The sequence below is a fragment of the Carex rostrata genome, chromosome 20, assembly GCF_964058835.1.
Source record: "Carex rostrata chromosome 20, lpCarRost1.2, whole genome shotgun sequence".
NCBI lineage: Eukaryota > Viridiplantae > Streptophyta > Magnoliopsida > Poales > Cyperaceae > Carex > Carex rostrata.
The window spans coordinates 3,809,420-4,087,687 of NC_135937.1; the positions used below are offsets into that span (position 1 = coordinate 3,809,420).

At 33.7% G+C, this 278,268-nt stretch overlaps 17 protein-coding genes, 1 long non-coding RNA gene and 2 other non-coding genes across 30 annotated transcripts; 8 read left to right on the forward strand and 12 right to left on the reverse strand.

Annotated features, from left to right (window-relative positions):
* Positions 1-16,628: 16,628 nt before the first annotated feature.
* Positions 16,629-16,734, forward strand: LOC144572903 (small nucleolar RNA R71). The gene has a single exon (XR_013517829.1). It is a non-coding gene; the product is annotated as a small nucleolar RNA R71 (small nucleolar RNA).
* A 4,426-nt stretch (positions 16,735-21,160) lies between these two features.
* On the reverse strand, positions 21,161-23,141 carry LOC144572747 (uncharacterized). Of its 3 annotated transcripts, none has more exons than XR_013517799.1 (3): positions 22,876-23,141; positions 21,840-21,912; positions 21,161-21,545 (listed from the first exon to the last, which is right to left on the reverse strand). It is a non-coding gene; the product is annotated as an uncharacterized LOC144572747 (long non-coding RNA). The 3 variants fall into 3 exon arrangements; XR_013517801.1 differs by having other exon boundaries at positions 21,161-21,583; XR_013517800.1 differs by having other exon boundaries at positions 22,861-23,141.
* A 7,558-nt stretch (positions 23,142-30,699) lies between these two features.
* LOC144572811 (uncharacterized) lies at positions 30,700-32,395 on the forward strand. The gene is made up of 5 exons (XM_078322485.1): positions 30,700-31,248; positions 31,341-31,562; positions 31,713-31,778; positions 31,891-31,956; positions 32,103-32,395. Exons 1-5 carry the CDS (start codon positions 30,700-30,702, stop codon positions 32,184-32,186), a joined length of 987 nt encoding a protein of 328 aa, XP_078178611.1. The 3' UTR covers positions 32,187-32,395.
* Positions 32,396-43,555: 11,160 nt separating this feature from the next.
* LOC144572812 (uncharacterized) lies at positions 43,556-45,035 on the reverse strand. The gene is made up of 5 exons (XM_078322486.1): positions 44,466-45,035; positions 44,153-44,374; positions 43,943-44,008; positions 43,754-43,819; positions 43,556-43,636 (listed from the first exon to the last, which is right to left on the reverse strand). Exons 1-5 carry the CDS (start codon positions 45,012-45,014, stop codon positions 43,556-43,558), a joined length of 984 nt encoding a protein of 327 aa, XP_078178612.1. The 5' UTR covers positions 45,015-45,035.
* An 18,664-nt stretch (positions 45,036-63,699) lies between these two features.
* Positions 63,700-63,771, forward strand: TRNAM-CAU (transfer RNA methionine (anticodon CAU)). Its single transcript has one exon. It is a non-coding gene; the product is annotated as a tRNA-Met (tRNA).
* Positions 63,772-79,606: 15,835 nt separating this feature from the next.
* Positions 79,607-82,938, reverse strand: LOC144572579 (uncharacterized protein At4g04980-like). The gene is made up of 4 exons (XM_078322206.1): positions 82,592-82,938; positions 82,205-82,370; positions 80,116-80,295; positions 79,607-80,044 (listed from the first exon to the last, which is right to left on the reverse strand). Exons 1-4 carry the CDS (start codon positions 82,846-82,848, stop codon positions 79,709-79,711), a joined length of 939 nt encoding a protein of 312 aa, XP_078178332.1. The 5' UTR covers positions 82,849-82,938; the 3' UTR covers positions 79,607-79,708.
* Positions 82,939-87,608: 4,670 nt separating this feature from the next.
* Positions 87,609-91,402, reverse strand: LOC144572867 (uncharacterized protein At4g04980-like). The gene is made up of 4 exons (XM_078322547.1): positions 91,146-91,402; positions 90,037-90,202; positions 88,206-88,385; positions 87,609-88,134 (listed from the first exon to the last, which is right to left on the reverse strand). The coding sequence occupies exons 1-4, from the start codon at positions 91,376-91,378 to the stop codon at positions 87,799-87,801; spliced, it is 915 nt and encodes a 304-aa protein (XP_078178673.1). The 5' UTR covers positions 91,379-91,402; the 3' UTR covers positions 87,609-87,798.
* Positions 91,403-94,686: 3,284 nt separating this feature from the next.
* On the forward strand, positions 94,687-98,040 carry LOC144572582 (Adenine nucleotide alpha hydrolases-like superfamily protein). Its single transcript, XM_078322209.1, has 8 exons — positions 94,687-95,000; positions 95,386-95,701; positions 95,773-95,859; positions 95,941-96,062; positions 96,128-96,206; positions 96,791-97,173; positions 97,634-97,684; positions 97,799-98,040. The coding sequence occupies exons 1-7, from the start codon at positions 94,720-94,722 to the stop codon at positions 97,668-97,670; spliced, it is 1,305 nt and encodes a 434-aa protein (XP_078178335.1). The 5' UTR covers positions 94,687-94,719; the 3' UTR covers positions 97,671-97,684; positions 97,799-98,040.
* Positions 98,041-106,792: 8,752 nt separating this feature from the next.
* On the forward strand, positions 106,793-109,207 carry LOC144572437 (cyclin-D5-2-like). Its single transcript, XM_078322020.1, has 5 exons — positions 106,793-107,238; positions 107,364-107,450; positions 107,559-107,850; positions 108,176-108,309; positions 108,406-109,207. The coding sequence occupies exons 1-5, from the start codon at positions 106,918-106,920 to the stop codon at positions 108,595-108,597; spliced, it is 1,026 nt and encodes a 341-aa protein (XP_078178146.1). The 5' UTR covers positions 106,793-106,917; the 3' UTR covers positions 108,598-109,207.
* Positions 109,208-122,362: 13,155 nt separating this feature from the next.
* On the forward strand, positions 122,363-127,663 carry HEB1 (ARM repeat superfamily protein). 2 transcript variants are annotated; one of them, XM_078321941.1, is made up of 5 exons: positions 122,363-123,648; positions 124,125-124,589; positions 124,931-125,950; positions 126,312-126,456; positions 126,728-127,663. In XM_078321941.1, the coding sequence occupies exons 1-5, from the start codon at positions 122,599-122,601 to the stop codon at positions 127,600-127,602; spliced, it is 3,555 nt and encodes a 1,184-aa protein (XP_078178067.1). In that variant the 5' UTR covers positions 122,363-122,598; the 3' UTR covers positions 127,603-127,663. The 2 variants fall into 2 exon arrangements, with proteins under 2 accessions (XP_078178067.1, XP_078178068.1); XM_078321942.1 differs by having other exon boundaries at positions 126,315-126,456.
* A 296-nt stretch (positions 127,664-127,959) lies between these two features.
* On the reverse strand, positions 127,960-134,695 carry LOC144572386 (calcium-transporting ATPase 10, plasma membrane-type-like). The gene is made up of 7 exons (XM_078321943.1): positions 134,433-134,695; positions 133,470-133,524; positions 131,225-133,176; positions 129,823-129,981; positions 129,535-129,706; positions 128,918-129,216; positions 127,960-128,654 (listed from the first exon to the last, which is right to left on the reverse strand). The coding sequence occupies exons 1-7, from the start codon at positions 134,607-134,609 to the stop codon at positions 128,406-128,408; spliced, it is 3,063 nt and encodes a 1,020-aa protein (XP_078178069.1). The 5' UTR covers positions 134,610-134,695; the 3' UTR covers positions 127,960-128,405.
* An 11,132-nt stretch (positions 134,696-145,827) lies between these two features.
* Positions 145,828-152,396, reverse strand: LOC144572387 (DNA/RNA polymerases superfamily protein). Of its 2 annotated transcripts, none has more exons than XM_078321945.1 (14): positions 152,225-152,396; positions 151,861-152,033; positions 151,441-151,614; positions 151,046-151,169; positions 150,643-150,743; positions 150,275-150,361; positions 149,798-149,893; positions 149,292-149,412; positions 148,607-148,720; positions 148,400-148,491; positions 148,014-148,125; positions 146,933-147,156; positions 146,277-146,509; positions 145,828-146,062 (listed from the first exon to the last, which is right to left on the reverse strand). In XM_078321945.1, the coding sequence occupies exons 1-14, from the start codon at positions 152,295-152,297 to the stop codon at positions 145,942-145,944; spliced, it is 1,845 nt and encodes a 614-aa protein (XP_078178071.1). In that variant the 5' UTR covers positions 152,298-152,396; the 3' UTR covers positions 145,828-145,941. The 2 variants fall into 2 exon arrangements, with proteins under 2 accessions (XP_078178071.1, XP_078178070.1); XM_078321944.1 differs by having other exon boundaries at positions 148,607-148,735; positions 152,225-152,395.
* Positions 152,397-154,883: 2,487 nt separating this feature from the next.
* On the reverse strand, positions 154,884-160,685 carry LOC144572732 (mitogen-activated protein kinase kinase kinase 5-like). 3 transcript variants are annotated; one of them, XM_078322406.1, is made up of 11 exons: positions 159,863-160,685; positions 159,060-159,413; positions 158,709-158,796; positions 158,428-158,490; positions 157,903-158,066; positions 157,724-157,799; positions 157,548-157,607; positions 157,295-157,414; positions 156,127-156,336; positions 155,628-155,704; positions 154,884-155,340 (listed from the first exon to the last, which is right to left on the reverse strand). In XM_078322406.1, the coding sequence occupies exons 1-11, from the start codon at positions 160,207-160,209 to the stop codon at positions 155,199-155,201; spliced, it is 1,701 nt and encodes a 566-aa protein (XP_078178532.1). In that variant the 5' UTR covers positions 160,210-160,685; the 3' UTR covers positions 154,884-155,198. The 3 variants fall into 3 exon arrangements, with proteins under 3 accessions (XP_078178532.1, XP_078178531.1, XP_078178533.1); XM_078322405.1 differs by having other exon boundaries at positions 154,884-155,343; XM_078322407.1 differs by lacking the exon at positions 155,628-155,704 and having other exon boundaries at positions 155,222-155,340; positions 159,863-160,683.
* A 268-nt stretch (positions 160,686-160,953) lies between these two features.
* On the reverse strand, positions 160,954-164,069 carry LOC144572734 (Ribosomal protein L25/Gln-tRNA synthetase, anti-codon-binding domain-containing protein). The gene is made up of 3 exons (XM_078322408.1): positions 163,628-164,069; positions 163,157-163,286; positions 160,954-161,437 (listed from the first exon to the last, which is right to left on the reverse strand). Exons 1-3 carry the CDS (start codon positions 164,000-164,002, stop codon positions 161,217-161,219), a joined length of 726 nt encoding a protein of 241 aa, XP_078178534.1. The 5' UTR covers positions 164,003-164,069; the 3' UTR covers positions 160,954-161,216.
* Positions 164,070-187,034: 22,965 nt separating this feature from the next.
* Positions 187,035-189,102, reverse strand: LOC144572388 (uncharacterized). Of its 2 annotated transcripts, none has more exons than XM_078321947.1 (2): positions 188,857-189,102; positions 187,035-188,324 (listed from the first exon to the last, which is right to left on the reverse strand). In XM_078321947.1, exon 2 carries the CDS (start codon positions 188,280-188,282, stop codon positions 187,338-187,340), a length of 945 nt encoding a protein of 314 aa, XP_078178073.1. In that variant the 5' UTR covers positions 188,283-188,324; positions 188,857-189,102; the 3' UTR covers positions 187,035-187,337. The 2 variants fall into 2 exon arrangements, with proteins under 2 accessions (XP_078178073.1, XP_078178072.1); XM_078321946.1 differs by lacking the exon at positions 188,857-189,102 and adding an exon at positions 188,489-188,792.
* Positions 189,103-195,370: 6,268 nt separating this feature from the next.
* LOC144572390 (protein OSB1, mitochondrial-like) lies at positions 195,371-197,905 on the forward strand. Its single transcript, XM_078321948.1, has 4 exons — positions 195,371-195,696; positions 196,607-196,745; positions 197,051-197,162; positions 197,456-197,905. Exons 1-4 carry the CDS (start codon positions 195,383-195,385, stop codon positions 197,755-197,757), a joined length of 867 nt encoding a protein of 288 aa, XP_078178074.1. The 5' UTR covers positions 195,371-195,382; the 3' UTR covers positions 197,758-197,905.
* Positions 197,906-199,316: 1,411 nt separating this feature from the next.
* On the reverse strand, positions 199,317-204,777 carry LOC144572213 (plasma membrane, autoregulation-binding site, misato segment II, myosin-like, tubulin/FtsZ protein). 4 transcript variants are annotated; one of them, XM_078321680.1, is made up of 10 exons: positions 204,570-204,777; positions 204,100-204,200; positions 203,658-203,759; positions 203,452-203,497; positions 203,295-203,373; positions 202,792-203,113; positions 201,441-201,684; positions 200,704-200,946; positions 200,108-200,227; positions 199,317-199,917 (listed from the first exon to the last, which is right to left on the reverse strand). In XM_078321680.1, the coding sequence occupies exons 2-10, from the start codon at positions 204,169-204,171 to the stop codon at positions 199,466-199,468; spliced, it is 1,680 nt and encodes a 559-aa protein (XP_078177806.1). In that variant the 5' UTR covers positions 204,172-204,200; positions 204,570-204,777; the 3' UTR covers positions 199,317-199,465. The 4 variants fall into 4 exon arrangements, with proteins under 4 accessions (XP_078177806.1, XP_078177808.1, XP_078177804.1 ...); XM_078321682.1 differs by having other exon boundaries at positions 200,108-200,221; positions 204,570-204,757; XM_078321678.1 differs by having other exon boundaries at positions 204,100-204,209; positions 204,570-204,743.
* An 8,994-nt stretch (positions 204,778-213,771) lies between these two features.
* LOC144572214 (Homeodomain-like superfamily protein) lies at positions 213,772-216,054 on the reverse strand. Its single transcript, XM_078321683.1, has 5 exons — positions 215,661-216,054; positions 215,358-215,569; positions 215,020-215,272; positions 214,523-214,599; positions 213,772-214,278 (listed from the first exon to the last, which is right to left on the reverse strand). The coding sequence occupies exons 1-5, from the start codon at positions 215,881-215,883 to the stop codon at positions 214,081-214,083; spliced, it is 963 nt and encodes a 320-aa protein (XP_078177809.1). The 5' UTR covers positions 215,884-216,054; the 3' UTR covers positions 213,772-214,080.
* A 46,620-nt stretch (positions 216,055-262,674) lies between these two features.
* On the forward strand, positions 262,675-264,851 carry LOC144572839 (putative E3 ubiquitin-protein ligase RHY1A). Its single transcript, XM_078322513.1, has 3 exons — positions 262,675-263,006; positions 264,099-264,229; positions 264,354-264,851. Exons 1-3 carry the CDS (start codon positions 262,815-262,817, stop codon positions 264,676-264,678), a joined length of 648 nt encoding a protein of 215 aa, XP_078178639.1. The 5' UTR covers positions 262,675-262,814; the 3' UTR covers positions 264,679-264,851.
* A 928-nt stretch (positions 264,852-265,779) lies between these two features.
* LOC144572840 (uncharacterized) lies at positions 265,780-267,537 on the reverse strand. The gene is made up of 2 exons (XM_078322514.1): positions 266,763-267,537; positions 265,780-266,138 (listed from the first exon to the last, which is right to left on the reverse strand). The coding sequence occupies exons 1-2, from the start codon at positions 267,429-267,431 to the stop codon at positions 266,058-266,060; spliced, it is 750 nt and encodes a 249-aa protein (XP_078178640.1). The 5' UTR covers positions 267,432-267,537; the 3' UTR covers positions 265,780-266,057.
* Between the last annotated feature and the right edge of the window lie 10,731 nt (positions 267,538-278,268).

Here is a 278,268-nt window from a genome sequence, read left to right on the forward strand (position 1 = left end):
GAGAAGATGGTAGTTGCAACCCCAATAGAACACTCGAATTAAAGGTTTTTGAAACTCTCTAGTAGTGTCCTTGTATGGAGAGAGAAGAGGAAGTTGCAACCATAATACGACACTCTAAATAAAGGTCTTTGCAGCACACTAATAGTGTCTCTAGATGGCAAGAGAAGATGGTAGTTGCAACTCTAATACAACACTCCAATTGAATGCCTTTGCACCACTCTAGTAGTGTATCAAGAGGGCAACAAAAGAGTGTTGTTGCAACCCTATCACAACACTCCAATTGAAGGTCTTTGTAGGACTCTAGTATTGTTTCCAGATGGCAATATAAGACGGTAGTTGCAACGATAATACAACACTCCAAATGAAGGTTTTTGCAGCTCACTAATAGTGTCTCTAGATGACAAAAGTAGAGGGCAATTTCAATCCTTATACAACACTCCAATTGAACGTCTTTGTAGTACTCTAGTAGTGTCTCTATATGTAAAATGAAGAGGGTAGTTGCAACACTAAGACAACACTCAAATTGAAGTTTTTTGCAGTACTCTAGCAGTGTCCCCATAGGGTAAGAGAAGATGGTAGTAGCAACCTTAATACAGCACTCCAATTGAAGGTGTTTGTAGCAAACTAGTAGTGTCTCAAGATGGCAAATGAAGAGGGTAGTTGCAACTCTAATACAATACTCCAAATGAAGGTTTTTGCATCTCACTCATAGGGTCTCTAGATGGCAATAGAAGAGGGTAGTTTCAACCCTTATACAACACTCCAATTGATGGTCTCTGCAGTACTCTAGTACTGTTTCTAGATGTAAAAAGAAGAGGGTAGTTGCAACTCTAATACAACACTCCAATTGAAGGTCTTTGCCGTACTCTAGTAGTGTCTCCATATGACAAGAGAAGAGGGTAGTTGCAACCCTAATACAACACTTCAATTAAAGGTCTTTGCAGCATACTAGTATTGTCGCCGGATGTCAAGAGAAGTGGGTAGTTGCACCCCTAATAGAACATTCCAATTGAAGTTGTTTGCAGCACACTTGTGTGTCTCCAGATGGAAAGAGCTATAGTTGTAACTCTAATACAACATTCTAATTGATGGTCTTTATCGCACTCTAGTAGTGTCTCCATATAGCAAGAGAAGAGGGTAGTTGCAAACCTAATACAACACTCTAATTGAAGGTCATTGCAGCATACTAGTATAATTGGGCATTTACAACCCTAATACAACAGTCCTATTGAAGGTGTTTGTTGCACTCTTTTAGTGTCTCTATATTACTAGATAATTGGGCATTTTCATCCCTACTACAACACTACAATTGAAGATGTTTGAAGTACTCTAGTAGTGTCTCTATATGGAAGGATAACAGGGCATTTCCCACCCTAATACAACACTCTAATTAAATGTATTTGGAGCACACTAGCAGTGTCTCTATATGGCAAGATAATAGGGCATTTACAACCCTAATACAACACTCATATTGAAGGAGTTTGTTGCACTTTTTTACTGTCTCTATATTACCAGATAATTGGGCATTTACATCCCTACTACAACACTACAATTGAAGATGTTTGAAGTACTCTAGTAGTGTCTCTATATGGAAGGATAACAGGACATTTTCAACCCTAATACAACACTCTAATTGAATGTATTTGGAGCACACTAGCAGTGTCTCTATATGGCAAGATAATAGAGCATTTACAACCCTAATACAACAGTCCTATTGAAGGTGTTTGTTGCACTCTTTTAGTGTCTCTATATTACTAGATAATTGGGCATTTACATCCCTACTACAACACTACAATTGAAGATGTTTGAAGTACTCTAGTAGTGTCTCTATATGGAATGATAACAGGGCATTTCCCACCCTAATACAACACCCTAATTAAATGTATTTGGAGCACACTAGCAGTGTCTCTATATGGCAAGATAATAGGGCATTTACAACCCTAATACAACACCCATATTGAAGGATTTTGTTGCACTCTTTTAGTGTCTCTATATTACTAGATAATTGGGCATTTACATCCCTACTACAACACTACAATTGAAGATGTTTGAAGTACTCTAGTAGTGTCTCTATATGGAATGATAACAGGGCATTTCCCACCCTAATACAACACCCTAATTAAATGTATTTGGAGCACACTAGCAGTGTCTCTATATGGCAAGATAATAGGGCATTTACAACCCTAATACAACACTCATATTGAAGGATTTTGTTGCACTCTTTTAGTGTCTCTATATTACTAGATAATTGGGCATTTACATCCCTACTACAACACTACAATTGAAGATGTTTGAAGTACTCTAGTAGTGTCTCTATATGGAAGGATAACAGGACATTTTCAACCCTAATACAACACTCTAATTGAATGTATTTGGAGCACACTAGCAGTGTCTCTATATGGCAAGATAGTAGAGCATTTACAACCCTAATACAACAGTCCTATTGAAGGTGTTTGTTGCACTCTTTTAGTGTCTCTAATTACTAGATAATTGGGCATTTACATCCCTACTACAACACTACAATTGAAGATGTTTGAAGTACTCTAGTAGTGTCTCTATATGGAAGGATAACAGGGCATTTCCCACCCTAATACAACACTCTAATTAAATGTATTTGGAGCACACTAGCAGTGTCTCTATATGGCAAGATAATAGGGCATTTACAACCCTAATACAACACTCATATTGAAGGAGTTTGTTGCACTCTTTTAGTGTCTCTATATTACTAGATAATTGGGTATTTACATCCCTACTACAACACTACAATTGAAGATGTTTGAAGTACTCTAGTAGTGTCTCTATATGGAAGGATAACAGGACATTTTCAACCCTAATACAACACTCTAATTGAATGTATTTGGAGCACACTAGCAGTGTCTCTATATGGCAAGATAATAGGGCATTTACAACCCTAATACAACACTCATATTGAAGGAGTTTGTTGCACTCTTTTAGTGTCTCTATATTACTAGATAATTGGGCATTTACATCCCTACTACAACACTACAATTGAAGATGTTTGAAGTACTCTAGTAGTGTCTCTATATGGAATGATAACAGGGCATTTCCCACCCTAATACAACACCCTAATTAAATGTATTTGGAGCACACTAGCAGTGTCTCTATATGGCAAGATAATAGGGCATTTACAACCCTAATACAACACCCATATTGAAGGATTTTGTTGCACTCTTTTAGTGTCTCTATATTACTAGATAATTGGGCATTTACATCCCTACTACAACACTACAATTGAAGATGTTTGAAGTACTCTAGTAGTGTCTCTATATGGAATGATAACAGGGCATTTCCCACCCTAATACAACACCCTAATTAAATGTATTTGGAGCACACTAGCAGTGTCTCTATATGGCAAGATAATAGGGCATTTACAACCCTAATACAACACCCATATTGAAGGATTTTGTTGCACTCTTTTAGTGTCTCTATATTACTAGATAATTGGGCATTTACATCCCTACTACAACACTACAATTGAAGATGTTTGAAGTACTCTAGTAGTGTCTCTATATGGAAGGATAACAGGACATTTTCAACCCTAATACAACACTCTAATTGAATGTATTTGGAGCACACTAGCAGTGTCTCTATATGGCAAGATAGTAGAGCATTTACAACCCTAATACAACAGTCCTATTGAAGGTGTTTGTTGCACTCTTTTAGTGTCTCTAATTACTAGATAATTGGGCATTTACATCCCTACTACAACACTACAATTGAAGATGTTTGAAGTACTCTAGTAGTGTCTCTATATGGAATGATAACAGGGCATTTCCCACCCTAATACAACACCCTAATTAAATGTATTTGGAGCACACAAGCAGTGTCTCTATATGGCAAGATAATAGGGCATTTACAACCCTAATACAACACTCATATTGAAGGAGTTTGTTGCACTCTTTTAGTGTCTCTATATTACTAGATAATTGGGTATTTACATCCCTACTACAACACTACAATTGAAGATGTTTGAAGTACTCTAGTAGTGTCTCTATATGGAAGGATAACAGGACATTTTCAACCCTAATACAACACTCTAATTGAATGTATTTGGAGCACACTAGCAGTGTCTCTATATGGCAAGATAATAGGGCATTTACAACCCTAATACAACACTCATATTGAAGGAGTTTGTTGCACTCTTTTAGTGTCTCTATATTACTAGATAATTGGGCATTTTCATCCCTACTACAACACTACAATTGAAGATGTTTGAAGTACTCTAGTAGTGTCTCTATATGGAAGGATAACAGGGCATTTCCCACCCTAATACAACACTCTAATTAAATGTATTTGGAGCACACTAGCAGTGTCTCTATATGGCAAGATAATAGGGCATTTACAACCCTAATACAACACTCATATTGAAGGAGTTTGTTGCACTTTTTTACTGTCTCTATATTACCAGATAATTGGGCATTTACATCCCTACTACAACACTACAATTGAAGATGTTTGAAGTACTCTAGTAGTGTCTCTATATGGAAGGATAACAGGACATTTTCAACCCTAATACAACACTCTAATTGAATGTATTTGGAGCACACTAGCAGTGTCTCTATATGGCAAGATAATAGAGCATTTACAACCCTAATACAACAGTCCTATTGAAGGTGTTTGTTGCACTCTTTTAGTGTCTCTATATTACTAGATAATTGGGCATTTACATCCCTACTACAACACTACAATTGAAGATGTTTGAAGTACTCTAGTAGTGTCTCTATATGGAATGATAACAGGGCATTTCCCACCCTAATACAACACCCTAATTAAATGTATTTGGAGCACACTAGCAGTGTCTCTATATGGCAAGATAATAGGGCATTTACAACCCTAATACAACACCCATATTGAAGGATTTTGTTGCACTCTTTTAGTGTCTCTATATTACTAGATAATTGGGCATTTACATCCCTACTACAACACTACAATTGAAGATGTTTGAAGTACTCTAGTAGTGTCTCTATATGGAATGATAACAGGGCATTTCCCACCCTAATACAACACCCTAATTAAATGTATTTGGAGCACACTAGCAGTGTCTCTATATGGCAAGATAATAGGGCATTTACAACCCTAATACAACACTCATATTGAAGGATTTTGTTGCACTCTTTTAGTGTCTCTATATTACTAGATAATTGGGCATTTACATCCCTACTACAACACTACAATTGAAGATGTTTGAAGTACTCTAGTAGTGTCTCTATATGGAAGGATAACAGGACATTTTCAACCCTAATACAACACTCTAATTGAATGTATTTGGAGCACACTAGCAGTGTCTCTATATGGCAAGATAGTAGAGCATTTACAACCCTAATACAACAGTCCTATTGAAGGTGTTTGTTGCACTCTTTTAGTGTCTCTAATTACTAGATAATTGGGCATTTACATCCCTACTACAACACTACAATTGAAGATGTTTGAAGTACTCTAGTAGTGTCTCTATATGGAAGGATAACAGGGCATTTCCCACCCTAATACAACACTCTAATTAAATGTATTTGGAGCACACTAGCAGTGTCTCTATATGGCAAGATAATAGGGCATTTACAACCCTAATACAACACTCATATTGAAGGAGTTTGTTGCACTCTTTTAGTGTCTCTATATTACTAGATAATTGGGTATTTACATCCCTACTACAACACTACAATTGAAGATGTTTGAAGTACTCTAGTAGTGTCTCTATATGGAAGGATAACAGGACATTTTCAACCCTAATACAACACTCTAATTGAATGTATTTGGAGCACACTAGCAGTGTCTCTATATGGCAAGATAATAGGGCATTTACAACCCTAATACAACACTCATATTGAAGGAGTTTGTTGCACTCTTTTAGTGTCTCTATATTACTAGATAATTGGGCATTTACATCCCTACTACAACACTACAATTGAAGATGTTTGAAGTACTCTAGTAGTGTCTCTATATGGAATGATAACAGGGCATTTCCCACCCTAATACAACACCCTAATTAAATGTATTTGGAGCACACTAGCAGTGTCTCTATATGGCAAGATAATAGGGCATTTACAACCCAAATACAACACCCATATTGAAGGATTTTGTTGCACTCTTTTAGTGTCTCTATATTACTAGATAATTGGGCATTTACATCCCTACTACAACACTACAATTGAAGATGTTTGAAGTACTCTAGTAGTGTCTCTATATGGAATGATAACAGGGCATTTCCCACCCTAATACAACACCCTAATTAAATGTATTTGGAGCACACTAGCAGTGTCTCTATATGGCAAGATAATAGGGCATTTACAACCCTAATACAACACCCATATTGAAGGATTTTGTTGCACTCTTTTAGTGTCTCTATATTACTAGATAATTGGGCATTTACATCCCTACTACAACACTACAATTGAAGATGTTTGAAGTACTCTAGTAGTGTCTCTATATGGAAGGATAACAGAACATTTTCAACCCTAATACAACACTCTAATTGAATGTATTTGGAGCACACTAGCAGTGTCTCTATATGGCAAGATAGTAGAGCATTTACAACCCTAATACAACAGTCCTATTGAAGGTGTTTGTTGCACTCTTTTAGTGTCTCTAATTACTAGATAATTGGGCATTTACATCCCTACTACAACACTACAATTGAAGATGTTTGAAGTACTCTAGTAGTGTCTCTATATGGAATGATAACAGGGCATTTCCCACCCTAATACAACACCCTAATTAAATGTATTTGGAGCACACAAGCAGTGTCTCTATATGGCAAGATAATAGGGCATTTACAACCCTAATACAACACTCATATTGAAGGAGTTTGTTGCACTCTTTTAGTGTCTCTATATTACTAGATAATTGGGTATTTACATCCCTACTACAACACTACAATTGAAGATGTTTGAAGTACTCTAGTAGTGTCTCTATATGGAAGGATAACAGGACATTTTCAACCCTAATACAACACTCTAATTGAATGTATTTGGAGCACACTAGCAGTGTCTCTATATGGCAAGATAATAGGGCATTTACAACCCTAATACAACACTCATATTGAAGGAGTTTGTTGCACTCTTTTAGTGTCTCTAATTACTAGATAATTGGGTATTTACATCCCTACTACAACACTACAATTGAAGATGTTTGAAGTACTCTAGTAGTGTCTCTATATGGAAGGATAACAGGACATTTTCAACCCTAATACAACACTCTAATTGAATGTATTTGGAGCACACTAGCAGTGTCTCTATATGGCAAGATAATAGGGCATTTACAACCCTAATACAACACTCATATTGAAGGAGTTTGTTGCACTCTTTTAGTGTCTCTATATTACTAGATAATTGGGTATTTACATCCCTACTACAACACTACAATTGAAGATGTTTGAAGTACTCTAGTAGTGTCTCTATATGGAAGGATAACAGGGCATTTCCCACCCTAATACAACACTCTAATTAAATGTATTTGGAGCACACTAGCAGTGTCTCTATATGGCAAGATAATAGGGCATTTACAACCCTAATACAACACTCATATTGAAGGAGTTTGTTGCACTCTTTTAGTGTCTCTATATTACTAGATAATTGGGTATTTACATCCCTACTACAACACTACAATTGAAGATGTTTGAAGTACTCTAGTAGTGTCTCTATATGGAAGGATAACAGGACATTTTCAACCCTAATACAACACTCTAATTGAATGTATTTGGAGCACACTAGCAGTGTCTCTATATGGCAAGATAATAGGGCATTTACAACCCTAATACAACAGTCCTATTGAAGGTGTTTGTTGCACTCTTTTAGTGTCTCTATATTACTAGATAATTGGGCATTTACATCCCTACTACAACACTACAATTGAAGATGTTTGAAGTACTCTAGTAGTGTCTCTATATGGAATGATAACAGGGCATTTCCCACCCTAATACAACACCCTAATTAAATGTATTTGGAGCACACTAGCAGTGTCTCTATATGGCAAGATAATAGGGCATTTACAACCCTAATACAACACCCATATTGAAGGATTTTGTTGCACTCTTTTAGTGTCTCTATATTACTAGATAATTGGGCATTTACATCCCTACTACAACACTACAATTGAAGATGTTTGAAGTACTCTAGTAGTGTCTCTATATGGAATGATAACAGGGCATTTCCCACCCTAATACAACACCCTAATTAAATGTATTTGGAGCACACTAGCAGTGTCTCTATATGGCAAGATAATAGGGCATTTACAACCCTAATACAACACTCATATTGAAGGATTTTGTTGCACTCTTTTAGTGTCTCTATATTACTAGATAATTGGGCATTTACATCCCTACTACAACACTACAATTGAAGATGTTTGAAGTACTCTAGTAGTGTCTCTATATGGAAGGATAACAGGACATTTTCAACCCTAATACAACACTCTAATTGAATGTATTTGGAGCACACTAGCAGTGTCTCTATATGGCAAGATAGTAGAGCATTTACAACCCTAATACAACAGTCCTATTGAAGGTGTTTGTTGCACTCTTTTAGTGTCTCTAATTACTAGATAATTGGGCATTTACATCCCTACTACAACACTACAATTGAAGATGTTTGAAGTACTCTAGTAGTGTCTCTATATGGAAGGATAACAGGGCATTTCCCACCCTAATACAACACTCTAATTAAATGTATTTGGAGCACACTAGCAGTGTCTCTATATGGCAAGATAATAGGGCATTTACAACCCTAATACAACACTCATATTGAAGGAGTTTGTTGCACTCTTTTAGTGTCTCTATATTACTAGATAATTGGGTATTTACATCCCTACTACAACACTACAATTGAAGATGTTTGAAGTACTCTAGTAGTGTCTCTATATGGAAGGATAACAGGACATTTTCAACCCTAATACAACACTCTAATTGAATGTATTTGGAGCACACTAGCAGTGTCTCTATATGGCAAGATAATAGGGCATTTACAACCCTAATACAACACTCATATTGAAGGAGTTTGTTGCACTCTTTTAGTGTCTCTATATTACTAGATAATTGGGCATTTACATCCCTACTACAACACTACAATTGAAGATGTTTGAAGTACTCTAGTAGTGTCTCTATATGGAATGATAACAGGGCATTTCCCACCCTAATACAACACCCTAATTAAATGTATTTGGAGCACACTAGCAGTGTCTCTATATGGCAAGATAATAGGGCATTTACAACCCAAATACAACACCCATATTGAAGGATTTTGTTGCACTCTTTTAGTGTCTCTATATTACTAGATAATTGGGCATTTACATCCCTACTACAACACTACAATTGAAGATGTTTGAAGTACTCTAGTAGTGTCTCTATATGGAATGATAACAGGGCATTTCCCACCCTAATACAACACCCTAATTAAATGTATTTGGAGCACACTAGCAGTGTCTCTATATGGCAAGATAATAGGGCATTTACAACCCTAATACAACACCCATATTGAAGGATTTTGTTGCACTCTTTTAGTGTCTCTATATTACTAGATAATTGGGCATTTACATCCCTACTACAACACTACAATTGAAGATGTTTGAAGTACTCTAGTAGTGTCTCTATATGGAAGGATAACAGAACATTTTCAACCCTAATACAACACTCTAATTGAATGTATTTGGAGCACACTAGCAGTGTCTCTATATGGCAAGATAGTAGAGCATTTACAACCCTAATACAACAGTCCTATTGAAGGTGTTTGTTGCACTCTTTTAGTGTCTCTAATTACTAGATAATTGGGCATTTACATCCCTACTACAACACTACAATTGAAGATGTTTGAAGTACTCTAGTAGTGTCTCTATATGGAATGATAACAGGGCATTTCCCACCCTAATACAACACCCTAATTAAATGTATTTGGAGCACACAAGCAGTGTCTCTATATGGCAAGATAATAGGGCATTTACAACCCTAATACAACACTCATATTGAAGGAGTTTGTTGCACTCTTTTAGTGTCTCTATATTACTAGATAATTGGGTATTTACATCCCTACTACAACACTACAATTGAAGATGTTTGAAGTACTCTAGTAGTGTCTCTATATGGAAGGATAACAGGACATTTTCAACCCTAATACAACACTCTAATTGAATGTATTTGGAGCACACTAGCAGTGTCTCTATATGGCAAGATAATAGGGCATTTACAACCCTAATACAACACTCATATTGAAGGAGTTTGTTGCACTCTTTTAGTGTCTCTAATTACTAGATAATTGGGTATTTACATCCCTACTACAACACTACAATTGAAGATGTTTGAAGTACTCTAGTAGTGTCTCTATATGGAAGGATAACAGGACATTTTCAACCCTAATACAACACTCTAATTGAATGTATTTGGAGCACACTAGCAGTGTCTCTATATGGCAAGATAATAGGGCATTTACAACCCTAATACAACACTCATATTGAAGGAGTTTGTTGCACTCTTTTAGTGTCTCTATATTACTAGATAATTGGGTATTTACATCCCTACTACAACACTACAATTGAAGATGTTTGAAGTACTCTAGTAGTGTCTCTATATGGAAGGATAACAGGGCATTTCCCACCCTAATACAACACTCTAATTAAATGTATTTGGAGCACACTAGCAGTGTCTCTATATGGCAAGATAATAGGGCATTTACAACCCTAATACAACACTCATATTGAAGGAGTTTGTTGCACTCTTTTAGTGTCTCTATATTACTAGATAATTGGGTATTTACATCCCTACTACAACACTACAATTGAAGATGTTTGAAGTACTCTAGTAGTGTCTCTATATGGAAGGATAACAGGACATTTTCAACCCTAATACAACACTCTAATTGAATGTATTTGGAGCACACTAGCAGTGTCTCTATATGGCAAGATAATAGGGCATTTACAACCCTAATACAACACTCATATTGAAGGAGTTTGTTGCACTCTTTTAGTGTCTCTATATTACTAGATAATTGGGCATTTACATCCCTACTACAACACTACAATTGAAGATGTTTGAAGTACTCTAGTAGTGTCTCTATATGGAAGGATAACAGGGCATTTCCAACCCTAATACAACACTCTAATTGAATGTATTTGGAGCACACTAGCAGTGTCTCTATATGGCAAGATAATAGGGCATTTACAACCCTAATACAACACTCCTATTGAAGGTCTTTGTTGTACTACTTTAGTGTTTCTATATTACTAGAAAATTGGGCATTTACATCCCTAATACAACACTCCAATTGAAGACGTTTGAAGCACTCTAGTAGAGTCTCTCTATGGAAGGATAACAGGGGATGTCCAACCCTATTACTACACTCTAATTGAATGTATTTGGAGCACTATAGTAATGTTCCTATATGGCAAGATTATTGCGCATTTACATCCCTAATACAAATCTCCAATTCAAGATGTTTGCAGCACTCTTTTAGTGTCTCTATATTACTAGATAATTGGGCATTTACATCCCTAATACAACACTCCTATTAATGGTGTTTGAATTACACGAGTAGTGTCTCTATATTTGAGGCACTCTAGTAGTGTCTCTATATGGATTGATAACAGGGCATTTCCAACCCTGATACAACACTCGAATTGAAAATGTATTTGGAGTACTATAGTAGTTTCCATATATGGCAAGATAATAGGACATTTACAACTCTAATACAACACTCTGATTGAATATGTTTGGAGCACTCTAGTAGTGTCTTGAGGTGGCAAGATTACAGGGCATTTACAACCTTAATACAACACTCCAATTGATGGGGTTTGGAGCACACTAGTAGTGTCTCTATATTTGAAGCACTCTAGTAGTGTCTATATGGAAGTATAACTGGGCATTTCCAACCCTAATACAACACTCTAATTGAATGTATTTGGAGCACTATAGTAACGTTTCCTATGTGGCGAGATTGTTGCGCATTTACATCCCTAATAAAAATCTCCAATTGAAGATGTTTGGAGCACTCTTTTAGTGTCTCTATATTACTAAATAATTGGGCATTTACATCCCTAATACAACACAAAAATTGAAAATGTTTGAAACACTCTAGTAGTGTCTCTATACGGAAGGATAATAGGGCATTTACAACCCTAATACAACACTCCAATTAATGGTGTTTGGAGGACCCTAGTAGTGTATCTATTTGGCAAGATGATAGGGAATTTACAACCCTAATACAACACTCCAATTGAACGTGTTTGTAGCACTCTTTTAGTGTGTCTATATTACTAGATAATTGGGCATTTACATCCCTAATACAACACTCCAATTGAAGTTGTTTGAAGCACTCTAGTAGTGTCATATGGAAGGATAACATGGCATTTCCAACCCTATTACAACACTCTAATTGAATGTATTTGGAGCACTATAGTAATGTCCCTATATGGCAAGATAATAGGACATTTACATCTCTAATAAAGCACTCCAAATGGCAACATGAAAGGGTATTTATAACTCTAATAAAGCACTCCAAATTATTGCGTTTGGTGTGCTCTAGTAGTGTCTTTAGATAGCAAGATAATAGCGCATTTACAACCCTAATACAACACTCCAATTAACCGTGTTTGGAGCATTCTAGTTGTGTCTCTATATGGAAAGATAATTGGACATTTACTTCCCTAATACAACACTCAAATTGAATGTGTTTGGAGCTCTCTAGTAGTGTCACCAGATGGCAAGATAATAGGGTGTTTAGAACCCTAATACAACACTCCTATTGAAGGTGTTAGGAGCACTCTAGTAGTGTCTCCAAATGGCAAGAAAACATGGCATTTACAGCCCTAATATAGCACTCCAATTGATGGTGTTTGGAGCACTCTAGTAGTTTCTCTAGAAGGCAAGATAACAACACTCCAATTGATGGTGTTTGGAGCACTCTAGTAGTTTCTCTAGAAGGCAAGATAACAACACTCAAATTGATGGTGTTTGGAGCACTCTTGTAGTGTTTATATAAGACAAGATATTTGCGCATTTACATGCTTCATACATCACTCCAATTGAAGAAATTTGGAACACTCTAGTAGTGTCTCTATATGAAAGATAATAGGACATTTCCAACCCTAATACAACACTCCAATTAATGGTGTTTGGAGCACACTAGTAGTGTCTCTATATGGCAAGATAATAGGACATTTACAACTCTAATACAACACTCCAATTGAATATGTTTGGAGCACTCTATTAGTGTCTCGAGATGGCATGATTACAGCACTCCAATTGATGGTGTTTGGAGCACTCTTGTAGTGTCTCTATAAGGCAAGATATTTGCGTATTTACATGCCTCATACATCACTCCAATTGAAGATATTTGGAACACTCTAGTAGTGTCTCTATATGGGAAGATAATGGGGCATTTCCAACCCTAATACAACACTCCAATTAATGGTGTTTGGAGCACAATAGTAGCGTCTCTATATGGCAAGATAATAGGACATTTACAACTCTAATACAACACTCCAATTGAATATGTTAGGAGCACTCTAGTAGTGTCTCGAGATGGCATGATTACAGCACTCCAATTGATGGTGTTTGGAGCACTCTTGTAGTGTCTCTATAAGGCAAGATATTTGTGCATTTACATGCCTCATACAACACTCCAATTGAAGATGTTTGAAGCACTCTAGTAGTGTCTCCATATGGAAAGATAACATGGCATTTCCAACCCTAATGCAACACTCTAATTGAATGTATTTGGAGCACTCTAGTAATGTCTATATATCGGAAGAGAAGAGGGTAGTTGCAACGCTAATACAACACTACAACTTAAGGTGTTTGTTGCACTCTACTAATGTCTCCAGATGGCAACATAAGAGGGTAGTTGTAACACTAATAAAACACTCAAAATGAATGCGTTTGGAGCGCTCTAGGTGTGTCTCTAGATAGCAAGATAATAGGGCATTTACAACCCTAATATAACACTCCAATTAATAGTGTTTGGAGCAATCTAGAAGTGTCTCTATATTGCAAGATAATAGGACATTTACAATCCTAATACAGCACTCCAATTGAACGTGTTTGTAGCACTCTTTTAGTGTCTCTATATTACTAGATAATTGGACATTTACATCCCTAATACAACACTCCAATTGAAGTTGTTTGAAGCACTCTAGTAGTGTCTCTATATGGAAGGATAACAGAGCATTTGCGACCCTAATACAACACTCTAATTTATTGTATTTGGAGCACTCTAGTAATGTCCCTCTATGGCAAGATAATAGGACATTTACAACTCTAATACAACACTCTGATTGATGGTGTTTGGAGCACTCTTCTAGTGTTTCTATATGGTAATGTAATTGCGCATTTACATCCCTAATACAAATCTCCAATTGAAGATGGCAAGATTACAGGGCAAGATAATAAGACATTTACAACTCTAATACAACACTCTAAATGAATATGTTTGGAGCACTCTAGTAGTGTCTCGAGATGACAAGATTACAGGGCATTTACAACCCTAATACAACACTCGAATTGATGGTGTTTGGAGCACTCTTGTAATGTCTCTATATGGTAGGATAATTGCGCATTTACATCCCTAATACAAATCTCCAATTGAAGATGGCAAGATTACAGGGCAAGATAATAGGACATTTACAACTCTAATACAACACTCCAATTGAATATGTTTGGAGCACTCTTGTAGTGTGTATCGATGGCAAGATAACAGAGCATTTACAACCCTAATACAACACACCAATTGGAGGTACTTGGAGAACTCTTGTAGTGTCTCTATATGGCAAGATAATAGGATATTTACAACCCTAATGCAACACTCCAATTGAAGGTGTTTGAAAATTCAGTATTGTCTACAGATGGCAAGATATTGGGGCATTTATAATCCAAATGCAACATTCCAATGGAAGGTGTTTGGAGCACTATAGTAGTGTCTCTATATGGCAATAAAATAAGGCATTTACCGCCCTAATACAACACTCCAATTGAAGGAGTTTGGAGCATTCTAGTTGTGTTTCTATATGGCAAGATAAATGGATATTTACTACCCTAGTACGACACTCTAGTTGAATGTGTTTGGACACTCTAGTAGTGTATCTAGATGGCAAGATAACAAGAGATTGACAACCCTAATACAACACTCCAATTGAAGGTATTTGAATCACTATAGTAGTCTCTCTAGATGGCAAGATAATAGAGCATTTTACAACCTACTACCCTAGTACAACACTCTAATTGAATGTGTTTGGAGCACTCCAGTAGTGTCTCTAGATGGCAAGATAACATGACATTTCCAACCCTAGTACAACACTCCAATTGAAGGTGTTTGGAGGGCTCTTGTAGTGTCTCTAATGGCAAGATAATAAGGCATTTGCAACCCTAATACAAAACTCCAATTGAAAGTGTTTGGAACACTCTAGTATTGTCTCTAGATGGCAAGATAATAGGGCATTTACAATCCAAATGCAGCACTCCAATTGAAGATGTTTGAAGCACTCTAGTATTGTCTATATGGCATGCAAATATGGCATTTACAATCCTAATACAACACTCCAATTGAAGGTGTTTGGAGCGCTCTAGTAGTGCCCTTGTTTGGAGAAAGAGGTGGGTACTTAAAACCATAATACGACACTCCAAATTATGGTCTTTACAGCATACTAATAGTGTCTATAGATGGTAAGAGAAGAGGGTACTTGCAACCCTAATACAACACTCCATTTAAAGGCCGTTGCACTCTAGTAGTGTATCTAGATTGTATCAAGAGAGTGTTGTTGCAACCCTATCATAACACTCTAATTGAAGGTATTTGTAGGACTCTAGTGCTGTATCTAGATGGAAATATAAGATGGTATATGCAACCATTATACGACAACTCCCATTATGTCCTTGTCAGTTATGGTTAGTAAATTCTATCCTAGACATAAACAAAACAATAAAAGTAAAGATAACGCTTGGATCACCTCCATGCAGCACTTCTTTCAGGTCATTAGCTTGACCTTTCCTCGCTTAATTGGTTGAAGGTGGAAAGGGCACTCCTTCGGCTGAGGAGTGTAATTCGCAGTGTTGATCATTCTTGGTCACTATGCAATGGGCAGAATCTCACGGGTTGATCTCCTGTTGACCTGGAAGCTTGCCTCTTCCGCGTGAGAAGTTTGAAAAATTATTCGTTAGTTGGGCCACTTGGTTTTCCTGAACTCTCGTGCGTTCTCCTATTGAAAGGACATTTGTGTTGATTTCGTCCACTGTCTTCCCTTTCCTTTCAAATAATTTATCCATAACATACTCGATGTATGACTTACGAGGTGGATGATCAAATTGCCTTGCTTGGTATGGTTGTTGTGGCCGACCCTGCTGATAATTCGGTTGATACCCTTGTGGATGCATGAGGTTATATGCGTTAGCATTCTAGTTTCCTTGCATGAGGTTTATGGCCTTGATATTGGTACTTCCTTCAGGTTTGCCGTTCATTGTGCTTTTGGGGCTCCTGGTAGCCGTCAAATAGTTTTGACTTTGATATACATCATTGATTGTCTTTTTCGCGTCATCGGCAGTTTGGTTGATCAAAAATCCTCCGGCAGTCGAGTTTATTGCTTGTCTTGCATAGGGCTCTAGTCCATCATAGAATGATTGAAGCTTAAGCCATTTCTCCAATCCATGGTGTGGACACTCTCTCTCCAGACTCTTGAAGCGTTCCCATGCATCGCTAAGGCTCTCTCCGTCTTTCTGCGCAAACGAAGTTATACGACTCCGGTATTGTGCAGTCTTGGTCGATGGGAAATACTTAGTGAGGAAGACCTTAGTCATTTTCTCCCAACTCGTGATTGAGCTGGGATCCAATGATTCAAGCCAAGATTGCGGTCGTTCTCCTAAGGAGAATAGGAACAGGCAGAGATAGAGGTTCTCTCTCAAGACTCCATTCACCTTGATCGCATTGCATGCATTCTTGAATCTGTTAAGGTGGATCTGCGGGTTCTCGTTAGGACAACCTTCAAAAATCATCCTAGACACTAAGTTGAGGTAGGTATTCTTGACGTCGAAGTTGTTCACCTCTATGTCAGGCATTATGATGCTAGTTTGATCCTGCAGGTCATGGGGAAGGGCATAGTCCCTTAGCACTAGTGGCGCGTTGTTGTCGGTATTCACTGCTCCTCCTACCTGGGCCGATTGGTTGACCATCCCAGCAGGGTGTGCCGTATTCTGTAGATCAATATCGACTATAGGAACGCTGTCTTGACTCATGTTTATGATTTTACGTGAGGTCGGCACGTCTGTAATGATAACTTCCTTTAGCGGGTGAGAATCCTTCGTTGGTCGAGGACGTTTCGCCCTGGGGTTAGGAGTTGGTGTAACAAAGTCCTTGTTGGAATTTCTGGTGGTCCGGGGCCTCGAGGTCCCAGCCAACGCAACAAAGCTACAAGAAAGATTGTTAAGAATCTCTGTCCTAATAGTAAAAAAATAAATAGATAATATATAGTTGATTTTTTTGGTGTTTTGGGTATAAGTTGATTCTTTTGGTATTTTGTATACAATACGATCAAAAAAGAAAATTAAATATGCAAATTAATTTTTATGGGATTTTATGCAAATAAGATGCAGAAAAAAAAAGTAAAGATACAGGTTTTTGACCTAGACCCAGTTATTATTAAACTTCTAAAGATAGTGCAAATACTCTCTATGATTGGAGAATATATACTCTATCCCCGGCAACGGCGCCAAAAAGCTTGATGACTTTAAATGAGTACTACTAACTTTTAGTATATATAAATATATATTCTTAGTTACCCTAATGCTACTTTGTCGGATTACAAGCGCATAATTCTACCGTGTAGTAGTGTCGGGTGTCGATCCACAGGGATAAATCTTAGTAGTTTAACAACAATAATACTAGTCTAGGTTCTTCGGATTTGTTTGGGTTAAGTGAATACTAATTAAATAATATGTGCAGTTTGATTTTACAGTTTACTCTGGCGAATTTATAGGTGGAGATGCTAATTGCTGTAAACAAAGTTTATGGAGCCTCTGGGGATTTGGACGAATTCCTTTTAATTAACTCAATACAATATTTATGGTACTCATGTTTACCCATATACGACACTGTCACTGCCACATACGGCCTTGCCTACGGCCTTCTGTCACTGCCGTATGCGATATAGACCACCCCGCAGAGCAAAGCCACATACCGGTACTATAATTCCCCACGGATTACTTGGGTTCGATTCTATGCGTATTTGAAAGGTTCTCCGACTCTAAGATCGACTTGTGGGGGACAATTCTGATTATCACATGATATAATGTAATTAAACCACTCACACCAATCTAATTAATTATATTCCCCTATTACTCGCTAAGTAATAACCCTAAACCCTATTCATTACAAGTAATAAATAAATTCCTAATTAAACCTTGAAATGCTATCTAATCTATGTCCTGCCAAGGGAGCTCACTGGGTTCGAACCCTAGCCTTTGAACCGCGGCCAGACCTCGTTAGTCGAAGTGTTTATAGTACTTACATGTATCCCCTCTCACACCGAGGTACAACGATTTATAACACCTATTGGTATGTGGAGGACACTAGACCATCTGTAGACATAACTATGTATGCAAGTCCATATTTCAATAGCATTCTAAGTATAACGAAATCTCAAATAGACATAAAAGAAAAATAAATATTATAGTAAAGAGCAATTATAATTCATTACATCCATCCCTAGAGAGGAGGAGCTTAGCTACTCAAAGCCATGACAAAATAAAAGAAAGACATAACCTAGAACCTAGACACCTCTTCCTTAGAAGATTCCTTCTTCTTCTGCCTTGGACTTCGAGCACCTCTTCTTCTCCACGACTCCAAATATTTTACGCAATATTCTGCTCTAAACTATGGACTTACACAACTAAAACATGCACACTAATTCCTATTACAATAGGGATTTATATAGCCTAGCCTAGGGGTGAGGAGTCATGGAGAACATGGAGATCATGGGTGCCAAATATAGCATAAAATGTTATATTTGGAGCGCTAAACTTAGACTTCAAGGCGAGGCAAGGCCTACCACATCTAGAAACACGTCATTTTAGAAGGTTGTTGTCCAACGGCTAAGATTTAATCCAAACTAGACAGTCCACGGATTCAATCTGTGTGCCCCGATGGCATAGGCATTTATGCCGCATGCGACATACCCGAGGCCGTAGGGCTCTGTACTTAGTCGAATTTTAGTGAATTTCACCGTGTTGCATGTTATGCACTTTGTGTGAGGTGTTTTCATACTCCATGTGTTGCCCTATTTTGACACCTTCTTCAGAATCAGCCTAAATATGACATTTTTGCTCCGTTTTTGGCCTAAATTCACAACTTTATCCTAAACCTGTCAAAATAGCCTAAAAACACGTTTGAGGTGAATAATTCGGGAAAATGGGTACTTTTGCATAAGCATTTTCACCATTTTCCGTACTAAAAAGTAGTGATTTTCGCTATATGTTTTGGCGTTATCATTGCATGCATAATACGACACTCCAAATAAAGGTCTTTACAACATACTAATAGTGTCTCCAGATTATAAGATAAGAGGGTAGTTGTAATCCTAATACAACACTCCAATTGAAGGCCTTTATAGCACTCTAGTAGTGTATCCAAATGGCAACAGAAGAGTGTTGTTGCAATCTTATCACAACACTCTAATTGAAAGTTTTTGCAGCACTATAGTATTGTCTCTAGATGGCAATAGAAGAGGGTAGTTGCAACCATAATACGACACTCCAAATGAAGGTTTTTGTAGGTCACTAATAGTGTCTTCATATGGCAAGAGAAGAGAGTAGTTGCAACCCTAATACAACACTCCAATTGAAAGCCTTTGTATCACTATAATATTGTCTCCATATGGCAAGAGAAGACGGTAGTTGCGACCCTAATACAACACTCCAATTAAGGTCTTTGTATCCCTCTAGTAGTGTTTCTATACGGCAAGAAAATATGGTAGTTGCAACCCAGTAGGACACTCGAATTAAATGTTTTTGAAACTCTCTAGTAGTGTCCATGTATGTAGAGAGAAGATGGTGGTTGCTACCATAATATGACACTCCAAGCAAAAGCCTTTATTGTATGCTAATAGTGTCTCTAGATGGCAAGAGAATAGAGTAGTTGCAACACTAATATAACACTCCAATTAAATATTTTTACAACACTCTAGTAGTATCTCCATATGGCAAGAGAAGATGGTAGTTGCAACCCTAATACAACACTCCAATTGAAGGTGTTTGCAGCACACTAGTAGTGTCTCAAGATGGCAAGTGAAGATGGTAGTTGCAACCCTAATACAACACTACAATTGAAGTTATTTGCAATACACTAGTAGTATCTCAAGATGCACTAGTGGAGAACTTGGAATTAGTGTCAGCTGATTATGGGTATTAGTGTCGGACATTGGGCGACACTAATCGGGCTGATACTAATACTTTGTAAATAGCCGACACTAAAAGTAAAACATTAGTATTAGTGTCGGCTAATTATTAAATGGCCGACACTAATGCTTTACTTTTAGTGTGGGCTATTTAATAAATAGCCCACACTAAATTTTTTTTTTTTAAATAAATTTCAAAAATTCACTATAAATCATAGAAATTTCCAAAAATGGAAATTTTTGTTCTGGGATGCTGATTGGAGTGTTGTCTATATGCATGTATAATGGCTTGGCTTATTTCAACTTGGAACCATAATTTCTATCTCAAAAAAATTTACAACTTACAAATAAGCCCCACTTTACTCGAACTTACAAATTTTACACTCAAGTCACTTTACCCCAACTTACAAATTTCTATCCCATGCCAGCTGATAACAGAACAATGAAAAAATTATAAAAACAATATAGTCTCACTGCTGAGAACTGTTTACCCCAATCTAAAATTCAGTCCACAAGCAATCGAGCAATTAACTAGTTCAATCCTCATTTATAGGGGACTAGTAATTCAATTTATGTACCTTGCAGCTTTTAGCTTATCATAAGCTTATTGGATGGAGCTCTTGATCAACGAAATTGGATCAGATGGAACCTGTCATGGAAAAATAGAGATTCAGCAAGAACAATGTAGTAAAATTAGGTAATGAGAAAAAAAATATAATTTTAAGGAGAATTAATGATCATATTACTGGTAGAAAAATGAAAAAATAATTAGAAAACTAACCTTTTGTTGAATATGGACACCAATATCACTAAGCACGGGATTTCTTGAAGCATCAGTTGCATTTGACTTTTGCAACCAGTCCTGAAAAGAAGGAAAAAAAACACCAACAAAGTTTTGTGGATTAACATGTAATTAGCACATTTGCACAGTTAATTTGCAAAATTACATACCTGTCCAGCACCTTCAGCAATGCAAATCATAGCAAAGCCTTTGTCCTGAATCAATCATTCGAGGTGTTCTACAAGACCATTTGGCCCATCTAATTTGAAAGGCACCTGCATTACAAATTACAATCTAGTAAGAACAAATGGAAAAATACCTCATGCAAGAAAGAAAATGGAAACATACCTCAATCTTTGTAGGAGGTGCGATTTGCTGATTCCCCTAATCCCTTTAGAAAAGCAACGAAGTATAATATATCTAATTTCCCTTAAAAAAAATTCAGAAGTTCCACTATCAAGGTATATCAATTACTTGTAAGAACATAATTTTTGTAAAAATATAAATTACTTAGTGCCTTTATTCGGAAAAACAAGTTCGAACAAGACATATCAAACAATTCAATTCAGACAATTTGCAAATTATAGTCTACAAATAAAATGACCTTTTACAATTCAATTCAGGTTTGGCCTACTTCTTTTTCATGCAAACCACATTGAGCATTTCAATCTAGAAAAGAAAGTACCTGAATTGCACATTCATTTGGGTACCAAGTGAGATGTGGATATTATGTGTGCTTCTCACGCAACAGATCCAATCTGAAAAAGAAATGTTATTTAATAGGATTGGTTATACAAATAAACATGCAGTACATGCATAGGGCACTGGTACCGACTGTTATTCGCAAGAGTACCATAACCCTTCTCAGACCAATAAAATTCAAGAGGGGACATGCAATAATTAGATTTTACAAATCAATAAAATGCATCACTAAATTACAAATCTAAGCAAGGTACTGTTTTCATCCATGAATAAAATCTACTAAGAGAATTACCAGTACATGTTTTCATCCATGAATAAAATTTACCAAGAGAATTACTAATGTTTATCGATTTTTTTTTCTGTTGAACTAATTTGAGTGGTATTATGAAGTATAGTATCCATGAAAAGCCATGATTCGTCGTCGTCATAAAGATGTAATAGGTCATTGAATGTAAATCCATCCATAGTATATGATCTACAATTTCTTTTCATAAAAAGTATATTCAAATACATATACATACAACCTAACTTAGTATAGTTGTACAAACTGTTCGGTTTCAAGTATGAATCTTAATTGAACTTCGATCAAATAATATTGATTCAGAAAATTTCTGAGTTCGATTTCAGGTATACAACCCAACTTAGTACTTGCTTACCAGTAGGTTGCAACATGTAAAACCACACTTAGGTGCAATCTGAAAATTTAATATAAATTTCAGTAATCGAAAATTCCACCTACAAAATTGACCTTTCAATTGTGCTATTGAGCACAAATATAGTTCCTGACCCAAGGCAGGAAGCAATTCAAGCAAGAATAATGAGTCAATCGGATCAATAAGTTCAAGGCATTACATAGCCAAGTGAGACACACATTTCAATTCTCAAGTAACACAATAAGTCAAAGGTGCTCAATTCAATAATCAATGTCAGAAACAAAAGAGTCAAAACAAGCACAAAGAAAAAATCAGCACATGTTATCAAAAGCGACACAGATTGAAACAAACCTCTAGCTTTCTTACCGATTTATGAGTAGAAACCACACAAAATCCACAAAAATTCACTTGTCAATCTCTTGCGAGAGACAGAGAGAGCCAGAGAGGGAGAGAGTTCACTCGCTCCAGCCAGCCGCGAGGTGAGAAAGAACTGAGCGAGAGAGCGAGAGACGGAGAGAGCCAGAAAGGGAGAGCAACGGGATGAACGGCAGAGGGTTCGGCGGCGGGAGGGATGAGCGGCAGGAGAGAGGCGCGGTTTTGAAAAACCCTAGAGATGCGCGAGAGAGAGAGAGAGAGATGCGTAGGTTTTGATGAGAGGTGGGACTGAAAATGAAAATGGTGCGCGGGTATATTTTTCAGTTTTAGTGTCATTAGTGTCGGTTGTTAATACTTAGTGTCAGCTTTTAATAAAAGGCCGACACTAAAGTATTAGTGTCGGCTATATATAAAAATCCGACACTAATTCTTATTATTAGTGTCAGTTAATTATAAACAGCTGATACTAATTTTATTAGTGTCAGCTTTTTGTAATCAACCGATACTAACATATTAGTGTCAGCTTTTTGAGGTGACACTAATTGTACATTCTCCACTAGTGATGGAAAGAGAATTGGGTAGTTGCAACTCTAATACAACACTCCAATTCAAGGTCTTTGTAGCACTCTAATAGTGTCTTCATATGGCAAGATAATATGGTAGTTGCAACCCTAATACAACACTCCAATTGAATGTCTTTGCATCACTCTAGTTAGGGGCTGATGCAGGATTTCTGCCAGGGAGGGGCAGAAATTGAGTTCAAATCCATTAGCTATTCGGTACTATATAAAAAAATATCTTAATCAAAACCATTTAACTAAAGAAGAGTTGCTCTAGTCATTGTGCCATGTAAATCTCAAATTGAAATTTTCTTAACAGCTCTCATAAGATAATAACTATGTAGTGCAAAATGGTCTCTGATGAATTGTATATTTTTAACTTCTAAGCAAATCCATTTATTTAGTATGATATATAATCTTTCATATTTAATTTCTAGATAAATATTGAAGGAAAGGAAAGTTGCTTTTATTTTCATGAAAGTTATATATAAAATGGAAAGTTAATCAAATATTTTTGAGGAAAGTTAATCAACTTTTCTTTTTTTTTCAGAGAAATTAAATATAAAAAGTTATATATGAAATGGTTCCAGAAAAATGACAAGTTTCCTTCTAAGCAACTTTTTTCTTCATTTCTTCAATTATCTTCCACTAGTAACAATGGTTCCAGAAAGGGGCAAGTTCATTTTTAGAGGGAGGCAAAATAGAATCAGACCCATTTTTTTCTATTAAATTTTAAAATTTAGGGAGGGGTAGTTGTCCCCTCCCCTGGAACAAGCTAGGTCCACCCCTGACTCTAGTAGTGTCTCCATACAGTAAGAGAATATGGTAGTTGCAACTCCAATGGGACACTCGAATTAAAGGTTTTTGAAACTCTCTAGTAGTGTCCTTGTATGGAGAGAGAAAATGGTAGTTGCAAACATAATACGACACTCCAAATAAAGGTCTTTACAACACACTAATAGTGTCTTTAGATGACTAGAGAAGATGGTAGTTGCAACCCTAATACAACACTTCAATTGAAAACCTTTGCGGAGGCCTCTAGACTGAGACCACGGGACCAATTGGTAGCCTTCAGTCTTTGAGGCCGCAGAGACGTTTGACGGTCTGGGTAGATTTGAAATTCTCCAAAAAAAAAAAAAAGAGCATTTTTTTTTTTTATTATTGCATAAATAAAAATTTCGGAACTAAACAAGTATCAAAATTTCGGGACTAATTTTTATTGTCTTTTGTTTAATGTGAATTTTCGTTAAGGGATGTCAAAATATTGTATATTAATGCAGACAAAACAATTAAGATCACATTTAATTATTTACTTTTTTTAAGCTTCATATTGATACAATATCTAAAGAAAATATAGAGACATGAAATACCAAAGGATGATACTACTTGAATTGTTTTCTCGTTATTTATTACATTTATTAGACAGAGAATCAAAACATGTTTTCATGTGCAAAATTGGGGGACACTCTCTTGTTTAATTATATATCTTACAAATTAACATAAAATAAGAATTGTTGTTTTGTATTCTGATAAGAAAGGAGATCAAATCATTCAACTTATAAAATATTCACAAATATTCACAAGAAATCATTTATCCAATATGAAATCTGTGACATGTCGGTATCTCAATTCTTTGCTTAACTGTTATTATCTTTCTTTTTTAGTTTTCCTAACCAGGTGTCAAGGAGAAAAGATCTATGTAATCTTTTATAGAATATAAATTTGCACAAAGTACAGCTGCATGGTGCTCATGCTATATATCTGTTTGTACTGTAAATCATTATCCATGTGCATTTGGTGAGTAACTAGCTAGTGCTTTTATTTTTTTATTTTAGGATAAGATACAATGTTCATAACCAAACTGACATACATGAATACATGCTTGCAGTAGTGTAATAAAATTAATATGTTTCCGGCAAATGCTGTTGACATGTGAGTTAATTGGTGATTGAAAATGTGAAACAAGGTTTGGAAAATTCTAATGTTGCACTCAAAGTTAATTATCTACAACAAAATGTGAACTAGTTGCTTCAATTTTTTGGAGTAAAATTGGCTAACCTAATTAATTAAGAGTTGCTAATGCTCAATTAGGTGATTAGGTAAAACCGACACATATCATAATTAAGATTTACTTCCCTTCCATGGTCTCCCTTCCTCCGCAAAAGAATTGTAGGTTTTTATAATTATCTTTGCGTAATGCTTACTACAAACAATAATTAAAAAAAAAAATCTGAATTATTTTGTTGCATGATTCAAGGATTAAAGAGGTTTTAAACCATCTTTAATAAAATGTACTGGATTTCAAATTCACTCTTCTGATTTTTTATTAAGAGAAAAGGTTTCCATCCACACTGTTTTGTCCACCATCTGTCCACAGCGTTATCTAGTCCCAGTTTCAACTATTTTTAACTGCCTTCGGTCCGCACCCATACGTCTCCTATTTAAACTTGCCATCGCACTTTCCTTTTTTGAATTTCATTTACAAAACTTCCCATTCCGATCAAATTTGCTCCGTAATTTCTGCGATTTCCTTCTGATTTCTGAGAGAGGCGATAACCTTCAGGAGATTTCCTTCCTCTTTCCACGATTTCCTTCCTCTTTTCACGATTTCCTTCCTCTTTCGTCTCGAGGGAACATTCAAAAATGATCTGAGAGAGGCGATAACCTTCAGGAGATTTCCTTCCTCTTTCCACGATTTCCTTCCTCTTTCGTTTCTCTTTCTCAACGGAACCTTCAGGAGTGGATTTCGATCGAATAGAAGTTGTCAAGGTTGAAGAACATGGCGAAATTTAAATCTAGTGAGTTATTTCTTTATTTCTATTGAATTTGTTGTTTGATTTGATGCAGTAACAGATCTAGCATTGTTTTGAACTTTTATTTGAATTTGTTATTTGATTTGATACAGTAAGGGATCTCGTAATTATTTCTTTATTTCTGTTGAATTTCGATATGGAGGAGATATGAGGAGATGATATGAGAGAGGCGACATGGATGAGAGATGATAGAGAGGCGATATGGATTATTGATATGTTAATTTTACAGTATTTTCTCGTTAATTTACAGTATTTATCTTGTAATTTTACAGCATTCATCTTGTGAAAATCTAAAGAAAAGAGATGATAGAGAGGCGATATGGAGTATTGATATGTTAATTTTATAGTATTTCCCCTGTTAATTTTACAGTATTCATCTTGTAATTTTACAGTATTCATCTTGTGAAAATCTGGAGGAAAGAGATGATAGAGAGGCGATATGGAGTATTGATCTGTTAATTTTACAGTATTCATCTTGTAATTTTACAGTATTCATCTTGTGGAAATATGAAGAAAAGAGATGATAGAGAGGTGATATGGAATATTGATCTTGTAAATTTACAGGATATGACACATTAAATTTGTACTGGTAGTTTCAAAGTTTCCGAATGTTTGAAAATTTTAATTACATTTTTTTTGTAAGATGTGTTATATAAGTTACAACATTGAGTTAGTAATTTTACAGGATTGACGCAAGTCAAATGAAAGTTTTCTTGGATGTTTGAAAATGATAATTACGTTTTTATATTATTTGTTACATAAGTTACATCATGGAGTTAGTAATTTTACAGGATTGACACAAGTCTAATGACTTGAAATGTTCTTTAAATTTTTGTGGAATGTTCTAGAAGTTTTTGTAAAATTGTCATTGACCGCAAATAACTAGCATTAACCGCAAATAACTTCCATTAACTGTTAGTAAGAAAAATATAATTAGTTTGCCAAGTGGTCCCGCACGAAGTACAGTTAGTTTGTCAAGTTGGCCAAGTTGCAAACCGTTAATGAAAGTTTCTGGATGTTTGAAATTTTTTATTACATTTTTTATAAGATTGTTTTTATAAGTTACAGCATTGAATTATTAAATTTACAGGATTCGCACAGGTCAAATGACAGTTTTTCTGTGGACAAATGGTGGACAAATGTCTGTGGACAATTAGACGCTTCCTTTTATTAATGACCTCCACATTTCTTCTTCTAAAAATAAAAAAGGTACTGGGTTTTCAAATTTATCTTTTCTATATGAAATGTTAGATGAAATAAAAAAAATTCTCAAATTGAAAGAGAAAGAAGTTTAAAACAGAGTAAGTGAGTAAACCCTCTTTGGAAATATATTTCCTGATCGGAGGAGACTTGTATTTTCATCAGACAAAATTAAATATACATGCCTGTTTCTTCCTTGTGTTTATCTCTTTTTTCTTTAATAAAGAATGTCAGAGCCCTCACTGGATCGTGCAGGCCTTAATCAATCTTTAATAATCCTTAAAGAGTACGAAATGGTTGTCATCTCCAATATCATGCCCCATCCCATTTTGATAAGGATTAAGGAGTGACATATACGGATACCTTCACTAAAATAATTGCTACCATATTTAATAATATTCAGCTTATAAAATTATGATTTATTTCAATGACTTAAAAAAAATCATTTTATCTGAATAGTTCTTAATCTAGCGCTCAGTTAGGAAAAAGGATAATAACATAAAATTCAAAAATTAAAAATTAATGACCAATAGGTCCGAGCAAACAATATATGTGCTTTCATCAGTTAAATAACTTAAGCAATCGACTTATTTGAATTATTTTTATCATTTTGTATGGATCAATTTGATGCAATAGATAGTGATTATGGTTGTAATGAAGGTAGCATATTGCTTTTATACGTTTTCCTTTTGAAAAAAAAATAGATAGTGATCGAAGGTAGCATATTGCTTTTATATTTTGTATGGATCCATTTGATTCAATAGATAGTGATTATGGTTGTAATGGAAAAAAAAAAATATAGATAGTGATTATGGTAGCATATTGCTTTTGTTATTTTGTATGGATCAATTTGATTTAACAGGTAGCATATTGCTTTTAAACATTTTCCTTTTGAAATTCTTTTATGTTATATACGTTATTTTTATTTTAAATTAAGTTAATGAAGGGTTGAAATCTATGTTGCATGGATACGGGTACGGGTGTCGTGTCGGATACGACACAGGTACGGCGACACGGCAATTCTCAAAAATAGAGGACACGACACGTCTATTATATATTTATTATTTTTAATTATTTTATATATTGTATTTAAGATAATCATAATATAAAATAAATTTGTATAAATGATTAAAGACTTAACCAAAGAATATAGTAAATATTATAACTACTAGAAGAAAACACAAAAGAAGCTCTAGTGGAGTGGTAAAACATTTTGACACTCACCCTAGGAACGCCAGTTCGATTCACGCAAGGGAGAAAAAAAATTCAATTTCGCTGGTGGTGTATGCACAGTGCACGGGTGCAGGAGTGGTTCACGGTCGCGGTCCACAGGCACGGGCGCGGCTCACGGTCACATGTGCGTATCCCGCCGTGTCCCAGTCGTATCGGATGTTTCGGGCCGTATCGGCACGTTTCAACGCGATGTCAGAGACCGTATCAACATGGTTGGGACGCGCCAGCTGGCGTGTCTGATACGTATTGTGGCCATATCAGAGGCGTGTTGATGTCGGATACGTGTTGGACACGGGTACGATGAGTTTCTAGGAGTGTCAGGGTAACATAGGTTGAGATCGACCAACCTTTGTTTTCATAAATCCTAGCTAGTGCTGAGTTTCGAACATATAATCTCCTACACAAAATTCAATTGTAGGTATCCTATCCGGAATCCTGGATATATACGCGGATGTAGGGCTGGCAAAAAAATTCGTGATTCGATTCGAGTTTGATTCGGGTTTGATTCGAGTTTAATTTGATTCGAAATGGGTTCGAATTGAAACGAACCAAACCAGGTTCGGTTCGAAATTAATTCAAACCAAACTCAAACCTAGCCTGGTTCGATCGAAATGGGTTCGGTTACTTTTATGGTTCGAATCTCATAATAACATCGGCCGTCCATTTACCTGATCAAATTAAAATCCAAGATAGAGAGTCCTAATTTAACTTAGCCGACACTCTCTCACTCTCAAATCTCAATAACCTAGTTCTCTCTCCACCTCTCCCTAACTCACTCTCCCTCTAGCTCTAAAATCTAGCCGACGCTCTCAGCGACTGGCTGTCTCTCCGGCTGTCACTCCTCTCTCCGACCTAGATGACTGTCTCTCCTCTCTCTTCGGTGGTCTCTCATAGTTCATACCAGGAAAGCCGTCTCTGATGTATTTTTTCATGAACAATTTTTCAACTTAAAAACACTCATTTCATAGTTCATACCGGTAAAAGGAAGCCATGTGAATTTTGTCCTGCGAGAAAAAATTAATGTATAAACTACCGGTATAACTAGGGCTGCTAAAAAATACTTTAGTTCGTGATTCGATTCGGGTTCGATTCAAAAAATGTGTAGTTCGCAATTAATTCAATTCGAAATGGGTTCGGTTCGAAACGAATCAAACCAGGTTCGGTTCGAAATTAATTCAAACCAAACTCAAACTTAGAATAAGTTCGGTTCAGTTCGATTCGTTGCCACCCCTACGCGGATGCGTATTATACCTATTATATATATCTTCCCCTATACCCAACATTTGTAATTTATATTATTTATTTGTTTCTTCTTATATATCCCAATTAAGGAAGCAGCTAACAGTCCCCCAACTCTAGTCCCCCAAAAATCTCCGGATATTTTCAACTAATTATGTAAACATCCATACTAAATCCTGTAAACTAATTCAACAAATTCTGTAAACATAAAAACACGTGAAAGCTGTTAAAAACGCGTGACAGCTGTTGAAAACGCGTGACAGCTGTTGGGGACCACCTTCTATGAACATACACATAATATCCTGTAAACATATACATATTATCCTGTAAACATACACATATTATCCTATAAACATACACATATAATTCTTTAAACATACATATTGTACTTGAAATTATAGCAGTTGAAATTATGACAGTTGTGGCAGTTAAAAACGTATCAGAACTAAGCTAAAAAGGGAAGGCTTTTATACACGGAGATTTTTGAGGAACTGTAGCCCGGGAGACATTACTTTTTCTCCCCAATTAAACTTCTACTTACAACACTTAATTATTTAGTCATGTCAATATATTACTTAATTGGAAAGTCAAATGCCTTAATTAAATGTCTATGTTGTCTTTTCTAGCTACGATCAACATCTTAACACTAGAGAGATAGTATAAATATAAGTGCAAACTCAGACTTGCATCTCACCAAACCACCTCTTTTGAAGTCACAACCCTCCTTCCACTCCAAACCTTAAATTCCATTCATGTCTCATTGCAGCAGGATGGAGTGTGGAGGAGTCATTTCAGAGGTGAATTGTGTCTCTTACCATGCATCCAACCAAACTGATGAATGCGAGATGATGTCCCAATTTTTCTGCTCAGAATTGAATTTCGATGCACAACCCTTCTTCTTGGCTGATCAAGCGGCAAATGTGAATTATTTTGAACATCTTTTTGGGCACGCAAATTCAACCGATAGCAATGATCTTAACAATGTTTCCTTCATTGCACCCCCTGTTAGTGAGTATGAGAGCTATTACCAAAATGGCTCCAATGAAGCCCTTGGTATAAACATCAATTCAAATCCTCCATCTGTGGACTTGAGCTTGTTCCATGAGCAAACTGCAAATACATACCTAAATTTGACCCCAAATCCTACAAATAAGGAAACTTTCTACCCCAATTCGGATGACGATGAGAGCAACGGGAAAAAATGTGATTCGGGTATGTATTTATTGCAGTCAGTTGGCCTTCCAGAAAATACAGCACAAGCAAAGAGAAAATTCGATGAATTAGATTGCCCCATTGGGAGTCCTGAAAAGAAGTCTCCGGTAAGAGATAGTCCCCTCTCTTATCTTTTAGCACATATACATACAATAAATTTTTAGACTTAACAAGCTTTTATTTGTATTGTTGAATACAGGTGAAAAGATCCGCAAAGAAGGGAAAGGCAAAAGAAGCACAAAGCAATGATGAAGAGCAGAGCAATGGCTCTATTGTAGAAGGGATGAGTTCTATTGGTTATAATTCTGACGATGATTCGAAAGGTTCTGGAAATTATAGCTTAAGATCAAAAAGGTCTCCTGCTGCCAAAACACGAGCAGGTCGTGGTTCTACAACAGACCCTCAGAGCCTCTATGCAAGGGTACTTCATTAAAACTTTTGGATGTACATTTTTTTTTTTTTCCAATTTATAGTATAATTCTCATGTTACAAATTATGTGCCAACTCGAACTTGATCTGTAAAACTTGATGTTATTATTATTGACCTTCTTCGTCTATTTTCTTCATGCAGAAAAGGAGAGAAAGAATCAATGAGAGGCTTAGAATCTTACAAAACCTTGTACCCAATGGTACCAAAGTAAGTTTGGAGATTAAACTATATTTTGGTCTCTTACTAATTTTTTATGAAACCTGAATTTATCACGTCGGAATATGGATAACTAAAGGAGAATGATTTACAATTGCTTTAGGTGGACATGAGCACAATGCTAGAGGAAGCAGTCCAGTATGTCAATTTCCTTCAGCTCCAAATCAAGGTAAGAGAAAGAGAACTTGTTTTCATACATATAAACATTCCTTTATAACAGTTCAATACAAATTTTGACTTTTGACCTAACTATTTTAAATATGCAAGTAGTCAAATTATGTCTAAATATTGTTGGTCTATCATCATGATATATAGATGTTGAGCTCGGATGAACATTGGATGTACGCACCTATTGCTTACAATGGCATGAACATTGGACTTGATCTGAAGATTGTTTGACCCCCTAAAAAAAAAAAGGAAGAAGAAAGAAAGAAAGAAAGAAAAAACAAAAACAATAACAATAACAAAATTGGACTGGATAACTACAGTTTGTCGGAAACAGAGGAGGAAAGAAGAAGAAACAACAAAAAAAAAAAGAGTAAGTTGTAGTTGGTTGGGCCGAAGAAGAAAAAAGAAAAAAATGGGCCGTGAAAAATAAATAGTCGAATGGGCTAAAGGAAATAAATGGACAGAGGAGATGGGCTAAACAGAAAGGAAAAAGGATGAATCTAAAAATGGACGAGTCCGGTCTTGAGGGAAACCGAGAACAAAGGTTGAAGCAACGGAGAGGAAAAAGAGGAGCGGAAATGGAAAAAGGAATTTATCCGCCGGAAAAAAGGCCGAATTTATTTATTTAGCATTTAAAAAAAAAATAATTAGCATGACATTGGATAAATTTCCGAACTTAACAGATCTGCATACCGCTTAGAGCAGATGGATGCGCAAAACTAGTCTTCGTACCATTAGTTTAAACTAATTAATATTTTGAAATTGTGTATGTTTTGACTAAGTTTGTTGAAATAATAATGTTCGTTAATATTCACGTAATTTTGTTTGTTGTTATTCTGAGTCACTAATGAATCGCAAAATAAATATTTAAAATATAGAAAAATAAAATAACAAACTAATGATAAAATGTACAATTAATAGTAATGGCCTACAAAATAACAAATCTCAAGGATAAACAACAAATAAAAAAAGATATATGCAACCATCTAGATGACGGATGTACTTCTGAGTAGGCCTTCGGTGCCTCTGTGGCTGCACACTCTCAGAGACTGGGGAATCCTCCTGCTCCGACGACGAGGTATCATCCTCTCGTGACCCCTGATCTGGCAGCTCTTTAGTACTAATCGGCACACCTCACAAACAACTGACGTCTTACAAGGTCATCATCATCAGCCCACCGGCAAATGAAACATGCGAGTCTTAGGCCTCCAGCGTTCAATCAGATCCAAAATCAGGCCCGCGTTGATAATGATGAGTGTCATATGCGACATCTGATACAACCCGAGCCTCCTCAATGTGAGACCTGCCAGTTCGCGGGTGACACAAGGCTCCAATTGTGTCGCATTGTCGTAACATATGAAGAATGCATTTATTACAAATACATTAATGAGAAATTTGTATATATCCCATCAAAACTACTCTTTTTAGATATATCCTCATCACAACTCTAAATTTAGTTATATCCCATCAAAACTTAATTGTTTTATTTATATCCCCATTTCTTCATTTGACCTCTTAAAATTTAAAATAAATATGAATAAAATATTTAAAAGACTAATTTACCCTTCATCAAAATTACAGCACTAATTCCTTTTCGTTTTCTTTGTCTTTCTTTCCCTCCAGCTAAAACTTCCTTTTGTTTTTCTGTTTTCCTTGAGCATTTTTCAAATCTCAAACACTTCTTTGTAGGCTCTCCAATCAGCCTCAGTAGGGGAGGCAATATTTGCACATAAATTTGCCAATGTCTGACAATCTGTATAAAAGATGCAGCTCTCGATTCCCATGGCTCTTGCTTGTGTCACAGCCGCTTTCAATGCTTGAGCTTCTACCTGCAGTGGGCAGCAAGCCTGAGATGTCGATGATTCATATACCAGCAGTTCGTTCTTCCTCTTTATGACATAGCCTATCCCACCGTGCCACATGTCACTCCATGATCCATCCGAATATGCCGCATGCTCTTCTTCAAGATCCAATTGGGGATCTGGATCATGTCTTCTATTGATCAATTTGGTGTTTGCTAGCATAGTTTCTGATGAGATCTTGTTGAGGTAGAACTTAAAATCTCAAAAGATGGCTACTTTGCTCCGTATGCCATGCCAATTCTGCACCTCCACAAAGACCATATCACATTGGCCATTAAGATATTTACACATACTTAAATCTAATTTATAAGATTTAAATATCATCGAAAGAATAGTATGTTATCTAGCTTAACATTTAATCAAGTGGTAAAAAATATTCAACTTATCTATATTGGTACAGTTTATAAATAACATACTGGTACAATTGAATCATGTTAAGAAGATAAACATGAGGTCACCAAATGATATTTATCCATTGTGGTTGGTTTATTAAAGCCATTTTTGTTTCTTTTCCATTTTTCCTTTCCATACTTTATAGTTCTTGATAGACATACTGATAAATCGAGGGTAAATTGGTTTTAATTAAGGAATAACTGAGGCACAGTTAAGCTATGTCAGTCATATCCATGTACTGTACCAATATGTCTATATCATAAAAACTAATTTCATATAAGTGAGATTTCCAATCAGCTTAATGACAATTTTTTTTAATCCAGCCTAGAATACTAATTGCAACGGTTAATACAACACCCATGACTGCAATTGATCAAAGAATGTAAGAATTGAACAAAGAACAAACAAAATCAATTTGATTAAATCTCAAAAAAATGATACAAATGGCACAAATGCTAAGTCTTAGGTGGAAATCATATACAATCCCTTCATAATTTGCTAATTGACTCCACAATTACATTCCTTATTTACACATGATCCAAACTAGGGGTGTCAATGGTACCTTTTTAGCCGTTTACCCGACCCGTATCGTATTCGATAAGGCGGGTATGGGTAAGGTTTTTTTTTCGTTAGCTCATTGGGTATGGGTATGGGTAAGAATTTTTTTTCGTTAAATAAATGGGTAAGGGTATGGGTAATGACTATTTCGTACCCGTTACCCTATAGGGTAATTATAAAATTCAAATATATATTCAATTCAATTTTCAACCCACTTAAATGTATATTTAATTCAATTTCTAACCCACTTAAATGTATATTCGTGTTTTTGAATTTTTATTCTTTATAAAAAATAATTTAGTTGGAATTGATTGCACATTTATTTTATTTTTTATTAGAAATGCAATTATATATGTGTTAAAATCAATGTTCTAAATAGCGCGCTATAGCGTTTTTCTTCCATAAAAGCTATGGCGCTATGTCCAAATAGCGCGCTATTTCGCGCTATAGTGCCGCTATTTGGGTATAGCGCAATTTTTTTAACCCGGCCGCTATAACGCGATAAACGCTATTTAAAACATTGGTTAAAATGAATGAGTTTTTGATGTTTAATTTGTAAAATATAATAAAACTAATTATTATACTAGTATTATCTATTATTCACCCGCTACCGTTTCGTTACCCGATAATATTAATGAGTAAGGGTAGGGTAGGGTAAGATCAATTTTTAATGGATATGGGTAGGATATGGGTAAGGTCAATTTTAATGGGTATGGGTATGAAAATGTCTCCACCCGACCCGTACCGTACCCACTGACACCCCTAATCCAAACACAACAAAAAATCACTAAATTTGGTTTGATATATCTCTCTGACCGACCAGCTCCGCGTCTTCATCTTCTTCAATGCAATCTTTGACTGGGTCTTCTTTTTGCGAGCTTACTAGTTGCTACGATCTCTAACTGGTTGAAATCGATAGTAGTGCTATATCTCCAGTAACAATACTATATGAAAAGTCGGATTTAAGAATGGTGTAAAGGGAGAGGTTAGTTGGAAAAAAGAAAACAAAAGGAAGTTTTAATGGGAAGAGAAGGAATGACAAAGAAGGGCAAAACAGTCTTTTAGATATTTTATTAATATTTATCTTAAATTTTAAGAGGTCAAATGAAGAAATGGGGATATAAATAAAACAATTAAGTTTTGAGGGGATATAACTAAATTTAGAGTTGTGATGGGGATATATCTAGAAAGAGAAGTTTTGACGGGGATATATACAAATTTCTCTAAATTAATTATATTTGTATAGGTGTTATCAAGTATTTATCTTGTGCTGAGCGATTGGTATCCACAGTAGATTGCTAATAGTTATGTCGTATATAGTGCCGAAGAGGGGGAATTTTATAAAATAATCTTCTTTCAAAATCTATCAAACAAAATACTCCTCTTTCAAAATAATTATCAAAATACTCTTGTGGGCTCCAATTTTCCCTACCATTCTTCTCCCCTTCGACTACCTTTAAGTTACTCCTTCCTTCCTTTTTTGTTTTCTCCTTTCTCCCTCAACTATAAAAAAATGAAACTAATATTTAATAAAACACAACAGCAAGAAAAGAAATAAAAGATCTAAATTAATAGGACTTAAAATTAAAATAGCTTAAGTGTGCGCAAATAAGTCGGAATGTAAGATGAGAGATTGATGATAAATTGATAAGAGATCGCTTTTTACTCATAGCATTAGCATTAAATATTTAAATGATTAATTTTTCTAACATCACCAACCTGGAGATCTCCCTGCGTATTTTATGGATTTTATGCTTATAGCATTATTTTATGGGGATACTTCGATTAATGAGTATTTGTATTCTGATCATACAGACTATGATTTAAAAGCCTAGTTTGATTATGTAATTGAAAGAGTTTACACTGATAAGAAAACCAGTATACTTTTAGATGAATGTGTTATCAATCACAAGCAATATTAGAAGCATCGTACAAGAACAATATCCAGAATTCAAGAGGCAAATTCTAAAGAAATTCGCAATTTTTTTGTTTTAATAAACTTTTGGATTCTGGTAGACAACTTTCTCAAATTCTTAATAGTTTATTTTATCGAGACTGCCCTGATCAATTGCTTTATTTTTTTATAGTGCACTAATTAATCACCCTGTAACTAGCTTTTATCGGAACCTCTGTCCAGTTTAAAATTTCGACCATTATTTCATGCTATGATTATATACCTCTCTTTCTTGTGTCAGAGGGGTTCAAGTATCACTCTGTGCCGACACTGAAGTCTCAAACAATTTTCCACGAGATAAAAGATGACTTTGCTATGCCCATACGAAAATGACCCTGAATTTTAATTTCAAGTCTAATAAATTCAGATCTTATGTTTTGATTATGCAGTTGTATTTTATAAAATAAACTATTTCTTTTTTGACGGAGGAAAGGAGAAAAGTGGGAGAGGGGGCTTTAGGGTGTGGAAAGTTGGGATCCACAAGGACATTTTGACAATAATTTTAGAAGGGGATATTTCGTTTGATGATTTTTGAAAGAAAGTTATTTTATAAAATTTCCCGCCGGGGAGGTGTAATATTCTGATTTTTCTGAGTTTCAGATTTTATTTTTGAGGTAGGTTGTATCTTGTGGATTCTGTAAAGTTGGTTTGTATCATATTATGAAAGAGTATGATGAAGTATCACTTTTTTTTTCAAAATAAAAAGGTAAAATATTTAGCATAATATTTTTCTTATGATATAATTTATTTTATATAATTATCTGTTACCCAATGGGTACGAAATAACCTTTATCCGTACCCATACCCGTTTATCTAACGAAAAAAAAAAATCATTACCCATATTCATACCCAATAAGTTAATGAAAAAAAAAAAAAAATCTTACCCATACTCGTCTTATTGAATATGATACGGATAGGATAAATGAGTAAACGGGTGTCATTGACACCCCTACCCACGAACTAGGAAGTAATTTGAGATTGAAGTATAAGTTTCTAAATTTGAGAAATTTTTATGAACTGGTTTCTGAGTTCCTGTTTCTCAAACTAAATTTTCTAAATTTCAATAGGTCCATAGTGTACGAATCTAAGCATACAAGTATTTACTAAAACATTTTATTATTATGCAACTATGCAAACACATTAGAACCTAGACCCTATTTAGGTCTGAGTTGGAGTGTCTTTACTATGGTTATTTATAATACTATATATATATATGGCACAGCTAAATTGCTGCCAGCGGTGCTGCCGACGTTTTTTTTATTTTCTGATGTCCAAACAACAAATTCAAACCGTTAAATGTTTAATCTATACTATAATCTACTTGGAGACCAAATTTTACATTTTTTGGAATTTGTTTACTATTTATTAAGCTGGTTTGAAAACTGCTGATTTCAGTAAATTTCTACAGCATTGAAATCAGCAGTTTTCAAACCAGCTTAATAAATAGTAAACAAATTCCAAAAAATATAAAATTTGGTCTCCAAGTAGATTATAGTATAGATTAAACATCTAACGGTTTGGATTTGTTGTTTGGACATCAGAAAATAAAAAAAACGGCGGCAGCACCGCCGGCAGCAATTTAGCCGTGCCCTATATATATATATGCACTCCTTGGCTGCACTCCAAATGTTTATACTTTATGACAAATATTTATACTTTATGATAAAAAAAAACTCCGAAAATTAAATTTTTACTTGTTTAATAAAGTTCTTAACTTGAATTAATTTTCTTATCATCGAGTAAAAAAAATTGAAAGAAAAATGAAGGTTATGCCTTCAAGTTCCATGAAATTGACATCAGAGATGTCTTTTCTGTTTACGAAAGATTGCCTGAACGACAATGTAAAATTTGAAAATAGAAAATAAATCAGAATCTAAATAAAACAAAATTGACAGTTATTCTTTGAATTTTCCTTTTCCTCACATATTTAGAAACCAACTACCGTATTCCTCCAGTATTTCTCGTGCCAGCATCTCCTCGCATTTTCTTTCATCTCTAAAGATCTGTTTGCACCTCTCCCTCCAAACCACAAAGCATATGACAATCTGCATTCTCCTGATCGATGACTTTGTTCTTGACTGTTGTGATGTTTTCTCTGTATCTTTCATTGATATATATCATTTGCATTTATGCTCCTCCCTGTACCATCGAGTAAAAATTGATAACACTTTACCTGTTAAGTAAAAAAAACTTGTATATTTAGATATACAACAACTTTGATATAAAATATAAACACTTGCAATATATAGATTCCAGGTGTAGAGGTTGGAATCCCAAATGATTGTTCTATTTTATAAACAATAGAACCTACACACTATAACACAATGAAGCTGAATTTGTCAAAATTCATTTTTATGTCTACATGCACAGGCCCTACTTCCATTGTCGCTATAAAGTACAAATATACACTGTAATAAACAATTGAGCAAATGCATCGATCTACTATAATTTTTGTGTAGATGCATCTCCTATGTACACTATATAATATAAAATTGAGCTAAATGGAAGTAGGGCGTGTTTGAAGTAAAAGATAATGTTTTTTTTTCTAGAGATTAGTGACTTTAAATATACTTTTTGTTCAGCAAAAGATAATGTTTTTTTTTTTTTTTTTTGCCTAAGGGCGTGTTTGAAGTTAAAAAAAAAAAAAAGAGTAAATGCATCTCCTACATACAAAAAAGGTAAAATTTCTGGTGTACCAATTAAAACTTTTAAAATAGCCAATTTCTCCATCAAAACATCTTAATATTCAATATACTTATGAAAACTTATCAAAACATCTTAGAAGAAAGGATGATAAGTTTTTATGGGTATATTGGATATTAAGATGTTTAGATGGGGAAATTTGCTATTTTAAAAGTTTTGATGGGTACACTAGAAATTTTTCCTATAAAAAAGTTGTTAAAAAAAATAACAAAACACTAATTTCTCGAGTATTAATTAGTATGTTTTTAAGTTTATCAAGTTCTTGATGAGCTTAACGTTGAACCTATGGAATTTATTTCAAACGCAATTCGATGAATCCAAACAGTTGAAATCAATCTAACCACGAGTAATATGTTTGCATGCAAAATTTATAAACTTTTTAATATATTTAGTACAAAGTCAAGCGTCAAACAAAAAATGTTTATAAGTTAATTTTAATATATTTTTTATTTTTTTAATTGCTTTACTTTATACTAAATTATTTGAAAAATTATAAATTATATATATAAATGTAATACTTATGAAGTAGATGATTTTAACAGTTTAAAATTTTCTTTTGAAATAAATTTGATAAATTTTATAGTTAAGCGACTTGGTGAGCTCAAATACATCCTAATTTTAAGTTTGAAAGATTGAGTAACCCATTTTGACATCACCGTATATATTGAATCTAGATGATCTACAACTCTTATCTTCGTCTTTTCTGAGATAAAAAGTTCTACAACTCTATCGAAATGCAAGTGATTAGTTTTCATTTTAATTTGTAGTTAATTCAGAAGGATTTACCTAGCTGCTTCCTCGGAAAAATGAAGAGAAGCCAATATTTTTCAAGGAGATTTTGAAGACATTGGCATTAAAAAAAAATTGTTTTTGCATCAATATTCCAAATAAAATTTAAAAATTTAATCTAAAATGTAATGTTCTTCTTTACAATTTATGTGAGCACCTAAAATTTGTATTCATGACTTGCATTTTAAAAAATTAAATTATAAATAATTTGAAGAAAATAATCATGAGTACATAATAATATTTTTTTTTTTGTAAAAAATGAACTCGATCGGAGGATTATAAACTTTTACGTGTATACAATTTTTTTCTAAAAAATTAAATATTAAGATGATTGAGTATGGTCCTAGTGGATTTTCTTTCAGAAGTTCACTATTCTGGAATGGTATTCTTAAAGGATCAGCTGTTGTTGAGGTTGGTTTCTCTAGGAAATTGGGTAACGGATTAACTATCCAATTTTGGCATGATAGGTAGAGTGGAAAAAATGTGTCGTGCCGTAACTAACACGCCGTGACTTTGACCTCATGCCGTGACCAAGTGAACAGTGACCTATGTCGTGCCGTACCGTAACCAAAATGCCAATGGGTGGTCACGGCACGTGAGTCACACCGTGACTATTCACATGCCGTGTCCAAACGTGATTGATCACATTTCTCATGTTTATGGTGGGATGGTCAATAATGAATTTACAGCAATATTGTCTTCCAAAATCCCTCTTAAAATTAAGATTTTTCTTTATTTGCTCAAAAGAAACAAGATTTTAACCAAGGAAAATCTAATTTCGAAAGGGTGGACTGGTGACACCTCATGTGTCTTTTGTCGTGTTTTTAATCCAATGACCATCTCTTTGTCCATTGCTCTTTCACTATTCAAATTTAGCGATGGATTTTAGCACATAATAACTTTATTTTTGAGGGTTATATAATGGATGATATTTGGTTTATTAATGCTGCTATCCCTCTCAAGAACAAGTCATTGGTAGAACTTGTAAGAGGTGTTGTATTTTGGTGTATTTGGCTTGTGCGAAATCAAATTTGTTTTCAAAATGCTTCTATTTCTTCTTTGCAGGTGGTGACTTCTAAGATTATTTCTTTATGTACCTTTTAGTGTAAAACATTGTATGATGGTTCTTTATTGTCTTTATCTTATTTTTACCCTTATATACTAATGACATACCCTGTCATGTTATAATCACATTAGAGGACGAGGAGGATTCATTAGAGGTGGTTTCAATCGAGGGGGGATTCAATAGTGGGAGATTCAACAGAAGATATAACACATATTCTTGGGTTAGAGTTTCTAAATAGTTTGTAGTTTGATGAGCTAATGCCTAGCTTCTTGGTTTGTTGGAATTTTTATACAATGGTTGTTTGTTTAGGTCTATCTTTGTTTTGTTTTGTTTTGGTTATTGACTAGTTTGTGATGTGTACCGGCACTTGTGTTTGGCTGTGTTGGGCTGTTTTGTTTTGATACTGGTATATATGTTCCAGTTTTTGTAACTGTTTCTAGTTCCAGTTTTTTGAAACTGGCACAGTAAGACAATATAGTTTCTAATGAAATTGGTGGAAAAAATTCACTTTTTCAAAAAAAAAAAATTTAAGTAAAAAAAATACGGTAACTTGTGAAGATCAACAAGTTATGGTCCGCAACTCTCGAATTATAACAGGGGAAATTTCATATATTTAATTATTTTCTGCAATTCTTAATTTCTAAGTAATTTATATACTAGAATTCTACACCGACCACCCACTCCCCCCCTACCCCGGCAAGCAGCCTTGACGGAAAATGTATTTTCTTTTTTAGAATATATAAAAATGGTTCTAAATTATTGAATCCGCATTAAATTTTCTTTTGTACTAAATTAAAGACTGTATTTTCTTGATGGAGAATATATAAAAATGGTTCTATACTTTTGAGTCCCAATCAACATATAGTAATTTGTCACCTAACTGCATGCAAGCATGTAATGTGTATAAATATTATTTTATAATAACCGTGTAAGGAATTGAAATCTTATACTTGAAAAAGTTGCTGGACTACAATCTCCATAAGCTTAAATTATATCACGTCCCAAGCATACATATGTGCAATTATTAACATATCTAGTTATGCTGCATGCGTGATAAAATAAAAAACCGAGAAACACATATATAGTTTTATATACTTGCATTAAATATATTAATTATTAGCGCTATGGTTGATTTTTTTTTTAATAAATGTTTAATTGTGAGTATGTGGTTATGAAAAATACACTGCATTACTTTCTTTTTTTTAAAAAAAAATACACCTCATGACTTCAACATTCAGGCTCAAAATAGCCTTTTCACAAGTATATAGAAAAGGCTCTAGCTAAATGTAAGAAAAAGAAGTAGATGATTTGTTAATGGACAAGTAATATAAACGCAGGGCCAAAATTTTAATATTTACAATAATTTTGAACTACAAGCATATTTTTATATTTTTAAAAAAATCAAATTAAAGAAGGGTACAAGCAACACTTCCTGGGCTGATCACTTGGCTCCGCCTCCGTATAAAATATTAATTTTCTCAATAACATTTTGTGATACTTATTCTCCTAGATAGCATCTACCAAGTTTCTCAAGAAAAAAAAATAGTTTTTTCATACTTAATATCCTGATATTTGCAGAGTTTGCTTAATTTCATTGTAATTACTTTAACCCTTTTAGTTTCAGTCTTTCAATACATTGGCATTCTAACTAATTAATTAACGGATGGCAAAATTTTATTTCATCTCTTTTCTTTGTAAAATTATTGGTTTATGAAATTCATTTAAACCAAATTAACTATTTGATTTCAACCCAAAACTTGTAGCATCTGTAAATATTTGGTTTATTTTGTATGCATGCATTTCTTGCTTTTATTTATAAAAGTTTGTGTATATATATAGCTGTCATCATTGCCCAAGAAAAGAAAAGAAAAAATAAGAACAATATATCTGTCGCAGAGAGTAATTTTGTATCCCTGTAATAGACATACATGACAAGAAATTATATAGGCATAAGAAAAATTGTATACAGAACTTGTGTTCCTGTAATATTTGATACCCTTACATTGATACATATATAGATACAATTGATGAATTGATGATGAATTGAACTAAAAAAAAAACTCTCTTCTCTCTATACCCGCAGCATCTTCACAACTTATTTCTTAAAAGAATGCGAAGAAACAATATTTTCTCTATATATACTTTCTATTTTTTTTTTTTTACCTATATATAGTGTCAAAATTCGGGAATTAATTTAAACCCCTAATTGACAGTAATTAACCGTGCACGATCTAGCCTATCCAATTAATGAATAGAATTTAATGTATTGCTAACATCATATCTTCAGATCAAGTCCAATGTTCATGCCATTGTAAGCAATAGGTGCATACATCCAATGTTCATCCGAGCTCAGCATCTGCATATATGATAGACCAACAATTAAACATTATTTGACTATTACTTGCATATATACTCAGAATATTTAGGTCAAAACTTCAGAATGAATCGTTATAACAAATTATCTTTCTCTTACCTTAATTTGGAGCTTAAGGAAATTGACATACTGGACTGCTTCCTCTAGCATTGTGCTAATGTCCACCTAAAGCAATTGTAAATCATTCTTCTTTAGTTAACAATATTTCCACATGATAAATTCAGGTTTCATAAATAAATATAAATAAAATAGTAAGAGCTCAAAATATAGTTTTATCTCCAAACTTACTTTGGTTCCATTGGGTACAAGGTTTTGCAAGATTCTCAGCCTCTCATTGATTCTTTCTCTCCTTTTCTGCATGAAGAAAATAAAAGAAGGTCAATAATAACATCAAATTTTACTGACAAGTTCGAGTTGCCACATAGTTAGTATACCAAGATAATTATGCTATATATAAGTTGGAAAAAAAATGTATATCCAAAAGTTCTGATGTAGTACCCTTGCATAGAGGCTCTGAGGGTCTGTTGCAGAACCGCGACCGGCACGTGTTTTGGCAGCAGGAGACTTTTTTGATCTAGCGCCAGAATTTCCCGAACCATTCGAATCATCGTCAGAATTATAACCAATAGAACTCATTCCTTCTACAATAGAGCCATTGCTCTCTTCTTCCTCTTTGTTTTGTGCTTCTTTTGCCTTCCCCTTCTTTGTGGATCTTTTCACCTGAATTTCAACAATACAAATAAAAGCCTGTTAAGTATAACAATTTATTGTATGAATATGGGCTAAAATAAGAGAAGGAAGCATCTCTTACCGGAGCTTTCTTTTCAGGACTCCCATTGGGGCTGTCTAATTCATCGAATTTTCTCTTTGCTTGTGCTGTCGTTTCTGAAAGGCCAACTGACTGCAATAAATTCATACCTGAGTCACATATATCCTCATTGCTCGAATCTTCGTCGGAGTTCTGGTTGGAATTTTCCTTATTTGTAGGGTTTGGGGTCAAATTTAGGTAGGTATATGCATTTTGCTCTTGGACCAAGCTCAAGTCCACAGATGGAGGATATGAATTGATGTTTATATCAAGGGCTTCATTGGAGCCATTTTGGTAATAGCTCTCATACTCATTAACAGGGGGTGCAATGAAGGAAACATTGTTAAGATCGTTGCTATCGGTTGAATTTGCGTGCCCAAAAAGATGTTCAAAATAATTCACATTTGCTGCTTGATCAGCCAAAAAGAAGGATTGTGTGTCGAAATTCAATTCTGAGCTGAAAAATTGGGACATCATCTCGCATTCATCAGTTTGGTTGGATGTATGGTAAGGGACACAATTCACCTCTGAAATGACTCCTCCACACTCCATCCTGCTGCAATGAGACTTGAATGGAATTTAAAGCTTGGAGTGGAAGGAGAGTTGTGACTTCAAAAGAGGTGGTTTGGTGAGATGCAAGTCTAAGTTTGCACTTATATTTATACTCTCTCTCTGTCAGGAGTGAAGATGTTCATCATAGAAAAGACAAAACAGAGACATTTAATTAAGGCATTTGACTTTCCAATTAAGTAATATATTGACATGAATAAAGAATTAAGTGTTGGGAGTAGAAGTTTATATGGAATGAGAAGAAATAAATAAAAGATAACTACAAATGTTGGAATTATATGTAAGGGAAGATATATTATATACAAGTAATTATACCATAAGACTTCACGTATAATAGGCATTAGCGTATATATCCAGGATCCCGGATAGGATACAATTGGGAATCGTGTGGCAAGGTGTCAGAAATTTTTGTTAAATACATTATTGAGATATGATTTTAACCAATAATTAGATTGAGTTGATACAAAAGAGTATGAAATTGCATTTATTTGCCAATCAAAGAGAAAAAGATGGTCCGTGGCAATTGATGTATAGTTTTTATTTTCTTGCAAATGGGCGATAAGAATACCTCCTGTTTTCAGCATTTAAACTATCCCAAAATGCTTGAGCAGATCAAAGATGTTCCTTGTATTTTTCACTGTAATCAGATCATCTAGCCTCTTACTTGATTATTTATATATTTATCTTTTCGTGAAAGTCCTAACAACCCATTTTCATTACTGAAAATTTAAATACATTTGATATTTATTTATTATCTAAGTGAATGAGGAACAAACAATTTTGAAAATTAAGCAGAACTGTCTTCGTAGAATTTACCAAATACTAACAATTGCAAGCATTAAGAGCGCCATTAGAATCTAATTAATATTCCTTTCTTAGCCATTTTTTTTTTATAAATCTCACTATATGGGTCCATAAAATTACTAGTGTTCTTCTTCTACAAGCACGGCCGGACAGAATCAAACTTACCGCCAAGGAGAGGGAATTTTTGTTTTTACAGCTATTATGATTGATAGCCTAGATATAAGCATATATATAACTATAGCTATTGAATTACACAATACATGATTGTGAAAATAAATGCAAAAATACTTGTTGATAGAGGATATATAGTTGCTATATCAAAAGTATAATTGTCTATGGGTGCCAGACCGAATCAAGTAGGAGCGGAAGTAGGTGAAGAGGAAGGGATGCTAATAAGCACCCCTATAAATTAGAATTTTCAATTTTGTCCTTTAAAATGTTTATTTTTTTACAAAAAAAATTATAGTATTAACCTCTCTCATAAAATAAAATTAAAAAACACTTTTTTATCCAGCCATTAATTTATCTACAAAATTTGTAGTATTTTTGAATGGACAGTAGTAAAATTTAAAATTTGTCATTTTGCAGTATCTTCTAATTTATTTATAATTTTTGGCAACCAAATTTTTTGTTGTTAACTTTTAAAGTGTATATTAAGAATCATTCAAGCACAATTTTTCTAATTAAGACAATACCTTCAACGTGGAATGTCACATGTTCGAAACTCAACACCAGCTAGAATTTCTGGAAAATAAAAGGGTCTCAACCCTTCATGTACTTAGAAAAAAAAAACATTGCATATTACATTACTTTTCCAAAAGAAACATGTTTAAAGGAATATGGTACCTTCACTTCACTGCAACTAATAAAGAAAACACGAGTACCACGAAGAGAGAGCACAAAGCGGCAATGCTAATTATGTAGCTTACAATATGGAGGGAATGTCGTGCGTGTTGTTTTGCAGATACTGATAAAAATACGGATGAACTTCTACAAGAAATTAAGTGGCAATTGAAATTCTATGAGCATATGGAGCAACAGGGAAATCAGGGAGCGATCCACTAACCCAAATAGACGAGGGGGGGGAGGGGTGTGGGTTACTGGTAAATGAAACGGAGTCCGACAATCTAAGTTGAAGATGCAGCATACCGGACAGGTACGAAACTATACTGGCACGAAGGAAAAGAAAATTAGAGAAATGTAGCTGCAGGATTGTAGTGCCACAATTTACCAAAACTGTTTTGGGTTTCCAGTTTAAATCACTATTTGTAAATCAAGCCTTCCTTAATTTTTGGTTTGTTTTTACGACTTTCGGCTCAACTGTTTTGAGTTAACTTTTTACATTTAATTTGTTTTAATTTTACATCCGATGGATACAGACTTTGTAACCGCAATCATTAATGAAATATGAACATGACCCTTATTTTTCCTATAAAAAAAAAACTTTGGTAAGCTGAATCATAAAACACATATATCGTTTGCTTCAAACCGGCCCCTTGATTAAATTTTTTTTTATTTTTCACATTGTATATAAGCTATTATTTTTTCTAATTTAGCGCTCTTTATCAAAATGGGATGGGGCATGATCTTGGAGATGACAGTCATTTCGTACTATTTATGGATTATTAAAAATTGATTAAGGCCTGCACGATCCAGTGAGGGCTCTGACATTCTTTATTATAGAAAAAAGATAAACACAAGGAAGAAACAGGCGTGTATATTTAATTTTGTCTGGTGAAAATACAAGGTTCCTGCGATCCCGAAATATTTAATTTCGTACTATTCATGATTAAATTCCTTTTTAAAATTTTGTGATTTTTTTATATCACATCTAACATTTCATATATGAAATCCAGTAGTACATTTTATTAAAGATGGTTTGAAACCTTTAATCCATGTCTCATGCCACAAAATAATTCAGATTCTTTTATTTTTAATTTTGCGGAGGAAGGCACCATTGAAGGCAAGTAAATCTTAATTATGAAATCCGTCGGTTTTACCTAATTACCTAATTAAGCATTGGAAGCGTCTAATTGTCCACAGTCTTTTGTCCACCATTTGTCCACAGCTTTGACTTGCGCGAATACTGTAAAATTACTTCTACATGCTGTATAATTATACAATATATCACGTAAAATATATCAGTTAATCACAAAACATCCAGCAACTATTTGAAGTGGTCCCATGATAGTTAGAAAAAGATTGTAACTTGCACAACAGGACAAAATAAATGTACTTTCAAACTGTACTTTCGGAAATTACATTTATAGAAACTTATTGGCAGTTAGAGTTAGTTATTAGCGGTTATTGGCAGTTACAGTTAATTATTAGCGTCCGCACTGGGTTGAATCTTGTATACTGTAAAATTGAATCTTGTATACTGTAAAATTGAATCTTGTATATAGTAAAATTTTCAATTGAATCTTGTATACTGTAAAATTGAATCTTGTATACAGTAAAATTTTCAATTGAATCTTGTATACTGTAAAATTGAATCTTCTACACAGTAAAATTTACAATTGGATCTTGTATACTGTAAAATTGAATCAGCAGAACTGTAAAATTGAATCTTGTATACAGTAGAATTTTCAATTGAATCTTGTTCGGATGAGTAAGAAGCATCTCTATTATATCTTTCTTCCAGATTTTCACAAGATGAATACTGTAAAATTACAAGATGAATACTGTAAAATTACAAGATAAATACTATAAAATTAACAAATCAATACTCCATATCGCCTTTCTATCATTTCTTTTCTCCAGATTTCCACAAGATGAATACTGTAAAATTAACGGGGCAATACTATAAAATTAACAGATCAATACTCCATATCGCCTCTCTATCATCTCTTTCTTCCAGATTTCCACAAGATGAATACTGTAAAATGATAAGATGAATACTGTAAAATTAACAAGGCAATACTGTAAAATTAACAGATTAATACTCCATATCTCCTCTCTATCATCTATTTCCTCCAGATTTTCACAAGATGAATACTGTAAAATGACAAGATGAATATTGTAAAATTAACGAGGCAATACAGTAAAATTAACATATCAATACTTCATATCGCATCTCTATCATCTCTTTCTTTCATATTTCATTTGAAATGCTAGATCTGTTACTGCATACAATGAAAACAACAAATCCAATAGAAATAACTTACTATATTTGAATTTTACCGTGCTCTTCAACAAAAACAACTTCTTGATGAGAGAATTGAAGACGCTGCCAAAGCACTACTCGTCCTGGTAGCGACGGAATCCAAAGCAACCTTTACGATTTCTCCTTTAATTATCGATATCTTGATGAGAGAGTTCGTCATAGAAGAACGCCTTGCGTAGAGTAGGTTGGAGAAAGGTTGAACATATATAGCGTTATTTTTGTCGATCGTAGATGAAAATCACAGAAGAAAAGAGATCACCAAATATGTAGAGGGGAGAGAGAAAGATTAGAAACAACGCTAATACTGGAAAGAACAGAGGGAGGAGAGAGATCAATAGCGATAATAAGAAATTTGTTTATATACGCGTATTTCAGTTATGTGGGGACCAGAGTCGTTAAAACAAGTTAGACGGGAGTAGATAAGGTTGTAGACAAATGGTGGATAAAATCCAGTGGACATAAATATTTTCTCTTAAGCATTAACAACTTAATTAGGTTAGCCAATTTTGCTCTAAAAATTGAAGCAACTACTTCACAAAGCTATTTTGCAGTAAATAATTAACCATGAGTGCAACATTAGAATTTTCCAAACCTTGTACATTTTTAATCACTAATTAACACACATGTCAACAGCTAGCATTTGCCGAAAACAAATTTATTTTATTACACTATTGCAAGCATGTATTCACGTATGTCAGTTTGGTTATGAACATTGCATCTTATCCCAAAATAAACAAATAAAAGCAGTAGTTACTCACCAATTGCACATGGATGTTGATTTACAGTACTAACAAATATATAGCATGAGAACCATGCAGCTGTACGTTGTGCAAATATATATTCCAGAAAAGATTACATAGATCTTTTCTCCTTGACACCTGGTTAGGAAAACGTATGCCGATATATTGCAGATTCTAAATTTGGATGAATGATTTCTTGAATATTTATTCAAATATTTAAAGCTTTGTTTATAACATTTTACAATGCTACTCGCAAACATTTAAACTTCTATTTGCAAGCATTAAAATTCTAAATCTGTATAGTTTTAACTCCTAATTACTTTTGTTTTCAAGACAAAAACGAAAAGATTCATTTCACCCACTGTTTTTTTAATTTTTTCTCTGATTATTCTCATACATTTTCTCGACGATCCGTGATGAATTTTGCGAATCAAAAAATATGAACGTTTTTTTACCCAATTTTCTCTTTCAAATGAGATCCATGAAGAATAACTTTCAAGTTATATTTGTGTCATAATTTTTTTACCACTTTAAATCTCTAAAACTTTCAGTTTTTTTTTATTTTGCTTCAAAATAATTTAAACCTATGTTTACAAGCATATAAACCTCATTAATAACACTTTAAATCTCTAGAATAAAACATATAAACCTCATGTAGAAAGAATTTAAATCTCAACAATAACACTTCAAAGCATATAAACCTCAACAATAACACTGCATTTAAAAAGCATATTGTAACACTGTGAACTTTTAAAATTCAGATTTAATTAAAATAATAAGTGGTTAAATCGAATAATATATATATACGTATATACGAAATTAGTGACGTGGATGGTGAATAATAATTACACGATTAATTGTGTTAAGAAAGAGGAGCAATAGGTGTTATATAAATCATTTATTCAATATCGAACAAGTGGAGGGTTTATTTTGCAAAAAGACCACTTACAAGTGGGGGCCCTTGTCATTCTTTCCTCTTCCCTCCTTCCTTTCCTTTCCTGCGCCCCCATCTCTTTTTCTTTCTTTGTTCCCGCCAAGAGAGAAAGACAACGAGAGAGTGAGAGAGAGACAACGCCACAAACCTCCCCCGGTGACCGTATTGCCCGAAAACGGAGAATTAGGAAGAGGAGCTCAAACCTCGCACATCCATCCGTTCCATTGGTAATTCCCCTTTCTATTTCTCTCTCATTTCTTGATTCCGTGTTTTTAGGGTTTCGGTGAAAACCCGTAGAATCGTACCAAATTGATTATTCCGTGTCTTTGTTGTTTCTATAGTGTAAATTGATTGATTCCGTGTTCCAAAGTGCAACCAAATTTCAATTTACGGATTTTCCCAAAAAAAAATTGATTAGGGTTTAAATTGTAAAAGTGCCGGAATTTAATAAATTGACCTATGTATAGATCCTAACGAGCACGGCTAGCGGGATTGACGAGCTTACCGAGTCGCGAGATCACGGACCCTCTACGTGCCCTACGTAACCAGGTGCGGGGGTTTACGGGATCTGTTTTGGGGTTTATTCGTAGAACTAAATAACGGTGCATATTATTATATTTATGTTGATTGCTTGATTTAAATAAACTGTGCATAGCATGTTGAATCTCTGATTGAAAGCATTTGTTGCCGCATTGCATTAATTGTGATATTAGTGTAATTGAATTGTATAACTATTTTGATTCTCATGTTGGTACGGTTTATCGATTGTTGATCTGTCGTTTTGAATAAGTGAGTGGAACCACAGTATGACTTGGATTGATTGTGTGAAGTGAACAGTGTATCATAGTGGAAAGTCTAGCTAGCTACTAGACTTTCATCCAGGACCCTTATGCGCATCTGGAGAATGGCCCTAGTGAACCCAGTACCGGTTGGGTAAGGGAAGTGCAGTGTAATTTTAGGTAGAACTGTGGTTCAGTGATTCAGTGAAAGTGTCCGTGATTTCTTTTTGAGAAAAGTGATATTCTGTTGCATATTCGCGGAATATGCCGTGTATATTTTAAAGTGATGAATTGATGAGATTGTATGACTTGAAACCATAAAATAGAACTGTTAAGCCAGAGGTGATCGATAGTTGATATCTGTACCTCATAACCAGACTTGTATATATTATATATGTGGAACCAAATCTTTCTGGAAATTCGTTGATTGATGTTGATGAGATGTGAATTGAAATCCGTTTGAATCTATTCCCGGTACATGTGCATTTATTATTATTGGTGAATAAATAAATAGATACCCTTTTTGCTAGTGTATTTAGTTCTGGTGATGGATTTCTCACAAATCCAGTAGCCCTTTAAATTCCGCACTGAGAAAACGGATGACAGGTTTTCTCACCCCCTCCCCTCGGGGAATTTTTCCCTTTGAATTGAAATGTGCAGGTAAACGCGAGTGAAGTGGGACTCGGGCTCGACGCGTGAGTTTAGGCTGAGCTAATAGGTTATGCCAAACCCTTTATGCCATTTTGAATGTATAGTTGAACCCGTAGTCGGTTATTTTGATGTATAGGTTATTATCGAACCGTATTATGTTATAAAATCCTAACGGTATATTTTAAATTGTTGTTATGACTTAAATGTTGAAATCGCATATTAAATGTCATTAAAATTGCTAGTGAATGGGGAATAATTGTTTAATTATACGGGGATTTGATCGGGTTTGAAAACGGGGTGAAATTTCACGAAAATGGACAAAGGAATGAAAAACAGTACCCTTATTGCGGGCTGCAATAACCCTATTGCGGGCCGCAATGAGAGTAGACAGAGGGAAATTCGCAGATTAAAATCCAACCAGGTCATTGCGGGCCGCAATAAATTCATTGCGGGCCGCAATGAATGGATGCAGAGGCCAACCAGGTCATTGCGGGCCGCAATAAATTCATTACGGGCCGCAATGAATGGAGGCAGAGGCGAATTGCAGAGGCAGGAAATTTTGGAATTTGTTGCGGGCCGCAATGGGTTCTGAAAAATGCTGTTTTGGGTATAACTTAGCCAAATTAAATCGGATTTGAACCAAACTTGTTTTAAATCAAATTATATGATAATTTGACTAATCTGGGCCGTCGGTTAAAGGATTTTCATGCAATTTGACTTCTCCGAAATAAAATTTTCCGGGCTCTATTGAGCGGTGCTTCGTAACCTCAGACAACGCTCGCAGGGGGCTGCCGCCCCCCTGCCACCCCCCGCATACTCCTAGAAGCAGGCCCACATACATAAACATAACAATTTATATATATATATATATAACCGCATTTTAAAACAGTGACACAGAACTGCGCGACCCCCTGTTCCGGGGTGTGACACATATAAACCTCATGTACAAAGTCTTGAAAATTTTAATTGTTGTAGAGTGAGATTTAAAAACTTGAAAATTTGAAGTGCTCATGAGTTTTACTTTAAAAAAAACAAATGACTTTAAAATTACTCAAAAGTATTTCTTCATAGATCTTATTTGAAAGATAAAATTGAATAGAAAACATTTGTATTTTTAGATTCGTAAAATTCATCATGGATTGTCGAGAAAATAAATTATAATGATCAGAGAAAAAATAAAAAGAGTGGGTGAAATAATCGTTTCTTTTTTGACTTAAAGACAAAAGTAGTTGAGAGTTAAAACTATCTAGAAATGCTTTCAGACAGAGGTTTATATGCTTGCGAGTAACATTTTAAAATGTTATAAACATAGGTTTAAATGTTTGAATATTAGTGCTGGAAATGAAAGTTAGACAATATTGGAGAGTTTTTTTGTTAAACTACTTGGGGGACGTGCTCAGTTATGATGGCTCGGGGTACTAGAACATTTCTCTATGAAATATATATGTTTTCATTATCTCTATCTAATAAAGGTAATCAAGATTCTAAATAGTGATTATAGCGTTATAGCTTTTAAGGTCCGAAAAAGCTATAGCGTAACCATAGCTCGCTTTAGAATCATTATAAAAGAAAAACAGTTAATAGCATTATAGCTTTTGAGGTCCAAAAAAGTTATAGCACAGCTATTGCTTAACTATAGCTAGTTATTTAGAGCCTGAAGGTAATAAATAATTAGAAGAAAACTTCTATAGTATCATTTTTCAAATAGTTTCATGTCTCTACTTTTTACAAATCTTTTGAACAATATGTAACTTCAAAATAAAGAAGTAAAATATTAATTAAATGTGATTGTATTGTTTTTCTACATTAATATACAATATTTTGACATTCAATTAACGAATAATTTGAACTAACGAAAACCTAATTTGCTATGGGAAAAATACAAAGATTTAAAATTCTAGGATTAATTTATGTTCCCCTCAATATATAACAAGGTAATATTTTTATAGGATCCTTTTTTTACCGAATTTTATGCATGTTGAGGAGATCTTATATATCCTACTTATATATACTACCTACTTTCGCCAATTAAACTATCTATATGACTTTTAGGAATATGGATACAAAACATTAACATAATAATCAAGCATGCAAATAACAAATCGATGATTAAAAAATGCAAGTAAAAATAAATAAATGTACATTAATACTAATTCAAACACCGATCAACCATCTAATTTAGGAGAGAAATTTCAATTTTTTAACAGGAGATCGATAATAAAAACAAAATACAACAATTTAATTACAAAAAGATTGGCAAAAATTTAATTCGAAGTAATGCCGTTCTTTTATTTATTTTTTACGGAAGGAAAGAGTAAATTAACTTCTCTCTTTTCCTGCAAATATTAAATTTGGAACATTCAAATAACTCACAAATAGATTTTGGATTGAACGGTTTGAATTTGTGATTTAAAATCAATATGATAAATTTTGGAGTTACTAAGTTCATCAAACACTTTAGTGAACTTAAGTACACCCTAGTTTCAGAAGTGCAGAACTAGGGTGTTCTTAAGCTCATCAAGTGATTTGGTGAGCTCAACTCCAAACCTATCAGATTGGCTTCAAACGATGAATCCAAACCGTTCAATCTACTTCATGAGTAATGAATTTCCATACAAAGTGTTTAAAATTTTGAATTAATTTAGTATAAAGTCAAGTGGTCAAAAAATGAATGCACTAAAATTAATTTGTAAACCTTCTAATTTTGACCACTTGACTTTATACTTAAATAATTCGAAAATATAAAAATTTTGTATGTAAATTCATCATTTGTGAAGCATATGGGTTTCAACGGTTTGAATTTGCAATTTGAAGCCAATCCGATAGATTTTGGAGTCAAGCTCACCAAACACCTCGGTGAACTTAAGTATAAACTAGGGTGTTCTTAAGCTCATTGAGAGGTTTGGTGAACTGGACTCCAAAATCTATCGGATTGGTTTCAAACAATAGATCCAAACTATTAAAACCGATCTACTTCACACATGATATGAGTTATATGTAAAGTTTTATAAAAAAAATAAATTAATTATTATAAAGCCAAGTGGAGAAAAAATATTCAAAAAATAAATGCATTAAAATTAATTTATATACCTTTTAATTTTAAATTTATAGTTTAAAATCAATCAATCAATTTTAGAATTAAGCTCAAGAAACACCTTGATGAGCTTTAAGTACACCCTAATTTTACTCATCATTTTAAGATAATAATTGCATAGGGGTATTCTCGGCACTATTTGATTGGATGCTGGGTAATGCCGGATAACAAAAATAAAGCAAAGAGGAAAGGATACCATTCACCATTACCATGTGAAGGATTGTCATTTTAGAAAAAGTTAATGCTATGTCGGAAATTATTGATTAGGTAAGCTTGCAAAATATTTCGGCCACTTAGTTTTGATTTCACATCTTGTGATATATTCGAAATGGTCACAATCTAGACCTTTTAGTATGAACTGTGAAGCTACTTATCCCATACAAGCTATCCAGCCTATCCTCTAATTTGTATCAGGCAACACAGATTTGCATAGGAATCAAAGGCAGTCCGATAGATATCTGATCAAATTTGATCTGATATCAGATTAGATTTGTCCGATCCGCATTAAAAATTTGTATGAAAATTTTAAAATTTATGAAAATCAAGTGCATATGAATTATGATGCAAATTAGACTGTTTTGATTGGAATAACATAAGAGACAAAATTTACAAAATCTTTAAATTATAATCATGCACCAAAAGGGGCCAGAAATGGTAAAGATTGAAATGCTGTGTAACAATTATTTTCATAGCTTTTAATAGAAAATGTAATAGAGAACAGTTGTAAGTAAGGAGCTTTAGTAACAATTATTTTTATTTTTTGAAAACTATCTTTTAATCTAGTGAAAAAAGATAATGTTTCTTATGTGAGAGGTTATACATGAAGAAAATACATATTATAAATTATTTATTAATTTAGTGACAAAAGATAATATTATCTGTGTGAAAGATTATAAATTCAAAATTCAGTTAAAAATTTTCTTATAAATATGAGAACGTTGGATAGCTTTAACCTCGTCCATCTTCTCATAAAAATACACAATCCTATCAATTGAAATGCACACTCTTGAGAAATATTAGTTCAATGTACATAGACAACAAAACAAAATTCAATGTACATAGACAACAGTACAAACTACAAAGCATGACAGTTTATCTTATATTTCTCAATATGAACAACAAAACAAAATTCAATGCAAAAGAATGAGGCCAATTGATTCCTATTTTTTTTAATTTATTTTATTTATTTAATTTTTTTATATATAATTTAGAGTAAAATATAATGGTATTGTAAAATTGATCTTCATTTTTCATAGAAAATTTTTATATAATTGACTCACATTCTGTGTTTCCCCCATAATTTGAAAGTCTAGCTTTGTCCTTGCATGCATTCATATTTTTATTTTTTTAAACTCAAATAACAAGATAACACATTTGGATACGATCTATTTTACATTTTTTTTACTTGTTTAAAAATTAGTGCATTTGACTTTATCTTCATGAAATTAGAAACTTGAAAAAAAATCAATTTTCAATAATTTTTTACGTAATTAGTTTTTTACAAACTCAAGATACCAATCAAAACAATATTAAAATGTCATATTTTTATGGCAAATAAAGAGAAATGTATATATCACATCTAACTATTTTATTCAACATTTTAATTTAATTTTTGAGTTATTGAACAAAATAAATCAATAATAGTTAATACTGCATTTAATGGAAATTAATTTACAGTTTCCTGGAAACAGAATCCATCTAAACAATCTTTTGTTAATTTTATTAAATTAACACAAGCATTTACTTGCACTTTGACAAGTATCAATTAATTTGTCAGTTGATACCTAACAAACAGACATATTATCTTTTTAGATGAATGCAACACAAGCTGGATATAATAATAAAAATGATTTGTATGGATATACTATTTTTTTCATTTCAAAAGATACTTCACAAATTAAGAATTAATTAATGAATTGATCAATAATGCTGCTTTATGAGGTCATGAGGATCTTATATATAATTAGAACAAATTATGAACAACTAATAATTGAGTCTGGATTTGCCCATTTCTTTGAACTAGTCATGAGAATATTTTTTTTTTTTTGCTTAATAAATTGGTACACACTTAACTCGAAACCAAAGGGGCATTCCATGCAGGGCCTTCCTAATAATTCCAAAGGACATGGGCATAGCGTAAGCGGCCTCAAGTACAAAGAACTTAAATACTTGTATTGGTATTAATTTAAAAGATTTGATCAATTTGAGCATCTACAAACTTGTATTTTTGTATATAGCCTCCTGTATTTTTGTATATAGCCTTCCTAATAATTGACTTTAAGCTTAGAAAAGTAGATAGCCTCCTGTATTTTTGTATATAGTCCATTAATCAAATGAACCAATTATTTTGTATGGTCCAATATTTATGTCATTTTGTTAGATTATAGATACATATAAGGATTGAAAGAAAATCAGTTTTTTTTTTTACATATTCTTAAAATATAAATAGAGGTGGAAGTGCTTTAAGTACTTAACTCGTTAATCTCGACGAACGTTAAAGAAAATTATTATGAAACTTGATGCCATATTCATTGTTTATAAAATGATTTGACATTAAAAACGGTTTATAATTTAAATACATTCTGTGGATTATCAAACTATATTCAAATTGCATGAAAGTTTATACACAACCAATATATTAGCCAGATAACATGTTTACATTTTTTTATTGTTCTTTACTTAATTCAATTAATCATTGTTAATATGCCTAGAGTTAAGAGGATTTTAATAAATCACACTCTTTAAACATAATGAACTTTCCAGAATAATTAATTAATGGAAGCAGCTAACAGTCCCCCAACTCCAGTCCCTCAAAAATCTCCGAATATTTTCAACTAATTCTGTAAACATCAATACTAAATCCTGTAAACATCAATACTAAATCCTGTAAACTAATTCAACAAATCCTGTAAACATAAAAACACGTGAAAGCTGTTAAAAATGCGTGACAGCTGTTGAAAACGCGTGACATTTGTTGGGGACCACCTTCTGTGAACATACACATAATATCATGTAAACATACACATATTATCATGTAAACATACACATATTATTATGTAAACATACATATTGTACTTGAAATTATAGCAGTTGAAATTATGGCAGTTGTGGCAGTTAAAAACTCGTCAGAACTAAGCTAAAAAAGGAAGGCTTTTATACACGGAGATTTTTGGGAGACTGTAGCCCGGAGGACATTACCTTTTCTCTTAATTAATTAATAATTAAGGTATTAAATAGACCTGATAGGTGCCGGCCCAATAAGAAAATGGAAGTGCCACAGTAATGGGTTGTACCAAGTTATCAAACAGTTTTGTTTCTTTGTTTCCCTAATTATGCAACTAAGTTCAATTATGAAGAATAAAACAAAAAATAAAGCTTTGGTTGAATTTTACATGCTATTCTAAGTTAGTTGTGCACAATAAAATCTTGTCCCCTACGACAGGCTGGGAAAGCCTAGAAATTGACTAAGATTGTGTATACAATTTTTTAACTAAAATATAAACAAAATAATTAAATTTACATTAACATCAATATATAACTAATCTCGCCTGTCATTCATTAATATTAAAACAAACAAATTCTAAAATACTGTGGTATATACCTCTAGAAGTTCAGATGGGACGTAATAAGCTTCTCATGCAAAGACAAAATAAATCAATAACCCAAAATATGGAAATAATTAAATTTAAAACATTCTTTATATTCTGCTAGCTGTGAAGCCGTGTTCTTTGACTAAGAAATTCTAAAAACTTTTTTTTTTCAATATTGTAAATTAAGAAATACACTTTTGTATCTGGACAATGTAGTTTAGCAGGAAACTAAGATAAATCCTGATGCTATTGGCTAGTCGTTATCAATGGCCAGTGTTTGCAAACCTGGCAATGGAGCTAGTTCTGGTTAATTTTGTTACATTGATGCATTAAAGAATCAATTGGAAGTTGTAAGACAGATATTTGTCAGTTCCAGAAACTTAAAATAACTTATTTAAAAAATAATATTGGACCATTCGTAAATTTTCGTTTCAACACATTTGTTCTTTTCATTTAAATTATTTATAATGAAGGAAAAAAGTATAATTATGTTCATATGACATGAGATACTTTTATTTTAGAGGATGATCATTTGATAAAAAGAAAATGACAATATTGAATTTTTAATAAATAATGGTTAAATTTCATAATAGGCACATCTATATATTCACATAACATTTCTATAAAGTATGATAATATTTGGTGTATGTTTCACCAAATTTCATGTGATTTGAAATTTCAACGCTGAAATTACATGAAATTAATTTTTAGGCTATCTATATGTCCAATAACATATTTATAGATTTACTTTCTATTTTTTTAAATACATTGTCAAGATTATGAAAATAATTATTGTCAAATAAGATATGAGTATCATATTTCTATATGATTAATATAGAAGCAGAGTTTTAATACCACTTCTTTCAAAATAAAATAAAAATATTGTCAAGTGATCTCCGCTATTTAATTTATATGTAAAACGAGAAATCAATAAATAAGATTTTTCAATAATGTTTCTTTGAGTTTGATAATGGAAGGTTAATGAAAAAAACCAGCTAGAAATTTATTCTATAGTGAGACGAATAATACATGCAATAAATAACTTGAAATCTTCATATGTTAATCTTTTGTACTGCTCAACAATTATAAATAAAAAATCTCATATTTTTTATCCTACCAAACCAAAAACGAAACCACCTTAAAAACTTTAATCCTTCGTTTATTTAAACAAGGAAATGCATAGGAGCGGATCTAAAATCAAGTTAGGAGTTCTTAGTGTTATTCATAATTAAAAAAAAAATCATACATATTGAAATTTGCTTAAAAATTTTAAAATATTTTACATAGTTTGGTCCCTCACATAAAATATTAAACATGTATTTATAGTCTAGTGTTAAGAATAATTTCACTTTGTGATTGTGAAAACTTGAATTCAGTAGTTATATATTCATATTATGCATTTTACATTTCAATCCTCCAATTAATTTTTTTAGTTTTGTCCTCCAAATACATTTCAGTCCTCCAATTAAATTTTTCCGACTCAAAACTTTACTCTTTTTTTCTGATTGGATATAAAGGAAGATAATAACCTTTTCTCGGTATCATTAGACTTTGGATCATTGATCTTTCCATTTCAAGTTACTAATTTTTTTATTAATCTCCAAAGTCGCTCTTTACACCATCCAAAATAGAGCAGAGCGATATATGATGTATTCATTGTTTTTCCTGACATTAGCTTCTTTTTATTAAAATAAGCATAAAGAAATGAATATATGATTTTAAAACTCTTCATTTTCATTATGGATACTGTTATATAATTTAAAAATATATATACAACGGTAATATACATTTTTCTTTGTCTTTTCTCTTGTGACTGAATTTTGTTCTTGATCTTGTATTATTATTATTTTTTTTTTTAGTTGTAGGACTCGATTATTAAGCAAAATGACGTTAACAATTCGTATTTGTTTTGTTAAAATTTAGGTTTTGTATGCCAAAAGGTGGCTGCTTGTGACAGCATAAAGGCATAAAGGCATATACTCTTGAGACTATACCCCTTCTTTGAATCATTTTAATTAATTACATGCGTGTGTGTGTATATATATATATATATATATTTTAGTCATCTTTTAAAAAACAATAGATCAAGTTTGCAATTATGCATTTTTCTTTCTGGAAAATTTAAATTTGACTATTTTATACCGTATAATATTTTTAAAACTTTGACTTTATTAATAGGCAAAAATAATACTTGCGTAAGAGAATTGTTTAATTAATATTGCTTATTGACTTTATAGTTTATAATATTATTTCAATTAATATACTTCACGAGTGGCACACTTGGGTAGTCTTATGTTTCTTTTTTCGTCGTTTTCCTTTGCATACGAAATAAATTTATACATAAAATTATTAATAAATTATTTTTTCCCTTTCACTGCATAAAGTAAAGGTTGAATATTTCCAACGCAAAGCTTAATTTTTATACATAAAAAAAATGCAAGGATTAATTAATATTAATTTACAAGGCAGACAACATTTGTGGGGTTTATTTACGGTGCTAATAACTAATTCCTGAATTTCAAGTCCCATGCAGGTATATATACGCGTATACCAGATCAATGTTAGTGTAACCATGATCAGAGAATTCGTAATAATTATATGAACAATTCAGATTAAATGTTCCTTTATTAGAAAAAACAACATCCATTAAAAACAGTAGTCAAACACTAAATAAAATTAATTTTTAAATCTCTATATTCTTTCAATTAACTTTTAATTATTTTTAACGGCTACATGCCTACATCAACAATTACCACTACGTAGGAGAAAGCGATGAGAAAGAAAGCCAATAAAAAGTTTAAAACTCGTTAAAAAAACGTTTTTTATTGATTTTTTTTTTCTAAATTAAAAATTATGCTACACCTTAAAGAAAATCCTCCCATGCAATTGCTCTTGGAAATGAAATTTCAATCCGAATGTGGCGAAGGAAATTTTTTATCTGTAGAAATTAAAAAAGAAAGAAAGAAAGAGAAACTGAAATAGTACATCATATTTTTAATTGATAAAAAGATCGGTATAAATTCTACTAATTCTAAAAATTAAAAAGTTTTGATCAGCAGGAATTTTATCAATGCAAACTTATTTCCTTTTTTTAATCTAATGTATAGATGGAGAGAATTCTTATATAAAATATGTAATAAAATATGAAAAGTTTTTCAAAAAATAGATAGAATGTATTTGTTATATCTAAATTTTAAGATATTTTATCTATTTTTGTAAAAAAAAAATATTTTACTAGAAAAAAATAAAAGGAAAAAGACAAACTAGTTTGGATCGATAGAATTCCTACTTTGATTAAGAACTTGACCTTGATTACAAAATTTTCAAGCTCTGACAGCTTGTTGATCTTCTTCTCTTTATTTCTGAACTAAAACAGTAGTGTAGAGTACTAAAATATGTTCAAATCTCAAATTAGATCTTTGTCCATGCACAAGCACCCTAGACTGACCTCTAGTATGGTATAGTGCAATGCACTAAAAACATCAAATTTGACATTTGCTGGTAAATCAGCAAGTATGGATTGATACAGGGACCAAATTGCAAAAGTGATTACACCATTATGTAGAGCATTAAAAAATACACATAATTAACATAAATTCCAATTTATTTGGATTTTTCTACAGTTATGAATTTCCAAAGTTTATATTTCAAAAAAACTTTAAACAACCATAATTTTGGCTAGGAAAGTCGGATTTGCGCGTATGACCACTTTTCGGAAAGGGGTGGACGAGACAGATCCGAATATTGCCCAGGGGAACCTCTGGGCATTCGAAGCATCAGAATTTCAAAAAAGGTCGTTTAGTGTCTCAAAAATTCAGTTTAAGTTTTCGTTCAACAGTAGGCATACAACGATCGGTATTTTGTTTAGTCAAAAGCCTAAGAGATTATTCAAGAATTATCCATATAATTATTTTAAAATGCATTTACTATTTATTGTATTCGTTTGCCTATCTCCGAGCAAATGGTATATGTTGACAATAATAAAATAATTCAATTGTTCTCTCTCTCGCTCTCCAATTATTCTCTAAAAAAAATAAAGAAGTTGACATCATTGATGCAATCTAACCATATTTCCTTGTGTATATTTGAATAAAATAAATTATTAAGAATCAAGGTCAAGTCCTTAATTAGTGTTATTTTTAAACTTGTGATATCCAACTGACAAATCAAATCAAAGTTATAAAGAGTTACGACATCTCACTCATAAATATATCAAATGTCTTATTTTTTGGCATACAAAAAAACTTTTTCTTCACAAAATTATTTAAATCAAAATATTAGGATCTCTAAAAAATAAAAATAAAAATAGAAGACCGTCCGGCCCCCAGGTGGTCTGGTCTTTAGCGGACCGCCCCTGGCCCGAGCAGTATGCTAGAGGATCTGGGCCGCCCGTGGGCTTGGCGATCGGGACAGTTTTAAAAAAATCTAGAATGTGGGAACAATTTTAAGAAAATCTTTTTTTTAGGGTATTAATAGAAATGGCCGAGTTGATTATGTCCCAAAAAATCTTGTTATTGATTTTACTCTGCTGTTTAGACCTAATCGAACAGCTTCAAAAGATAAATTAACAATAAACCACGGTTACATATATAGATAATACCTTTTTTATTGATTCATATGTTAACGGAAAGCCGAACAAGAACTTTAGAACTTAAAAGTTATCAAGAATAATATTTCTTTAAATTAACTAAAAGAATTAGCTATACTTATTTTCTGTAAGTCCAAGAAGAATATTCCTAACGACCATTATCTAGCTAATTAGTTACAAACTATAATACTGAGCATGGTTTTGTAGAGGAACGAAAAATATAGACTTGTCCGGTCTTCTCCGCATAATTCCTAGTAAACTAGCCACAGTCCACAGTCCGAGAAGAGAATTAATAAATATTTGAAGCCATTGTATCACAAAATCAGAGTGGCGCAGCGGAAGCGTGGTGGGCCCATAACCCACAGGTCCCAGGATCGAAACCTGGCTCTGATAAAAAGAGAAAGGCTTCCCCACTTATTTTGTGATTCGCCACACGTGATCTATTTTCTCGCCAGCTCCAAGGCCCGTGATCACTTTCTTTTTTATAATTTATATTGGGCTTCCACTATACCGGGCCACAAGCCCAATGACTATTTAATATTTTTTACCTACTCTAGGAGAACTTGTAATAGGTTCCTAAATACCTCCTAAATGGCCCAATATACCCAATGTTCCTTCTCTCGCTCTCTCTTCACAGCAACTTGGATGGTCAATTCTTTTTCAGGATACATTTTTCCTTTTTTTTTTTTATGTGTGAACTCCCTCGGCTGCTGGAAATGGATCCTGCAAATTTAAAATAGGATATTTGATGCTCCAGCAACCGGCATGGCCTTTCCAGGATTGAAAGTATGAGAATCACATTTCATAATATTGTAAGTTTAAAATCTCGGCATGGCCTTTTTAGGATTGAAGACGGGCGGATCTAAGGCTAAGCCACTCCTGTGATTTTAAAATTTTAATTATGCGTATAGGAATTTAATTAAATTTTTTTTTTTTTTTAACTTTCAATATAGTCTAGCCACCCTCAATAGATAACAAATGTTTTGTTATAGTTTAGTGGTTAAAGTTTTATTTTATTGTTGAGAAGTCTTGAGTTCAAATTTCACTCATCACAATTGTATATTTTAATTTTCAGTCATCTCTATCAAAATTTTCTAGTTTCGTCCTAATTAAAGATATGAGAATCACATTTCATAATATTATAAGTTTAAAATCTTTAGTATTGTGGTTCAGCAAATTAAATGTATATTAAATTGTTTCAATTAATTATGGACACGTTTCAAGAGAATCATCAAAAACTGGCTATTACACTTTACATACAATTTAAAACTTCCACAAATATTATTTTTGAAATTTCAAAAGGATACATCAATTTTTATGTAAAACAAAATCTCTCGGAATGCATTTACAGATAATTATATATTAGATATTTTAATTTAATTTTGAACACTTTCAAAGAGATTAAATTACCAAAGCATACAGATATGCTCTAAATATTATTTCTAAGTTGTATAAATTATTATTAAAGCACTTTCAAAAGGATATATTGGTTTCTACACACAAAAAAAAGGTGTTGTACATCATTTTACCGCAAAACTGCACGCATACGGCATAACAGATGTATTCAATTAACGATTTGTCATGTTTTATGTCCTTAGAAATGTTTTATTTTTTTAATTAATAAATGCAAGGACTGGTACGTGGTGGCGCTAAATATTTGCCAAATTAATTTATTACATATTTAAACTGTTACATTATGCTTATATCCAAGAGATAAGTATTAAATTTAATAATTTTATTATACTCTTTTGTTCATTTAAATGAACCTAGGTTTTGATATCCCAGGCTTAGGTTCCACCATTAACTAAAAATGTTACCATTCTGTTTTTACAAAAAAAAAAAAATTAATTCCCGTCTTTTTCACCAGCTGATTATTCTTCTCATTTTGCATGTTAAAAATTAATTGTCATAACAGAGATATATAGTAGCATGTAATGTAATGTATGACAGATTATAGCCATATTATTAAAAGTTTGTGGTAAAAAAGTATTTTGTTCTAGTGCTTGAAAATACTAATTTTCTTTTTATATATAATCATTAATTGTCAGATAAATTTCAGGTCATGGTTTTATGATTTACAATATAAATTTTCAATATCGGATTTGTTAAGATAATTAAGGCAACATAATTTGTTCAAACAATGAAGATATTATTTTATGACGTTAGACTTGTACATATTTGGTGAATTTTAATAAACATCTCTGTGTATTCGGTGAATTTCACATTTATTTAATTAAAAAAAAAATGTTATCCTACTTCAAAGAATCTCGTTCTTGGTCCAGGAACTTATTTCTTTTTTGCTGATTATCTGTGGCGTTTACATTGCGATATTTCTGAGGCATATTGGCAATCGCATGTAAATTATATATATAATTCAATACTAGGCATGCGTACTTAGGTGAGACACAATTATATATTATCATGATGCTTATAATAAATTACCAATATATATATATAATATTATTTTGTAATCCAAATTATTTTTTCACACATGCATATGTTTCCAATATAATTCAAATTTGCGAAAGAAATAAATTTTGGTAAATAATTTAGAACTCCATGCAAAAGAAGTTAAATTATCTCGTGATAATTAATTTAAATCTAATGAGACAAACATATATTTAAAATAATTGAAGGTTAAAAATTGAAGTCTTTATAATATATACTATTAATTTAAAATCATGATATATATATATGCACACAATTAACGAGATTCAACTAACCAGATGTATCAATTCAATTTATTAAACCGTTTATATATAATATAATTAACAGCATTTTGTTAACCGTTAGAACCGCAGTTAACAGTCTAGTAAAAGAGGAAACCCTTTGGACGAAAGGGCGATTGGAGAAAAGGGCTCCATAAAATAGGGGCGACAATGGGGGCGAAATGGAAAAGCCATCCCAACCATCGACGGCTGGATGAAAGTAACTGTGCTACGAAAACAACGGCGCCCCACCAACCACCAATACAGAGAGGGTAAAGGCTTCTACCGAAGGGACTGCTCCTGCCGCGGGCGTCGCTCAAATCACCTCCACCAAACTGATTTGACAAAAAAAATGCGTTACTCTCCAAATGGCACCGACAGCTAACCTACTGTACCACCGGTCAACCAAGGTATTTTGGTTCTCTTTCCGCCGGCAAGTGATTTTCTCAAAAAATCTCACTTATCTCCACCTCCCATAAATTACCCTTCAGTGAAAATCCTCTTCATTGTTCCCCTCCCTTCCATCTATCATATCTCCAAAATGGCTAGAAAGAATAACACTCACACTCTCAATTCCTCATCCCCTTTTCCTAACAGCACCCCTACCCCTCAGCCCCACGTTTAGCCACCGCCCCTAACCTTTCCTAATCGACAAATACCTCCACAGGCCACCACATATGCCCAAGTAGCAGCCCCCTTTAACCACCTCCAACCTAATCAATTGATTTTGGTATGGCAACACTTCCTCGATCACTCACCATGGACACAACCCTCAGGCAAGGGGATTGTCAAGCCCCCCATGACCACTTTCCCTCAGGCACTACCTCTACCCCCAAATCCTAACCACCCCGCTTAGAAAGGGCGTTGCTACCACTGCCTTAATACCGGGCATGAACAGAATGAGTGCCGTAAACCTTTTTGCGTTTGTGCTAAGTGCCGTCAGGATGGCCATGAGGCCATGTATTGCTTCAATACACAACCACCTATCAACATGGCCATAGACCTTCTAGAACCGAGAGGAAACTTGGGAGACTCAAAGATGCCGCCAAATAGGCCCTACACGGCAATTGTGTTTGTGCCGAAAACCATCCAAATGTTGTATGAAACCTCACAGCTGAATCGTGCGGTAATCATTGATGCGCACCTCAAATCGACCCATAACCCATATGTGATTCAATCCATCCTAATGTCAGTAGCCAAATCTGATTACCCTTTCCCTTTGACTCACTTAATTGGTTGCCAATACCTACTCCTATTGCCCCTTGATATCTAGAGACACACCTTTCTTCAGAGCCATAGCAAGGCATTACAGGACTTGGGCTATGCCACATACCTGTGGAGCCCGGCGGTAAATGCAAGCCCGATGCGTCTTCAATATAAGGTATGGGTTGAATTACGTGGTTTATCACCGCAATCTTGGAATTTACATAGCGTAATGCATGCGGTGGGGTCTTTTGGAGCACTAATAAATCATACTCCACTCTCTAATGTTAAATCCTTTGAGAAAATGATTGTTGCAGTGGGGGTGCCCAAACTTGAGTTAGTGCCGCAAAACACTCAGGTTTGATTAAAGGGGTTGCGAAAGAAGTTCAAATTGGGGTTTTTGGTTGGATAGAGGAGCCACTGCCTCTGATCCCGCCTTTGGATACCACTCCCAAAGAGGAATTCTTTGAAAAGGTGATGAGGGATAACATGTGAGCATTATCGATAATGGGGACTGCTCAGGACAATAGGAAAGTCATCACGATTGACTATCAGACCCTCTTGGCCGTGTGGAAAAACATGGAACTGGGCAACACAAAGAAAGAGGCTCTGGGTGCAACCTTGAAAGCCTCTCCTCTTTTCAATGATAATGATAAAGCCATGGAAGGCAAGGCCAATTAAGACAAGGCCACTGTTCCAATACAGGTGCCCAAACCAAAGCTTCACTGGAAGGAGAAAGGTAAGTGGGCTGCAATGGACGAGTCCATTGAAGCTGCAATTGGAGGTGAAATTCAGTCAGGAACTAGAGAGGATAATATGACCTTGGAGGGTCATATCAACATTAATGGCAACACAGAAGAGGCACAGGGCTCAGAGCACGCGCTTCCCAAGGAGGATGGGACTGCTGAGCCCTACACAAACACTCTCACAGACATAGGCTCCACTTTCAGTAAGTCTCTTGACCCTATTTCAGCTCCTATCTATTTGGGCCCTATCCTGGAAAGCCCAAACATTTATCTACCTACACCTAACTCCATCCTCTCTGACTCAAATGAGACACTACAAAACATAATATAGAAGCCCAATCTGCCACAAACCGAACAACCCAGTCCAGATCTACTCAATAATGGAAATAGACCCTTGATGCCGTATAATACCCTCCCTCCTACTGCAAAGAGTCACCCTTGGCTCTTTGTCATACCATTAGTGCCTCCAACACATATTTGTGTCTCACTAGAAGAAGTCCTTAGCGAAATCCCGGAACTAGACATCTCTAACCTAGAATATGATCCCGGCTATGATTCAGAACAAGGACTTAGGCAACCCTACCAGGACTACGAAGATGAATTAGCGAGCTATGCCGTAGAACACGAGCCGGAAGAGATCAACCGAGAGGAGGTCGAAATAGTCATGCAAGAACTGGAGCCGATGGATCAACAGGGAGCCGCAGATTTGATGAAGGAGGAACCGCCGGCCGAGGGGCTGCTACCTGTGATGCCAAAATCACTAAGGCGCAGTGCTAGAATATCGGTAAGAGGTGCCAAGTCATATTCAACACCAAAGTACAAGCAAAGGAAGAAAAAGAATGGGGTGGGCACATCCACTGATGCGGCGGTCAAGGCGGAGCACCATGCACTGATTCGATCATTGGAGGAAGAAACACTAGCAGCTATACCACTGCAGGATGACAAGGTACGTGAAATTGATAAATTTTGTGGTATGGTCAATGTGGGGGTAGGGGAAAATCATGAAATGAGTGCTTCTGTCTTGGAACCGATCAATGCAGTGGATACGAGGAGTCAAACTATGAGAGTGACAACTATGGCTATGGATTTGAGGAATTTGCCCTTGGGGCACTGCAATCTGACTCGAATGGGGATTTGTCCGATGTTGAGGAGGGTGTTTAGTTTTATTTCCTTTAATCTTGATGTGTTTTACCATTTCCCTAAATTGTGCTTGTATCCTTTTGCTTTGGCATCAAATTAGGTTGACTTTTTGTGTAATGGTATCCATGTCAAATACATCAATGAATTTTAATTTTAATTTTAATTTAAATATATTGTGTTGGAATGTTAGAGGCTTGTGTGATAAGTAAAAATGCGATGTGGTGAAAGATGTTGTAATTGAATCAAATTGTGACATTTTTTGCTTTCAAGAAATTAAGTGGAGTGATCGTTCAATATTTAGGATGAGGCAAGTGGCTCCACCTAAATTTAATGATTATCAAACCTTAGACGCTAATGGGTTGAGGGGAGGTATATTGCTCGCGTGGAGCTCTATATTCTCCTCAACTCGATCCTTTATTTATGATTATAGTGTTACTTTTCTTATGAGCAGAGGCTCCTTTAATTTTATGCTTACTTGTGTTTATGGGCCTCAAGATGATGCATTGAAAAGGGACTTCTTAAAATAATTATGTAATATTAGTACTTTAACTGAAATTCCATGGATAGTCTTAGGTGACTTTAATTTACATAGGTCAACAGAGGACACAACTAGTGGATCTACGAACTTGAGTCTGTCAATGGAATTCAATAGAGTCATTAATATACTTAATCTAGTAGACGTCCCTCTTATAGGTCGAAAATTCACTTGGTCGAATCAACGACCGAATCCAACTTTCTCAAGATTGGATAGGTCATTTATTTCGGGTCAGTGGGAGACCATGGGGGTTACTTATAATTTAAATGATTTATCAGCTTCGGCTTCTGATCATACTCCTTTGAGTCTTATTATTAAACCTCAAGGTAACTCAACTAAAAGGCGATTTAAGTTTGAAAACTCATGGTTACTACATAATGATTTGTGTCAGGTGGTTACAAATGCTTGGGGTTCGGTTACAGAGACTAGCCTGCACCCAAAATATTTCCACGTGGTATCAAATGCTAGGAAAAATCGCAACTCCATCTCAGCTCTCCAGAATGATGATGGTTCGGCCATACCGGAAAGCCAAGTTAAGGTGAAACTTTTTTAACACTTTAAATCTCTGTTGGGCACGGCTAAACAAGATCACATACCTTTTGACTTGCTAGGCAGAATTGGGACTTCATTTGGTAATATCCTTTATTATTTGGATGATGCCATCATAGAAGAGGAAATCCACCTAGCTCTCAACCAAATGCCCAAAAATAGAGCAAGTGGCCCCGATGGATTTCCTATAGAATTTTACCAATCCTTCTGGGACTTGGTAAAATCTGATCTCATGAATCTAATTAACCATTTTTACTCTTCCAACAAAAGTGTAGCATGTGTTAATAAGGCTCACATCACTCTAATCCCGAAAAAAGAAGGGGCAGCGAATATAACGAACTTCAGACCTATAAGTGTGATCAATACAGCAGCAAAACCCTATTCACCTCATGCATCCACAGGTATTTATGTAATTCACAGATGATACCATTATCATCTGCGAAGCACATCCCTCAACACTCAAGGTTATTGCGCAAATAATCAAGACATATGAGAAACTGACGGGGCTCAGGATTAATGCAAACAAGAGCTCCTTTGTACCCATAGCCATACCGCAACCGCTGATCCAAACCATATCAAACATCCTGGCATGCATCCCCTCAACACTGCCAATAACCTACCTGAGGCTGCCTCTGACAATCAAGCGCCCGAACAAGGACCACTTCCAACCGTTACTTGCGGCAGTACAGGATAGATTAGCGGGCTGGAAGGCCAACTTCTTATCTTTTGGAGGGAGGGTCGCCTTAGTCAAGGCGGTGTTGTCTGCCATGCCGTTACACTTTGCTCAGACGATTAAGATTCCCAAAGGTGTCATCAAACATATTGATAGAATGAGAAGATCATTCTTGTGGAAGGGGAACCAATCATGCAGAGGCATAAACTGCCTCGTCAGCTGGGACAAGGTCTGCGGGCTCAAGGAAAATGGAGACATGGGTATTATAAACATAGGAATACATAATGAGGCGCTACTGCCAAAATGGGTGTGGAAGGCAAAACACAACCTAAACGGACACTGGTCAGAGATTGTACGTAAAATATATGGATCAACGGATCTGACACAGATTGGGGCTAGCGATGGACATTCCTTCTTCCTTCGGTCCTTAACTAGCCTAATGGAACTATGCAAAGCAGCATCAACAGTGGACCTAAACTCCGGGCAGCTAGTGTGGAACCTTTTCTAGTGATGGGAAATTCACAACCGCATCAGCTTATCGAATAATGCATAATCCGGGTATTCAGGATATTTTTTTGAAACGATTATGGAAGATCAAGGCACCGCCTAAGGTAAAGATTTTCTTTTGGCTCCTGGTTAGGAGGAGGATTCTGACCCAAGAACTACTGACAAGAAGGGGATGCATGGTCATACCCGGCTGTCACCTATGCCCAAGCAGGGAACTGGAAACAACACAGCATCTACTATGGTCATACCCTTTCTCGGAGAATTTCTAGAGAAGCATACTAGGCCGATATAACCTGATGTATCCACTGAATGGTAATATGAGATTACCAAGGATCTAGTGGGAAGACGGTAAAGTATTGAGCCCCACGATAGGCCTGACATGGGATACGGTAATTGCCACAGGATGTTGAACATTGTGGAAGGAGAGGAATAGACGTTATTTCTCAAACATTAGAAGAACCACTCAGGTTCTTATCCAAGAAACGTCTCTTGATATCCAACTATGGAGAACGTACTGCTGAGTTATGATAGTTTTAGTTAATGAGGTTAGTGCACTGAGTTCGGTGGGAGTTTCATCTCCGTGTATATAAAATAAGCACTAAGGATTAATAGAGGTTAATCCAGGTACCCCTGGCTATGTATATACTTTTTATGAATACAAAATCGTTAGTTGGCACTTGCCACTAACCTTAAAAAAAACAGTGTAGTAAAAAATAACTACCATAGTTAGTCGTACTTTTAATGATGTCTATATAAACCGGGGACCGGAAGACACAAAAATTAAAGATACAAAGTCACTATATTCATTTCAATGGGAAACAAGATTAGTTTGCCCTTTCAGTCTCAATCTGATGAAGAAAGTGGAGATGATACCGGAATTGATCAACGGCTTCGTGAACTGGAGGCCAGTTTTACCGAGAAACTGCAACTTCTTCAAACTAGCCAGGTGGAGGTAGCCAATTTAATAGCAAGAGTGGAGTCAATGCAAGTCGCTAACGGCCAAGCCATCTGGTCAGGTTTATTTCAAGCCGTCAGGCTCAGCGATAACATGACAATAGCTGGGCAGGGTGCGGGGTGTTTTCTTTCCAATGTCTCGTTCCACAAGCTCAGGGAATATCTGAGTGGTATTGGCTGGGAGGAGGATATCCGACGTGTTGGGTGGTATGCGTTATTTGCTTGCTTGGTAGTGAACACTGTCCGAACAATGTGGAAAATTGCTAGAACTAACAGTGCAAGATTTGAGAGAGTTCAAATGTGTGTGATGATTCTTGGTTCTTTCATCTTTGCGGCAGAGCCAGTTCTGAATCTAATAAACAAACTGCTCTAGGACTACTAGTTGATAGTTTTTTTAGTTTTTCATTTTAGCCGAAGACAGTGGTTAGTTGATGGTTTCTTTAGTTGTTCTTTTTTGTTGGGCTTATAAAGTGTAAAGTGCGTTGATGAATTGATAATAATAAGCTGTTTTGAGATAAATAAAGAAATTTTGAGAGAAAGATAATAATAAGCTGTTTGATGAAATCTATTTCTTTATTTTGTGTTTGGCAAATGTTCATTTCTTGTTTATCGAACGGTTGATTTCTTGTTTGGCAAATGTTCATTTCTTGCTAGAACTAACGGTGCAAGATTTGAGAGAGTTAAGATGTGTGTGATGATTCTTGGTTCTTTCATCTTCGCGGCAGAGCCAGTTCTGGATCTAATAAACAAACTGCTCTAGGACTACTAGTTTATAGTTTCTTTAGTTTTTCATTTTAGCCGAAGACAGTGGTTAGTTGATGGTTTCTTTAGTTCTTTTTTTTTGGCTTATAAATTGTAAAGTGCGTTGATGAATTGATAATAATAAGCTGTTTTGAGAGAAATAAAAAAAAAATTGAGAGAAAGGTAATAATAAGTTGTTTGATGAAATCTATTTCTCTGTTTTGTGTTTGGCAAATGTTCATTTCTTGTTTATCGAACAGTTGATTTCTTGTTTGGCAAATGTTCATTTCTTGCTAGAACTAACGGTGCAAGATTTGAGAGAGTTTAGATGTGTCTGTAGGGGTGCTAATGAACGGGCCCCATGTTCATATTCAGCCCAGTTCAATAATCAAATGAAACAGGCCCGTTCATGTTCGGCCTGAAATAAGAAAATTTATGTTCATGATCGGCCCATCCGGTAATGTTCATAACATAGTTCGTTCACAACCAAGCCCGTTCATTACCAAGCCCGTTTCAACAAACCGGGCCGAACAGTGGACAACTAAACGGGCTAGCTTATGAACAATATATGGACATTAAACGACATGCTTTATTACTAATAATTTAGCACATACAATGAATCACTGAATAATGAATTCTATGTTGAAAGATAAATTTCAGTTTGAAGAATGGAATCAATCAAAATGAAATATAACAGTTTTGTTCAAAAGCATATGCTCATAACAGGCAACAGCTGTGAATAGTGACCTGTTATGAACCATACAATAACTAAATAATATATGCTATTCTTTGATGTAAATCAAAGAACCCAGGTACCACCGTACCAATGACAAACAACATTGTACTTAATTCATTAATAGTTTGCAATATCACCCATATTCAATTAAAAAGAAAACTACATAGCTAATAAAGGTAAAGACATAACATAAGCAATATCCATGTTCAAAAACAGAAGTAAAGCAATATAGGCTCCAATGCTACTGTCACCAGCTTCCATAGAAGCAGCAACTGGAAGTTGCAACAAGAGAAGTACTACAAAAGCCAAAACAACAACACAGAAAACACATTTAGCTAGCAGAAAATTGAGTATTTAGTAAAAAAAAAAAATAGATATGAACTCAACAATATATGTATTTTGTGTGCTGGTGAGAATTCCTTGTAACAAAATGTTTGATTTCAAAAATCAGGAGCATGCCATCACTGGTGAACTATTAAGAAACACTGAGCAAGAGCATTAAGACTTTGTCAACATAGACTGCACATTTTTCATGCTTAACAATACCCAATTAATGAAATGAAACAATATAATGCGTAGTTACGTACAACAATTATATTCGGCAACATTTATAAGGAAGGAAAAAATACTGGTATTTGCACTAAATTAGAGTAAAGAATATGTTATCTGAAAATCGCAAACTAACACAATAACTATCATTCTTTTTTAAATAGCAGCTGAATAATTAATAAACATCCAGAGATTAAACACTACATACCCCTTCCTGCCTTTTGAGTTTGTATCTTTTTATACAATATTTATAGCTCCACCCGAAATCAAAATCAATGTATAACTACAATAATACACCAAAGAGCATTACAAATATAAATTCATAAATAGATTGTGCTCTCTAACAGAGATAATCATACACACGTACAATTCAAGACATATGATATGACACTGGCATCTGCAATCTGGTAATTTATTAAAAATGTCAGAATACTGGCAGAGAGTCAGTAGTCAGTTTAGTCAGTTCTAAACAAGGTATATTATACAAATTTGTGCAATTTTTGTGTTCAACAATCAACACCAAACTTTAAACTCTTTTAACTCAGACCCACAACCCGTTAACCCATTAGAGAGAACGAGGAAGAGCAAGGAAGGGGACGCTTACCAAGAATGGCAAGGAGCGGGAAAGGGGTTTGAAAGAGGGGTCAAGGTCATCTAGTGAGAGGCGGAGTGACAGTGAAGAGAGGTTGCAAAGAGATAGGCGAAGTGACGGTGAAGAGAGAGGCGGCGTCAGGGTTATCTGGGAGGTCACAAAAAGAGAGGTCGGGAAGAGAGAGGTGGAGTGGACAGTGGCAGTGGTGGCAGCGGTGAAGAGAGAAGTCGTGAAGAGAGGGTGAAAGCTTGATGAAGAGGCAGCTGTTCAACGGGAGAGAGAGGCGTAACCTGTTCATCAAACTTTTGAACAGGCTGTTCGCTGGACTTCTGAACGGGCTCTAACTAGACATCAATCGAGCTGTTCAACGGGCTGCTCATCACCTGTTCAGATCCAGTTCATATGTATAAATTAATATGAACGTGAACAGGGTTTTGAGCCTTGTTCGTATTATTGTCCGTTCAATTATCGTGTGCTAGTTGTTTGGCCCATTTGTTCACGAGCAGCCTTGTTCAGTTAGCAACCCTAGATGTGTGTGATGATTTTTGGTTCTTTCATCTTCGCAGCAGAGCTAGTTCTGAATCTAATAAACAAACTGCTCTAGGACTACTAGTTGATAGTTTCTTTAGTTTTTCATTTTAGCCGAAACAGTGGTTAGTTGATGGTTTCTTTAGTTATTCTTTTTTTGGGCTTATAAAGTGTAAAGTGCGGCCATTTTTATTAATATCCCCTCCAAAAAAGAAAATTTTAAAGATAACTTTGCTTCTATTTTTTTTTATTTATGCCCTGATCGCCAGGCCCACGGGCGGCCCAAAATTTCCAGTGGAGCGCCTGTTACGGAGGCGGTCCATAGAGCCAGTGGGGCGCCCATGAGAGGGGCGGACCATAATGAAAGTGAGGCGCCCGTGAGGGAGGCGGCCCATAACTCAGTGAGGCACCCGTGGTACGGGCGATTCACTCCCCATCTAAATCCCCCCCAACCCGAACCCGCTCTGTCTTTCTCACTCTCTCTGTCTCCTTTCCCTCTGCACCACAGAAGCAAAAAAAAATCTGGTGCTCCCTCCGCCACTGCCCCGCCGGCACCGGCCTTGTACCTCTCCTCCTCCCTCTCTCCCCACCGTCACACCTCTTCTCTCCCTTGCTCCCTCTCCCTCGCTCGCTGCCCTTCACCCCCATTGCACCATGTCGCTGCCTCCTCTATTGAATGTATGTTTATTTTATTGCGATTCGATTAGTTTAATTTAGGGTTAGGGTTTAATTGTGGATGTGATTCGATTAGATTCAATTAGTTTAAATTGATTGTTGAATGTGATTAAATTGATTGTTAAATGTGATTCGATTCGATTCAATTAGTTTAAATTGATTGTTGAATGTGATTAAATTGATTGTTAAATGTGATTCGATTCGATTCGATTCGATTCGATTAGTTTAAATTGATTGTTGAATGTGATCAAAATTTGATTGTTAAATGTGATTCGATTCGATTAGAGTGTATGGTTGAATTGCTTGAAATGTTGAATGTGATTCGATTCGATTATAGTTCAATTGCTCGAATTGGATGCTTGAATTGCATATTTTATTGTCGAGATGGACTCTAAAAAAAATTATTTGGTTTAGGAATATGATTGAAATTAATTATCTTCTTTGGATGGTACTTGTGCTCCAAAAAAATGAAATGAAAATTTTTCGAAAACTTCGACTGGTGCACCAATACATAAACAATTAAGGAAGATAATGAATTTTAATCATATTTGAAAACCAATATTTTTTTAAATTTTTATGATCCAAGCAAAAAAACAAAATATACTGTCAAGATGCCTATAAAAGTTAATTAATATCAAGCTCGCTTTGTCCGGAATAAAAAATTTACATTTTATAAAAAAGAAAAACTTGAAACTAACATATTTCCCCTGTAAAATTCATAATATTCATAATATCATATTTATACTTAATTTTCATCTATACTTAATCCAATGGTTTTACTGTTTTGTTAAGCCACCGTTAAATTAGCAATTTTCAAAGTGGCTTAATAAATAGTAAAAAAATTCAGAAAAATGTAAAATTTGGTCTCCAAGCACATATTAATATGGAGAACAAGATGAACGGTTCAGATCGACTTTTTGGATTTTAAAATTTCAAATTTGGACCGTGTGTATTTCGGTCCATATGCTACCGAAAGCACATTAGCCTATCTCTCTCTCTCTCTCTATATATATATATATATACCGAAAGAAGAGAGATAGGCTAATGTGCTTTCGGTAGCATATGAGCCGAAATACACACGGTCCAAATTTGAAATTTCAAAATCCAAATAGTCGATCTGAACCGTTCATCTTGTTCTCCATATTAATATGTGCTTGGAGACAAAATTTTATATTTTTCTGAATTTTTTTACTATTTATTAAGCCACTTTGAAAATCGTTGATCCAATAGTTTTACTATTTTGTTAAGCCACCATTGGATCAGCAATTTTCAAAGTGACTTAATAAATAGTAAAAAAATTCAGAAAAATATAAAATTTGGTCTCCAAGCACATATTAATATGGAGAACAAGATGAACGGTTCATATCAACTTTTTGGATTTTGAAATTTCAAATTTGGACCGTGTGTATTTCGGCCCATATGCTACCGAAAGCACATTAGCCTATCTCTCTCTCTCTCTCTATATATATAGAGAGAGAGAGATGGGCTACGGTGAGTTGCGAAGTAAAATGCGTTTCTACTTCACGCCGTATTTTTATTTTGAAAGTCCAAACAACCGATCTAAACCATTAAATGTTTAATCCATATTGAAATGTGCTTAGAGACCAAATTTTACATTTTTTTGAATTTTTTTACTATTTATTAAGCATTTTTGAAAATTGCTATTTTGCTGTGAACAGTAAAAAACAATAAAATTTTCTGGACCATCAGATCAGCGACTTTCAAATTGCTTAATAAATAGTAAAAAAATTCCAAAAAATGTAAAATTTGGTCTCTAAGCACATTTCAATATGGAGAACAAGATGAATGGTTCGGGTCAACGTTTTTAACTTTAAAATTGCAAAATATGAGCGTGAAGTAAAATAATCGCTTTACTTCGCAACTCATCATAGCCCATCTCATATATATATATATATATATGAGGTTGGCTAATTTTAAAACGTTTGCACCACGGCTCCCATGCAACCAAGTTGTTTTTGGATTTTTAAAGTTCAAATGATCAATCCAAACTATTAGATGTGATCTCTATATTAAAATATACTTAGAGACCATATTTTACTGTTTGATTCAACGAATTTCAAAGTCGCAGTGTTGCAAAGTATAGGGGCAGTGTTGAAATGTATGTTGTATCGTTTCCATGTCAGCTCGACATAAGTAGCACATGTTTACAATCAACCATCCTCTCGCTCGGAGATTACCTTGCGTAAGAATTTTATTTTTGTGTCGAGCATTGAAAGAGGTTCCAAGCACATTTAATATGGAGGTTATATATGTTGAACAGTTTGGATTTACTGTTTGAACTTTAAAGGGAATATTTATCCAGATTAAAATAAGGACTTTAATATGCAATGTAGATTAGTCCATCTAGATCTTAGTTAACAATTATATATGTACTAAACAAATATATAACTATGTTAATAAATAAGGAAGTGATTAGTAAAAGGTGAACTTCAAGGTGGTCTTTTATTCCCCGCAATCATTGTCTAGTTAAAGATAGATAATTGGACGTACATACTATTAAACAGTAATACATAGATAAAATAGATTTGAGGAAAAGAATGACAAGTTGCATTGTATTACGCCTTTCACCTTCTTATAGAAGAATGTATGAATTACTGAATATATATATATATATTGGAACATAGAAGTAATTTGGGGTTCCCCGTTTTTTTGTAATATGGATTCATAGAATTGGCAATTGTGCATGCACACATCAGGAGGTTCTTAGTAGGACGAATAATTGAACAAACTTATTCTGCAAAGTTGGAAGGTGCATTCAACCAATTTTATTTAAGAGAAGAACACACTGATAATACTGGAAGAATAAGCATGTTAGAAGAATGAACAGCGAGTGCCGAAGGCCCAATCAGACCTAATAGAAGGGCCGATAATTAGTCTTAAAAATGGCTGACACTGTAGTGAACTTAATTTTTTTATAATAAAATCTGAATAAAGCCGAAGTTGGTCGGCAATTGTGCATCATGTAACAAAAAAGAAATCAATCAACTGATACAAGTTACAAAACCAGATAAACAAATTCTTTTTTCTGTTATTGATATAATTAATTCCTTGTTAGTTTTCTACCTCACTGACAAACATAATTTGTTAAAAAAAATTCCTGGGTTTTAATTTCTAACAAGTTGTGTAATGTGTTGACAAGATGATTGTTCCTGTATGTGTTTGTGTTCTCATTGGTTATACTTCTCTTGCAAAGTTTAGGTACATACATGTTCAACCAAAAATAGTAACCAAGTTCTTTTGATCAAGAAATTTTCCCATTTAAAATTCCCATGTTTTCTTTACCAGAATAGTGTTTGCTTTACAAGTTCAAAACGGTTGATCAAAGAAAAGAGAAAAAAATAAAAGGAAAAGGAAGAACAAGAACAGAAAGAACATATATACCCTGGAATTATACAGATGTGTGGTATGAATCATCATTTTCATGATTGATTGTATATAAAAAGAATAAGTATATCTACTTCTAAAGAAATGGTTTAGTCTATGATATAAGTTTGTAACTCGCATGCCAGTTCAGCCGAAAGTTTATCAGCTCGATCGTCTTGACCACCGGCAAAGGTGTAAATTGTAAATGCAAATTGGAAAACTCGCCACAACATACTAGAAATAGCCCTCCTGAGTTTTGCTGCCTTTCCTGATTCCTTTTTTTGTTTGCTTTCCTTCAGAGCCATCTCAATGCAGCGAGATGAGACATCCACCATCTCTTCCTTTATCCTTGTAATGATTTTGTAGTCAAATGTCAAATTTTGGCTCTGGAAATTCTTCAGTTCTTTCTCTTTGTCCCTCTCTATAGGAGTAATCTTTTTCTCAATCTGCATAATATGTGCATCTCATCATCACAATTTCATTGTATATTTTTTTCGTTCTTTTTAAATATAAAAACCTTTTTGCAGTATGATTCAATCTTGTCGAGTTGATCTGAGACAGGCATCTTGCCAGATGGAGCAGTAAATTCCCAACCCTTGAGAGTAGAGACAAATTCTTCGAGTTGATGATAAGTTTTTGCTGCCATTCGAAGTGTCTCCAACTTCTCAAATGGAAAGGCTTCAAATCTCAACAACACCTGCTCATTAAAAAGAAGTGTGTAACGTTGCGCTTGATACTTAATATATTTTTTAGTGTTTTTCAATTTTTGGAAAAAATTTATTGTTTGCAAAGTACTAGTGTCCTAAGCATGTCGAAGTTAATTTAAGCACTTTTCCAAGGAAAAATAGACATACATTTCATTCCTTGTGCATATATTATTTCTTTGGTGATAACTGGCACAAATGTCTATCTCGATTTTGGGTACAGAACTGGCCGGTTTGTATGAGTTTGCAACTGGTATGTAGTTGCTTAAGTTGCACTTTTTATGCTAAACATTTTTTCCCATTCTTGTTCATTTGTTTTTTTGTTTATTTGGACAATTAAGGGTACATTAATTGAGGCTAATCAAATCTTGATGGTAAGCACAATACTATCGCAAATATAATAACAGTATAAATTGGTATCTATCTTTATATATATCTGAAGCACAATTGATGGTAAGCACAATTAAGGGTACATTAATTGAGGCTAATTGTCTATATATATATATATATCAAGTTTAGCAAAATTGGACTTGTGATAGAGACTTCATTTTTTGAATTCAAGCTTATGTCACATTTAATGGTTCAACTAGCTAGGCCCAAATTAGAGACATCTATTAAAAATGTTAAATTGACAAAAGATAGATACCTATTTATAGTTTATATTGTTATTATCTTTGCAGTAATACTGTGCCTACCATCACAAATTGAAGTGCTGATTGAGCATAAGGAAAGCACCAAACATAAGCATTCTCTTTTGTTTAAAATATGAGATGAAAGATTATTTTCAGTCTCGTTTGGGTTCTTTATTCTCTGCATTAAGATTTGTAAATTTGGTATACCCTTGAAAAACTATATTTCCCCTTCTAAATCCTATAATAACGCATTACTTTCCTAAATTACAATAACTCGTAGTTATCCAATATAATTTTGATATATAACAACTATACCCCAAACTCATATTAATCGTGTTTAGTATTTAAAAGGATAAACATGTTATTATAGAATTTGGAAGAAAAATACGTAATTTATATTTTTTGAAGAGTATATCTAAAATTCCCCTAAGATTTGAAACATTTTTGACAAGTAGTCGGCTGAATTTAGCAAGTTATTTCACAAGATAAACATGAGCCGTCCAACCAAAGTATATTCATCCCATTGTTTACTCAGAGACATCTTCAGTTGTTGAAATAGCTCACTAAATGTGAGTCATAACTCTAGTTACATGTTTAAGTAAAATTAGTTAATTATTAAATAGACCAATAATATAGCATCTGAAATCATAACTTTAAAATTATACGAGTAACGAGTAAGAAAATTATGTTGTTAACTCTATATAATTATACATAAATCAAAACGTCGTATTTGTTAATATCATGCAATATACTACTTACGGTAGATTTTAGCAAACTTGAATTCTCATTTAAGAGCAATGATGACCAACATTTGAGGTTCGTACAACATCAAATGTCGCCTTTTCAAGTGTTCAATTAATAATTAACTACTTGTTCTTAATTTAATGAGGGTTCAATTTTGCCGGAGGTCATTAAACCTTGTTCTTTGTCATGAATTGATAATATATGTTTGATTTGTTCCAATTAAGTCACTTCCTTACTTTTTTTTCATTCAAAACACTAACGAAATATGCGCATTCATCTTCATTTTACTTAATATTTTGTTAGTATTTCGAACAGAAAAAATGATAGAATAACTTGATTGGAACAAATGAAAAGTTCAATAATACATAGGAATAAATTAAATGTGACCAATTTGTGACAAAGGATCAAATTTAGTGACCTTGAACGAAATTTACCCATTTAATTAGATATTATTAATTAGTTATAATAAAAAAGAAATGAAGATGTACGGAGATGGAGCATCCCTCAAAGATTGATTTAAGAATACCTGTCTCTCATCACTCAAATTCTTTAGATGATCTTCTACATATTGATGGAATTTCAGAAGCTCTGTCATGTTGGTTGTCCTGAAAGCCACTAGTGCTGTTTGGATTTCTAAAATCGAAGACTTGTACTTGATGCAATCCTCTTCGATCTTCTGGAAATATTGTGATCTAATCATCAAACAACATACTTTTTTTTCAATATTTTTTCAAATTGAATCAACTTGTGCAACAACCCACCCCCCCCCCCCCCCCCCCCCCCCCCCCCCCCCCGCAATCTCTATTGCTGTTTTCCCTCTGAACTTCTATTGGTGATTCAAGCATGTCTCAATTAATTCATAGACCCAAATTAATAAAAAGTAGTATGTGGAGAATATGAATGTTATAGGTACCTCTTGGCTTTCTCAGCAAGGGCATCACCAATACCGCCAGTATTCCCCTTTGAATTTTGCCTACTAGTACTGTTCTTAGCAGCTGAATTTTTAGCAACGGAGCCATTGCTCTCCAGTTTATTCCTGAGGAGTCGATACAAGTTGGCCATTTGGGGTGATCTTTGCAGTTTGTTAGCATTTCCAATCGTCAGGTTATTCTTTCCTGGAGGCGGCGGTGGCGGTCCTGCCGATCTTTTCACCGGTGATGATGGTATCATGTCTCCGACTTTATGTTACTTCCTTTGTCTTCCTCTCTGTTTCTCTTTGATTTGTAGTTTAGTTTGTTTTCTTATTCGGGACGGAAACCGGTCGTCTCCTTGAATACTTTGTCAAAAGTCAAAGCCGAGTTATATTCAATAGGCATTTAATTAATCAAGCGTTGCTCAGTATGGAAATGAGCTAACTTTTGATTTTGATGTTTACCTTTTTAATGTTGGGGTCACATTTTTCTGTTATTTATTTTTTGACCGATTATGTTTATTGTTTTTTAAATTTAAATTTGTTAAAGGAAAAAAAAATAAGAAAATGTCAAAAAAATGTGGAAAAACTGAGAAAGTGTGTTGAAAAAATGTTAGTGTGTCGCATGACACATCTTAAAATATATGTATGTCGAATCGTGTCATCAGAAAGACAATGGGATCAAACGTGAATGAAATCAATTATATAAACTTTTATATTGCGAATGGGGATCAATTTTATAGTATCATAGTATTTTGTTCTAAATTATACAAAAAAAACACATGTTAATATAAAAAATTTGAAAAATAATGGATCAATTGACCTCATCATATATTATGCATAGCTCCGCCACTGCGTGTCATAATGTGTTCAGTCATGATATCTTTGTTATATTTTTAAGGTTCAATTTTCAGAATCGAGATATGCCATGATATAAGACAAGTGTATTAATTTTAAGTTGAAGTTTTTCTAAATCTCAAATCTCATTTATTATCTTCGAGAGTTTCAATTTGAAAGCTTATATTTCATATATAAAAACCAGTGTTATGAATCTTAACGAAGTATGTTTAAATTTCGGACAGTCTGATATTTTCCTCCCCTTTCTATGGAATTCGTATCCCATCAGGTTACCTGACTGAGTAGGATTGAATCGGACGGTCCAAAAATGGATTGGCACGCATCTCAAAGCACAAATCACCCTGTACCCTCTGTCATTCCGAATCCCGATCGGCTGAGAGTAAATCTGAGCCGTCTGTTTCAATTGTGTGTGAGTCAGGTACCTGGGAGGATACGGATCCCTTTCTATGGGCTTCTCTGTTTGCGGTTAGAGGAGGAAAAGAGTTGCATTTTGTAGTTTTGTAAGAAGAAAATGAAATAATGACAGTTACAAATTATTTGATAATTTTGACATTTAATGAAATTGAATTATCTCAAACTAATTGGAGATGAAGAATGATTAGTGCAGCTTACTGATGTTTAGGGTTACTCCTCAAAACCAAATTTCTGTTTAAAAAAATTTAAAATAATTTTGTTTAAAAAAAAAAACACAACTTCCAAAAAAAAAAAAAAAAAAGTAGAACCCTAGACCGCCCCAGCCAGGGGCGGTTCATTTTTTTTTTTTTTTTTAAACAGAAATTTTTTAATTTTTTAATTTTTGTATTGAAATATTAGAAATGTTGAATATATTTCTGTAAAAATAGATGTAGTACAATATAATTTGATTTATTAGAAAGACTGCAACAAATAACCCGGATCAATATTTTTCAGGCCGGATTTTTCGCGGCTGTAAGAAAAATTAATATATTTCTTTATGTGTTATTGGACAAAAATAAAAATGCTTAGATTCTGAGTTATTGATCCTGGTTCAAAAGTCACTTCTATGTAATCTAGAAAATTTTATGATCCTTCTAGGACATTTAATTTATAAAAAGTTGTATCTATTTTTGAAAAAAAATAAAAACTTTAAGTTATTTAATAATTGTTATTCAAAAAAAATTCTCAAAATAGATACAACTTTTTATAAATTAAATATCCTAGAAGGATTATAATATTTTCTAGATTACATAGAAGTGACTTTTGAACCGGGATCAATAACTCGGAATCTAAGCATTTTTATTTTTGTCCAATAACACATAAAGAAATATATTAATTTTTCTTACAGCCGCGAAAAATCCGGCTTGAAAAATATTGATCCGGGTTATTTGTTGTAGTCTTTCTAATAAATCAAATTATATTGTATTCCACCTATTTTTAAAGAAATATATTCAACATTTCTAATATTTCAATACAAAAAATACAAAAAATTGAAAAATTTCTGTTTAAAAAAAAAAAAACTTTCAAAAAAAAAAAAAAAAAAAAAAATGGACCGCCCATTATATGGGCGGTTTGGTAATGGCATGAAGCGCCCATTGTATGGGCAGTTTGCTAAAATTTTGGCCCGCCCCGTATCCAGGCGGTCAGGGCATATATAAAAAAAAACCCAAAACAGAGTTTATTTTTATATATTTTTTTTTTTGGGTATTAAAAAAAATGGCCGCAGTTTGCGCATATGACAAGTTTTGATTTTTTTTTTAGTAAAAAGTGGTAAAGTGCGAATTTTCAAAGTTTGAGATGGTAACTCAAAAAAACACAGACTCTGGAGCCAATCATGATTAATATAAAAAAAATACGACTTCTATTCTTCTTCTTTAAAAAAAAAAATTAAAATTATATATGTCCCATATATTTAGATAGGAGTGAGTCTATGGTACTATGCATATCACGGGTTGTTGTCGTGCTACGGCTCTATATTCGAGTTTTCAAATCCTAACGGTCGATCCGAACCGTTCATCTTGTTCTCCATATTAATATGTGTTTGGAGACCAAATTTTACATTTTTTGAAAAAATTTTACTATTTTTTTAGATATTTAGAAAATCACTTGATCTGAAAATTCTGGACCATCCAAAAACAGTGATTTTCAATAAATCTAAAAAATAGTAAAAAAAACTTCAAAAAATGTAAAATTTGGTCTCCAAACACATATTAATATGGAGAACAAGATGAACGGTTCGGATCGACCGGTAGGATTTGAAAACTCAAATATAGAGCTGTAACACAGTAACAAATTGTAATATGCATAGTACCATAGACTCACTCTTCAGATAGATCTTGTAAAGTTTGTGCAATTTAATAATTATTATGTTATCAGTTACGTGATATGACCAAATTATTTAGTGAATAATCAATCAGCTTCTTAAATTTTATCAATCTAATAGGAAAAAAGTTTCTAATAAGTTTGACAAATTATTTTCATAAAATTATAAGAAATAAAAATACGAGAGACTTTATCCGGATGACTAAGTTCATGACATTATCTCAAGTCCAAACCCAATTGTATATAAATTTTAATTTGACTATCCAGAATTTATTAAGAGAATATAATCAATTGTCCAAGATTCTAAAGAACTTGGCAATAATACGTACAATTACGGTGAAAAAATCGAACTCGAATACATGCATCTTTGTCTGAGAAGAGTTGCACTTTCAAACAATAAGGAGTAAAAAACATATTAAAAATTAATTATATAAAACTTTCATATTGTGTAAGAAAAAAAATTATAATAATCATACTATTTACTTTAAACTATTTAGAAAATTATGTATAAACTCATCTTCATTCGCTAATATTTAATCCGCCCTGGTCTGAAAATATATTTTCTGACATATAATAAGGTGAAAAGAGAAAAAACAGTAAAGAATAATAAAAGGAGGAGATGAAAACGAATTAAAGAAATTGAATATTTTTTCTGTAAAATCTTGAAGAAGAAAATGAGACCTAGTGAAGGTGGCAACCAGGGAACATGTGCATCTATTGAAAATAAAAATATATCTTTTCTCAAAAGAGACTAGTAAAACCGGAGCTAGTTCAAACTAGAAATTCAAAAATAACTTTTTAATGTGTAAAAAAATCTAAAAAAAATATGAGATATGTTTTTTCTAAAATTCCCATAATTCTCGTATTCTTTAGATAAAACTATAAAGAAAATAATATAAAAAAATACTTAATTTTCTAACAAATCAAACAAGATTAATTAAAAAACTTCAAAAATTCCTTCATTTCCCTTCATTTTGTATCCCGTCAAACAATATTATAATATTGGATTAATTGTTGGGCGTGACCTAGATAATGAAATAATTACGCCGGTGCTAGTCGTGACATCGTGACATGTCAATTATGTAATGAGACTCGCGTGTCGCGTGATGTGACCATTCATATAATTTAATTGTTTTTCACCAACTTAGTCACATCAGGTGATGATGTGACTAATTTTTTCAAGTTATTTCTTTTATAATTTATTTTGTTTTAGTTTCTTATTTTTTTGTATATTTTGTTATTATTTTCTTTGAACTAACTAAAAACTTGAAAAGCATAATTAAATGTGATCAGTCACGTCACGTATTGTCACGGTATGACCACACGTGACGTGACTGTTCTTCTATCACACTCGACTATGATCAGCGGCAGATTCAAGATGTTTGTCGGGAGCAAAAAAATAGCAAATCGGATTTTAATAGCTAATCGGGTTTAAACCCATTAGCTAATTAGTTACTCGATAAAAAACAATGATTTAACTTATATCTTCCAATTCTCTGACTTATAATTCTAATTAGCAATCATAAATTCATAATTCAAAAAAAAATATTTTATTTTTAACCTTACATTTAATATGAATTACAAATTAAAAATCTAGAAAAGTACAAACAAAGTTTAAAAATTGAGGGGAGATAAAGTCAGTCAGAACCAATATATTTTTATTAAAACTCAAGATTCAGGGGACTGCCCCCTGATGCCACGTGGGTTCGGCCCTGGCTATGATATCATTTTGTTAGAGTTTGATGCCAAGATAAATAAGGAGGTAAGACAGACTCAAAAGTGAAATGATTTTACTAATTAATTTTGTCTCATCAATAATTTAAATTATATAGTACATATAAAAGAGATGGATTAAAATAGCAGTTTAGATCAAACATAATAATTACAAAGATGAGTTCAGGTATCAAACATAATAATTACAGAAAAGAGAGAACGGAAAAAGAAAAAGATAAAAGATAAAAAAAGAAGAAGGAACATATCCTGAAATTATACACGTGCAAAGGATTCATCATTTTTATGATTGACTGTATTTAAGGAATGGAGCATATATATTTTTACAATGATGGTTTAGTACTTTAGTTTATAATATAAGTTTCCAACTCGCATGCCAGTTCAGCTGCAAGTCTGTCAGCACGATCGTCTTGACCACCGACAAAGATGTAAGTTGAATATGCAAATTGGAAAACCCGCCACAATGAATTAGAAATAGTACTCCTGAGTTTTAATGCCTTTCCTGCTTCCTTTTTTTGTTTGCTATCCTTCAAAGCCATCTCAATGCAACGAGATGAGACATCTACCATCTCTTCCTTTATCCTTGTAATGATATTGTAGTCAAATGTCAAATTTTGGCTCTGGAATTTCTTCAATTCTCCCTCTTCGTTCCTCTCTATTGAAGTCACCTTTTGCTCAATCTGCAGAATATGTACATCTCTTTATAAGATTTTCAACTATTTATTTTCATTCTTTTTTAAAGTATAGAAACCTTTTTGCAGAAGGATTCAATCTTATTGAGTTGATCTGAGACTAGCATCATAGGAGATGGAGCAGTAAATTTCCAACCCTTAAGAGTAGAGACAATATCTTCCAGTTCATGATAAGTTTTTGCTGCCATTTGAAGTGTCTCCAACTTCTCAAATGGAAACTCTTTAAATCTCAACAACACCTGCCCATTAAAAAGAAGTGTGTGCTTAATATATTTTTGAGTGTTTTTCAGTTTTTGGAGTACTTTATTGTCGAAGTTAATTGAAGCACTTCTCTCAGGAAAATAAGACATACATTTCATTTCTTGTGCAATATATATATTATTTCAGGTGATAACTGGCACTAATGTCTATCTCGATTTTGGATGCAGAACTGGTCCGGTCTGCATGAGTTTGCAACAGGTATGCAGTTGCTTAGGTTGCACTTTTGGTGCTAATTAAACATTCTTTTTCCCTTCTTGTTCACTCGTTTTATGTTTGTTTGGACAATTAAGGGTGCATTAATTGAGGCTAATTATGTATTCATCTGAAGATTGATTACGCGAAATTGGACTCATTATAGAGACTTAATTTTTGAATTCAAGTTTATATCAGATTTAATTGCCCAAGTAGACACCAATTGGGGATATGTATAAAAAAATGTTTAATTAAAAGAAAGATACCTTCTTATACTGTTATTATCTTTGCAGTAATACTGTGCTTACCATCACAAATTGAAGCGCTGGTTTAACATAAGGAAAGCACTAAACATAAGCATTCTCTTTTGTTTCAAATATGAGCTAATCAAAGATTATTTTCAATCTCGTTTGGATTCTTTATTCTAGATCTACATTAAGATTTGAAACATTTTTGACAAAATAAACATGAGCCGTCCAACCAAAGTATGTCCATCTCACTAAATGTGAGTGATAACTATTTGTATGTTTAGCAAATTAATTAATTGTTAAATGGACCAAGGGATGCGTCAATAATATTGCATCTTAAAAACCACTAGTTTAAAATATTATATCGAGTAGAAAAATCTGCTGTTAACAACGAATACCTATATATTTTTACAAGTAATACATTTTTGTTAGCTAAATATAATTACATGTAAGTCAAAACGTCATATTTGTTAATATTATGAAAAAATTACTTCTAATAGATTTTAGCAAACTTCAATTGTCTTGTCATCACAATAGTTTAGGAGCAATGATGACCGACATTTGAGGTTGGTACAACACATATGTCGCTTTTAAATTGTATTTGTTTACAAATTTAACCGTTGTATGATTGACACATATATTCCTTCAATTAACAATTAATTACTTGTTCTTAATATTTAACTAGATATTATAAATTGAGTAAAGCTAGCGTGTGACATGCTCACCAAGAAAGTCTGGTGAGCATAACTCCAAAAGTATATCGGATCGACGTCAAATGCCAAATCCAAACCGTTGAAATCCATGTACTTCATGAGTGATGCATATATATGCAAACTTTTGAAAGTTTCAAGTTTATTTGCTACACGGTCAAGTGGTCAAAGAAATAAACATTTTATTATAAGTTATTTTATATATTCAATTTTTATTATTTCTTTGACCACTTGACCGTGTAGCAAATAAACTCGAAACTTTCAAAATTTTGCATGTATATGCATCACTCATGAAGTACATGGATTTCAACGGTTTGAATTTGACATTTGACGTCGATCCGATATACTTTTGGAGTTATGCTCACCAAACTTTCTTGGTGAGCATGTCACACGCTAGCTTTACTCTTATAAATTAGTTATAATGAAAAAAACGAAGATATAGGAGATGGAGCATCGCTCAAAGATTGATTTAAGAGTACCTGTTTTTCATCACTCAAGTTCTGTAGACGATCTTCTACATACTGATGGAATATCAGAAGCTCTGTCATGTTGGTCGTCTTGAAAGTCACTAGTGCTGTTTGGACTTCTAAAATCGAAGACTTATACTTGTAGCAATCCTCTTCGATCTTCTCGAAATATTGTGATCTAAATCACCAAACAAGCATATAATTAAATCAACTTGTGAACACACACACACACACACACACACACACCCCTCCCCACAAAAGTCACACCATGAACAGATACGTCGTGGCATGGTACAGTTTCGTCACAACATATATTCCGATCACGTACCATGATTATTCGTGTGACACGTGACCATTCTATAAAAAATTATCACGATATGACATGTTAAGCGAACTGATCTGATCACGATATGTGATTACATGAATCATGTGTAATTATGACCGTTAGATCTTAATCGAGCGAAAAATTAACTTAAAATACAAAAAAAAAAAGTTAAACATATTTGGACGTGTTTGTATCCAAACACATATTGTGCTAAGTGCTAACATACCATGTCCAAGGGCGGATCTACAGTGTTACAGGGGGGAGTCCTCCCTGGATTTTGAGTTTTAGTGGAGTTTGGAATGTTCCGAATACTTTGCCCCTCCCTGAAATTTTTTTTGCCCCCCTCTAAATGTTTGAATTGTAATTTGGACTAAATTTAGAGTTAAAATTAAAATAAATTTCTTAAATTATGATTGATAATTAGAATTATAGGTCAGAGAATTAAAAATTACAAGTCATAGTGTTGGAAAGTACAAATTAAAGCAATGTTTTTTATTAAATACCTAATTAGTTAATGAATCTAAATCCGATTTGATATTTTTTTGCCCCCCTAATTAAAATCCTGGATTCGCCCCTAACCGTGAACCGTGAACTGTGACTGTCCCTTCAAATTTAATCACAACACGATGACACGTAATTATTTACATCCCTAGACCCCGCCCATGCATCCCAACCCCTATTGTTGTTTTAATTCCATCCGAACTTCGATTAGTGCTTGAAGTATGTCTTGGTTAATTCATGGACCCGAATTAATAAAACTCCAGACAATACAAAACTGAGACCGGAGAATATGTACCTCTTGACTATCGCATCAGCGATTTCTCTAGCGTAGTCGCTAGTATCCCCCCTTGAGTCATTGCTAGATCTGATGATCTCCAGTTTATTCCTGAGATGTCGATACAATTTGGCCATTTGAGGTGATCTTTGCAATTTGGTAGCTTTTACAATCGTGAGGTTAATCTTTTCTGGAGGTGGCGGCGGCGGCGGTACAGGTGCTGCAGATCTTTTCACCGGTGATGATGGTACCATGTCTCTGCTCTCTAGTTTATGTTCTTCCTTTTCCTCCTCTCTGTTCCTCTTCGATTAGTATTTATAGTTTTCTTCGTCTCTGGGAAGGAAACCGGTCGTCTCCTCCAATACTTTTTCAAAAGTCAAAGCCGAGTTACATTCAATGGGCATTTAATTAAAGAAGCGTTGCTCTCTATGAGCTAACTTCTGATTTTGATGTACTTTTTTTATGTTGGTATCACATTTTTCTGTTGTTTTTTGACCGATTATGTTTATTTCTTTTTTAATTGTAAGTTTGTTTAAGAAAAAAATGTGGAAAAAAATTGTTAAAAAATATTATTTATATATACCATGTCAATTTTTCTGAAAAATCATTTCATTTTGCAAATGACATATCACGAGATGTAAGACTAATATGCATATCGTGCCATGCCATAACACGTCCAATCATAACGTAACTTTCAAATTAAGGGCTCTTCTCCACCTCATCAGCCTATAAAATGACATATCACGAGATGTAAGACTAATATGCATATTTTGCAAATGACATATCACGAGATGGGAGGAGAATGGGCTCTTCTCCACCTCATCAGCCTATAAAATGATTCACAGAAACGGGGTTAATTGGAGACACCATAGAAAACTGTGGAAATTAAGGGCTCCACCAAAGGTGCGATTCTTTGTTTGGATATTGTTACAAAATAGGTTACTTACGAGGGCGGTTTTGAGGAGAAGAGGTTGTCAGGTGCCAGATGGATGTGCACTATGTGGGACGGATGCGAGAGAGACGGATGTGCACATGTTCTGGTCATGTTCATTTACGATGGAATTCTGGATCTCTCTTATAAACAGACTAGGTGGCACGATGCCTACAACACACATAAGCAACCACATCCAACTGTGGAAGTTTAGGCAAATTATAACTGAGATACGGGGTGTACGAACGTGGGAAATAGCATGGGCAGCAGGGCTATGGACAATCTGGAAAGAGAGGAACAATAGAATCTTCAACGAAAAATCAAAGTCCATCCACATACTTTGTAACGAGGCGGCTATGGATATTCAACAGTGGGCGAGTCACTGCTGATTATATATACAATGCCGTGCATTTTGTATTAACTTTTTCTTAAATTCTGCACGGTAGGAGCATTAGAGAGAGATATAAATAATGTATATGTTGCTGTTACTATCAGTCCACTTGGGCTTCTGTAAAAAACTTTCTTATGAATCAAAATGTAGGATGGCAAGTTGCCACCCTACCCTCAAAAAAAAAAAACTTTCAAATTTTGTATTTTGAGATTTTTTTTAAATCTCAAATTTCATTTATTATTTTTTTAAAGTTCCAATTTTAAAGGAAATTGGCTAAGATAAAAGTGGTATGATTAAGACTTTGGTGCTAACAATTTTTTTTTGTGATAATTAATCTGAAGTGCTCAACGTGTTCTCCGTATTAAAATGTGATTGGAGACCAAATTTTATATTTCTTGAAAAAAAATAGTATTTTTTATGGATTTTTTAAAAATCACTTTTTATATTAACCGTGATTTTAAAAAATCCACAAAAAATAATAAAATAGTTCCCAAAAAATATAAAATTAGTTTTCAATATATTTGAATATGAAGAACACGTTATGCACTTCATTTATTATTTTTTTAGTTTCAATTTTAAAGGAAATTGGCTAAGATAAAAGTGGTATGACTAAGACTTTGGTGCTAACAATTTATTTTTGTGGTAGTTAATCTGAAGTGCTCGATGTGTTCTCCGTATTAAAATGTGCTTCGAGACCAAATTTTATATTTCTTGGAAAAAAAATAGTAATTTTTCTATGGATTTTTAAAAAATCACTTTTTTTATTAACCGTGATTTTTAAAAATCCACAAAAAAATAATAAAATAGTTCCCAAAAATATAAAATTAGTTTTCAAATATATTTTAATATGAAGAACACGCTATGCACTTCAAATCGACTATAGATAGGAGATAGAGGGGTTGGCTAACACTTTGATCTTAATCAACCTCTCTCTCTCTCTTTTGTGAAAAATTAGCAGGAGCTGTCAATTGCGCGCGCTCTCTCTCTATATATATATATAGAGAGTGAGTGAGTGTCCGATTTATATGTTTTTAGTAGCATTTCAGTCCATATGCTTTCAATTCAAAATTTATCTGATCAGCTTCAAACGAACAATCCAAACTGTTCAAACCAGTCGCCTTCAAGAGAGCTTCATTTACATGTAAAAAAAAAATAGTTTTTAAATTCATTTAGTAACAAGTCAAATGGTCAAAAATACAAATTTGTGCGTATATTGATGCATTGTTGGTATATAAAAAAAATACTAACTTAGAAAAATCATAAAAAATAGTAAAAAAATTCTAAAAGTTGTAAAAGTTTGATGTACTAGAAGTTTAATGTATAACTAATTTACTGAGTTACTTAATTAGACTTTTCGAATATAATATTTTAAAATTCTTTCCGTAAGCATTTCAACTGAACTACTGAAGTGCTTACAAAACATATTAGTCAGACTTTATATATAAAATTTTAAAATAATTGACCCTCATTTGTTAGTTCTGAATCCATCCTGATCTAATACTATATTTTCTGACAGATGATGAAGTGGAAAGAGAAAACAACAAAGAATAATAAATAGAGGAGACGAGGAAGAATGCAAGAAAAATAATATTTCACTCTTATAGTTTTGAAGAAAACAGTGAGAACTAGTGAAGGCGGCAGCCAGGGAACATATACATCTATTGAAAAACAAATATATATGTTTTCTTAAAAGAGACCAGTACAATCGAGCTAGTTCAAACTAGAAATTCAAAAATGACTTTTAAATGTGTAAAAGAAAATCTAAAAAATTAGGAGATATGTTTTTCTAAAATTCTCATAGTTCTTGTATTCTTCGACAGAAGTTCAAAAAAACAACTTTTCGGGGTCCCGATCCTTCAAAGTAACTCAATTTTTGAATTTTAAATCGGAACCAGCCGATTAAAATTCGTCACTCAGAATGTGTACACCCTACTTTGAAATAAATTATCGCAAATTTGAATTAGCCGCTTCCGATCTAAAACTCAAAAATTGAGTTCTCTGGATCTGAAATTCATCAAATAGCCGGCTGCCCGGGAGTCCGGATCCTTTGAAGGAACTCGAATTTTGAGTTTAGATCTGGACCGTCCGATCAGGATCGGCGACAATCTGGTCCTTAGATAAATGCAACGGATAGGATCCAGTTAAGTTTCGTACCAAAGCAGATCGGACGGTTGGGATCTAAACCCAAAATTTGAGTCAACTCTGGTGATATGAATTGGGCAAAACTGATACAGCTCTCAAAACCCTGCTTCCCGAAACAATTTCGCTTATTCATGGCTTCTTGCGGGAGCGCATGTGGATCGAACTGCGTGGCCGAGGATATCGAAGGAGGAGAAGGAGAGAGGTTGAAGCGCCTCTCTTTGGATGAAGAGAGATCGGTGCGGCGATGCACCAAGTGTGGAGAAGAGGAGGCGCGCAAGGATTGCAATGGTCTGTGCGCCGGGTGTTTCCGTGCTTACCTCTTTGGTAAGTTTAAGCTAGCGGTCACCTCCAACGCGATGATCTCTCCTACTGATAAGGTTCTTGTTGCCTTCTCTGGCGGCCCATCCTCAAGGTAAATAATATACTATTTCTTTTTGTACTATATTTTTTCTGGGTTGAATTAAATCAAACCTTGATTATTTGATTGGACACTTTAACACTGAAAGAGGTCCAAAGAGAAGTTTGATGAAGTTTTTTCCTGGTCACACTCCAAAATTCCCCGGAGGGGGGGGGGGGGGGGGGGGGGGGGGGGGGGGGGGGGGGTTTGGGTATCAATCAATTGACTATCATTGAGCAATTGTGGGCTTGTTCATAAATAAAATATAGTAAATATCCCAAACTTTTTTGCGGGTCAGTCAATTGAATTGGACAAAGTAAACTTAGGTAAACAAAATTATAATATTTGATTATTTGCTGGGCGTGACCAATTAAATTTGATAAAATTTGCTATTTTCCAGAGTTGCACTAGAATTCATCCACGAAATGCAATCGAAGGCACTGATTTGCTGGGATGCCAGTAATTCCCAAGCCTTGCCAGTTTTCACAGTCGGTGTTGTGTTTATTGAGGAGTGTGCCATCACTGGCAAACCATCAGATCAAGTTGGACAGATAAGGTCAATTGTATCTAGTCTATCCCCTCCCAGTAAAGATCTCCATATTGTACCCATTGAGAATGTATTTCCGTCTGATTTGAGAAAGCTAGTGAACAGCATTAATGATGCAACTGGGCGAGAGGATTTGTTGCGACATCTGCGCATGCTATCTCTTCAAAAGGTAAGATGCCTCTTTATTTCCATTCTCTTTTGTACTGTTTTCAAGAGTTCTTAATTTGTAAATTTATATAGGTTGCCTTTGAACATGGATACAGCAAGCTTGTATTGGGATTGTCAGCTTCGGCAATGGCGCGTCATGTAATATCTGCTACTGTTAAGGTGTGCGGCAACATAACACATTACCATTATTGGTTTTGATGATTATGCCTTTTTTAATTTGTATTTTAACTATTGTACCAGGGGCAAGGCTACTCTTTACCGGCTGATGTGCAATATGTTGACACAAGATGGAAAGTGCCAGTTGTTCTTCCAATTCGTGACTGTCTTGAACAAGAACTTGTCACTCTTTGCTATGTCAACAGGTATTATTAGAAATTGTAAAAGAAATTTCTTTCTAATTGCTGTTTTGTTCTAACCGTGTTTGTAGCTTAAAGAATGTGCAGGTGTTTAATAGTCCTTGTACCAGTATCAATGGATTAGTTTCATCCTTCATTGCACACTTGAGAGTATGTGAAATTCAATTATATCTATTTCATTTTAATTATTACCGTTATCATTGTATTCAAGTAGCTGTTAAATTATCAGTAGTTTGTTATAATGTTTTGTGTTTTGCAAAAAAGCCTCCCAAATATCCAAAGTCGCTAGTAAAAAGAACCTATATTCTTGGGATGTGATTCTTTTATTTTTCCTGTTAGTTGATGAAAGCGATCTTAGAGGCTGTTCTATTGTTCTCTTTGTTCTTGAAATGTGTATGTATTTGTGATGATACTTTATTATTGCACCCCCAATAAAGCAGAATAAACTTTTACATTCTCTCATTGACATACAACATCTTCTCCAGTAATGAAGATGCTCATGGCTCAACATAGTTTGTTCTGTATAAAGTAACCTAATTCATCAACAGAATAAATTACAGCTTATGCTAGCTTCTAGCACAGATGCACAATCAACCTATCATTTCCTGTCATCCTTGACTCACTTATTTTTTTATAGCTCCAATAATGAAGTTTTAAAAGTTTTAGACAGCTTTGAATGCTCTCATACACTGCATTTTGACCAAAAAAAATTGTTCACTTCTATTTTCAAGCAGGAAGACAATCCTTCAAGGGAGCATACTATACTAAGAACAGCCGGAAAGCTGAAACCATTCAACTTCAATAAATTCTCATCAAACCAGTATGAGTTTGTACCATCACGACTGCGCCCTAAATTTCAAGTCGCAGAAAATGGAGAACCCTATTCTCCTGAGGTTCTCTGCCCCATATGCACAAGTCCACTTACAGCAACTGAACTTGCAAGCAGAACATGTGCTCGGCAAATGAAGGGTTTGAATATTAAGGAGGTGGAGGCATTTTATTTGTCCTGTTGCGAGAGCTGTCATTTTCAGATTTTACCGAAAGAGGAGACTTATATCTCTTGTGAGGGTTTTTTTGAATTGTTGCCTAAACCAATGGTTAAGAGAAGTTTGTTAAGGTTAGTTGCCTCACGTTACATGCACTTTAGTATCTGTTTATTCTTTTATTTGTGGAAGTATTTTCTTATATTCTTTTGTGGACCACTGCAAATTTTTGGTACTTCGCTAGTCTGGTACTATCTGTGTACAGTCTGCCCCCAAAATGTAAGGGAAGTATTGTACCAGTATTGTATTGATTAATTTCATTTGGTTCTGTTTATTTAAAATAAAAATAAAAAAAGACTCCAGTGGGGAGCTGAATTTGGGGTTACACTTCATTTCTTAAGCCTAATTCATCTCTTTAGGAATTTTTTGGCTCTAAGTGCATGATTAGGCAGCTTGGGGCTTCATTGCAATTATTACCAAAATATCCTTTTTCATAAGGTTCCAGTCAGTTCTTGCTGAATGTGTATACCAAACCGTCTTGTTATATTTAACAATTTAATTTTAATGATGTTAGTATTCTTTGCCTTCCTTTAGGGATGAAATTAAGGACTATTTGCTTGATGACGCTTGAACTATATATTCATGGTAAGTATGACAAAACCTCCATCTAATCCCCATTTCTAAGTTGCAATTTTTTTCTTTTCTTATCCATTACTTACAAAAATTTGTGCTCTTTCCTTTTTTGTTCCAACTCCACAGTACGTTCAAAAGCTATAGGCTAAAAGGAGGTCTGCACAAGCTATTAAGGTAGTTATAGATAGGATGTTTGAATATTACATTAACTGAAGCCATATCATTGAATGGTTTAGCCCCCAATTATTTTTGGTCGACTAGTGTTTCACCTTGTGTAATCTTATATATCTGATTTTGTTACCTACCATTTGATCTGATTTTTTTTTTCTGATTATTCACCAATTTAATGAAACTACCATCCCAGTACATCTTTTCATTACTCAATATGGTTATTGAGATTCATTATAATTCAGATGTAGTAAATAAGAATAATTTTTTGCTCCGTAACGAAGCACTTCTATTGTATCCCTCTGCTGAAGTGCAATAATTGGTTGTGGAGTAAAGCTCAGGAGCATTAAATTACTTACCCCACCATACTATATTATATTTAGTTGGGTACTTAGTCATGGCTTAAATTAATTCACATGGAGGAATAAGAAGTTGGAAAATAAACTTTTGCAGATGACAGTGATCCTTACCGACAGTAATTATAGAGTAAATTAATTTGCTTGGAGAGGTGGTTTAATTTAACTCTAGATTAACTCAGCTTTTATTTCTTTTTAACTTCTAATTTGACGGCGTAAGTACAAAGAAGTTTACTTCACCTCTTCCTTCACAATCAAACATAACCGTACATTATACAATTGGAGCGCAAATGGACAATATGATGAAAACATGAGCCTTCTCTTTTTGGGCTTCGCCATTAATGATTGCTGAACTTTTATGCTCTATATAACAGTTATCATTGAAATAATTTCACATCGATCCTTTTACCGTCTTATGTCATAGAGGGATGCAATCGAATATAAGGTCTATTAATGGTGACGTGACAATGTCACTGGGGAGGTACAAGTGCAAAAACTGTTATGGACCAGTGCTGTGAAAAATAATATGCCTTGTGCTTCAAATATTATTGTCTAAACCAAAAAGAAAAAGCTTATTAAATGAGAAGAAATCCTAGTTTTTGTGGAGCCTGAGATAATAAAAAATATAATTTGATTGCGTAACATCGCATATGACAATAAATATTAGTCAAATTACAAAATTACAAAAATTTCTCTAGAACAATATGATCGGTGTTTTTATATAAAATGAAAGCTTGTGGTAACTAATTTATTTAAATTTAAGATCATCAAAATTAAATACTAATTTATTAGAGTCTGAGATCATCAAAATCGGAATTCAAATAAAAAAATTATGAACCAAACAACGTCCTGGTAAAAGAATTATGAAAATTTAAGACAGACAAAGATGATAGCGTCCCACATTAAATAAAACACTAACATTTAGCATAATGCATATGTTTTCAAATTCAGGCTATTCAGCTGACAATCTTTTGTTAGCATCATGCATATAATTAATTTCGTTTATTAAGTTATCTTTAGAATAAAAATTCCCCAAGAGATACCAACACAGATATTGAGTGACAATTCCTCTACAGTATCTGGGAGGAGCTGGATCCTTTCGGCACAACACCGCACGATTTGTGACTCGCACCTCATGTTTGCATGGCACATCTTGCGTCCTCTGAGATATCTCACTGCGTGTGTGAAATATAAGATGTGCATGCTATCCCTGAATAGACACCACACACGTCAGTCACGTACGCAGTGAGATATCTCGAGAGCATACGCACTCATAGGCACTCCGGAATCCAGCATGTGGAGTGACGACGTGGGAAAGAATTAATTCTCTACTTGTCATGACTATTGACAATAGTATCTGTACCCGTGTTGTTTCACTGAAACAAGCAAGGGGTCACTCTGTCCCCAATTTGACTTGCACAGTGCCTTCTTTTCTGAGACTTGAGATACTTAAGACTGGCCCCATTTTAAAATGAAATGACATAACATAGACTTCACTCCAAGCCAGCCAATCCCAATACTATATACGGTCCTTCCCATCCTTTTCTTCTTTCTCTTAACCCAAAATTTATATGTAGCAGGTAGACGATGGTAGATGCATAAATAAAAGATTGCAAGTTTGAAAAAACAAACAAAGGAAAATTTAAAAAATAGATTGTGGACTTCATTCTGAACGCTTTCACATGCGTCTGGCATAGAGGACTTTGTCTTCTTTTTTTTTTTTTGTTATAATGCTCTTTCTACACTTAATTTATGCACCTCTCACTGGCATACATGAAAGTATGACTTTGAATGCAACTTGTCAGTAATTGTTATGTGCTTCAAATCTATTGTAATAAATAATCTCTCTTTCCCAAGACTATTTTTCTAAAATTAAATCCATTATGAACTCTAAATGCATGAGTAATATGGTACATGTAAAGTTCTTGTTCCTGTCATATCATATTTAATGATCTGTGCAGTGAAGAACTGCAACACGTGGAAAATTTGATACAGCATAAATTAAGCATTCCCCTAAAATATTATTTTATACAGAGGAGGTTATCAAATGCCTTCATTTTGTCTCTATATTTAAAAACTTTAATAACTCAAAGTTTAACTTAATCATTAAAATAAAACCGTTAGATGTGATATATGTTATTTTCTCTATGTATCTTTAAAAAATTATCACATTTTAATTTTGCTTTTATATGAATCAATAAGCTGAAAAATCAACGTCTATAAATTATCCACATTAGTATACATTTTACAAGCTCAAGATGACAACCAAACCAAAGTTAAAATGTCATATATTTTTTACGCGTGCATAGATAAAATGATATAGTTCATATCCAATGGTTTTATTTTGAATTTTCAGATTTAAATTTTGAGTTATTAAAATTTTTAAAAATGGAGGCACGATGTAGGCATTTGAACCCTCCTCTTTTATATATATCTTAAATAAAAATAGTTGGAGTTTCCAAGTGCCAATGACAGAACTACGAAAAAAAACAATGTAGGAATTTAAATTTACACCGAGTCTACCTAACACTTTCTCCTCAAATTGAGATAGTGGGTCCTACTTTCTTTGATGAAGATAAAAATGGTGGCCCATCTTTCATCGGTGTACTTAGTGAGCTTGGGCCAGGCCCCAACATAAAAAAAGCAACAACATTTATTCAAATCTAGTTCTTTCTATTTCTGCCATTACCTGTAAAAAGTTAATTAATCAGTGACTTTGAAAATAGGACCCCGACTTCAAAAAAAAAAAAAAAATAGGACCCTATCGGTTACCTTTGTTTGCTCTGTCTGTGCATCTATGATGCTCATGATGATGTGTAAAGTTGACATCTAATTCTCCATAAATGAAAAGCTGTTACCTACCGACCATCTTAATAACCATTAGATATTAAAATAAAAATAAACAAGAAAAACATTTGTCTCAAAATTAATAAGAAGTTGCATTCATGAAAAGAAATAGACATGTTTGGGAAATAATAAACGATTCAGAGTTATTTTTAAAAGCATGATATGAAAAATTAGCTATGTAAATTTTGAACCATCAAATAGTTTCTCATGATTAAAAAAAAAAATTGTTGGGGAGAAATATAAAGAGTGTCAAGGAACCACTGAAAATTTGAAAATTTTGTGAGGACATATTTTGAAAAGAAAGAGTTTGTCTGAATAAATTGAAGTACATTAATTTAGGAGATAAATTTGAGGAAGGGTATGGAGAAGGGATTGTTGCAGTACTGTTGGGTGTTAGAAAACACAGACCCTCAATTCATGGAGTCCGCATCGTCTGCATTAACTCAAAAGAGCATCTTTTGAGTTAATACATATCAGCCGTCCGACTGTAAACGGAGCCTATCTGACCTCTGCCTAAAACATGGTGTCTTTAATATTAGTACGAATTTAAATCGCACCAATCTTAAAGCTGATCGGACGGTTCATATGTATTAACTTAAAAGATTCCTTTTTGAGTTAATGCAGAGGATACGAATTCCAATTCATGCATGTGTTCTCAGTCTCTAGTCTCTACTAAAAAAATGTGCTCTCAGTCCAACATTGCGACCCTTTAATGGCCCTGTGTGGGGCCACATCTACTTCCCTCCCATTCCTCTGTTTGTTTTATCCGTGCAAGTTCTAATTGCGTGTTATAATCTCAAACAATAAATTAAAGAAAAGAAACAAAGAGATGTTAAGGAATTTTGTCACATATATGGAAAGAATAAAGAGTTTGACTAGTATAACATCAGTATAATTTCAACATGTATAATACTAACTCTAAAATCTATCAAATTGACTTTGAACGACTAATTCAAACCGTTCAAACCGATTTACATTATGAGTGATGCATTTACATACAAATTTTTTATATTTTTGAGTTATTTTAGTATCAAATCAAGCGGTAAAAATATTGAAAAATTAATGTATTAAAATTAACTTAAAAACTCACACTTTTGACCGCTTAACTTAATACTAAATAAATTCAAAAAGTTATAAATTTTGCATGTAAACTCACAACTAATGAAGTATATCGGTTTGAACGGTTTAGATTCACCGTTTGAAGTCGATTTGATAGGTTTTAGAGTTGGTGTTATACAGGTTGAAATGACACTGATGTTATACTAGCCAAACTCAAGAATAAAAAATCTACTATAGTAGAGGAGGGATCTAATATCAAAGGTTCTGATATTCAATTAATACCAGTAAAAATAAATCTATTTATTATGGATTTGATGATAGTATAATAGTAGATATCGATATTTTGATCCAAATTACATTGGTATATCGTATTGTAATGGGGAAATATGTATGAAGTAACAAAAAACGAATTTCAATCACAAAATATTATATATTTTATTATTTAGTTATTTATTTTTTTAAAGGAAAGATTCAATGTTTTACTCTGCTATATCTTGAAATATTTTTGTCTTTGATTGATTTTACTAAAAAAATTTACCATGAGATAGATTGAAGCTTTCAAATTATTTTAGTAGATGTTACATTTCAAATCAGTAATATTATATACAAAAGATAATATCTTAATGATTTGTGTTAGACGTAATTTCTTTATTAATTTTTTAGCCATTATACCATTTAAAAATCAGAGACATTGGACTCTAGCAGGGTTTAGAACGCCTAATCATCTAGGCATTTATATATATAAAAAAATATATACTTTTTGTTGTCAACAAAGCATAGCTAGGTTTGGCCAGACATCTTTTTAAAGCTGCCATGACAATTATTTTTTTCAAGTGCTGTTAGGACCTAGAGCGATTAAAAAAACTACAAAAAAAAGGAGGACGAAGTACAAATTTGTTAATTGTTCACAAGAAGTCACAAAGTTATATACAAAAATCAAAATTACGGACTTAGTGCAGTGGCATGAGTTCAGTCTCTTAATAGAGAAATTACAAGTTCAATTCTCGAGAATAATATTTAAAAGATGCTGGAGGTGTATTGGGCCCTTATATATATGAGGGATCCAATTACACCCTTTTTTGGTGACACCGGATTACACCATATGTTTACAAAGTTTAAACAGTCAATTCAAACCGTTCAACTTGATGGATATGTTAAAATGTGCTTACAGATTAAATTTTACATTTTTCTGAATTTTTTTTACTATTTATTAAGATGGGTACAAAAATTCAACGGTCTCAATATAACGATTTTGTTAAATACTTAATAAATAGTAAAAAGATTCCAAAAAATGTAAAATTTGATCTGCAAGCACATTTTAACATATCCATTATGTTGAATGGTTTGGATCGACTATTTGAAATTTGAAAACTTTGAAAATGGAGAGTGTAATTCGGTGTCACCAAAAAAGGGTATAATTCGATCCCTCCTCATATATATATATAGGAACCTGCTACGGTGCTACGCGTAGCATAGAGGGCCTCCGTGCAACGGCGAAATATTTGACTTTTCAAAATCCTAACGGTCGATCCGAACCGTTCATCTTGTTCTCCATATTAATATGTGCTTGGAGACCAAATTTTACATTTTTTTACAATTTTTTTAGATTTATTGAAAATCGCAGTTTTTTATGGTCCAGATTTGCTGAAAACAACGATTTTCAATAAATCTAAAAAGATAGTAAAATAATTTCAAAAAATGTAAAATTTGGTCTCCAAACACATATTAATATGGAGAACAAGATAAATGGTTTAGATCGACCGTTAAGATTTTTAAAAATTGAATATTGAGCCATTGCACAGAGGACCTCTATGCTACACGTAGCATGCTAGCATATTTCTATATATATATATATATATATATGAGATGAGCTACGCTACTCCATGGAGTAAAACGCGTTGGTGCTCTATGGCACTATATTTTTTATTTTGAAAATCCAAACAACCGATCTGAACGCTCAACATGATCTCCATATTGAAATGTGCTTGGAGACCAAATTTTACATTTTTTTGAATTTTTTTACTATTTATTAAGCAATTTTGAAAATCGCTGATCCAATGGTCCAGAAATTTTTACTGTTTTTTCACTGTTCACGGCAAAACAATAATTTTTAAAATTGCTTAATAAATAGTAAAAAAATTCCAAAAAATATAAAATTTGGTCTCCAAGCACATTTCAATATGGAGATCACATCTAATGGTCCGGATCGATCATTTGAACTTTCAAAATAAAAATACGGCGTGGAGTACAAACACGTTTTACTCCATGAAGTAGCGTAGCTCATCTCATATATATATATATATAGTAGAACTAGGGTGTTCTTAATTGCTGCAACATTACTTTCTCTTTTACTTCTTCATATACTTTCTAATGATTTGTGTGTGTGTGGTGTGTGTGTATAGTTGGACTACGGTACTTCGCAAAGTAAAGCGAGTATTTCACTTCATGTCTATATTTTTAATTTTAGAGTTTAAAACGTCAATTTGAACCGTTCAAGTTGATCTTCATATGAAATTGTTCTTGAAGATCAAATTTTACAACTTTTAGAATTTTTTTACTATTTTGTTGGAATTTTTAAAATTACTGGTTTTTTATGGTCCACAGTTTTATGAAAATAAGTGATTTTAAAAAATTCAAAAGAATAGTAAAAAAAATTATAAAAATTATAAAAATTATAAAATTTGGTCTCCAAGCACAATTTAATATGGAGATTAATTTGAACAGTTCAGATCGACGTTTTGAACTTTGAAATTTAAGATATAAACGTGAAGTAAAACACTCGCTTTACTCTGTGAAGTAGTGTAACCCAACACACACACATAAATCATTAGAAAGTATTTGAAGAAGTAAAAGAGAAAGTAATGTTGCAGCTATTAAGAAATTAGAGTGAAGATTGATCTTATGGTGGACGCTTTATGCTCCACCTAATAGCGATAACTTATTATTCTAATTATCCCAAACTTAACATACTTTTGACGAAACTTATTACGGTTACGAAATTAAAAATATGCATGCCTTGTTCATAACATGGCAAGAATGTTTTGGCTAGTGTCTAACATGTTCATAATATGTGCATAGAGGGGGGTTCAAATGCCTCTATTTTTTGTGTCTCCATGTCTTATTTTCAAAACGATAATAACTCAAATTTCAATCATAAACCTCAAAATAAAACCGTTAGATGTGATCTATGCTATTTTATCTCTGTGTTCAAAAAAATTATCACATTTCGGTTTTCTTTTTATGTGAATCAATTAGTTAAAAAATCAACGTCTAGAAATTATCCACATTAATACGTTTTTACAAGCTTAATTTCCATGACAATCAAAACAAAGTTTAAATGTCATAATTTTTTACAAGTGGATAAATAAAATGATGTAGATCATATCCAACGGTTTTATTTTGACTTTTGAGTTTTAAATTTTGAGTTCTTAAAGTTTTAAAAATAGAGACACGATAGAGGCACTTGAACCCTCCTCATGTGCATATCATGCGTAACTTTAGGAGGTGTCCGACACTTTTGAGGGCACATGTAATTAATTAGAAAAATCACAAATCTTCAAAATACCCTATTATTAAGCTATAAAATTAATTATATTTTCTTATTTTTTTTAGATTTTTTTCTAGAGTTAAAAAAAAAGTATCATTTAAAAAAAAATTACATATATAGGGCTCAAATATGACGTGTATACGTTCACTGTCATGTTAGAATTAGAACATAATATGTCAACATAAGATGTGTCAAGATTCATATCGTGTCGTTCGTGTCTTCTATGTCAAATTTCAACATATAAAATGTAATAAGATAAAAATGAATCGTATCAAGTTATGTCACGGCAGTGGACAAAATTTTTATTTCGATTTTACTTCGATTTCTTTTTTGTATAATACAGCTAGTTGTAGTGTGTGCTATAATTTTTCTGTACGAAATTTAGATATGTTACCGGTGTAACAATTCAATTTAATTTATTAATTGTTTATTATTAGACGCGTAACGGAACTTCAAACTCTAATAGTATTTTTTTTCTTTTTCGCATCATGTCAGATTTATGCAAAAGCAACAATAATCACGTCTCTGCTGGTATTTACACGAACAAGTTGATAAACAACTACAAGTCGGAGCACTGGTGTCGACTAACAATCCCCTCTCTTTCGGTTTTTGAAATGGTGCTAACTCAGACATCAGATTTTTGATCTATTCAATAAAATCAAAATTTTGTTTCCCAATCTTTTTTCTATCTAGTCTGAAACTGAGCAATACATGTATATATAATATATTGCAACCATTTAAATTGCATCTAATCAGATTCACTTATCCAAATGTGATTAGATGAGATAAAAGAGAACAAATTTTCAGACCCATCACATAAGCGGCCCAATATATTAATCCATATATATAATTTTATAATTTCAGCAATTAACTATTAATTATACTCCAAAATATTTTGACACGTAGGATATTTCTAACATTTTCATGTGTCAAATATTACACAACCTTTCTTTATTTAAATATTTATTATTATTTTCTAAAAAAATTTAAGTTTAATTCATTAAATTGAAAAGTTTGGAAAAAAAGCTACTCAATTTTGCAAAGATTTCACAAAAAGAAAAAAAAGGAAGAAAGTACAAGAATCAAACCTATCCACGCTCTCCTAGATTTTATATATTTCCCTCCATCTATACCCACCAGCTCACAATCTCTCTCTCTCTCTCCCCTCTCCATTTCATCTCTAGATGGATTGCTCATCTCCCTCTCCATCTATCCACTTCTCCCAATAAAACCCAAAACCCACAAACACATCACAAAATAGCACTCCAATGGGCAAACGAGATAAACAAATGGAAGATGGTACTCCAAGTTCTTTCTCTATCTCCAATCTGATGTGCCAAGAGGATAGCACCGATCTAGACTTTAACATAGAATCAGAAAGTCATAGAAAAATATGTCTCTCATCCCTCAGAGATGAAGGCTTCTCTGAAACTGAGGAAAAATACATAGAGACACTGGTGTCTAAGGAAATGAACTTCGGTATCATGTACCGGCCTTGCTCGTCTTCTTGTTACGATGATAATTTATCCGTTGTTATTGATGATTGGTTTAAATCTGTTCGATATGATGCCGTTCAATGGATTCTAAGAGTAAGCTATATATTTTTGTAGAACATTTTTTTTAAGAAAAAAGACGAGATTGTGATCTTATTAATAATGCAATGCTTTGAAAAGTTGTTTTAGTTTATATTTTGCCTTCTTTTTTGGATTATCAGACAAGCATCTATTTTGGGATGGGTTTTCAAACATCGTACTTGGCAGTGACATATTTCGATCGCTTCTCGCTCCGACGAGTCTTTGATGTGAGAAATATATTCCTCAAACTAAACTAAACAAAAATAAAATGAATATATCTCCCTCTCCATTTACGAGCTCTAAATCTTTTTCATCTTTGTATTTGTAACCATCAGAAAGAAAAACCATGGGCAGCACGGTTGCTATCGATCGCGTGTTTGTCTCTGGCAGCAAAAATGGAAGAATACAGAGCACCAAATTTATCAGAGTACAGAAGCGATGGATGCGAGTTTAGTGCCGATTCAATCCAACGAATGGAACTTCTTGTTTTGAGCACGCTAGATTGGCGCATGAGTTGCATCTCACCGTTTGACTATATAAGATTTTTCGCGTCACAGTTCGATCATGATCATGGATCAGATGGTCTGATGATCAGAGCCGTTCAATTTGTTCTCTCATCCCTTGCAGGTACATTTGCTTTTTCATGTGCGCTCTTAGTCATCCTTCAAGTTCTTTATTGGATGATTTATTTGTGTCCATTCGTTTAGGTGCTCTTTACAGTATTCTAATATAAAGGCCGAACACATTTTTTTTTTTTTTTTTTTTTTGTAAAATAAAATATCATATTTTACTCTTAACGTGATTTTAGCAGGACTGGACTTGTCATGTGTTTGTTTATATAATAAATGGCTCAAAGGGTTCTGTTGCTATTTGCAGGAAAATTTATAAATTTTGTTTAAAAAATCTTCGAATAGTATTTGGTAACAATTTAATAATTTTCTTATTAATGCAGGGAGTAGTGTTTTGGATTATAGGCCGTCAACAGTAGCTACAGCTGCTATATTAGCTGCCTCAAATGAAAGATTAACGAAGGAATTAGTGGAATCAAAGATTAATAATCTTTCCCTATCTGGCTACATAGAGAAGGTATATATTTCACTTATCCTTTTTTTTCCCTTTAACAATAGAATAAAGAACTTTTCATATTATTTCAGAATCAATAATAGTGTTTGTCTTTTACAGGAGCATGTGTATGCTTGTTATCATGCCATGAATCAGGGGTCAGAAAGGAGTCTGAAATGTTCAAAAAGATTGGCATCTCCAATCTCAAACTCAAATATACATGACACTATTGAAGGAATAGACATTAACATAAATACCCCTTCTCTTTCTTCCAATAAAAGGATAAGGCTGCATTTGCCAACTATCCACTAAAAAAAGCACCTTGACATCTTTTTTATCATATGTCTATGGGGCTTGTGTTTTTGTATTTTATTTTGCTTCTTAGTTTTTTTTTAGAGAAAGAGCAGAGAGGGTTACTGGTCTTTTCTTATTTTTTGATTGGTTTGTCATATTATTGGTTTTGTGTTTCTTTATTTTTTTGAGTGCATTTTAAGAGAAAAATAAATAAAATATATATGGTAAGAGATGAGTCCCCAAGAGACCAAATTGTGGAGATTGTTTCTGCATGGCATTTGTCGTCTAGAGGCCTGTATCCCTGTTGTCGTCTAGAGAATTTGGATTTACTATCAACTTATATGGTTGAGCCCAAAAAATATTGCTAAGTACCATTAGCTGACAAAAAATAAATTTTGGAAAGTGGTCACAAAAGGTGGGGCTCACTTGGGGGAAGTGGATTGGAGATGGTTATCTTTGGCATCCAGTCTAGAGAGAGATATATAGTCTGAGTAACTGCAGTGCACTTTAGGTTTGATTGCAATTGGTCAGCTTTGTAAAGTTATAATTGTGTGTAAGTGTAATTGGTTTTTATTTTATTTTTCCCTTACCTTTTTCTGTTATTTTGGAAATGAAATGAGCTTGCATTTGTTGGTGTGTGCATCACTTTTATCAGAGCAGTGCCAAACTTTTCAGATGGAATCATAGAATCCTATGTAACATTTTTTACATTTCACTCTTTGCTCTAGATGAAATCATAAAAACCTTTGAAGCTTGCTGAGTAATCAGTCTCATGCTGTTACTTAGAAGTTTCTTTTGCAGTACAAACCAGAAACCGTCTCCAATAGTTTAACAAGTTGAATCACTGCTTTTAATTTAAAAGGCCATATTTACAACAAAAAATCATCCAGTACCAAATTAGTTTCATCTGCAGTACACAAAAAAATAATTTTTCATGTTGTTTGATAATAAGTTTATGTGTACTAATAATTTCAAAAACAGTGATTTTGTATCTATTTTAAAAAATAGTAAAAAGTTTTCAAAAATTATAAAATCTCATTTTCAAACAACATGAGGGTTCAAATGCCTCCATTTTTTGTGCCTCCATCATGTCTCCATTTTTAAAAACTTAAATAACTCAAAGTTTAAAACTTAAATGTCAAAATAAAACCGTTAGATGTTATCTATGTTATTTTTTCTATGTGCCCATAAAAAATTATCACATTTTAATTTTATTTTTATTTGAATCAATAAGTTAAAAAATCAACGTATAGAAATTATCTACATTAGTATACATTTTTACAAGTTCAAGATGACAACCAAAACAAAGTTGAAATGCTATAATTTTTTACACATGCATAGATAAAATGATGTAGTTCATATCCAACGGTTTTATTTTGAATTTTAAGATTTAAATTTTGAGTTATTAAAGCTTTTAAAAATGGAGGCATGATGGAGGCACACAAAAATGGAGGCATTTGAACCCTCCTCTTCAAACATATTTTAATATGAATCGTATTGAGTGGTTTGGATCGACAATTTAAACTTTAAAAATGAAGATATGAAAAGCATGAGTTATTGGAATCCTTCTCAAAATGAGCAGTTGAAGATTGCATACTTCTTAATTGGCACGGCCAGTCAATTTCTAAATTGAATCAAAAATTTGATATACAATATTATTTAAACTACAGGACGCAAATAAAAGTAAGGCTTGGTTATAATGAGAAGAAATTTAGTGTACAATTTTATGTTCTAAACAGCTCAACCTTAAATTGTATTAATTAGTTCAATAATCAAATTCAAACGACTAATTCGGATAAGCATCGATCTTCATCATCAGCATCACAAACTGATGTGCATATATTATTGATTGTTACACAAATTAATACTAACAAATTTGGATAGTTTCGTTTGTGATCCCAATTTGTCAATTATCGATTACTGAGAGAATTATAGTGAGCAATAATTAACCTGTGAAACTAAAAATTTTATATAATAACAACATGCATGCATGTAGATCAAGTTCATCAAATAATCTCCCATGCTCATTCAGAAAACAAAACAAAAAAAAACAATTAAAGATATTCAATATTTTTTCTTGAGAAAACTTTCAATAGTTTTAACATAATTAAATTCTCTACCTGACAGAATTCCAGTGATAAGGTATGGATATTGTATATAATAAAAGCACGGACTAGACTCTGATTTTTCTTAATTATTAATTAATGGAGATGTAGATTGATCCCGCTTCCCCGGCCTATTCACAATCATTTTTCGACACGTGGTAAGGTGTGAACCGGGTCGAATAAGTATACGCTAAAATAAGTGGCCACTTACTATAAGATAATATTAATATGAGATCAAAGCAAAAAAGAAAAAAAATATTAATATGAGATTATAAGACAAAGCTCTGGCTGCACCACTTACTATATGCAGGTCTTACCTTACCTCGCCTTACAGCTGGTAAAAAGGTTTTTCACTTCTTTTTTGACAGTGCACTGGCACGGAGCTATGAACCCTGTTATATTCCTTGTATAGTCAATGTTTGAAACGGGTCATTTATATTGAGCAGTTGTGTTCGTTGCACAAAATTCACAGAGAATATAGATAGAATAATATATTTCAAATGTGACATGAAATGAGCAAGGACTTTCTTAGAGCCACTAACGCTTGTGCCTAATCTTTTGTGCATGCATGTGGAATCTGTGGGTTATTTGCCCTTTTCACAAGAGGGTATTTTTCTTTTCCTTTCTTGAAGTGTGCGAAAATATTATGGGGCCAACACTGATTTTTTATTTTATTTTTTTTGCTTTTGAAGCTTTGCAAATACGGGTCGGGTGCAGATGAAACCTTTTATCCGTTATTATTTTATTCGGCAAGATGAATATTATATTTTATTAACATAACACATAACAAAATAAGGATAAGAATAAGAAAAAAGAAGTCGTTAGCTTATCTAATAAAAGTGTGGTTAGAGTTTTTCCCGTACCTATTACCTAAGAACAAATTAATGAATATAAAATTATATATGATTATTTTTGTATTTGTACATGTAACAATATAACAATGTAATTTTTATCATTATAGTTATGATGAGATTGATTTTATATTTTATGATATTATGTATATAAGTGTTTAAAGTAATATATTTAAGGTTTCTTATATTTTTTTATGATATTAACTTATTCGATAGTTAATTTTAACGGATAAGATTTTTACTAAACAAGTAAAGATAAGATATGGATAAAACTAATTTTACACTGATAAGGTACAAAAATACCACCACTCAATTTATAATGTAGCAATTGACACTCCTATTGGCAAAAGTGATCTAGGTTTCAAGTATTTGGTATGTGTAAAAGATAAGTCATAATAACAAAAAATATGATATGACTAAATAGTTATTAACATTATAAAAAAAAATTGTACACATGCTTTATGTAGGTTTATATCAAATTTGACATTATTTAACATTAAGCAATATAAATAAATTAAAGGTTCAATTTTAAATACACTGTATGCATGATCAAATAGTGTACAAACCTCGTGAAATTTAATGCATGAAATATCTAATTTATAAAGAATTTATATACAGTTCTAATTCTTTATTAACAAAAATGGTTGAGGCACTAGTTTAATTCTTAAAAAATTAAAATTGTAGGACAAAATTATTGATATCAAAAGTGATGTCAGACATGACTATTATTATATTGTTTTTTAAATGAAAATTTGGAACAAGTCTTTTAGGCCCTGTTCTGCTGCAAATTGCGAGTTACTGTTCACGTGGGAAAAAAAATTACTCAGATTGAATTTTTTTTCTCACGTGAACAGTAAATTTCAGTTCAAAAATTTCCTATTCCTATTCCCATTCCCACTGTGCAGTTGAACAGGACCTTAATTTGAAATGTTCATAATTAATTATTCAACCAATTTTCGAACAATGTCGTCTCCTTACTAAACAAAATATCGGTTATCTACTACTATTAATCATGATCTGAACAGAAACTAAACCATAAAATTCCTTAGAGATTCTACCCATAATAATTCTGCACAATATCTAAAAACAAGAATACAAGTATTATCTCTTATTAGTATCACAAATAAACAATAATTTCATAACAAATCAAAGACTACTTGGGACAATTGAGCAAATTAAACCATCATAACATCGATATCTTTCATGCATGGAAATAAGTCTAATTTTATTCAGCTCTTCTTAACACGGAAAAGTGAGACTTAACATATATATGATATCTGATGTCTACCTCTGAGTCCTTGTTCTCTGTCAAATCTGATATCTGATTCTTTTTTTTTAACAACTTTATCGTTATCATCGTATACAGAGATGGACTACGATGGGTTAGGAAGTAAGAATCTTATTTTACTTAATATTTATATTTTCGTTTTGAAGTTTAGATAATTGTTTTAAATTATTTAAAATGATCTCAATGTTAAAATGTGCAAAATGTGCTTGGAGATCAAATTATATATTTTTCTTTTAATTTCTTTAGATATGTAGAAAATCTATCGATTCAGAAGATTCTGGATCATCACAAAACATCATTTTTTCTACTTATCTAAAAGAATAGCAAAGAAGATTAAAAAGCATGTAAAATTTGATTTTCAAAAATATTTTCTTATAGATACCATATTAAGTGGTTTAAATCACTTGTTTACTTTAAAACTGAGATAATTGATGACTTCACAAAGCACGTAGCTTCACAGCCCTCACTCCAGTTAACTGTAGTGGTCAATTAATATATCCTTAGTCATATATGAATGACAGAAACATATGAATAGAGTCGCATCTAAACCCCTCTTAACGGAAATAAAAGCAAATTGTTAATAGTGATTACAAATTGCATTAAGATGGCGTACATGGCGTGTTTACTTTGTTTGTGAGCAGCGTGCTTGGTATCAACCAGATTAGAGCGGAGTAGGTCTGATGTTCGTCGGATCTACTTTAGATATAATGAGTTTTAAAATCGTTCAACCTGTCACTTTAAAATCTGTGTTATGCTTTAATATTTGTGTATATCCGTTTCAATTTCGTGCGCATGTATCTTAAAACAGATCGGACAGTCTAGAAGTCCATTAAACCTAAAGTAGATTCGATGGACATCAATTTCCATGGGCACGGAACTATTAACACAACAATTTCAAATTTTTAAATTTTATAGACAATTTTGTCCTCTATATATTTTTTTCAAATGCTATTTTTGATAAAGGTGATTATGTAATCTTCTAGAATGAGGACCATTTATAAATTATTATATATTCTTCATTGTTAGATTCTCATCTGATTTGAAATAACAACAAAAAAGAAATATTAATCCATACATATCTGGTTGTACTGAACATCAATGATTTTAACTTTTGTAAAACATGTATGTCGGTACTTTTTGTTTCAATATATTTAGTTGATTGGTACGAGAAATATGAAAAAATAAATTACTACATGATATATCATTTTTTGTTTAACAAATTCAAATTACTTTGTTTATTTTTAACAACTGAATATATATACAAATTTAAAATAACACACCACTTAAAAAAAAATAGAATAAAAGCATAAAATTATTACTGCTAAGCAAATCTTATTTTGTTGTACACATTTCCTGTAATGCAAATTTAGAAACTTTAAAAAAGTAGCGATTTAACTGACTGGTGTAGTGGTGTCAAATGTGTTTTTTTTAGAGGCTAGGTATTGGCTACGCGTGACTGGTGTCAAATGTCAATATCTTATCGAGCAGCATAGCATCTGCAATTTGGTCGATAGATTGCTTCGTTTACTTGTCACTCTCTCGGTTAATTTCTACAACCAGTGGTAAGCCCACAATTTTTGCTTTGAAGTATACATTAATGGCGTGTTCGGCTTCGTTACTGTTCGCGTGGGAAAAAAAAATTCAGTTCAACTGAATTTTTTCCCACAGAAATAGTAAAAAACAGTTTAATTCCTATGCTTATATCCATTTCCGATAGTGGACCGAACAGGTCCTAAAGATGAAATTTCTGAGAAATACAACAATGATATGACAATAAATTTCAAGAATTTGAAGAAAATCATAATAGACCTGTGTAGAAAGCAATTGTTTTTTTGTACTTCTATCTTAGTATTTTCAAGCTATATTTTGTTCTGATTTATATATTTTATTTTTATGATGAATTGATATGTAGTATTGGTGTCCTATACGTGGTGAAACCGAAATGTTTATTAATAGCATTAAAAAAAAAAACCAAAACACTCTAAAATGAGAGAATTTCACATTTACTCGGGCCACTAAGTCAATCTGCAGCTAATTTATGGGAGGCAGGAGGCTGCAGATTGGCTTGGCGGCCCCCTAAAAGCCCAAAAAATGCACTGTAATATTGAATATATTTAAGTTTTGAGAGACATCTAAGTCAATCTGCTCCCTCTTCTCCCCCTAAATGAGTCGCAGATTGGCTTAACGGCCCAGGTAAATATGGAATTTTCTCATTTTAATTGGGATTTTGGTTTATTTTTTTCTTTAAAAGAGTATAAATAAAAATTTCTTGTGGACCTTTTTTTATATATAATTATAGAAGTTATATTATAAGAGTTGGGCACTTGTACGCGAAATTGTGTTTTATGAAATAAAGATTATGTTTAACTTTATGTTCATATTTTTGTTCCAAAGTCAAAATAGTTGATTTGAACCGTTCAACATGATATTTATATTAAAATATATTTGAAAATCAAATTTTACATTTTTAAGAATTTTTTTACTTTATGTTTAGTTAGATAGAAAATTCATTGATCAAAAGATTCTGAACCATAAAGAAAACATTTATTTTCTACATTTCTAAGAAGTAAGTAAACTATAAATTTTGATCTCCAAACACATTTTAATATATAGATCATGTTGAACGATTTAAATTAACTATTTGAACTGTGAAAATAAAAAAAACAGAGGTGAAGTAAAATATATCTCTTACTTCATGAAGCACAATAACTCAACAAATACTGTAATTGTAAATTTTAAAAATCCATATTATTAGTTCTAGCCTTCCAAAATTTATTTTAATGTTCATAAATTAAATGAACCCATTCATATTTTGTATCTATGACATTTCACATAAAAATATTGTCTTTTTTTCTGTATCAAAAATTAACTCTTAATATAAAAACATCTCCATCGATGATAGAAGTTATCTGATCACATCCGCAATATTAGTATATAAGGTAATAACTAAATGACAAATCTCAGCTATGATCTTGACCAGTGTTGTGAGCTTGCGATAATATGTGCATGTAAATTTAGTTACATTTAAGAGTAGAGATGCCTTTTTTTTTTTTTTCCCTCTCATGATGAGCTTGTTCAGTATAAAAGAATTGTAATGGAATATGGAAAAAGTGTGAAATTGTAATGAAATAGTAGTCGAATGTGATTAGAATTGAACATAATAGAGAAAAAAAAATGAAAAAAAAATGAAATTGTGAATATGCAATCAAACTCTCCTCTTTTACACATTTTAGCACCTTTCTATTCCATCCCACTACTCAACAGGAGATGTGGAATTGAGAAAGAATGTCATTTTCACGGGTTAGAATTGGCTCAATTTCACTCTTCTACTATTCTAAACGTGTCAAACATAATTGAAATTGCATGGAATAGAAACCAGTATTTGACGCATTTCACGCATTTGACGAATGAGCCCATGGAAATCAGTATTGCAAGCTTCATTGTTTTTATCATAGTTTGAATTCATTATTTTTAGAATATTCGTTCAATAACTTGACAGTCAATATCAAGTCTTCCCTTGAGTAAAGGTTGGAGGTCAAAACAGACAATCAAGTGTTTATAAAATTATGTTCCATCTTATGTCAAATTCTGACTTCGATCTTGTCAAATTATTTATTACCGACAGTTATATAATTAATTATAAATAATAGATTAAGCTATGATTGTAACATGAATTACATAGAGTGGTAATATTAATTATCAACTATAGGAAAATAAAATTGCCTGTTCCAGAGTACACTGCTGTTGGAAACTTGGAATTACTCGTGATTAAAATAACTAATCCCTGTCTATCACTTGAGATAACAGCATTATACAGTTAAGCACCTTTTTAATACAAAATAGCATTGGATTAGCCTAGGTAAGATAAAAATAGAGAGAGAGCTTTAGCAAAGATGCATATGAGATGGTTTAATTAAATGCAGTTGCAAGCGTCCATGCAGTCAAACAAAGCTTGAAGACAAAGTTAGGTAAAATTGCTGGTTCAAAGGTAAACCGCCTTGAAGTTAGTGGCACCCCTCTCTCTCTCTTTCTTACTGCACTCTGGTCTCTGGTTGGCCCGATACAAGACTGATAGTGTGAGAGAGACCGATGATTAAAGAAAAGCAAGGGGTGGCAGTTTGAAATTTATACAAAGATATTAGTTATGTTCAAAGAGAGGTGAGACAAAGATTATCCTCTGTAATTTCTATCTATTCCAAACATGCGCAATTCATAATCTAACTTGCTCAATAACGCTAGATAACTTATATCTAATCTCAAAACAATTGAAGCATCTCACTATTATTCGTCAAGTAGGCTCATGAAACAATGCTGATAAGCATATAGTTGGCATTATAAATGTCAAGGCGGAATGAGTCTTTTTCAAATTATAAAGATCAATCACACAAATTTTTCCAGAGTTAAATGAAATTCAATTTTACAGCACCAACAATATTTTACTCTCTTTTTCAAATTCCTTTCACCTATTCTTTCGATGTCGATATGCTATGAGAATATGGATAAAGGTGCAGAGAATTACTGGGGTAAAACTACTACTAATAAAAGAGGGAGTGCATGAAACTTGGACTGTGTCAATGGCACACCTCAAGGCGTTGGGGCCTATCAAATATCACCTAAGCCAACTTTGGTTCATGTGTACATGCTGGTACATTTGGCTGCAACGTAACAATTGGATTTTCAAAGGGATACTGGTACCACCAGAAGTGGTTGCAGACAGGGTCATTCTGACTGGTAGGATGTGGAATAGATTTTGCTGAGATAGAAAACATGTGATGCTACTAATAGTTAGGATGAAATGAATGTAAGTAGTTTACCTAACACTCCCTTAGGAAGATGTAAATATTTATTTTCAGTTCAATAAAATTTTATGGTTGGCAGCCGCTGCTAACCACTCAAAAAACAATATTTTACTCTAAACTACATAAAATTATACAGAAGTGAAATTTTTGAAAATCAATAGGAATCAATTAACCCTTATTCACTATACATATTGTTATATATTGAAGTGTTATATATTAGTAGTTGATAAATAGTAAAAAAAAACATAAAATTTGATATTCAATACTTTATTTTAACGTACAAGAATAACGTACAAAAAATTGAATTCAATATTATCTGCAATTGGAAGAAAAAGGAGAGGAAATGAGTGGGAGGTGGGTTGCTTCAGTTGGGGGGATGTGCCCCATGGGTACAGACTACAGAGGACCAGAGCCCAGAGGCAAGAGCATCTCATCTCCCCATGGAAAACAGTAATCTAAAGAGAGGGCGAGACTGCCAAAATAAAAGTAAAAAATAAAAATGAGGTATGTGTCATCCAGCTAGCTCTGACCCGGTCAAACAAACATTTGTTTTATGAGCCCGTGGTGAATCATGATCTGTCTTTTTGTGCTCAGAGTTGGGATGATTATCGAGTTCATAACCATTGTTAAAAGATTGGGGTTTTGCTAAACTGGCAAGTTATCAGATTTGTGAATGATATGTATTTTGTTCATGTTTCAATCCTGCCCAAATAAAAGTATCGTCTTGCAAATAATTAATTTGCTATTTCAATATGCAAATTTATTAATTGTGACATTGTATATGTACTTTGACTATCAAAATAATGTGTTAAACAACGACAGAATGCAGTGCAATTTGTAGTGCAAGATGACATAACTTTGTGTTAGCCACAAAAATTATCTGTACTTGCACCATCCTTTGCATTAATTCTGACTAGGTTTGAAATGGATTAGATATTATCTGTCTATATTTGTATATGTATCTGAAAATTAAATACGAATATTCGATATTGAATATGAATATAGATACGGATAAAATTTAAATTTAATTATCAGCATTCAAAGTATATACCATGTAGTTGAATATATATTATGAAAAAATTTATGTTATTCACCCAAAAACGAATATTCAATCCGTTTCTGTATCCGAAAAATAAAAACGGATACATATATAATGAGTCTGGCTATTGTCATAACATTGTAATTTCAGCCCAAGTTATAACGAGTTAGTTTTCGCCATTTTAAAGTCCAAATAGTTAATCTGAACCGCTCAACATGATCTTCATATTAAAATGTGCATGTTGATCAAATATTCTATTTTTTGTAAACTTTTTACTATTTTTAAGATAGGTACAAAATCACTGTTTTGGATGATCGAGAATTATCTGAAAACAATGATTTTGTACCTATCTTAAAAAATAGTAAAAATAATTTGATCTCCAAGCACATTTTTAATAAGAAGATTATGTTAGAATAATTTAAATCAACTGTTTGAACTTTGAAATCACAAAAATTAACTTGTTATAACTTAAGCTAAAATTATAACATTATGACATTAATCAGACTTCATATATTATACCAGTATCTTATCCGTATTTGATCCGTTTGCATCCCTAATTGTAACTATTTCTTTCTTCCAGTAAGATATTTAAAAAAAAAAAAAAATAGAGGTCATCATGTCCATATTTAATTGATGAAGGTGTTACAAAAGTTTTGTAACAACACAAAGTTATTTCTCTACCAGTAAAATATTGAAACTTATTTTCAAATAATTATACTATAGGTAAATTTAAGAATGTTAAGTTCCCATATAAAAACCACAAAAAAGTATCATTATAGATCTATGTTAATTTAAATATGACTTGTTTGAAATTTGATTAATTCCATAATTACTGCCGCGATCTGTCAGATACCATTAAATACTTAATTTTCAGTTTTAATATTTTTTTTTTTTCTAGAATGACCAGACTGAACTGGAATCGAATCGGAACAAATAGACATTACATTCAGATGATAGACAAGTTTCTTTGTACGTCAATAGTTTTTTACAGCAATTATAAAATTATCAAAAATAAATGTATAACAAATAATAGATATATACTCTTTCGAGGGTTCAAATGTCTTCATTTTTTGTGCCTCCATCATATCTCCATTTTTTAAAACTTAAAAGTTAAAATAAAACCGTTAGATGTAATCTATGTTATTTTCTCTATATGTTTATAAAAAATTATCACATTTCAATTTTGTTTTTATGTGAATCAATAAGTTGAAAAATCAACGTTTAGAAATTATCCGCATTAGTATATTTTTCACAAGCTCTTAACAACAACTAAAATAAAATTGAAATTTCATAATTTTTTATGAGCAAGTAGAGAAAATGATCTAGATCATATCCAACGGTTTTATTTTGACTTTTAAATTTTGAGTTATTAAAGTTAAAATTTCAAACAAGGTTTGGTGATGCTTGCTTCGGCGTCCCAAATCATTTCCTCCAGGAAACCTCGAGATTGAGATTGTTGTACAGAGCATGGGTCTTGCATTTTTTATTCCCCGTGATATATTATATATATATAAGTATATAACATAAAATATTAAAAGAATCAGAAACAGAGTAAGAAATGAAGATCATTGACTGAAAATTAATAGGTTACCGAGTACAGATCTGTTATTCCATCGGACCACAAATTACTAGGCGACATTTTAAACTTGGAATTGTTGATCTGATTTATCTCGGTATTAGAAAACAATACCGTCACACTCTGTATGTGATACTGGTCGTCTTATTTAAAGTTTAAACTCAGGCTTTGTTTGCTTAATTCAAGTACAAATACGGTTGACCTTGAACGGAACTTCAAAAAAAAAAGGAGAAAAAAAGAAGAGAAAATAATGCTATCTAGTATTGTTACTATTCAAGTCTACAAGGCTATTAATTACCGCGATATGTTGGAAGAAACGGTGATTCAGCAGCGAATTTTGACTTGAATTGATGTATCGTTTGCTAATTAAATAGGGCAGATCTGAGACCTTGCATGAACTTGGGAATTTTTTTTCCTTTAAATATTTTGTTAATCGCAACTAGAAAGTTATCTAGCGGGTTCTATTCGATGTTCTTCACTGTGATCGGTTAAAACTTAAGATAATTTACCTCTATTTTTACATATCATATTAATTATTTCCTTAATGAAATATATTTTTTAAAAGATTCTGATTATATACTGTTAAGAAACATGATATTGCAAACGTAAAAAAAATCTTTTTTTTTCCTTAAAAATCAATTTTTGGTATAGTGGGAATGGCAAATTGCATATTCAATTCGGAAGATTAATTGGCGAATTATTCATAAATTTAGCCCCTCAACTTCTTCATTCCATAGTCACAAGATTCGCGAATAATTCGTTTTTCTTTTGTGATGGCGAGCCGAACGTCAAATTATTTGGTTGATCGAATAATTTGCGAATAATTCACGAATTTTATGAATTTTCCTGATTTTTTTTTTGTTCATTTGTGGAACTGAGATCTCCGGTGCAGATAATTTCAAACCATTCTTGAATTATACATGAATTATCTCCGAATCACAAATTTTCGACTCCGTCAAACCAAACTTGAATAATTTATTTGTCACTATGTTTCATCTAATAGAACAATCAACTAGCCAAAGATTGCTGCCAAAAGGCAACAAAAGTTCCCCGCATGGTTCACTTCTAATCTACCTGGATTGTACCCAAAGAAACATATCAAGAGTTGCATCATTAATCATAATTTGCACATATCTCTGTTTATTTGAGAAGAAACATATTAGCTTTGGTGAAAATGGAGATCCAGAATTTTCACCAAGTTTGGTTTAATTTGATGTAGCTGATGTGGTATTGAACCATTTAGTTTGTGCACTTCATACTAAAAATCTCCTTGAGTATTTCGTTTTAATTATACATAGATCAAATGTGATGAAAAGTAATTAGTGATACATTTATATGACATTACATGTTTACAGTGTTTTTGTTAAATCGGAGCCTCATTTCAAATCACATACAAAAAAGTAACAATATGCTTGAAAAATTATAAAGCATATATACAACCATATTTATTGACATGTATTGATTCACTAAAATGCATCAACTCTATGCTAATATACATAGTAAAAGGAGAGCTTATCAAGATTACATCAAAACTTGTATAATTTTTTTTTATGGAAGAGATGGGGTCAAACTTCTTAATCTTAAATATTCACAAAAATCTCGTAATCCAATTTTAATATTTTGTGTTAATAATAGAGAGAAATTATTCTTACATCCAATTTTAAAATGAAAAATGTTCGCTAATTTTGCCTTTTATAAATAATTATGCAAAAGAAAATAGTATACACTTGTACAAATAAATAAAAGTACACTTCAAGACTTTTCATTCATTTATAATTTTTAAAGAAAATATTAAGAAGTATCACAAGCATGTAAGAGTTAGCGGGCCGTTCAATGGATATCAAACTCAAATCGATCTGATGCTTATTCGAAATGTCCCATTTGCTCCATGATCAGTGCGATCCACTTGAATATCCATACGCACAACTTACGTATTCGTATGAATTAAATGTATACATATCATGCTAATCAAACAGTTCCACATAAATATCGGACTGCTATTTCATTGGACACGGCCCGCTTCTGAGAGTGTTTTTTTTTTTAAAACTTAACTGATGCAGGCAAGGACCGCTTCCGAGATTCGCAACTTACAATTGACAATTGTGATGTTATCACTCACTAATCACTCCTGTTGTCACTCGAGCTGGTCAAGGACTCAAGGGCCGAACTTGAAGTCCAGTCTCTGGGCCGGGCCACGCACTCAACTCGTTGGATGAAAATTTGAAACCCCTCAATTGTTTCCGACAGCGCCAAAACTGGTCATCCTCTTTTGAAACGGAAACCCAAATTTTCTTTCACTCACAGTCACACTCTCGCACACTCGGAGAAAGAAAAAAAGAAGATAACTAGAAATCGAAAAAAATGAAAAAGAAATCCTCTAAGCGTCGGTCCGGCACCACCTCTTCCACCTCCGGCACAACCTCCACCCCCTCAGTCACTACCTTCGCCACCACCGAAGAAATCCTCTCGGCGGCGACCTCTCTGCCCCTCTCCTCCCTCAAAACCCTAATCCATTCTATCCCCTTCACCTCCGATCTCTTCCCTTCCCTCCCTTCCTCCCTCCATTCACTCCTCCTCTCCTCCCTCTCCTCCTTCCAAGATCCCTCCGCTTCCCCTCCCCTCGCCTCCCCCTCCATTTCGCCTCCTACTAAGCGTTCCCGCCTGGACCACCTCCCCCTTCTCAAAACCTACGCTTCCATTACCTGCTTCTGTTTTTCTCACCCCGAGAAACCCATCTCTCCAGATGAGCTCCTCCCTTGTGTACGATCTCTACACGACAGTCTAGTTCTCTTTGAATCTGATGAATCCCTCCTTGCTCAAATCGCCTCTTTGTGCGAAGATTGGTGGAAGGAAAAATTACCTGATAGGGAACTTCTCGTCTCTCAATCCCTACCTTATTTCCTTTCCAGATCTCTAACTCAAGGCAAAAAAGCTGGTGTCAGAAGGGTGTTCACTCTAAGAGAAGCATTTGCACTGTTCGATTATGAAGATGAAAGCATAGAAGATGTAAAGTTACTACTTTTGAGGTGTTTTGTCGCCCCAGTTTATGTCAAATCTGATGAAGGAAGGAAAACATTGGCATTTGTGTTGGGTTTGAATGAGAAATTGACAAAAGAAGCATTGACTTTGATTTGGTCACAGATCCCAATCGGGAAGAAATCTGTTTTGGTGGCGTATGGTGAAATTCTCTTTCGGGCTTGGAGAGGTATTGAGAAAGAGAGTTTGGTAAAAGAGGAGATTGAAGACAGGTTCTTGCAAGGCCTGATTGAAGGTGCAATTTTGGCTGGATCGAGGGGGCTAAATGCAAACATTCGAAGAATTTTAGGTGCATTTGTTGAACAGAGAACAGCTGGTGGTGTGGAGAAGCTCTTATGTCGGTTGGTTGAACCGGTTCTCTTTAGATCCCTTCAGGTTCGGTGGTTTTGCTTCTTGGTCCTTCAATTTAGTTCAATTAGACAATTGATTTATAAATAAAATGTTTATCTTATCCGAAATTCCCCTCTATTATTTAAACAAACCCAGCTTTGTTGTAGAATCCGGAAGTAAGTCATCTTTAACCATCACTTGTGTTCACTGTATCGAATGACAAAATTGATCTTAATTAGCCTAAGCAAAATAGGGTGAGCACCATACAATTAATTAATGCATTGACTAGGCCGAATAAAGCTACATAAATTGTTTTTGTTAAGAAGGTAAGTCTGTCATTTTATTATATCCAATGACACTACCACAATTATGAAGCAACTTTGCTAGTGAACCAACTTACCTTGTGATCATGTTGATCTAATTTCTCAATAAATTAAAGACCTTTTTACCCAAGGAGGACTTCTTTGTGATTTCATTCTGAAAGTTTGACTAACTGATTGGATTACTGATTTCTTTTGTAGGCTGCAAATTCTGAAGTACGCCTCAATACACTTCATCTTTTGTTAGACATCTTCCCAGTTCTTGACCCTGATTCAACAAGGGAGGAGAAGGACAATTTGCTTGAGAAACAGCTATATTTCCTAGAAAAACTCCTATCCGATGACGCACCGGAGATTCGTGCTGTGTCAGTTGAGGGCTTGTGCAAAATCCTCCGTATATTCTGGGAAATTATTTCAACTTCAACCATTCCCAAGATCTTGACAAAAGTGATAGACGAAATGTCTCTTGACACATGTAATGAGGTCCGTGTCTCAGTTTTAAATGGGGTTAGATACTTGGTCGAGAACCCATTAAGCCATGAGATAATGCGGGTTCTTCTTTCAAAAATTGGGCGGGTTGTGAGCGACCCAGCTTTGTCAGTGCGGGTTGCCGCCATCGATCTTCTTTTAGCTGTGTGCGATAATCGATTTTTGCAGTATAATAAGGTTTGCAAATTTAAATATTCCTTTGGTTGCAATTCTTTTGGTCTCATTTTTGTTCTTTTTTTGGGCTTGTTGGTATCCGGTGTTTATTTACTTGGTTGAGCATAAATTGTGGCTGAGTTTAAATAAATAGAGGCATAATTGAACTATTGACAATCAATTATAGTAAACTTGTTGCTTGAGGCTTATTGGTTTCTTGTTGGTCTTGTGGTAACTGGTACCATACTGGTTACCAGATTTTATTTCAATTTACCATCACTTGTCATGTTATGTCTGTACCTTTTAAAACATCCACACTTTTATAGCATGGAACTAAGACAATCCATATTGTACCTGTCTTACAGATAGTGGACTTAGAGACACTTGTTTCTCTGCTAGGTGGGGACCACACTCGTGTGGCACAAAAGATAACAAGATTACTTCTCCCAACCTATTTCCCCACAAAACTACCATTGAATGATGCATGTGCTCGTTGCATCTCTCTTATCAAGAGGTCACCTACTGCTGGAGCTCGATTTTGTGAATTCGCACTTCTCGAGGGTTCATCTGCAAAATCCCTTGCAGAGCTAGTCAGAGTTTCACTCCACTTGGCACTTTCACCTAATAAAGGCTTAGACCAAGATCAAACAGACGGTTTGGTAATTGCCATTTATAAAACAATCAACTCTCTGTTGGGTGATGGTGAGGATTTTTCTTTTTTGGACCCGGTTAGAAAGCTTCTTACGATTGAAAAGGTCAAGGTTTTGCTTGATACAATTTCATCGGACCAGGCCCGTGAAGCCTTATTAAACACTGCCTCTTCCCTTTTACCATCACCTGCTGGTTCAAACGGCCTAATTGATGTTTGCATGGAAATTGTTTTAAGTTCAGTGGGGCTTTCTGTAAATTTGGAAAAACAACGGGTTGTATTGGCTGCACGCAAGTTGATTTTCACATGCGGCTCATCAGAGTTGATGTTAGAAGGCCTGGCAAATGCACTTGAATCTGCTGTCAGTGGGTTTGCTGACAAGCCTGGGGTTGATAGTGTTGCAACTCCAGTTATGTCTAATCCTAGGGTAAAAAAGAAGCATGGAAAGAAAGCAAAATCATCAAAACTCGTGATTTCCTCGATAAGTGAACTTGCTGCAAAAGCAGCTGCTGCTGCATGGCAAGTGAAGGATTTGGTGATAAATGAGGAGACAAGGGAAGTGCTTTTGAAATCTCTTTTTTCAGACCAAATATTTTCTTCCCTAAAGGCACTTGCAGAAATTTTCATTGAGCAGTGCTTTGAATTCGAAGATTTAGATGCAAGTCCAGTGGTGGCCTATATGAGTTATGCAAAATATGTATCTCTTCAGGAGGACGCCTCTAGATCATCTCCAGATGTAAGCAATTATACCAATATATTTTGCACCAAAACATACTAAAATTGAATGTCTTGTCTGTCCCACAAAATATTTCCTGTGTATTTGTTGTGTTGTGCAAACTACCCCTCCTGACTTTCAAGCCTTGTAAAGCGAACATGGTACTTTGGTAATATTTAAAAGAAGGTAGTCTGGGAATTGAAGGATTGGCATACTGTACATTTTATTACTGTACCTAATTTCCTCGCTACTAAAATTAAAGTGCTGAAAAAGTTGTAAAAGAAATTACTTGCCACTCTTGTTTTGATGTCCTTTTTCAAGACAAGCCTGTGAAATTTGCAAAATATATGAATTTTATTCATTAATATTTTTTCTCTTTCAGCAGCCAACAATAATTGATAATGCGTTGGACCATGTATTTAACTGTACTGGTCAACTCTTAGAGAAATTAGTCTACAATGAATGTCACGACAAACCCACAACATTGAAGCGGGGTAGAAGCTCTGAAAGAAATGAAGGAGCCCAAGGTAAAAGTAATATACCATTGTGCATATGGAATTGATTAATATGGTACAATGGCTATGGCCATCTGTGATTTTAGTTTTGTGCTAGAAGGCTGGTTTCTGATATGCAGTTTGAGTCTTTAACTTCTCATATAACCAGCAAAATATCAAACAAATACTGGGACAAGTTAATGTTATAAAGCTTGGCTATGACCATGTGTACATAGTAAGTGCATTTATTAATTTTTATTCAGTACTAGGTTATTGATTTTTTATCCACATTATTTTCATGCAGGTTCTAAAGTTAGAGGAACACAGAACATTGTGAAAATATCGGCTGCAATTCTGAAATTTGTGCTGGATGCCACATCCACTGACCTTATTAAACCTGACCAGCTACTAAGGTGCCTCAAGTTTGCTTCCACATACACAAAGTATATAAATTTGGCCATTGAAAGCGCTGACCAAGTAAATTCTTCCTTCGACATAGAGACTTCAAAAGAGGCTCTTTTACTTCTTAGGAGCACTTACACTTACATGGCCAAATTGTTGCATTTAGTTATTACCACCTCTGACGATCTGTCTGAAGAGGTTTTCTGCATCACGAATAGTCTACTAGATCTTGTTCCATGTGTGGAGATGCACCTAGGTGCGAGGCATGCTTCTCTTATTGTACCAGTTGCAAAACAGTGGCTCCCTGTATTTATTCTGGGTCTTGGTAGTAAAAAATTGATCGTATCAGCTAATGAGACGAGCCCCAAATTGGTTGATATTCCCTTGTGGCTTTTAACATTGTCCAAGCTTACTTTAGAGAGAGAAAACGAAGAAGAGATTTTGTATTTTGAAAAATTGGTGGAAAAATTGGTGATTCTTCTAAAGAAAGGAAGCCCAAAAATATTGGATGCAGTTGGCTCGGTTTTGTTAGTGGCCATGAAGGTGGGTCTGGAGAAGGGGCATTACGGATTGGTTGAAGGTCTGACCAGTTTTGTGTGCTTGAAGTTGCTCGGTAGTGAGTATGGTGCTTTTGACAACCTGGAACTGTTAAGAGGGTTTATACAGGAGCTATTGATTAGTATAGAGTGCTGTCTTGGAGATGGTGAGAGCGGAGAGGGAAGAGAACATTTAGAAAATGCCATGGGTTTGATTAGAGCTGCTTTGTTAAATGCTTGATTGATGTAGATATACTTATTTAATTGTTTACTGTTTTTGTTTAATTAAGTTGCCTTTAATGTTTCGAGTACTTTTTCCAAAGGAAGACAGTTAACGTCATTATTTTGTTCGTTCTTTGTTATGGTTCTGTATAGAGTGCAAGTACTGAAACAAAATTGTGACCGCTAAAGAGCTATTACTACGAATTGTACAGAGGTCCCAGCTAATTATGTACTGAGACCGGTCTCCAGTGTCAAATCTAGACATACTACGGTGTTCATGTTACAATCCTGAGCGAATCAAGATCTGATATTTGGAATTAGGTAGGGTACTTGCATTAAGACTTAGAAAGCAGAGAAAAAAAAATAACAACCTCAATTTGTAAAGAAGTGTTACATCAAATATATCTTAAGTAGTGTGTAGGTCCCACAAATCCTTTCTAATACATATGTTTTGGGCCACTGAGAAACATCAAATTTGCCAGAAAAAAGAAGATGCAATTAGTACAAAACAAAAAGGGACGTTCCATAAGACGATCTAGATGCTACAAAATGTGCCTTGCAGAGAAACAATAGGTAATTAATCTCGCTTCCCACCACCTGCCCTAACCACTTCAAAAGGTAAAAATGATCCAACAAATAAAAAAGAGAAACAACACAAATGCACACGGATGTACACACCAGCTTGAGTAATCCCTTTATCAAATATTTTCAGAAAAAAGGGGAAAAGATATTACCTACCTATTACAAGCCTTTCTGTAGTCAACTTCTGATCATCAACTTCAAATATTTTGGGCCACTATGAAGCATGACAGTTCTACAATCTTACGAGGATCCTACAGGGATTAGTTTGACGATTGCGGCAATTGGCATCCCGAGAAAGCCGAGAAAGACACAGACAAACCACTCAAGGCCGGTCAGAGGTGTTGTGCTTGCAAAGTCGCCAAGAAATTGAATCATAATTGCTTGGAAAATAACAGTGGTTAAAAGAACCCCCATGAACACACTGTTTTTCAGGATTCCCATGAAAACATCTATCTTCTCCATTTCCCTTGAGCTTATTTCATTGAACACCTTCAAAATTAGATGCACTTGTTCAGAAACTCAGATTTGTATGATTCTAATGTATGTTGCACTATTCATAATTTAATAGCAGAAATTTTGATGGCAAGTGTCGTAAAGACTGTAAATATGATTGAACTCTCAGTTTCCTAGTCTTCAAGGTATTGTGATTCTACTTCTTTGTTGATGTTTGAGGCATGTTTAAATGGTGTAAAGAAGAAAATTATAACTACAGTTGAGAGGAGGAGGGCGGGGGGGATCAGTTTAAAAGTCACCTGACAAAAGACGAAGGAGTTGAATAAGATGGTATTTAATTTGAGAGTAGCATTGGGCCCCTCGAGCCCGAATAGCTCCATACCATTAGTCTGAATATACCACATGACAACAAATTGGTACAATGCTTGGCCGAAAATATTCCTCCACATGATATTGCTGATGAATTTACCCGTTCTTCCAACCGGGGTCCGCTTCATTAGCTCATCATTCGGTGGTTCAGTGGCCAATGCAAGAGCGCCAAGTGTATCCATGATCATGTTCACCCACAGTAGCTGGACAGCAGTCAAAGGTGCATCTCCTGCAATTGATATAATAATGGACAAAATTAGAAAAAACACATGAGAATATCACGAACACCCATATAGTCTGATGTATAGAAAATATTCATACCCCCTTGCTCTCCTAATTTTTCATTAAACAAAAAAAAAACAAATTTACCATGGCAGAACACGGGTTGGTTTTACTTGGTTTGTACATCTTTTTGAAGGAAATAGGAAGTTGACGGGACAATACATAATTCCGCGCTTTGGGGATATATCATGTATACGAGAATATGGACCTTTATATAAATATATGAAATTCACCCTGAAAGTTCAAAAATGAGAGCAAAAAGTACCAGTAAAGCAAGCTGAGGAAAAGTTGACAACAAGCGCAACTATGTTTACAGTGAGCTGGAATTGCACAAACTTTTGGATGTTGATATACACAGAACGTCCCCATTTTGCAACTGTGACAATTGTCGAGAAATTATCATCCAATATTATGACATCAGCACTCTCTTTTGCCACCTATATGAAAAATTACAAATTTCAAAACTCTCCTCCAAGAGCAACAATCGGAACACAAGTCCTTTTCCTTTTTTTTCCTCAACATTTTCTTTATTTTATTAAAGTAAAAGACGGACCTCGGTACCAGCAATACCCATAGCAAGGCCGATATCTGCCTCATGCAAAGCAGGAGCATCATTTGTACCATCACCTGTTACGGCCACAACCTCATTGAGATCAGTGCGCAAGTGCTTCACTAATGTGTGTTTATCCAGTGGGGAAGATCTAGCCATTACCTACCAATTGAAAAACAAGGAAAAGAGTGATCAGAAATAATGCTAACAAGACAGCTTTCACTCCATCATTTTTGGAAACTTTCAAGTGATGACATAGAAAAACCTAGCAAATGAGGAACAACTAGGGGTGATTAATGAGCGAGCATGAGCGAGTTAGGGTATGCTCATGCTCGCTCATTAAGTAAATGAGCGAGTTGTAAATGAGCGAGCTTTTAATGAGCGAGTTATGAGCGGCTCACGAGTTATGACTTATGACTCATAACAAAATTATATAGTGTGCCCACGCATAACAAAATTTGTTAAAAGTCATCATAACAAAATCCAACAAATTGTCATAATTCATTTAAATGAACGAGTTGTTAAGTAAATGAGCGAGTTGTTATGACTATTACTTGTTTTGGGCTTTAGGCGGAGGTTTTGGTTCTGCCGATTTACAAAAAAAAAATGAATATGAAACTATGAAAATTAGTATACAGGATTAAATGTTACATTGTGCTCACTATATTACACATGATTAAATATGAAATTATGCTCACTATCTATCAATCTTAATGAGACAAGGTTGATGTTACACAAAATTACATAGGATTAAATGTGGCAGGGATTAGATGTGACAAATTCTTAATGAGCGAGTTATGAGCGAGTTGGGTCATGCTCATGCTCGCTCATTAAGTAAATGAGCGGATAAATGAGCGAGTTTAGGCGAGCTTTTAATGAGCGAGTTATGAGCGATTTACTCACCCCTAGGAATAACCCATGTAACCCAAAAACACGGAACATATCTGCAGTACCATCTCCCCATTTTTCAAAATTTCCCAGGCTATCCTCATTCCTCAATCATGTAGAGAAGAAGAGGTAGAAGGCAAGGATTTTGTATTTTAAAAAAAAAACTGAAGAGGAAATTGTCATGGTACACTTCAACATTTTTTAGTGTATAGTAGGAAATCACACTTTTAAAGTTATTCTGTAATCCTCTGCCTGTTTCTTCACAAGAGAAAAAAAACTAGCAATTTTTTCACACTTGGAGTGAAAAAAAAAGCACTCATATTTGTGGTCAATTTGAGGAAAGGAGGCCTCAATACTTGGACATCTGAAGTTCCCAATAGTTTTTTTTGGATTTAACTTGTGTGGTCAATTTAAGGAAAGGAGGCCTCAATACTTGGACATCTGAAGTTCCCAATAGTTTTTTTTGGATTTAACTTATATAACTGACGATTTAAGTACTCTGGGAAGAGGCACCAACCTGGATTTTTGGTATAAGCTGAATCATTTCTTCTAAACTCTTCTCTCTGAACACAGGACCTTCAATGGCAATACCCTCATCTGTCAGAATCCCACATTCACGTGCAATTGCTATTGCCGTGTTTATATTATCTCCTGTAACCATTCTCACTGTAATTCCAGCCGAGCGACAAGTGGCAACCGACTCCCTGACGCCAGGTCGTACCGGGTCCTTTATCCCCACTATACCAATACAAGTGTACCCGCTTACTGGTATTGCCTCCTTTTCTGAGAAACTGTCCCCAATTTCCTGATAAGCAAGGCACAAGGTACGAAGTGCCTCACTTGCAAATTTCTCAATTGTACTGTTGAGCTCTTTCATCATGTCCTCATTGAGTGGGACAACAGTACCAGTGGGGTCCATGTAATGGTCACATGCAGCCAAAACTATTTCTGAAGCGCCCTTGACGTGGGCCCGAAAACCACCTCCTGGTAACTCAAGAACCACTCCCATTCTCTTCTTGGCAGAATTGAAAGGCTCAATTTTGATAATTTTTCCCTCCTCTCTCTTTGCCTTGAAGTCTCCTCCCAAATTCAAACCAAACTCCAGCAAGGCTGTCTCAGTGGGCGTGCCTAATATTTGCTGCTTCATTTCTTCATTGATTACAACTTCACCTCCAGTGTTGTTAAATATTGACTGCAGAAGAGTATCAACTGCTCCACTTGGTAATTCAGAAATTAAAGTAGAGATATTTTCCGGACCATTTACCTCACTAACTTTACCGCAAATACAAGATTTAACAACGGTCATGCGGTTGGTTGTCAGTGTACCGGTTTTATCACTGCATATAGTGGTAGCTGACCCCATGGTCTCACACGCAGCCAAGTTGCGTACCAAGGCCTTATCATTCATCATTTTTTTCATGGCAAATGCAAGACTAAGTGTAACTGCAAGTGGTAAACCCTCTGGTACAGCAACCACAACTATGGTAACAGCCACAGCAAAATTCTCAAGCATATGCAAAGCATCCTCTCCAGTCCACGTCAGAAGTTTGTTCTGGCTATACTTGCGCAAAATCAAACCTTGTGCCAGAACAGCAAATGTCACAACGGCAAAAAACAACCCAATTTTACCAATAATAGTCGCAACCCCATTTAGCTTTACCTGAAGTGGAGTTTCATCATCTCCACCTTCAGTAAGTGTGGCCATCAACTTGCCCCACTGTGTTCTCATGCCAACAGTTGTGATCAACATCTTGCAAGACCCGTCTTGCACCTTTGTACCCGATAAAAGAAATGGGTTGTCAGAGTGGACGTTGATGGGTTCGCTCTCACCTGTTAAGCTGGACTCATCAATTAACAAAGAATACCCACTTAAGAACAAGCCATCAGCTGGTACTTGGTCACCAATTGACAAGTGTACTATATCTCCAGGCAAGAGGTCATAAATTGACATTTTCTGACGACATCCATTACGTGTAACCTGGATGGAAATCTTTCTCTTCTCCTTATCCAAATCTTTGAACTGTAATGATTGTTTGTAGTCACTTGTGGCCGTGACAAACACCACTAAGAGGATACTAGCAACAATTCCCAACCCGTCATGGGCTCCTTTAGGCCACCCTTCCATTACAATCCCAACCAAAAGGGAAACAAGGGCACAAAAACCGAGAATTTGAAGAGTTGTGTCATGTAAAGCTTCCCATACAAAGACCCAGAAACTACGAACTTTTGATTCGGTAAATTTGTTGATGCCGTAGATGTTCTGACGGGTTGCAAGTTTTGATTGGTCAATGGAGAGGCCATCAGTGGGGGAAGTGGTGAGTTTTTCGCAAATTCCAGAAACACCTCCATGAGTGATGAGCTTTTTAAGATCATGGCCCTCAACAATTGAACTGAGCTCATCAGCACATACTCCAAAGCCGGCCTCACGCACGTGATGAGGTACCACATAGTCACTTTTTATTTGGATACCTGAGAGAAGATCATTTGACAGGTTGAGCATTATTACAATTGGCATCTGACTGGTCATAATAGGTAATGGTCTATACTCTATACCAGTATGCACCCCCCCCCCCCCTCCCAACCCACACACACAACCCCCCAACACACAACCACAGAAACTCTATTAAACCCTTCATTCTATTTGAATTTTTTCTTTTAGTCGTTTGGAATCTGATTTGACGAGTTTAATTGCTTGGCCTATCATACCAATTAGAGAATAATAAACAATCTGCTTTATTGCTATATGAGATTCATGATCATACCTTTTATGAACTGAAGTGCTGCTTTAGATACCAAAACAGCAACTCGAAGCTTCTCCTGCCAAATTGAAAAAAAAAAAAAAATTCTATTCCATAAAAAAAAAATCACCAAGCACCAATAACAACTCGTGCTATGCAAATGCATTTACGTAATAAAAATAACGTGATGGAAATAGTTTCATTATAAGCATAAGTTCTTTGTACAATAAGAAAAAAAAATACCAACTTCTTTCAGGGTTATACTAGGTAGGTACCTTCTGTACATAACAACAGAATTAAACAATTACACAACAAACAAAGAAACAAACAAAGGTCAAAGTTTTCTCTAATAAAACCTAATCTTGGGGCAAGGCCCCACGCCCCCACATCCTATGATGCCCCCCTAATGCCTTTCAGGATTCGAACCAGCTCCTTATGGAGGAATTGTGGTGCCACTGATTACTGGACACCATATACCAAATAGGATCTTTGAGATTTCAAATAATATTTAGGGCTTTTGAAAACTAAAGACAAAATTAACTAATCAGATGATGCAATTATAAAAGATAATTACTACTACTTCCTGCTACCTAAAATGAAGTTCGATACACAGATAACCTAGAAAACTAATAATCAGATGTTGCCATACTAAAAAAGAAAAGCTAATTATTAGATACCTAGAATGAAGTTAGATACATGGAATTAACCTTGTACAGGAGAACAGTAATCAAAAGTTCCAATTTAAAAGGCAAAGATAACTTATTCGGTACCTCAAATATGATAATTAAATATTTGAGCACAGATCAACCAAAGAAAATGGATCATTGGATCATTTTCTTTCTTTAAAAAAAAATCAACTTATGAATAGCAATATATATCTAAGCAGAAAGTCGAACATCAAGGAAGACATTTGACTAATTACAAAATAATGGAAAATATAGAGAACGAACAAATAGAAACAACAAGAAAAATGAATAAAAATCATACATGGTTGGTGCGCTTGATCGCCTCAGCCTCGGATCGCTTCGTCAAATTTGCGGTAAATCTAAAACGCCTCTTAGGATTCTTCACGACGCCACAAAGACTTCTCCACCTCTGGAGCGCCTCATCTGACGAATTTTTGGCTTTCACCCCTCCGAAATTCTCATTTAAGTAATTCTCCATGTCCGTTCTCTCGCTTTCTCACAAGATCAGAAGTTCAACCGGAAATAGTGCCAAAAAACGGTCAAGTCTTCAACCGGAAATAGGGCAAAAAAACGGTCAAGTCTGCGCACAAATCGGGTATCTATGCAATTGACATTAGTCGATGGGGTGTCAGTGGAAAATGAGGGGTGGTGTTGAATAAAGTAAATCAAGGGAAACCGCGGGGAAGGAGAGAGAAAAAGACAGACCTGGTTAATTACTGGAAATTTTGTTCATAGCAGTAGGTGGTTAAATGATTAGACCGCGTTGTAAATTGTAAAATGCAATAATCTAAATCTAAATGGATTAAAAGAGGAGAGATAGCATATTCGAATTCCTATCACTGTCGTAAAAGAAATTTTAAATTTAGATCTGGACCGTCCGATCTGCTTTGGCACGATATTTAATGGGTTCAGTGCATTCCATCTGGCCCGAATTCTGATCGAACGGTCCGAATCTGAACTCAAATATTCTGTTACCTCAGAGCATACGGACTCTAGGGTATTGGGAAATGTGTGAAGGGAAGTCAATATTATTTGCCAAGAGGGAAGACCGACTGCAACAGGGAGCATTATTGGAGATTTTTTTTTTTTTTTTCTTCTATTTGAATAGAAGCATTATTGGAGTTGTTGGAGTGTTGGTCACACGGAATATATACTCCTGTCACCTTCAGTTTTTGAAAAAAATTGTGGATTATAGTAAGATTCCTTCGAGGAAGAAACAGACGGGACAGATCCAGCCATTAATAAAAAAGGAGATGAAATATTGCAGGAAGTTCTCTGATTGGACGTAGTGGGAAGAACGTGGGACACACTTTTCTTGTCGTCCTGATAGTGGGCCCCACATCCCGCGTTGTTTACGCTACTATTTACTGTCGTGATTTCGAATGACGAAACGTGAGTCGAACTATATGACGAGACGAGACGAGACTACGAGAGTACGAGACCGCATGTGAAGGAAGAGAGCCACCGGATCGGCAAATAAGTGCTGTGCACAGCGGAACATGAGACTGGATTTTTCTTTTTTTAAAAGTAAAATTCCATAGGCGAGACCGGATTCCTTGTAGCCTTTCCTGGTGTGTACGCCACCGACGTAGATTTGTTTGTTGGTTTTTTTTTTTTTTTTTTTTTTATTGGTAAAAAGGCAGTAAAGCCCATTTTTTATTTTTTTTTAAAAGGCTAGAAGCCCGTTTCATATTAATGAAACAAAAGTTAAGTACATCCGCAACCAAACGGAGCCAGTATCTCCATAAAAAAAGTTCATAAGCACCAAATAGCAAAATAGCAAAACACAGCTCATCTAGGGATACTCCACTATTTGTTTTGCAAAAGGGCTGGGATTTTTAATTGCAAACTACACTATGAGTAAGACATTTTGTTTCGGTACTGTATTTTAGTGTGCTCCTGGTGTATCCTCAATCGCCAGCAACTGGCCTGCTGCGGCGTCAGGTGGGATAGAGCAGAGCGGAATCGCATCTAGAGTCTCAAGAAGTCAAAGCAGGGCTGCTTCCTTGATCTTTTTAGGCACTGATCCTGTCCAATATTCCACCAAAGAAATGATCAGAAAGATGAGATTCCTAGCTGATTTGGGTGTAGTGTTGCTAAAAATGATTCCATTCCTATATTTCCAAATAGTCCAACACAATGCACTATATACTAAAAGAAAACCTGTTCGGTCAGTTTTGTTCAAGGACAGAAAATTGGACAATATCTATACAAGTAGCCCATTGACCCATGTGTTGTTGAGTTTTCCCTAACCAAAACAGTACTTCTTGAATTTTAGGGCATTGTAAAAACAAATGGTCTACAGTTTCTAGAGGGTCGGAGCATAAAACACAATGTGGTTCTCCGGTCCACTTCTTCCTAATGAGAGTATCTTTGGTTAGTATCCTGTAGGAATGCACAAGCCACATAAAAATTATAATTTTAGGTGGCACAAGTAAAGTCCACCACAGTAGAGGTTGTGTCACTTGGATGCCTCTAAAATTCAAAAATTTATACAAAGATTGTACAGTGAAACGCCCTGTAGTCTCCCATCGCCAATTCATCTTGTCATGCAAATGTGTAAAGGAAACAGTGCTGAGAATATATAAAATTTCAGCCCAATCTTGGCGGTTGACCCCTATGAGAGTATCCCAAAACCTTACCTGTTGTCCTTGTGAATGAACTGCCTCAGAAACAAAAATATTTGGTGTAATACACAGTCGATATATTTGTGGGTATCTATGTGCAAATGGGCTAGATTCATACCGTATGTCATGTCATAAAGAGACTATAGAATGTGAACCTGGATCATATGTGGTACTAATATGTCTTAGGTTGTCTAAAAAGCCCAGTTTCATTAGAACAACGAAACTTACATGGTTAATTTTCCTTCTTTTTAAGACATGGCTGATTGCCTCCTCGTTTCCATGGTTTGTATTGAACATTTTCCGGTTATTTTAAACTGAATAATTCAGAGCAAAGGTTTCAGTTTTTCAAAGAAATTATACTGTTACTGTTACTGTTACTTTATTTTCTTTTCTTTTTTTCAAATGATATTGTCACAACCCGGAACAGGGGGTCGCGCAGTTTTCGCCAGTGTTTTAAAATGCGGTTGTGTTCATGCATGCGGAAGGCCACTGCATGCCGCATATGCGGATTTTCATGCGGATTTATATATATATTGTTATGTTTATGTGTGTGGGGCTGCTCCTAGGAGTATGCGGGGGGTGGCAGCCCCCTGCGAGCGTTGTCTGAGGTTACGAAGCACCGCTCAATAGAGCCCGGAAAATTTTATTTCGGAGAGGTCAAATTTCATGAAAATCCTTTAACCAACGGCCCAGATTAGTCAAATTTACCGATCAAGATGGACGGTCCAGATTAGTCCTTTTTCACATAAATTTTAATTAAAATACAATCATACTATCATAGGATTTGATTTAAAACAAGTTTGGTTCAAATCCGATTTAATTTGGCTAAGTTATACCCAAAACATCATTTTTCAGAATCCCCATTGCGGCCCGCAACAAGTTCCAAAATTTCCAGCCTCTGCAAATCGTCTCTACCTCCACTCATTGCGGCCCGCAATGAATGTATTGCGGCCCGCAATGACCTGGTTGGTCTCTGCCTCCATTCATTGCGGCCCGCAATAAATGTATTGCGGCCCGCAATGACCTGGTTGGATTTTAATCTGCGAATTTTCCCTCTGTCTACTCTCATTGCGGCCCGCAATAAGGGTACTGTTTTTCATTCCTTTGCCCATTTTCGTGAAATTTCACCCCGTTTTCAAACCCGATCAAATCCCCGTATAATTAAACAATTATTCCCCATTTACTAGAAATTTTAATGACATTTAACATGCAATTTCAACATTTAAGTCATAACAACAATTTAAAACATACCGTTAGGGTTTTATAACATAATACGGTTCGATAATAACCTATACATCAAAATAACCGACTACGGGTTCAACTACACATTCAAAATGGGCATAAAAGGGTTTGGCATAACCTATTAGTCCGGCCTATACTCACGTGTCGAGCCCGAGTCCCACTTCACTCGCGTTTACCTGCACATTTCAATTCAAAGGGAAAAATTCCCCGAGGGGAGGGGGTGAGAAAAACCTGTCATCCGTTTTTCTCAGTGCGGAATTTAAAGGGCTACTGGATTTGTGAGAAATCCATCACCAGAACTAAATACACTAGCAATAGAGCATCTATTTATTTACTCACCAATAATAATAAATGCACATGTACCGGGAATAGATTCAAACAGATTTCAATTCACATCTCATCAACATCAATCAACGAATTTCCAGAAAGATTTGGTTTCACATATATAATATAAATAAGTCTGGTTATGAGGTACAGATATCAACTATCGATCACCTCCGGCTTAACAGTTCTATTTTCTGGTTTCAAGTCATACAATCTCATCAATTCATCACTTAAAATATACACGGGCATATTCCGCGAATATGCAACAGAATACCACTTTTCTCAAAAGAAATCACTGACACTTTCACTGAATCACTGAACCACAGTTCTACCTAAAATTACAATGCACTTCCCTTACCCAACCGGTACTGGGTTCACTAGGGCCATTCTCCAGATGCGTATAAGGGTCCTGGATGAAAGTCTAGTAGCTAGCTAGACTTTCCACTATGATACACTGTTCACTTCACACAATCAATCCAAGTCATACTGTGGTTCCACTCACTTATTCAAAACGATAGATCAACAATCGATAAACCGTACCAACATGAGAATCATAACAGTTATACAATTCAATTACACTAATATCACAATTAATGCAATGCGGCAACAAATGCTTTCAATCAGAGATTCAACATGCTATGCACAGTTTATTTAAATCAAGCAATCAACATAAATATAATAATATGCACCGTTATTTAGTTCTACGAATAAACTCCAAAACAGATCCCGTGAACCCCCCCGCACCTGGTTACGTAGGGCACGTAGAGGGTCCGCGATCTCGCGACTCGGTAAGCTCGTCAATCCCGCTAGCCGTGCTCGTTAGGATCTATACATAGGTCAATTTATTAAATTCCGGCACTTTTACAATTTAAACCCTAATCAATTTTTTTGGAAAAATTCGTAAATTGGAAATTTGGTTGCACTTTGGAACACGGAATCAATCAATTTACACTATAAAAACAACAAAGGCACGGAATAATCAGTTTGGTACGATTCTACGGGTTTTCACCGAAACCCTAAAAACACGGAATCAAGAAATGAGAGAGAAATAGAAAGGGGAATTACCAATGGAACAGATGGATGTGCGAGGTTTGAGCTCCTCTTCCTAAATCTCCGTTTTCGGGCAATACGGTCACCGGGGGAGGTTTTAGGGTTGTCTCTCTCTCACTCTCTCGTTGTCTTTCTCTCTTGGCGGAAACAAAAGAAAAGAGAGAAGAGATGGGGGCGCAGGAAAGGAAAGGAAGGAGGGAAAGAGGAAAGAATGACAAGGGCCCCCACTTGTAAGTGGTCTTTTTGCAAAATAAACCCTTCACTTGTTCGATATTGATTAAATGATTTATATAACACCTATTGCTCCTCTTTCTTAACACAATTAATCGTATAATTATTGTTCACCATCCACGTCACTAATTTCGTATATACGTATATATATATATATATATATTATTCGATTTAACCACTTATTATTTTAATTAAATCTGAATTTTAAAGTTCACAGTGTTACATATATAGACCGAGAGAAAATCTAAAAGAAACTTTTATATTTATTTTCTTTGAGAGAAACAAATTCAAAAAGGAAGACATAAAAGTGTCTTTAGTCTATACAATTTATGATAACAATTAGTGATCTTCGCATTTTTAAAATAGAAAAATTATGTCAGTACTAAGTCTCACAAGTCTCGAGTGGGGGTTTATGTGCTCAGTCTAGTGTATTCAAAGACCGGACGGTTCAAAACTGGATCAGATCATCGGACCATCCGCTAATCCGATCCGGACTAATAGGAACAGGCCTAGCATGATCTTTGATCAGTTTATTCCATTAGACCCAGACTAATCCGGTCGGTTCTTTATTCGTGGAACCATGGCAACCCGGATCAGATCGGATCGTGGCAACCAGACCAACCCTTATTATTTCATATTATTTGAAACCTTAAAACCAAATTACTTTAGAAAACACAAATTATTTAAAAAAAATAACCGAATTACTCTAAAAAATGAATTATTTTTATCTTTAAAATCAAATTATTTTCAATAATAGATTTAAAAAAAGAATTAGAATGATATAATTCGTTTTTTTTTTCAAATCTATTGTTTTAAAATAATTTTGTTTTAAAGATCAAAATAATTTGTTTTTCAAAGTAATTTGGTTATTTTTTTTTAAAGTGATTCGGTTTTTTAAACAACTGATAAAAAAAAATGGACTGGACCATAGAGGTGCTACTTTTACCCGATTACCCGAATCCGATCCGGAACCGACCCGGATCCGATTAATTTGGATAGGGTACGGTTTAAAAAATATAACCGATTAAATTATGGGTATGGATACAAAATTAATAATTTAATATCCGACCCGGATCCGAACCGGAACCGATACTGTAATGGGTAGGATATGGGTATCATTTAATTATCCGACCCATAACCGGACCCGACCCGATACCCGTATAAATACCCGATAAAATATATATTAATAACTCTGCATCAAGTTTTTTTGTTAGATAATATATTTCAGTTGAGCTATAATTTGATAAAACTTAACCAAATTTATACTACTGTTTTACACTACCCTTTAATTACATCCTTAACTAGCCTTTTAATTACGCCCTTTAATTTTTGTTCTATATTATACACATGTGACACATGACACATGATTGTCAAATTTATTCTTCCATAACCAGCTTATTTTATACCTTTTTTCTTCTATTAGGGCGCCTTTGAGCTCGTCTCCCAAAAATAAAAATAAAAAATCTTTGCACATGTAGTCCGCGACTTTCTGACCTAAGCTTGTTCCAAGCTTGGGGGGGGGTATCAAAGAAAAACAAATCACTACAAATGAGGGCATAAACTTGGTAGAAAAATGAACTATTGATGCGTTTGATTACTTGGTTTTTACAAATAGCAATACATTCTTGAATATGGGGTTTTGATTGATTGAATTGTGGGGTGAATCAAAATGGACCAAAGGAAACCAAATCACTATCCAAAATGACTCTAATAGGTTTCTAACGAACGCAAGACCGTGCAAATTTTCCTCTTAGTAGATTAACTTGCATTTAGGTAAGTCCAACAACCAGAACCACACCTAAGTTAGAATTTTTGCTTGAGGACAAGCAAAGTTCAAGCTTGGGGGAATTTGATATCTCCATATTATGTCTAATTTACGGCCCTAAATTGTGCTTAAACCTGTGTTTTAAAGCCTATTAGTGTGGACTTTTTACTTATATTTCGATGAAATGTGGTACTGCTATGCTTTGTTTGGTATTTTGCAGGAAAAATGGCGAAAAACTGGATCTGACAATTTTTCATACGGCCCGTATGATATTCCCTACGGGCCGTACAGGATCTGCCCAACCACACAGAAGGTTCCACAACAGAGGCACGAAGTCTCCAAGACAAAGCACAGGCATACGGCCCGTACGGGGTCCCCTACGGGCCGTACGACGCTAAATTGGCAAATCCAGCTGGAATCTGAAATCAAGGAGGCCGAAAAGGAAGGCTCTGCAGACGCGATCTGGGGCATTAAATGAGAGAATTACACACCAAAAAGGGGGGATTCACAACTGGAACTTGGACAAGCTTTCTTGGAGCAAAAGACAAGAGGAGGAGAAGAGGAAGAGAAGTGAAAAACGCGAGTTTGCAACGGATCTTTGGATTTTTCCACTGTTTTGTCATGAACTCTTTTATTTTCTGTTATTTGTGTTATCTTATGAACATGAGTAGCTAATTTACTTTGTTTCTAGGGTTAAGATGTAGTTTCTAGTTTGGTTTTGTTTGCATGCTACTTGGATTTGTGTTGAATGCTTTGTTTTTACCTTGTTGAGTAGTATTTAGATTGCTTTATTTGTGCTTGCTTGAATTGATTAGTCATCCCGTTAGATGAATGCGCACATCTAAGTGTTAGGAGCCAAGTCTATGACATTTGATCCAACCGAATAAAGTATATGGAGTAGGGTGAAACCAAGGAGTACCCGAAAGGTGAAACTTTCCTTGAGGCGAAAGTCCTTTGATACTTTTAGTAAACCAACAAGTAACTTGGATAAATTAGGCCAAAATGCGAAAGTTGAGGTTTAACGCATCTAAGAGGGAAGTATTTGAGTCCGGTAATCGGGTACTAGGCCAAAATGCGAAAGTTGAGGTTAGGTATCTAGATCTGGTCGATAGAAATCCTAAACATTAGTATCAACACAGAAAACAGTAGCTGCAGCATTAACTCGGGGTGCCCTACGGGCCGTACGGGCCGTATGCCTCGGGGCTGAACATAAATGAAATCTGAACCCTGGAAACGCCTTTTTATCAATTGGAAACAACTTTAATTCTCTTTTATTGCTTTTTAAACTTGTCATAAATCATTAGAATTGTTAAAAACCAAACCAAACCAATTTCTCTCACTTCTAGAATCTCAAGTAATTTTAAGACGAGTCCGGTCATTTTCTTCCGTCCTTGTGGATCGATACCTGAGCATACTCATCGATAGGATAGTGCACTTGCTATCTGATTTGACAGAGTATAACAAAGGTTTAAAAGGTATAGCTTGCTATACTGAAACTTTGTGCATACTTCTGTGTGAACAATGTGTATATGTGTATATGTGTATGTGTACGTGTATGTATATGTCTATGTCTATGTGTATGTGTATATGTGTATATGTGTATATGTGTATATTATACATATAGTTCACCAAAAAAATAAAAATAAAAAAATCAAAGTTATAAAAATTTACGACATCACTCCGTAAATATATCAAATATTTTATTTTTTGGCATACACATATACATAATATTTTATTTTTGAACATACACATACACATATACATAAACCCTAAACTTTTTTTCACAAAATTATTCAAATCAAAATACTAAGATTTCTCTAAAAAAAAAAAAAAAAAAAAAACACATGAGGCGCCCCAGGGTGTGGCGCCTCACTTGGCTTGTGGACCGCCCCAGGGGCTGGCGCATCACTGGGTATTTTGGGCCGCCCTGGGCCCAGGCGGTCAGGGCATCTATAAAAAAAAATTGGGGACAGGGACATATTTAAAATTTTCAATTTTTTTAGGGATATTAATAAAAATGGCCGGGATACATGTGACCAATCAGCTCTTGTGAATTTCTTTGCAAGCCGAAAGCGACAGCTTTGTCGATTTTTACCGTGTTTACTTTTCGAGATTTTGTGTGTTTTGCCGCGTGGTGGTACTGTGGTAGTCTGTTCGTGGCTTCGCGGAGCTAGCTTGGTTTGTTGCCTTTTTTTTGTGTTACAGTATGGTGGCCATTTTGGATCCTGTTTATGGAAATATTAGGCTGACCGCGGGCCCGGAAGATTGGGTGGGTCCAGAACTGTCCCTCTTCTTGTGCAATCAAGTGGTCAGAGTCAGGGTGCAAACGGATCGAATATTGGATATCCAATGTTTATAGATATATATATATATATATAAATATTTTTACAATATATATTAAATTATATAGTATATATCTATTATTTAAATATGAATAATTAAAATTCAAAATCATATTCATATCTATATTTACGTAGATATTCGAATATTGGATATTTGTATACATTCCTAGACCAGACGTCGTTTTATGGCGTGTAATTTCTTGAGGGAAGATAGAATCATCCGAGTGACCCTACAGTACTTTTGTATGAATTTATAATTTTGTTTTTAATATTCAAATATTCTATCTGAATTTAATGCAGTAGAACAGGCTTTCGTTTTTTTATAAAGAGATACGTATTTAATTTTTGAAAATAATATTTAAAAATATTGAGATATACTAAACTTTTAGAAAATAATATTTAAAAGATGCTAAGGTATACGAACTCTTTAGTAATAAAACAAATAAATATTTTAGGATTTTGTAGTAAATCATTTTGTGTTATCTAATAGCTCATGGCTATGCTCCTGATTAGAGTAATATCCATTTAAATAATACATTTCTATAACAGAAAATAAATAAATAACGTAATAGGTTATGCGTTGCAACAGAAACAAACATATTTTATAAAAATAAAAAATTCTCATAAAAAATAATAAATTTTCATAATAAAAAATGGAGTATTAAAAAGATAATTATTCAATAATATTCATGAATGTTATTAAAATAGATTAGAATAATGACATATTATAAAAGAACAAATATGTTCGTTCAATATTTCATAGATAAGTTGAAGGATTTTAAATTCATATGTACGTTGATTTTGTGTGGTGTTGAAACAAAATACTGCAATTTGTTATTTACTATTTTATCAATTTATTATAATCTTGTTGCGTAAAAATGTGTATAGTTTTTATTATTAACGTGGATCTATAATGTTTATTGCTATTATGTGTGGATTTGTATCATTATTGCTATTAATGTGGATTTATAATTTCTATTGCTATTATGTGTAGATTTGTATCCTTAAATGACATACAACAAAATAAAAAATTGCAGCGATTACTGTGAATATGTATTCTTAAACGATTTTTAAAAATGAAAATAAATTGAGTATTTCATAATCAAATAAGAGAGTTTAGAAATAAAAAAAAGTTCATAGTATTTACATATGGCGAGTATGTATTTAAATAAATTAATCTTTTAATCACGGCAGCTGACGGACCAGGTCATTTACGTGCTTAATATAAGAATTGAGATAGATATTTATATTTAGAAAATTATCTGTCTCTATTGGGAAAAAAAAAAAGTAACGGGTTACCGGTTACCTGTCTTGTAATGCCAAGTGAATTTTTTTTTTTTCGGCACTAGGTTAACACAAATACGCAGCTCCGTGATAACTGACCACTGTACAATGCAAAAGAAAAATGTTTCACGTGGTACCAGAGCCTTCGTTACTAGTGTCTCCTATCCTCTCTTAAAAAAAAAAAAAAGTTTTAAGAATATCTTCATCCACTTGTAATAAAATATTGATGTATTATCTGTAATTTTATCATTCTTATAATTTGACTCGGAAGTCATATAAACTTTTGCAATTATTTGCAAGCGGCATGTGACCATCTCCATAACTGTAAATAATTACTCTCTTTATTATTATTATTTTTTTAAAACTGGCAGTAGCTGCCATTTGCTTATATTGACTCATAGAAATTACAGAATTGCAAACAATCTTAACAGTATCTTAGCCTAGAATTACAGCATCTCAGCAACCAATCGGACCTATCATAACCTCTTTAGTCTTTATTAATTCCGAAAATTTATTCGTTTTGCTACAACGGAATTAAAATTGCAGGATCAAAACATTCGGCCAGGAAAATTACTATATTACTTATATACAAATAAATTAAAATGCTCCAAGTATTCTTTTGATATGTTACGTGCCAAAAAAAACAGGTTCCCTTCTCAGTTCATCAACAAAATATAAAAATTATAGTTTCAATAATATCACAAGGAAACATCAATATTATTAACTTAAAAAAAGGAAATCAACACAAAACTCGACCATAAAAATTATTATATATAAAAAAAAAACATTCTTCAATGGTCAGCTAAAAAAACTACAGATATGACACAAATATAGAAAGCTATAAGATCTCTGTAGTTATTATCTTGCATTCGGCATAAAAAATGTGCACAAGGAATATAATATATGTACAGTCTAGATTTCTAATTTGAAATGATACTGCTAATGTCACATATTCTTCTTGCCCTTGGTGAAGAAAGCATCAATGGGTATGAATTTCCCTCCTGGAGAAGAAGCCTTCTGCTTCTTTCGAGAACTTAGTGATCTATGTAGCATCTTATGATATACCCTGATTAAAAATTGGTAAGAATTAGACAACCAAAAGATCATTTTTGTTTTGTATTGCTATGTTTTTCTTGTCTCTTTTTTGGGAGAGAGGACGTGTCTATTTACATAATTTTTTTTCTTATAAAAATATATGTCAACACACAACAGAACAAACGGAGACAAAATATGTCTTTCGCAATTTGGAGGTGCATTTGTAAATATATACTAAAACGCACTTGTCTTGTGCAACATGTGCCTTTTCTTCCTGTTGAAGAAACTGAGCTAGGTGGTAGTCGGCATGCTCTCTCCTCTCCTCATCAAACCCATATGGGAGTTCGATGCCGCATTCAGAACAAATGTAATCGTTTATCCATCGTATTTCACCATTGGCATTTCCAAGAGAAGCTTCATATGTGTCATTTGCAATATTGGAATCGCCCAGTTCTTCTCTTTTACAGCTGCTTTCAGGCTGGAACCATAAAGGGAAAAATAATATTTCATGGACATACAATTGATACTAACAATCTTTCTTGCAGCATGGATATAATTACTTTAACATTTTTTTGATGTTGCAAGTTTGCAAAAAGGATCCCTTTGCCCTTTTAAGTTATATGAAACATAGCAGAAGTTTCTACAGCAGCCTTAAAGTTCCAACTATATCAAGTATGGAAGAGGCTTGGTACCCAACGACTGGTAATAAGAGCACTACATTGTTGGACATTTGAATACATTAAAGATATTTCAGACTGGTTAATGTAGGCAGTGATTTCCATGAACATACTTTTCTGGTAAAATCAATACTGGGTTATGGTATGGTGAAGTACATTTAGTATTATAAAATAGATGTGTCCAAAACAATTTATAAATCTGAAAGACCAAATTTGGTCCTAACCTCTGAGGTGATGCATCTATGCTCTTTTTCTCTGGCCGCATCTAACTCGCATAAATTCTTATCTTCTAGAAGGAGAAAGTCACCACTATTCTCAGAGGGCATATCCTGAGTTTCATATGCCTTAAAAAGCGAGCTTCCAGAGAGAATAAATTCTGATAAGGTCTTCTGTGTGGGGTCCACAGGACTGTGCTTGTCTTCATCTCGAAATTGTGACATGCGTAAACCTATTAGAAGGAAACCTTTCAATTATTTTCCTCAAAAGATAAAAAAATATAAATCTAGAAGCACAGGTAGAAGAGAATCTAATCATCAGCAGAAAAATATTCCCCACTCCATTACCCAATTTTTCAAAGTTGCTATAATCAACTCAACCCCCACCCCACCCAACACATACACACATATTTATCATTCTTGCAGAGGTCATAAGCAAGAAAATGAGAGGTAGTTTGAATCTTTCGAAGAAAATAGTAAGCTGGCAACACAGGAGCTGGTGTTTATATGGATATTTGCATGTTTTGCTAGGACTAGAAACATACAAGAGTTGCTGGTAATATTTTTCTTTCCCCGTTAATCTTACCCAAGCTGCACAGATACGGACAAGAGAATTGTATCTGATGCGATATAAATATGGTGATTCAACATTTTTCAAAATAATGGGATATGGCAGCATCTTTGAATGTATGTACTTTGGGGCATAATATAGATATATTATTTACAGTTTATCAAAGAAAAGAGTTGTAATTTTTAAACAAAAGAACATACAAATAAAAGATATATAAACTTCTTTTATGTTAAGATCAATTAGAGAGGAGGAGACAAACAAAATAAATGTACTAGAAACTAATTTCAAGGATGGACTAAACATCCATTTTGTTTTAAAAAAGATTAGCTGTCAAAATTTTGAAAAATTAAAAATAGATGTCCGTTAGCCATCTATGCTACTAACTTGCATTGAAGTATTATAACATGCTACCAAGCATATCTGTTATGTATGGTACACATTTTGAACCTATCAATATTTGGATAATCAGATATGGGTACGCTTGCTCGTTGAGGGTATCAAGGTAGATTAGGTGCTTACCCATTAATCTAAGAGAAAGAGGTAGTTCAGCCTTTAGTAACTTGGAAGCATGTGTTAAGATCTCCTCTTTTGAGCTTATATACTTCTGCAAAGAGACCGCTCTTGTCCTTACCTGGTATTTAAAATGAAAAAAAACACATTAAATCACATAAAAGATAAAATTATGCCTAAAGAAATGCCAAGGACCATGGCAGGCTTAAATACCAGTATGGTATTTAAGAGATCTCAGTTCAGTCATTGTATCTGATTCCTTCTAGCTTCTTTCGTTAGAGAGGGAGGAGGAGGAGGGAGGGAGGTGAAAGGGCAAAGCAGGGACGGGTGGAGAGAATAAAGCATATCCTACCATGAAACTCATATATTCGGAAGTAAAAATGCAAAAAAGGAACCTCAAAAGAGGAGGTCTTCAATTTTAGGGTTAAATTCTTGCCCCACAAGTTTTCCTTCTGCATATCACTAGATAAATTCTCTGCAATATCAGCTACAGAAAATAAAAGAAAGGTGAAATGAAAAACAGAACTCAGAATGCTCAGTCAGAAATTTGATTGAAAATATTTGTCAGTAGCTCAGTCTGCTTTTGTTTTACACTGTCATACCTAATTTCTGAAAAAGTAATGTTGTATCTGAGGTGGAAGCAAATGTTCTCTCACAACTGATGCTCTTGCGCATTCTATGTTCTGGTGTATGAGTACCTCCAAGACCGAGACCAACTGAAAGAAAGAAGTCTGAATGGAAGACATACTATAAGATTTAATAAAGGTCAAGTAATTAATACAGCTATCATTGAACAATTATGGGTTCTTTTTACACCAAACCTCATTTCTCATACTAATAACTAGTCAACACCTGCGGTTATATTGGGTAATTCAACAATTATAAATTTAGTACCGAGGTTAATTTAACTAAGGTGCATTTGGATGGGTGAGGAATAGCACTAGCTCAGGTTAGCGAGCTATTCTGAACCCTGTTCAGTGTTTGGATGGGTGAGCAGCTGTTTCAGAATAATCACTAACCCCACTATTCCACTGTTCCAACGAAAAATAGGGCAAGCGACTATTCTAAACATATGAATTAGCATGCTAACCTCATTAACCCCATTTCCCATTCAAACATATGCTAAGATATTACTTAACAGCCCTTGCTGCATGAGACATTTTGGGCGAAATTCAAATTGAGACATAATTTGCATGAAAAAGGTCTATGGTGTCCAGTGTAGGGGTGGGGATTTAGTTAGAGGGAAGAGAAAGAAGGGAGTGAGAGTTGGGGGTTTATCATACTGACCAGATGACAAATCAGATAACAAGGCACATAAAAGAGCACTATTTTTTAGCATGTCTTCACAAGTAGTTATTCCAAGGACATCTCGTAGCATGTGCTCAGTCACCTTTCCAATGCCACCTATCTTTACCCATTAATCTTTATTAAATACAGCACGTCTAAACCATATTATGCAAGAACCATACAGTTAAATCTAACATAAAGTTCTTCTACAGATGCAATTGAGAGGAAAAAATAACAGTTTCAAATTGTTATCCCTCCTCCTGGGAGCTCCAACTTCTTATAAAATAAAGTTAAATACCAAACACAGCTTGAAGCTTGGAGTAGTTAGCTCAAACATCTTATAGAAGTTACTAAATTTCCCTTTAATCCAAAAGAATCACATCAGCTTTCTCCAATTGAAACTAGTTAAAGCTGCACTAGTACCACAAGCAGAGAACTGGAAACCAAGTAAACTTATTTGTATGATCATAAATGATTATGAAATGAAGTAGTTAGCAACAACATACCTTTCTTATAGGTAGAGAGGATACAAAGATCATGACTGCACCACGGTCATTAGGTAAAATAAACTGCCCATTAGGTTTGTTGATATCTGAACAGACCTATCAGAGAGACAAGCTATGAGAAACTTGCAAAGGATCTTTTTCTTTGTTGATCTAACACCCAGAGTTCTTCTATTTCATTATTTGCGAAGAACTAGAAAAAAAGAAACATGGGAGTATTAAATAAAAAGAGAGAAGAAAAGATCATGGGTTGGGGACCTTAGGGTACATGACAAGCGGGTAGTTCATAGTTTTTACTTTGATCAGGACCACTAAAAATCATGAATTGCGAAGTAAAAGTGAAAGTCTTCAGGTAAATCTACACAACCGTTCTTAAACTGTACAAACAGTATTTCAACCAATACTCATGTTGCATTTAAAAATTTGTCAAAGGAATACTATGGCTAAACATTGCATGTAGAACATAACTTTTGAAACAACCTTAGCAAGCATTCGGTTAGGTGCAACACCAACACTACATGTCAAGCCAGTCTCGTCATAAATTGCACTTCTTAGTTCAGTCGCAACCTTTCAAGCCAGAAGAAGAAAAATTATCATACAAAGAGGATAACAGAAAGTAAAGAAGCTCAAATTTGGCTTTACAAGATTTATATAAACTTGTTCATTAATTAAAAGGCATACAATAAAAAATCACAGAAGGGATACAAAAGAAAAAGACGACAATCTATGGTAGATGTACAAATTGTCTCTAGCACAAGAAAACCTCAACAGCACCAACCTCAAAGGGAGCAAAAAAAGAAAAGAAAAAAAACACCAAAAAATAATCAATAAATGACGAAGGAGCTTACTTCCTCACCGGAGAGATGTCTTTCTGAGCAAACTTCTGTTACATTGAGATAAGCCTCATCTAAACTTGAAGCAATAAAGTTTGGGTCATATCTACAAAAGACTGACATAATAAAAACAAGCATTCAATATTTCACGGGAATTTGATTATCTAGACAATTTAAAATATAAAGCAAAAGAAGTAAAAACTTGAAACTGCCCCTGTATCATGCAAAAGGCTAAAAAAGACCCTCACTTGATAGGATGCAATCAAACCCCTTCTTTGGAAATCTCAAGCAAAGGAATTAGGAATATAATTAAAATTTCTGATAATCAACATTTTATTTCCTCTTCCTTTATTTGGAATTTTCATAATAAAAAAAGTTTCAGCCAATTCCACCAAAATATCAAATCAAGATTGAATACCTTTTCTGGTCAATTCACTGAAATGAGTATACTTGTCAAAGTTTGTCGGTACAAAAATCAAGTCAGGACATAGCTTGCGTGCAATAAAACCAGGCATAGCTGCGCGGACCCCGAATTTTCGTGCCTAAATCAAAATTTAATTAAAAGTATTCATCTTCATTAAGAACATCTTATGCAAAACCTGGCCGAGACAATTCCATTCCAAAGTTATAACTTATAAGTCAAGTAAATAAGCTGAGAACATTGGATGAATTTGAGGCCTGCCTTACTAAAACTGGTTCTGTACATTACCCAATCTGACTGGTATGGTATTGTTGTATTAAAACTGCAACCAGTAAAACTAAGTGCCAGCACCTAATGCAAAAATTTCATACTGCTACATGAGGGCAGCTAACCTCATAACTGGCGGTACAAATCATGGACATGCCACCAACAGCCAAGGGTTTACCCTTGAGAGATGGGTTGTCTAGTATCTCAACAGCTGCATAAAAGGCATCCATGTCAGTGTGCAGCCATGTCTTTGTCAGGTCCCTTGATGCTTCAAGCTGTACAATTTTCTTCTCTGCAATCTGGATTGAGTGACATGAAATATCACATTCTGTCCCCATAATCCTTGTCAAGAAAGAAGTATAATGCTCTATTGACCACCTAACTACAAATCATTTTTTCACAATTTGGCTTTTTAATAAAATGAGACCCCTTTAATCAAACATTAGTTACAAACTTACAATTACCTCTCTCATTGAATACTATAAAAAGAATATTGTTGTGATTTCTTGATTATATTAGGATAAGAGCGAGAAAGAGATATAAACCTTTTGGAAATGTGCAATATCCTTGTCAGTAAGCTTGGCTCGCTGCTGTCGGAGATTTTCAATTTTTTGTTTAATGAATGCTTCCTTTCTCTGTTCATTTTCAAAGTACTTTGAACCTTTACTCATCTCATATATCACTTTATGTACCTTCTCTTTGTCAACCCCCTCCATTCCTGATATTACAGTTCAACATCACCTCAATGAGATAGTAAAAAGTACCACTTCTTAAAATTCTTAATTTTTTACCAATTTTTTTCAAGGATAAGGATGATCAAAGTATAGCATGTCCACTTAGTCCAGTGTTCACTAAACATTGACAAACCTTTGAAAAATTTGCAAATTGAGGGATAGAGAGAAAAAGAACCAGCTTTGGCGTTAGTGTAGGCGGTGTGATAAGATTGCCATGGCCGATCTTCTCCCTCGGACTTGGGCTCCATAGCTTTCTTCTTGTTCCTCAAGGAATTTCGGCTTACCGCTCTTTTCTTTTTCTTTTTGTTTCTATTTCCAATGAATGCGTGTCAACTGAGGAAGTCGGAAACCGCGAAATAGAGCATATACAAGTATTTCTTTCTCGCGGAGTGAGAGAGAATGAGAGGCGATGGATCTTTATTAATAGTGATTTTTGTCCGTCCGATCTGGATCCTAAGGTTAAAATCTGATTTGCAGGGATGGTTGCGATTAAAACTAATCAGTTCTGTTGATTCAGTCCGCCCTCTTTAGATCTTACGGACCAGATTAATATAGGAGCGTCCACTAGAAAGGCGACTGCTAGTTCAGTAATGCAAATATGGGCTGAAGCGGCTCGGCCTGTTTATTAAAGGGCCTGAACTGGGAGCTGCGAATTCGAGTGCGCTTCTTTTGGTGTTGAGACTCAGGAACAGACTCGGATTCCGACTCTTTTAGTACACATAAAAGTACGACTAAGCAGCCAAAACTACAAAAGTACCAAAAATACAACTTTACTTAGACCGGTATCAAAGTTTGTAAAAATCTAATAATATAAAATGTTTCCGAACCTCCACAAATTGTACGTGCATACATATAGAATAATACACAGAGTATAACTAGGATTTTCTTAAGTTTACTAAGTATGTTTGTAAATTTAGCACTAAAATTTATTAAATTGGTTTTAAACGACAAATTTAAATCATTGAAACTCATCTACTTTATGAGTGATGCGTCTACATATAAAATTTTTAAACTTTTAAATTAATTTAGTATAAAGTCAAGCGGTCAAAATCAGAAAACTTATAAATTAATTTGAATGCATTTATTTTTTGAATATTTTTTAACCATATACAAAGTTAATTCAAAAATTTAAAATATTTGCATATAGACGCCGTCACTCGTTTTCTATTCACTTTCTCCTTTTTTTCTCTTTGCGATTTCTATTCTCCAGCCGCCCAAATCTTTAAACTAGATATTTTCTCAGAATAGTGACCGGGTCAAAGAAACCAAAGCAAAGGTATTTTTGAGTAAAAAATTAGAAGCATGAAACATTTAGTACTAATTCTAAAAAAAAAAAAAAATTCAAATCCAGAAACCTACCGTGGGCCTTCATGGATCCGCTCTTAGTCACGTGGTCTAGAAGAGAAAAAAATATGTCATTTTTATTTTTACCCCATTCAAATATTATTTTAATAATAATAACCAAAGTTTAACAAAAGTTTTAAAAATACCCCACCAGTGGAAATTTTTCACGGGCTGGAATTTTAATTCCCGTTTTTTTTTTTTTTATAAAACAGAAATTTGTTTTTATTTTTTATTTTTTGTATTGAAATATTAGAAATGTTGGATATATTTCTTTGAAAAATAGATGGAATACAATATAATTTGATTTATTAGAAATACTGTAACAAATAACCTGGATCAATATTTTTCAGGTCGGATTTTTCGCGGCTGTAAGAAAAATTAATATATTTCTGTATGTGTTATTGGGAAAAAATAAAAATGCTTAGATTCTGAGTTATTGATCCCGGTTCAAAAGTCACTTCTATGTAATCTAGAAAATATTGTGATCCTTCTAGGACATTTAATTTATAAAAAATTGTATCTATTTTGAGAATTCTTTTTGAATAATAATGATTAAATAACTTAAAGTTTTTGTTTTTTTTCAAAAATAGATACAACTTTCCATAAATTAAATGTCCTAGAAGGATCACAATATTTTCTAGATTACATAGAAGTGACTTTTGAACCGGGATCAATAACTCAGAATCTAAGCATTTTTATTTTTTTCCAATAACACATACAGAAATATATTAATTTTTCTTACAGTCGCGAAAAATCCGACCTGAAAAATATTGATCCGGGTTATTTGTTACAGTATTTCTAATAAATCAAATTATATTGTATTCCATCTATTTTCAAAGAAATATATCCAACATTTCTAATATTTCAATACAAAAAATAAAAAATAAAAACAAATTTCTGTTTTATAAAAAAAAATGGAATTAAAATTCCAGCTTGTGGAAAATTTCCACGGGTGGGGTATTTTTAAAACTTTTGCTAAACTTTGGTTATTATTATTAAAATAATTTTTGAATGGGATAAAAATAAAAATGTCGGCGGCCCCTGTTTGGAATAGTGCATTGGCTTTCTTTTTTCCGACTTTTTTTTATCGTAGACAAAGTCTGGAAGAGCGTTCTTGGATTTATTTTTTCTTTAATTTAGTACCCTGGACAAAATCTGGAATGGCGTCTATGCTAATAATTTTTTTTTTTTCGACGAAGGCATCCATCCACAATGGCATCCAGGTTAAACGCCATACATAATGGATGTCTTCCTATTTTTACAAATTCCACAGATTCTTTTCCATTTTTTTTTATTACCATCAATAAAAATTGGGGTTTGCTTGCTAGTATTTTGATTCTGTTATTGTTGTCAGTACTTGATTTGTTAAACAACTATGTTGGTAGGAAAGGTTGTTTTAGTCTTAGTAATATGCTGGTATGTGGTTGTTTTTAGACTTTGTACCAATACCAATTGGTACTAGTAGTTGTTGTACTTGGGATACTTTTAGTTCAATGAAGATGGATGAATTCGTCAAGCTTCTCTAAAAAAAATCACAATGATTGCTGAAACTTGAAAGGCCAACACCTTTTCATATTAACTAGCTAGTAGAAAAGATTATATACACATCACAAACTAAAAAGGCTCTTAATCTATAGATACATAGAGAAATTATACTGTAAAATTTCCCAATTCAACCATCTAACTACCTAGGCCGAGCAAACCACCTTGCAGATCAATCTCTGTTCTGTTAAATAAAATAAAAAATCTCGTCTTAAACAGATCATCTAATCTGAAAAAAAAGGGTCATCATAGATAACAATCCTTCACATGGGTTCTTGGTGAAGAGGGTGTGATCCATTGGGGCTTCTAGGAAATGAAGATAAAGGAGGGGCAAGAGGACGGCGAAGGGCCTCGGGACTTGATCTCGGCAATGGTGGTATGACAGATGCTAAATGATCACTTCCTCTTCTCAGAAAAAGTAAAGAAATAAATGGTGAATGTATATTTAAATAAGGTTCTATCATGTATTAGTCAGGCATCTCGTTCGTCTTCATATGCTCATTTTGAAAACATTAAACCAAATATTACAATTAGTGTACAGTAACAAACATGGTCATCTAGTATAAACAAAAAACTGCTCCTAGACAAGGATAAATTATGGAAAATTAAAGTGAGAGAGTATGAGCTGGGTTAGGATATGCATAAATTAACCATACCAACAACAAGTGTAACAAATAACAATATAGGCTTACCCATGAGAAAGGGGCTTTTTTCTGGCATTGGGATCACTTGTAAATGTATTGCTCCTCTCCCTTCCCTTTGACTTATCCTATTTGAATTTTCACATAGAAAATTAATTTGACTTCATTTTCAATAATATTTGTACTGCTTATTGCTCATTAGAATAAATTTCTTGCTTATTATTTACTGGACTTCTTTAATTTTAACATAATATTCAGAAGAAATGCTCAACATTTAATTGTTGTTACACAGCAAACCAAAATTTATTTTATTCTAGGAGCTGTTGAAACAAAAAAAAGCCTGACCAAATTTTCCCTAATACTGTAGTACAACAAATCACTGGGAGTTTTTTACACTTAGTTTGCAGCATCTAGATGTGCCTGACTTCTTAAATTCTACAAATCAATTGTTCCGGTAGTAAAATGGAGAACAATTGGGTGTTGTAAAAATGTTAAATCTACGATCTGATTATTGCATTATATTTGTTTGATGGTACACAGTTTAACCCACCTGAATTTTCAGTCCAGCAAAGGCCTGAATGGAGCCATGCATATTGTAATGCTTCAAATTCTTGATAAATGGGTGCTCCAAAAGGGCACATGCTGTCGGCCGCTCTGCAGGGTTTCTCTTGAAGCAGAGATGTAAGAAATCTGTTCCCTCTGGTGATAACTCCTTGGGTATTTGAGGGTCAGTGTGCATTACTTTAAACATGGCGGCTGCCTGAATAATTGAAACATTAAAAAAATGTTACTACAAGCAAAACTGAAGTCATGGTGCGTTGGGTAAAAGAAAGGTTCTTAGTTCTTACCAATACTTTCTACCTCGGTAAAGGGTAATTCTAGCATACATCCAATTTTTATAGCACATATAACTCTTTTCTGGTGCATATATTTGAAAAATATCATTCAAATTAAAAAAAATAAAAGGATAGATATTTTCTCAATTATTTAGATAGGACGTGTATCAAATTTGAGCCAATTGGAAAGACATTTAGCCTTCAATCAAATAATTTAAAAGTTTTAACGGGAGAGTTTTAATGACTTTAAGATGAATGACCAACCAAATTCCAAATTTACTCAATTTTTTATACACACACATTTAGAATTATAATTAATAATAAATAATATTATATGTATTATAAGAGTTTCATGTATTATAAAAGATGGATGTATGCTAAAATTACCCCTCCGAAAACATGCACAAAGTTTAATTAAAAACTGTAGAAGAATGATCATTTGCAAAAGCTTCTCAAATTCAAAATTTCATTTCAAATTGATATGCTATTCTCATTCAGTGTCAATAGTACTAAGTTCGAAAATGACAGACTTCATAAAGATCTACTTGAGCATCATATTCTTTTATGATTAGTTATGCATCTTTCAATTCCAAATATGAACAGTAAATATATCTAGTGGATACATATAACCATGCAGACTAACTATTAGTGGTAGCATTTAGTTAATTTAAAAACACAAATACTTTAGTATAAGCTTGAAACTAGTCTATGCTAATCTAATGGTAGCATTCAGAACTTAGAGCAGTGGCACGAGCCCTGGCTCTCTACGAAGAGACGCAGGTTCAATTCTCGAGAATAGCAACTAAAAGATGCTGGGGGTGTACCAGAGCCCTTAAGTTAAAAAAATATGGTTGCAGTCAGAAAGAAAAATTAAGTGAATACCCCTTCAAGTCCTTCCCAAGGATGTTTGCCAGTAAACATTTCGATAATTGTGCAGCCTAAACTCCAAATGTCCACTGCTGTGTCATACCCTACTTCTGCATTCATAGTCGCTTGCACCACCTGAAATGTTATAAAACACAAATTGGCTTCCTATTATATCTGTAAAAGGTAAAGCTTGCATGACTCACTCTCACAAAGTTTCAACTACATTTGTACAAGGAAAAAAAAAAAAAGGAAAAAGATGGAAAAGTACCTCTGGTGCCATCCAATATGGAGTTCCTTTCAAAGACAAGTTTGGTGCAAGTCCGCTCAACTGAGGAAAATCAAAGTTAAATAAGTAAATAAATAATAACTGATGTGGTCTTACTTTTTTATTTTTACTGAAATTTGAAATAAATCTGAAAGCAGTTCAATTTTTTTGTATCTTACATGTTTTGCCATCCCAAAATCAGCTAATTTGACCACACCTTTTGCATCAACAAGCAAGTTGGCTCCTTTTATATCCCTGAAATCAAGCCAATAAAATCTGATGTTCTTTGCATAACCTTATATGGAGGTACTTATTACAAAAAAAATAAAAATTAATCAAGGTGTTATGTGGTATGTACCGGTGCATGATATTCATGCTATGCAAGTATGCAAGGCCATTGAGGATGTGGCGTGTGAAATTGCGTATCATTGATTCTGTCATGACTCCAGAATGCTGCTGCACATATTTGTTTATTGAGCCAGGATGCACATACTCCAAATATATGTAAAATTGATCCCCAATCTGAACCAATAATGAGAAGAAAAGAGTAAAATTCAACAACTGTATTAGCTTCTTCTTCTTCTTCTTTTTTTTTTTTTCCAAAAATCAGCAAGGATACCATGCATACCAATCTTCTGCCACCTTTTCTTTTTCTACAATTTTTGGATTTCAACATTTACAGTGTTTAATTGCACAAAAATAAATCTTGCGGACAAATAATTTAGGATGTGACAGGACAGCAAAATTGAGGGTAATTAAACTAAATTGGGTAGACTTTGGTGGCAAAAAGTTCCAAGTTCAATTGAGTAGAAGTTGCACACTAATGAATCTGGGTTATATTCAGCCAATTCGAGATAAAACTAGAAACTAGGGGAAAACTTACAATCTCACTTCCATAGTATTGAACTATGTTTTCATGCTTGAATTGGCTTAAAAATTCTATCTCCTGAAAATGAGAGAACTACAAAAGTCAAATAAACACAAAAAATGAAAGAAAATAAAGGAAATGGTAAAAGTAATAATACAATGCCCCATTTCTGCATTGCTACTGAGAACAGTAAAATGGGAAGTACAACATAAATTGGGGGGAGGGGGGTTTTTGCAAACCACAGATATTATTAATTTGATTTAGCTTGAGGAAATGTCGAAAGAAAGGGAAAATACCTGCTTCAACTGCTTTGAGCATTCAAGTGATTTGGAGTCATCATTAACTAATACCACCTCCTTCATAGCACATAATGCACCGGTGAGCCTATTTCGCAACAATCAAAACTTCCCATTAACAGCAAGCTCATTTAGATATTCATTTGCAAGAGCACTTTCCAAGAGATATTATTTATGGTATTAGCAGTGCATTACCAAAAAAAATCCTACCATTGCCATAATTTACACTCTGACAGGGGGATTTCTGTTCTTGGAAACTCAAGGTCCTCTCTTCATACAGCTTTGTGGTGTAAGATAAAATCATAGATATATAGAAAATGAACAAATTAAAGAGTAAATAATGTCAATCACCTATTAGTTCCTTCGTAGACATTGCCATAGGTGCCACTCCCGATAAGCTTCCTTTTCTGCCACTGGCCTTCGACTGTTAGCTGGACCTCGGGCGGCAGTGGAAGAGGATGCACAACAGGACTGTCATTTCCACTTGAATTCGCATTGAAATTACTGCTTCTATGTTCATAGGGAGGGAGTTCAGGCGCTGACCAGACATGAACAAAGTTTGTGTATGGCGTGGCCGGGGCAGAGTTGCTTACGCTGCCATGTCGGTACGGGCTTCTTCCTGGGCTTGAAAACACACTAGTTGGCGGACTTCTAAAGAAGGGCGCTGTCTTTTGTGTTCTCGGGCTTGTTTCACTGGCTGGTTCACTTTCATAGATGCGTAAATAAAAATAAATTAACAAACTGAGAATTAGAAAGTTATGTTCATGGTATCAGAAGCAAGAGTTACACTGAATAGTTGTTTGTCATATACTTTGAAAATTTAGGTTTTTTATTTTATTTTTTTTAGTTATCTTATTAGAGAGATTTAACAATGTAATATAATGATTTTATGGATAATCACTAAACATCCTTTTCTTAAAATAGTATGGATTCTGGAGTTCTTTCATGGGCAGCAAATATATGATTGAGGCTTTGAACCAGAGACAAAAGTTTAAGAGAACATAAATTTTCAAGGCCATGATTTGAACTAATTGCATTATTTGATGAACCAAAATCAGACTTTTCAGACAGATATTCGATTTCACCATACCCAAGAATAAAAAGAAACAAATTGTTATATAATTAATGCAGAAATATAGAATTGGAGAACTAACATCCTACTGGTATAAAATATCGAAGAAGAAGCCGAAGAAGAACGAGCATCGCTTCCCCTTGCCCCATTGACCTCATCTCTGGGTGAAACAAAACCTAGACTCGAAATAGACATGCGAAGGCCCCCCTCGTCATTCTGTGGGACAGGCAATGGCAATGGAGATATAACCTCTCCATTATAGCTTGAAACAGATGTTCGTTTCAATTCTTCTTCTTTTTTAAATTTCAAATTCCCTATTTCCACATCGCTAAGGTGTCTCAGCTTGGGTACCCGCGTGAGTTTTCGCGGGTCTCGTGGGTTTGGCGGGTTTGGCGGGTCACGCTTCTTATCCGACTTCCACCAACGCATCTCTGTAATGGGGTGAGAGATCAAGTAACATTGCACTGAAATAGCATGCAGAGAGCTCGACAGAGAAAACTAGGACTTGAATGCAACACAGGCGACAGGAGAGGAAAGAGAAGAGAGAGAAGAAGAGACGATCCCCTCCGCTTCCAAATTCTGACGACTTCCAACATTTTGATGTATTTTCCGCGATTTTGTTGATTATCCTTTTCGTTTATTGTTTTTCTTGTTTTGATCTTAGTTCTGTTAGCTTTTGCGTTGGCGCCATGCTGATGTTACTATTTTGAGACCATGTTTGTTGGGCGGTGGAAACCAAACATTTTTTACGCGAAGGCATGCTCAGCTGGTTTTTGTAGATTTGCATTTTAATACTCAATTTTCAAATTGGCACACAGTAACAATTTCCAAAACTAAAATGATGACTTACGATTATCTCAATTCTCCGGAACTCTGATTTAAAAAAAAATAGGAAAATAACTTTCTAGTTGAGTGTACAGGCAACGTACGTACAAGTGATGATGATTCTTAATTTCTTACTACCAAATAACAAAGGTGATGACCATCACAATTGCATAGTAGACAAGTGATTATACTGATTCGAAGCGCATTCGTTAGCACCACCACCCCACACCATGTGTAAGAAACTCATATGCAACGGAAACAAGTGCAGATTGTCGAATGCACTATCTTTCCACAACAATATTTTGAGGTACCTATAGCAAACAATGCTTCGCCAATTGAGATAATGTCTTTGGGAAGGGTTTAAAACAAAGACAATCAAATTCAAACCGATAACTGGTTTTATTATTCCATGTTTGCTAAAATAAAAAAAAAGGAAAATAAAAAAGGGAAAACAAAATGGTTAAGAAAAAAATGAGACAAAAAGGAACCAAAAAAAAAACCAAGCTTACAAACAAGCAGAGAAGGGCTTCAAATAGAACATATTAAACTTCTCAAGGGATTCCAATTGCCTTCCTCTCATATTTCCTTGGAAAGGACGGGCGATGATTGAATTATTCATCTTGGTTAGCCTCAGGTTTAGGAGCCAAAATTTCACACAGTGGAACAGTAATCTTATTACTCAGGAGCTTGATAGAAGGATCCACTTGCAAATCATGTGCAAATATTACATCCCCTATATCCAAGTTTGAAATGTCAACATCTATCTTCTGAGGGATGTGCTCCAGTGGACATTCATACTTTAAGGAACTTCTTATCTTGTGCAAATACCCCCCTGCCACATCATAATTTTATTATTTAGCACTTGTAGGCATGTGCGGCATATCTATATTTATAATTTTGCTTTTTGTTTTTAAGTTATTCTGATAATTCATGGCTTTTGCAACCAAACCTAACATTTCTTGTGTTGCAACAAGCGCCCAAACTTCCCTACAATGTTTGCTAAGTGTTCACATTTAAACATTTTTTTTAGCATATTTTGTATATGATCAAGAGGTTGCATAATGAACTACTTCGGTGCATTCAATATTTTACAATTTGCAGTATCTTGATCTTATAAACTAACTAAAAGAAAAAATCTTGAGAACCCACAAACTGGTAATTTCAAGCTCATAATACCAAATTTTTATATTTGTCTAAAATATGGACAGTTACGTTTCTAGCTTCAAGAAACATTTTTTTCCCTAAGCCCAGATTAACTTGAAACAAATCAAGGGGATTTAGGCATCAAGTTCAAATTTTGTAATCCTTAGTTATAAAGCAAGACTTGTTTGGGACTAAAGGCTTGGTTGTTGTTGCTGCTGTTAGTTATAAAGCAAATTGATTACGATAAGAAGAAATACTACAACATACACTTCTATTAATAACTCAACTACTTTTGGTGCTATCCGTATACAACCCAAAACTGTAAAGAATTTAGCTGCAAGAAGTTATGAAAGATTGGCGCCACTTGCCAATATGGTGTTTGTTATTGGCCTAACTTGAAAGGATCCAGTGACTAGGGGAACCTCCACAACCAAGAATTGTAAGTTCGACACACTGTATACCGTTACGAGAACTCCTACAGTTCTTTGCAATTGCACTGGTTTTTAGGCAATTGTTTCCTGTTTAGGACATATCATAATGTGTAAGCATTATTAAGGTTCTCAGGTATCCTCAATTAAGCAAATCAACTGAAAAGACCAGTACTACAAGTTGGGAATGATTGGAACTGAAGTTTCAGCTAACACATGCCAAAGTGTACCAAAATAAAATGTGCTCAGACTAAACCCGTAAATACATGATGAGCATTGATTGAAAGACCAATATGATCAAAATAAAACTCCCCGGAACAGCAACGGAGCCAGACTTTCAAGCTATGGGGGTCAATTATATAAAATTTTCATGCTGCCTGTGGGGTCAATTTACAGCACTCATAGCATTTTATTCTAAAATATATAGAAAATAATGTATTAATACAAAAAATTTCAAAATGAAAGGAGGTCAATTGACCCCCATTGGATACATGAGCATCTACCCCTGCCCTGGAACACATGCACCAAAATGGCAAAAATAGAAGTAACTGCTGGATATTAAACTTTCTTCTAGTATAAAGGAGAATACAAGGATTCGATTTATATTTGCTCTCTCTCTCTCTCTCAATTACAACTACAGCCCTTGGGTCCTATTTATACCCATCATAAGATACTTCTAGAATATGCATGCTCCTATACAAGCTAGCATATTCTAGAATATATATAACCTACTAACCTAGTATTTTAAAGAGATATCTAGAATATTCATACACCTATACATACTACATTACTCTAGAACATTCTAGGGAATTCAAGAACATTCTGGCATACTGTAGTATATTCTTGAATAATCTAGAGTATTTTAGACTAATCTAAAATAATCTAGAATAATCTAGTAAGCTCTCCATAAAATTGGTGCAGCAACTTTCAACAGTAACAATAAAATAATGAAATGAAATAAAAATGAAAAGAGTGTAAACCTTTCTTCAAGCCAGGACATACATCTTCCCCTTTAAATTCAAGGGGAACTTTAACTGGGAGCTCTTTCCCATTTTCAGCCCATGCCATTATCAAGTTCAATATCTCTCCAGTTTCTTTATTCCTATTTATCTTTCAAAAACAAAACAAAAGAACAATAATTATTTTCAGACTGAAAAAATGCAAAAGGTAGATCTATGTAGTCTTAATTAGCCATCATGTTTGCCAGTAAGTCAGGTTTAAAATTATCATCTATATGAATCTACAAGTCTTATACAGTATGATTAATAATTAGAATACCGTCTCTTAGTTATCAGTATTCCATTCTGGACTGATTAAAGAAAAAGGAAGAGCAGTTATGGTGCATTTCAAATAGATCGCAAATAAAATGCTATATCTAATATTTCCATAATATGTCAGCATATATGAGATCCATTGGAGTATTGTAAGCACAGTAATTGTACTATTCCTACCTTGATCGGAAGAACAGTGCCAGCTTGCAAAACAGCGCTGGATCTCACCCCAGCTCGGACTTGCAATTTGATCGGAGTAGAACAGAAGTAAGGCGACTTCTTCAAAATCTCCTTGATTTGCTTCGCATCAGTCGAGATCAGCTGCTTCGGCGCCTCCTTCGGACTTGTAGCAGATCCAGAGAGAGAGACGACCACAGAGGGGACACGGCCTTGCGCGCGCTCCTTCGCAGCGGAACGACCTCCCGTAGCCTCACGGGGCACCGCCTGAATCGTCCTGTGGTGCGACGCTGATGCGACGCGCCTCCACGCGGGAGAGCTAGGGAATGCTGGGTCTAGACGGAGGAGAGCCTCCCCGCCGCTGCGTCGCCACGCCATGGTTCTCGATTTTGAGACCGGTTAGTGAGGGTGCGGGGTTTAAGGAGGGTTTTGGGCTGTTTCGTTTGTTTGCTAGGATAAATAAAAGGCTTATGAACTGGTAATAGAGATGAATATTTGGGCTTGATTTAAGCCCATTATGTAAAGCCACAATATTTTATATATTGGATCACAAGCCATAACTAGCAAATTCTTAGTGCAGAACTAGGTAGGGGATTCATCGGGCCCGGTTTAATTGGTTTTAAATCAAATCGAGATAGTTCGGTTTAAACATTTCATCAATTTTTCTAATTAAATAGATTAGTTTGGTTTAGATCAAATAGAACTGATGAACATTCCAAGAACTAGGATATTCTTAAGTTCACCATTTGGGAACTCAGCTCTAAAACTTATTAGATTGGTTTCAAATGATGAATATGAACCGTTAAAATCGTACCTTACAAGTGATGCGTCTATTAATTTGTTTGCTTTGTCTGCTGATGTACATGCAAACAAATCAAACTTTTGAATTAATTTAGTATAGATTTAAGAGGTCAAAATTAGAGAGTTTTGACCACTTGAATCTATATAAAAGTAATTTGAAAATTTAAAATCTTTGCCTGTTAACACAACATTCTTAAGGTACATGGGTTTCGATGATTTGAATTTATTATTTGAAGCTAATTCAATAAATTTTTAGAGTAAGTTTGCAAAGAAGTTTGATGAACTTAAGAATACCCTAGTTCTACTCAAGAGGAGAATAATTTTGACCAAAAAAGGGAGATGAAAACAACTAAAATTTCATGCAGAATTTAACAATTTAGATTGACCAACATCATATAAACGATTCAAATTAAATTAAACTCGTTTATCAAGTTACATTTAGCCATACTTAGTTCGAACTCGACCCATGAGAGTTTCAAACTCAATTCATATTGTGCTCGAAATAAGAACCATTCTTTAATTTAGTGGTAAAAATAATAATCTTTGTGTGGAAGGTTGTAGGTTCAAAATTTAAAAGAAACAATTCTTTATGAATATTAAATAATTTTATTGTTTGACCTCCAACTATTACTCAAAAATATTGTGCTCAAAATTTAATTGAGCGAGTTAATTATAATATTATGATTCAAATTAATTTCAACTTGTTAAATTATCAAGTCAGTTTTAGCCGGACTTAGTTTGAACTCGGCCCATGAAAGTTTCGAACTCGAGCCCACTTCATATTGTGCTCGAAATTTAATTGAGCAAGTTAATTATATTTTCTCTAATCTATTTTAAGTAAGTACGAGTTCTGAGGTTTTTGTGATATTAATGACGAGGTATATATTTTTTTTCTCTTCTTTCAAACCTATTTTGTCTTTATTTTTATTGGATGTCTGTTCCTTTGATGTTTTTAATTAATGGAAGCCGATGTCTCTACCAGCTTTGCATTAAAGAAAAGTATGGTCAAATGATGATGGTTTAAATATTGGTTGAAGCTGAAATATGAACCTGAAACATCAGATTGGGCCATCAGATATATAAAGTACGTGTTGGAGGGTGGCGGTCAGATGAAGTGTTTACTTGATCAATATGGATTTTAATAATGATCACGTGAATATCTTGATGTGGATTGAATGATTTTTATATGATATTGGACTGTCCCCGATGTGTTACGTGATTAATCTGACTAGTTCAGCTAATTCATATAACCTAACAAAAAATAATAATAAGATTTTAGATTAATTTAGGCTAATTAGGTATGAATTATATTTTGATTATTTTTCTTAATAAAACTTGGTCCATCTTATGTTTATTTATATACATATAGTTATAATACCAATATTAATTATTGTAAACAAATATGCTAACTTAGTATTTTCTATTTGAATTGGTCAACGTTATTGCTAGTTAAATTTATTTGTATTTTTATAGTATTTTAAATAGCGCATTATAATGTTTTTAGACTTTGAAAACTACAGTGTTCAGTCGTACGTTTTCAGCTATAGCATTATAGTATTTTCTTAGCATTTCCACAATTACGTAATAATCGCTATTTAGATCTTTGATTTTTTTCCTATATAAAACCTGCAAAATATGACCACCGATAGAATTAAACAAAAGTCGGATAAATATAATCTAGAGTTCTAGACTCGTGTTTGATTAGCTATGAATTAAAAATGTTGTATCCAACTATTATGAATCGAATTGACGACATATACGAAATCAAACATGTTTACACCCCCATTAATATCTCACCTATATGAACATCTTTATATTTTATTTTTATTGAACTTTTCCAAATTAAAATATATCCTAAGCTGAATTTTCCAAGAATTTTCAGTGACATATTAAGTTCTCTCGAACATGTGCTCCAAAAAGATAAATATTCATCGAAGAAATAAAAAAAAACTCCATTAAAAATATATATTTAACAGATTTGGACAAAATGAATATTTTTCAAAATGCTATAAAAAGTTTCAGGAAAAAAAAACAAAACGATAAGCCATGCAGAAGTTTCCGTACAAATATACCGACATAGTTTTATTATTTGAAGAGTTTCTTTAAAAAAAAAGAAATATAATGAAAATCATGAGTCGTCTGGTACAGATAGATGAAAACAAATTAATTAGTATAAGACAGATGAGAATATGAATAATTTGGCATGTCTAAAGGAAATTCTGAAACTTAATCAGTTTTTAAATATTTATAATCTATAATAGTACTTAGTGACATCCTTAATTATTCATGATAGTACTTCTAACGGTGTGGTGGACCGTGGGCACACCAGCATGATGATGTGGTCCAAATGATGCATCTAACTCTCAAAGCGTTTTAATTGTAGGAACCTGACATGGGATGTTCATGTTCCCACTTCCCATCCAGTTCATCTAGAATTATTTCAATATGGACTTCTAGAATTCTTAGCCATTGCTCATTTATATAACATGATATTCATATTCAAGTGTCAGAGAATTCAAGTATTTAAAATTAATCTTAAAAAAGAAAAAAAAATATTTTATTTCATTTTTTGTTAAAGACAATGATTGTCGAGGAACTTCATATAATAAATTGAAATGATTAAGTAGCACCATTTGATTATATTTTTTTGAAAACATTTTATCATAAAACAATAAATGTTCCTCGACATTTAATTACATACCAAATTTTTATGAACAACTGATATGAACCACTCAACATGTTCTAAATTGTACACATTATAAAATAGTATGGTTTTTCTTTTAAAAAAGAATGGGATCAATCATATTTAATTTTCATAATAAGTATGGGGTCAATCTATGATGCCCAAAGTATTTTACCATAAAATATATAACAAAATCACATAGTAGTAACTGATATTTTAAAACGGTTGATTCCCATTTGACCTCTCTCTCTGCTTCTGCTTGTAGATATTAAATAGTTGGATGACTTGATCTATAAACTTTACTCAAAATCAGGAGCGAAGCTTTCGGACAATGGGGGTCAAACACATATGAGATCAATTATATAAAAAAAATTGAACTATGAGCATCAATTATATAAAAAATTTATGCAAAGAATAGAGGTCAAACACATATGAGATCAATCATATTAAAAAATTCGAACTATGAGCATCAATTATATAAAATTTATGCAAAGAATAGGAATCAATGTTACATGATATTTTGTGCTAAATTATATAGAAAAATAATCATAAATATAAAAAATTTAAAATTAAATGGGGTCAATTGACCCCATTGGATCTAAGTAGATCCGCCACGGCTCAAAATACAGAAATTAAGTTAGGATTCTATGGAGAATAATTGTAGAGGATTTCAGTTTGGGTTTATTTGGGCAGTTTCTGTATAATAAATGCTTGATTGGAATGTCTCAATGAGTAGCTAGTCTTCTCAAACAGCAGATGCATCACGCAGCGAATTCGTATCCTCCGAGTTAACTCAAATTTTGAGTTAAAATCTGAACCGTCCGATTTAGATCTGCACTGATGTTAAAGAGTGTAGCACGTTTCAGACGTGGATCAGATTGGCCTGAATCCTGATCGCACGGTACACAGATAAACTCAAACGGTAAGTTACCACGGAGGATCCGGATTCTCATGGGACCCCATAACAAAAAAAAAAATGGTAGCATCTGAAATGGGCCAAGGGCCCGAGAGAACGCACACACATCACCTCCTCAACATGATGCGAATGTTGCGCTACCGCTCCTGTTAAGTCCCTAGTTTGCATTTAAGGTCGTTTCAATTGGCATTTTGGCACTTTCTCCATAGGCCCCATTCAGATTTTGCCGCGCTTATGTCCTGTACAAAAATTGTGAACTGCGCATGATATGTTCGCAGCATTAATACAAGTCTATACTTTGCTTCCAATTAATTAATTTGTTCAGTTCTTTTGTACTGGCGTTCAAGTATATATTTAAAGAGGGAATATGTGCTTTTAAAGGTTCTAAAATTATGATTTAGTCTTCTTTTTAATTTTTTGGAAAATAAAACAGCAAAAAAACACTGCTGCCATTATAAGAAACGATTACTAGCTGCATTGTCTAATAATCAGAGACGGATCCAGTGTATACCGGAGGACTAGCCCCTCCCCTCTAGATTTTGAAAAATGAGTTTGATTTAATAAGACCAGATTACTGGAAATTAATTTCGCCCTCTCTTCGTTTTTGTTGTTTTTAATATCTATAATAATACTATTTTGTTTTTTATTATGTAAAAGACTATTCTTGTTGTTTTGTTTATCCAGTACTGATTAGTAAGTGGATTTGAACCCGATAGCTGCCCATCCTAACAAAAACTCTGGATCTGCCGCTGCCAATAATTCTAGTTCATCAAATGGTTCCTACATGAAGATTACCAACATCTCAAATTTTATCCACCAATTTTACCAATATGTCAGAGTTCCTATTACTGCACTGAGAATTACATTGAGATAAAAGGACAATTATAATAGGACCCTTGTTCATCAGATATATATCAAAAACGTTTTCAATCAATTAGTTTACTGTATCATAATCTCAATGACTTCTCACTTTGTTTCATGGGGCCTAGCTATATGCAAATTGCAACCTATGCAATAAATACATTTATTGACATTGTTTTTCACTTTTTCTCAGTGAATCTTGCATGTATTGCCCAGATAGGGCTGCTTATGAGCCGAGTTGAGTCCGAATTGAAGGTAATTTGGATTTAACTCCTAAACTCATGAGCCGAGTTGAGTCCGAGTTGCTAATCCAGTTCTGAGTCAGAAACTTCAATTTGGAATCAACTCGTGAACAACTCGAGTCGAAGCGAGTTGACTCATGATTCATAATGTAGTACACAGCGAGACAATCTAATTTAATTATAACAAAAGACATATTACGTAGTTTATCAAAATAATACACAATTAAAAATAGTACATAATGAGACAATGGCCAATACATAATTAAAAATTATGAAAATATCAAAATATTACATAATTAAAAATTACCAAAAGATAAGGTTTAGTCGTTTGAGAAACGATGATTTTTTTTTTTAGTTTCAAGCGGCAATACAGTAGATTGTAGGAAACATGTATAAGGTTTGGAGTCGCAAAGATTAGGAATATATGGATTAGGGTTTGGTGTGAGTCCAACCGAGTTGGAGGTAACTTGGATTCGACTCATAAATCAACCGAGTCAGTTTCAACTCGAGTTATTAGCGAGTTGAATCTGAATTGATTCCGAACTGAATTTCGAGTCGTGAGCTTTTTGTGCACCCCTATGCCCAGATTCATCTATATCCAAAACTATTTTTTTGTGTGGCATACTGGCATTTACTACATGTATATAATTAGGATAGTTGACAAGGATATTTGACACTAAAATTCCCAATTTGCCCCGCATCTTAGGATATGCCTTATCATTCCTGTTAATTTATACTACAAGAGACACATTCAAGAGGAACCTACCAGCTCTCCAGGTCTCATCAACCACAGGTTCAAATTTCAAAAGGTTTGCTATCTAATTGAATAGATCAGGAACATGTATGTACTATGTTTCGAGAAACCTCTCGATCGTCCTCTCTGGGCCAACCACTCGTCCTTGCAAATTGCGACGTTTATATTTTGAAGTAAGAAGAATACAATTTAGCAGCAAGAGAACAATTAATTAATGTTAAATTGATAATGATATGTATATATGGTACAATATAAGTAATCATTCAGTTCGGGACCATGATATAATTTCTATATGACATTGACCTTGAGCTAGAATGCCCGTCTCATGTGGAAATGAATTACGAGGTTATCAACTCCATTCCGCTTCGACTGGAACTGATCGGAAACATCGAATACATCTAATTACCGATTCTGCATCAGCTCAAATTATTGTTGAAAGAAATTAGCAAAATAAAATGGAATTTTGGTATTTGATTTCTTTATCATACTGTAACTTGAAAAAGTAAAAAATATTCCGATTAGAGCCCAGAATTTTATAGGAATAATTTAAAGAAATGGAGAAACTATCATTTGCGCATGTAACAGCTTCACAATTAAGACCATGAAACAATGTGCATTAAAAGGCTTTGTAAATTACTGATCAATCGTTACTTCTAAAGTATATATATGCTTCAAATCTTAATTAATGTGCAATAACAATCCTAACACATATCACCTGAAATTTTATTTATTACAATAAACAAACTGAAAACGCTACCAGAATCCATAATTCTTACTCTGAATGCCTTCTGGAAATTCAAAAACGTGCCTGGCCTTGCCCCTGGGAGCCAATTGAAACCATCGATCCGCGGAAAAAACGAGCAGGCTGACATGGCGGGGTTCGTTTATCCCGCTCTCGACCACTCAGCATGGGATGCGTGGCATCTGCTAGAGATCAAGACGAGATCCAGACCGTCCGATGCATCAGTCTGGAGGACTGTAATCGATCAGAGCCAAAGGTGTCGATCGGTTGAAGCCGATGCGGCATTTATTTTTTCTTTCTACGATTGTTTATGCATATCAATCTTGTGGCTACCCATGTAGAGAGTTAGCATAATTTGACATAGTTATGCAGTCATGCAGACTGGTCCGGCAGGAAGAAATATTACGCAGGTACGTTTTATCAGGAAATCCACAGAGGATCCAGAAGATCTGGCGTACAGTCCACGTGCACGGGTACTGTTGAGTGCTGACTCAGGGGATGGGGGGGAAGCTGTAGTGGGGCCCATCAACTCTTTTTGCGGAAGAAATTTGTCGCTCTGTGTCGAGATATTTCATGAAGCTTTTGTACGGTCTGATCTCGAACGAATGGTCCAATATTTTTCGGACTGAATAATTTCTTCCTCCGGTCCTTTTTTACAGAATAAACATGCGCTCTTTACTATTTTGGCGATCCTTACTTTTGCTAAAAGAACCCATGAGTCTATGTCTATGAGTAGGGGTGTCAATGGGTACGGTACGGGTCGGATGGAGACATTTTCATACCCATATTCATTAAAATTGATCTTATCCATATCCTACCCATACCCATTAAAAATTGATCTTACCCGATCCTACCCTTACCCGTTAATATTATCGGGTAACGAAACGGTAGCGGGTGAATAACGGATAATACTAGTATAATAATTAGTTTTATTATATTTTACAAATTAAACATCAAAAACTCATTCATTTTAACACATATATAATTGTATTTCTAATAAAAAATAAAATAAAATAAATGTGCAATCAATTCCAACTAAATTATTTTTTATAAAAAATAAAAATTCAAAAACACGAATATACATTTAAGTGGGTTGAAAATTGAATTGAGTATATATTTAAGTGGGTTGGAAATTGAATTGAATATATATTTGCATTTTATAATTACCCTATAGGGTAACGGGTACGAAATAGTCATTACCCATACCCATTTATTTAACGAAAAAAAATTCTTACCCATACCCATACCCATACCCATACCCATATCCAATAAGCTAACGAAAAAAAAATCTTACCCATACCCGCCTTATCGAATACGATACGGGTCGGATAAACGGCTAAAAAGATACCATTGACACCCCTATCTATGAGCGTTTCATAATTTGACGAGCACGCAGGACCATAAATTCTTCATCGGAGGGGAGTATTAATAAGAAATAAGATATAATTACAATGTGTAGCCTAATTTTAACAAGTTTTTTTTTAAATAAATGGAAGAGGCCCATTATAGTTTTTTTTTTAAATAACATAAATGACATAATTTTTTGGACCCATAAATACTTTTTAGATACAAGGTTAATTTATACTAAAAATGATAAAGAGAGAGACAAAAATTGCAGTCTAAGAGAAAAGAGACAAAGTGCTGCAAGTTAAATGAACAAGTCCAGGAATGAAGTTAGACTTTCAAATTATACGAGAGGAGAGATCAATCATATAAAATTTTCATACTGTGAATGAGATCGATCAATTTACATTATACATAGCATTTACTCTAATATATATAGAGTCCGGCTAATTTGCTGCCGGCAGCATTTTAGCCGGAGGTGCTGCCACTATTTTTTTTATTTTCTGATGTCCAAACAACAAATACAAACCGTTAGATGTTTAATCTATATTATAATCTACTTAGAGACCAAATTTTACATTTTTTGGAATTTTTTTACTATTTATTAAGCTAGTTTGAAAACTGTTGTTTTCAGTAAATTTCTGCAGCATTGAAATCAACAGTTTTTAAACTAGCTTAAAAAATAGTAAAAAAATTCCAAAAAATGTAAAATTTGGTCTCCAAGTAGATTATAGTATAGATTAAACATCTAACGGTTTAGATTTGTTGTTTGGACATCAGAAAATGAAAAAAAGGCCGGCAGCACCGTCAACAGAAATGCTGCTAGCAGCAAATTAGCCACAACCTATATATATATATATATATATATATAGGATTTGACTAATATGCTATGGGTTGCATAGAGGCCTCCCGTGCTACGGCTCAATATTCGAATTTTCAAAATCCTAACGGTCGATCCGAACCGTTCATCTTGTTCTCCATATTAATATGTATTTGGAGACCAAATTTTACATTTTTTGGAAAAATTTTACTATTTTTTTAGATTTATTGAATATCGTTATTTTTTATGGTCTAGATTTGTCTGAAAAACAACAATTTTCAATAAATCTAAAAAAATAGTTAAAAATTTCCAAAAAAAAATGTAAAATTTGGTCTCCAAACACATATTAATATGGAGAACAAGATGAACAGTTCGGATCGACCGTTAGGATTTTGAAAACTCGAATATTGAGCCGTAGCACGGGAGGCCTCTATGCAACCCATAGCAGCGTAGCCAAGTCCTATATATATATATATATGGATAAAGCTAAGGTGCTATGGGTTGCATAGAGACCTACGGTGCTACGGCTCAATATTGAGTTTTCAAAATTCAAACGGTCGATCCGAACCGCTCATCTTGTTCTCCATATTAATATGTGTTTGGAGACCAAATTTTACATTTTTTAGAAATTTTTTACTATTTTTTTTAGATAGGTAGAAAATCAAATATCTGATTGGTGCAGAATTTTTTTAGATCAACTGATTTTCTATCTATCTAAAAAAATAGTAAAAATTTTTCAAAAAAATGTAAAATTTGGTCTCCAAACACATATTAATATGGAGAACAAGATGAGCGGTTCAGATCGACCGTTTGAATTTTGAAAACTCAATGTTGAGCCGTAGCACCGTAGGTCTCTATGCAACCCATAGCACCTTAGCCTTACCCTATGTGTGTGTGTGTGTGTGTGTGTGTGTGGGTGGGTGGGTGTGTGGGTGCGTGTGTGCGTGTGTGTGTGTGGTCAGGGATAAGCACTTACCTACCTCTAGATTCCAATTTATTTTTAGAACAATAATTATTTATACTTGTGTTTATCCCTGGATGGATATAATGCATACTTCTGGATTTAATCCAAGATCCAGAAGAAGAAATTACACAGAAAAGAAAGTCAACCCAGATTGATTCGTGTAAAAGAAAAAAAAAAGACGTAGTCCGATTCGCTAATCTACTTAGAAGAATCGTTGATTTGTTAGGAAAAAAAAGAGATCCACTACTGATTAAGGATATAAATATGTACCATGTCGTGACGAGTCATGTTGTGGCTTGGATCACGTGTCGTGTTGTGACTAAATTTGAAAGGATGGTCATGGTATGTGAATGGTCAGGACATGTTAATCACGCCGTGATTATGGCACACCATGTCCAAACGTGACCGGTCACATTTAACTTTTTTTTTTTATAATTTAAGTTAGTTTATTTAAGATTCACTATTCAATCAAGAACTAACGGTCCTAATTACACGTAACTCATGTGATCAAGTGTCGTGTCGTGACTAATCTTTTGCGTGACGTGTCTTGTCGTGCCAAATTTTTGACAGATGGTCACGTCACGTGGATGATCATGGCATGAAATAGACGAATCACGATACATAACCGATACACATGCCGTTACTTTTTTAGATCACATCTACTATTTCGCTCCGATTCATCAGGAGAAAAAAAAAATACATTTATCAATATTTTATGCCTACCTCTGACCAAAATCTTAAATCTGCTTCTAACTCTAACCATTTGACATGGTTGCATCTCATGAAGCACGATCATCCATACTCTAAAACAACATCAAATAATTAAATTCTGAATGCATACTACAGATGAATTACGTACTTGTAGTAAGTAGTAACTGATGCATGCAGCATGTTCAAAATTTTAATAAGCACAACAAGAATGAGACACTTTTCGCGAGGATAAAAAATTAATTTTTTGCGACGAACTATCTTCATTGTTCAGCTTTTTCTTTTTGCGACGGATGACCGTCACAAATGCATTTTTTCTCTCGCAAAAAGTGTCTACTTTGTTGTAGTGAAGATTGGAACATTTTTATCTTTTGAATACGTGTCATCTTTCAGTTACGGGTATTAGTAATTACCATAAAAAAGAAGAAGAAATCGGAATACATCTGTAAACTCTTCACGCCGTTTAATTCAGTGAAATGTACGTAATTCCATGATCCAATAAAAAATACTGCTCACGCTATCACAATTCATTAATCAGTAAACAGTTTTATCAGTTAATTTTACAGTAAACAATCTTCTTATTGCATAAAATTGTCAGTGGTCCGGTGAGCTTCTGATCATGATTTGGCAACTTCCGACGGTGATTCAATACACTTCTTAATCTGATGGTGATTCGACAAACCTCTAATGATGCTCTGACGAACTTTTGGTATTTAATTTACAATCATTTATTTGTTTTCTCAAAAAAAAAAAAAAAATATATATATATATATATATATATAATCGTTTATGGTGCATATTATTACCTGTCTTTCATTTAAATTATAATTATGATAGATCATATTACCTCTCGTCATTCAATTTATAATTTTATGATGCATCTTATATATTATCTCTTTTCTATTCAGTTTATATTATATATATAATTATTAATTTATTATGATGGGCACGGCCGCACGGGTGTTGTTAAAGTTCAGATTTTATATATAATGCATCTTGTTATTATTTTATAATCAGTTTAGATTTTATAATTATTATGGCGATCGTGACAGCTGACAGGTCAAAGTGTATGTTGGCTTTAACGTACAGTCAATTATTTTTAGTAGCTGGCGGGCTGGCGGCGACGTTGATGATATTAATTTTCTAAAATAGCAGAGCTCTGAGCCTCTGAGCTCCCTTTAATTTATAGTCAGTCTCTTATTGCATAATAAATAGTCAACCTGAGCAGTTTCTCAGAGCATCTACATTCCTGAAACTATTAAGTTTCTAATCTGACGTGGCAGTTTCTAATTCAGTTTCAGAGATATAAGAGAGTTTCTTATTTAGAAACTATGTAGGAAATATTTTTTTTATTAAGAAACTGTTTATAAACTCTATGTTGGCCAAATAATTGGCTCAAATTGTTTCTCCTTTTTAATTTGTTGCTGACGTGACTTAATAGAAACTCTAAAATGAGTTTCAGGAATGTGAGAGTTAGAAAATTTAAAGACCATAATTTCTAAAAAATAATTAACAGTTATTTAAATTTTTTTTTTTGAGTTTTAGAGATGTGAATGCTCTTATATACTTATGTGCATCTTATTATTATTTTTAGTATATATATTACCTGGCTTAGATTTTATAACGTATCTTATTATAGTTCGACTTTGAAACAGATCCAAGGTAACTTTTCCTTTTAAAAATGCCGCCTCAATCCCGTCACCAGTTTCCTGACTTGCGTGCCCTTGCATGTGCTCAACTAAGATATCAAAAGCACATGCAGCAAATTGTCCTCTTTCAATTCAATATACAGGAGAGATATGCTACAGTGAGTTGAAGTAAAAATCTTGTTTTACTTTGTATTTATATTTTTCTTTTTAAAATTCAAATGACCGAACTGATCAACACGATTTTCACATTAAAATGTGTTTGGAGACCAAATTTTTTATTTTTTTTTTGGATTTTTTTTACTAGTTTGTTAGATGGGTAGAAAATTGTTGTTTTTAATTGGATGGATTATCATAAAAAATAGTGATTTTAAAAAATTCTAAACAATAGTAATAAATTTTAAAAAAATGTAAAATTTGATCTCCTAGAACATCACAATATGCAGATTATATATGTCGAACGGTTTGGATTAACTTTTAACTTTTAAAAAAAATATGAGAGTGGAGTAAAATAAGACTCTTACTTCGCAACTTACATAGTCCAACTCTCTCTCTTTCTCTCTCTATATATATATAATGTTCTGAGAGATCTACGATATCCGGTAATGTCACAACACAATTTCAAAGATTATTAACTGATCGTGTTTGGTTGTGAAGCAAGAGATAAAATATATATTTTTTTATTTCACACTTTTTGTCAAATGATAAAGTAAGAGTAAGAGTTGAGTCAATTTGTAATACTTTACTTTATTTTATTTTAATGGATTAACTTTAATCCACATTTACTCTACCTCTAGGATAAAAAAAAACAAAGATTTTATTTCTCAACATCTTACTCATCTAAACAAACTAATTTAAGTTGTAACGTAAGCTGTTAAACAAAATGTAAGATATGAGGAGTAAAATAAAATAAACAACGTAATCATCCTTAAATATAAGTAACAATCAATTAAACCTGATCCTAATGCAGAATTGAACATTACACTAAGCCAGTACAACAGTTTGGCACTTGAATGCAAATTAAGCTTAGCACATTATTCTAGAAACCACGTCTGGAAGCTTTGAGCATTAAATTATCAACCTTTTATCAATTTTCATAGTCAAATGTGTGGCTAGTAGATCATCTTGCCTAGCTATAACTAGAACAACCATGAAAGCAATTAAGTCCTTTGTATTCTAGTGTCATTAACACTGAAAATTATGACGAGTTTAATAGTTTATGTGCCTGGAAGTTTTCAATGCAATATGGATTTTTTTTTAGTTTTTTCCATAATTTCAATGTATGGCTTTCAGCAACTGAAATGACCCTATTATATATTAATATATTGAGGAAATTTGTTTACAACTCCCCTCGCCCTCTTGATCACGTGGGGAGGAGATCTGTCTCGATAGTTCCTAGTTTGTAGAAAGAAATGGAGAGAGATGTATTCTACTAAACAGTTATTGAAAGATAAAAATATGATTGCATAAGAGCATGGATATGGATGTCTCCACTGGCATTTTTTATTTATTTAGCTTGTAGTATATATATACTAAAGGAACTTTTTTCATTTTTTTTATCACATATATATGGTAGTAAAAGAACTGCCGACATAAAATAAACCAGCATTGTTGACAGTGTTGAATTAATAAGAATTCAATAAACAATGGGAACGAATTTGGCCTGACAGACTTTGCATTTTTTTGCAATGTTTTTGTCCAAAGGATTTTGGACAAAGTTCATTTAAAGTCAAACTTAAACCATCTGATCTGCGGTCTAAATTCACACATTTAGATTCATGTGGAGCGTTTAAATTTATTTATATTTAAATCTTTTTGCACGAATCTCAATACATATCGATCCAAATGCATTAAACTTGATTTTGGATAAGATTTGTCCAAAGCTCTTTAACAAAATCCAATTCCATTAATGAAACCTAATCGGAGAAAAAAACAATATTTTATGGTGAAAGCGAGATGACCCTGCCAGAGAGTAGACTTTCCTTGCCTTCTCAGCTTGCTCTATGTAATTATAATTATGCTTCTCGTTTCGATTTGTGTGCGGAAAGGAATGATGTGATATTGCTCATTGGCTCATTGCTTAGCATATGTTGCTTCCATGAATACTATTTGCAGTACCCTCTTGCAGTAATCTAACTTCACACTCGTTATATATTCTCCTCCTCAATTACAAGTCTCTTTCATTGCACTATACACACGTTTACATATGGTCTATTGGTCTTCTTCGTTCAAAATCATACCTCATTGGCCCGATGTATCTCAGTCTCTCCTGAAAAGTGTTTGACACATGTACAATAAAAAATATTTTGAATTAATGTCCACGAGAGATTTTTTTTTTCTTGAGGAGTTCTGGGTAGTTAATGAAAAGTTAAATTGATGTAATGGGTATTTTCAACCTTATGTAACTATGATATATTTTAATTTATTTAATTTAGACATGATGTATAAAATAAATATATTAATTTTATATACATATATTGTCGTGAAAAAATATTAAAAGTTTAGATTCGACGATTGAATTTTAAATTTTACAAAATATATAAATGAAAAAATTGTTGTGTATATTTAATTATTTATAGTTGAAAAAATTTGGTAGCACCAAAACCATCCTTGAGAAAAAAAAAATTCAAACTGTGTACGTTAATTACTGTTGAAGCATCTCTACTCATATATATATATATATTAGTTGATTTAGCAAATTTCAAGGTGTCGAGATAAGTCCTGGACTTTAACTCTTTTTCATGACTGAACTTGAATATAATTAACAAAATGTGAACACAAAAATGAAAAATATACGAATTTATTATGTCTAATAAAAAATGCTAGATTTCTAAAACTAATTCTTCATAAACTCACTTTTATGTATAAATCTCAGGAGAGGGTGACCACATAATCCTTCATAAGAGAAGCTTTAATTATTTTTTGAATTTGGAAAGGAAAAAAACTACAATTAACAACAACAATAGTAGTAATAATAATAATAATAACAACAACAATAATAATAATAATAATTAAAAACAACAACAACAACAATAATAATAATAATATAATAATAATAATAATAATAATAATAATAATAATAATAATAATAATAACAATAATAATAATGAGTAAGACTTAGGTGCTATGGATAGCATAAGGCCTTCCGTGGTACGGCCTGAAAAATCTATCGTATAAACTTTAAACTTCAATCTATGTAGCTCAATAAATTGGTTATATAATGAAATTGTTGAATACCAATTTTTACTATTTTTAGAATTTTTTGACTATTTTTTATGATTTATGAAAGATGGCAAAAAATGACTTAAAAATAAAAGAAAATTGCCAATATTTTAGGCTATTTTTTCCATCTTTCATAAATCATAAAAAATAGTAAAAATTAGTATTTTACAAGTTCATTATATAAACAATTTATTGAACTACTTAGATTGAAATTTGAAATTTATACAATAATAGGTTTTTGAGCACTACAACAGAATGATTTTTTAGCGACCGGTGCTAACGTCGGTCTCTGATAGTCATTTTTCTCCAAAAAAAAAGAAAAAAGAAAAATCAGCGGTGACCAACACTTTTCAGCGACCGGCACCATCGCCGATCGCTGAAAGTTTTTTTTTTTTAAATCGCTGGAATTTTTCGCTGAAAAAAAAGGCGCCAGAACCCTCATCTCCGCCAAAACCCTTCTTCTTCTCCGCCAGAACCCTAGCCTCCCCGAAAATTTTCTCCTCCGCGCTGTCTTCTCCTCCTCGCCGTCTTCTTCTTCGCGCGACCAGCACCAGCCTTCTTCTCCGTGCCGTCTTCTGGACTCACGACCAGCACCACCAACGACTCGCCCAGACCGCACGCCGTGAACCGACGACACTGGTATCTTCTCTCTTTTCCTTGCTGATTTCTTTGTTTGTCGTGATGATTCGTAGAATTGGATTTGATAAATCGAGTGCGGATTGTTGATTTTTCCGACACGATTGAATTACTTGATTTTGGGTGTTACGCGGCATTGATTCTTGTAACTCTGTCTCTAATTTTTGTTGCTGCCGTGTTGCTTGTGTGGTGGCAGTGTTGGTACCAATGGTACCCGTCCAGTATTGTAGATTGTATAAAGCAGTGGGTTTTGGTAGTTATAATTTTAGTCAAATAAATAGCTTTAATGCATGTAAGTAGGATTTTGTGTCAGTTCAATTGGATTTAAAATGAAGAATCGATGGTTAAATTAGGCAATACAAGCTGAGGTTTAAAATACAAACCCTAAAAACATAAAATACATAAAATACTTAAAAAAAAACATGACGTCTGTACATATACACACCATGCCAAAAGACATGACGTCTGTTTAAATACAAACCCTAAAAACATAAAATACATAAAAAAGACATAAAAGACCCTAAAAACTCTAAAATTATAAAGAAAGGTCCAAAAGTCCATGAAGGAAGACTCGGATCGCGAATCTGAGCCCGAATGGTCGAAACAAATTATAGATTCCTTTCGGATCCAGTTTTGGGCTGTGAAGTTCCTGTCAAAATTTCAGCCCGATCCGACGGACAGATCAAAAGTTACGCCCCTTTTCGTGAAGCATGCGCAGGACCATATTGCATCAATCGGCTTATCGTTTGAAGCTTAAATTTCTCGCAATAAGTCCTCCTTGATTGGTACCCTTTATTAATTGGTGTTACTATCATTTGCATTTGTTAGATTCATGGCCGATCATCATGCTCGGAGAGAACTCAATGTGTGTTTATGTATGTCATGATTTTTTATTTATGTTATATGATATCATGTTGTATGTCAATATTGAATTGTTGTACGATATTTAATATTAAATTCAAATCAAGCTATTATGTATGTTATGATTATTTGATATTATATTCGAATTGAGCTATTATTTGATATTATTGTTTGATCGATGTGAATGTGGAATTATATGTCATTTGTTGTCTTATTTATGTTATTTGATGTAATGTTGTATGTTGAAATGTCATGGAGAAATGTAAATAACAAAATATACAAAAAAATGCTGATATAAGTATCAGTGACCGGTATTTAGGTATCAGAGACCGGTTTCACCGGTCTCAGATATCTTTTCATGACGTCAGTAAAAAACAACTGCGACCAAAAAATTTGGTCGCAGAAAAATTATCAGCGACCGGATGACGTCATTCAGCGACCGGTGACGTCATCAGGAGGGTATTTGCGACAATGCTTTCAGCGACCGGAGTATTAGCAACCGTTTTTTGATTTTCTGCGACCGGCGCCTATACTTTCTGCGACTGGAAAAACGGTCGCAGAAAGTGGGATTTGCTGTAGTGGAGACCATAGCACGGAAGGGCTTATATATATTATCCATAGCATCTAAGCCTTACTCAATAATAATTACAACCACAACAACAGTAGTAGTAGCAGCAGCAACAGTAGTAATAGTAAAATATTGGCTATATGAAATTTTATTTGCAAAGCCTCATTGTAATCTTGTTAGTTCTGTAACTATATGGTTGCCATCTTTGTCATACCATCCCCATTAATCCATTATCACTATTAATTACCATAAATATAATAATCAATTATTTTCATCTCCTTATAATTCTTACGTCAGTATTGTCAATACATATCTATTATTTTGCATATTTAATGTTTTAATTATCTAAAATACTCATATTGTTGAGAATAAGCTGACATAAATTGTTATTTTCGAGTGTATTTCTATTACCAACGAGAGTATTCGTGAGGATATCAACATTGTTAAATACTTTTATCCTCGTGAATAAGACAAATTATTGTAGTATAACTGTTGTTGAATCGTAAACATCATTGTTATTGATATCATTTGTAGTTGATATTATGACTATACCTCATAATTATTTAATTACTTAAATGTTATTTTTTGTCACTAGATCGACTACAAGCTGGTTTCGAGAACGATCAAGTTGAATGGTAATAGCCAAGTCCATATTTTAATTAGATCATAAAAGTCGATCTTGATCTGAGTCGTTTATCAAATATTGAATAAAATTATGTATTGTGCGCGCGACTACATCGTAGTGCAACATCAAATGGCTAACGCTACTTCAAGATTCGTGCACCGGTTCAAGATTCATCCTCAGAAATATTGCCTTATAATCTAAAAAACTCATTAAAAGATGGAGCAAGGCCTTAATTTTTCTTGCTACTTAATTAGAAGGTGCATATATATCAACCTAGCTAGTTGATGTGATTACTCAAAAAAAAAATGCAGTAAATAGACAATCGTCTTATTGGATACTTCTCCAATGAGCTAATGCGTATGATATATCTGTTGCACCTGCTGCAGCTCATCACTGCTGCAACTGCTCTTGCTGACGACTTTTCTATATATCTCTGTCAGAAGTTGATCTCGTTGCCTTTATTTCTGTGCCAACCAGTTCTGTGTTTATAATTATTTATCAGTATCTCTGCTCTATTATATCCCCTCCAATAGAAAGTAAGAAGCTTGGATTTAAGTGTACCTAGAACTTAGAAGTACATTTTTCATATAATTTTCATATACAATTTGTAAAAAAAAGCATGACATTTGGGTTAGAACTTAGTAGCACCAAGAATAAAGAGAAATGTCATCTGATGAGTTTAATTTTCTTCTTGAACATCTTGATTAATGAAGATCATGCATGGGTCACGGAGATATCGGTTGTTTTCATTATGAAGAAATTAAGATAATTCTTGGTTTATATAATTTAGTGTCATTTTATATTTTTATTGTATCTTAAATTACTTCAATAAACCAGATTGAGAATTGTATTGAATATACTTTCAGAGGGTCTGGAACCTTTATATTTATTTTCTTCCCAGTGACAGAGAAAAGAAGGCGTTGGATTGCAGACTTACTGCCAATAAAATAAACAATGAATCATGAAGGAATCCAAACTGGTGACGCTAACAACAATATCAACAACGGTAAACCCTGTTTTGTGTTTCCAAATGAATACGGTATAAGAAATGAGAGGTTAGCTAGGGGTCTCAATGATGGGAGAGGGGGCTGTCCGATGGCCATCGGACCACTTTTGTGTTCGATGGGTTCTCTTCACCGTCGGATCTGCTTTAGGATTCGCGCCCTCAATTCCGCGTCTGCTTTAAAATCCATACACACGAATCATAAAGCAGATCTGACGGTGAGAGAACCCATCGAACACAAAAGTGGTCCGATGGCCATCGGACAACCCCCTCTTTCCTCAATGATACCCTTTTAGCCATTTACCCAACCCGTACCGTATTCGATAAGATGGGTATGGGTAAGGTTTTTTTTCCGTTAGCTTATTGGGTATGGGTATGGATAAGGATTTTTTCTTCGTTAGCTAAATGGGTAAGGGTACGAGTAAATGCTATTTCGTACCCGTTACCCTATAGGGTAATTATATAAAATATAATAATATAATAATATTTGAGAAATAATTAGTGAGTATTTTTGTTGTTTATTGTATTGTTTTTGTTGTAAGAAAAATATTAAACATATCATTTTTATTTGTATGTCCTGTTCTTTAATTAAATAATTCAATTTGTCGGAAGATATATTTTTGTTTTTGAATTCTCTTGTTTTATAAAAAAATACAATTTAGTTGAAATTGATTTTTACATGTGTCAAAAAATTATTTTTACATGATATGACGTGACTAAAATGATGGAGCACAGTCACATCATGTGTGATTATGCTGTGACAACATGTGACGTGACTGATCGTTTAATTTTTGTTTCAAATTTAACTTAGTTCAAAGAAAATAATAACAAAATGCAAAATAAAATGAAACTGTTACAAAATAAATTATAATTGAGATGTAATTTTGAAAAAAAAAATCGATCACGTTGCATATCACATGATGTGACATGACTAAGATGGTGGAGGACAGTCACGTCACGTGATCGATACACGTGACGTGATGTGATTGGTAGCGACGTGGCTAATTTCTTTTTCTAATCGTGACTTTGCTCATTGGCAAGGTTCTAAATAGCGTTTATCGCGTCATAGCGGGGAGCCTCCAGAAAAAGCTATAGCGAATAGCGAAAGCTATCCCAAATAGCGTTTTTTTATTTTTATAAAAATTATATTATATATTTGTACTAAATATCAACATTATTTAGTCTCATAGAACAATAAATAATATCAAATTGATTAAAAAATTATAATATTCATATTGAACCAATACAAAGTCCAAATTGCGACTCAAAATATCTATAGTAATAGTGTAATACTAATATCATAAACTATCGATCTTTTTCTATTTAAAATATCTTCAACATCATAACATAATTTATCTTTTTTCTATTTAAATTTCAAAATAACCTAGAAATTGAAAAAAAAAAATCATACTTCTAGTAAAATAAACAGATGATCCTTGAAGAAATTCTTGTTAGTCTCTAAAATTTCCATAATTTAGCAATTATTTATTTGATTTATCATCAGTTAAAAAAAACCAAGAGCAAAATGAAAAAATTATTATAGCGGACCTGAATTTGATATAATGTAATATTCATCAAAATTAAACAATATCTTCACCATTTATTTATTTTAAAGCTCATATAAATTGAAAAAAAAAAACAGCAAATGTTGCATAGCGCGCGCTATTTGCGCTACACGCTATTTGCGCTACACGCTATACGCTATAGCGGACCGCTATTACCGCTATTACCGCTATTACCGCTATAGCGTCTGTAGCGCAAATAGCGTGTTTTAATGCCATAGCATAGCGTTTGGTCTCCAAAAACGCTATAGCGGCACTATAGCGCGCTATTTAGAACATTGCTCATTGGTATTGCCTTCAAACTTAACGCTAGTTTTTTTTTTGATGTGATTTATAATTTAGAAAGTGCACTATTTTTTTTCTAAAATGTTACTTAGTTGAGTACCAATTTGTCAACTAGAATTGATACAAATTTTTATTTTTTTAAATTGATGCATGTATTAATTTTTTTAACTGTTACTTAGTTGATGTCAATCTTTTTTTAAATTGCGATTTAGAAAAGAAATATGAACATAAGGTAGTAGGTAGGTCAGAAATTCGCTTGAATTTGTGTATGTACCGATTTCTCAATTAAATTTTAAAATTGATCAATTTATATGAAAACTCCTAAATAATGACATGTACCATAAAAAAAAAATTGCAACTATATATGCTCTCCTTTTTAATTGTACCATAGAGATTTTTGCCAACCGTAATCTAGCTTCGCCCCTGGTTGGGGATGCTAATGCTACGTCGGAATAGAGGGATGAGATCCGACAGTTACAATCCAAATCAAATAAAAATATGCATCCCTTTTGTTTGGATTGTTTGCATGTAGAAACAGATGTTAAAGTTCAAATCTGTGTAAGTGAAAGGCTAAATATGTACCTAAGATTATGTGTTTATGTTGAAGAACTCGATCTAAGCATTTCAGCAGTTAATAAATCACCTCAATTAGTTATTGTAAATACTTTCATTTTCTTATCAATATATATATTGTTAGCGACAATTTGTTGCTGACCTTAAAATAAAAATAATAAATCATCTCAATTAGAGTCAGAATGAGAAAATTATGACTAAAATACCGACACGTATAATGCATGCATGAATTGGATGCAGCCAGAGATGTAGTCGAGAACGATCTAGCTCGGATTTTGGATGCGCTATTGTATTTTTATTTTTTAGATATGAAGAACTTGTGCCTCTACGTAAGTCCTCGATAGGTATGGTTATTTGTGCCCCGGATACATATATTAACTTATGCCTCTCCACCGATTGCTCTTTAATTTGTTTTCTACAACAACATCATGATTCCCAAAATGACAGATAAAACGAGCATTGAGGATTGTCATGTACCTGAAAGGGGAGGTAGCACAATTGGCTAGAAAAATGTCATAGAGTTGTTATACCCAAAGATCGAGAGTTCGATTTGCCCTCACGAACCTTGGTAGCTACTACCAAGTTTTCAAAAAAAAAAAAGAGGATTGTCATATACCTTCTCGACCCCATGCGGAGTTAATAGCAGATCCATTTTCAATCAAGATGATGCAATTGGCTCAATTTGCTCAACAAAACGATCAAAATACTGTCATCTCTTGTCTAAGTATAGCCATTAACAAACAAATATCAACCATTTGGTTATTATATATGTATCAACTTTTAAATTGTTAGAGTTGTCTGATTATCAAATATTAACAAACAAGTATCATTCATTAATTATAAAGCATCACTTATATATGTTTCACATAAGACATGACAATTGGAACTTATGTCATATAACCTTTAATTAGGACGAAATGGAGAAATTTTAACTTTAACCTGCAGTGAATTGTGTTAAGGAACAATTAATGACTGCAGTGTTAAATTTATGATAATAATAAAGTCATAGTATAATAGTGAAATAGTTAAAGTGATCTGACGATTATTACGAACTTACATTAATGTAGCTATTAGCTAGCATATATATAATGAACGGTCTGTGTAATGGATCTGTTGTTTTATCTGGGAAAACGAAAGATTATCTCCTCTACCTGAGAGCGTGTAGGTGTATGGTTAGGGATATATATGAATACTACATTTTTCTTGTATTTTTATTTCACTGCATTATCTATTATCTAGAGCTATTTGCCTATTTACATACAACATTTTTGTGCTTAATTTGCATTATAGACTATCTTTATAATAATAGTACCTAACATGTTTAGAAAATTCTGTAAATATTTTTTTTCTTTTCATCTTTGTCAAACTACATTAGTGGGCATGTTCTCATCACAACAATAAATCTTTTGCGCATTTTGACCTAGATACTTGTTCCATCTTGCTTGGAAGTCACAAAAGAGAAAAATATATAATTCCTATTGACATAAAATACACCTCCCAAAGTTCAATTATCGATGTGTCTAATTAGTAATGCCACATGGAAAATTGCAATTTGATCATAATTTTTAGCTACTGCATTTGGACTAAACATGTGTACAAGAAATACTACATAATCCATACACTCAAAACACCATACTACAAATTCTCCTCTAACAAGAACAACTGGGGAAAAAGGCTAATTAACATTTCTATTCCAGTGCAGAAACTATTTTCTACTTACTAAATAACATAAAAAGATAGCACAAAACAATAATTGAAGTTGATGGTTGGCTTGAAATTTGCTGAGAGAAGATGAGTAGATGCAAAAGATATTTATATACTTCCATAGGTACAATTCTCACAAAACTTACGGGACCTAAATATCTCATGATACAAATAAAATACCGGATATCCATCTCTAAGGTAAAGAATTAGGTCTGATGCAACTCCTCCCCTCATCGCTCCCAACCCTCGTTTGTAGTTGTTCCTGTTTCATTTGTTGCTCCAAGTAGAGTTGTACTTGTGGTTGCACTTGAGGCTGCTGCTGTGTTGGCTGCTGAGCTTGCATTTGCAATTGAACTTGCTGTTGCTGAAATGGTCGAGCAAGGAAAACACTGTCGAACAATTGTTGTTGGACCGAAGGCGGTGGATTCTGTTGCTGATGTTGCACTTGTATCTGAGCTGATTGAGGTGAAACCAGCACCACTTGACCTTGCATGGATGGTGCTGGATTGGTATTGAAATGACCGTCGTAACCACCTCTCATACCCTCAATAGTAGCATTGAACCTAATCATGTTATGCTCCCTCAATGTTTCCATCGCTAGCATCTGCTGCTGAGCCTCAACCGCATCTCGTAACGAAACTACAGGATGCGATGGCATTGGAGCGGAGCTCCCAAGGCCTAGGTCCATACCGATCCCCACATTCGGCAACCCATAAGACCCTGCCATGTAGGATGATGACGTGGAACCTGATAAACGATTTTGGTTAATCAGAGGATTTGGTTGATGAAGAAAAGGAGAGTAAGTTGATGGGCTAATGAGATCCGAGAGCTCCTTCTTTGCGGACATGAGCTGGTCTTGTACTTCCTTGATTCTTACTTGAAGAACTGAGATGTAAGCGACACAGCCATATACCGGGTCATTTATCCGTGCATCGGCCTCATAGGCTAGCGAATTGACGGCATCTTCACGTTGATTTGATGGGAGTTCGTTTAGAAGCTTTGCAACATTGCTTGCGCCAAAAATTTTGTGCACATTAGCGAATTTGGACGGCTGGTCGGGAGGGAAATACGGCGCAAAAACACAACCGTTGGTGCACTTGCGGCGAAGGAACTTGCACGCGGCACACGGGCTAGCCATGTCATCCCACCGTCTTTCTTGATGTATATTATTTTGGTTTTGCTGAAAATACAAGAGAAAGAAAAGTTAGAAATTTTAAAATGAGTATTATTGCGATCTCTTAATTTTAAAAAAGAAGAGAAAAATGCAACTGATGGGATAGGATATATAATTATTAATTAGGGTTCGGTTATGACTTGAGATTAGGGTTAGGGTTACAGACTTACGATTTGTCGTTTCTTTAATTATTTTGGGGATCCGGAGTTGGCATACAGCGTTAAACAGGAACCAAGAAATGGTAAATAAGTTAGAATTTATTCTCTCGGCCTTTTCTTCTTCTCTCTGTCTTATATTTCTTGATCTCTCTGCTATAATTACATCTCGGTCCGGTAGAAGGGACAGTACCGGGTCGGAATCAGATGTTTTTAATATAAATTGAGAGTAGAGAATTCAGAAGATCTTCTTTCCCCCGCGAAGGGGAAAGAAGAAGAGAGAAAGAACAAATGAAAGAGAGAACGAGATGGAAGAAACAAATAGTTTTGAATCAAAAAAAAAACCCAGAGAAATGTAGAAAAGGCAAGAAAAAAAAAGAAACCTGGAGCGGGTAGCTCGGAAGGATTTGCGGCGCCGAGAGAGGGGAAAAGAGATGGGTTTGAGATCCCAATGGGAGCGGAGGCGACGACCAAGTAGAGAGAAAGAAAGAGGAGAGAGAGAAATTTCTAATTTAAGATTTGTTAAATTTGCTAATTGATCAGTCCCATGATATCAAGAAATCAAGACTGGATTGTTGGTTAAAATATTGTCGCTCTGAGTTTACTAAATGGGTGCTAATTTAAGGATTGAGGAGAAAAAAGAAGTGCGCTGATTATATAGAGATGAGAGCTGGAATTAAAGATAATTTAAAACATCATGAGGAGCTGGAATTTAATGGACGACTCCCTAGCTTCTTTCTCTCTCTAGGTGTCCTACGTCACCACGTGGATTTGATTAGGAAATGTGATATATAACATGGTAAAATCTTAACAATTCCATCAAATTTATTTATCTGCAACGCTGTATTGTTTGTGATTAATTTACCTATAAAATATATGAATTAAAATTGATTCGCTGACAATAAATACAAACTAAAATTTTCATATTATCATATTAATATATAGAGAGAGAGAATGACTAATATACAAACGTTGAACTCAAGAACAAACAGTTCGATTCTCTGATTTTCAAAGTTCAAACAGTCGATCCAAACTGTTAGATATTCAATCTAGGTTAAAATGTGCTTGGAGACCAAATTTTATATTTTTTTTGAAATTTTTTTACTATGTATTAAGATGGTTTGAAAAATATAGTTGTTTTTCAATGGTGCAGAATTTTAATAAAAATAGTGATTTTCAAATCATATTAATAAATAGTAAAAAAATTCCAAAAAAAAGTAAAATTTGGTCTCCAAGCACATTTTAACATAGATTGAATATCGAACGGTTTGAATTGACTGTTTAAACTTTAAAAATCAGAGAACCGAACCTTTTGTTCCTGAGTTCAATAACAAACATTTTTATATTAGTCATTATATATATATATAAATTTGGCAGCTCTAAAGAAAATAGAAGTATAACTTTTTCAGATTTTATCTGTTTGGTTCCTAGTGTTTGGCTTGTTCCGGTCCCAGTACTGCCACTTGCGTAATAATTAAATTTCAAAGCAAAATAGTATAATTTCAGCTCTGATGCCCAGTTCAAAACTCAAATATATATTGCTAGTCCAGTGTAAAGGTAAAAATATTTAATAATCTGCTGGATAAACATAAAAAAGAAAACACTTCCAGAATACTCTTTTATATTGCATGGTCAACCTGTATACATCTTAAATTTTTTTGCTCTTTAATTTGAAGGGGATTTGTTTATTGTCAGAGTGAATATGTTCTCAGCGTACGGCCGTACGTCTCGTATTCTTTCAATCTACTTGAAATATTATATCTTTGCAAAAAAAATTATTAGATATAAGTAATTCTATTGTATATTATTACATCACAATTAACCTAGAAAAAAATTGTTCATTATTTTTCTGTGTATATATATTATTGAGTAGAACTAGTGTGTTTTTAACTTCACTAAGTCTTCTTGTGAACTTAACTTTAAAATTTAACAGATTGATTTTAAATGACAAATTCAAACCGTTGACACTACTTTTGAATTTTCGATTTAATTTGTATAAAATCAAGTGATAAAAAAAAACTTTAAATTTTCGATTTAATTTGTATACAAAAACTTTAAATTTTCGATTTAATTTGTATAAAATCAAGTGATAAAAAAAATCAATAAATGAATGCATTAAACTTAATTAATTTGCAAACCTTCTAATTTTGACCGTTTGACTTTATACTAAATTAATTCAAAATTTTAATTTTTTTTTTCATGTAAACACATCACTCGATCATAAGGTAGATGAGTTTCAACGGTTTGGATTCGTCATTTAAAATCAATCTGATAGATTTTAGAATTGAGTTCACAAAGAAACTTAATGAACTTAATTAGGAGCACCCTAGTTCTACTCTATATTATTATATATCAATTTGTTTTCACTTTGAAAAGTTGTGGATCATGTTGACCATTCTTTCAAATCTTATATACATCATATCTAAATGCTAAAACACTATTTAAAAATAGCATGCTTTCAAGTTTGCTTTAATTTGATTCATTAATTTGAACTGCGTCCTAGCTACTTGTGCAAACTATAAGAACGTAATAATAGGATTGACGGGATTGAATTATTTGGTTAATTATGAATATGTGCACATACGAATCTATATAACTTGTTTCTATAGTATGTGCACATACGAACATATATGTCTCCAGAAAAAAAAAAAAAATTCTTTATATAAGTGGAAAAACACAGCATTAATTGCTGTTTCTATAGAAGGCCTAATTAACTATATAATATTGGTTAAATTTCTCTCATATTCTTGCACCGACATCAATATATCTAAAGAAAGAACGTCAGTACGTGTTGTGGGTATTCTTTTACCAGTTTGAATGAAAAATATGAACAATTGTGTCAACTAATATTTAAACTTACCTCGAACTTGACAAAATACAATTAGACATGCATTCATCTTTTTATGATTAAGATATTTGTAAATCTAAGAATTTTTGGACACCATCAAATATCACGAAAGCTAGCTATATATATCCGTTAATTTATCTAATCCCTCAATAAATGACAAATGAATTTTCACACAAATTTTTATAAAATATATATATAAAGGATAGAAAACATATTTACTTTTTAGTTTTCAAATTTGAATATTTTTAGTGTACATTCATCTTTATACACACACTATTTACTATATTTGAAATATGAGTAAGGTTCAAATGTCTCATTCGTGCCTCATCTTATCTCTGATTTTCAAGGTTCTAATTAACAATCTATCCGAATTGCTCAACATAATCTCCATATTAAAATGTGTTAGAGACCAAATTTTTTATGTTTTGTAAAAGATTTACTATTTTTTTAGATAGATACAAAATTAATGTTTTTGAATGGTCCAGAATTTTCTGAAAAACAGTGATTTTGTATCTACCTTTATACATACCTTGTTTGGATGGAGTGTAGAGGAAGGATGTTAAATGCACCGCTAATCACTTTAAAAACTGAAAATAAATGCGATTAAAAGTAAATAGATGAGTTTAGAGAAATTTGACATGCGGGGTGATAACGGAGTTCGGCAAAACAAAGGCCTACGTCTCCAGGGCGTCGCAACCTCTTCTAAGTGCGCCTTTCTATACCCAACGAGAAAGGATTACAACTTGTGAATCGGTGAGCCCTTACAAAGCAACGGGAAGTCACACGGCCAATTAGAGTAGAGAACGAAGTCTCAAAGTTTAGATTCTCAAGAGAAACACTCTAATCTAATCTAACTCAAGATTAGTGAAGTGGGTTTGAGGTTGTTTGAGAGATATTGAAGTTTTAAGCTCAATCAACAATGGAGGAACTTTAGCTCACAGAAAATCAATTTTTAGAAAGTTAGGGTCGGCTGTGATAGCTTGGGAAAGAAGCCCTAAGACCTATTTATAGAGACAGCACCAAAAGGTGTTTTTTGGCTTAAAACGTTACAACGTTTTAGCTCAGTTTGAATTTAGATTTTCTTTTCCTGTGAGATCGATCAAAACATTGCCAACGTTTATAAAATGTTACGTAACGATTTGCACTGTAAAAACTTGCTCAAAAACATGATTTTTGAAACTTGAAATTTAATAAACGTTACAACGTTTTCAACAAACGTTATAACGTTTTATGATATTTCCTGAGTTTTGATCAAGTCATTGGTGTTTCTTTACAGGCTAAATCGTTATAATATTTTACAAACGTTACCAACATTTGTATCATGTTGAAACAACATCAAACACACTTTACCAAGTTTAAAATATTACAGATTAAATTCTTGATAAATGTCTTCATGATTTCTTCAGTTCAAGCCAGCTACTTTGTCATTCCAATTGACTTGAATATGTAATGATCTAAAATAGAAGAAATTTTAAAATTCAAGTAATTGTATGTTTTGCAAATTAGTCAAATAGACGAAAAAAATTATTGCTACAACCAACATGATGGAAAGAAATTTTTTTTTTCATTGAATCGTGTTTGGTTGATAAAATTATGTCGGAGGTGAAGAGTACAAAAGGGAAAATGTTTAACATTTTATGTTTGTAATCACTAGAATCGATTTACCTCCCAATTTGAGGTGTAATAGATGGAAAAAAAAATTGTTGTAAATATTTTTAAAGAAAATGACACAAATACCCAACCCTATATCTTACCTATAATTATCATCAAAGTTTCTTTGTCACAAAATTACAATAGCCACCGAATTTCTAATTAACCTTCTAAATTTTATTTAACTAAACAAGAAATAAGACGGGAAGAAAATTTAAAATTATTTTTCTTCATTAATCATTCAATATGTTAATCTTCTTTTCTATTCTATTCTATTCTCTTCTATTCTTCACCTCCATCCAAACAAGGTGTTAAAAATGATTAAAAAAAAGCTCAGAAAATATAAAAATTTGTTCTTCAAGCACATTTTAATATGAAGATCATGTTGAACAGTTCGGATCGCTTGTTTGAATTTTAAAAATGAAGATAAGAATAAAATGCATGAATGAGGCATAAAATATATAAGGCATCTAATTGGACTCTACTTAAAATATTAATGAATTAAAAACTAAAATTGCAGATGTCTTTCTTCATTACTTAATTTAAATATGTTATGTATTTAACTTGATCCAAAATTTTAATGGTTTAAAAACTTTTCAAATTATTAAATATCAAATCATTTGATAGTGACAAAAAAAACTTTTTAAAAAGAAGGGCGGGTAATTTATTAGGCTCGTCTATTTCGTATAATAAATTAGAGTTGGATTTTGAGCAAACGTCTTTCGCACAGAACACAATATCTAAAACAAACTGTGTGCAGAACCAAAAAACAAACAAACTGTGTGCTAGATGTAGTCTTTGTACAATAATATAATTCTAGAATCAATGATAATCTTGGAAATAGATTCATACTCTGCTATAATACATCTAGAATATTAGAGATTCGTTAATATTTCGAGATAATTGAAAACATATTGATATTAAAACATATTTAGAAAAATCAAAATTAGGATCAGGATCAAACTCAGGACTTTCCTTCGTCCTGAAAATCAGCATCAATTATTTATTTTGGTAGCAAAAAGTTTTCCATTAAAAGGAGAGAAAGAAAAAAAAAATCTGATTATTTAAGTAATTTAAATAAGTAAAGAATCAACAAAGATATCAACAAAAATACCATACATAGTGGATATACGTTAAGAGTTACCCTAAATCAGGTTGTAAAAATTGTACGCAGAGTGGATATAACCTAGATTGTTTTTATTTGCTATTTAAAATTTTCATATGCAAACGAAATATTAGCTTACTATATACTTATATAAAGAAAAACTCAAATTTGTATTATTTTCCCATAAATAGAAAGTTATTTTAAGTTGTTTACTAAAAAAATCGCAAATTTAGTGTAGTGACACAAGCACTTGTCTTTCTTCAAAAAAACACGTGTTCAATTATCAAAATAGCATCTAAAAGATGCTGAAATGTACCAAAGCTCTTTAATAATAATAAAAAGTTGTTTACACACTGCTAATACTTATTGTGAAGATTGGAGAAAGCAATACATTTTTTTAGGAAACATAAAGTAATTATATCTGTTGAGCTCGGTCATATCTCCTCTTATTAAGCATGTAGATATTATGATTCACCTATGACTATGATTAAAAAGATAAAATTTTGTATTCAATATCAGTCCTCTAATCAAATAGTTTGCATCTTTTTATTTTATGCATATTTTTTATGGTATTTTAAGTGTAGAAATCTAAATTTGTTTAGACACATATTCGCCAATGCCTCTTTCCCCATTTTTTTAAATTTTTTTTCAAAATTCTCTTATTTGATTGTCAGATTGTCATTTTTTGATTGGTTCTGATTTCTTTCTATTTATAAATATCATTTAAGAAACTGTTTGATTGATTGATAATTGATTGGTCATGTACCTTCATTTCTTTTGAAACTATTTTAAAGCATTCATGGATGTTATTGAATAATTATTCTGTCTATTAGTTTATTTTTTTTATGAAAATATATTATTTTTTAATAGAATTTTTTTTCTAGTTAAATAATTATAGAATTAGATACTGCCTTCAATATTAATAAAATGCTAATCAAGAAACCTTGTTGATTTCCACCCAAGAAACAGCTGAATGAGTTCGGATTTCGGAACAATCCAAATGTCATTTTTGTAAAACTGTTAAAAAAATTCTTGCCTGCGTTTTCAGAAAATTAAATTAAATTAATCAAAATGTAAAGAAAATGGAGCCCTAAATCCCTAATGATTCTCTCACTCCTTGTTTACAGGTTTTTCTTTAATTGAAAAATGAAGCAACAAAAATGCAGCAGCAGCAGAAATGAATTTTGGACGATGAATACCTTTGTTTTATAATTGGGCTGAAAGCTAATGGGCTGATGCCCCTTGTGGGCCTCTTTTCCCGCCATTTAAGCCTCCCTCCCTCGATCTTCTCCTGTTTTCAACCTTCATGAAGGGATACGAAACCCAAAACCCACAAGTTATGCTGAAATGGAGCAGCAATCCAGTTCGGCGCCTCCATCGCTTCTTCTCAGCCGTTCGATGCCCACCCGGGGGAGCCGCCGCTAACGTGGAGTCCATCTCGGGCAGGAGATCCATGCTCCGGCCTCCTCCGACGGTGAAGAGGCGGAACGTGAATCCAAATTGCTGCAGCTTCATCGGGCAAATAATCGCGCCAGTGAGGGTCTACGAAAGTAACAGTGGCGTTTTTACATTTCTAAAAGTCAAGGGACCTCTCACAAATCAGACGACCTCTCCTTTCGAGTGAGTTCTGTTTTATCCTTTTTTTTTTAATACATCATTGTAGTGATACTGATATATTCATGTTTTCTAAATTATATGAAATATAGTAAGATTTATCAAATTTTAGGTGTACTGTTCCAAAATTCGAAAATAACATAACGAGTAATTACACAAATGGACCTTAAAAGTATCATTCATTTACCAGTTTATCCTAAAGGTTTTAAAGGGATCGTTTTGGTAAGAAATATATCTCTATTTTTATACTTTTGCAGAAAAATTTATTAAAGTATACTTAGAACACAAAAAATTACAAAATTTTGCCTACCCCTGAAAATATTTCTCCAAAATATGTTTCTAATTCTATTTTTTTCTCATAATTTTAAAAAAAATATACTTAATATTAAAAATAATTATAAAATTATGTCTCACCCTGCTAATTATCCTGTATACGCAACTGATCATTCGTATGCCTTTTTGGTCCTTAAAGTTTCAAAAAGTATCATTTTGGTCATTACAGTTTTTAAATTAGTACCAAATTGGTTACTTTTGACATCCATTGAAAACATTATATTTCGGGTCTAACATGATTTTCAAAGTTTCTAAGTCAGTGTTTACATTAATATAACCCCAAGATGTAGCAGTAAGCCAAATTTGATATTTCATTTTGCACGAGCACATAAGAAAGGAGAGATATGGTATTTGTAAATTTGTAAATTTAGAATAACTGTTATGTACTTGTGGGTTTTGGATGGTAAACATGAATTGGATAAGTTGGTTGCTTTATGCTATGAGAATTTGTGCTCAGATAAATAAAAACTACAGAACTTAATACTTATAAACTTGTTAAGCTGGTTGCTGCTATTGTTTAATTATTCCAACGAGTAACTTTTATGCCTCTATGGTACTGCACTTAATCCAACAAATGGAACAGGATTTGTATTTCTATGATGGGAGAGCTTGCGCGAATCTCACTTCAACATCTACAAAAGGAACAATATGTTTATATATCTGGCTATTTATGCTCTTACAAGAAGATCTATTCAAGTTGTACCCATCATGTACACTACAAGGTTTGCACCCAGATCTTTGGTTCCTTACATCAAAGTGGCATTACTGGTCTGTTAGGGTTCAAATAATTCCCATTTATGCCCTTGAAGTTCATAAAGCTAGGAATTTTGTTTAGTTTTGTTTAGTCTATCTATTTATTATCAAACATAATAGAATGGCTAAATAACTTGGAAAAACATAAATTTTTTGAAGTTGAAGCATATTTTTTTGAATGGGTCAAAATGATGTGATTCAAGCTTTCTACTACGAGGACCAAAAATTAAATCTAGACCAGTCATGTAATGTACTTACTTTCATTATGTTTTAGGTTCTCGTACAACAATTGAATTTTGTTAGAACACGTAGTCAAAATGAAGTTCCATGTAAAACTAATGACGAATTGAAGAATGAAGAAATGACACTTGCTGCCTCAACTATGAGTGAGTACATTGTTCTGGTGTCTTTCCACATTTTTTATCTATATTTCTAATAAACCTTAAAGAAAGAATGACACTATATTGTATAGTAATTGATGTTTTCTGCCTGAATTAAAGCTTAGTTAAGACTTAATTTGGGACTGTATCTCAGAAAGCTAAAAAAAGCTGGTACTACCCGTTAATGCTGATGCTTAGCGCAAATTATTTCCTTTTCAATGAGTTCAAATTTGCTAATTGTTTTCTTATTATTAAAAGACTTTGGCGTATTAAAAATTGATTGCTGTTTTCTTATTCAGATTCTGGTTCATGTGATGTAAACAAAGAAGAATGGATAAGAGATCGGCTTATACTTTGGCAACTATTTTTTGCAAATCCTTTTGAATGGCGGGACCAAAGAGCAACAAAGGGTTTCTCAAATCGCCCTGATTTCAGGCACAAGAGCACTGGTGAAGCCTTGTGGATTAAATTTGATGATCCGCCATGGGTGAAAAAGCAACTGAATTTGTACGACTCAAAAGTATCTGACATTAATCTATTTCGAAAAAAAGATGATCATGATCTTTTTGGATGGAAAATGCAAGATTTTGATCACTTATAGAAAGAAAAAAAAAATGAAGCAAATATTTGTGTTTGTTCTATTAGAGGATGAAGTAACAAATTTACTTTTCCAATATGAGAAAATGTAAGATAGCAATAGAAAAGTCATTTCTAGGAAAAATGTCCTTGCTACTTTAGGTACACAAAAATTAAAGGACACTAGTTAAATAAGGGTCAAATTGCTACAGTGATATATCATATATATAATCACACGATTCAAGTAGTTCTTGGACTTTTTTATTTGCATCAAAATTAATGAAATTGGTTTCAATTTTACTATTAACTTGCGGTGATACTGATTTGCATCTGGTTTCGCCTTTACTATTAACAAACTGAAAGGTAATTATAAGTTTAATCTAAATGATGTAGAAAAATTTAAAAACAAAAGTCAAGTTGCACAATCAGCGCACCAAATGTCTTCGTATAATTTAACTAATTGATAATCATCAGTCAGGGAGGGGGAATCAACATCTATATCTTAATGCACAGCAACATTAATTGAACAGAAAGGTCGATATCAATTTGGTTACGCATCAAAGTAAATGTGAATAAGTGCGTTACTAATCAATGAGGCAATCATGGAGCAATTTCAATAAATGAAGACACGTAAAGACTTGCCACTATTATAGTTTGTTAATCAACAAGTTGTATTTTATACTGGTTATTAAGTTATAAATGCATTTTATGTTAAAAATGTTGTTTTGTCGTCATATCAAGTTAAGTTTAATAATTGCTCTCAACCCTGTAAGGCTGGAACTAACTCGATGTCAGTCAAGTTCCTTGTCATAAAGTATGATTTAGTATCTTATAAATATTACTATATTAGGAGCAGACTCACTTCTTTAATTTCTATTTAATGAGGACTTTTAATTAAAATGAAAAATTTAATTAAATAAATTGTAAAATAAATAATAGTTAAATACGAGCACGTAGAGATTTAAACGTCCGTGCAATCGAGCCGTCAACTGTCCTAGAAATATAATAACATCCACATACAGAATAAACGACGTGTCCATCTTCAAAGTTCGCATCCTGAGTAAATATTTGTTTCGAAAAAATTTCTTCAAACAAGTTTATGATGAAGCAAAAGGTGCATAACTTGTGCCCAGATAATTGATATCGTGCATGCGAGTTGTTTTTCTTTTCTTTTTGATGAAAAGACCGTAGGGCTATAGCATTAAACTTAAAAAGTACACTAAGAATTTACGTGAGCTGTTACTTGTTACCCGTTTGCGCAAAACTGAAGCGCAACTCCCATCTCCATCTTCACTCTTCAGCAGTTAGATTTATTTCCGAAAAACAACAATAGAATTTGTATCAAGGTTATAGGCCTATCAACTCTCAAATTATGAAATAGGCTATATTATTTATAAATAATCAACATGTACTTCTCACGAAAGGCAAGAATTAAAAAAAACATTTGTCAAACCTTCTTTCAGAGGACACAAGGTCTATCATTCAAAGATGCCAAAATTTCCTTCTATCCAATATACAAAAGCTCCCTAAAGACACTCCTTGTCTAATTCTTCCAAGCTTTTAACTCCCCTAAAACTATGCGCTTTTGTAAATTTTGAACCTGCTTCCTTATAGAGGGGCAGGGTGCCACTCACCATCTGCAACATAACACCTTGTTCTTCCAAAAAAAGATAAAAACAAAAAACAAAAAGAACGGGAAAAAAACAGAAAGGAAAAAGAAAAGAGTGACTGAACTAGTCTGAGTCGGATGTCATCTCTGATGAAGGATCAAAAACACGCACCATTTTTGATAGGTGTTCTCCCATGTCATCCACCTCATCTTTCCCAAATCCCCAATCTCGAAGCACCCCAGCACCCTTTGCTCCTCTTGCCATCCCATGCCTCAAAAGGTTGTTGTATCTGGCCTCTATAAAAGGCTTTATTGCAATGCTTGACCGGAGCCGAGTTGCAATAGGGACTGACTCCACCTCAAGTGGGCCCCTTGAGGGGCCCGCCTCAGGTTGGTCAGCTAGGGTTTCACCATGCCGGCCTGTGGAGGTTGGAAAAATGGATGGAAACGAAAGTGGAATTGGAATTGGGGTAAGAGAGATTGAGAGATGCGATGATTTTGGTTTTGCTTTTAGTCCCTTGTCATACACTCTGCAAATTGAGTCTTTCACTTGAGATATTGAAGCCCGGTTGACACCTAAAAACATAACAAATTAGAAAAATGGAAGCTTGCACAAAGGGTTTTGAAATGTCACCAAGAAAGCTCTAGGACATTTGATGTTCTATAATTAATGACACATGTTACTTCCTCCAACAAGGGCAGCATAGTGGGTATATTCAAGTTTCTCAGGGGCATGGAGTAAATAGTTGGAAGATGAAACAAGTACCTGAATACAGAGCACCATTGAATACAAGTGATTCGGCCATGTATAAATCTTCAGAATCATCTCCAATTTCATGACCCAGTGAAAGAAAGCGATTTAGAACATTTCCTTGGTTGCCTTTATCTGTAGCACAAATAAAAATTAAGTTAAATTAATAAACCCACTTGTGAGTGCTTCTAATAATAAAACAGAAAAATCCTCTTCCTTTTTTTTATCTTTTTTAATTCTTTTTTTTTTCCTCTTCTATGTCTGTATTTTTTTTTCAGTTTATAGAATTTAGAAGACAATTATAAAAAAAGAAAAAATCCTATGTTACTCAGATACTGGTTTGGAACGACAGTATATGATGGACCGGCATCTATCAGATATGTATTTGCGCATGAATAACATGATTCGCATACAATACATACCAGATACACCAGCTGGTGTCTCCATAATATTTAATTACTTTTGACCGACTGATACGGTCTTTGACACGCTCCTGTTCACGCATCAGATGCAGACAAATGCGCAATAGCAGCGTCATGGACTCCCATCACTGGGTAATGGCTCTACGCTAAAATATATACGATTTGATATAGTTCCTGCTAGCATCATACCTGATAGCGGAGGAGCTGGCATAGAGATATCCAATATAGCCACCATATTCTGTCTATCTTGGCCAACCAAATTACGTACAATTTCACCAATATCCAGGCACCCCGAAGCATATGCTGTGTTAGAAATGGGGCCTCCCAGCCTAAACCGAAAAGCTGTACTCATCGAATGTATTGCAGAAGCATAAACAGCACTTGAATGGAAGTTTTTCTCATCTTTTGCACACAAAGATGATGACAAACCACCTAAAAATAATTTATAATTATTGTTTAATCTATTTGCATGTGTACTATTATATAACACTAGGATATAACAGCAATTTGGCCAAATCATTAAGATTAGTCCCCAAGTAGAGTAGAAAAAAGGGTAAACAAACCAAATATAGTGGACAACCAATACAGGTCCAGTACATATTGGGTCATAGGTGCCAGACCCGATAGTGAGGTAACTATCACCAATAGAGTATAGACCAGAATTTCACTCGATCCCAAGTCCATTTTGATAAAACAAACCATTTTAATTTTAACAAAATTATTTTCAGATTTCAAATGTTGCTCTGACCTATAAAATTACTATTCTTAGATTTTTTTTTTTATGATGACATAGATTTCATTGCAAATTCAGAGCTGAATAGTCAAATTGTCTTGGAACTATTTTGAGGTTGTGTACGTGCTCTTGAACAGTCATTGTTGTAACAATTATGAAAAATGCGGATATAACACAGTAAATGTAAGCATACCAAGAGATGGCAACCCAACTGGTACAACGAGACTAGAATAGGTCGACAGCTTAGAAAGAGAAACCGCATCATGCAAAGATCTTGCGATTGATTTTCTTTGGTTTGAGGCATATGTATAAGAAAATGTATCTCTGACAGTGTACAGTAATACAGGTATGTTTGTGTAGTCATCAGCTATGTTTTCTAAGAATTCAGAAGCCACACTAGAGAAACCACCTGAGTCATCAACCACACATTGAATGCCCTGTTAGAACAAAAAAAGTTTTTTAGTAACTAAATTGTTGGTAATAAAAACAAATTATATCGATCATTGTCTAATGTTGAAGTAGAAGAATAGATTAACCGGTTACAATAAAACTTACTAAATAATAAAGAATGTGATATTAAAAAGAAAGAAGATAGCCTTTCTTATATAGTTATTTTCCCTTTTGCAGCTATAAATCCAAATCCAAAATAAACTCAGCACCAAGGTCTCCCTCCCTCTGTGTCATAATTAGGGGTGTAAGCGGAGCGGATAATGCTAAATACCAAATCCATATCCACATTTCAGTGAGCGGACATGGATACGGATAGTAAACGTATGTCAAAATGTAAAATCAAATCCACTTTAAACGTACGGAGCGAATAATCCATGAATACGGATTCGAATACAGATAACGAATAATTGTCGGATAATTGAGTCATATGAACTTTAATATACAAATATTAATTAAGAAAAAAAAAACAGAAAAAAAAAGTAAAATGGAAAAGAAAGCAGTTTATATATTCGATCAACATTAATCGGTAATAAATTTGACTTGATTTACTTAATTATCTCATGGAATAAATAAATAAAAAATAAGAAGAACATAATAATTGCAAAGCATTCGGTGTACTAGATCCCAAGGAATAGCTTAAGATTTCAGCTCTGAAGGAAGAGAAGCTCCGGACTCCGGTGATCTAACTTAGTCCCACTGTGGGAATCAAAATGAAGTTGAGCCCTTTATATAATATCCCGCTTAAATTGAAAGCAAATGAAATGAAGGAAACCTGATATAACTGGTAATAACTGGATCGGATTTCGAAGCACACCCACGTGATTCCACTTCATTCAGTATCAAATTTCGGATCCGGATATATACGGATATCCACTCCATTTATACCCTCAAGTAATTACCGTATCCATATCCGGGTTATTTCTGCATATGCAAGTAAATATCCAGATCCTTATCCGGGATTATCCGAATCCATTTAATCCGGATTTGGATTATAAGTGGATTCGGGGCGGATATCGGTCAAATAATCCGGATCTGTTTACACCCCTACTCATAATAGATTGCTAAAAAAGTATATAAACAAAAATAGAAATAACCTGCACATGATCACATTCTTCCACAAAGAACCTAAGTCTGTCATTCAACTCCTCCATATGCAACCCGCCTGAGAGAACTTCCTTACCGGCACCGAAATTCTCGAAATTTTGAAAATCAGTCCATGTCCCCTTCAACTCGTACAGGCTCTTATGGTGAAACTGGACTTTGCTAAAATCAGACCAAAATTTAACATCTCTTTCCAAACACTCTACTCGATCCTTATCTTCAATATGTGAATCCTCTTCACCTTCTTCAGATAAGCTCTTGAGAAATAGATTTTTCTCATGACGCTTTTCTTCTGATTTAGTTACACCGCCTTTCCTGATTAACATAGAATAATTTTGCCACAAAATAATTCAGAAGGGAGAGCAATGTTTTATTGTTTTAATAACAATCTTTATACTGTATGAATATCTTGCTGTACAAAATCAGAAAGTTCTTTTAAGAAACTCTGGCTTGATTAGTTTAGGGCTGTGTATATTAAAAAAATTAAGATATTTACCATGCCAGTATATCAGATCTTTCAGAGCAAGAACTGTCACCATATAAAGAGCCAGAAGAACTTAAAGTGCCAAGAGATCCTAAAAAGATAAGAGGTTCTTAAAAAAAACATAAAGGAAGGGGAACAAAAAAAGGATTAAAGAGCAATGATTAAGTACCTTGGGAACCGATGGATATTAACCTAGGGCAGTAGGTGTAGGTACCCTGCAAAACACTTTCAAAATATTAGTTAACTAACAGAAGTAATCACCATTTTTTTACACTTCAGGTATTAAGTCGACATTGAGATTAATTCAATTTATTTTTATACATTATTTTCAGATATTTTTATACTCTTAAACATAGAATTGGAAATTTTTTATACCTGATGAGTCTGACCAGTACGGTAAAGTACATCCATATCCATGCAATTATTCTTGAAAATTGCATCTGCACTATCATCTTCGGCAAGACCAAGCAACTCATCCTACAATGTCAATTTATTCAAAGCAACTAATTTATGTTAGCAGTTCGAGGGATAAAACTGGACAAAATGTCTTCCATCCTAGCTACAGTATGATTCACCTTATGTAACACCTACTGATGACAACAAGACTACACAGGGAACCATATAAAATGGGTGAAGTAGTTGAAAAATAGAAAGATCATCAAGACAAATTACAACCGTAAATTGTGTTACAACTCGTATCTTTTGAAACATTCTTACCCAAGGTATTCTGAATAAACGTTTAAAACTAAAATAGCTTGAAAGCCTTAAAAATATAGGAAGGAAAAGGTCAGATTATTTGAAATGTCAGAAAATTGACCTGAAAATTCCAGAAATGGGAGCCGACATAATTTGCAAAGTCTCCAACTTGAATTGTCACTATCTCCTTCATTTTATCCAGTCAATTGGCTCTTTATTTCTCTGACGATACTTACAGAAAGTTACAAAAGCGTCAATAATTAGTATGCATCTGTCGACCTCTTTAAAAAGATCCTAAAATCTTTTCAGTAATTTACAGTGTGCACTCTTCAAATAAAAACTTCAATATAATCCTGGCAAAGCTTCCGATTCCCTAATACACCCCTGCACTCATTTTCTATTACACACAAGTAAACAGCAAAACAGTATGCATTACTATGTCAGTCTTACTGTTCTGACGAACATTATCTATGATTCTGATTAGCTGATTTGATCAACTGATATCTATAACTAAAATGAGATGATGTTCACAACTAACAATTAATATTTAACTATCTAAGGTGCGTAAATGAGAGAGCAAGGGGATAGTACCTAGAATTAATAGGATTGTCTTGAGAGAGACAAGCTTGATATGGACCTTTGGCAAGGTAGCCGACTCCTACCGCCGAAACCACTCCTTAATCTTAGTCAGTATCAACGATGGCAAGTGGTATCACAGTCCGAGAGCGAGGACGGAAAGACCTTTTCTCCTTTTAACGGCAGCACACAGAGGAGGAGAGGAAGTGCCGAAGTGGAGAGCAAGAGGCAGGAGAGGAGGACTGGGCGACAATAGCAGACAGTGTAGGCCGGTACGATCCATAACGGGCCGAGTGGGCCTCTCAATTTCATCCTGGACGGCGGACCTCTTCTGGGCTGCACATCTTCCATCGGCCCATGGTCGTTACGTTCCTCTCCGGCTGTGTTAGCACAGCCAAACGGGTATTAAAAAGTTAGAATAGGGCTGCTAATGAGTCGAGCCGGCTTGCGAATCAATGAGTTGAGCGGCTCAATATTTCATAACGAATTGGACTCGAAACTGAAAAAAGCCCAAACTCGACTCGGCTCGCTTTTGGAAGAAAAAAGCTTGGCTCGGCTCAACTCACGTAAAACACTTTGCTCGACTCACGTAAACACTCGGCTCGCAAGCCAGCTCATATTCTTACTTATTTTCCTAGGTTTATTTTTATGTTGTTGCCTTTTGTTATTTTTTCCTAAATCAATCAAAACACACTTGCCTAGTTGTCTCCAAATTTCGTAACAATTCCATAAAGAGTGGTATTCACAAAAACTGCATCGATTTCACTCTGTCACATATTAATTGTCAGCTAAAATCTAAACTCAGTCTTTTAAAGATTGTTTTTTGCAGATGTCACCAATAAAGAGCTGATTTTTCCACCGTTTTCATATTTTTTTCACCGATTTCAAATTTTTTCAAATTCCAAATTTCAATTTTTTCAAATTTCAAGTTTCAAATTTCAAATTTTTCTAAATTTCAATTTTTTTTTCAAATTTTCATTTTGTTTCTATTTTGGGTTTTAACTTTGAGTACAGTAATTAAAGAGTCTTGATAGTGGCAGCCGAAATAAATTAACAGGTCCGTAAAATAAAAGAGGTACACATATTGAAAAAGGTAGTGTACCAGACAGAGAACTAATTAATACGCTTATATATAGGTAGTAGGTACAAGGCATGTTGCACCTGATGGTCTTTAATCTTGCTTGTCAAGCTTTCTGCTACATCTGTTATATGTATTAATGTATAGTTTATCTTCTTCTAAAGTCATTCATAATATTTCAATTTATTATAAAAATATGAGCCAGCTTGCGAGTAGGCTCGCGAGCTTCTGTTATATGTATAGTTTATCTTCTTCTAAATTCAATTATAATATTTCATTAGTATTGTAAAAATATGAGCCGGCTCGTGAGCCGAGCCGAGCCGAGTCGAGCCGAGCTTTTTTTTTTTTAAAAACAAGCCGAGTTAGAGCCGAATCATTTTCCTTCTCTCATTGAGCCAAGCCGAGCCAAGCCGAGTTTAAGCCGAACCTTAATCATTAGCAACCCTAAGTTAGAAGAGTAATCTACAGTAGCTTACGAAAGGCCGTTAGTCTCTGAAAATATGGGCCTTTCCTGAGAACTAGAAGAGCCCAGGCGTTTCCACTAGTCCTCTCCTCACCGATTTTTTTTTATTATAAATAGCATTAAAAAAAATTAAACGTATGGCATTGATTCGGAAATATGTTCAAAACTAGCACGAACAGATGATTCATACAGGTTAGGATAAACCGTACCGGCCCAATTTATAAGGATGAATCTGGTTTTTATTTTGTACCAGGTCGTAATGGATTTTTATATGAGGATGGACTCAATTATACTATTTTATGTGGCACATCTTGACACCAGAAGTTTACAAGTTATTTCTACGATTTTAAAGTCAAAACAGTCAATCCGAACCATTCAAAATAATTTTCATATTAAAATGTGCTTGGAGACCAAATTTTATCATTTTTTGAAGAAGTTTTTTAGTATTTATTAAGATGTGTACATAATTGTTATTTTCAGATAATTCCGGACCATTGAAAAACAACAATTTAAAAAAAATCTAAATAAATAATAAACAATTTCCAAAAGAATGTAAAATTTGGTCTCTAAGCACATTTTAATATGGAGATTAGAGGTGCTATCGGGTCGGGTAGGGTCTGGATACAATTATATTTGGACCCATACCCTAAAAGTGTTCGGGTCCAAATTTCGATCTATATACTTATTTGTTTCAAATAGGGTTGGGTCCGGATCCGGATACCTATCTACCCGTATATATTTCGGGTCCAATCTTTCAGTTCTGGGTAGATAGATATCCATAACTTGTTTGTAGATTATCGGGTCTGGTTCGGATACGGAGCAGGTATATGTCACAAAAAAAAACAGGAGGATTGAGAGAAAATAAAAATATTGAAGAAGAGATATAATTTTTAGAAAGTAAAATATTGGAGATGATAATTTCTTTTTCTATGGTTCAAAAAATTTATGAATGAAAAACTAATAATTTGTAGAAAGGATATAGCAACGAGAGCAATAAATTTTCATTATTATGCAGAGGATATTAAGGCAAATATTGAAGGATGTATTCATAGCAATAAATTTTATTTAAAAAATTAATGCGGCTGTTACGGAAGGAATAAATTTGACATCCATCTGTGTGTATAAACATAGCGAATATGTGACTGTATTATATTTTCTCACATTCAAGTTGTGAAAAGTAGTAATGGGCTCACCCCGGCTTATGCAAAAATTAATATGCAAAGTTGTATTTTTATATATTAATAGTTATTAATATATGTTTTATCGGGTATTTATACGGGTATCGGGTCGGGTTCAGTTATGGGTCGGATAATTAAATGAAACCCATATCCTACCCATTAGAGTATCGGTTCTGGTTCAGATCCGGATCGGATATTAAATTATTAATTTTGTAACCGCACCCATAATTTAACCGGTTATATTTTTTAAACCATACCCTATCAAAATTAATCGGATCCAGATCGGTTCCAGGTCGGATCCGGTTCGGTTTCGGATCAGATCTAGGTAAACGGGTAAAAGTAGCACCTCTAATGGAGATCATGTTGAATGATTCGGATCGATTGTTTTGATTTTAAAATCATAAAAATGACTTATAAGCATATGGTGTCAAAATGTGTCACTATAAATAATGTAATTGGATCCCTCCTCTTTTTAAATTTACATGAAATTATATTAAGATTAGACAATTGTTTTGGGTATGCTAACTATCACACACGAAATTATTTGTGAATAATATTAGTATGTTAAACATTGGCACACTAATTAATATGCTAAATCAAGATAAAAATTAAATAAATTAAAATTTTGTTTTTCAAATCCCATATTAATTCGTTGACAACTAATGTTCAAAACTATACCGATTCAGGAAATTCAAATTAAGGTAATTAATTTCAGTCTAATTTTTTACGAATGCGAATGGTCTTATAATTGCTCAGATTGTTGACCACATCAGCACTAATAATAAAAACAAATACAGAAACATGTATCCTCCTCAACTTCATGTACCTACCTTTAGTTCTTCAAATTCATATTCCAATTGACCTTAAAATGCTGGATTTTGTACAAAACTACTTGGAAAAACTATTATACTAATACGATATTAATTTTGAGATCTTCAAATTAATGTTCCTTTAGACCTTAGAATTTACACACGATCTTTCCATATACAACTTATTTCGAATGATAATTAACTTATCTTTCCATTCATTTTAATAAAAAAAAAATGGTAACACAATAAAACAGAATGAAAAGTAGATAGCACAAATACGGTACAAGGGTATGTTCTGTGTTGGAAATGAACGTCACAAGGAGGGAAAGGGGTCAAGGATATTGGCACAGTTACTTTAGTTTCCTTCCAATTTGACGGGTTCAAATTTAATATTATGTTCGTTTTATTCTTTTTTTCTTCCTGTTATTTTCCTCCCCCAACTTGAGAGCAGACACTAACAGAGAATCCAAGTATATTGAATACAAAAATATCCATCAATTTCAATAAAAAAAAATCCATCACTAAACACAGTATAAAGTACACATTTCAAAATTAATTTGTCGGGCTAAAGAAAAATATTTGTAGGTGATGTCTAGTCTAGAACATAATAATTGCGTTAATATCTTTCCCCAAAAAGAAAAAATCAAACAGATCCAGCTAAATAATCAAATCAAAGTTCAATTCTCTCCAACCACGTAGACCTTATAACAAGAAAGGAAGAATCAGTACAAATCCTTGTCAGATTTTAGAAAGATAATTAACACCCAGACTAAATCGAGCAGTGTTGTCAGAATCAGTGGATCTTATCCGCATAGATCTGATCTGTACATGCCAACAACATAATACACTTTCTTGCGTCTTCTCTGCACCTTTTGCTTGGATGAAGGGATGCGATAGAAAAGCCACATTATCTGCTAGTCAAGTGGGAGAAATCGTCCACTCTAATTAATTACATCTCACTTATAATTCAATTTTTTTAAGATAAAGTGTTCATTGAATCATTGTTTATGTAGATGTTTTTTTATTATTTTCAAACTTTCCCCGTGAAAACCATCTATGGTTTTAAATTAGACTAGCACAGATAAGCTGATTAATTCCATTTTGGTGAATGTGTTAATTGTTGTATTTAATTTTATGCACAGAACCGTATTGCATATATAAACCATAAATTGCCATGATCCTCTAGTGAACCCTAATATGAAATTTAAAATTACCTTGATCCATAGTCATGATCTTCTAGAAATGCACAATCACCGTTGATCACCGGAAGCCCTTAGAATTCCAAATAATCCCTCTCAAGTCCGATGGAGAGAGCGAGAGAGGCGGCAGTGGCAACACTCCGTTCTTCACAAGGAGAGATATCCGAATCACAAGTTCTTTACCGAAAATCCCCTTCTCAATCACAAGATATCAATCTCTATTTTCTTATTGTTTTTAGTAGAGAGAGATTAGAGAGAGAGACAGATCCGTATTATCAAAAAAAGATACAGACTCATGTTTTATTAAAAGGACTCAAAATTCACTTTGATTAAAAGCCGTATATATATCAGGATATATGCGCCTTTTGTTTTATTAATCAAATTAATAGATGCCGAAATTTGATTAATAAACCTTTTCATTTAATCAAATGAATAGGTGCCTTTCTTTAATTAATTAATTAATTAATCTTGTTTTTCTTATTGAATCTTTAGCGGATCTGAATTCAAAACTTGCCTTATTGGATATCTCCTTATTAACAGAACATTATCATATTTGATTGTGTTCCCCAGGGACCAATAGCATAATTGTATTATTATCAAACTTTATATAATTTAGACCATCACTAAATCATAAAGTTATTAATACGCATTCTACACATTAAAGGCCCCACTTCTCATTACACATATTGAACCCGATAAATAATACTTAATTTGATCACTTCATAACGGGTCTAATTTTGACAGTCTATTATTCAATATATATTTATATTACATATAAGCCCACATATGTTGTAATTAATTGAAATTAATTCCAACAATCTCCCACTTGGGCTATATGTATATCCGAATAATATATATTGATAAAACCGAATTGAGTACTCAAACTGTGCTGTCATAGCCTTTTGTGTCATCAACCAATTCCGTCCATCAATCATATTCACAAGGACTTAAGCAGTATTTGTCTCATCAATCGAAACTAAACCAACATAAATCACAGTGTAAACATAACCGAATGACATGAATCATGAAGGGGATGTGTAGTTTGGAAATTACATGCAATGTGATCCACATGCCTATCTCCAATTTGGTCACTTTATCTTAATTTGACTTTGAGGTCAATCATAAATTCAGAGTGCATAATAAACTGAATAACTGAAAGCTGAATAACTGAAGTCTGAATAACTGCATGATACATACAAATTACAGAATATCATATAAAAGTTAACTGCATGATATCTGAAAAAGTATATCATATAAAACATGATACATAAAATACAAACTCCCACTAAATTTGACAATCCTCTTTAACATAGATACCCATGTGAGCGACATGCTCGTGAAACTGTTTGGGTACCAGTCCCTTAGTTAGTGGATCTGCCAGCATGGAAGTTGTACCAATATGCTCAATACTTATAAGTCCACTATGAACTCTTTTCTTATTCGGCTCCGATCCGGTAACCGGTTTCTTATCCATATTGGGCTTCTTCTGCGAACTTGTAGTTGCAGTATCTGAATTGACCTTATGTTTCTGTTTTCCTTAGCAACAAGTCGAGCTTTATATCTTTCCACATTACCTTCTAAATTCCTTTTGGTCTTAAATATCCATTTGCAACCAACAGGGTTCACACCTTCAGGTAATGGGACGATATCCCAGACTTTGTTGTCATACATTGACTTCATTTCCTCATTCATGGCCTCGATCCATTTATGAGAATTGACACTTTCCAAAGCCTGACGGAGACTGAGAGGGTCATCCTCCATCATGCCAATGTCGAATTCATGTTCTTGAAGAAATGCAACATAATCCTTAGATATTGCACTTCTTCTCTCTCTGGTGGACCGTCTTAAAGGCACTATTTCTTGAAGTTCTTGAGGTGGTATAGGTTCCTCTTTAACATCAACATTGTCTTGAACCGAATTCTCTTCCATTTCTGGAGGTTCATTCACAGTACGATCCTGAACCAATGAGTCTCCAGATATTCTTATTACAATCGGTACCGTTGTTGGCACCTCTTGTATATGAGAATCATGTTTTCCTTCAAAGACAATTTGATTTGTATTTCCCCTTTGAACCATAACATCCTCAGAGAACTTAACTGTATTTGTCTCGAAAATTGTTCTGTTAGTGGAATCAGAAACTGGTCCCCTAAAACTTTTAGGAATGGTCTTTTGCATGACCCGGAGACACAAGCAATTTGACCTTCATCCACCGTGCATGTGCAGTTTGTTCCTTTTTCAAAACTAGTCGCAACAGGCATAGTAGGTTTGGCCTCCTGCAATGTTGTGTCCAGGTCAAGGCACCTAAGGATAATCTCAAGATTATCTTTCCAATCCTTGTATTAGAACCCGTCAGCATCAGAATGCTATTGATGCCGGCTGTAAGATCAGTAATTTTTGTTTTAAAATATTCACAAAGAATGAATCAAATAACCGAATAGTAATAAAAAATCAAAATAAGGCATATTCCATCAACTAAGTATCCTCGAATAATAAGTGCTCTTTGGAGTCAATTATTATTCTAAGATAAATAGGTGTAGTAATCGAATATAACAGTTTATTTGATGTCAATTAGTCAACCTTCCTTTGGGCCGATTAACTAATTACATCTAAAACTTAATAACTATTACCTATTCATTACCACAAGAATATCCATACAACTCTTAATTATTGTCTTTCCTTTGGGCCAGTCCAATAACCAAGCATCATATGTATATTTATTGTGTATAAATTGGAAAATGATTAACGCCAGTATGAGAGCTTATTTTGGCAAGATGATACCTTTATTAATCATTTTCCAAAATATATCTTAATCTGAAGCCTTCGATTTAATATTATCTGAAGAAAATTTATCAAAATTTGACTTAACCGAATTATTACTCTGTTCTGGTCCGGTCGGTATACTGTCTAATGGAAATACCAAAATTCATTAGACCTTTAATCTGACCGAAACTATACATATCTGATCTGGACAAAAAATAATTGATTGGCCAAAATTTATTTTGCAGCGGAATACATATACGAAAATTAATAATGGCTAACCTTATAATCCAAACTTTGATAACAGTTCAAAACAATGGATAGCACCATTATTAAATCATTTGACCCTGAATTAATTTCTGAAACAGAGTAACGCGAGTAACGCGAAACCAAAATCTTGAAAAAACAGAGTTACGTCTCTGACTTGATCCGAAATCACAAATATTTTAATTGGCTGTACAAATTAATTTGCAATCAACATTTTCGGTCAAAACAGATTAACGAAAACCAAAAATTTTGAGATAAATAATTTCCGAAAATTCCAAATAAATCAATTTCTGAAATCTTAACAAAAATCTGTTTGTGCAGAAAATGATCGGTTCAACTAGAGTAGGCTCTGATACCACTTGTTGTATTAAATTTTATGCAGAGAACCGTATTGCATATATAAACCATAAATTGTTATGATCCTCTAGTGAACCCTAATATGAAATTTAAAGTTACCTTGATCCATAGCCATGATCTTCCAGAGATGCACAATCACCGTTGATCACCGGAAGCCCTTAGAATTCCAAATAATCCCTCTCAAGTCCGATGGAGAGAGCGAGAGAGGCGGCAGTGGCAACACTCCGTTCTTCACAAGGAGAGATATCTGAATCACAAATTCTTTACCGAAAATTCCCTTCTCAATCACAAGATATCAATCTCTATTTTCTTAGTAGAGAGAGATTAGAGAGAGAGACAGATCCGTATTATCAAAAAAGATACAGACTCATGTTTTATTAAAAGGACTCAAAATTCACTTTGATTAAAAGCCGTATATATATCAGGATATATGCGCCTTTTGTTTTATTAATCAAATTAATAGATGCCGAAATTTGATTAATAAACCTTTTCATTTAATCAAATGAATAGGTGCCTTTCTTTAATTAATTAATTAATTAATCTTGTTTTTCTTATTGGATCCTTAGCGGATCTGAATTCAGAACTTGCCTTATTGGATATTTCCTTATTAACAGAACATTGCCATATTTGATTGTGTTCCTTAGGGACCAATAACATAATTGTATTATTATCAAACTTTATATAATTTAGACCATCACTAAATCATAAAGTTATTAATACGCATTCTACACATTAAAGGCCCCACTTCTCATTACACATATTGAACCCGATAAATAATACTTAATTTGATCACTTCATAACGGGTCTAATTTTGACAGTCTATTATTCAATATATATTTATATTACATATAAGCCCACATATGTTGTAATTAATTGAAATTAATTCCAACATTAATTTGTGGTTAGATGGGAGCTTGTTAGGTTTTATGCAAGGTCAAAATCAAACAGTACCGAGGAGATCTTAATCGATTTGATTCTTCTTGTTTAATTGGACTAATCTCTCTTAGCCACGTTGACAGAGATGTGCATGTGTTCTTTTGTTGAATTGACCTAATAAGAGTGCTTTTAAATTTTGATAAGAAGAGAGTTGATAATTCACACACAAAAAAAAAATACAAAAGGTAAAGCTAAACTTTTTACTCAACAGAATCCGAACCTCAATCAATAAATTCCTACAACCTCCTCACAAGAAACATTTGGATAAAAATCTGAACCAAAAAATGGGGCAAAAAATTCAGCAGCCTAAATCCTCAGTTCATCTCTCCCTTAATAGAACTAGGACAAATTATTATTCTAACCCCATATCTGGGTTCTTCATTGTGTTGTGCAAAACCCTATTTAGTCTCTCTCTCTCTAATATAATTATATATACACCAAAACGTTGAAACAATTAACATTAAACTGATCACAACAGATTTCTACAATTTCCAGCCATAACTCTCAGATCTTTCATCTTCTTCATCACAGCTCTCTCCAGTACCTCCAGTAGCAATGGCCAACTGGAGAGGTCCAGTGGGCGACCCTGATTGGGAGGTGCTCTGTTGTGAGGTGGTGCTTTGTTGGTCTTTGCAAGAGGCATTATTAGTTGGCGTTCTTCTTGTATGCAGCCTATATTTCTGAAATAGTACCAAGAAAAGAATAAATAAATATTTACAAATTATTATCCTTGCAAAAGAGAACATTTCACATGCCCCTTCAAATTTTCCACATATAAGTTCTCATTACATATTGACCAAAATATCACTCAACCCTAATTATTTAGTGAGCAGAAATCAGGAGCATGCATGTTTTAAAGAAAAAGATAGTTCATACCAGGATGCAAATTTATAAAAAAATTAATTGTTCAAAGTTAGTTCATACCTGTAAATGGCTTTTCACTTCGTCATTTGTTAGCCCATCTACTTTCATCAGCTCTCTGATTTGCTTTGGAGTAGCCACTGAAAATTTATCAAGTAAAAAAGTTAGACAAAGGTCCCTGATCTGATTCTGGCACTGGAAAATGACCTGATAATATGGTACAAATTTTAAAGTCACATTCTTTGATTTTTAATGAAACAAAGGCAAGATGAACTGATCTTGTCTACGCTCATGAATTTTGTGTTATATTATATGTTAGATATTATCTTGAACTTTTGTCTACTGATAATATAACATATTACCAAGGATATAAGGGACAATTGGATCAATTTTGGCTCACAAACTGTGATCAAGTTTTCAAATTAGGAAAAAGATATTATCATCTCAATTTAGAGGACACTCAATCAAAGCGCTTATGACCTCACTGATTCCCTTCCATTTATGTGAACAAATCAAAATTCTACCAAAATGAAAGACTTCCAATTTTAAATTTCTCTGACCTTGGGCGCCGCCCAGCTGCTGTAAGGAAGAAACGAACCGCCTGTGCAACTCAGGTGACCAGCACCGCCTCGTCTTTCTCTGTTGTGACTGGGACTGAGATTGAATGGATATTTGAGTTGCACCTGAAGAGGAGTTCTCTGTAACTCCAGTTACACCCTTGTAAGATAACAAGGTGAGATCAGGCACGGTCACATCCACCGTCTCCTCCTTCCTCGGAAGGCCTTTGAACGGCATGAACCCGCATGAAGTACTCTGAATAGTGAATACAAAAAAATATTAGTAAATACAAAAAAAATCATGGGGCTTTATGTAAATTTTTTCCTTTCTAAGATGATACCTTTGTTGATAATCTGCTTTGAGGTTTCTCAGTTCTATTTTCTTCGCTGTGGCTCCATAACTGAGCAGAGCTCATCCAACTCTTCTTATCTTTTGAGTCGTCTTCCACTTTCCCCCCTATATTTTCTTCAAATCTACTTTTTACGGGGATGAACTCCTCAAAGACGCTACCTTTCTGACATCTGTTGAGTTCCTCCTTCAACACACTAATAACTGCAAAACATTTCGAAACAAAACTCATATAAATAAAACTTGAAATTTCCACCAAATATTACTTGAAAAGCACCAAAGAATTGAGAATTACTGTCGCTTAGGAGATGCATGCTTAGCGGAAGCTCCCTCTTGAAAACTTCTATCTTTCTTCTCTCGACCTCCAAATCTCTGATAAAACCCTCGAGTTTTGTCGTTTTCCCACCTAGTTCTCCGACCTCCATTGTCTCCTTCAAGAACCCATTAATGGTTTTCGAAGCGTAGGGCTTCAGATTGAACCCCATATCCAGCAGGCCAGATCCCATTTCCTTCAACATTTTTCTATAAAATGTTCTCCAATTCTTACGCCTTCTGACTTGAGGTGCAATGTAAGGGAGTAGAATAAGACGAGAGAATATACAAGGTAGATGGTATCTTTTCCATTTATATAGCTGAGTAGGAAGAAAGATCGCGATCCGATCGGACCGGTGTTGGTTTGGCTGGACCGTGGTTTTTAGGGATATAATGGTAAATTCCGTTAGGAAGTGGGTTTTATCGTGACAACTCACGCAAGGGCGAGTCGTCGCGTAAAAGAGAAACTCCTTGATGGGTTTCTTGATTTACTATATTACTCTCTCAAATATATATATGCAGCGGGTTTAAATACGGGTTTGTACAACACGTTACATAAATAGTTATAGAAATAAAAGCGTAGGGAATTTATACTTTTATCGGTAGCTAAAGATCGGCGACGCGTAAGAACTACCGCGGTGACTCGATTCGGATAGATCTTTTCTGTTTTGATCCTCCTAGATTGCTATTCCTATATTGGAGCTCTTACTCAATTTGTTCTTGAAGAGACAAAATTTACTTATACACCCTTAAAAGTTTCAATATATTTTTTAAGATCCAGTAAGACTTGGTTCGATGTGAACTGCCACTTGGCCAGTATCAACCTCCTCTTTACATCTCAACAGTATCCAAATCCACAATTTAAAATTCAAGATGATCCATCAATTCGAAACAATATGAACCTCAGATGATCTGAAATCCAACCGATTCGATTCCGAAACGATCCAAATTTCACCTAACAATGAGTTGAAATTATCCATCTCGATTTTAGCTTCAATTTATCTGAACTCATGATTATATTTTTTAAAATATATGCAAATTATTTTGGTAAATACTATATGAGTTGTTTAAAACAGCATCATATTTTAAGAAATCAATTTTAGCAAAAGAAAAAAAATACGTATAGTAAAGAAAATACTCACAATCTGTATATGATGGTAGGTCACATTCACATATTCAAAATAAATAAATAAATAAATACTATTTGTGAAGATTAAATAATTAATTAACTTGGTTTTCAATCTTTACTAAAATAATGTTTAATGGTGCTTTAACATATCATATGTGACGTGGAGTGCATCTCCGTCAATAATAAAATTTTGCAATATTCGGCTGGTCGGTCATTTTGTAATATGGAATGCACCACGAGGAAGGTGTAACAGAGAATTTTCTTACACGTGATTGAAGGAATCTCCAATTGGCATGATTAATTTAAAAAGGTTTCTCATTTTGTAAGAAAGAAAGGAAGAAAAAATAATTTGGCGTGCCTCACGCCAGCATGCGGAAGGTGAGGAGATAAGGATTCCCTGTAGAAAATTGTAAAAAGGAGGGGCCCAGCTGTGACATCTGGTAGGATTTAAAACGGAGAGAGAAAATGAGATTCTCATGGGTTGACGGTGCTAAATGACAAATGCAACCCCACTCACCAGCCGAGATTCCACTCCACCGAATGTGTTGTGTGGTTTACATTACACAATAGATATTAAGACAATTGTGTGCTTTTTTTCTTGTGAAAAGAAGAGAACTTGGGGAATCTTTTATAATTTTGGTGCTACGAATTACAACTCTAATTATTCTTTCGTACCATCAAATTTGGTAAAGTGTGTCCAACCTTTTTTGTTCAAATTCATGCCATCTCACTAACCACTTGTACAGAATAAATTTCTCAACCCAATAATTATACCAGTTTCCATTGTATAAAATATATTATAACTGCAGTTTGTATTGACACCAGAATTATATAAAATTCCTCAAGTTTTCATCTTTTTGACTGCTTTTAGAGGAAAAATGTTCAAAAAATAGAGTTGTCGGCTTGTTTAAAATTTGAAGTCTGGAATGTATAATGAGATTAAGCTCATCGTCTCTACCTATATAATTTTTTTTAAATCTGCCTAAGAGGCTAAAATTCCACTTAAAAGAAATTGTGGGACATCACAATCATTTAGCATTATATCCAAGATGAATAAAGGATGGGCAAGAAACATAGTTGCACCAGTCAATTTCAACCCTTTTTTGCTTATGGTTTTTATTATTATTCCAAAAGCGAAATTAGATGGACAAAGCAATACATTATAGGAAAAAAAAAGATGTGGTTAAAAAAATCGTTCTGGACGAAATAAACGTAATATTAAAAGTTTGGAATATCAACTTTTAAAGAGAAAAATGTATATTATACCAGGAAGCAATAAATTACGTGTAAGAAGTGTGGTCTTAGTGCAGTAACACGAGAAATGCAAGTTCAATGAAGTTAGTTGCTAATAAAATCGGTGGGATACTCCTACTTTTATACACAGAAAAATAATATCTAAAAGTTGTTGAAATATAATAAACCCTTTAAAAGGAAAGGACAAATTACGTGTATAATTAATGAATCACCACGTGTAATCGCGTCATAGCGGGAAGCTTGCAAAAAAAGCTATAGCGAAAGCTATGCTACATAGCGGATTTTTTTTATTTTTATAAAAATTATATCAGATATTTGTACTAAATATCAACATTTTCTAAGTCTCATAGAACAATAAATAACATCAAATTGATTAAAAAATTATAATATTCATATTGAACCAATATAAAGTCCAAATTGAGACTCAAAATATCCATAATAATACTAATATCATAAACTATCAATCTTTTTCTATTCAAAATATATTCAACATCATGACATAATCTATCTTTTTTCTATTTAAATTTTAAAATAACCTAGACATCATGGCATAATTAATCTATCTTAATCTATTCAAAATATCCAAACTACCATATAGTAAGTATCATTTTGTTACTTCAAGAAATATCTTAATATATTCAATCTGAGCCTTTATTTGAAGCTCATATAAATTGAAAATAAAATAAAAAAACAGCTCATGTTGTATAGCGTGTTGGAGTTTCCTTATTTGATTTCGTTTGATGGATCTCTTATTTAATAATTAATAGTTTAATATAAAACTTAGTATGTCAATTGCAAAAAAAAAAAAAAGGTTAAAATCCAATCTGAGCCTTTTTTTTAAAACCCATATAATTTAAAAAAAAAAAAAAACAGCTCATGTTGCATAGCGCGCGCTATTTGAGCTACACGCTGTGCGCTATAGCGGACCGCTATTACCGCTATAGCGTCCGTAGCTCAAATAACGCATTTTGATGCCATAACTTAGCGTTTAGGGTCAAAAACGCTATAATGCCCTATTTAGAACACTAAATTGACTTAAGCATTAACTTTGGATGGCATGTGATGAAATGTTGTGGATAAATCATCGCAATAATATCATAATATTAGCAACGAAAACTGTAAAAGTAACATCAATTTTCAAATATTACCAACAAATAATAAATAAAAGTCTAACTTTTTTTCTTAATAAATATAAAATTTCAAATTAATTCTCTAACAAAATTCAAATATTTGAAGTCCCAATCCATACTCATTTATAGCTAAAAAGAACAAGACCACAAAAAAAGAAATCACGATTTGGAAGTCTGACTCATCCAACGCGATTTGAAAGTCCGGTCTTCATGATCGTGATTTAAATATTTGATCCTTTGATATAAAGCACGACTCTATTTTATAAAAATAAAATGTAAAAACTGATGAGTTTAGGATGAATTTTGAAAAATCAATTGTTCTTATTAAGTTCAAAACTAATTCAACCCACAATATTTAGTGAATTTTTTTTTCTCGTTACCGTCAGATAAAAGTTGGTTTGAACTGTGATTTCAAATTCTAATATTTCTAAATCTCGAAATTCATTCAATATATTTTTAAAAGTTTAACTTGAAATTTGACATGTGTTAAAAAAAAAAAAATCGGAGACAGAAAGTTTGTAAGCAAACCACCATTGTATATGCCATACTTGCATGAAATATTGAGAAACTCTCCTAATTACAGCCAAATTAAATTCCCTAATATTTGATAGACATCGGAAGTTTATTAACCAAGCGTAATGACCAACTTTTGATGAGTTATTGACACCATATATATAATTAAGTAGATCCGTTTAATTCTACTGAACAATAATAGTAAAAGAGATTTATGTTTTCAACTCGTACATCAATGTGAAGTGGAACGTTTTACTCTGTTTCCATCAATTAAGTGCCAACTTAAAATTTCAATTTTATACAATTTTTTCTATTAAAATTTCTGGATACTTAGAGGTGCGAGGAACATTGTGATTGGTGGTGGTTAGCAGAAAAATATCTCTATATGGTTAGTAGAAAATTTAAATATTCTTATATTCAACTCAAATAAGAGATTTCCCCAAACAAACAAAAAAATCAAATCAAAGTAATATACAAATAAGGCTAGACTATTATAAAACTAAACAAAACAAATACAGGGGAGAAGCTAAATCTTATTTCTATATTATATCTCAATCACAATGTCTCTTGAACCACTTACAAAATCTCTATTTATAGGCTAGAGAATGCAAATGAAAAGTCATACAATTAACATGAGAGTTAATACAAAAATTAAATCTAATAGAAAGTGGATGAGGTGGAGAAGGTGAAATGTCTACTATTTATATTTCATAACACTCCTCCTTAGATATTTCACATTATATTATACACTATTAATATTGTACTACAGAACAAATATTAATTTGGTACTTCAGGACCAATTTGAATTAACTGATATTTCTGAATCAGTTATGCTACCTCATTAAAAACCTTACTAAGAAAACCCAGTGGGATAAAACTTAGTGAAGGAAAAAAGAGTGCAGCATGTATAATACTCCCCCTCATTTTAATGTATATCTTTTAAGCGACGGATGCCGATCTTCTGTGAAAGTTGCTCAAAAACTTTTATTGGCAATGATTTTGTGAATAGGTCTGCCAAATTGTCACTTGATCTGATTTGACAAACATCTATCAAGCCATCCTTTTGTAGATCATGAGTTGAGAAAAATTTTGGCGAGATGTGCTTGGTTCTGTCACCTTTAATACATCCTTCTTTAATTTGAGTAATACATACTGCATTATCTTCATATAGTACTGTCGGGCTTCCTTTGATTGACTCGAGCCCGCATTCCTCCTGGATGTGTTGGATCATTGATCTTAACCAGACACATTCTCGACCAGCATCGTATAGAGCAATTAATTCGACATGATTTGATGATGTTGCCGTTAGTGTCTGTTTTGTCGATCGCCATGAAATTGCAATACCGCCATATGTAAACACATATCCGGATTGTGATCAGGCTTTATGTGGATCTGATAAATATCCTGCATCTGCATACCCAACTAATTTGGACTTTGTATCTTTTTGATAAAATAGTCTCATATCACGTGTCCCGCAAAGGTAACGAAATACATGTTTAATTTCGTTCCAATGTCGGCATGTTGGATCAGAACTATATCTTGCTAGTACATTTACAGAAAAAACAATATCAGGTCTCGTATTATTATCAAGATACATCAAAGCCCCAATTGCACTTAAGTATGGTACTTCTGGACCAAGAACTTTTTAAATCTTTTCTCGGGGACGGGTAAGGGCCTTTTTTATATCAAATGATCGGACAACCATTGTTGTACTTAGAGGATGAGCTTTGTCCATATTAAAACGTTTCAACATATTCTGGATATAATTTGATTGATGGACAAAAATACCATTATACAAATGCTCGATCTGCAGGCCGAGACATAATTTTGTTATACCAAGATCTTTCATTTCAATTTTTTTTCTTAATAATTTTGCAGTCTTTTCAATCTCTTCAGGAGACCCAATGATATTTAAATCATCAACATATACTGCAATAATTGTAAAATCTGAGATTGATCTTTTAATAAAAACACATGGACTAATTACATCAGATTTATTTCCTTCTTTTAAGAAATATTCACTGAGTTGATTATACCACATTCGATCCGACTGTTTTAGTCCATATAAAGATCTTTTCAACTTTATAGAATACATTTCTCGAGGTTTTGATTTCAATGCTTCATGAATTTTTAATCCTTCAGGGACTTTCATATAGATATCATTATCAAGTGATCCATGCAAATAGGCTGTGATTACATCCATGAGGCACATTTGAAAGGTTTTCAGTGATTGTGAGACTGATTAAAAATCTAAGAGTTATTGCATCCACTACAGGTGAATATGTTTCTTCATAATCAACTCCTGGTATTTGTGTAAAACATTGTGCCACAAGCCTTGCTTTATAACTCATAATTTCATTTTTCTCATTCATTCTGGATTTACTAGAGTATAATGCATCATTTATAATTAATTTTGTTCCTTCACATAACAAGATACAAGCTCTTCCAGAGCCCTCAATTAAATCACTAATGCCAGAAATTGTATTTACATGTCTATTAACATGTGTCCTTTAAAATAAAAGAATGCAATAATAAAAATACAAGAATAAAAATAAACTACTTTAATTTAAACTTGTTTGCATGTTAAAATTTTAAAGTAATCTAAACTTTTATTAAACATAAACATAAACTTCTATATTTTATTCTCTCCCTTAATAAAAGTATCTATTTCTTCACATACTACAGATACGTGGCCAATGATTTGCAAATATGCAAATACCCACTTGTAACCTACAGGGTTAACTTCTTTGGGGTGAATACTACAGGTCCAAAAATATTGCGCTTTTCAAGCGAATCTAATTCAGCCTTCAAGGCACCCTTCCATTTTGGTCAATTATTTCTGTGTATACACTCTTAATCATAATCACTAGGTACCGGAGTTTCTTCTGGAACTTCATCAACCTCTTCTGGGGTTTTATCAACTCCTTAAGGAGTTCCACTATCAACCTCTTCTGGGGTTTAATCTACTTCTTCAGGAGTTCGACTATCAATCTCTTATGGAGTTTTATCTACTTCTTCAGGAGTTTTGGTACATCAATTGCTATAGCATATGCAAAAAATTCATTTCGATATTATACCATTTTGTACATAGTTTATTGAGATCTCATAATTACTAGGTTCCTGAGTTTCTTCTGGAACTTCATCCACCTCTTCTGGGGTTTTATCAATCTCTTCTGGGATTTTATCAGTAACCTCTTCTGGAGTTACACCAACTACTTTATTCTGCTCTTTCTTTTTTCGTAGATTTTTATCTTTGGAACCAGTTGGTCTTCCACGTTTTCTCTGTATAGTAACCTCTGCTGGGATTGCATCAATTCGAGCAGTTGCATTTAAAGCTGGTACATGTGATTTAGTCACTCTTTTTGTATCTGTAAATGCATCTGGTAACTCATTTTCTATTCTTTACAAATGTATAATCTTTTGAACTTTCGATTCACATTGACCACTTCGGGGATCAAGATAAGATATTGATGATGCATTCCAAGTTACTTCTTGTTTTACCAGCTTTTATTTTTCTCCTCCTAAGATTGGAAATATTATCTCATCAAATTGGCAATCAGCAAAACGTGCTGTAAAAACATCTCCAGTTAATGGTTCTAAATATTTAATAATTGATGGAGAGTTAAAACCAACATAAATTCTCAATCTTCTTTGTTGTCCCATTTTTATACGTTGTGGTGGAGAAATTGGAAGTCTGGTTCTCTTCCAGAGACCAATTGTAATGGAGAAAATTTATGATATGCAGTTGGTCTTAATCTAATAAGTGCAGCAGCATGGAAAATGGCATGTCCCCATGTAGAAGATGGTAGATTACATTTCATAAGTAATGGTCTAGCAATCAGTTGCAATATTTTAATTAATGATTTAGCTAAATCATTTTGTGTATGTACATGAGTCACTGGATGTTCTACCTTAATCCCAATTGACATACAATAATCATTAAATGATTGGGATGTAAACTCTCCTACATTATCAAGCCGGATTCTCTTAATTTAATAATCCGAAAAATTTGCTCTCAATTGGATTATTTGTGCTAATAGCCTAGCAAATGCAACATTTCTTGTGACTAATAGGCAAACATGTGACCATCGAGTTGATGCATCAATTAAAACTATAAAATATCTAAATGGTCCACATGGAGGAGAAATAGGCCCACAAATATCTCCTTGAATTCTTTCTAAAAAATGAAGGAGATTTATTTTCAATTTTATTTTTAGATGGCCTAATTATCAGTTTTTCAAGAGAACATGCTACACATAATAAATCTTTTGATAATATTATTTTCAGGTCATTTAGGGGATGCCCATTTGCACTTTCAATTATTTGTCTCATCATAATGTTACCTGGATGACCTAATCTGTCTGCCATAGAGTAAACATCTTTGTATCAAGTAACTTCTGGTTACTTACCATATTTGATTCTACTGGATTTATGCTCGTACAATATAATCCAGAGGATAAAGCTTCCAGCTTTTCCAATATGATCTTCTGGCCATATTCAATAGATGTAATTTGGAGATACTCAATATTATTTTCAGTCATGGTTTCAAGATGATAACCATTACGTCGAATATCTTTAAAGCTTAGTAAATTTCTTCTGGATTTATAATAAATAATGTAAATATAAATAAAATATAAATAAAAGAATATGTAAATTTCATAAATAAATTTAAATGTATTAATAACTTCAAGTTAATATTATATAACTTCATGTTATAATATATATTTAATAACTTCTGGTTATTTACTGGACTGGGTAATTATAAAATTTAATTTGAAATAACTTTGGTTATATTTTCATCCAATGGCCTATAGTAACTTCTGGTTATAATATTGATTTTCTAATAAAACTTCAGGTTTTTAATTGGGAATAACTTCAGGTTATTACTCATATAGTGGCCTATAATAACTGCTAGTTATTATATTTATTTTGTCATCCAGTGGCCTATAATAACTGCTAGTTATTATATTTATTTTGTAATAACTGCTGATTATTTTATACTAAAATTTCTAATAGAACTTTAGGTTCTAAACAATTCCAATAATAACTTCATGTTATTATTCTTCTTATTTTATATTCGGGTAATACGAACTTCATGTTCTTGATAAACATTTATAATAACTTCATGTTATTATTCTATTCTTCTTATTATTATATTCGAGTAATATGAACTTCAGGTTCTTGATAAACATTTATAATAACTTCATGTTATTATTCCATCATTCACTTCAAGGAATGATTCTTATAAACCGAAAAAAAATGTAATCTAATTAAATGAAAGATATAATAAACTGAATTTAATTAACTAATTAATTAATAAAATATGCATTTGTGTTGGATATAAATAAAAACCACTCAAGAGAAAAAGAAATTTGTTTTAATAACTTCAGATTATTAAGAGAATTAAGTATTGGTACAGTTGAGTCTCATGGTTCTACTGTTATTATTCATAACTTATTAATTAATTGGACCATGTAAGAACGTAATAATCAATTAAATAACGTATTAATTAATTAATTGGATTATGTACCACAGCAAAATAATTAAGTACATGATCTAATATGAAAATAATAACCGTAAGAATAAATATTAAAATAATAACCGTAAGAGAGCTATTGCGATTTTTTTTTCATTTTCATTTTCATTTGTAACCGGAAATAATCACCGGTTACTTCTTCTTCTTCTATCATTGTAACCAGAAATAATCAGCGGTTACTTTTTTTTTTCATTAACAGAACTTCAGGTTCTCTCATAAAAAAATTTATAATTAAGAACTTCAGGTTCTCTTATAAACCATTATCGTGTATCACTTGCTTTATCATTCTTCTTCAGGGAATGAAAATATAACTCTCATTCAATATAAAATAAGAAAATTTCATCAAGAAATAAAGATTATTACTAACAGTAATATTAATAAAATGTAATCTAAAAGTACCTTCTTCTAGAGAAAATCTTGTTGCAATTTGACTATAGGGAGCTTGTGCTTCTACTTAAAATGACATCTCGTCGCAACTTGACTAGAACAAACTCGTGCTGATAACGTATTATAAAACTAAACAAAACAAATATAGGGGAGAGGCTAAATCTTATTTCTATATTATATCTCAATCACAATGTCTCTTGAACCACTTACAAAATCTCTATTTATAGGCTAGGGAATGCAAATGAAAGTCATACAATTAACATGAGAGTTAATACAAAAATTAAATCTAATAGAAAGTGGATGAAGTAGAAAAGGTGAAATGTCTACTATTTATATTTCATAACAATACCATTATTTTTATTAAATATTCTACTTTCGACATATACACATTCCGCAGAAAATAAAAGGATGTTAGCTCGCCCCAAATGCAAGTATATGCTGCTGATCGATATATTTGATATAGTTTAAATATCAGTGTTATAAAATACGGCCATACATACTATTTATTTACGCAGTAAATACAATAACATATACTGATTTTTCAAGAATTTCATCTTATTAGACATATGAAATTTATAATATGGCATCTATAATTTGAAAACTTGTAATAATATATTAATATTTTCTTTTCTTTTCTTATTTTTTTACTAAATTTTTCTAAAAGCCTAATTAGGTTGTTTAAGATATTTTTTTTAGAATATACATCTACAAATATTAAAGGTTTAAATAGTGTTTATCACGTCATATAGTTGAACAGCTAAAAAAACAGTGCTATATTCATATTGTGTTGCTATTGCACGCTATAACACACAACAATATTGAAAGCATAAAAAAACAGTGCTATATTCATATTGTGTTGCTATTGCACGCTATAACACACAACAATATTGAAAGCATCATAGCTTTTATTGTCCGAAAACACTATATAGCACCGCTATATCGTGTGATTTAGAATCCTGACAAATGTTATACAACTGGAAGGTGATTAACCGCATACAAAAAACTACATCTAAGAACCAAAAAAAAAAAAACTACATCTAAAAATGAAGAGGAACTCAACAAGAACGTATCACTTTTCCCTTATATTCCTTTTATTATATGTGAAACGGTACAACCCCATATCAGAACTGAATTTAGATCCCTTGCATCCAAGTCAACTTTTTGCAATGTGGATATGAGCACTTTTTCTAATCCTCTGTTGCACAGCTCTGCCTACAAATGAAAATACACTGTTTTGTGGCTCCATGTTTATAAAATTCACTCGTTAGTTATTGCTCATTAGGACTTGTATGGATGGGCAAATCTACAATCAATTATAGAGATACTTAGCTATCTCTATAAATTTTAAAAAAATATTATGTATCTTGAATCTTAATTAAATTAAATTTTTTTTATAATCCAGTCCTTCATAAAAAAAAATCTAAATATGTACTTTTACTTTAGTATAGTAGTTGAAATTTTATGTTGTGATTAGGGACGGACTCACATGATATCAGGAGGGCAGCTGTCTCTTCTAGATTTTGAGTTTTAGTAGAGATCTATCGGTCCCGACCGACTTTGCTCCTCTATGAATGTTTGATTTGTAATTCATGTTAAATTTAGGATTAAATTAAAATAAATTTCTTGAATTATGATTGATAATTAAAATTATAAGTTAGAGCATCATAAATTACAAGGCAGATAATTAGAAAGTATAAGTTAAAGCATTGTTTTTTATCAAGTATCTAATTAGTTAATGGGTTTAAATCCGATTAGCTATTTAAATTCGATTTGATATTTTTTTTGTCTTTCCTAACGAAAATTCTGAATCCATCCCTAATTGTGATCGTAAAGACTTAGAGTTGAAATTCTATTATCAGTACTGGTAAAGCTACCACATACTGAGCATTTTACTTTTAGGTCCCCAATTAATTTATTTTTAGTTCCTCACCGAACTTGTATATTGAATACAGATTTGCACCATAGGATTTGTAACCGAGAATCCTTGCTCATAGTGGAGATGAGATGATGATCTGTAGAAGGGGGGCCTGATGCTGCTGCGCTTTAAAGGAGCACTCACTTTTGCTAGAAAGTGAATTTGCTGGTAAATGCGCCACTATTGTTTTCCCCACATTAGGTTACGTGACGCCTAGCCACCTGATCCTCTCTAGATTCCTTGGGACCATTGTTTGGTTTTATTTTTTATTTATTCCTAATAAAGAAGAGCAAAAGAGTAGTTGTAACTTGTAAGTTGTAACTATCCGGGAAAAAGAGGGGGTAATACAGAAAAGATGTTCTAGGCTGTTCGTTTGTTGTTATCATAGATTCCTGAAAATTCATTGTGAGGTGATTCTTATTTTGCCAGACAGATTTTCTAACTAGTGATATGTGGTGTGAACCGCATTATTATAAAGCACAATTTTATAGATAATAATTTTTTCTCAAAAGATTGTTTTCAGAATTTTAAAAGATAACCTTTCTTTAAATGTGAATGAGGTCAACTTTTAAAAATTCGAAATAACAGTAAAAGGATCTTAAATGGTAAAATTTAATATTTTATAAAATATTGATATAATTTTTCAGACATAACTTTTTAATGTTAGTACATCAACATAAATCCACCAATCTAAGCATTGTCGGTAAACCGTCAACGCAGATATGAGATCATTTCTTCAAATTTAGAAATTTGGGAATTTTGAAAAGAATTAAACCTATCCCTACTTTCGCCGCAGACCACTAGTCACATTGCCCATGGCCCAACGGAAAAGCCGAATTGACTTCTGAGTGGCCGAAGTCTTGTTCTTCTCCATTTTTTTTGAAAGACGAGCAACGAATGGATCCAAGATTCCTTCTGGATAATATGCGGATCCTTTCCCACTATACTTGAGATTTTAGAAACCTAATTTTTTGCAATTTCACCCTGCATAAATAAGAAATATCAAATCACACTAGAATCACCGGAAACATTACATAAAAAATATAACCTTTATACTTGAACATTTCTTTTACTTGGATTTTAAGCCCTGCCTTTCAGATTTCCTTGCAATTATTGCAAAACGATATATTTAAGGAATGATTACAGTAACCTTTTTAAACCTTTATACAGACAATTATATCACCTACTTGCATATATAAACATACGCCAAGTCTGGCAGAGGTTTACGGATTAGAAACATTTTAAGATTTTACAAGGGCAGATGCATAATTTCAAATTTTCCATTGTGTAATAATTTACAGATGCTGGGAACCACTTAAGAAAAATCACACCAAAGATGAGTAGATGGCTGGACCAGGGCAGCCCATGGAATTCGCTGCTCGCCGCATCTTTATCTCATTCTTTGAATACTGCCAGAGGTTGGGGTCCATCTCGGGGACACATTTTAGGTGCGCAGGATCCTTTTGGGATTCTCTTGCTTTATTTTGTCTCCGAGCCTTTCTAATGGTATCGGACTATCGGGTATCTTATTTATTTATTTATTTATTTTTCATAGTGATATCGGATAAATTATCTCATATCACATATTAATTATTAAAATCTAGTTTATCTTCTGAAATATTTATTTTCTAATTTATCTGTGTTAGAAGAAACATTCTACTTGACGTGGATAATTTTTTGTTGATGTGAATTAGTTTTTTGAGTGCATGTTGATGTAAATTTTTTTTTCAATTACATCGGTGTTGTATTAATATTCACAAAAATGTATGTATAAAAATAGAATTTTTTTCATAAACCATAATTAATAAAACGAATTTTACGGAACCAATATGATTGGTTTTTTTTTTTCAAAAACCATAAGGACCGTGGGGTTCCCACGGTCTAATTTTTTTTTTTATAAAACAGAATTTTTTTAATTTTTTGTATTAAAATATTAGAAATGTTGAATATATTTCTTTGAAAATAGATGAAATACAATATAATTTGATTTATTAGAAAGACTGCAATAAATAACCCGGATCAATATTTTTCAGGTCGAATTTTTTGCGGCTGTAAAAAAAATTAATATATTTATTTATGTGTTATTGGAAAAAAAAATAAAAATGCTTAAATTCTGAGTTATTGATCCCGGTTCAAAAGTCACTTCTAGGTAATCCAGAAAATATTGTGATCCTTCTAGGACATTTAATTTATAAAAAGTTATATCTATTTTGAGAATTCTTTTTTAATAACAATCATTAAATAACTTAAAAGTTTTTTTTTTTCAAAAATAAATACAACTTTTCATAAATTAAATGTACTAGAATGATCACAATATTTTCTGGATTACCTAGAAGTGACTTTTGAACCGGGATCAATAACTCAGAATCTAAGCATTTTTATTTTTTTTCCAATAACACATAAAAAAAAATATTAATTTTTCTTACAGCCGCGAAAAATCCGACCTGAAAAATATTGATCCCGGTTATTTATTGCAGTCTTTCTAATAAATCAAATTATATTGTATTTCATCTATTTTCAAAGAAATATATTCAACATTTCTAATATTTTAATACAAAAAATTAAAAAAATTATGTTTTATAAAAAAAAAAAAAAAAAATTGAGACCGTGGGAACCCCACGGTCCTTATGGTTTTTGAAAAAAAAACAATCATATTGGTTCCGTAAAATTCGTTTTATTAATTATGATTTATGAAAAAAAATCATAAAAATACTCTGCCATTCCCAACCACATGTACCACTTCTTTGGAATTCGTATCCTATTTATCAACTCAAAGGGAATCTTTTGAGTTAATGAATCCTGACCATTCGATCTGTTTTAAAATTCGTGTAGACTAGATCCGCACTAATATTAAAGAGTCCCTATATCATAAGTAGAGATTAAATTGGCTCCGTTTAAAATCAGACGGTTGAGATTCATTAACTCAAAAGATTCCTTTTTGAGTTAATGCAGAGGATACGCATTCACTTCTTTGGGTTCTGATTGGCCATGCATCCGAAAAAACTTTTGAAACACTGAAACTCTCGCTCGGCTCATTCATACCTAAAGCTGGCTCGTTTCACATCCGTTTAACTCGCTCCTGTAGTTTGCGTTCTGACTCGTTCTGACCTATTCAGGAAGTAAAGTGCTCTTGAAGTGATTTGATTAAAACAAATTAAAACAAAAGAAAAAAAATTAGAACATTAGATAGCACTTTTGGTTCAGTGATAAAGAATAATATCTTTTGTGTGAAAACATATAAATTTATAATCCCGATGAGAAATTTTATATTCATATTAATTAAAAGTTGATAAGCAAAATCTCTATTGTTTTATATCAGAAATTAATAACGGATAATTGCCATCTCTCGTGTGACTTCTAATCTTCACACATATCATAACAAGATTCCGACCGTTTATTCCAAACTTTGAAAGTATATTAACTTGCTAAAAATTGTGTTCGTCAATCAAACATTTTTTTATGTAATTAATTGTCAAGCACACAAGAGAAATGCAGGTGTCCGCACCCCTCCTCACATTACTGTTTATTTTATTTTTATTTTTTTTAGAAAGAACATTACTGTTTAATTTGGATTTATATTCTACCTCAAATGGATCTAAATGAAATTGCCAGTTTCTAAATATTTATTAGACTGAGTAAGATATACGATTTGTTTATTTTTTTAATATCTATAAAAACAACCACAATAAGATTTAATTATGAAACATTAAAAAAATGCATCATTCATCAAAAAATTAAAAAATAATAATTTAATTAACAATTGATTGATTACAAACAATTTAATTAACAGTTTCTCCAACGATTTCTGCTGTTCAGTTGAAGTTTCAGATCTCTAAGGGATGTGGACTTTGATGGAATGAAAAGAGGCCATGTTGCGTTGAATCATAATAATATCACGAGACAAATTATTTAATTACAAATAATCCTAAGATTCTAATGTCTTGGTGGTCCTCTCCGAATAAAATAGTTACAGTTGAACTTTTATTAAAACAGTGCCTTTTTCACGCCATATTTCCATCTCTCTTACCTGACAATTATTTTAGTAAACATTGAACCGCACTATTTGGAAGCATTTAATTTTTTCCAGTGAGTTAAAGCCAGCTTTCCTTTTATGACAATACGACTTTATAGAAAAGAGAGAGGACAGCTGTGTTACTAACATTTTATTTTGCATTATTAGTTCTTATTTTTTGTTTGAACAATAATATAAGACTATTATTTTGTAAATACATGGGAATTAGTAGTTAGTGCATGCGTCCAATTCTACAAAGAACCTATATATGTTGACTCTTCGTTAGTTTTAAAAGCCAAATGAAATTAAGAAAATATGCGATCTTATCAGCAAAGAACCGACAAAGATAATATAATTAGGAAGGATTTGATCATTTGATGCCATCTTTAAAGCATAATTGGAGAAGTCAATTAACAAGAATATTGTGCTGTCTGGTTGACATCTAAAGATAAGTTAAATTAATAATTAGAATATTCCATAATTTAGCCCCAGGGAAATTGCTAAGTCATTCCAAGGAATTAAGTGGCACATAACGTGTCAATAATTTTCTTTTGTGCATGTGAATAAGACCGTGTTGTTATGTGAATCTGTTCGCTAATTAATAAGATGCTTCCAGCAAGGAATTAGCATCCATTCATGAATCGAATCTTAATTGATTGCAGCCCCAACATTCACAACATAATGTTTAGTCACGTTATAGAATGCTTTTCATTTTTTTCTTGTTCTTTTTGTTTGTTTGGGGTGGGAAGAAGGGATTCAGATCTCCTTAATTAGATATATGACCGCATCAGGTTAGATTCGAACCATTTATTATGTTATTAGCATGAATCTTGAAGTGATTTCGTGAGTCTAAAAAGATCCGAAATTTTTATATAGTAAGATGGCAAGTTTTTTTTTTTTTTTTTTATATATATATATAGAGAGAGAGAGAAATGTAGAGGTCTAGCTTACTAATTTTTATTTAATTGTTCATAAAAGATCATTTATCTGAATTTTGAATTCAGGATCTCTCGCATCATAAGACATGTGTCTTTGTCATTAACTTAAAAACTAGTTCTTAATTTTATTGAAAGCTAACCTCACTAAATTTGGCATGCGAGAGGATCCGGACTTGAGATGAGATGGGATGGGATGGAATGGGAGACACAAGTTGAGGTTGTTATGTTCTAATTTCTATTTCTTAGGGCGAACGCACACCAGATCCGGACTATGTGGAGGTGAACGCACACCAGATCGGATATGACCGGGTGAGTTTACTTGCTCCAAAAGGAGAGAATCGGAGAGGGAGCGGAGGGGAGAAAACACTATTCGGAGGTGAGCTCCGTGTTCAGTTTTGACGAAATCGTTACCTCTCAAATCAGAATGTACAAATTACTGTTTGAAGGAGAGTTTTCACCCTGTCTCCTCCCTTCCTTTTCCTTTCCTTAAATGAAGTTTTACTCTCAGTGTGAAGCACAGCCTTAAAGTCTTGATAAGACTCGGAGGATAGGAGACTGATTGCAGCACCAAGTTTTCTGGACCATTTGATTACATATTGATCACATCGAACACCTACAGTCCCAATGTGCCCGAAAGGCACTCCAGTATTTAATTCTTCAGTTTCTTTTTGAGAAATTTCTGTGATATTTTGCACAACATGCACTTTTTGATAAAATTTAGTCAACAAACATTTAATAGCTACAGCTTAATTTAAACACCTTACATGCATGAGATCATGTGAAGGGTGAAAAATTATCTTCGCTTTCTTGGGAAAAAGGGGAGGAAGGTGTGTTAGATTGACTTCAATTTCTGGTGATTGGTGAATGGTGAATGGTTAGCTTGTGCCTCTGTCCAATCCAGTCAAGATTTTTTATAGCATTTTACCCCTATTTAGAAAAAAATCAAAATGTTGAGGATTAAAATCCTTCGAATGTATAAATGGATTTAGCTTGCCGCTTTGAGACCACAATTGAATATTTTTTGCCCATTTTGATATTCAGATATTTTGAAATAAACCCTATAAATTATTTCAGTAAACATTTTCTTCTTATTGTAGTGTACACAATATGAAAAACATATGTTTATTTCGTGGTTGTCTGGAAAGTAGTTTTTTAACAATCAATATACTATGTAAATATGATATATTTCTGCACTATTTTCCCTTGCTCTTGGTCGTATGGTTAAAAAAAAATGATATGCACAGAAAAAAAAAATTGTGTATTTTTTTGGGTTACAATTGTTTTTCTTAGGAGTAATAACTGAATCTTCTTATCTACATGTCTTTACGTGTACTTCAGATGTATTTATTTGTTTTTCCGAAAATATTTATAATTAATTATAAAAGTGTTTACGCACTACGTTACTAAAAATATATAAATTTGAGACTCTGTATTTATTTATTTATTTGTCTAGAATTAGAGAATTCTAAAATTTATTGAATTAACTTTGAATGATAAATTTAAATTGTTCAAATCAATCTATTTCACAAATAATGCATTTGTGAAAATTCATTTACATGCAATTTTTTTTTAATTAATCTTGTATAAAGTCAAACGGTTTAAATAAAGATTTACTGCTAATTTTAATACATTCATTTTTCATTATTTTTGACTATTTGATTTTATACTAAATTAATTCAAAATTTTATAAAACTTACTTATAAACACATTGTTTCATCAGCTAGAATTTTTTGTTTGAAGCCATTCCGACCCCCCCCCCCACCCACCCACCCACCCACCCACACACAAACCCCTAGTTCTACTCTATATTTATTTAACAGTTCATAAAAAAGTTATGGAACTTTCTAATATATATAATTATTTGTGACTTTAAATATAAATCATCTTGACATTAAAAATAAATATTTTTAGAGTGCAGTTAAAAATACACAACATCTTTTGTTGAGCCAATGGAAATGTCAGTCAAAATATTCTCTTTTTTTTTTTAGAACTCAGTCAAAATATTCAACACATGTGAACTTGGTACTGCTTTCACATGGTCAAAGTGTTATTCAGATTTCAGATTCTGTGTCGCACGCGTAATTTCAATGCAGAATTCGATCGATCTGTCCGGTTATTTTTATAATTTGTGCAACTTCTATTATATTTTCCCTAAAATTCCACCGTATGCTCGCGTTAATTAAAGTAAATAAAGAGCAAAGCAAATTTGAATCCAAGCATGCATAGAACTTACAATGCAACACGGGTACAGTCGCACTCAGTGTGATATTAAATGTACTACTGGTACCTACCACCTTACTAGCTAGTACCGTCACTATCGCAGTTATAAATTTTGATCCTAGCATATATGGAACTTTTCAGAAAAAAAGAAGAAGAGTAATTAGTTGGTTTATTTTTTCTAAAAGATGGTGAATAAAAAAAATCGGAATTTTATGAGTGATTGTTAACAACTTGGCTTTTAATATTATTTTAACGACTGGTGTCAAGAAGATCAGGTTCTATGTTTTTCAGAGTCCAAATTATTTATCTGATTGGCTTGTCAAGCATAGCACCCATCAAGTTTATGGTGTATGTCAATCTTTCTAGTGAAGAATATTTTATTTTAGAAGACTTGATGGGAAGGAGAAAGAAATTTAAATTTGCCAATAAACTTGAAATCATTTAGTTAAACTTGATGAACCTTACAAGTTACATCATTTAAATGATATTTGCCTTGGTGACAATATATACATTTGGCTTTGAGGAAATTTGAATTCAGAGTACTTCCAACGTGTAAGGGCTCAGGCTCTATAATTAATGTGCCTTTCGCAATCTTGAAAAGATAGCTCTAAATATCATATTAACTATTTAATTAAAGAGACGTACATTTGGATATCCTAGAAAAATAGATACAATAAAAATGCGACACGTTAGCCTTAGTTCTGGTCATTCGGTTAATTATTCAGTGTAATGATTCAACACGAAACGGTTCAAATGTTAATGGCCAGAGAATGATTAGATTCTTTAGACATTTTGTTCTTTATACAGGTCCACTGAATAATTATCTTATTTTTTATGTTGCTATCATATCTTAATAAAATACTTTTTACAGAAGCAATAGGATTGAGTTGACCTCATCGGCTCCTCCTCGACCTATCTTTTTAAGGAAAAGATGAAGCTGATCTTATCTACCAAATTTGGGAATTTTTTTGATAAACCATAATTAAGAAAATCATTTTTCCTAATCCAGCATGATGGTTTTTTTTTTTTTCAAAAACCAGAAGGACCAGAGGAGCTCTCCGGTCTCACTTTTTTTTTTTTTTTTGGCTTTCTAACTGTGCGGCGATCTGTGTAGCATGTCGATATTTATAACAATAACTATTTTATGTGTCACTAAAATTCGGATGGACATATTTTAATTATTTATATAATTTTTATTGTTTGTAATACATGGTGGTATCTGAATTATTTATACAATTTTTTTAAAAATAAATTAATACTGATTGACATATTCGGATGGATCTATTAAAATTCGGAGTTTAATGCTATATTTTTTTTAGTTACATAATTTTTTAAAAAACAAATTAATACTGATTGACATATTCGCACGCATTTTAATAAGTCAATTTAAATCCAAACCGACATTAAACAAATACCATCGTATTCGCCCCACGCATTTTAACTTCTGTTGGAAGCAACTGCAATAAAGAGTTTTCACCTTGCATTTTTCACTACAATATAAATAAATACATACAAACAAATATTAACGTGCAAATCCAATTCAATATTGACATGCATGACATGCAAACTCAATTAACTATTAACATTCATTTTATTACTTTACATTATTCTACAATTACACTACAAAAATCTAAATTACACTAAAAAAATAAATCATTCAACAATTACTACATGCATGTACACTAAATAATTCTACAATTAATAGTTACAATATAAACTTAAATTACACTAGAAAAATAAATATGAATTACTACATAAACCATTTACCATAGACGCGAAATTTTAGACGCACCGACCTGCACATTTCCTGCAAATTTCAGATTCTGTATATATAAGTGAACCATTGACTCTGTTATAGGGTATCAATTCAAGAAATGAATAAATGAAAAAAAATATTGATTCTGATTCTGTCTGGGTCAAATGAATTTAAATCTCACATTATTTTGTCTAGATCTAAATATTTTGTGCGATGTTTAATGTAATTAGATATAAATTCTACGTGACAATTAATCTCGCTAATTAAAGAAACAAAGTACATAGATATCTTCTAGAGATTTTTTGAAAGATCTCATAAAATATATATTTTTTGTTCTAGTATTCTCTTGGGTTGAATATGCTAAGGATTGGATGGGATTATAATATATAATTTCATTGAATATTATTGGCAAAATTGGGAGAGACCGGATGGCCGGTCCGGTCTTGGATTAAAATAAATTTTGGACCACTCGGTCTTGCAAAATATTGATTTCTGTGGATCTTCTGTGGCGCCTGGGTGAAAATCGGTTAAAATTATGGGAGACCGGAGGGCTCCTCCGGTCTTGAGAAAAGTAAAATGTTGAGACCGGAGGAGCCTTCCGGTCCTTCTGGTTTTTAAAAAAAAAAAACAATCATACTGGATCAGTAAAAATTATTTCTCAATTATGGTTTATCAAAAAAATTCCAAATTTGGGGCGTTTGTTCTTTGTTGTAGTTGTGGGATATTCCAATTTTATATTTGCGTAGTTTCTGATGACCCAACTCTTACTCTTGAGCGCTTGTTCGGCCGTGAATTCCGAATTCAGATCCAGTGCAAATGGGCAATATATACCTAGTCATCCGTTTTAATATGGCACGAATCTCAAAATGAATCTTTCTATCTTTTAATTAGGTTCTGCATTAATTTTGACTCGCTGAGACTATTCCACTGGTCAGAATTAGGTCCTGTTCGGCCGCATTACTGTTCCTCTTGGGAAAAAGAAATTCAGTTTCAGTTCAACTGAATTTTTTTTTTCCCACGTAAACAATAAAAAACAGTTCAAATTTTCACTCTTTCTATGTCCACACCCATTCCCATCAGCGCACCGAACAGAGCCTTATATTTTTTTTTCTACTTGTTTTTTGATATTTGTTCTGTGACGAAACCTACGCGTACAAACATGTGACGAGGTAAGTAAACTAGATCTGATTTTGCATTGTAGTGTAAAATGGACCAGAGTTTCCATGAGACTTCCCTTCAATCACGTATTGGGCTTGGACTTGGAGGCATATGCTAAGAAAAAATGAGGCTTGTGCTTGTTTTCCTAGCAAAGAAAATAAGCATATGATTATAAAACTCATATCACCTGAAGTAACTTAAATTTTGAGTTTAGATCTGAACTGTCAGATCACCTTTAACACAAATATTAAAGAAGTCATGTGCATTTTATCTCTGAGTTTAGATCTAGACCGTTAGTGCGTCATTTTGACACATATATATATTATTTATAACTACTCTTGACAAAATTAAACTACTAAATAATAATTTGGAGTAAATTATTTGGCAGTCATTGCCAAACTTTTAATTATAAAAGTATATAGAGTAAATATTATCCTACAATAAAATCAAGCTTAATGTGAAATGGTCATAGGGGTGAAAACGGAGCGGATACGGAGCGGATAATGCTGATACCATATCCGCATCCATCGGATAATGGGCGGATACGAATACGGATACGGATAGTTAACGGATATCAAAATTCAAAACCAAATCCGTCTTAAACGGATACGGATATGAAACGGATAGTTCACGGATACGGATTCGAATACGGATATAAAACGAATAATGGTCGGATAATTGTATCGTATGACTAATTCACTCAAATAATCCACCCGTATAATATAATACAAGTATTAATTATAATTAAAACATATTTTGTACTATTGCTAAGAAAACAAAAAGCAAAAAATGTATGATTGTTAAGGTTAAGATTCGTATAAATCCAAATCAATATAACATCGGTACTCAACTACTCATTGCCAAATCACATGTTTTTTTTTTTTTTTGAAAGAGCTGACAGTAGCTGTCAGTTGTATTAATGAAATGGTAAAATATTTACAGCTGTCCATGTACACATACAACCTGATTGTAGCGGATCTACAAAAATTTCATTGAGATAAGCTCATATATTGATTCGGCCCATATATTTAAAAAAAAAAAAAGACTGTAACGAGGGGATTGAGTGGGCTCGTGTCAGGCTTTATTGAAGTCCGGATGGTGAGAGAGGTTAGTCCCACGACGGACAAAGATAGTGGATAAGTATAGTATATAACTCTTTCGCTCTGTAAATTATTGGAAATGTCGGAGAGTTGGGAGTAGTCTTTTGCGTTCAAAGTTCGAACCAATACGCCCAGAAAACGGATCCGGATAGATACGGATATCCGCTCCGTTTACGGATCCAGGGAATTATCCGTATCCGAATCCGAATCCGCATCTTTCCCTGCATATTGAATAATTATCCGGATTCGAATCCGTTAATTATCCGGATTCGAATCCGTTAATTATCCGCTCCGAACAAAACGGATTCGGATTATAAACGGATACGGAGCGGATTCGGATCGGATAATCCGGCTCCGTTTTCACCCCTAGAAATGGAGCGTCAGAGAATGCTAATTATTTAATCTGTACATGGTCATCTCACAATATTGATGTAGATTGAGATGATATAATGTCTGAAAGTAATTAAATTTCTCATCTTGTTTGGATTCAATATAAAATACTAACTTGGCGCAATATCGGTCAACACTTATCCATAGGGGTGTCAATTATACCCTTTTAGCCGTTTACTCGATCTATACCGTATTCGATAAGGCGGATATGAGTAAAGTTTTTTTTATTAGCTTATTGAGTGTGGATAATAATTTTTTTTCGTTATCTAAATGGATAAGGATACGGATAAAGACTATTTCGTACCCGTTACCCTATAGAGTAATTATATAAAATATAATAATATAATAATTTTTGAGCAATAATTAGTGAGTACTTTCATTATTTAGTGTATTTGGTTAAAATACCTATTCTCAAAACCTCAAGGGCGTTTTTTCCTATTTGTTATGTTGTTGTTTGAGAGAAAATAACAACCACCTCCAATTTTCTCAAAAGCTGGATCTCACAAAGTTATTTACTTTTACTTTCTAATGTTTAGTTTAATATTTTACTTGCAATAATTATTATAACTATGTGATATATGATACATGATATCTATAAAAAAAATATATATATATATATAATCTATATGTGATGTGTATATTTTTACTAAACAAGCATAATTAAACAAACACAATTTACAATTTAAACAAGCACAAGACTAAAATTAATTAAAAAAAACAACATAATAATAAGGGTAAATTTCGCTGTAGGTCACTAAACTTTGTTATTTGTCACGAATTGGTCACTCAAGTTTGATTTGTCCCTTTTGAGTCACTCAACTTTGTTATTTGTCCCAATCAAGTCCCTCTATATTTTGCCATCCAAAATTTTAACGGAATATGCTAATTCCGTTAATATTTTGGATGAAATATACTAATTCCGTTAATATTTTGGATGGAATGAGTATATTCCGTTAATTTTTTGGACGGAATCGGAATATTCCGTTAAAATTTTGGATGGAAAAGTATAGAGGGACTTGATTGGGACAAATAACAAAGTTGAGTGACTCAAAAGGGACAAATCAAACTTGAGTGACCAATTCGTGACAAATAACAAAGTTTAGTGACCTACAGCGAAATTTACCCTAATAATAATATAAGAAATTAATTAAACAAGCATAATTAAACTAGCAACACTTAATTTTAATAAATTTAACTAGCAACATAATGTCCAATTATACTGATCATAATTTTAGTGACTAGTTTCAATACATTTTTAATAAAGTTTAACAATATGTAACAATATGTAATTTTAGGCCTTGTTCGGCCACGTTACTGTTTTCGTGGGAAAAAAAAAATTCAGTTCAACTGAATTTTTTTTCCCACGGTAACAGTACTTTTCAGTTCAATTCTTGTGCCCATGCCCATTCTCAATTGGAGACCGAACAGGGCCTTAAGGAATCAAACAGTGGAGCTCTTGGACAGTAATTTTTAAAGGTAGAATATTTTTATCTTCATTGAGACTGGAAATTAACTAATTAATATTTGTTTAATTAATTAAAAAAGAGGAATTGTACTAATTAATACTTTTTAATTAATTAAGCTGTAATTAACTTGTACGCAAACACAATTTAATAATACAAAGACTGAAATTAATTAAACAATCACAATTAACTAGCAACACTTAATTTTAATAGATTAAGCTAACTTTAAGTTAAGTTTATACTCTGATGTCTAACATAATCATCCCACATAAGCTTAGCAATTTCATCTTCTTGTTTATACAATTATATTGATCATAATTAGTGATTAGTATTAATACACTTAATATATATAGTTTAATTGTAGTATTACATCTTCTATCAAAAAGAAAAACAAACCAACATCCTACGAAATTTATTATGCATTTGCCGAACACCTATATTTTAAAATTTTCCATGAGTTAAATAATTTCAGTTTTGACAAATTAAAATTCTCATTTCCACAAAATTCACATGGTGCCGAACAGGTAGGGGTGAAAACGGAGCAGATACAGAGCGGATAATGTTGATACCATATCTGCATCTGTCGGATAATGAGCGGATACGAATACGGATACGGATAGTAAACGGATATCAAAATTCAAAACCAAATACGCCTTAAACAGATACGGATATGGAACGAATAGTTCACGGATACGGATTCGAATACGGATATAAAACGAATAATGGTCGGATAATTAAGATATATGAACTTCTAAGATACAAATATTAATTAAAACATTAAATATAAATACTAATGAACTTATAAGATATGGGAGATAATCTATTCATATAATATATATATATATATATATAGAGATGGGCTATTGTGCATTGCAATGCATAGGCCATGGTGTGCATTGGACCATAAATCACCGATTCAAAGTCCAAATGACCGATCCAAACCGTTCATCTTGTTCTCCATATTAATATGTGCTTGGAGACCAAATTTTACATTTTTTGGAATTTTTTTACTATTTATTAAGCCACTTTGAAAATCGCTGATCCAACGGTGACTGTTTGGAACAGTAAAATCAGAAGCCACCGTTGGATCAGCGATTTTCAAAGTGGCTTAATAAATAGTAAAACAATTCCAAAAAATGTAAAATTTGGTCTCCAAGGAAATATTAATATGGAGAACAAGATGAACGGTTTGGATCGGTCATTTGGACTTTGAATCGGTGATTTATGGTCCAATGCACACCATGGCCTATGCATTGCAATGCACAATAGCCCATCTCTATATATATATATAGATTGAGTAATATGCTTTCGGTAGCATATGGGCTGAAGTGCTACCGGTTCAAATTTAAAATTTCAAAATTCAAAAAGTTGATCTGAACCGTTCATCTTGTTCTCCATATTAATATGTGCTTGGAGACCAAATTTTACATTTTTCTGAATTTTTTTACTATTTATTAAGCCACTTTGAAAATCGCTGATCCAACGGTAGCACTGTTTTGTTAAGCCACCGTTGGATCAACGATTTTCAAAGTGACTTAATATATAGTAAAAAAATTCAGAAAAAATATAAAATTTGGTCTCCAAGCACATATTAATATGGAGAACAAGATGAACGGTTCAGATCGACTTTTTGAATTTTAAAATTTAAAATTTGGACCAGTAGCACTTCGGCCGAAGTGCTACCGAAAGCATATTAGTCAATCTCTCTCTCTCTCTCTCTCTCTCTCTCTCTATATATATATCAAATAAATGAATAGTAACAAAAGATGTTGTGGTCTAGTGATTTGAAGCTTAGTCCAAAGGCTTTGAGATGGGAGGACATGGGTTCAAATCAGCAAATATTAATTCCTCTTTTATATGGGTCCGGCCAAACTATCCGAATTTGAATAATCCGGATATCTGCTCCGTTTAGGACTCCGTATCCGAATCCGGATCTTCTATGGATTTTCGATAATTATCCAAATCCGTATCTGAGAATTATCCAAATCCGGATAATCCGAATTCAGATTATATGCAGATACGGAGCCGGATAATCCGGCTCCGTTTTCACCCCTACGATTTATCCGGCTCCGTTTTCACCCCTACGAACAGGCCCTAAAACTCTCTCACCTCGCACTTACATCGATCAGCGTAATTGCTTTTCTCCTATGCCTCGCAAAGAATCCAACAAGCATCAAATCGCCTTCCCTACAGCAAGTTCCGAGGGATTTGATTATCAAAATTATGCTATTTAAATGGCATGTGATGTACCCCTTTATTTTCTTATGGAATTTGAAATATTAGTTAGGGGGAATTTCACGTATACCCCTCAAAAACTTCAAAATTACGTATTTCCCCCTCTAAAATTTGAAATTACATATTCCCCCCTCTAAACTTCAAAAACTCACATATTTACCCATTTTATTGTCTTTTCTATTAAAATACATTCTAAATTTATAAAATACCTATTTTACCCTTTTATTAAAAAGCATAAAATATCCATCTGACTCCAATTTGAATCTAAAGGTTCCTCTACTGTCTGAATTGCTTTGAGATCGGTGCGCGCTAGATCAGCACGAATCTTGAAGCAAACAAACACTGAAATTGATGCAATTGACACATATCTTAATGCGATGCACACAGATCAAAATTGCTTTGAGATTCGTGCAGGCTAGATTAGCACGAATCTTGAAGCGAACACGCAATAATCTTATTGCAATACGTGCAGATCGGATATGTGAGTTTTTGAACTTTAGAGGGGGAAATATGTAATTTTCAAATTTAGAGGGGGGAATACGTAATTTTGAAGTTTTTGAGGGGTATACATGAAATTCCCCCTAATGGATTGTAATTAGAAGGTTTTTCTAATGACATGATTTCATAAAGCCCGCATTTTTCAGATGCATTGTTAAAAGCATTTTCAACCTCGAATACTTATATATTAAATTATTTAACTTATTTAATTGAGTTCTTTTCGAATGAGTATATATTCCCCTCAGGGAATACTTCTAGCCGAGTTATTTGTTTATCTTTATCAAAGAATTTTGGCACACTTAAATATGTTTTAGATATTTTTTGTGAGAATTGGACTTGTCTCTTCATAAAAACGTGGAGCTAGTGTCAGTTCTCAAAGCTCACAGTTCCCAGCCGAGTCAATTATTTCGAAACCTATTTGAAATATAGAGTATGTTTCAAAATTCGCGTCAGATTAAAACAGACGCCTAAGTTCTCATTCTACCCGGTCTCAGATATTGCACTGGATATGAATTCGTTCTTTTCTTGAGTCATGTATTTTTTTGTTTCCTTCTCTTATTTATTCTATCCGACATCACCACCATAACCTTCCTTATCTCTTTATGCACACCTCAAATGACGAAAGAGTTTTGATTGCATTTGGGTGACTTCACCAAAGCTTCCATTGACAAATTAACCGGTTTCATAAACTCCATTTGTCACATAGTTTTTTTTTTTTTTTTAAATGTAAAGATGGAGGTAGAAACTCTCAAATTAAAACTAATATTTATAAAGGACTTTCCATCCGTTAATTTTTTTCTTAATCCACAATATATGTTCCACGTAAAAAGGTGTTGTGCTTTACCATTAGGATCTAATTTTTCACCCGTCACAGAGATTGTTTAGGAGCCAATTTCTTTCCCATCATAGGCCGCAAAAATAGAAGTGAATCATCAATTATTGATGAAGTTACTCGTACATAGGAAGTAAGCTTAAACATTGATCGAAGTGATCATAGAAGGAAAACAATACAATTGGGTTGAACATTAAAGTTTACATTAATTTTTATTTTAGATCATATGGTATAACTTTGCTGTAATTTTAAGTCTATACAGGTTGCAATTGTCTTCTAATAAAATTTTCTTGTTCTTATTTAAATCATTGATGCCTTTTAATTTTCAAAGAATAAAAACTACAAAATTCGATATTGTAAACTTCATATATTATAAGTTTATAACAGTTTCCATGTGGGTAAACATTTTGTAATTTCGATTAAACAGTTTAAATGTCGAAACAGGTCAATTTAAAAGAATAATTGTTTGCGCTAGAGCCTAGAGGCATCACACGGAAAGAAATGATAAAGATATTGATAGAGCTAATTTTATTTCATACAACACACCAGTAACATATTTATTTTTCTATTAACCGTACGCTGCGTTAGTCAAACTAACTCTGTCAATATACTTATCAATATCTTTATCCGAAAGAGACAGGCTTTCATTTGTATATGCTTTGAACCTTATCTATCACTTAACTAATGCAACTTGAATCTTCTCTGCTTCGTGCCGTGGGAATATTTCTTATCCTCCAGGTAAGCCGCATCATTATTTCCATATAAAGATATAATAATTACACCAACTTTCAGCAAGCTTGCTAGCCTGCACTTGAAACTGCGTGCGAAGCGAATAAATTACATTACATAGATTAGACATAAAGGGCAAGTAAAAAATTAAAAAGAAAAACACAGTAATTTGTCATATATCAAGGCAATAGGGGTATTTAGGAGTGGCAAGGACTTGGCTCGTCACGAGCTAGGTTCAATTTGAATTCGTTACGAACTGGTTCGTCCAAGTTACAAGCGAGCTGACTTTAAATGTCTGAGCTGAAATTTTAGATTGAAATCATCACGAGCTGAACCGAGTTAGCTTGCAAGCTGACAAACTGACTTACTGGATTTTATTGGATCTTTGTTTTAAGAAGAAAATAAATTTTACGAATTTTTTGAACCGAGCTAAACCGAGCTGGACTAAACTGGACAGTATAAAATGTACACAAATTCATAAATTGATGTCTAACCGAGCTAACTCGCAAGCTGGTGACCAAGCTAGATCCCAACTTGAACTCATTAATTCTGAATCGAACTAATGGCGAGCTAGCTCATTAACAGCTCGGTCAAGTAATAAGCAAGCGAATCAAGTAATAAGCAAGCGAATCAGGTGTGAGTCATGATCGAACCACGAGCTACTAGCGTGTTTGCCACTCTTGAGGGGTATATATGCAAGTGTGCAGCTAGGAGTAAAGTTGAAAACCTATATAAACACCAATTCTCAAATGTAATTAAACCCTCCATGTGATTTACTCATGGCTTATTATTCTAGATTCGATGCGGCCTTTACCTTGTATTAAAATTACAAATTTCAGGACTTCTACTAGAGAGTTGGAATGAATCCAACTTAGATCCTTATTCTCGAATAAGTGTCCCGTGTCTTGAGACATCTGACGTTTCTTTTTATTTTTTCTCTGATTTTTACAATGTGATTGGCACGTTTTTTTGTTGCTTCCATCTGTATTCTGTAAACCCAATTCTCAAACAATCGGGCTTCATGCACTTGGCCCAGAGGATGAACGAATAGCGGCCCAAATGAAGCCCACCTTCCGTCAACCCCGCTAGTTCATTCCTTGTTTGACCTATGGCTGTCAGTATGAGCATCAACCCAAGGTGCTGATTGCTGACCGTAACAATTGCTCGAATCAAGAGGTACGCACTGTAATCCGAATTCCTCTAGCAGTGTATTGGACATCATAGCATAGAGTCTACTTGTTTTTTTACATGTAAACCCAATCAAGGGTCTAGCTATAAGCCTATAACAGCCTTACTTTCAGGAAAATTGCCAAATTTAAGAATAGAAAATGGAGAAGGGCAAGCAGACTGAAGAATTATATAAGTATATTTTTTGGTATGTTGTAGATAAGTTTGTTTTTCATTTCACTATGTTACTTCATGCAATGGGCTCATATTAACATGTAGAATGATTAAAGCATATTCTTGCTACATGTTTTGAATTGTAGAGGTGCATTTTTTTTTAAAGAGTATAAAAATTCTATAAATTGATGACCGTGTTTATTTCTCGTTCTTTTTTTTTTTGTTGGTTTCAACACAAAACTGGATCAGATTCAACAATTAAAATTGTAGAAATCTCTACCAGTATTTAGGTCTGGTATCAGCTGCTTAAATTTGGGTATCTCCACGCAACTCACAATCTAGTATGTTCTCATAATGAGTTGAACCTGTTGCATTATATGGTGGTGATTTTTTTTTTAATATGGCTTTAGTTGTTCTGTACTTAATGATGAACTTCCTTTCCATGCTAAATTAGACTGAACTTTCTCTTTGTTCTTACAAACATTTATGTTGTTCAATTAGGTTATGGATGAATCAACAGCGAATTGAGCTTATGTTACATGAACCTCCTGATTCCATTCGGCAACACCTCATTTAGCCGCCTTAAGCCTTCTTGAGCCTCCTATGTTGCTTAATTCTTTCAAACATCAGTTTCTTAGCGAGAATTAAGATCACCTTCTATAGCCTCATTTTGTTTGAAATCTTAATCCTTGTTTGGCTCTTAAGTCACCTCTACTTCTGGATTTAAGCCTCTTTAGTCTTTACCTACAAATTAAATCTTATTAAGACAACCGGACATGATCTCCTTAGCGTGGATTAAGTTTAATCCACCTGTGTTGCCGAACAACCCTCAGACTTTGGCCTAAACTTTGCAACTGAGGGTCCCACCAGAGCGACCAACATATGTATTATCCTGGTATCAGTTCAGTCAAGTACTGGCTAATTTTTTTTTTTTTTTTTTTTTTAGAAAAACTTGATGTTCGATTGGTAGCTTAACAAATAATCTTAACACAATTCAATCACAAGCACTCCAACTTACCATATAATATTTTGGGTTGTCGAACCAAAATGAGGTATATATGAGAAGTACTGGCTTATCGATTTTCAGATATAAACTAACCAAATTGGGGTGAATTTTTAAGAGTGCAGACTGAATCCTAACAATGCAAGGTGAATTACCAAAATGCAGCATGAATTATATGTGCAAAGTAAATTATGAGAATGCAGAGTGAACTATAAGAATTCAGGTTAAATTTCAGAAATGCGGTCTGAATTGTGTAAATGCAGGTTCAGTTCCAGAACGCAAATAAATGACAAAAGCTGATCAAATAAATATTAAGAATTATGATTTCACTATAATACCTTAATTATTTTTCTCTAATTATTTTTTAATATTTGAGTTGCAATAATTGGAGAAGTATTAATGTATTATCCTAAGTTAAATACTTAATCAGCTTCGTTGGTTCATATCACACCTAAATTAATTTGGTCTCCTACATTCGTGGCTTAACATTTTGCGAGGAGACCTGCCCCGGATAGGAATTCAGACACCCTAAAGTAATCTACATTTTGAGCTTGGATCAGGACTGTCCGATTTGCACTAACACGAATATTGAAGGAACCCATTTATTCCACTTCAGGTCGGATTGGCCCGGATTCTAATCGGACGGTCGAGATATAGACTCAAATTTTGAGTTATTTTAGGGGATCCGACAGAGAGCACAATCTCAAGGCCCTAAATATACGGAGATCATCAACAATGAGGGCGACCGATTCTATTAATGCCACAACCATCTCCCTATCGAGAGCTTCTTCGTTTCAGATGTCCTCATAAATGTGATTATAAGAACTAGACCCTCTTATTATTTTATTTTTTTTAAGGTTGGCAAAGGCAACAATTGTATTGATAAAAAGTTTATTTACAAATTCTTACTCTATTATTAATTACAAGTATAAAATATAAAAATTCCACAACGCCTTTAAACCGAATTCATCCAGTGATAAATATCTAAGGCCGTCCAGTTTATCAAACAATGCACTTCGCAAAGCTTGTTTGAAAAAATCATTCCATTTCTCTCTCGCCAAAGGGCCCAGACTCCTGCAGCCCAAATCATACTCCAATGTTCCCTCTCTGTTACAGTCATTCCATGCATTTCCCTTGTCCAAAACCGCCGTATACTCTAATTGGTATGGAAGGGGATATTGTGATGCGTCAGTAGCCCTCTCCAGAATCTTACCGCGTAAGGACAGTCCCACATGATATGATTATTTGTTTCCAACAAATTTGTCATGCATAAGTGACAACCTGCTTGCACCGTACAACCCCTCGCTAGCAGGACCTCTTGAGTCAAGATTTTGTTATCTAACATAAGCCAGATAAAATTTTTGACCTTCATAGCAATCCTTACTTTCCAGAGTTTTTCTTGAGTTGATGAAATGATGCCCGTGTGGTGCATTGCCTTGTATGCCGAAGCACAACTGAATACACCGGAAGCTCGCTTATCAGATCCTCTCATAAGTGTGATGTACTGGTATTGTAACACCACGATATTTCTATGTATGATATTAAGCTATGTTTGGATGTACTGACAATAGCGAGAATAGCACTGTTCTGATTCATTCAAACATACTCAATTGTTTTTTGGAACAACGAGAATAACGTTGTTATAAATGTTCAATTCCTCCATTGTTATTTTAAATGTTCAATCTAAATAACATTTTCACTATTCCGAATAGTACCACATTAATACTATTCTCATGGGCCAGCTTAATTGTTATGGTTACCTCACAAGTGGGTCAGGTAAATCTCCCGTTTAATACTTAAATTCCATTACGAAATTAAATTTGGAAATTATTTCTTTCCTGTCCGAGCGATAATTTTAAAGATATTCTGATTGTGATCTTAATATATCTGACCGTTGATTTCAGTGATAATCTAATTATTACTGTATCAGTGTATAAGGATGGATTAACGATGCTATTAAAATAAAATTAAAATGCAATAAATGATGATGTGTAACTATTTCCTAATACTATGCTATTTCAAATGGCCTATTTGCACACCATTAAATGCTGATGACTTACAATTCGAATTGTATCGCAAGTTACGAGGAAAGCCACATTCACAACGGTAGTATTATCAGAGATGAAACTAGAAAAATTTGATAGGAAAAACTAAAAATTAAAATCCACAATTGTGGTGAGTGAGATTTGAACTAAAGACTTCTCAATTACAAAATATAGCTTTAACCACTATGCTACAAGCCTACAACTAAACATTTGTCATTTATTGAGGGTGACTAGAATATATAAAAAAAACCTAAAAAAAAACATAAAAGTCAATTAAATTCCTATACGTATGATTAAAATTTTGAATTATAGGGTAGCTTAACCACTTTTGGCTAAGCCATAGATCTGTCCCTGAGTATTATTATTATTATTATTTAATTTTTGGACCATTCATAATTCAAATTTACATATTGTTTAGACCATGGAGATATATTAAGAAAAAATATTTTTATACTCTACAATTTGCATTTTTTTTTTAATCATTGTTCATAAGTATTTATACTTTAAATATAAGTTATTCATATCAGGGAAAAAACTACAACTCTCGTGGTGGACTCTCCTTCAAAATCTGGACGTACGGGCAGAAATTCTCTGCGAAAGTCGGCTGGTTGGTTTGGGTCCAGCGAGGGTTTGGATCCGAATTGAGGAAGATGGAGGTTGTGGCGGCTAGGGTTTGAGGAGGTTTATGTAGAGATGAGATTAGGGTTGCCTCCAACTTTTGGTTGGGTTGGGTCGGGCCTTTATGAGCCATAATCAATTTAATTTTGTCAATTTGAACTAAGAACAAAAATCTGTTTATGTTGTTTTAATTTTCATCTTCAAAGCTTGACAACACTTGGATTATGGATTCATAATATAAGATTATTTCCCACATAAGAGTCATAAGAGTCTTAGGATTTTTCGTTACGGTTCTAACGCAACTAGTTTCACCTCAATTGAAATTTTCAGTGAGGAGAAAAGACAAAAATGATCGACAAAGGTCTACAGTCTCCAAACAGAAATGTTTACTGAATTTACAATTTTATGGAGCATCCTACGTTCAAAATTTGGGGTGTCCTTCTACACGAAAGTTGTAGCTCGTGAAGTTATCTTTTCATATATTAAATTTCATTCAAATCCAAATTAATATGAGTGATATGTGATTAGAATACTAACTTTTGTCCATCTGAAAATTACAGTTGAATCTAAATTTGAAAGGTTATCGAAAGGAGTAACTAAAATCAAGGTTTTAAATAAGAATTTGATTTATATTTACTTCATAATTGTTGAGGCCAGCTAAAGAAGATATTTATTTCAGAAATTAGATGCGATATTATTTGAATTTTTATGAGATTTCCTACAACATTTTCTATAGAAACAATTACGCGTGTGATCCCAACTCAAGACGTGTATATATATTTAATTTGTTTCTCATTTAGTCTTAATGTTTGTAATTTTATTTTATTATATATTTTTTGTATCAAATATCATATATAGAAATATCGTGGTGTTACAATACCAGTACTCGAGCAACTATTTTAATTCATGTGAAATCAGCTAAAACAACAATAACTACGCCTAGGATAATTGGTTGAACAGAGAACATAATGATTCATCGTCGACCCGTGGGACGCTGCCATTAAGAGGTCACAATTGCTACCCGAATGCCTATTAACTCGTGTTATTTTGTAAAGCCTTGGAAATTTTAACTCATGTTACTGTGGTATTTATATTTATGTCATGTGTGCGTATGGAAATTCACATTAAGTAGTTATTCAACTAGCTAGGTTTAGAATGGCATTTATATTTATGTTTTTTTGTTTCTTGCACGGTTTGGTTCAGTTTACGGGTTTAGAACCGCTCGAGTTAGTCTGGGAAAAAACACACCAAAAACTGTACTAAGACTCTCTTTATTCTCGGTCCGGATTTTGACTACGATCAGGATCGGTAAGGATTGGTTCCACGGTTAGTCTGATCTGAATCTGAACAGATCGGTTTTTTTCAAAACACTAAATTAGGTATTGTCCACTTCTGACCGCTTTGTCCCGCTTTGTTTCTAACCGAATAGATGCAGATATCTGATCCGTTACCTGATTCTGAACCGAATATATGTTTCCGTATTCGCAAGGTCTTTTTTTCTCATGCGAGACAAACATCCAAATCCTCTGCAAAGGAATTTATATAGTTTGCATTGATTCAAATTAAATTTTAGTTAATAAAGAATAAATCCGGACCGTCCGATCGATATTGGCATGAATATTAGAGGAGCACCGTTCATTCACCTCAGATATAATCATATAATTAGTCTGAATTTGAATCGGACGGTCGAGATGATTAACTCCAAATCTGAGTTCATACCGAAGATATGGATTCTGTGCAAAGGATATACTATAACGAACAGTTATATGGGCTCTTCGGAATCTGAACGGTCATGTGACCCTTCCTGATTGCGAGTTGTGCAACAGTCATACATGATAGTCAACGACACATTTTCAAAAAAAATAATAATAATAATTCATATCAACTAAAATAACTCAAATTTTGAGTTTAGATTTGGAAGATTAAATTATTACTCTACTTCGGATTGAAATGGTTCAAATTTTTATTGAACAGGCCGGATTTAAACACAAAAATTTCAGTTACTTCTCAGAAAATGGCGGTGCAGCTTGCAAAATATATATTATACAAACTCAAATTCAGGTTACATGAGTCTGCCAGATGCTATTTATTTATAAAATATGAGATAGAGTACACCATTTATTTTCTTGTTTAGACACCTTAAACCAGTATAAGGCCCCAGTATCAATGAAACACAGCAAGCCTGATAAAGCTCCTATCCCACTTCTATGCACCTATGCTATGATCCTACTATTGCCATCTAATTTTTTATTACAGAATCTCTCCCACATGGTAGCTTCATGCACTATCCAAGCCAGGATTACATCTGGTGGTGCCTCATTTCCTTCAAATATTTTTAGGTTTCTTCGTTTCCATAAATTCCAGCAGGTGGCTGAGACCCATATCGTCCATTTGTTACGTGCAGCTTTCGAGTATGGTTGTGATGCACTCCATGATTCCCTGATGCATTCCTTACTGCTGAGTGGGGTTATGCTTGCCACGGCCGTTACTTTGCTCCAGATTTGCAACGCAAAAGGGCATTGGGTCATCAAGTGTGTTACCATTTCATCATGGTTACCAGTGCACAGAACACAGTGAGCATCACATTGGAAATTCCTCCTAAGCATTACATCCCTCGTCAGGATTTTTCCCAAAAGCATGAGATGTATGAAAATTCTCACCTTTGAGGAAATGTTGCAACTCCAGATGTATGCAAACGGCCACTTGATTTTGCCACCCTCAATCATCACTGTGTAGATCGAATTTGCTGTATACACCCCAGAACTGGTCCATTTCCAAAACAATGCATCTGGCTGGTCTGTGAAACTAATGGAATGCTCATGTACCAGATCTGTATCAGTTGATGCTGTTCTAAGTGAGATAGATCTATTGAGCTGACGTGCACCAGCCTGAGTTAGAATTCCACTGCCCCAATCATCGAACCAGTATGATATGGTAAGACCATCACCAATTGCTCATGAAACCGACATGTTGAATATGTGCTTCATACTATGCAATTGACCCCAGAAGAAAGAGCCCCCCTTAGCCCAAGTAGTAGGACCTGCTACAAACACTCCTTGCCATCTAATTTAATAATTAGGGAACCCCACATGGATTGACGGTCATGATATCCCTTCCACCACCATCTCAGAATTAGAGAGATGTTTCTCAATCTGAAATCCGGGATTCTAAGGCCCCCCCACTTCCTAGGCAGACATGCCAATTGCCAATTGCAAAGTGAGATACCCTTACCTCTTCTACTTGAGCTTCCCCATAAGAATGATCTCCTAGCTCTGTTAAGTTTTGTTAAGACCCATTGGGGCAGAAGGAAACAGTGCATGTAGTAAATGGTCATGGAAGAGAGCACTGACTGGACCAACTGCAATCTGCCTCCCCTCGAAATTAGCTTCGTCTGCCATGCTTCTAGTCTGGATTGTACCCTTTCTATGAGTTGCCAGTACATCTCCTTTTTCGGCTTCTTAATGGAAAGAGGCATTCCCAAATACTGAATTGGGAAGTCTGTCTGAGTAAAACTCATGATTGCTCCTACAATCGGTAGGTCATGCTGTGCTATATTAATTGGTACGAAAGAGCTTTTCTCGTAATTTACCTGCAGCCCAGAGATGGAGGAGAATAGTCGCAGCATTAATTTGAGAGTTATTAGAGATGCCAGGTCAGATCTTGCAATAACCGCCGTGTTGTCGGCATATTGGAGCGCAATGATTGCTTCCGGGATCTTGTGAGATAGAGGACTATGGAGATTGAGGTTAGCCACTTCGATCATACACTGGAAGACATCAACTGCGATGTCAAAGAGCATCGGTGACAGGGGGTCTCCCTGACGGAGATGTTGGGGTTTGAGGGTTCAAACCCATTGATTAAGTATGTTGGAGTTTTGACAGTTCAAACCTATTTATTTGCTTAAGGTGCGGAAAGAGTAAAACAAAATTTTACATCTAACTTAAGCTACGGATTAAATGAATCAAGAAGATCCGTTTAATCCTATTTACAGATCTACTCCATAATTGATTTTCTAAAGCTTTAAATCTATTTACCAATTAAATAGATTAATATAACAATTTATACATTGTTTCCAAATCACAGTTAAAATGCAGATGAGTGTTATCACATTATTAGACCTATCATTTCGACTTGTTTCCATACAAAAAATCTATGTTTTGAACCAACAAATAGTGCCTTTTACATTGAATATCCATAGAATGTGGTACTGCTAAGTTTTGGTTCTTACTTTGCAGGAATCAGGCGAAATTGGGCTAAATCAGGCAATTGGCAGACTTCAGGAACCTATGATGCGACCCTCACTCATGCCTTGCGACCCAAGTGATGCGACCCTCATTACAGCCTTGAAGACCAGGTGATGCGACCCTCATCCCAGCCTTTGCGACCCATATGATGCGAGTCGCATCCACCTGATACGAGTCGCATCAACTGTTGCCGCCCAGTTCAAATTAAACCTGACAAGCCCAAGTCAGATCTGTTGCCTATATAAGGAGGTCCTATACCAGAATTTCGGGAGCTTTTCCCCCTTTACATTCCAGAACACTTAGAGAGCAGAGATCAAGAGAGAAGAAGGAGATTGGAGCTTACTTGAAGAAGAGGAGAAGAGAAGATTGCAAGATCCTCTCCAATCCACCTTGGATCTTCGAGCTTCATCATGATCTGCCTATTCTATCTCTCTTTTATGCTTTGTTTCATCATGACTGAGTAGATCTTTAGTTCCTAGGGTTAGGATGTAGTCTCATAACTTTGTCTTTGAGTTGCATGTTGATTTGATCTAAGTTTGAACTTGTGTGATTCTTTGTTTGAGTATTCATTGATTGCTTGATTTTGATTGCTTTATTGATTCTTGATTGTCTACTGTTAGATGTCTATAGCATCTCTTCTAGTAATTTGACCTTGATGTTTCTTGTAATTGAGATTTAGTATTTGAAGTAGATTTATGATCAATAGTAGCCGAGAGGTGAATTTTCCATAATTGAAAGGTTGTGGATACTTCTAGCAAACCAGACAATCAATTTAGGTTAGATACCAGTAGGTGAGAGCCACAGGTCGAAGCCTCGCACAAGAAATCAACTTAGATACAAACACATGTCAGCTCTGCTCGAGGGCCATGCGACCCGCATCAGAGATGATGCGAGTCGCATCAAACGGGTCGCATCAGAGATGATGCGAGTCGAATGATAGGTCCAGAGGAGGCAAAGTTTGAGATGAAACCTGAAACCCTGGGAGCGCCCCTTTTATCATTGTTCAAAACTAAAACCTTTAATTGTTTTCATTCACTATTAATCGAATTGCTACTTGAAATTAGGAAATATAGACAAACCAAACCCAACTCTTCACACTTCTAGTACCTAACTCGGATTTGTAGGAATTTAGAATTGAATTAAACCGTCCCTGAGGATCGATACCTTAATATACTATACAGATAGGGTTGTGCACTTGCAACCCTAGACGAGAGTAGATTCAAGGTTTAAACTGGTATAGCTTGCTGTACCTGAGACTTTGTAGCCTACCTTTGTAAGCGAACAATGAGCGAGAAGAGCTACACCAGGGAAGAAATCGACTCGGAGTATCACACGTGTGATACCTCTATTGGTTATCAACCAGGACTAACCAGAGAGCGGTTTATTTCTTTTGCCAGAAATACTATAAACCGCGGTATACTGCAAAAACACTATTCACCAAAAATTTTTGTTTAATCAGATTCACTAATAAACTAAATCTGAAATACCGCGAAAATTCAGTAAAACACTATTCACTGATCCAAAAATCATAAAACGAGAAAGAGAGAATTCCAATTAACGAAGTAATCAGATTAACACGTGAATTAGTGATTTTTCTCTCTACATGCACCCCTATATTTATAGCCTCTAAAATGGTGAGAAAAGACCAAAATACCCCTATGACAAGGCATGCCACCTAGGGGGTGAGGTGTCATGTGGATAGGATTGATGACGTGTCATCTGGATAGGATCGATGACGTGTCATGCGGATAAGGACGAATCTGAAAAGACCCGAATGCCCTCGGCCCAAATACAAATAATATTCGTATAATTATTCTGAACAATTATATTTCTTGCGGTTGTTGTTTCGGTAACTTTTATACGACGTAACGTGTACGTTTATAAATTAACCGTTATTTCTGCTTGTCATTTTTATATGACATTTATAATTTAATTATATCACGTATAATTAATTACTAGTATCATACCCGTGCGTTGCAACGGGAACATATTATAAGAAACAAATATATCAATGAAAATAATAATTATCTAAAAATTAAAACACATGTTAATAGAAAATTTATATGATTATGTATTTTTAATTAACTTTAATCGGGATCTCTGATAACAATTTGATGATGTGGTAATTCTTTATTTTTAAGTACCAATGATATCAAATAATAGCTCGATTCGAATCTAATATCAAATATCATACAACAATTCAATATCAACATATAATATGATATCAAAAAACATAAATAAAAAGTGTTATCGTGTGTATGTATAGGATATATATATATACACACACACATATTATAAGAAAAAAATATATTCACACACACGTTCCAATTTATATTTTTCTTTGTTTCCAATTTAGAATACACACACACACACATGCACACATTGATCTATTATATATTGGAAATATATTCTAAATTGCCCATACCAATATGTATAGAAACAAAGAAAGAGAAATAAGGAAATTAAAAAAAAATGATTTCCATTGTGATTCGTATAGAAACGAAGAAGTAAGGAAATAATAAATAAGAAAATGGAAGGTGGAGTCTTCTTAATTGAAGAGGAGAAATATGGAAATAAAGGAATAAGGAAACAGATAAATATATCGCTAAATTTCAGAATTTATTCAATTTTAATTGTAACGTATCGTGTGGCAACACATGTGGTGGGTATGTTTTTAACTAAATTTAGACTTCTATACATAAAAGAGATGCATTTAATCAAAAGAAGACAAATTAAGTAATTGGAGAGCTGAGATCAAATCCGAAGTTTCATCTCTCAATCGTAGCCATTGGCGGATCGGACACCCAACGTGCTTAATAATAGAATGGAGATAACCATCTTACTATTGATCATAACCAATTTATAATCAATCGCAAGAAGATTCTTCGATTAACTCCTATATGGTGTGACCCAATAGGATCTGTGTTATGTTGGTAAATAGAATTAAAACTGTTTTAACTTCTATAATCATGAGCGGCATCTGGCAGAATACATCATGACCATCCAATTACACAGATGATGCTGTACTGTACAATATCACGATCCAGTAAACAATTTACTTGTGTCAGTTCTTCTGTCTCATAGCTATCAGATCAGTTTCAAGGTAGATGTGTGTCATTCTTGCTAACTGAATCTTTTCTTGATCTTGAGCAGATTATCAAATATAATTACTCTTGTAATTATACCGCATGCAGATAATGTAACTCTACCAACGGGCCCAGTGATACTATAGCTCGTACAAAAATACGAGGGACAATAGTACTTTTGGTAAACCATCACTTCCTTAGCTAAGCTATACATATGGAAGTGCTACCGTTATGACTGTTTTTTACGGACAGCGTTAGATAACACTCACACATACACATCTCTTAGCTAGAACGATGAATACCTCATACTGTAGAACTTTACACTGAATGAAAACATTAATAACACGAACACAATTCTATTTAATGTTTCATTCGGGGTCTGTCAAATATCATGTTCCTAGAACATGTATCTATGTGATTAAAATGACATCTCGTGTCAATGGTTTGTAAAACTTAACCATCTTTTAATCCACATACTAACCTATTAACAGTTAATTAGTGTTCCTGCTAATTACCTTGGTTAGTGACTTTTTAAGAGTATATATCATCTTAATTATGGAGTTTCACAATTCCAGTCATGAACTCAAAATGATTCATAATTCAATAATATTCATGGTAACAAAATGATATATAATTAAACATTCAATTCATGAACAAAGCTTTATGATAAATTATCGTATTATTGACTTCTAGATTATTACAAACTAACAGGAGACCCCTGTGGTGAAGGAATGGTTCTAATGTCTCTCCGTTGATACACACTCTGGATGAGGATGTATCCCAAATGTGCTGTATCCAGCGCATCCATCTGTCAGGAAATTGCCTAGCCTTCAAGATTGTTTGCAAAAAAATCCCACTGTACCGTTGAAGGCTTTCCGGAAAATAGCGGGAAATCCACTTTTGCAAAGATTGCCGCTGTTTTCCTACAAGAGACATGGTGCAGAAGCTCTCTCGTAGTGATGAAATTTTTTGAGATCTGCCTTCCTTGAATGAAAGCAGTTTGATTTTTTGAGATTATGAGTGGTAAGATCGGCCTAAGCCGATTAGATAGAATTTTTGAGATGAGTTTGGGAATTAAATTGAGAACGGTGATTGGTCTGAAATCGGATGTGGTTAGGGGAGTTTCAATTTTGGGAACCATGGTTATGCTTGCTTCATTATAAGGATTTAGGTCAAGCTGATGGGAGTGGAAGAGCTGTAGAATTGCAAAGACTTCCATTTTGAAAATGAAGATACTGAAGTAGAAACGTGTTTTACTTCGCAACTCGCCGTAGCCCATCTCATATATTTGTTATTCAAATACGGATAATTAATATATGTATTCATACGAATATTCGGATATCAGATATCCGGATCTAATATTTAAATTTAGATTAAGATACTGATGGATAATATCCTATCTGTTTGCACCCTTTCATCTAAACCCAAATGTATTAAGCACGATTATTTTAGAAATGTAATATAACTATCGAAGGATCATTAACAGTAGTTTAACTTAACGATTTAGCAATTGTAAAATATAACTTATAATTTTATAATCCGATTTTCATACTATATTACATCGTGTATATTAAAAACAATTAAATTTGAGGGGGAATTTCATGTATCCCCCTCAAAAACCTTGAAATTACGCATTTCCCCCTCTAAAATTCATAATATTATATTTACCCTTCTAAAGTTTAAAAACTCACAAATTTACCCAATTTATTTATTAATCTAATAAAGCTCATTTTAAATTTCTAAATTACCCATATTACCCTTTCTCCCTCCTTTCTATTTCTCCTTCTTAAATCCCAGAAATCTCAATACATGAAAACTGGAAAGGTTTGCCTACACTATCAATAAATACGAGTCGTTTTTATTCTCATGTGCTTGGTTTACAATGCATGATGCATCTTGGGACTCTATCAAATAGTGCCAGTGGTTGTGGGAGTACTTAAAGAAGAGGCCAAGGGTGGATAATCTGCTTCTTGTAAAGCTCCATTTTATCTTTGAAGTTTGTGCACAAGGTTCAACTTGGTCAGGAAGAAGGCCTCTTCCCAGTCCTTAAAGAAGATGGAGGAGGAAAATGTGTGTAAATGGCATGCCTACGAACATTTGCAACTTGAGCTTGTTGCTTAGTTTATTCCATAACTTAATTTTCAACATAAACATAAACCCAAAAGCTCAATTTCTTAGTAAAATTCTTGATAATTATTCAAAATTAAACATATCCATGTATTAGAACCTCATCAATTCCTCAACATCACAGAATTTAACACAAACTGATTTTGATTTTCATATAATTATGAAAGAGTGTTTTCTATATATGAGGTTTAAGTAATATTAGAAAGGGTGAAAATCAGAATTAGCCTCAAATCTAGACTTGATACCTAGAATTAAGACCTGAAAACACTAATAATTTGTGATTACTAAACCTTCAATTGGAAAAATAAAAGATCTGTTACCAACTACTTCAAAAGAACTGAGCCTCCTTTATTTTTAATTTTAATTGTGCATGTGCGATGGAGGTTGGACTATTTTCAAGTGGATTAGGAGGATATGCATGATATTTTCCACGTTTTGGAGGGTATTTATTGATAGTTTAAACAAAATGAGTTTTGGGATATCAGAGATAGATATCTCTAGGAACGAAGCGAAAGAAGAAATAGAGAAGTGGGAGAAGGGGTAAAATGGGTATTTATAAATTTAAAATGATGTTTATTAGAAAAATCAATAAATTGGATAAATTTAAGAGTTTTTGAACTTTAGAAGGGTAAATATGATATTATGAATTTTAGAGGGGGAAATATGTAATTTCAAGGTTTTTGAGGGGGATATATGAAATTCCCCCTAAATTTGATGCCAGTTTTATTATTCATCAAATAATTTGAAATTTCTGCAACGCTCTATATTTAATAGTTTTTGACGAAATATCAATTAATACTGAAATTTCATAAAATTCGTTACATAACAAAATTCTAAAACGTTAATAACATGTATATAAATTTATATAATATTTATTTAAAAATAGTGTGGTCGCATTTAGGAAAAGAGGTCACTTTTTTGGTGGCCGCATCCCCTGGATGCGGCCATTTTTTTTTCGTTCTTGTGCGACAGTTCAGTCTGAACAAAAAAAAAAGGGGTGGCCGCATCTAGGAGATTTAGCCACGGCCTCATCTCTTAGATGCGGCCCGCAAAAAGGTGATTGCACCTAGGAGATACGGTCATGTTAAAATTCAAATTTTTCAGAAAACGTGGCATTTTGGTTTATTATTTTTGGGTTATGGTATTTTTAAAAAGGGAAAATTTCTAGTGTACCCATCTAAACTTTTGAAATAGCCAATATCCCCATCAAATGATCATAATAGTCAATATCCCCATCAAAAATAACTTTTATTTCTTCCATGCTCTTTTAATAATTCAATTTTGTATTTAATTATTTTAAAATTTAAATGACTATTATACCCCTTGTTTTTAAACAGAGTATCCAGTCCTTTCAATTTTTGTTTGTGCTTCGTACTGAGAGTCTGAGATTAGCGATCTCACTCACCCCTCAATCACAAATCACCGGAAGAGATGTCCATGCCGTCCCTCCTCCACCGACCCCCCACATCTCGTTCACCCTTACCCAATGCAAAATCTAGGAGATACATCATACATCACACCAACAAATTGTTTCGAGCCTGCCGCTTCTCTTTTGGGTCATTGCCTGACTATCATTTCATCTGTTGTAGGAGGCACGAAACTTTATTTAGACTCCATGGATAATACTATCAGAGTGAGTTCACATATTGCCATTTCATTTCCCAAATACCATCAATTTCTTCCCCATAAACCATCAAAATATCATATAACCATAAATTTTATGAATTTATTTGATCAAGTTTATAATTATTTGTATCATGTAGGAGGGTATGGAATCTGGAGGAATTTCCTGAAGTAATTAATTGGGCTCAACTTGGCATCCACAACAAACCGCTACATCCAAAACCATGCATTTTGCATCTGGTACTGACTGAACGGTACCGATCTTGGCCCAAAATCAAACCACCTTTAACAGCAAGGCAATTAAATTAACTGAAGCACACTGTAGTGCATTCAGACGCTTTCCTGCTAGCGAACCTCTCTCACTCGGACCACCTCAGCACACTAATTTGCTTGCTCCTCTCTTGCACATGGTCTTTTGATGTCAAAGAAAAAAAAGGATAGTATCAGTTCATTCAATGAGAAAATCAGTTATGTTGAACTGGATTTTAGTACTTAGTTGTGTTCTTTTGACGAGTATCAGATATACAGACATCAGATTGTCTTGTATCAGTCAAGCATATACTGGCAAGTAAAATTGGGAGAAATTAAGAAAATACTCACATAAGAGAGAAATTAGGATATGTCTGCACAACTGAGGTAAATTGATGCATGATTGTGGTTAATTATAAATTTTAGACCATAAGTGAGTTTAATCGTCTAAATTTCAAGGAATTCAATACCACCATGTGATGTGCCAGGTAAAAGACTTATAATCAACCAAAATTAGACCATAGCTATATATAAATGCAAAAACTCATTTAAGTTAAGTTGTGATGATCTAGAGGTTCGCCGGCAAGGTGGCACTGTGTCGGAAGATCAATATTGTGAGAGCGGGAGGATATAGCAGCATCAGGGAGTGAGATGGTTTCGGTTCGCGAGATGAGGGAGCAGCGGAGGAGGGGCGGCACGGCTGCACAGAGACCACTTCTGACGATTTAGGAAGAGATTTCTCTCTAGCGTGTGAAGAAGGATTTTTGAAGAAAAAATTAATTAGAAGAAAAATAAAAGTACTGGATATCTCCGTTTAATAATAAGGGGCATATAGGTCATTTAGATTTATTAAATAATTAAATAGAAGATTAAATTATTAAAAGGGGATAGAAGAAAGAAATTTAATTTTTGATGGGGATATTGGCTATTATGATCATTTGATGAGGATATTGGCTATTTCAAAAGTTTAGATGGGTATACTAGAAATTTTCCCTTTTAAAAATTTCGGTGTCAAATGTAAATGTGTAATACCTGAGAAGTCTCTACCGACGCAGCCACAGATGATGTCAGATATCTTATAACACGTGTCACGGGCTGCGGCCTTTTCTCATGCACCTGCGACCCGTCAGGCCGTCACTGCTTGTCATTTATTTATCCGTTTCCACTTTCCAGTGTTCGTTGTTTCTTTCTTTTAAAACATCTCTATATTAATTTCTACGTTGCACACTTTTTGTATTTTTCAACAGACCGATGGTCTTTTTACTGTTTTTAGTAGACTCTTATTCCCCACTTAAATATCCTCTAATTGTTAGCTCCTGGAGCACAGTCGACATGAACACCACAAACCACTGTCGTGTGGTCCCCGCATGCTACACCTAGACAAACTAAGATATTTCTCATAGCTTCTTAATGCTACTCTATTGGCAGCCAAAAATCATACTCCTCGAAAAACGGGAAGTTATCTCCTTTAATATCTTAAAATAATTTTCCATTTTACCCTTTCGTTCCGGTCACTTGCCACAAGCTGCGCACTCTCTCTTCCACCAAAAAGAACCCAGTTCACTAAGAAGACCGTAGCGTGCTAGAGAGAGAGGGAGTTCCTTGCATGACGATAGCATCTAAGCTGTTCTTCCTTCAGAGGCCTCGCGCTGGACGCAGCTCGCCACCTGATGAGACGGATCTCGGTCCCCTCTCGTCGCCTCGCCGCCCCAAAGCTCGATCTAGCTCCGGCGATCATCGCCGCTTAGTATCGTCTCACTCTGGAAAGATTCCAATCAGCAATCGTCTTCAGAACTCTGTAATATTTTGTATACTATTATATATATTGTTTTATTACAGTTTGTACTTGGAGGGTTGTCTGGCGATTGTTAGGCCTTTTTAGTAATATTACAGTTCAAATTTTGAAACATAAGAAAGGAATTTAGTAAGTTGGTGGATGAATGTTATTCTTTTTCTGACTCTGTAGTCTGTACGCTAATAAATGGTGGTCCTGCTTTATCGCTTAATTTTTTATAAAATCTCCTTTAAAATCAAATCTGACCATGACCTGAAACTAAATTCAGTTGAACTTACTATCTATTTTGGATCAGTTCATGCATATTCTAAATTAGAACCAAAATTTGCAATTATAATGGTGCATGGTTTATAAGATCTGTCCAGCATGTTTTCAGACAGCAATTTCATATTTAGTAATATAAAAAGGAGTAGCGATGGAAACAGCATCAGTAATTGCAATTTTTATAAATAGGAAGATCATAGAAAATGTGTGCGAACCTCTTTTCTGTATATGAACTTCCTACTTGTAAAATTTTAAGGTTCGCAAATTGGAATTCTATTCCCCCTTAATCTCATTTTTGTATTAGTCATTCCTGATCCAATAGATGATATGGCAATATTCAGTCATTTTGTAAGATAATTACCTGCAGTTCTAAAATAAGGACACTAATAAGTGTTTCAAGCTGTTTCTTTCACTTTCAACTTCTTAGTTTTCCATAATAAATGATAATCATCTAAGGACTGTGTATAAATCTATTAAATTCAGAGTATAGTTGATATAAGGTTCATGTCAATCTCGAGTCTCAATATTTACTTTGATTTTTCTCTTCTCATTGGAAATTGGAGAGACTGTCTTGATCCTGGCCATATGATTTCAGATCAGAAGGCTCTGATTGGAAGAGTCTTCCTTTGTTACTGTTTACTTTGAATCAAAATTAATGCATTTGGTTCTAAATTGAGATTTTAAATGTAGTGTTTGACACCATTTTTCTAGGTTCCGGAATTGATATGTCACTTAGTTGCACCTTTCAGGTCAAATTAAGCCAAAAAGAGACTGAGCTGTGGCTTAATTTTTTATACTTAGTTGGCTCATGACAGATTTTTCTTGTATTAGAGACATATTCTGGTAAATGATGAAGTTCATAGAAGCAAAGATGACTTAGAGGAAAGGCTTCCCAACTCAGTTAGGCAAGCAAGGGAAAGGCTTGTGCTCAGACTTAGAGGCGTCAACATCTCTACATCTAGGTTAGTTCGTCATACACTTCTTTAAATGCATTTGGCTTTGTAATAAAGTTAATTATTAGTTTTGCTATAAATATGATTCTGCCAAATACCAAGATTTATTAATACTGTACTATCTTTACCGTAGGGAAACTGACATTGACTTGAGCAACCAGCTAATCATGTGTCAATCACAACCTGATGTGGCGCCCTTTAACTGTGAATCTACCAAAACACCTATCCCGGATATCTCTCATGCCATCCATGGCCTCAAGTGCGTAATCTTTAGAGCTGCAAATGAGTGTGAAATTATGGGAACTTCCTTTGGGGAGTGTTCCATATGTTTGGAGAAGTTTCTAGAAGGAGACGAGCTGGCGCAGCTGAACTGCAAGCATGCTTTTCATTCTAGATGTCTGATGTGGTGGGTCCCAGCTCACAGTAACTGCCCTTACTGCCGAACTCCTGTAGCATAATCCTCATGTTGAGTGCTTGCCTTCATGTCTCGTTGTTAGTAATATTAGGGATCTTATGGTCATCTAATGTTGTTAGTGAACTCTGTAAACAAATTTGTGTGCTCTTTTTTCTCTCTCTTTACTTGTAGTATTTGTATGTGAACTTGTTTGTACATCAAATTTTGTTTTGTCTATTTTTTTTATTCTAAGTCAAAATAAATAAATTTTCGGTTAAGACAACCATGCACAACACCATTAATTGCTTCAGAGCCTTGAGAGTTGAGACTACCGTTTACTAGAACACAAGTCACAACCAAACAGATTGCTGAGCATTTATAGCCCTCATTAATGGTCGCCAAACATAAGCAATATGGCCTGTGATGAACATCATTGTAAAAGAATAAAATGCTTTTACGGACTGTATGATATGTATCAACCGGCCCAAATTTCTCTCTGCTACAATTTATAGATTCATAATAAAAGAGGAACATCAAACATGCCTAGCAAATCTGCAATCTTATGCATTGGACAATTCCACGCATGTCCAAAATCTAAAGCTCTGTGGCCTACCGTTTTCCATCATATCGGACCGTTAGATAACCAGGCCTACTAGCAGCGGTCCAGCGTTGCATAAAAACAACAGATAAAGTTTTGAAGATTTAGGAACAATACTGGTAAATTATTTCTCGGACCTTTACAAGTTCAAAGCCAGCTATTATGATGAGAGAAAGGGGAGCCGACACAACAAACTCACATGGTGCCTTAAATGGGAGTTATACGGCCCAATTCAAGGGGATTACCAAATCAAGCCCATTTAATAATTGATTTAGGTTCAGCAACGAGCAATCAAGTTAAGCCTTCTTTCTTTGCCAACTGAATTAAACTTGACGGTGCAAATTTACATTACGTTTTTCTTTGATACCACTTTCACCTAAGGTTAACTTGGACCGTTGAAGTATTTTTACATTGATAAGCGTATATACGTTACACTGTTAAACTTTATCATATATACTTTCCCTTGGCGCAAACATTTGATTTATTACCCGTTCAATTAACCTTAAGTTGGGACCAGTATAATGCAATGTAACGAAATACAGATACAAAGCACAAGAAACCAAAATCAATCAACAAAAATATAATGCAAGTCTCAGTGTTCATAAAGAAAGAATAGAATCCAAAGTAACAAAACATATGTCCAAGAGAGCCCAAATACACAGAAATAAACCAATCAAAAGAAGACAAATCGGGCCCCACCACGACAGCTCACTGGCACCACCGGAGTCTGTAACTCAACAAGGTACATATAACAAAATGGCAGGATAGAATGAGATAAATAAATGACATAAACAAATGTCTAAGTAAAATAAACCCTAATTTCATTAAATAAAATCATCCTCGAGTTACATCGCCAAAGCCATAGAAATAGCGAGCATCACTCCCGAGCATAGTGCTCCTGCGAATGTCTTCCTCTCGGCTCCGCTCTGCGGAAAAATTACCACATAACACTCAGTAAAAGTTAAAATTTATGAAAAGGCAGTATCTTGGCAAACGTGAAGAAAGATAAACGACGAATTAGAAGAGAACTCGTGTCCATAAAGGACAGGCAGTCCTTTATTAGTTCCGCATCTCAATAAAGCTTCAAGGCCCATTAGATCTAACGGTGCATATTACTTTTCCTAAGGTGGTAATGTGGTATCAAAGCAACGGCGCGCTATCTAACGGTCAGGATTCTTTGATTTGACTAGTGGAAAAGGACATCACCTCGACGATAATTTCGTACAGGACCTGAAAGTTGAAACCGGAACCAAACGGACCCTATAAACCAGATTTAAATCTAATCATTCAGATCCGCTCGGACCTATGATGGGTCCATCCCCGGCGTAATGTAGCTTTTACCAAAGAAATTCACTAACGTACGCTAAGGAAAACAAGCGTCAAAACCGACCAGCGTCAAACGCCGCGTCCTAGACTCCTAGGCAATTATTCGGAAAATCGGATCTGATAGTTACATTCACTGGCGCATGATAATAACAGCTAGGACGTATATATGTTAACGTGCGCCATGGAAGATAACACAAAAAAAGAGAGATCAGAGATATCTATACCGTTTCGTCAGATGCGGCGCCACCAGGTCCAGGCGAAGCGGCCTCGCTGGAACTAGCTGGTGACTCAGCAGTGGAGGGAGAGATAGCTGGTGCCTTAGCTGGTGCCTTCTTCTTCTTGCCCTTTGGTGCTGCCGGTGCAGGCGCCTCAACCACAGTCGACGGTGCCTCAGCCACGGGTGCAGCGGCTGATGGAATATCAGCCACTGGAGCAACAGCCGGAGGCAATGTGGCCGGGGGAGATGCTGCCGGAGGTTGGGCCGCTGCAGGAGGGGTTGCGACTGGAGCGGCAGCTGGAGGGGTGGCAGCAACTGGAGGGGCCGCTGGAGGAGTAGTAGCAACTGGAGGAGAGGCGGCTGGAGGGGTAGTAGCAACTGGAGGAGAGGCGGCTTGTGGGGGAGAAGCGACTGGGGGAGTGGCAACTGGAGGGGTACTCGTAGGAGCCTGGGCAGGAGCAGTGGCTTTGTTGGATTTAGTGGGGGCGGAGGCCGGGGGTTGCGTTGTGGAGGTTGTGGGTGAGGTGGCAGGGGGGTTAGTGGTGGGCTTGGATTGGGTTGGTGCTGAGGCGGAGGAAGAGGAGGTGGAGGGAGCACTGGCTGGGGATTGAGCAAAGGTGCTGGAGGTGAGTGTGAGGCAGAGGAGAACAATGGCTAGAGATGCGCGTCTGTCCATGATTGAGAGCGCGAAAATGTTGTAGATGCGCAAGAGAAAGAGAGAGAGGGGGGGGTGATGAGAAAGTTTGAGTGTGCAAAGAGAGTGAAGTGAGAGGGTTTAAAGGGTGAGAAACGAACAAAAGTGGGTGAAGGTGGTGAGGCAAGCATCCAGCAGGCGTCGTACCATCACATGTGATAACTATCTGGACCTGGTTTTTACATCTACGATGAGCCGCCGTTCCTTTTGGATCTTTTTAATCATGCGATATTGCTTCGTTGTCATTCGTTATATCATGAACGTGGTTTATTTAATTAGATTAAAATAAACTTGTTGAGTTTTATAATGAAAATATTTACATGTTTTATAAAGGAGATTACGTAGTTTGATAAAAACGCTGTTCAGGGATGATAGCTATCTTTTAATTTTTCTACCTTTATTTTATCAAAAGCATTTTCATAATATCTTATTGCTTGATATATGTGTTTATCTAATTATCCGCTGCACTTTTTTGATAACTTCATGTTACTTGACTTGCAAGCAAGTTTTTATATATCATTTTATTTTCCAAGTTTGTTCAAAATACATCTTAAAGATTACTACTTTTTGTTACAATTATATCAACAACTTCACAGGTAAAGTTCTCACTATCGATTATATGATTATACCATATTAGTTAAACTTCTATTTCCAAATCACAAAAGCTAGGTCCACGTACGTTTTTATATTTGGGCTTACATAAATGGTTCAAAACGAAAAACTAGGGCCGGGCTCAACGGATAGTTGTGGTCACAGAGTCACAGGCTGGCAGACAAAGTGGGGCCCATTGTGTGGAAGGAGGACCCACGGGGTATTAGCTGCCCGTGAAACGGGTCGGGACAGAGAGGGAGGAGTCCTGGCTGGATCAAAGCCGTTGGACTGTTGGAGGCTGTAACGATTGGGAATTGAGGTGGGGAGGAGTTGTTGGCTGGGGCCCTGTGTCTAGAGACGTTGGATTGGTGCCCTTGTTGTCCTCCCGTTTGCTAGCCTAGCTAAATCTGACTGTACGTCTACCTAAATTCTCATACTATTAGTTATTTCCAATTACTTCTTGTTACTCTGTATAACGACTTTTACAATTATTTTTTACGGACGTTTATTTATTATAGATTAGGATCTAATGTTATCATTAGAGATTAATTTCACATTACTTTTGGTGTGCAAACGAATCGGATAGTGGTAAACTATATTTGTATATGTTTTTATTTTTCGAATACGGATACGGATTGATATTAGACAGATACATATACAAATCGAAAATTAAAGGGATACAGATCGAATATCCGATTTTTTTATAACAACGAATAATATAATTTGTCATAATATATATTAAACTATATGGTATACATCTACTATACGGATACAGATAATTAAAATTTAAAAACATATCAGTATCAATATCCGCAAGGATATTCAGATATCAAAAATTTGTATCTATTTTTTTAATACGGATTCTGATACGATCGGTTAATATATGATCCGTTTGCATCTCTATAGTATTCATATCATTTGGCACTAAACTGTATAGAAAAAATAAAAATAAAAATATATAAAAAATAAATAAAAATGAATAGGAGTCAATTGATTGCGATTTTCTCTGGTTGGATCTGCCTAGTTTGACAATCTTAACTACCGTAAAAAGTAAAATGTAATTTTAAAATCTCACAAATAAAGTGTAATATATACTTTATACACTTCGGGCCTGTTCGGCCGGCAAATGGGAAACGGGATTTGAACAGAAAAACACTGTTTTCATGGGGAAAAAAAAATTCAGTTGAACTGAATTTTTTTTTCCCACGTAAATAGTGATTCGGCTGAACAGACCCTTCGTGTTCTTCAAAAATGACTTCTTCTTTTTTTTGATAAAAGTGGTCTATGGCTCTATGCCACCTATTTCATTAGAAACTAGCATGTCATACAAAAAGTGACTTAATACGACTGTTGTCAAATAACATAAAATTTGCAATAGTTCATATTCAACGAAACTTTATGAAACATCAAATCATTTTTAATATTGCAAGATTGCTACACAACTAATCTATAAAAATAACAAAGTGTCTGCAATTTTATTTCCTTTTAAGAAAGTGTTGTCAAAAAATTGTAACGATGAATTTAAAATGGATAAAATGCGTCGGGGAATATAACATATTAAACCAATTCATCTTAAGAATTGAGAAACCTAATACTTATGAGTCCTGTCTTCATTTAAGTGCTTGGTTTTCAAATTTAAAAACTAATGAATAAATTGTCGCTATCAAAAAATTAATTCAACTATCAAACCGTTAACAAGTCTTATTAGTCGTACTGTAGCTTATCGAATACTACATACCATTCATCAATGATCAATCATCATCCGTATAGTAACATGTTATTTGTGTTTACCGTCGAATCGATACGACTATTGATTCGAGGTACGTGGTACGTGGTACGTGTATTTTCAAAACGTCGATCCGAGCCGTTCAAATTGATATTCATATTAAATTGTACTTCTATTAAATACATGATGTATTACATATGACAAAATATAAAAAAGATATAATTTTATATCCATTTATAATTTACTTCTATTATTTGAAAAATGTAAATTATTAATTAAATGCATGATATAAAATATATTTTTCTTTTATTACGAATAATAAAAACTATTTCATCATAAATTACAAAACAAAATAATTATATAAAATATTGCTCAAAACAATTTAATAATAATAATCATGATGATGATGAAATTATATAGTTATATATAAAAACAATCATATGTAATTTTATAATTATTAATTACTCAGTAAAATAACGAGTACGGAATTGTTCTTAAACATAGACTTGCTAAAAAAAAAATCTCACCTACATTCAAGCCGATAAACTAACAAAATAGAATCTCACCGATACCATTTTATCAAATGCACCGTTATCCGTTTTATCATAAGAATCTTACCGATACCGTTATATGGAGGTTTCAAATATCTCTATTTCTTAAAACTTTAAAAACTCAAAATTTAAAACTTAAAAGTTAAATTAAAATTATTGAATATGATTTACATTATTTTATTTATGTACATGTAAAATTTATGACATTTTAACTTTGTTTTAATTATCATCGAGACTCAAGAAATAGTAAAAAATGTACTAATGTAGATAATTTCTAAACGTTAATTTTTCAACTTATTAATTTACATAAAAATAAAAATAAAATATGTAAAATTTACATATAAATAAAATACAATATGTAATATTTTATAAGCATACAGAGAAAATAAACAGTTTTATTTTGGCATTTATAATTAAAATTTTAAGTTATTAATATTTTGACATTTATAATTTAAATTTTAAATTATTAATATTTTAAAATGTAAAAGTATGATAAAGGAGAAATTTTTTATTCATAGAAATTGAGAAAAAGGTAGAGAGAGAAATAGAAAAAGTGCAAAGTTTGTGATATTGGTAGAAAGATCGGTACAGATTCTACCGATTCTAACAATCAAAACAGTTAGGATAGGTAGAATCCGTATCCATCCTAATATATTCTGGATCTTCTGTGGCACTGTCTTCAAAACAGGAATGATAACAGGTCAATTCTGGATCTTTTGTGGCACCGTCTTTACAATTTGCAAAATATAAAAATTATAGATTAGGATGGGTACAAATTTTACCTATCATAACTGTTTTAATTGTTATAATCGATAATTTTTGTACCGATATTTCTATCAATATCACAAATTATGTACTCTTTTTGTTTCTCTCTACTTTTTTCTTAATTTCTATGAATAAAAATTTTCCTGCATTTGACAAATACACCGTTACCTATTTTATCAGATACGGTACAGTCGGTAATCGAATTAAAAAAATATATAATTGAGACAGATAACGGGGTACTAAATCCATAATCACTATCCATTATTATAGAAAGCGGTGGTAGTGTGGTACCATGTAAAGTAAAATATTCCGTGTGGGACTAACAAACGCTAATCCAGCTCCGGATCTCCCACTTTTGTTTTTTTCTTTTCCTTTTGATAAACTTTTATGGGGCCCGTGGCCCCTTCATTCATTGCAATAACAATAAAATAATATGAACTCTTCTGCCATGGAATCGGAATTAGCCCAATAATATTTTTTTTCTCATGGAGGTACTCCATACAGCTCACATTGATGTGATGAATAAAACAAATGAAAATAACGGAAGGTAGGAATATTTATTAGTATTATCTACTCGAAATATATTATTTTTCAAAATGAAAAAAAGCATAAACATTATTGAAAATATATCGCGTTGTTCATTAAAAATAATAAAATATGTGCATATAAGTAACATATTTTATTTTTAAGATCTTAGAATTTTCGAATTGCTATACTCGCTATTATATCGAATACAATTTTTATATTTGTATTCATCAGGGGCGGAACTAAAAAATTTAGATAAAAATGGCTGCGAAATAAAATATAAAATACATAATGTAGAAGGTAAAATTTGAATTTGAAGTTCTCTCACAACTCAATGAGCTACTTGTTTTTTGATGAGAGAGACTAAACTATATACAAAATTTAAGTAACAGAAAATTCAATTAAATTTCAATATATATTAACAAATTTAGAATTATGAGAATATCTTAGTCATCTTTTGAGTACACTGAGATTCACCTCAGATATTCATCGTTTTTCTTCATTAAATTCCGTTGCCATCTTGAACTTCCAAAAGAGATTTAGACCTTTGTTAGGAAACGTCAAGCAATCGATCTCTCTATTTATTTTTAAATTCAACTGTAGAAAAGAACTCAGGGGGGGCGGATCCAGTATTTTCGTTGGGGAGACAAAAAAATATCAAATCGGATTTAAACCCATTAACTAATTGGGTACTCGATAAAAAATAATGTTTTGACTTATAATTTCTGATCCTATAACTTATAATTAATATTACCAATCATAATTCAAGAAATTTTTTTTTATTTTAACACTATATTTAACCCGAATTACAAATCAAACATCCAGAGGGGGGCAAAAAAAAATTTCAGTGAGGGGCAAAGTTGATCGGTACCAATCGATCACCACTAAAACTCGAAATCCAGGGGGAGCGCACCCCCCCCCCCCCCCCCCCCCGCGTGCTACAGTAGATCCACCCCTAAAAGAACTAGATCTTTGCGAATGAATAAACAAACGATCAACCACGCTGATTTCAATTTAGCACAAATCCAAACAAATTATATCTCCTTTCTTATATTAAGCACGTAGATGTCCTGATTCGCCAATAATTCTAATTAAAATATGAAATTCAAATTGAGTATTAACCCTTCAATCAAATAATCTACCTTTCTTATATTCAATTCATCTATTTGATGGTTTTTTACGTGTAAAAGTCTAAATTTAGTTAGACACGTACTCACCATACATATTGTGCACATAAAATAGTTAGAATTAAAATAGAACGGACTTAAATTAGTGGGTCTACAATGAGAAAACTATGGACATCTTACTTTTTTTTTGTTCTCCTGGAAATTTTCCATTGATTTCACAGTCCTCCTTCAATACATATAATCTCATGAATAAGAAATATTTTCTACATGCCATGAAACTGGTAATGGGTAATCATTCCTTTAATTTGCTAGATGCCATGAAACTAATAATTCTAGATAGACAATTTCATTACATCAATGCTACATTTAAGTTGTACATGTACTTTTAAAAAATGTCACAATTTAAGTTAAGAACCACAATATTTATATAACATGGAACTATTGAGAAATCAATTATTTGTGGTCTTAATAATCTTCCACAATTTAAATTTTCTACTTTTAAGTTGTACCAGAGTTTACATAATCTTTAACCATTCCACAAATATATTTTATTCCTGCACTGCATGGATTCTTTTGCTGAGCAACTTCCTCTTAACATTATGAGATAAAATTTAGGCCAATTAGAGAATCGTAGCTTCATGATCCAATATGTCGATCTATATATACAATTACCTCGTCCTTTGTGTTGAATGAAAAAAAAAATATATTTGTTCCTATTTATTTTCGAATTTAGTATATATTTTTCATTTGTGTTGTAAATAATCCTGAAAAAAATAAAAAAAATATGTTTATGCACTAAAATATACAAAAAGTTGTTAAATTCAAACAATAATTTGTTGTTATATATATTATTGCTATTTATTATTTATCTCTCTGTTCAATCTTATAATATGTCTCAGTTGCAACGCATGAGCACGATATTAGCTCAATCATATATAAATTAATTAATTTCTTGAATTATTTTGCGCCTGAAAGTTCTAATTGTTGCCTCGCCAAATTTGGTATAGAATTGTTTTCTAAGTACACATCCCTAACAGCATCCAGTTTGTAACCCATAAAAAAAAAAAAACCCATCACGCGAAAATGAAAACAACCAAACAGTGATTTTGTATACAGTAATAGGACAAGTAGTACGACAACAACAACTAAATAATACGCTTAATTAATATCTATAACAACCAAATCATAAGCTTAAAATTAATATAAACCTTTCTTATTTTACAAATTTCGTTATTGTAATGTTCCAATGTTTTCAGAGCAAGTGATCAAAGGTTTAACTAGGAAACTAAAGAAATTTAAAATGAAATATTAAATTATTTCTGCCCAACAAGATATTCTAGTTTTGTTTTACGCATGAATTCGAAAAAAATTAATTCCTACATGGATCGTTACAATAGTCTCCCAGTTTTTTTTTTTTTAATCCAAATGGTCACTATGCAATTTTGACTTTATCAACTGTGGAAATAGCGCCAACTTTTTAATTTTGATTTAACCAACATTCCAACAATAACAGTCACCAAATTCTTTTTAATGATTTCAACCACTTTCTCAAAATAAAAAGTAAAAACAAAATTAAATAGTAAGTTTAGGAAAATAAATGGCCATACATACATGTGTAATACATTAATATTAATAATCAAAATTATCGAAGAAATGTTGTTAGAAAAAAAGAACAAATATGTAAAGCACGCTCAAAATGCCTCAGAGAATCAAAATGTCGAGGCTCATACAATGTATCTTAGAACTCAAAATCACATTTAATCTCAAACCAGTTCACCAAAAAAATCCATAGCAAGTTGGACGCAAATCACTAGAAACCTCATGTTTTAGATTAAAAAAAACGGCCTGAAAGAGTTGAATTGGACAAAGTTATTCTCTTCTATGATTTTCTAGGAATGAAATTTGCTGCTCTTCAAAAAACTCTGCTATTCCTGCATAGCGACAAGATTCGCGTATTATATCCGAATTATATTTGAATAATTCGTTTTTTGGTGATGTCGAACCGAACGCCGAATTATTCGGTTGACCGAACGCCGAATTATTCGGTTGACCGAACTTTGACTGAATTAATCCCGACTAATACACGAATTTATGAACTTTTTCCAAATTTTATGAATTATTCACAAACCTTTCCCATAATATATTTTTTTTCTCTTTCAAGACTGAGATCTCTAGTCTGGATAATTCTGAAATATTCTCCAATTATACCTGAATCACGAATTTTTGACCTCACCTCACCTAACCCGAATAATTCATTTGTCACTATAATCCCTACTATCTTCTCTATCTCTCTATCTCTCTTCTCTTTCTGCCTCTCTTCTCTCTCCTTCTTTTTCGAAGAGAGAGAGAGAGCAGAAAAGTGAAAAACACCCGCTGTTATTCTTTTTAAATAACAGCAGATTCGGATCTGATTTTCTAATAGTTGGTATTCATAATTTCAAAAGTTAATATATACTATTACTAGATTTGTGTAAAAAAGGATTATCTTTATTAATCAAGGGTTAGGCTTATATAGAGCCTTACAAAACACTCTTACAAATAAACCCCTCAAACTATCCTAATACAATAACAAACATAAACATACCAACACTCCCCCTCAAGATGAGCCTACGGACGAAAAATATCCACTAGGCCCATCTTGTCACATAGTCTCGACAAATCCAACGAACTAAGCCCTTTAGTGAGACAGTCAGCCACTTGCTCTCTAGTAGCTACATGTCCCAGCTCAAGTAGTCCGCTATTTGATAGGCCTAAATTATATACATATTCGATCTGATTTTTATTACGAAATAACACCAAATATCTTGTATTTTGAATATAAAGTGAATATAATACACCTTGGATCAAGTTACTGCGTTTGTTTAGTTTTAATTTGTAGGAAATGAAGAAAAATGAAGAAAATCGAAGGAAACTGCTCATTGCAGACACACTGTTTGTGATATGGCCAAAATAAGTACCTAGATGGATTTCTGGACGCGCGCCAATTTTAAAAAGATATAATAAGCTATACATCAAAATCCGTGCGGATGCACGGGGATATCGATGCGGACGCACGGATCGCGATGCAGCCGCACTCTGGTGGCACAGGAAAAGTCCGAGCCTAGTGCGGATCTCGATGCAACCGCAGTGCGGGTGGTTCAGACGCAGTGCGGATCCTAGTGCGGATGATACTGTAGCAGTGCGGACGCACTGTAGCACTGTAGCAGATGTTGAAGACGCAGTGCGGATCCTAGTGCGGATGGTACTGTAGCAGTCCGCACTGTAGCAGAACGCATAACTGGAGCCTGATCTTAAAATAGCCATAACTTTTGACTCGTAACTCCGATTTAGGCTTGCGACCACTTTTTGGAAAGCTAGGAAGAAGATCTACAACATGAGAAACTAAAAAAGGAAATTTGGAGTCAGTTGGACGCACAAAACTCGCAGACAGCCAAAATTGCACGTTTTCAACACGGCTTCTATTTTTGGCGCACCAAGGACACGTTTTTACAGCCAAATGTGGACAATACAATCCTGGAAAACAATCCAAATATAACACCCACTAACTCCACTTCCTAGCCTCTTAATTGGGCATGATCTTTGGCTATAAAAGAGGGGGTTTATTCTCCATTCAAGACACCTCTTCCCATCTCACACATCCCTATCTCTTTCATTCTCTTCACATACACAATACTTAGCGATAAATTCTGGAGAAAAGGAAAGCTTTCAAGCAAGGAGAAGAAGGGTTTCCTGAGCAAGAAGTCGGCAAGATAGAGGTTTTTAATTTGTCAAAGGGTGTAATTACTTCATTTATTTCATTTCTTCTTACTTTGCCAATTTTTGTAATGGATCTCTCCATGAGGGAGTAGTTCTCTCTCTAGGGGTTTAGGTCAATGCATGAACTTGTTTAATTATATCTTATTCGGTTATTTGTCTTTGTTATGATTGTTTTATGGGATTTGATGTTAATTTCTGTGATTTATCATTTGTGTTAATTACATAATTAGTACTTGAAATCGCAGTAGTCCCGCTTTGGTATCTCTTTGTCAAAGGATCCAAAGAAGTTAGGACGAGAGGAGAGTACCATTTATGAATGCAAATACCCTAGGTTTAGATTAGGATTGTAACCAATTTGTAATCTAAGCCGGAACTATAGAAATTAAGGTTAGGAATTTGGTGAAGAACCTAACCGTGAAGGCAAACCCTAATTAGGACATCTCAAATCGAATCGGGTATTGGTATGAAGGACTTAATCGTGAAGTATCAATATTTGAGGAGATGAGAGACTAACAAGAGCTTATGGTCTAAGTAGCTAGGGTGAAGGACCTAACCGTGAAATCCGAATTACTTAGACACGTTATTAATTCACGAAAGTGACCCTTAATGACATATTAGGTTAGAAACCTCATCAAATCATACATGAACTTAAACAAATACCGAATAGATATAGTTAGCAAGGGAATGTAGACCAAAGACCCCTAGATCTTCTCATCTAGAAAGCAATCCAATCTTTCTTTCATTCATTTACTCTTATTGTTTTAAAAACTCTCTATTCGGGTATTGAACCCAAATTTAGGAATTGTTAGAACAAACCCCCCCAATTTACTTTTATTGCACTTTACTTTCCTTTATTTTCTGAAATTAATTAGTAAAGTTTAAACTAAGTTTTTTATCGTACTCCCTGCGGTTCGATACCTCAAATACTACTTTGATATAATTGTGCACTTGCAATTCAACTCAAACACGTATTAAAGGTTTAAAAAGTACATCGTTGTACTGAAGCTTTTTACCATACCATTTGGACGTATCACTATTCAGTTTTTCCTTGATGAAGAATCTGTCGATCTCCACATGCTTGGTCCTGTCATGCTGCACAGGGTTATTAGCAATGCTAATAGCTGACTTATTGTCGCACCACAGCTTCATTTGTGCCCCTTGGTCCATCTTGAGCTCCACCAACAGAGCTCTCAACCACATCATCTCTGCAACACCTAAAGCCATGGCCCTGTACTCTGCCTCGGCTATGGACCTCGCAACTACCGACTGTTTCTTGCTCTTCCAGGAGACCAGATTGCCTCCTACAAACATGCAATATCCAGACGTGGACTTCCTATCATCAGCACAACTAGCCCAGTCTGAATCACAATATCCCTCAATATTCAAATGCCCATTCTTGCGAAAGATCAACCCCTTGCCTGGTGCACTCTTCAGGTATCTCAGGATCTGGTACACAGCATCCATGTGACCCTCCCTAGGGTCATGCATGTAGCGACTCACCACACTCACCGCAAAGGAAATGTCAGGACGAGTGTGGCTCAAATAGATCAAGCGACCAACTAACCTCTGGTACCACTCCTTATCAACTGGCTCTCCTGCCTCAGCACTCAGCTTAGACTTTTGATCGATCGGGGCCACCGCAGGCTTGCACCCTAGCATACCTGTCTCTGTAAGCAAATCCAGCACATACTTCCTTTGAGACAAAACAATCCCCTCTGCACCACGAGCTATCTCAATCCCAAGGAAGTATCTGAGTTGCCCCAAGTCTTTCACTTCAA

Coding starts and splice junctions, on each gene's coding strand:
- LOC144572811 (XM_078322485.1), top strand. CDS start 30,700: ATGGAGTGTGGAGGAGTCATTTCAGAGGTGAATTGTGTCTCTTACCAT. Junction 31,249..31,340: donor GTCCTGAAAAGAAGTCTCCG/GTAAGAGATAGT, acceptor TGTTGAATACAG/GTGAAAAGATCCGCAAAGAA. Junction 31,957..32,102: donor TCCTTCAGCTCCAAATCAAG/GTAAGAGAAAGA, acceptor CATGATATATAG/ATGTTGAGCTCGGATGAACA.
- LOC144572812 (XM_078322486.1), bottom strand. CDS start 45,014: ATGGAGTGTGGAGGAGTCATTTCAGAGGTGAATTGTGTCCCTTACCAT. Junction 44,375..44,465: donor GTCCTGAAAAGAAAGCTCCG/GTAAGAGATGCT, acceptor GTTGAAATTCAG/GTGAAAAGATCCACAAAGAA. Junction 44,009..44,152: donor CTCAGAGCCTCTATGCAAGG/GTACTACATCAG, acceptor TTCTTCATGCAG/AAAAGGAGAGAAAGAATCAA.
- LOC144572579 (XM_078322206.1), bottom strand. CDS start 82,848: ATGATACCATCATCACCGGTGAAAAGATCGGCAGGACCGCCACCGCCG. Junction 82,371..82,591: donor CTTGCTGAGAAAGCCAAGAG/GTACCTATAACA, acceptor TTTGATGATTAG/ATCACAATATTTCCAGAAGA. Junction 80,296..82,204: donor ATTTGAGTGATGAGAGACAG/GTATTCTTAAAT, acceptor TTTAATGAGCAG/GTGTTGTTGAGATTTGAAGC.
- LOC144572867 (XM_078322547.1), bottom strand. CDS start 91,378: ATGGTACCATCATCACCGGTGAAAAGATCTGCAGCACCTGTACCGCCG. Junction 90,203..91,145: donor GCTGATGCGATAGTCAAGAG/GTACATATTCTC, acceptor TTGGTGATTTAG/ATCACAATATTTCGAGAAGA. Junction 88,135..88,205: donor TTGAATCCTTCTGCAAAAAG/GTTTCTATACTT, acceptor CATATTCTGCAG/ATTGAGCAAAAGGTGACTTC.
- LOC144572582 (XM_078322209.1), top strand. CDS start 94,720: ATGGCTTCTTGCGGGAGCGCATGTGGATCGAACTGCGTGGCCGAGGAT. Junction 95,001..95,385: donor TCTGGCGGCCCATCCTCAAG/GTAAATAATATA, acceptor GCTATTTTCCAG/AGTTGCACTAGAATTCATCC. Junction 96,207..96,790: donor CCTTCATTGCACACTTGAGA/GTATGTGAAATT, acceptor ATTTTCAAGCAG/GAAGACAATCCTTCAAGGGA.
- LOC144572437 (XM_078322020.1), top strand. CDS start 106,918: ATGGGCAAACGAGATAAACAAATGGAAGATGGTACTCCAAGTTCTTTC. Junction 107,239..107,363: donor CCGTTCAATGGATTCTAAGA/GTAAGCTATATA, acceptor TTGGATTATCAG/ACAAGCATCTATTTTGGGAT. Junction 107,851..108,175: donor TGTTCTCTCATCCCTTGCAG/GTACATTTGCTT, acceptor TTATTAATGCAG/GGAGTAGTGTTTTGGATTAT.
- HEB1 (XM_078321941.1), top strand. CDS start 122,599: ATGAAAAAGAAATCCTCTAAGCGTCGGTCCGGCACCACCTCTTCCACC. Junction 123,649..124,124: donor TTCTCTTTAGATCCCTTCAG/GTTCGGTGGTTT, acceptor TTTCTTTTGTAG/GCTGCAAATTCTGAAGTACG. Junction 124,590..124,930: donor GATTTTTGCAGTATAATAAG/GTTTGCAAATTT, acceptor CCTGTCTTACAG/ATAGTGGACTTAGAGACACT.
- LOC144572386 (XM_078321943.1), bottom strand. CDS start 134,609: ATGGAGAATTACTTAAATGAGAATTTCGGAGGGGTGAAAGCCAAAAAT. Junction 133,525..134,432: donor CGATCAAGCGCACCAACCAT/GTATGATTTTTA, acceptor TCAATTTGGCAG/GAGAAGCTTCGAGTTGCTGT. Junction 129,217..129,534: donor TTCCTCAGCTTGCTTTACTG/GTACTTTTTGCT, acceptor TATCAATTGCAG/GAGATGCACCTTTGACTGCT.
- LOC144572387 (XM_078321944.1), bottom strand. CDS start 152,297: ATGGAGCCCAAGTCCGAGGGAGAAGATCGGCCATGGCAATCTTATCAC. Junction 152,034..152,224: donor CTACACTAACGCCAAAGCTG/GTTCTTTTTCTC, acceptor CTGTAATATCAG/GAATGGAGGGGGTTGACAAA. Junction 146,063..146,276: donor GCACATGTTGCACAAGACAA/GTGCGTTTTAGT, acceptor ATTTTTAATCAG/GGTATATCATAAGATGCTAC.
- LOC144572732 (XM_078322405.1), bottom strand. CDS start 160,209: ATGCGTTGGTGGAAGTCGGATAAGAAGCGTGACCCGCCAAACCCGCCA. Junction 158,067..158,427: donor AATACTATGGAAGTGAGATT/GTAAGTTTTCCC, acceptor TTATTGGTTCAG/ATTGGGGATCAATTTTACAT. Junction 156,337..157,294: donor CTTGGGAAGGACTTGAAGGG/GTATTCACTTAA, acceptor TCAATTATTCAG/GCAGCCGCCATGTTTAAAGT.
- LOC144572734 (XM_078322408.1), bottom strand. CDS start 164,002: ATGGCGTGGCGACGCAGCGGCGGGGAGGCTCTCCTCCGTCTAGACCCA. Junction 163,287..163,627: donor GCACTGTTCTTCCGATCAAG/GTAGGAATAGTA, acceptor TGTTTTTGAAAG/ATAAATAGGAATAAAGAAAC. Junction 161,438..163,156: donor ATGTCCTGGCTTGAAGAAAG/GTTTACACTCTT, acceptor ATGATGTGGCAG/GGGGGTATTTGCACAAGATA.
- LOC144572388 (XM_078321947.1), bottom strand. CDS start 188,282: ATGGCTAGCCCGTGTGCCGCGTGCAAGTTCCTTCGCCGCAAGTGCACC.
- LOC144572390 (XM_078321948.1), top strand. CDS start 195,383: ATGAAGGGATACGAAACCCAAAACCCACAAGTTATGCTGAAATGGAGC. Junction 195,697..196,606: donor CAGACGACCTCTCCTTTCGA/GTGAGTTCTGTT, acceptor CAAATGGAACAG/GATTTGTATTTCTATGATGG. Junction 197,163..197,455: donor ACTTGCTGCCTCAACTATGA/GTGAGTACATTG, acceptor TTTCTTATTCAG/ATTCTGGTTCATGTGATGTA.
- LOC144572213 (XM_078321680.1), bottom strand. CDS start 204,171: ATGAAGGAGATAGTGACAATTCAAGTTGGAGACTTTGCAAATTATGTC. Junction 203,760..204,099: donor CCCATTTCTGGAATTTTCAG/GTCAATTTTCTG, acceptor TTGACATTGTAG/GATGAGTTGCTTGGTCTTGC. Junction 203,498..203,657: donor GTACTGGTCAGACTCATCAG/GTATAAAAAATT, acceptor AGTGTTTTGCAG/GGTACCTACACCTACTGCCC.
- LOC144572214 (XM_078321683.1), bottom strand. CDS start 215,883: ATGTTGAAGGAAATGGGATCTGGCCTGCTGGATATGGGGTTCAATCTG. Junction 215,273..215,357: donor AAAGCAGATTATCAACAAAG/GTATCATCTTAG, acceptor TTCACTATTCAG/AGTACTTCATGCGGGTTCAT. Junction 214,600..215,019: donor GCAGCTGGGCGGCGCCCAAG/GTCAGAGAAATT, acceptor ATAAATTTTCAG/TGGCTACTCCAAAGCAAATC.
- LOC144572839 (XM_078322513.1), top strand. CDS start 262,815: ATGACGATAGCATCTAAGCTGTTCTTCCTTCAGAGGCCTCGCGCTGGA. Junction 263,007..264,098: donor GCAATCGTCTTCAGAACTCT/GTAATATTTTGT, acceptor TTCTTGTATTAG/AGACATATTCTGGTAAATGA. Junction 264,230..264,353: donor GTCAACATCTCTACATCTAG/GTTAGTTCGTCA, acceptor TCTTTACCGTAG/GGAAACTGACATTGACTTGA.
- LOC144572840 (XM_078322514.1), bottom strand. CDS start 267,431: ATGGACAGACGCGCATCTCTAGCCATTGTTCTCCTCTGCCTCACACTC. Junction 266,139..266,762: donor GCGCCGCATCTGACGAAACG/GTATAGATATCT, acceptor ATTTTTCCGCAG/AGCGGAGCCGAGAGGAAGAC.